Below are 236,251 nucleotides of genomic sequence, written 5' to 3'. Positions count from 1 at the left end.
TGGGAATTGGGGCTGTAGCTCAGGCATCCTTGAGAACTGGGACAAATCATGTCCTACTGAAACAAAGCCTTAAAGGCTATTTGATTTCAGGGGTGAAACGTTTTTAAAGGATTTATATGTATGAAATAAATAATATTTATAATGTATTTTTATGTTTCAAACATTTCAACTTGTTCTGTGCCAGGAAACAGCCCCATCCCAGACAAAAATTCACCACTTCAGACCATTAAAAATGTGTTAAAAGCTGTCAAAACCTAACCATACATACTGATAACGGTGGTGTGAAATGTACTGCTAGAATCATCTTTGTTTTAAAATATATTTTTGTGAATATATTCTGTCCCAGATTTTTGTCAGCTCCGTCAGATTTCTCCAAAATGTTATTTAATCAGCCATAAAGGGGTCAGCTATATCCTAAGGACTCCTGTCTCACTGGTTTCTATAAAAGCAGGAATGATGCTCAAGTGCTGGTAATTTTTCTATTTTATGAAAAATTCATTACATAATAATGGTATCGGAAAACTAAATAAGAATTATGGTTAAAAGATGAGTATTATGATTAGCAGTATCTTAGCTCTTTGCAACTTTGAGAAATAAAATGGCTTCTCACTACGGCTGTGAATTTAATAAATATATAACTTTTTATTTTTAAAAAAACTCTACTGTCAGCTCCATCAGATCTTACCTTTGACATGTATGAAAAAAATGTAATCACTGGGAGGTTCAAAGTCAAGACCTTTTAAATATTTTGTCCCAGCCTAATTAAAGAGTAAAGATAGAAAACACAAAACATCTCAAGAACAAGTGATCTGAAACCACAGGAGACTTGTATCTACCCAGAGCACTTCTTCCAAAACTTAATGAACCTTTAGCCAGGAAGTAAATGAACTGCACTTGTATAGCGCCCTTCTAGTCCTCTGACCACTCAATGTGCTTTTTACACTATGAGTCACATTCACCCATTCATATTCACGTTCATACACTGGTAGCCGAGGCTACTATACAAGGTACAACCATATGCCATTGGGGGTAATTTGGGGTTTGGTGTCTTGCTTGAGGATGCTTTGGCATGTAGGCCGGAGGAGCCGGGGATCAAGCTGTTGATCTTCCTTTTGGTGGACAACCTGCACTACCTCCTGAGCCACAGCCACCCCATGGCGTCACAGTGGGTAAAACCAAAATATACAATGAGGATTTTTCTTTTTGTGTCCAGCAGCTGCAGGATTTCACGTCATGAGTCTTTTGAAAACCCAGAGGAGTTTTTTTTCCAGACAAAACTTCTCTCCATAAAGCTGAATTTCAAGGTCAGCTTCATGTTTTCTGTTGTGAGTCACATGAATTCAGTCTCAGTCTACCCCAGGGTATCCTCTCCCTGACTCTTTCACATTTCAGTTTTAAACACACTGAGTTACTTCCTTGTTGTTGCAGACCCCTATAAAGTTTTTAGATGGCTTTGTAGTTTGAATTGAACATACGCCGCTATTAGAATACTCGTGCACTTTTATAAACATACCTATCTGATGATGTCTGTCTCTGCAGCTTTTTAACACCAGCCTGACTTCCAGGATAAACAGTTTTAAGTCCTCTCTGTCTGTGTGTTGTTACTTTGCCAAATCATCAAGTTTTGAGCTGTAATCCATCGGACAGCCTTTAATTACATCTGATGTGAAAAGTCCTGGTCAATACTTTCCGACAGGCCGTGCTAAATAAAGAAATCAATAAGCTGCTGAATGTTGGAGAGAATGGAACGAGAGGAGGAGGAGTCAGTTCGCTCTGGACAGATGTATGTTTATGAAATCTATGGGACAGGCTGATGCTTAGATTTTTTTTTATTTTAAGTCAAAATATTTGATCTTTAGGTCAGTGGTTTAATTGTGAGCTATACAAGCCGTGACCTCTGCAGCTGCATGATGAGCAATGTGGAGATACCAGCTGGTTTGAAAGAGCTGCTGCAGGGATACACAGTGGAGGTGCTTCGCCGCAGGCCGCCTGACCTGGTGGAATTTGCAGTGCAGCATTTTACACAAATTCTGGACCGCCAAAGAAATGACCAACGGGCCAAGAAACGCAGCCCCAAACCTGCACGGAAAGGAGTGACCTTTGAGACAAAGTCAAATAAGACCATCAAGGACAAAGAAGAGGAGGAGGAGGAGGAAGACACTGTTAGTGAGTATTATTACATAATTTTGTGTTTGTTTTCTGCTCCACATCGGCCATCCGCAGATGTTTCAAAAACTAGAAATCTCATAATGTCAAAATCACACAAAGGAAGTGGAAACTGAAATTTGGAAGCTCACAAAAAATGTACAGATGCAAAGTTTTGACCTACAAGGTCACAGTCAGGCAAACACCCATGTGAACAAAACTATGACAATAAAGTATGACGAGCTCTCTTGTGTTATCTACTCTAATACATTCACCTCTGTCTCTGTGTCTCTGCAGAGTGCACCACGGGTAAATACAGTCGCAGAGTTTCAGGTCAGTAACTGGGACAATATGTGTGATGAATATTAATTCATGTTGACCACGGTACAGTGTTTTCATCTGTTTGTCCTGCTGCAGTTTGTGCAGAGGCGTACAACCCTGATGACGATGAGGACGATGACACAGAGCTTCGGGTTGTGCATCCCAAAACGGACGAGCAGCGTCGCAGACTTCAGGATGCGTGCAGAGATATTTTACTGTTTAAAACACTGGAGCAGGTACAACACTGGATGTCATTTTGATGATGATTGTTTCACTAACATAAAGTCATGTTTTAGTCACTTCTCATGACATTACACTGGTTTACATGTATTTCCTGTAAAATTGGAAGAAAAAAGAGTAATTTTTGGCATGAATATTTGTTTTAATATGTCTGGAGCTGCAGTACATATTTGTGCTTAACAAAAAAGGTAACTCAGCATATTAGATCTAAATTAGCCAATCAATGTTATTAATAGATCTAAATTAGCCAATCAATGTTATTAATAGATCTAAATGAAAATTCATTTTTAGCATAGGGTGGCTCCTCTGTAGTGGGCTGTTTATGATTATTTTGTACTTAAACTGAGCTGCGTTGGTGGTGAAAGCAAAAAAAAATCAGTCCAATCGCTGTTACGTTCCCTGTTTTCCTCTAAGACTTTTTATTTTTTGGATTTGGAATAAACCTAGCCTAGCGAGGAACTCCACCACTAACTAGCCACCGCTATTTAGGTTCACCAGAATTTAAGAGATGGGACCAGGTCATAGATGTGTGACGCACTTTAGTTGACGGAATGTTCAAATGTTTTTTTGAGTGTATAGGTTACACATTTTTACAACTGGAAAACGTAAGAATCACTTCGGCCTACAGCTGTGAAAATTTCCATTTCTATATCATTTTTTGTAAAAGCCACATAGAGCCACTGGAAAGGGGCTAAAGAGCAGCAGGTTACCAACCCTGTCCTAACTGCAACCAATAGTTGCCTAACCATAACCGTGACCTAAAATCTAACCTTATCCCAACTTTAGCCAAAGTCTCCAACTTAAAACGGAATGATTTACATTATGGAGACCCAAAAGAAAGGCAAGTCCCCACAATGAGACTGTGTAAACAGCTTTATGTCCCAACAGCATGGGTAATACATGTGCACACACAAAGAGGACCTGATGTGAGTGCAATGTATAAAAAGGTCAGACAGCTGTAGCTTATTCCAACTGCTGCTGCCAGAGTCCTCACTAAAACCACAACACTGGCTTTCTGTGTGTCAAAAAATGGTTTATAAAACACTGAATGGTTTCTGCTGCTTGGCTTAGTTTCCCCCCCAAAAGAACATGGAGAAACAGCATCCAACAAAACAAACTTCGCTCTACCTCTCAGCTCTTTCAATTTGAGGCTGAAGACCTCTCAGGTTGTCGCTGCCTTTTATTAAATAAGATTTGTCAATACTCATCTCTATCTTCGATGTTGGATAAAGTCTTTAGATCTTTTACCTTCCACCGTGCCACCATTGCAATGAGTGCAAAAAATATTTACAATACAATACAATATTTACCTCTGAGATTTAATGGAGTAGAAGTATTAAGTAGCAGAAAATAAAAATACTCAAGTGCAAGTACCTCAAATTATACTAAGTACAGTACTTGAGTAAATGTACTAAGTTACTTTGCACTACTTTTAAACCCCAGTCCTGTGTATATGTCTCTATTATGTCTTGTCTTAATGCACTGCTGTAAAAATAACCTGTCCTCACCTCATGTCCTCCAGGAGCAGTTCTCTGAGGTTTTGGATGGCATGTTCGAGGTGCTAGTCAAACCTCAGGAACACATCATAGACCAAGGAGATGACGGAGACAATTTCTATGTCATAGAAAAGTGAGTGACACATTTCAAATTGTTTTGTAACGTTATGTCTGGATGACATTGTGTCAGTCTGATGATGACTTCTACTCCCCGTCTGTGTGTCATATCCTCTCCAGGGGTGTGTATGATATTTTGGTGCAGAAGGATGAAGTGAGTGTGTGTGTTGGAAAGTATGACAATAAGGGCAGTTTTGGTGAGTTGGCTCTCATGTACAACACGCCACGAGCCGCCACAATCGTTGCAACACAGGAAGGCGCCCTGTGGGGCCTGGTGAGTCCCACAAACTAAGGATTAGATCATGAATAAAAAGAAGCTAAAGGAATTGAAGCTAAAGTAATAAAAAAATTCACTAAATGTGGTGTTTGGTGCTGTTTCAGGATCGAGCCACATTCCACAGACTGATTGTTAGAAATAATGCAAAGAAGAGGAGGATGTATGAGGCCTTCATCGAGTGTGTTCCTCTTCTGAAGTCTCTTGAGGTCTGTATTAGAAACACAAACAAGATAATCGTAGAATAAGTGCATATTTAATCGCCTTCAGGTCTGTCAGGTGCGTCTTTTCTGTTTCTTTTCACAAGGTGTCTGAGAGGATGAAGATTGTAGATGTTTTGGGAGCACGAACGTTCAAAGATGGAGAGCGCATAATAACGCAGGTAGTGTTGGGATATTTGTATCTTTGGCTGCCTTGTGTTAATCAATAACAGGTCAGATTTAATAAATGTGTTTCTGCTGCTTTCTGCCTCTGCAGGGGGAGGACGCCGACTGTTTCTACATTGTGGAATCAGGAGAGGTGAAGATCATGATAAAAAGCACAGTGAGTGTGACTGAATCTATTTCAGCTGCCTTTTTAAAATGAAAATGTAGCCTGGACTCACAGGTGTCTTTGTGTCCGTTACAGACAAAGGTTGGCCAGCAGGATAACGCAGAGGTGGAGGTGGCTCGCTGCTCCAGAGGGCAGTATTTTGGGGAGCTGGCATTGGTCACCAACAAACCCCGTGCAGCATCAGTTTACGCTGTGGGAGAAACCAAATGTTTAGGTACGACCCTAGTGTCTGTAGTTCTGTGTGTCAGGAGTAAAAGCACATTCATTTTAGATTTCAGCACCTCATTTTGAAAGAATGGTTGGATACTGGACTTTGGTTGGGCTGCTGTGTGTATGTAGGGGCAGCAGCAGAGTCAAGAACAAACACAGTAACTCATGATCAATTTTATCAGGTGCTCCCGGCGGGGTCAGGCAGCCCCAGGAGGCACAGTACCTGACCCAATATGTGACCATAGGGTGAATACTTCACCCACAAAATAATCAATTGTATTAATTTCTCACCCTGTTTCCTTGAATTCATGTAGGAAACTTTTTCTTGCATGCCTCCACAATAAAAGAAGAATCCAAAAATGGAGAACATTGTTGATGAACTGAAGTAAAAAGGGGTCCAACTATAACAACATCAAAACTACAGTACATCAAAACATTAGTTTACGAACTCTCACACAACTCGCTCAGTATAATCCAGGTCTCATGTACCCAGTTGTACGCTCAGTACTTCCTCAATATGTGCATTGTAGCTAAAAGCTCACAGTTGTAACACTTCTGTGTACAAGTAGTGTGCATGGGCAAGCTCATTTTTGAACCCTGCATGTGTATTCCACTGAGTTGCCCAGGCCAGGTGTGCTACTCGTCCAAGCATGAGAATGTTTATGCAGAGGTGTTTTAAATCCTAAGGTTTTAGTGAAAATACAGTTGTTTGGGAAGTGCTGAGCATATGACTTGATGAATGAGACTTGGATTACACTGCACGCGTTGTGTGAGTTCATCAACGGAGGTCATAGTATAGTATGGTTTGTCATTCAGCATTGAGGTGTCCAAGAAAAACAGTTTTCTTAACAACTTCAATGGTAGCACAGGGTGAGTAATTGCATATACAGATGATCATTTTTTGGGTGAAGCATTCCTTTAAATTGGGCAGGGGCCCGTCAGAGCTGAGTCTGCACCCTGTCAGCGCTCAGCTCTGTCTCCTTCACTGTCACAGCTTTGCCAACTCTCACACTTCAGTCTTGAATCCCAATGAAGTGGCAGCTAAAGGTAAAAGCTGTGCAGTTTGCAGTGGATTACAGAGGTGAAGTTTCGACAGAGACAGATCGGACTCATCGACGAAATTCCCCCAAATATACTGTTTGTTTTCGTTTTATCCTCCTGTTTAACACATTGATCTTCGACAACAAAAGTTTACATATTGAAGCACGCCCCATTTACTGAGCTTGTAGCGGACCCTATAATAACCACAAGAGCTGTAATGGCACTGTCTTAAATCCCAGCATTTCTCTCAATGTAAAATGATTTGTGCACTAATTTCTGCTGTTTTTAGGCTGTTTCGCTCCTTTTATGGAAACTACATCCTCCATCTGTTAGACAGGAACCAGGAGCCTGCAGTAGGATGATGTAATCTTAATTTTCTTTCTATCTCTTTCAGTAATTGACGTCCAGGCTTTCGAGCGTTTGCTGGGACCCTGTATGGACATCATGAAGAGGAACATTTCCCAGTATGAAGAGCAGCGGATGGCACTTTTTGGCTCCTGTGAAGATCTGAAGCACTAGTATTTAAGCACATAGTGACCTCCCCAGTGAGGTAAATGTAACATACAGCATTCTCTTTTATATTCAGTAACATGTATAGTACTCCTGTATCACTGTTGGAATGATGGTCCGTCTTTTAAAAAAGTATCAAAATGAATGCAGCAGAACCAGAGATATTCTGTGCATTACAATCCCCATACTACCACACTTTATAGTATACCAGAGAAGGAGTTAGTATGCCTCAGTACATAGTATGTCAAATGCAGTATGCCAAAAATACCAGGATGTTCTACTATATCCAGTCCATCTTTGCAGTATGCAAGCCAGCATGCTTTTCTGGCTATTTCTAGCTACAATCTCTGCAGTTTTAACTTTAAACTTTTAAACTGCACACATTGCAAAGTAACAACAGCAGAGCTCTACAGGTCGATCTCCATCTCTGGAGAACTCAGTGAGTGGCGTTTGTTTTATCTCCAAGGTAACGGATATAAAAGCAAGAGGGTCAAAGTTCAGGGTGTGATGATATGAGACAGTCATATGTCTCGATTGTGGCACACTGCATACAACATACTTTTTAAGGGCAACTGCAGTACCAACTAAAAGTTAAAAGAAAAAGTATGTGATTCAGAGCGCACCCATTGCCTTTTTTTAAACTATGCTTTCTTCTTCCATGTTAAACGCCTGCATTACCCATTATGCAACATGATCACCAAAACATTTGAAATTGAGGTGTGTTTTGCAAGTAGCTGCAGAGGCATAATGACAAAAATATGAGAAAAATAATTTTGTTTTTCCTGAATTAACACGAATATTATCCTGGATTCTACAAAAAGATTTCATAGAAGAAAAAAAACAGCTTGTTTTTCTGAATTAATGAGAATAATGTTAATTCTGAAAAATTTGAATTTCTGAAATTGTCTCGTTTATTGAGAAAAATTAAGAAAAACGAGCAAAACTTTTTTCATAAAAACTTTTTTTTTTCAAAATTCTGAGATAATCTTGTTAACACAGAAATACAAAATATAATGAGATTATCCTGGTACTTGAGAAAAAACACATTTTTTCATGACAGCTTCTCAGATTCCTGAGGATCTTGTTAATACAAAAGAAAAAAAAAATCAAGATTATCTCATTAATTCATATTCATTTTTTTATGAAAACTTTGCTCAGAATTCTGATAATCTCATTAACAAAAAAGGGTTGTTTTTTTTTCTAAAGTAAATGCATTACACCTTACAAAAGTAGCAGCTAATTTATCCTAAAGCAGAGATAAGGAATGGGCTACAGAAGTCTGATAAGTTATTTTCTTTCTAACTCCACACCTCCAAATTTGTTTTCATTTTTAAACTTGTCTTCAGCCCCAACTGACACTGACTCTCTTGAGGTACTTTATCGAATTTCACGCAGCTCCCTCTGGAGCCACACAAGTCTTTATACAATTTTTTTTTCCCATATGTAGTGAGACTCCTTGTTCCCTCTAATCAGACTCCTATGTGTGAAATTAGTGGAGTTCCCCATTCATTTTTACCTAAAGCAGTTGTCTTAAAAGTTTGCTGATGTGTTAAAATCACCTAATATGATCAAGGTTTCATAAGATGAGCTTGTGACCCATCAAATACACTGGGACCAAACAAAATGAATGCATTGGTTTTCATATGTGAGTGACTGATATGCAACTAAAGTACAATTCCATTGTCACTTTAGTTTCCAAATTATATGTAAAATGTTTTATCACTGAACTCAGGTTTAACCCCTTTTGATGTTCACTTAAACTTTAATTGTATGATCTGAAATGTAAGTAACCATGTTTTTAATATCTCATGTATTCAGTATCAAAGTGAGTGAAATCACACATCAAAGATTTGCTGATTAAAAATGAACATTCTTGTCAAATAAAACACAACATAAATAAAATGATTATATCTTAAATATTCAAGTTTTCTGGAGTTTGTTTTATTTGAGTTACAAAATATGAAGTGCCATCGGCAGACTCCTCAGGAGAGTTTGCCAACCTTCTTGTGTTACAAGTATTTACACCCAAAAATCAAGGATATCCATCTAAATTTCCACACTGTGTCCTGGTATGTCCCAGAGTTCAAGTCTCCGTCAAGTTGTCCAAGTTCCATTGTCAGAGTTTAAATATTTAAAATATTTACAAAGTCCTGTATTCAAAAACTCCCAAATCATACTGTAGCTTGTTCAATGCAAAGGCAGGAGCCAGAAGTGTAACTGCTTCAGTAGTGTGAGAAAACAAGCAGAGCTGGTGGAATTAAAGGAGCTGTTAAACGAACATGGTCCTCTACAGGGTCTCCATAGTTTTACAAGTTATTTCTTCCTCTAACGAAAGCCTGGGCGAGGAAGTCTGTACATAATTAATTAAAATTACATGTTGAAATGTCTTTTAGCCATTGTGGCGCAACAGCTTGTACGATCCACTCTTGTGAAGAAATGAATTTGACAATCAATTAATAAAAGACAGATGAAAGAAAAAAAGGCCACCCAGATAGTCACTCATTGTTGTTCAAACATCCTGATTTTTTTTTTTCTTCAGAGCATCTCCGAACATTAAAATAAAACTCCAATAAATAGAAATACAGCAGAGAAATGGTCAAATAAGACTGATTCTGGTTTGGTCCATCCCTGAGTTCTTTTGAGAAGGACAAAAATACCAGACAGGAGTGACATAAGAAAAAAAAGCGTCAATAGGGTATATCCTACACATTCCCATTGTGTCCAGGAGAAAAACAAAATTCTTATATTCCTCTGGTTTCCTGAGGCTCATCAGCGAGAACATCCATTGATGTTACGGTTCGCCACGTTGAAGGTTACACAGAGGTGATGACAATCATGAGGTGTGGTGAGATGCTGGAGATCCTGTTGAGGAGGTCGGGAGCGAGCTGAGATAAGTGGCTCTCTGAAAATTCGCATGGTGGGAAAATCTGTAGCACATAGGCAGGCTGGAACAAGAAAGAAAACATCAATTACATATATGAAGTTACAAAGAACCAACAGATGTAATATCGGACAGGTGTTTGATAAAGCAAGATTACGCTTCTGGTCATGTGCATCATTTGTGCAATGAGGCAGCAATAATAAATTATAGTCAACACAGAAAACAGGTTACTTTTTTAAATGAGACTGTAGAGGTCACACATGAACACAGATTACAGACACGTAAACAAATGCCTCACCTGATTGGAGCCTGGGTTGGGGATATTGATAATACCAGCAGCCAACTTTGTCTGCAGGTAGTTAATGAAAGCAGCCTTAAGAGCTTGAGTTTGGTTTAGGACATCGTCTTGATCTCGTCCACATGGCAGGGCAAGAAGAAGACAGAAGTCACTGTCCCCCTGTGGAGAAAAAAAGTGTACATGCTGTTAGAAGACTATTTAATGAAACAGAAAAAAAATGACTCAATGGGAGTAGGCCAAAAAACATACTGTCATTCTCCGGGCTACACTCTCCAGTTGCGAAGCCTCTAGTCTCATTCTCTGGACAATCCTAAGCAATGCGCCTCCTTCTTGAAGGGGCAGTGATCGATGAGCCAAAGCTTTGTTTCCACAGACAAAATGCAACTGGACTGCAGCTGTGTCATTCTTCAGTGCCAGCAGGCCTTGCCACACAATAGGGTATTTCTGTTTAAATGTAAGACAAAACAAAGACAAGTTATGTCAGACAAAGCCAGCTGTTGTTCAGACCAACAATTTAACTGTTGTGATGAGTTTCGTCTTACCGTGAGCAACTGCACCATATTAACAGGCTGCGTCATCTTGCCATCTGGTTTCGTCTGGAGGTCTGCACCCTGAGGATTTAAGACAATAGTGTAATGTGTCATGAACAGTCTCTGTAACATATAGACAATAACCCAGGTTCACATAAACACTCAGTTGGCCTGCTTTTTATCAAGTGCCCAGCTTATCACTACACCACAGCTTTCAAAATAACCAGAGTTAAATCAGCAACTCTCTAGAACATTGCAACTATTTTGATGGTAGCGTTTATTGCACGACTGTTGTATTATTTTTTTTTTTTACTTTTAGCTAGGTGATGGTCTATTAAACTAAAGTGTTAAGTACAATGAACTCACCATAGTTGGTGTGACGTTCAGCGGTGGCTGGTTAAGTCCAAGAGGAGATGTCTCTGGTATTTGAGAATGGATGCCTCTTGGGTTTGAGTAGATCCCAGAGTACTCTGGGAATGAACCACTAGGTCCTGGTGGCATTAGCTGAACTCTCTGGGGAGATGCTATTGCTTGCCCAGATTGTCTGATCCCCATCATTCCATCTTTAGGAAGAGGAGAGTGTGGCCTTTTTGCCTCTAATGGCTTTGTTACATCCTTCTCGGACACACCTTTAGGCAAAACGTGTGCTCTAGGAGACAAGGATAAGGGTAGGCTGGAGGGTGCTGAAGATGGGGGAAGAGTCTCTTGAATGTGTCCAGAATGTGGGTCTGTGGTCAAACGCTCTCCCTGTTGGTGCAAGAGTACACGCATATCTCTTTGTGCCATGTATGTTTCTAGTGGGACATTACTCCGCAAAGGCCCGCGAGGATCTGACTGCATAGTCTCTGGCTTTAACTGTGCAGACTGTCTTCCTGGAGCCTGGTGGAAGCGTCTGGCTTCTTCCTGTTCCCCTTCATGACCCCTCAAAGAACCAGGGTTCACCTTGAGAACCTTGTCTCTGCCAACAGCCTGGGGTGAGGTGGGCCGTGGCTGCATAGAACCAGACCAGGGAGAGGCAAGAGGCTCACTATGCATCCCATAGCTCATCACAGAAAGGGGTGGAGTATTGACCCGTACATCTCCTTGGACAAGATGCCCCACTGGAATTGACTGGGTAACACGGTGAGGAGACATCCGTCCCAAGCCTCCAGGTACACTATGAGGTGGCATGATAACCGACTGCTCTGGATGATGTACACCAGTAATAAACTGCTGCATGGCAGGTAGGCCAGTGGATAACATCACTGGTATTCCCTTGGGTGACGAAGAGCCTATGGGTGAGGACACTTTAGTAAACGGAGAGTGTGGATGACCTGATTTGCGAGGGGACCGTGGTTCCTGTTTGACTCCACTGATGTGGGAGGGACCTCTGTCACCAGCCGCTGTAACAAAGCCTACATGGTTGCCAGGTGGAGAGGGCAAATGGGGGCTTATGGCAGGACTTACAGCAGAGGTCCAAGGTGGTTTAGCTCCATCTGTACTGTGAGGATCAGCGCTGTCCATTTTCTTCTGATGTTTTATTGGCATGTACTCCTGATGGTAACTCATTGCTTGCTGGTTACCCTGTGTGAGACGCTTCACTACTCCTTGTGTTCCAGATTGGTAAGTAGATTCCATCTTTTCCAAACCAGCGCTTTCTTGTTTAATAGAAGACAAAGTTGACTGCGTCTTACCAGGATGCCCATGATCTGTCTGCAATGAAGGGCCTTTCTGAAGTCCTAAATGAGAATGACCATACATTTCCTGTTTTATCTGGGGCATGGATACCAACTGCTGAGATTCCATGTCACCTGCAGTTGCTTGTGGGATTTGACTTATTTTTGCACTAATCCTCTGTGGTCCCTCTGTTTTCTGCCCTGAGTGGCTCAACACCACCACTCCTTCAGAAGTATTAACTCTCAGACCTGGGCAAGATCCTGTACCAAGAGTGGGGCTCTCAACAATGAAGCGTGCAGCACTTCCTCCCTCATCAGCAACAGACGGCCCATGGTATGGTCCAGTATCGTCTTTGCTGGGCCTGTAAGATGGTTTGGGTAGAGTCATGTCCAAACACGGATTTCCAATGTTTATGTTTATTTTGTCCTCAGGCTCAGGAGGGTTGCAAACACGACTGATAACAGAGGTTGCAGTGGATGCAATAACAGAGATCACAGACTTTGTCTCAGGAGATGGCAGTGAGGCTGGAGGTCGAACTATAGGTGGAGCTGGATGAGCTGCCATTCCACTACCGGGCAGTGGTGATTTATTTGGCACAACAGCTGATAAAGTATTACTTTCAGAGGGGTTCTGATCTCGCAAGGTGGGCAGATTACTAGGAATAGAACTTGTGCCTGACAATGAAATATTTTTGTGTTTCATAAGAATCTGTCTCAAGTCACTTGTACCATGGTCAGTATCTATGTTGTCAGGGTCTGAGGGTAAAGGCTGGTTTTCCTTGGATGCCAATGGCATGACAGGTGAAGGGGAGACCCCTGTGTCTTTGGACTGGTGGCGCCAATCTGGTGGAGAAACAGGAATTCTACTTGTTGGAATGGGTCTGATATTTGGCCTGCTACCTAATGGAGACAGGGAAGGAGAGGTGCACTCAGGTGGAACCTGTTGGGGCTTTGGGCATATTGGACTCTTAGACCGGGGATTAACAGATTTAAGATGTTGAATCTGTTCTTCAGAAGATGACTCTGACTCTGCATTTACATCTGTAGCTTTGACAGCTAATGGCCCAGGTTCTGGCTTCCAAGTTGTAGGAGTAATAACGGCAGCAGTTGCTGCTGATGGCGTTGTTGCAGGAACAGTATTTATATCTGAAGGTGGGCTATCTGATAAAGGAGTTGTCAATTCCTCACTTATTAAGGGTCCTTCCTTTGAATCTTTCCTTGCTTGCTTTTGGACTTTAGGACGTTTAGGTGTTTTAGGTCTTTTGGTGCCCTTTTTGGGTGTGGTAGGGAAGACAGGTTCCTCCTGTATAGCAGCCGTACTGGTTTCAGATTCTTCTTCCTTGGCAGGTGGAATCAAGTCCTGTATCTCAGGTTCTGAAACTACATCTGCACTTGGTGGAGGTGCTTGGGTTATGGGTACAGCTCCGTCCTCAGGAGTTATTGAGTAAATAGCAGCCATGAGTTCTGTCTCACTAGCAGGATTAGAGGGTTTTTCTTCCTCTGGGTCACTTTTTACTTCTGTATGTGGTACAGGTGGTGTTGCTGGTTCTGATGGAAAAGCTGGATCTGTAAGTTTAGCAATGTTCTCCACTGCCTGCTCCAATTCCAGCTCCTGTGAAATTAAGCTTTTTGGTGTTTCCAAGAGCTCATTTTTGTCCAAAGTGGCATTTTCCTTTTCTTCATTGTTGGAGCCTTCTTTGTTAGCATTAGTACACTCTGAAACATGATCACTGTGGTCACCAGATCTTATCTTTTTTGAAGAATCCTCTTGATTCCCAAGTTCATCATCCCCTAACTGAAGAAGATCTTTTACCTCTGTCACATTTAGTCTGATTTTGAGGTTCTTGAGAACAGGAGACTTAGGAGTCCTTGTCAACTTGGTTTTTCCTCTTACAATCCTGTCTTTTTCTGAGGTGGGTTTATCTTCTAAAGGTGGGGAATCTTGCTCTTTCCCATTTGATTTACCCTCACAGGCCTTCTCACGGAAAACATCTTTATTTTTGACAGCATCTCTTCCTTGTTTGTCTTTCTCTTCTTTCTTTTGCTCAACTTTTATTGATGGATCCTCTTTACATGAACTTGATGAAACTTGCAAAGCCAAAGAATCTTCATCTGTGAAATCCATTTCCTGATCATCATCCTCAGCCACTTCAGTTTTTTCCCCCTTCCTTGTTGATCCAGATCCTGAGACTGTGGGCATTGGATTCAGTGAACCTTTTGTGCCATGAGGGGGTGTTTTCCCTTTTGACCCTCTTGGAATTCGTTCCCCACCTTCTGATTCATTTGAATCTGTGTCTTTATTGTCCATTTTTGATTTTTCTACTTTAACTGCTGAACTCTCGTCACCCTGTCGTCTATTCTTGGGAGGACGCCCTCGTTTAGTTGCTGGGGTTGGAGCAGGTGGATCTTGTTCGATATTTTGTTGTTGGGTTGCATCTTTATCTGTACCTCGCTTTCTTACAGAGCGCGGTGACTCAGTGATTTCCTTTCCAGAACGAATGGGCACATCATCTCCAACTGGGGTGGCATACACAGATCTAACATTTCGTCGCCTTGCTCTGCCTGCTGATATGCCTGGCTCTGATGTTTCAGGTTCTGATCCATGAATAGGTGATTTGCCTGTGGACTTTGATTCAGCTCTTGGGGATGATCCATGTTTAAGCTTCTCTTTGTCAATGCGTTCACTCTTGCGTGTTGCTTGTTTCTCAGAACCAGAGGTAGACATGACAGGAACTGGAGCAACTTGAGCAGGGGATTGTTTGCACTTTTTATTTTTTATTTCTTTTGTTTTATGCTCTTTTTGAGGTGAGACTAACTCATCATTTGTGTCATTATCAGTGGGCATCTGCACTTTACCAAGTTTCTTCTCTTCCTCTGGCTCTGCTACAGCCTTACAAGCAAAATGGGTCTCTTTCTCTTTTTCTTCCTCTACAAGACTGGGTGGTATGGGACTCGTGGCTTCAGGCACTTCTGGATGTGTAGTCTCAGGATCTGGCTCTGCTTCTGAAATGCTAACAAACTCATCATGAGAGTCACGGCGGCAAGGTTTTTCTGTACAGAGTGGTTTTACATCCTCAGTAACAATATCCAATTTCCCATCAGATGGAGAAAGTTTACATCCATCGACTGAATAACTGGGTTCGGGTGCTGCTACTGGTGCAGGTTCAGAATCAGAAGGTGCCTCATTTAATGGGTGGTGCATGGGTACGAGAGGTTCATTTTCTTTTACCTCTTCTTTTACCTCTTCCTTTATGACAGACACATGAGTATATGGATCAGGGACTGGATTTGATGCAACACATTTCTCTTCTGGTAGAGCAAAGTCCTTAACCACAGACTGGGTGACAGAAGTAACTGTGAGTCGGGGTTCAGTAATCGGCTCTTCAGCAGGACTGATGGGTTTGATTTCTGGATCCATGACAGATTCTGTTTGCGGTGACTGCAAAGCCTGTTGCTCTTGAACAGATGCTTTTTCCACTTTATTCTCATCCATGGCCATTGTGTCTACTTTTGCCTCTTGGTGGGTTTTATTCTTCTGTTGTTGCAGTCGCGTGAGTTCCAAAAAACGACTGTGGAAAAGGACAACTGGCCCTGAGTCAAGTTCACCATCTACTGTGCCTTGCTGACCAGGTTGTTGGTTTTGTGTAGGCTCAGGTTCTTCATGTTTGCGCTCCAAGTGTTGCAGTCGCCTAGAGTCCAGCTCAAAGACGGGACTGTGTAGGAAGCGGGAAGCAAATAATTCCCTGCGTTCCTGTTCCTCTGGCTTAGGCTCCTCCTTCCTGTCATCAAGTTTGTCTTCAGATCCACTTCGAATCTTTTTCTTTTTCATATACCAGGAGGGTGTAGGCCTTGGTGCTGATTCGACCTTCTCAGTATCCTTCCTGTTGCGGAAACTTGCAAAGTGAGAATCATAATCCAAAAATGACCAATTATCTTCTCTGGAAGAGGAAAGAGATTTTGCACGTTCAAGCAGAGCCTTTGTATCAGGTGTGATGGTTTGATCAAGTGCAAAGGAATAGAATTTGTTCCTTTCGAGATGGGCTAGTTTGGGGTCTGAAAACCTGTCTACCCTTTGCCTCTCGGAAAAAGGCATAGATGTGGAGGGCACAGGAGAGTGGGGTTTGTTCTCTCTGTCCTCCTCAGAGTCAGATCGTACTTCCCCAGGCTCCAAGTCATGCCAAATACCATATTCTAAACGCTTGCGATTGTGAATGTTTTTACTTAGACTTCTGGAAAAGTTAAGGTCAGGCAATAAGTCTTGTTTGACTCTGCTCTCCCATCTCTTTTGTTGCTCTTCTTCCACACTAAGTAAAGAAGTGTTTGGCTTGTTCACCTGTGTGTTATGTGTCCTTTTAACTAATAGCTCTAGATCTGGGTGAATTTTTTCCTCATTTCTACACAACTCTTTCTGGGAAGGGTCCACAAAGTCCTCATCTGCATGGTGAGAGAAGTGCTGATGTCCTGGAGAGGAGATATTGTTCCAGTCAGGATCTTCACTTTTTTGCCTAAAGCTCCGGTAGACACGCTCCCTCTTAATCCCTGAGTCAGTTTCAAATTGGTCTAGTTTCTTTAGTTTATGAGATGGGAAATTATCGGTGACATCCTCAGGTGGTTTACCAACTTCATGCACAAGACTGCGATGTTCCAAGTCCTCCGTTTCACTGCCTTGAGGACTTCCTGGTTTTTCAGGTTTGTCAGACTCACGCTGTTGTTGCTGCTGGTGTAACCGTCTATTTTGCTCCATTTGCTTGCGGTAACTCTGAGAGAGATCAATGTCAACATGGTCTTCCTTGTTCTTAACATTTTTGTCAGTGTCAGCATTCTGAGTACCAAATTTGAAAGCAGCATGGTGTTCTTGTTCTCTTGTACTGCTTTGGTCTGCAATCCCCTCATGTGAAAACCTTCTGGATGAAGTGTGCCCTGGATGTCGTTTTGGCTCCAGTGGGTCCAAAGATCCCTCTGACTTCTCTCTTTGTCCTCTAAGGTCCTCTTGACCATCCTTCTGAGTGCTGCTTTTGTCCGTTTTGAGCCTTGAATCTCTCCGTTGTAAATCTTTGTGTTTGTCAGCGTCTGACTCTTTCAAATATGTGGCACCGGCACCAAAGTCAGCAGATGGAATAGCATCCTCCTCTTCATGCCTGCTTCTTTTCTGACGAATAGTCCTTCCACCGGAATCAGCAAAGCGCCTTTTTCTTGCAGCAAGGCGATCTGAATCCACAGACAAATCTTTCCCGTCATTTCCAATATCAGGCTTTAGATGTTTCTTGAGTCGATTTTTTCCATCCAATTCCGAATTCTCACTTTTACTCATTTCTGATCTTTCACTTTTTATAGAGTCATGATGAGCAGTTGACAACTGATTTCCAGTAAGAGATTCACCATCCCCCTTACATTTCTGCCTCTCATTAGCATCCTGGTCTGATCCCCTTCCTCTTCCAGACCCACCATCAAATCCAGTCTCAATCTCTGCGTCAGGCAGTGGGTTGGATGGGGACTGCCCCTTTGCTTTCCTTGATTTAATCTTCTCAGCTTTGTCTTTATCACCTTTTTCTTTTCGCTTCGCACGTTTGATTTTCTCAGCACCTGCCACACGATCTGGTTGGCTGCTCTTGTCACTCTTGTCACTCTTTGAGGCATGTTCCAGCAGGGTCTTTTCAGATTTGTCAAAGTGTGGTGGTGACATTGAGCTTACACTCCCACTGCGCTCAGAGGATTGGCTGTAAACTCGCCGTTCTGGATCTCTGGGAGCACGCTCTGATGGTGAGGGCGATACTGTAGGAGTGACAGGTCGCCTTGGATGGGAGGGGCTCCACCTGCTGCGGTCAGCCTCAAAACGCTCTCGTTCTCTTTCTCGCTCTCTTTGAATATACGTGTATTTTCGAATGTCTTGCTCAAAGGGGTCTCTGTAGTCCCTGTAGTCTCTTGGATCCTCATGATAACGTGGGTCAAAGTGATCTGCCTGATAGTGCTCCAGCTCAGGAAAACGGTCTCTGCTGCGAGCAGCGTAGTCTCTTCGAGCTTCCTCTGGATAGAGGCCAGGGGTTCTTATATTCTCATAGTAAGCCCTTTCTGCTGTAAATTCATGGTATGGAGGTCTGCGTTCCTCTCTGTAGAGTGAACGGAGAAAACAGGAAGAGAAAAATAAATGAATTCTGTTAAATAATTCACCTATATAATTGATCATTTTATAAAACTGCACTGTCACTTTAAGATAAAAAGTTCTTAAATATTTTGCTACTTTGCTTTGATATTCTAAAGATTATCACCTTACAGACATATTCTATCAGGGTCATTTCATTTGAAATAATAATCTTATAAATTCCATGAACTAATAATTTTGTGACATTTAAAATAAAATAAAATAACATAAATAAATAAATAAATATATAGTTTTGAACATCATTTCTTGCATGCAATTAACAATATGGGCAATGTACCGTCGTTCAGGAGGAATTTCATAGAAGTCTCTAATGTCTTGACCAGATGCCTGCATGGATCGGTAGAATGCCATCTGACTCTCTTGACTGGCAAAATCCACCTTTCATGAAAAAGTAAATAGGTTAATACACTTAAATACATAAACATACACACATGAAAAATACATTTCACGAATAAACCCAAGAGTTGTTATTGTTTACCTTTATTTTATTGCCACCAATCTTCCAACCTTTGGTCTCCCTTACAGCTGCCTGAGCAAAATCTGTGTTGTTGTACAAGATGAGGGCCATCCCTTTCAATCTGTCAAATACCACCTAAAAAGGACAATAATATGCAGTCAGTGTTTCTAAAACTACACAGCATGAAAATCAAAAGCACCAAATCTTTAGCAAGAGAAAATATAACATCTTACCTTAACTACATGTCCATAGCGGCAGAAATGCCGTGTGAGGTATTGCTCTGTAATACTGGTTGCCAAACCATCTAGCCAAACACATGTTGTGGGCATACTCTTCCCAAACCCAAGCTGCAAGGAGAAAGAGAGCAACGTGCATATTATATACACAAGATGCAATACACTGAAAACCTACTAAGACCTGAGGCCTGTACTATGAAGCAAGGTTTGCTGTTGGTGAGGAGACTTCAGGGTTAACCCTAGGTTTTCAGTACTACGAAGATGGTTCACTTTTTACTGGAAAAAGTACTGGGTAACTTATCCTGAACAGCTAACCTGCTCCAGAGGAGGTTAACTTAAGAGTATTGGATCACAACCTGTCAACATGCCAACCACTAACCAGTGAGATCACTGGAAAATAAATTATTTCGACATCGACAAAAGCCCTGAGTGAGAGGAAAAAAAGAATATAGGCTATATTTTTATAGGTCACTCGAATCATTTTATTGGTCCAGGGTTTTCATTTCCACTGTGGTTTTAAAACAGCTTCTAACAAACGAACAGAGCGTGTAGGGCTACACACTAAACACATAATGATGAGTTTAGCTGTATTTCAATTGTGTTTATTTTGTCCCAGGAGTGACAGCTAACACTGTGGATAATTTACACTGCAGCTCAAAATAACATGAGACACCTGTGTGATGAGAACTGGAAAGAAAAACGAATAAAAATAATCCACACTGTTATTTGGCTCACCTTATTATAAATGCAACATTTTCAGTTAGATAGACCTCATCAGTAACTAACTACTTTTCCAATCTTCACTTCGGCAAAGGAAACAACCTGGCATGAAGTGTTGTCACAAATTCAAAGTAGTTTTTTGATGATTCAAATACAAAGCTAAAAAAAATACAATACACTTAAGTCATATGTAATGGCCTAATTCCTAAGCCTCTGCCTACTTTTAATATTTTTAACATTTTCCTAGTGTTTCTACATGTTGTTCTTCTGTTGTAAGGTTACAGGCTGTCCTTTGCATTGCATGCCGATGAATTTAACTTCTGTCCCTAAAGCAAAACATTCCCGCAGTCAATTAGTATTACCGTTATATCATATGAAGTACTTCATTCATGGTTCTGATGATGTTGCAAGCCATTAACAACCTCGCCTCTTTCACATGAACACACTTGTGACTGCATAGGAAAATGCAGAGTTGACTGAGCCAGTTGATAGCCAGCTTCGTAACACTGGTTATCTATATGGCGCATTTTAGGGTTAGTCAAGCCAGGTAACAAAAATATGCCAGTTCAGCTGGGCAAGCTGAACTGGCTTCATAATACAGGCCTCAGAAATGTAAAGAGTGTCTACCGTAAATCTCTACCTTTAGTCTGTTACTGCCCAGATACTCCCCATCCATCTTCTTAATGGCCTTGCAGACACTGGCAATATCAGAGTACTGCACAAAGGCATACTGGGGAACTCCATTTACTTTCTTGATGTCAATGTCCTTGAGGAGACAAGACAGAACAATTACAGACCCCAATCAAGTGAAAAATGTACTAATTTACCATACACATTCAAATGGTAGCATACCACAATTTCTCCAAAGCGTTGAAAGATGTCAAGAAGTTGTTGATAACTGGTGGTCTTCTCAAGGTTGCCTATAAACAGTGTCCTTGTGGCCTTTGGGTGGAACTCATCTATCCGCCCATCCAAGGGCCTGAACTCATTTTCACTCTCTGTTTCTGAGGGAAGGAGGAGGTTTATTGATATTACGGACATGCTGCTAAATGTCAAGTTCATATTCTCCACAACAGCATGAAACCAACGTTCTAAGAAATGTTTGTTGAATTCATTAGCTGGCAGCAAGTATTCATTACATTACGGTTATGTATATTTGTCATCACTTACCAGGACCATTCCAGGCAGTGACTTCAATCAGCATGCCAAAGAACAGCTTTCCTTTGGAGACAGTGAGGGCTTTCTCTTGATCCTCCTGCTGTCTGAAGAACACCAAACCATAGCGGTCTTCTGATGCTCCATGGATCTGCACTGAGGTCACTTTCCCATGTTTCTTGAACTCATGGAAAAGTCCATCTTTTAAACTCGTGTCTGTGGAGGGAAAAAAAGATGATCATCCAATTCAAATTTTTATAAACAGATTTTCCAAAGAATTTAAAATAACAAAAAACAACCAAGTTTACAGGATCTTTTAATAAGAATTAATTTGCACATAAACCTTGGAATGTTTTACTTATTGCTGACTCTCATCATTTTCTCCCCTCAGCTTCTTTTCACAGTCACTAAATCTCTAGGTTTCCAATTTCCTACTGAAACTGGAGCATACTTGTTACAGTAATATGAATGTGGCTGGCAAGCAGATATGACTGGCTGACAAAAGTCCAAAGTTCTTGTTGTGGGGGATATAGTGTCACAGTCTTAATCAACAATACATTAATTTTTATTTGTTTTTAAAGCAGTGAATTAATCTCGATCAGGATGTTTTAAGTTTTATGTTTCCTACTCCACCCTGGCTATTCTACTGACACTGGCTACTAGCCAACTGGTGTTGCTGAACCTTGTGCACACCACATCTTTTCAAAGTCATACTCACTGCCTTGAGCTTCACAGGTATATATAAAATGACAAAGGTTTATACTCAGAGATTTTAAAATGTGAAGTTACAAAATATAAGATTGCAGTCTGGGAACTGTTGCTATAATTACAGTGGTAAATTGGCATGGGTGCATCTGCGGAAATATTAGAAGCAGAGCGACCTGTATACCAGTGGGATCACATCCAAACTGAAGGTTACCAAGCACCATATGACAGTACATATTTGTGTGAACAGACCCAAGAATATAATTTGCATTATAAATTACAACAACAGCATAAATGTCCATCCTCAGTTTCTGATAATGCACTCTGGCAACCATTAAAGTCAATAAAACATAAATAATAAACAAAATTACATTTCATTACAGTCCAATGAGCTTTGTGTACTCCAACATAAGCGTACATTTACAGGTCACATGATGTACTTGTGCTACTTTATCTTAATTTGGCTCATGTTTCCTCTACAGCCTGCTGTGTACAGTAACGTCGACTTTGTATTTCAGTTATAGCAAAAGCAATTTACAAATGTTATAAATAAAATGGTGTTATGAAGTCCTTTTAGAACATCACAATTTATTGATACTTCTGAGTAGGTCTGAAAAGTTAAAATGGTTACTGGTATGACTCTTTGAGAGGCTGACATGTAGAAACTCACCTGTGGAGCGCACTGGTAGGTTCTGCACTTTAATTCCAAAGCTTCTTCGAGGCTCATCTGAGTCAAGTCCCATCGAAGATGTAGGGGCATGTGCAGCTGACGACTGAACAGAGCGTGCCCGAGATCCATCACTTGAACTGCTGTTTGAATCGCTGTTGTCAAACACAAAAAATAAATTAAAAAAATTCAGAAAACCAGAGAATAATGTTTAGACATGTCTGTTGTAGTAAAAAAAAAAAAAAAAAAAAAAAAAAAAAAGAAGAAAAAAGGATTTGCCGATACTCGTTGATGGTTTGTGACAAAATCCAGTCAACAACTAATGAAACATGAAAAATATAACAAAACAAATATCACACCTGCCGCTGCCGGTGCTGCTGGTGCTGCTGACAGAATCAGAGCTTGAAGATCTGCTGCGGGATCGAGATCGTGGACCTCTCCCAGGGGACAAAGGAGCTCTTTTAGGGGAATGAGGAGTTTTGGGGGTTTGTCCTGTGGTCCGTTGTGGGGAAGGGTGCCTTGACTGTGAGGAATGAGACGATCGGCTCCGACGGTGATGGTAGGTTCTATCAACCCGCCGTCCTCTGTCATCTCTGTATAAGTCACGTCGTGTAGAATTAGTTAGAGTGAAAGGGTCTCGAATCCTAGAGTCAAAATGTGGGTCTGATGCCTCAAAGCTTCCTCCGATAGCACTGCTCCCTGGGCCAGCGGCAGCAAACATGGAACGATCTCTGTAATAATCAGCATTGTAGTGACGCTGTCTGTCAAAGGTGCCACTCCGCTCATGGTGTCCATACGGGCTGTGATCATATGCACGTTCACGGCTCTCTGAGCTACTGTAAAATAGTAACACAATAGAGAGGGGAAAAGAATTACTATGATTTGAAACAAAAACGCAAAAAACAATTTCCTACATTTAAACTATGTGGCATTTAAGTGCACAACTGTGAAAAGTGAAAGGGTCGGTACAGCAAAGACATAGCTGAGAGCAGGCCAGATAAGTTGTGTAGGTTAATACTCTTATTAAGAGCAGTGCGAGTATTTTAATGTAGAGATCCTGTGATTCATGCCTTGGCAAAATTCATTAGTTTGGACTCCTCTATGGGGTTCTAGTTTATCAACCAAGAAGGAAGAACTGCTCACGCTAACCTAAGTTAATGAACTGTTTTTTTTATTTCAAGCAACAAGTTTCACAACAGCAGTTGTGTGATATTTTCATTCAAATGTGACAATATGAAGTTTACATGGATTTCAGCACTAGGAGAGTGTTACTGATGAGGAAAAACACCACCAAATTCCTCTTAACTAGACTAATAGGCCGAAAGAATTGACCCTTCAAGACATGACATAATGTGGTCAACCTATCAAATGCTGGCACTGTCTGTAAACACTAATATGGAAGAGGGTCCACAGATAGAGGGTGTCATATGCTGTATAGACTAAAGCCCCTGGAGGCATATTTGTGATTTATGACATTGGGCTATAAAAATAAAATTGAGCTGACTTGTGTGGCGCTGCTCCGACTGCTAAATTGTCAGCATCCTAAAATTACATTTTGTTTTCTAACAGCAACTAGACTACCAACAAGCACAATTTCCTTTACTGTAATTTCATAAACAGTCACATGAAACAAAGCCGCCCCAGACTTTGTCACGAAAACCTTCTTTGAGTCTTTTTGAAGATCTACTCATACAAACACATAATTCAGCAATGTTGAAATGCTGTTCTTTCTTAGTCTCTTTTAATTACTGACATTGGCAAAAACAAAAACATTGAGCGCTTTTGGCTCCTCCGAGTGTCCAGGGGAGCTGATTTCAGAGGCTGACTGTTCATGAAGTATTGCTGGTAAGAAAAAGAAAATATCAAAATCAAACATTTCTCTTAAATATTGTACCGATCAATTCTCCTATCGAGGAGCTCTGTAGTGAAATTTAAAATGCCATGCAGTTCAGATCAATGTATTCAATGTGAAAACAATAATTTGTAGTATTTATGTGATGTTGCAAAAAGAGGCATGTGCATAAAGAAATGACAAATAATACATATATATTTTGTATATATGCATTTAATAAAACATATATATGTTTTCCTCTCTTGCATTAAATCAATCTTTTCCCTAAAAGCAGTGCAAAACCTGCTATTAGACAAAGCACTAAGGAATGTTAGAGAAAGAAAATATGCAGAGGGCAGAGCAATACCAACCTTTTGGAAAAAGAAGTTACCGAAACTAATCCAAATAAAATCTAGGTGGATCAGAATGTGAGAGCCCGCATGAAAAACCAAGGAGAAAAATCAATTGATCTAATTAGGCAAAAACGGTTCTCTTGGATCGCACTGCACGTTATCTTCAAATACTGTGGAGCACCAGGCCGGTAGATTGTTGATGTATAATCCACAGTTAGGCTACTTAATTCTCCTCACTGGATGGAAAAAGGAAAAAACAAAACAATCAGAGAAATGGACCTCTTTATGGATTTCTGGACATGTGGTTGGAAAAAAAACTATAGGAACATAAGACGTTAATAAATAAATATGGATTTCTTAAAAAAAAAAAAAAAAAAAAGAAAAAAAAAAGATGATGAAGCACTTCAGGGTAATTCAGGGAACTCCAGGTTGACTATACAGTAAGTTGGTGCCCGAATGGAAAATACATCCAACTGGATCAATCTTGTCTTGTAGCACGAGGAAGTAGAATGTTCCAAAAATTACGGTATGGGGAAAAAATGGGTGAAAAATGTATTCCACTGATAATATCAAGTAGTTTACAAGCATGTAGACTCAAAGACACTATGATCGCAGAAAGCAAACTCCTCATGGGCTAGTAGGTATGTCTTAATTCCACAATCCAAGGATCTTATCGTGTGTACGCACTGGAAGGCTTCATCTTTTTGTGGTAACAGTTAAAGTTATTTTGAAAAAGTTGTCTTCAGTTCTCTGTGACGAACTTGGAGTGCTCTTCTCCTCACTGAGCTGAGGCCTTACACAGCTACATCCACACTCAAGTAATCCGAATGAATGGCAGCTACACCTATCCACACTAGGGTCCACATCAGTACATCCAGCGCGGGTGCGTACATCCAGGAGGGTACATCCCAATTATGTGGTCTTCATGTGTCTTCATGGCCATCAATCCAAAACTAGAATAGCTCCATAAACTTGTTTGGATCCTTGGTGTTCTTGCAGAGTCTTCTTGGTATAGCTTCCATATTTGGGACAAAAGTGTTTGTTATACATAGTTAAATATGACTGAGATAGCCTAGTATATATGCACTACATTGGGTCTTGTGATGTGTAACAAATGTACAATTCTTCCATCCACTTGTTCAAAACTTAAATCCAGAATAGGCCGTATCCACAGAGGCAAAAAATATCAAAAGTAGTCCATCCATCAGCTGTGGTCAAGAGGGAAAAAAACTGATGACCCCATCCTTGATGTGTTACCTAATTGGATTCTTCAAAGAAAAGTACATCCTTCACGATAGGGATTTACTTCCAGTTTCAGGCAATTCCAAGTTAAAAAAAAAAAAAAAAAAAAAATCGAGGTTAGATCCCATATTTAGGAGGAAAATGTTGGAAAGTATCCAAAAGCTCCCCAGGGTAGTTTCCCACAAAATGCAATAAATCCAAAACTCACCAGGATATTCCTCACAGATGTAATATCCAAACCAGTTGTCAAACCTTGAATTATAGATACCTTACCAAATGATAATGTGTAGTTAATTTACTTAGATCCCATGGGAAAGGCGAGTCAATTATGATGAAAAGTGGAACAATCCCTAATTACCTTTGTGCAACCCCCTTGAGGCATCTACTCCTCACGAATAACCCCACTATGTGTTTAGGTTTTACACCTATCCAATACCTAGATTCCCCTGGATTTTAAGGGGAGGCCGTGTCCACTTACCCATCTATTCTCCGTTCATAACGTCCCTCTCTGGTGTGAAGGGACACAGGTGGGCCAAACACTGGACCAACTGTTCCCCTAGAGAATCCTGTAACGTCTCGACTGCTCGAGGGTGAGCTGTCTTCAAGGCTCCGAACAGCACTAGGGACTGACCCAGGTTCATTGTAGTCAGTCCGAAGGTCCCTGTCCCCCATCTTGTTGACAGCATTGTGAGCCTTCTGTGCACTTTTGATATCCACAAAATCCACAAAGGCTGCAACACCACCCTCTGACCCTCGCTTCCGCAGAACTTTAACACTTTCCACGCGCCCATACCTGAGAGGAAATTACAACGAAAACAAAGAGGAAATTACACATACACCAGCTAAGATTAGGGTAAGTGCAACTGTTTCTCTGCATGCCAGAACCTAGTTCATAGTGAGAAGAAAAGACAGTGATACTAAAAGCAAGCAATAATCATACACCTCCTGTATGAACCAAAACATGTTAGCACTTACATTTCATTTAAGACCATTAAAACAGGAATTAACTGTTTGAACTTAAGGTGTTTTAAACAGTGTCTAGAATTGTTAAGATGGATTACTACATTCAGTGTTTTACAAGTATTGTGGGGAGTGTTGAGAGGTTTAGTCACAGTACTAACGTTAATCAAACGTCCCTCTGAGACCTAAAACATGTCAAATGTCAGTGTTTAACAACTATAAAAAGCATATCATCAAACACAGCTGTCACCAGACCATTAGTAATGCTGCAATAGCTCCCATTAACTATGACTGGATGTACTGTTTGATGTTTTGCAGGGGAGTTTGTTGATGAGTTGCTCCAGTTTCCTTTACACACGTAGGAAATATATAGACAAATAAGATTATATTGTTTTCATGTCTTCTACGAACATGGGAAAGCATACAAGTTTATGCTGCCATCTCGTTGTACATACTTGTTTATCTTAATAGCAAAAGCTGGTTAGCAATTTACTTGTAACTTGGCAAAATTACAAGACACTGAGTATTGTTTAAGTGCAGCGATGGCTACCGACGTCAAGCACCTCAACAACTTGCTAACATTTGATAATCAGTCCGGAGAGCTCGCTGATCGTTCGCAAATCTTGACTTCTCTACATTTCGATACTTCTCTAACAACACCGTTGACCAGAGAGAAATAACATTATGAGTCACCCGTTTTCAGTGGCTTAAATAACAAAAGTCATCTCGTGTTATTTGACCTGCTGACGCTAGCTGCCTTTTGGCTTGTACTGATCGTGAAAACGTCTTGACTTCCCACAAAATGGTTGGTTGGGTGTTAGCTCGGTGGCTAGCAAACCTAGCTACTTGCCCCCTGGCTTTAGCAAAAGTTAGCCAAATATTATAAATCGTAAACATTTACACTTAAGTGGTTTCATTCCTGACATTTCGCTTCAACAAATATCACTGTGCTGCAACATAGCAGAGGCAGCACGTAAGAGACCGCCAGACTTGTAAAAGTTAAAAATGCTAACATTAGCCGTGTTAGCATTGGTCACAGGCTGCCCGTCGCTACTAGCTAACGTATACTGCACCTAGCGCGCGCTGCTTCGCCAACAGAGGATCCCTCTTGCGTAACCTACCGTTTAAAATGCTCCACGATTTTCTCCTCTCGAACATGTTCGGGTAAATTTCCCACCCAGAGGTGTCTGGTTTCCCGAACCATCTTGAGCTATCTTCCCCCCTTCACACTCATATGATCTCGCACGTTTCTAATCCCTGCCGGTCGGAGGTCCGCCTGAACAAAATGAACGACGGTAGACTCCGTGAATAATCTGGGCCTGATAGCCTGCTGCCCGTTTAGCTTTAGCTGCTGCGTCCTCGAGCCATGCACGTGAACGCGCGCGAGACTCGCTCCTGCTGGTTTTGGGTGCGAGCCGCGCGGCCCCGGGCTCGGTGTGCCGTGCGTGCTCGTGAGTGTACAACAGTGAGCACGCGATTTCTTGAAGAGCAGCAAGCTGCAGCCCGCGAGGGAGATTAATCTGCGAAGTCACGCGATGTTGACTGCAAGGTAATCAGTGGTGTTGTCCGGGGGGGGGGGGGGGGGGTTACAGCAGGTATACAGCAGTTATACAGGGTAACATGGGGGAGGGTGATTCCTTAAGTCAATTTACTGTAAAGTTTAAAAATATTTATATTAATGATTTATTTTAGCATGTGCAGGGTGATGACGCATGAACCAACACACAGAAATACATTGGTACAACAGCCAATTTTTATTGTAACAGCACAAAAATGGAAATGTTGTAAAGGGGCAAGAAGCCCCTGACGAGCTATCTAACTTTATAAAACAAACTAAAACCCAAACCCTGAATCATTAATGAATTATCTATAAACCTATAGCCTTTCCCCCAGGATCATTGTTTTTATTTTAGGGTATCTTCCTTCAGTAACCAAGCTAGAAATGTTGGCTAATTCTAGATAGCTAACAATGCTAGCTAATAACATTAGCAAGCTGCTAAAACTACAGTACTATACCACTGCTATTAGGCTATGTAGATATGAACAATATAAAGTCACATATGACTATATAATAGATCATAGAACTAAATGATAATTTGAGGCAGGATGCCCCTAGGGTTTTCCACCCACTTTCTAAGGGGTGCTTCTTGCCCCAAGGGTCTAACTTAACATGTATTTTTCTTTTAAATTAAATTGAATTTATGTAGGAATCACTCTTATCACGACATAAATGTTTGTTTTTACTTATTAATGTCAAATAATTGACAATCTACTATCACTCATGAAATATTTATTGAAAAATGATTCAAGACTTAATTTTAAACTTTTTGAAATTACATCAAAGCACCAATAACACATCAATTTAAACAGGAAATAATGTAAGATAGTATAATGTGTCACACACTTATAATTCCCACAAGTGAACAACGACAGATAGGTTCCCCGTGAGGTTTTTATTTTAAATTAAATTGAATTAAATAAAACCCTAACCCTAACCCTTTATTAGGAAATGGCTGTGCACAACACATTGATACAGTCAATTAAAAATTCATTTATAACTTGTATAGACACAGTTGAATATTGCAATAATAATGTGTGGTTATCACAAAGTCCCATGGTACACCTGGATTTGCATCACAGCACACCCTTTGAGAACCACTGTACTAAATAATAGTACAGTTAATAAAACTTACATTTCTAAATGATTAGTTTACCCTAAAATGGTTCTGGTGGAGTAAATCTCAAAAATGCAGCAATTCAGATGAAATGTCACCATTCACTATAACATGTGTTGAGAGTAGATTTAGTGCCATATATTGGTTAGGAAAGGAATTAAGGCTCAAGGGGCATCTTTCCTTGTCTTACCGCACCCTCCTTTTTTCTGGCTGCTTACAGTATACATACCTATCAGCCAACAAGCCATTGGAATATAAAGGAGAGTATGCCCACATCCTAATGGGTATCTGCCTAGCAGTACACCCACCTTATCAACTACCACTACACTGAAGGTAATCTTATTGGATATTCCAGTGGCAAACAAGGAGATCCCATCATAACAAGCCAGTGTCAGGTAACTGCTTATTTGATAAAAGTTTAATTATTCCATTGCAGTTATAATTTCATAATTTCCATAATTTATTTGTTATATATATTAACTGTGCAATAGGGACTTAAAGGTACAATAATAATTTTTATATTTCTAACTTTACATTCTAGTTTTATACATTGCATTGTAGCATAAGACACATATTTTATATTGTTACATATATATAATAAATATTTTATTTTAAAATATTTTACATACTAGTGTTAACATTGTAGCGTATTGCACATATTTTTTTTATATTTTAACATACTTTGTACTTATACTTCTTATTTCTTTTTATTTATACATATATAATTCTCTACGCTTTACATCAGAGCAACTGTAACAAACCACAATTTCCCCCTGGGGATGAATTTTGAATATGAAAACTGAATTTATGTAAAGTAGCCTAGTTTAAACCTTGAGGCAAGGGCTGTGCTCACAGTTACTCATTGTTATGTGATGATAGCAATTCCAGCCAATGTTTTATAATATACAACCCGGTTTGTGCAGTTTGTGTTTGAGCTGTGACTAAATATCAATCTTTTTACCATTGTTAAAACCAGAGACATTCAGTAATAGGCTTAGAAGAAAGAAGCAAGTCACACTCAAGAAGCTGTTATCTAGCAAATGTTTGTCATTTTAACTTGATAAATGATGATTTGAAAATCAAAACTGATTAATCAACCCACTGTGTCTTTAATTAACCCACATAGTTTTTGATATTAAGGGTGGAAGTAACAAGTATTAACTGATAAAAATGTAAGTGAAGAAAATGTATGTGAATTGAAAGACAGAGTGGTAAACATGGATGTGAAATGAAAAAGAGAGTGGTGAATTATTAAGGGATTTGACTAAATTAAAATTGATTTGATTAAAACAGTTGTGATAGGGTTAAAACAGAGCCATGTTTCATCAGTTTTCTCCCATCTTACATTCATCACTCACAACACAAAATTGCCATTTATCGTCTAAGGAAAGTGACATCAAGGGTGCAAGTAACAAAAAATAACTGAAAAAACTGAAGTGGTAAAAAATGATTATTGAAAAATATAGAGGTAAAAATGGAAATAAGTGCATGTTTTTTGCACACATGCACTGATTGCAGTACTGAATGATTCATATCTTTAATCAATTGATTTTTTAAATGCCTGAATCAGACTGTTGAGCTTTTCTTTTTTTCTTTAATAAAGCATGTCCCTCTTGGACCACTTGAAGTGAGACTAAGATTTGCTGATCAACAGCCGCTGTGGCCTCAAGTGACAAGTCTGTGTTAATGGTAAATATTAATATAATCACAAGGTGAGAAGACAAATAAAATATAAGCAAACAGACTCAGTAATGTTTCACAGCCATATACCTAGACTTTGACAACATCATCTCCATAAGCTACAGCTTATACCAGCCCACGTGAGGCTATACCAGAAAAAGACACCAAGTGTATGAAAAGAGCAGAGATGTATTTTATTCTGTATGAATTCAACTTTTCATCACGTACAAAAGTTAAATCTCACTTAAAAGACAACATTTACCAAGTACAATAAAAGTGTGGTGAATAAAACAGAAATGCCAAAAACATGTTTTCCAGAAAATATTGTAAAAAATGTTTTCAATACAAAGAAATATAATTACAAAGACATGTCATTTGAGATACACAATATAAATAATGCAATAACTTGACTGGGATCTGAATGAGATTTTAAGATTGTAATGTCAAATCAATGTGAATAGATCTAGTGTTGAGGCAAAAAAAAAAGACAAATATAAGGCCCTGTAGTCCAGTGAAGATCTTTATGAGTTAAAGGTTCAGTGTGAAGGATTTAGGGGTATCTTTTAGCACAAATGATTTATCATATTTCTAACTATGTTTTCATTAGTTTATAATCACCTGAAAATACAAAACGTTGTGTTTTTGTTTCCTTAGAATGAGCCGTTTATATCTACATGTGGAGTGAGTCCTCTTCCACAAATTCCACCATGTTGTTTCTACAGTAGCCCAGAATGGACAAATCAAACACTGGCTCTAGATAAGGCCATTCCAGTTTTTGCGTTGGCCACAGTAGTTCCCTTACACGCCTGGCACACCAGAAAAGTTTCAGTTCTGCAACCTCACCACTAGATGCCGCTAAATCCTACACAGTGGACCTTTAAAAACAGTGGATGTAATCAAAATTTTGGTGCTTTAGGATGCTCCATTATGCTCTGTTACACTTTATTTCATATAAGCTCTAACGTCTGTGTTCTGTTTTTTAAATCAATTACACTACTGTGAGTGAAACTGTCATCTTTTTTTCCACTTGTCAATACTTGTTGATCGTGTGTGTGTAATTTAACAAATGTTATGTTGGAGCCTGCCTCAAGATAAAATATATTAGGTTACTTTTATATAAAGTTTGTTTTTTCTAGATAGTTTTTTTTATATAAAGTGGTAATGCAGTTGAGAAACAGTACACTGACTGAGATTTACAAAGTTCTTAATAATGCTTGCCGTACGTTTTCGCAAAGGCTGTTGCATAAATATATTTGGTGCATTTTGTAGTTTATGGAGTGCAAAATGATCAAGTATAAAAGAAGAAAAGGAGGATCCTCAGAGAGCATGATATATTGTAAAAAATCTTTTTTAAAAAAAGCCATATTTCATTATTTTTCTGCTGGAAAAAAGGTGTGTGACGTTTGAGTCTTCCACGACTTTGAACCTGGACTCGTGGCACTTTTCCATCAGCTGCAGTGTATCCCGGGCTGTGAGGCCGGTGTTAGTGCTGGGCAGAGACCAGGTTCAGATGGCAGGATTTGCAAAGCAACCTACCATCCAAAGGATAGCAGCCGTGGTCATTTGGTTCAGGAGAGAGCTGGATGACGCAGACCTGCAGATAATGAGAAAGACTTATCAGTAATGTGTGTTTGCGTACTTGTCAGTGTGTTTTTACAGTACTCACTGTTTGCTTGCAGATAGCTCACCTCACATCTGTAGCAGTTCTCATGGTAGGAGCGTCCCAGGCATTTAACATTATAGCTGTCAGTACCATCCTCTTTTGGGATAATTAGCTGGTTGCAGGCGTGACAATTCGGAGCATACTTCCTTTATGGACGACATTTAAAAAGGAAGAAAATGTTAGACAAGACAAGGCAACTTTTAAACAGAGTCAAGTTATGTAATGTATCAGAGCAACTTTAAAAGCATTTTGTGGACGTATTATCTCGAGCCTTTCACACAAAACCTCTTTGGTGTTTTTCTTGCGATGCTTGCCATCATTTGTAAATCTCCTACCTGTAATAGTCCTGGAGGCAGTACACCTCTCCAACTTCTCCCTGAGCAAAAGGCAGCTCTCCAATTTGCTGTTTACATGTTGCACAGGTGAAACAAGTAAGGTGGTACGCTCGCTCCAGTGCTCGGATCACATGATCTGTGATGGCCTCCCCACATGCCCAGCAAAGCTCCAGACTGGCCTAAGACACAGAATTAATGGTGACGATACAAACATTTTCCACTGTTTAACTCATTTAGTGCTACAAACCACATATAGGCTACCTTATGTGTGTCATTGCTGGACATTTTCCACAACATGTGTTTATATTTTTGAATCGTGGTTTTCCCACTTTCCAAGCACCCATTGGCTTCAAAGTAGTAATTAGGAGTATTATGGTGTACTGCAGTTCTTCATGTGGTTTGTCCAAGTGGTGTTGCCGTACCCCAGTAAAACATGGCTTACAGGCGTATTCAATCAATGTTTGTCAGATAGCCCATGTGAAGTTTAAGTAAAGGGGCATCCTCTTACTTAACTCATTTAGTGTAACACAACGCAGGTGTGTAAGTGACAGCAGACAATTGGTCTTTTTAATCTATATTGCCACGTAAAATAAAGGCGTTTTAATTTTTGCATAAACCCCATAGTGTGCCTTGGGTCATTTTTGAAGAAGACTTGCATTTTATATTTTTTTTGACTGAGTATACTTTACGATGCAGTGAGCCCTTCACAAGATGGAATGAACACAGTATAACGCCTGGAGTATCCAAAGAGCACCTGTATGTGACTACTACTAAGATCCAGCAGTGCTTCTACTCCTTTGTATTCATGGACAATTATTTATGTTGCACTGCATGTGTAACTTATGTAGACAGTGGTCATATGGCATACTGTATAGCTGCATTTGCTTATGATTAATAATGTAGCAGTAAATGAGTTGCAGTCCCTCCCAGTGTTGACTTCATGGCTGCAGCCTTGATTGTCCTCTATTAGTTTCTGCAAAGAATGAAAATCAACTTGCAGAGACCTGAAAGTTGGTTCAGTGATGACATTTGCTATACACCTTTTATTCCAAGTCTGTGCAGGGTGATTGTTTTTACGCTGTAAGGGAAGCCAGTGGCTACCTTGAAGGTATAAGAAAACCACATTTAAAAAATTTAACACAATTATGTCTTTGGAAAACAGCATTAATGTAGCATAAGTGATTTCAAGTAAATGAGCATACAAAAACATTGTTATGGCAACCCAGTCGCTAGATTAAATGTTGGCATTACATGTTTCTGCAAACCACTATATGTTTCATTTGTAAGTTTGAGATCAATACAAAAAAAGAGTCACTTTATTTCGGACATCCGTGCACAAGTAATAAAGACATAGACAGATTCCCACCAGGTCTGTGTCTATATCTGTTCTGTGAAGCACTCATGTCAGTAGCACTGATGATAGTCAAGGACTGAAACATTTGCTGCTGTTTTTATTCCCTTTTTAGTATTTTTTTGCACTTCGCGCACCCTTCTTTTTGTGCACGTGGTCCTAAATAAACTGACTATTTCTTGCATTGATCTCAGCCTGTGGACCGTTTTGTGGCTGTCCAGCCCAGTTGCACTGGTGTGCAAGTATCTCCTCTGCTGTCCTTTTTTATTTGTCTATCATACTGACGCACCCAAGACAAACTTTTTTTTGTTGCCGTAAGTAGGTGCGGTTTCAAAGCAGCCCTAAGACTTTTCATTTGTAGTGGATATGTTGAAACTTCATGTTTCTTTACTTTTCAATTTTTAATTTTGTGTTGTGACAGCGCTGTAGTTAATGTGTGTTTAGGCACAAAAAAACACTTGGTTAGGAGATCACCATGTTTTGGCGTAAAATACCCAGTTAGGTTGCTACAAACATGGCTGGACATGTACCAAACTCTTGTCTTTCTACTTGTTACATCATATTTCAGACAGTTTCTTTGGTAAGGATGTCAAATTTTTGTTAACAAATCTTTTATACTTGGCTAAAAAGTGCCTCTTGCTGGGATGGTCTGCTTCACAGGTCCCCACAGTTGTGGTTATCATAGATATCAGCTGTGCTTCCTCTGCGAAATTGACTTATGATCTCAAGTTCTGGCAACTTTGGGAACCATTACACTTTTTCCTCCAGAAACTCTGACTTGCTTATCCCCGGAGGGCAGTAACTGATTGCTCCATCTGTTGATGTCAATACCACTTTGCTGTACAATCTCTTTTTTTAAAACTTAATAGCCTATTCATTCTTAGTTGCAATATACTACAGCATTTGTTCTTTTGAGGTGTTTTTTTTTTTGCAAAGATATTCTCTTCTATACTCTTCTGTCTTATCAGTCTTTATGTTTAGGTGTTGTTTATGTTGGTTGGTTTTATGTATGTGCTTTATTTGAAAAATCTTGTAAAAAGAAGAGGGGGAAAAAACATCCATTTTTGTTAGTCTCAAACAGTGGTCTGCTGCTGACATGCCAGTTGTCATACCATTCACCATCCTGTTTTCCCCCTGATGAGAAGCTCATGTAATCTGAACTGTCATTCATATGAAACGTACAAATGTAACATGTCAGTAGTTTGCATAAATGTATAATACTATCATTTTGCTCTGGCAGCTGGGCTTGGTATGGTCCTGTAGAAAGATTTGCATGTATTTGCAGCTTAATAACATCCTACAATGGAGGCTGTGTTGACTTTGACCTACCTGGTAGCAGTCCTCACAGAGGGGGATTCCTGCCTTGTTGTAGTACTGTTTACCAGCCAGGGGAATGTGACAAGACCTACACTGGAAACAACCATCATGGTACGTCCTGTTTAAAGCCTCTATTGCAGGTTCAGAGAGAGCCACGGGTTTCCGACAGAAGCCACACACCTCTGCATTGTACACAAACATCAAATGTCAGAGAGGGTTATAATAATACGTGTACTGTCAGGGCGGAACAGTGTAAAACCTGAGCAGTGAATGTGTAAATAGAGATCATGTTACCTCGACTCTCCCCGCTCGTGTCTTGGCCGTTATTATGGATCCCATGGGATTGTTCATCCTGTTTCAACCCACTAGATGGTGTGCTTGTTTCCACCTTAAACATAAAGCACGTTGTTAATGTAAAACTAAACGCTGAACTGAGACAGCTGATGAGTTTTGCCTCATGAGGTGAATCACACACTTTAGCAAATGCTTGATTTTGATTTAAAACATGATATGTATTTCAATTGCTATATGCACATACTGTAGACACACATAGGTAGTTGTGAAGAGAGGAAAGACCTCCTGCTGTAACTCAGCTTTCCTTCATTGTTTCTACACAGAGATGAAGCTCTGATGACGGGAACTAAACATTTCTTATAAAGATATCTACAGTTTGGAAAGTGCCGTGTTTGTGAGGGAAAAATGTTCACAGTTCATAAAGTGTTTTTGATCATTCAGCCATATCTACAAGACAGATGTTTTGTCCTTCATAATGTGTTTTGCAGATAATTCTTTACGACAGCTGCACAACATAATACTGCATCTGTAAAAGTTGTGGAAAGCTGTAATCCTCCACTGTGGGAAAAATGACTTGTCTGCTTCGAGCGAAATGTACTGAGGGAAACTGGGATCGAGTGTTTAAAACAGTAAATGACTGCCATAGACATAAGGAATTGGGCAATGCAAATGTGACATGTGTTTACATACCTCTGTGTTGTAAACTGGCTGCTGGCCTGGGGTCAGAGGGTGTGAGAGAGGCGTCTGGGCAGGAGGAGGTGGTGGAAGAGCTGATTCTTCAGAGAGCGATGTTCCAGGAGATGAAAGCAATGCAACAGCAGGAGGAGGAGGAGGAGGAAGAGGGAAGAGCTCTGTTGGGCAAGAAAAACACTTTGAGTTTCCAGTGAGCACTGAAATTCAGGATGAGATTAATATGAAACCCAACAAAATATACAAAAATATATTCCGTATATATACATGCACATACAAACACTGACACCTCTAATAATGAAAAAACTATAAAGTAGAAAAACAACTGAAAAAAGAGAAAAAAGAATAAAATGAAAATAGTAAAATAATGAAAAATAAAATAGGTGGAGGAATAGAAGCTTGTGAGGTTATGTGTTTAATGCATGTGTTTTATTATCTTCCTCATCTTGATGTCAGCTGCTGACTCACCTTACTCACTACATAATATCATCAACATGGAAGATTTTAGAAACAGACTATTTGACCACCGATTGCAAAATTCAACTCTCTGCTGTAACTTGTCTGTTTGTTCTGTTGCTTGTTTCTTGTGTGTAAAATTTTTATGCTCTTTGTTTTAACATTTTGCTGTTATGTTTTTAGTCTGTTTGGTCTTTTATGTAAAATTCTTTATGCTACAGTCTTGGTCAGGACTCCCTTTTAAAAGAGATTTTGAATCTTAATGAGAATGTCCACTGTAAAATAAAGTGACAAGTTTTCAGCATGTTCCCAAAAGAGGAAGCCTTATATGGTCAAATTTAGCAGCTGTTCCTCAGAGATAATACTTAATTGTTTCCAGTGCTGCCATGTACATCCTGAACCCAGTGAGTGTGAGAGGAGGGTTAGGAGCTTTTTGCAGTTAAAAGAGTCATACACCAGTTTGGCATTTCACTCACATAACACTGTCGAACATACAATTGACAGTTTAAAAAATATATACAAAATATATACAAGTTAAGGCAGCAGAACCGTACATATCAACTTTTTTCTCACACTTTCTTCTTCCTTGTCAAAACCTGGTGCCTACATTACCCACAATTCAATGTGGCCACTCAGGTGTGTTATCCTGGTATAGGCTAATGTTGCCTTGAGTTGCTAGCCTCAAGCAGCGAAGAGGAGCAGGCTGCAGAGCTCTGGTAAGCTCATTTATTTCTAAAGGCCAATTTATAGGTTCCCATTTATAGTTTACTTTGGTCAGTGTGATGTAAATCTTCTCAACCACCCGGGTCCATGAGACAGACCTTTATGTAGATGTCCGCGTGCAACCTGTTTTTTGTGACCGTGCAGACTGTAGGCATAGCAAGCACACTGTGACTGCACATGCTCCAATTTCTTGTTCTAAACTCCAGTCCAATCCAAAACACTGCAGTCAAGCAGTATGGATATTTGATGGACATTCACTCCAGACCCAACAGCATTGTTTGGTTTAACTTTCACCCAATGTTGACTGTAGACTGTAAGCTCACCTCCCAGCTCTCCCGTTCACTGCTGGGGGCCAACATGGACCATCAGATGTACTAAAAATGAAATCAAGTTTGTCAAGTTTGTCTGAGCTTTTAGTGGATTTTTGTCTTCATCCCCGATGTTGCCTCAGGTGACATCAACTAAGGCAATTTAGCAGCAGTAAGCAGTAGTTCTCCCACAGACCTATAAACACACTTTGATGTGTAAAATTGGTGGAGTTCCCCCTTAGACAGTATCAAACGTGTTGCAGTAAAGGTCAGGAGAGCAATAAAATCTAATTTGTATCTTGGGAGGAGCCCAAAACGAGCAGAAACATACCATATCGTTGCTGTAATTAGTATTACCAGCTATGGAAGAACACGACCAAAACCTATAATACAGGTCAGCCAGACCCTTACTGCATTAGTTACATGTGGGTGAATATGTCTCAGGTAATCTAAGTTTTGTCTAGTTTGCACTTAATTCAAGATGAAAAGTAAATCTTGACATGAATACCTTCAGCATGCATGCCCTCTTCTTGCAGCTTTCCTCTGCTGGCTCCAGGTGGGGCAGGTTTTGGACTCTGAGGGTCTGAAGCTCGGGCGGAGACACCTGTACGAGTCCGGCCTGTGCTGTCCGCACTGCCAGAGGGCTTAGACTGTGAGTGGTCCTCTTTCTTATGTCTGACGGTGGGGATGTTGTCACTGGGGCTGACTCGTACAGCAGTGTGCTGCTTGTCTTTAGCCGGGGCGCTGTGAGCCTGGAGGACGGGCTGCTGCGGTGTCACAGTGGCTCGGTGAGGAGATGCCAGAGTGATGAAGACAGAGGACACCATCCTTTTTGGTGGAGCTGCTGATGCCATGACTGTACAAAACCCACATACAGCCTAACAGGAGGACAGAAGAATTACTATCTACATCTAACATCTAGCTTACAATAGTTAATGTTTTATGGTCCTACAGAAAGACTCAACACATCTTTTTAATCAACCCTTTAGCAGTGAACATGACATGTTATCTCTAGCATCTCAACACTATTGAATCTACATGTACACACCCTCTCAGTCAACTTTGTGGGAGTGCTCACTCTCACTTCACAGAGGTAAACTCACACACACTCTCAGTCTCATAACCCATAATGAATGGTTTCAGAGGCAGAAAGCTCAAATCTAAATCATCTGTTTCCTTTAAACCCACTCACTCTGGCTGTGAGCTGCCATTACATACCTGGGAGAGAATGCGGTTTTGAGGACAGCTGTGTCTTTTCTTCTTTCTGCTTCCCTGCTCTGTATCTCAAAACTTCTGGTTTGTTTTCCCTCCTGTAAGCTGCCACTGAGAGAAGACTTTACTCCGGCAGAGAGGGCGACTATCAGCAGAAGGCCACTCCTTTTCCTTCTGAACCTCCCTCCTCGACTCTCTCGTCCGCCGACCCCTCCTCCTTCTCTGGCTGAATGACAATACCACCTCCCTCCCAACCGTAAAAGGTGAACAGTTAATCTCGGGCAAAGTGCAGTAAAAAACATGACACATTCATCTACTATGAGAGTTTGGCCAGCATAAACACACTGGCATGCTTGCACGTAGACACACAATGAAAAGTCATGCAAGAGTTGGGCAATCTAACCAAAAGCACACAGTCAGGCTTTTTACAAATGCAATATACAGTATCATAAAGTATTTCACAAGGATTTTGCCCTTAAATAGACACACACAGCCACCTCCCACTCCTTTATCTTTCTGCCTGCCAGCAGGATGTGACTCTACCTGCCTTTTCCAGCAACTCTCTATCTCAGACTGTCCTCTTTCTCTCTCTCCTGTGCAGCTCTGCCTTATTGTTCTGTCAGCTTTATTTTCCCTACCTCCCTCGTTGAGTCTGCCTCCTTTTTTCTTCTCCCTCTTTCCTTCTTCCCTTCCCCCCACTACATTATATCACTTTAGCCTTGACTCACTATCAGTGTCACATGGCATTGCCTCCATTTGTGCCTCATCGACGTCCGATAATGTGTGGTGGTCTTCATCAGGCTCTCCTGCCTGATGGAGCCTTTGTGGTTGAAAGCAGCCGTAAAGGAGCCGCAGCATTACAGTGCAATGAATCAGGGCATTGTGCAAGAGGAGATATTGGTGTATTAGGGAGAAGGGGGAGAACAGTGAGTAATGTCTGTGTGAGCTATGAAAAAGCTGCTTTGTTGTGTTTGCTGCTCTCCAACAGGGTGAATCGAAGCAATATCAGGTCTGCTGATCAGCAAATATTGTGGTTAGTTTCCGGAGCCAAACCTTGTGAGGTCTACTCCCCTCTACAGAGTCAAAAGAAAGGATGGAGTAAGAAACTTAAGTGTTGAACAAAACTGATCCATGTGGGTCAGTGTGGGAGAAGAGTGAGAGGCATGAATGTGTGTGAGAGGGTTAACAGGAGACGGAGATGAGGAGAGTGATGGGGGTCTCTGTTGTTCCAGCTCTGTGGAAAGGAATGCTGCAGTGATGTCACGGTTGCAGGAGGGAGCATGCCTACTGATGACACAATCCACAGACCTTCACGCTCCGCCTCCCCAACAGCCAAAATCCTCATTAAACCCTCTGAACCTCCTCACTGCTTCTATAGCATGACTTTTTAATTTACTCACCAACATCACAATATAATACCTAACTTTAATCCTCAGTTTTTAGTGACTCGGGTGAGCGGGACAACAATGGGGAAGAGAATGAAGGGAAATGAAGGGAAAGGAACAGGAAGAAACACACAAGATAGGGAAAACAGTGACAATTGCATGTTTACAAATACAGTTGATGTTGATTTCCTGACTGCAAACATCTGCAGCAGCAGACAAACAACTTTTCAGGGAGAAATCCGGTCAACTCACCCAAATACTCAAGTAGCAACTCAATCACCACAATAAATATTGGCTTTTTTTCAAACCGTATGCTACATTTGTACATTTCATATATAGCGGATATGTTGCCTCTTTAATTTTGTTTTGACTTGTAACAAAGGTGGCATGGTGCTGCAGCAGTTAGCACTGTCGCCTCACAGCAAGAGGATTCTGGGTTTGAATCCACCGGCCAGTTTGGGCCCTTATGTGCAAAGTTTGCATGTTCTCCTAGTATCAGTGTGGGTTTTCTCTGGGTTCTTCAGCTTCCTACCACAGTCCAAAGACATGCAGGTTAGGTAAACTGGTAGGTGAGTATTTGTGTGACCTGTCCCAGGTATAGCCACCTCCTGCCTAATGTCATCTGGGACCCTGAACAGGCTCTGCGATTATGGCAAATGAATTAGTGAAGGTTTGGGCCTGGGGTTAGGGTTGGAAACACACATGTTTGGGCTGAAAACATTCACTTTTGTCACAACAAACATGGCTTAACATGTCTTGAACTGTCTTTAGAAAACACCCACTGATGTCATTAGCTTACAAACACCACTGAACGTGTCCTGAGCTGCTGTTAAAAAACACTCCCGTTTGTTTGTCTTGAACATCGGTTGCCATCCACCATCTGCTCCTCCTCCTGATGAGAAATTCAGTTTATGTAATCTGATCTATATCATACGTATAAAAAGTACAAATGCAAATGTCTTGCAGAAATGAACAGTGACAACATTTTATTCTGGGGACTGGGCTGCAAGTAGGAGGAACATCAGACCAGTGTTTCCCAACTGGTGGGTCGTGGTCCAAAAGTGGGTGATGGGTCAATTTTGAATGGACCACAAGTGACTCAGGGAAGTGTGAAGTTTATAAAAAAAAAACAATCTGTATTTTGAAATCCAGTGAATTTCTAACACAGAGCTTTTAGTTCTGTTTTCCTCTGTAGTGTGAGTGACTAATGGACAGCTACTTGACAGAGACAGCAAACTGGTGGCTAGACCAGTTGGGAGCCACTGCATTAGACTGTTAATCAGTTTGCTTAATTGTAAGCAAATAAAGTTGAGGGAGTGTGAGAGACAGCAGCTGAGATATTCTGGCTTTAAGCCCCTCGTAAGGGTCTAGCGCCAAAAAAGTGAGATCCTACATTTCCCACAGTGCAACTGAATAGTGTCTTTCATCGGACCCCGCAGTCTCCTACATGTTCTTACATTTTTTTAAACTCCACACCTCCAGTTTGTAGTGCAGACTGACTGTTAGAAGAAAATTGCGTCTCAATCTCAAGCTTAGATAACCTTAGTGACATCATCAATTACAACTTCACAAAGCTTCCTCCAAAGTCAAAGGATTGTATAATTTATAAGTGTACATCGTTCATAAGTACTGTCACAGGCTGACTACTCCTCATGACGAGTGAACTGATCTGCGTGTATAATATTGGTGGAGTGCCCCTTTAATTAGTCTTTTATTGTCACTGTCATCAGTACTTTTCAAGTATTATTCATGAATGAAGTGCTTCTCAAAAGTATTCCTCTCCAAAGATGTGTGGTTGTTGTGTAGATCTGATCTGCTTCAGCTACTGTAGAATTAATGCGCAAAGAGTGCATTAAAAAGCTTCTTAATCACAGAAACAAGTACTTGTAATTAAATACTTTTCATCCCTGACCATAATTAAGACATTTTCTGACATGTCTTCGTCCTCTGCTGGTGGAAGTCTGACCTGTTTACACTGTGTACCTTTCATCAGCTTATTGCTTATCTCTATTCCACTCTATGACTCTATTATATAACTTGGGCTTGGTGGTGTTATTGCCAGCAACAATAACATTTACTGAACCTCCAATCTTTCAGTCAGCTGGGAGAGAAACCAGCAGCTCCTCATTCTTTTCTTCTGTTTAAGACTCAGAAACAGTAAATACACAATATGTACCATCAAATGTAGCCATAATAGTCCTTTCATTGTTTTATTATTAACAAGTAGTAGCACATGTTGACATTCAAGGTAGTCTTTGGTATTTGAGGTAGATTTCGGGTTCACTGTCAGCTCTCATCTGATGATATGTTCATTGTGAGTTTCCTCGTTTTGGGACCGGAGCTCTGTTCATATTTTCTCAGGCTTGTCTCTTCTTCTTCCTAAAAAATAAACGAAGCATGGCAATGAAATGTCACCTGTCATTTTCACCTGCCTCAGTATAACCAACAAGTAACAGGTAAATAGTAAAGCAAACAGAAATGGTCATGTTGTATAAATCACAGCTTAAATGCAAAAAAGGGAACCGTAAAATAACAAAATCAGTGTAAGTGGAAGAGGTGATCCACACAGACCTTTAATGCAGCTTTCAGCAGGTCCTGAGAGGGCAGCAGGCAGACTGCTTCACCCAGGAAGGTGATGAGGACATGGAGGACATCAGACCAGTCACCCACAGTCAGCATGAGCACCAGTAAGGCTCCCAGTCGCAGCACAACAGTGTGCAGCAAGGCCTCTGTGCCAGTCTGCCGCTGCTGATCCTCTGTGCAAAATGAATAAAACAAAGTTAAACAGTGATGCTAAACGGTCTTTTCTGCCCACAGCAGTATAATCACACAATACTAACTTTTTTAAAGAAAGGATGGTGTTTTTGACATCATTTGTAATGTTTTGTCTCATATATATTGTTTTTTATGTCTCATTTCATATTTATTGCCGGATTTAGTGGTCCTATTTTCGGCTACATCACTTAAGGCGTACTTTTTATTACTAGATTGTGTGTTAGTATTACCACTATTTTGGCTTTCATCTGTTGTCTGCTTGTGTCTCTTTTTATTTGTCACTGTGCGCGACCCAACTAATTTCCTCTCTGGGGGTTTAAGAAATACTTCACCCCCCTAAATGATCATTTGTATATCAATTACTCATTCTGTGTTATCGAATTCTTTAAGAAAACATTTTTCTTCCATGCCTCCAGTGAATGAAGAATCCAAAAACCAAGAAAAGTCTTGATGAATTGAAGTTAAATGGGTCCACGTTCAACAACAGCAAAGCTTTATTAAAACATCTGCATACAGACTCTCACATAACTTGTGCAGTATAATTTGAGTCTAATTTATCCAGTCGTATGCTCAGTACTTACCAAACAGAAAGCTCTTTCCAACGTGGAACTGAACTTATCTGTGCTCTCGTAAAAGCCAGACTTCATTGACAAAAACAGATATTTTACCTCGCTGATAACAGGAGCTGCTGATCTAACACTGCCTTGATCATTACTTTGTTTGTTTATTGTGTGACTTTGCCGAATCTGAACTAACCCTTTAAAACACCAAAGTCACTCAATAACACAAACAACAAGCAGCTCCTGTGTTCATTGAGGTAAAATCATGTTTTTAACAATGGAGTTTGAGACCATAGACAAAGTTCACTTTCAGTTCAGTTTTAACTATGAAGGTTTCAGTGAAAAAGCATTTGTTTGGGAAGTACTGAGCATAGGACTGGATAAATAAATTTGGATTACACTGCACAAGTTTTGCGAGAGTTTGTGAACGGATGTGTTGATTTAGTTTTGCTGTTGTTAAAGGCAGAACCCTATGACTTCAATTCATCACACTTGTCTACATTTTTGCATTCTTCGTTCCTCGTTGGCATGCGAGAAACACAAAGATTTCCTCACAAATTCACCATAACCCAGGGTGAGTAATAGCTATACAAATGGTCATATGGGGGGTGAAGTATTCCTTTAATGAGGTGATCTAATCTAATTAAAATGTTTTCCATTCTTCAGAAGTCTCAATCACCTTGGTTGTAGAACACCAACATGGTGTAGCAAAGTGTCAATGGAGTCCATAACTTAAGAGCATCCTTCTGGGACAGGAAGTGGTCATAAACCGTCGCGGTGGAAGCCACAGTTGCAAGAGCAAAGGCCAAGATAACCGCTCTTTGCAGCGAAGCCAGTATGGTGTGTCCAGACGCCAGGAGGCTGATACACTTCCCACAGTAACGCTCTCTACTATGTAGTGGGTAGAGTCTGACCACATGGCTCAGCAGACTGTGGCTGACACTTGCTAGTGCCCAGCTGAGAGCAGCTGCCAGAAACAAGCTGATGGAGCTGTGTGGAGCCCCCTGATGGAGGAAGTCAAGAGTACAGGTGAGGCAGCACCCCAGGGCAAACTGGCACTGAATCAGGAGCAGGTCTAGGCCTCTGCCACTGGCATCCTGAGTTCAGACAGGTACAGGAGTGTGGATGAGAACACGTCACATCAGTGTTAGAAAGATCAATATATTGAACACAGAGCAAACACTTAAAGTACACCCACACACAGACATTAAACAAGCCTAAATCAACAGGTTATCAGCTGCTCTGTTGATTTGTTTAACACCACTCACCAGTCCTGCTGAAGTCCAGGCAGAAACAGCTCTCAGAGAAAACTCCAGCACTATCAGAGAGGAAACCCTTGAGCCCACCAGAGACAGGAGGACTGTCAGGGACCAGAACTGGAGAACTGATCTCCACTTTCCTCTCAGAGCATTGCCAAGTGAGGATGACCCCTGTTTGCTTTCAATTTCAGTTTCAGTCTCAGTCTCAGAATCACTGTGTGGAGCAGAAAATTAGACCATAAATACCCTGCACATAAACATATACAATCTCCTCTTTCCTTTAAATAGAATAAACTCACCTGCATGTTTGAAGAAAGTTGTAAACCCTCGTCAAATTGCACAGCACTGATACTCCACATGCACCCACGAGACCTTTGAAGCACAAATAACGCCACAGCCAAAAAGTAAGTATGGAAAGAAACAACTACGCACAGAAATTCTGCCACGTAAAATAAAAATATTCGATCAACTCACCTTGTAAAAAACAGTCTATTGGGTTTGAATGAAAAGACGTTCCCAGGATCCAGGAGAAGGGAAAAAACATGTTTCTGTTTTCCTTATAACTCAACACGGACACACACACACACAAAAAAGTGCTACGATCTCTCACTCATGCTGCTTCAATCTAGGAACCTGTCAGTTAATGCTAAATTTCTGTGAGCCAACCCGTCACGTTGCCTTCATTTCCTCCTGCTGATCAGGACTGAGTGCGCTCCATGTTTAAGGTTCAAAGGTCAAATGTGATTGGAGTGTGGCTGTCGATCTAATCATTTTCTGATGATGAAAGAGGCTGAAAATCCTCTCAAAAATAAGATTAGACCTACAGAGCAATCAGACACCTTTTAAGAAGCTCTACATAAAACCACATCCTGTTTACAATGCACCGTGGGTGTTGTGTATTTCAAATATGCAGCACTTGAGAGGAAGAGGGATAAAAACAAACTCTCACAAACCTTTATCATACAAAAAATTACTTTATTATTTTTATCGACTTCTGTTCAAAAGGCTCAAAGTACCCGTAAGTTAAACTTGTGTACATAAAATCCTCAGATCAAATGGCATCCTTATCTTTAAGTTCCAGTGGTTCATACGTCACTGAATAAAATCATTCCCATCAGATGGTTTTCTTTACACACAACAGACAAGGCAACTAGAATTACATGTTCAACTGTAACAAATCACTGCAGCCACACTGGGCTATAAATATGGAATACAGACTTTATGTTTTAGTTATCCAGATTTGTCCTTCGTCTCATCGGCACTACAATAAAATATGCCTGCAAACCCCATGCATCAAACTCCTCTTATTTTAGCTTTAATGCGAGGCGACATGAAAGACTGAGACAGTGGCTGTGATTTCATCGTTTGAGGTATTAAAGGTAAAACCTGACATTTCAACAGTGATTTAATGTAACTGAGAAATTAGATGGGAAAGTCTAAAAATCATTTTTTAGATGTTCATCTTTATCAAGTACTTGAACGCTCATCCATCTTCTTTACTCCAGAGTGAGTCTCTCTTAAAGGACTAGTTTGACATTTTGGGAAATATGCTGATTCACTGATGGAGAGTTTGATAAGAAGATAATACAACTCTCATGTCTGTGCAGTAAATATGAGGCGAAAGCCAGCAGCGGGTTAGCTTAGCTTAGCATAAAGAAAACTGGAGGAGACAGGAAACAGAGGGAAACAGTTAGCCCACCTCTGTTGAATGGTAACAAAATCCACCTTAGCCGCACCTCTAAAGCTCACTAATGAACATGTTATCTTTTTCAATCTGAACAAACAGTCTAAAAATGACAGTTTGTTGTTTAATGGTTATGTATGGACTGTTCCCTGGCTCTGAGCAGTTGCCTGGCAACCAGCAGAGACTCCAGGAAGTCAATAGTCCAGCACGTTAATTCCTGTAAAATGGAAAATGTACTTTTTTACACTTTGGTTTTGGTACAGATTGAATCAGTCACTGACACTGAATTGTCAAACATTTAGTTTTATAGGTGCTGGTAGGTTAGTTTGGACGGAGGCAGGCTAACAATTTCCCCCTGTTTCCAGTCTTTATGCTAAGCTAAGCTAACCCGCTACTGTACAGGCATGAGAGTGGTATCAATCCTCTCGTCTCACTCTCTGCAAGAAAGCGAATAAGTGCATTTACCAAAATGTCAAACATTTGCTTTAAAGTTAGGGTTTCATTAACTGGTGGACCACTTCTATGGCTGTAACTGAGTCCAGTCAATCGGGCGTTCAAGATGTTTTAGCTCCTTCCCTTGCTTGTTTCCTTTGCTGCCTGCTGCCTCAACAGATCCCAGAACAGCATGCTGAGCACTGTGTGTGGGGCCAAGCGCAGGAAGACAGGGCCCATGCCTTTATACAACCCCAGCAGGCCCTCAGCTTGGCACACCTTCAGCATACAATCTGAAAATCCATGGTACAGACGGCCCTGTAAGACAGATAAGGACAACAGTGAGTCTCCAGAGCGTCTATCTTAGTCTGCATTTATCTGGAATACATCTTACAACAGTCTTTTGTCTTTGAGGCGTGGACTTGTGTAAGACTTGAGTCACAAATATGATGACTTCAGACTCAACCTGACTTGGACTTCAACACCAATGACTTGTGACTTCAGCTAGACTTGAGCCTTTTGATTTGAAAATACGTGATACCATACCTAAGTCCAAAAATGTAAAAGTATGTTATTTAAAAAGTGTGCCACGAATCTATTCATTTCCTGAATAAAAGTCAGTGCAATTGATTCCCAGCAAGTTGACACATTATTCTCCACATCCACTTTCTTTGAATCAATCCGACAGCATTATCTGTTCAGAAGGGAACCATGAAGAACTAACTTTATGTTACTGAGCACCACTTAGAAAAAAAATCGCAGAGACACAGCAACTTCCATTTTTGTTCAACATTTGAAGTTGCACAAAAAACAGTAAGTCAGGGCTAATATTAACATGGTTAGGGAGCTTATGCTTAGCCAACGTTAGCTTAGGAGCAAGTAAGTTTTTAACAAACTTACTTTGACCAATGAAAACAATTTTTAAATGTATTCAGGATCTTTATAAATTTAATTTATGATTACTCTGTTGTTAAAGTAGTATTACATTTGATAAAGAGCGTATTTCGACTTGTTTAGGATTCGAAACTCAAAGTTTATGACTTGGGACTTGATTTGGAACTTGTGTGCAAAGACTTGAGACTCACTTGTGACTTACAAAACAATGACTTGGTTCCACCTCTGCTTTTGTGTGATTCTTGAGAGCAAGAACAAATTTTATCACATCAGTTCACTCACCCTTCGTAACTCATCCACCGGCTGGTTGTAGAGCCGTGTGCTAATGACATCAAACGGCGTCATGGTGATCGCCACAGCCACTCCACTGATCATGGCGGCCAACAGAGCCGTGAGCCAGCTGTTTGGACTAAACCACTGCAAGCACAGAAAGAAACTGATTACGGACTGAGGTTTTTTTGGCTGATGGCATGACGGCAACTGTTCAGTGACATGTCGTGTAAATATGTCAGCTGTTTATCACGTCTACCTGGGTATGTGACACCCAGTCCTTGGCGGAGGTGAAGGTTGCCAGCTGAGCAGCTGATCCCACCATGACTCGAGGCACGGCCCCGTTCACGCCCCTCCAGAGACCAATTAAACCGTCTCTTCTATAGATGGTAACAAAGGCATCAGACGCTCCCTGAAATGGCAAGAAACAAAGACAATGGTGTTTTGGGAGAAGCAGATAATAGCACAAATGACACTGTGTATGTTCTTCTATCATGCAATGATAGAAGTGTGTTTCTGATATAACTTTGAGCCATACCAGCTCAAAGTAGCTTGCTTGTAACAGAAGTTTAATGTCCTGTCTTTAAATGTATATTCGTGGCATTATTCACGAATTATATTACAGAATTTATACATTAACATTACATGGCATAAGTACAAAGTTTACTCCAAAATATAGTATCTTTTAGTGTTGCAATGTTAACAAAGTACAGTAACTCAATACCTCAACACTGTACATAAGTAACTCCATGTTATGAATCTTTATACTTGTACTTCACAACATTTCAGAGGGAAATATTATTCGTTTTATTCAAATCTGTTTACTTGACAGATGAGAATGATATCAGGGTTAGATGTCCTGCACTGACAGGTTTATCAAAACCAACAGAAGGGTGAGGTAGTGCTCAAACCAGCACAGTTCATACACAACCATTCAGTCCTGAGAGGTCTAATTAGGGAGCATAACTAAAAAACACCTGCGTATGTTCACTCTGTGGTATTGCTATTTTTACCTGTAGTGCTATTTATCAGTTTAGATTATTTTGGTGTGAGTTGCTGAGTGTTGGAGATATTGGCTGAAGTAGAAGTCTGTCTTCTCTCCACTATAATGGAACTAGATGGCACCCAGCTTGTGGTGCTCAAAACTAAAAAAAAATACATTTAATGAAGTCAACAACAATGTCTCTTTACAGAAATTATGACCCCGCTACTCAAGATAATCCACAGACCTTGTTGTGAGCAGTTATGTCGGAACAATTTCTTTCTACACGTGCCAACCATATCCTCATGCAGAAGGAAGTGTGCATCTACACATGACAAGAGGCTCATGCTTGTGACAGTGCAGGATGTAAAACATTGATGGTGTCCTCCTCGGCTGAGCTGTAACATTAGCTAGCTCAGCGGTGCTAAGTGAGCTAGCAGTAGATGCACGCTTTTGATATGGTTGGTGGGTGTAGTTTGGTAGAAAGAAAATAGTTCCCATATGAAACTGCTCACAACAAAGTCTGTGGATTATCTTGAGTAACCTGGTCATGATTTCTGGAAAGAGACACTGCTGTTGAGTTTTTCAAATGTATGTTTCTGGCACTTTGTGCACCACAAGCTGAGTGTCATCTAGTTCCATTATACTGGAGGGAAGGAAGACATCATCAATACCAAATCAATCTAGACTGATAAACAGCACTACAGGTAAAAAGAAAATATGAATTTTTGATGTGGGGGTGAACTGTCTCTTTACGTAAAGCATCTGAATGCATATTACTATGACATAATTCTAGATAAAACAACTTCTAATGGATTCATGTGTGTTGCTTTCAACATCTCTGTCTTACCAGATGGTTGTGCTGGTGGCCCACTGCAATGGTCTCCACAGTCTGAGCCTGCAGGTGGGTTTTCACCTATGAAGAAAACGCAGCACACATAGTTTAATGCACATTCAGACTGCAGCGGACACTGTGCCAAAACTGAGTCTAAGTACAGACAAAACCAGACTTGTCACTAAGTCGGATAATGTCTGCGCCTGATGCCAGGGTGAGTTACATAACAGTGACAGGTACAGTAACTCTGCTGATGTTGTCCTGGCATGAGTCACATCACAAACTTGTTTTAGCAAATTCTTCAATGATTCCTTTGCACCATGAAGAGGCCTCTCAACTCGATCTCATACAGAGTGTCAATACAACAACCTTGAGTCCTCCTTCCCTCATTCACTGCCAGCACCAAGGAGCCACAAGATACTGGGTATTTTTAGCAGCAGTGGGAAGGTTGAAGCAAAGTGCAGGGTATATTTAGTGACCTAGATATAAACAAATGTGTCCTGAAACAATATTGTCTTTCCATGGCGGTGATCAAGGTCAGATGCTTTTAAATGTATTGACTGGCAGCCGAAGCAGACAAACAACAACACGACTGCTGTGGCATTAAAGGGAACATGCAGAGGAGATTAGTAAGTTGTGCTATTATAGCACAACTTACTAATCTCTAAGCTAATTTTATAGCACTGCTATAAATCAAGAGACAGTGACATTTGAAAAGGGCATGGATGTCATGATGAGTCTCATCTGGTTTTATAGACGTGCATTGAATCTGGATGTACTCTGACAAATGAAAAGCTGAGTGGGACCTGGATGTGGACAGGCTGGGTGGCGGCTGCTCCTCCAGGTGGATAATAAAACAAGATATATCAAGACTGACTTTGGTTGAGTCAGTGTAAGATCATACTGTTTTATCATGTATTCTAAATGTCTTTAAATTAGGCACATTACACATCCTTGTAATGTCACTTTGCCTCACGAGACCTCGTGTTGGATGAAAATAGATGTAGGACATTTGAGACGCCTTTGAAACTGAGCCGATTCACTCTTCTGTCTCCGTTTGTGATGAATTACTATGCTGCTTTTCAGACGCCGGAGGGTTTGCAGTGTCATGTTTGTAATGTCACATCTGAATTTAAGTTTTCCAATTCTGTTTATTCTTTCCATGTTATTAAAAGTGTGACACCCAGTCCTAGGCTCTTGTTAGGTATGTTTCCAAACAGTTTTATTCTGCCTAGGAAAGAGAAAATGATGGCTGAAGTATGTTTGCTACAGGCAAGGCGTTCAATTGCACTCTCCTGGAAAAATGTGTGTTGCCCCTCTCTTGGCTGTTGGTTGACGGATTTAACAGTGATTTTAGGTCTTGAAAAACTCACCTATATAGTGAGAAATAGGGCTTCTGGGTTTATTGATATTTGGGAAATGTTTTTGGAATTTGTAAAAGATAGTGACATTGAAGATGCCTTGAAAATGTAACGCTTAGAACATGCTGTACCCAGTTCTAAATGTGTGCTTAAATTAAATTATATTATTTATATTATCATCTGTTCCCATTTAAACTCCCTTTAGTAATTCATTTTTATTCTCCTTTAGAGGATCATAAAAGTCATTATTAAAGGACAGGTTGACATTTTTCTATCTCCAAACAATACTCACATGTCCATCTGTTCATTGAAACAGTTTTTGGTTGCTGTAATGTTCCCTCCTGCTCATACTGGTCTGCAAACGATCCCCTTCTAAGGTGATTTTAATACACAAATAAAGTGTGTATTTGCCATATTTACAGCAACCAAAACTGGTTTCAGTGTACATATGGGTGAGGTACATTAAGCTCATCCAATGCTGACTGATATGAATAAACAAAATGAAGACCTCTGGCTCTATGATGTTGCACAAGCTTTGTACTTGTTAATTAATAATGTAATCTAACGAGCCTGTCGCTTATCTGTTATCAAAGCTGACATGTGTATGACGTTGCTGTGGATACCAGCCAGAAGCAAACATGGTGTGATGTCTCATCATAGATGATGAAAACCAGTGTGTTGGCATTATTCAAACAGTGAGGTGTGTTTGCATAAAAAGAAAGTTACGCTGAAACCTTTTTGCATAATATATCCGATGGTTGCAACAGAGGACGATTACTCATTTCGTCTTTCCACACAAGCTCTCGTCTTCTTTTAGCTCATGTCAGTTGTTGGGCTGTTAATTAACTTGTTAGGTTTTCTTTAACATGCTGTCTTGAGTGTAACCTAATCAGGTGAGCCTCTCTCAACAGTACACAGGGTTTCAATTTCCTGTTAGGTCTTGTTTTTCACCAGTTGGGCTCACACTTACACAGATACCATAAAATGACATCATGGTGGACACATAGACGTGACTGTATTACTCTGGACATACGTCTTTGTTTTATATAGTGACTGCCACAGTATAAATGAACCTAAATAAACTTATAGTGCTGACCTGTAGTGACCTAAAGAGGCCAGGACCCAATCAAAGGAGCTGCAAGACGATAACCAATGTAGGAAATTGACAAAAACCCTAATGTTTCTCCAATAATTGAAAGGTTCTTGCCAAATACTGTGTAGTTGTACCTCTTCTCCCTCTGCAAACTCTTCAGATTGAAGTCTGAGAGGACAAAAATGAGTCTTCAAATGAACTGCTCACAACTCAAGAGGGGTCACAAGCTAAAAGCACAGGGAACTGCTGTGTTTCAGGGTGAAATAAAAAGAGAAACTTTAGTAAACGTACCAGGTAGGCAGGAGAGGCAATGAAGGCACCCAGCGCCCCAGCCCCTGCCCCTGACAGGAGACTCCCCCCGTGGAAGGAGGTGATGCCCAGAGCTTCACAGTAGGAGTAGGACCCCAGCCTCACACCGTTCATCACCGCCTGGTACATCAGCCCGACTGAGAGCCCCTTCTGCAGGCCCCGGAGCCCATCTGTGCGCCCCACCACCCAGAGTGCCTGCAGGACTCCTCTGTAGTGTCTCTGGTAGGACCCCCGCGCACGCAGCTCTCCCTGAAGTTGCAGGCGGGTCTTTACAACCTCCAGGGGGTTGGTGAACACACAGGCCGCGCAGCAGGCGAGAGCGCCCATGGCGAAGTCCAGAGGAGGCCAGACAGCTGGAGGGGGAGGCGAGGGGCCGAGGATGCTGCGGGGAACAGCCGGTGCCATCCTGTGGGGAGGCTGGGCACCAAATACAGACTCTTGTGGTGGTGGCTTAAGTAGCTGAGCACTAGTCATCCCTGGGAAGTGTTTGTCCTGTTAGTGCTTGTGATGACTTATTACCCTTTGACTCAGTTTGTAAGGGAACAGGGAGGGCGTGTTGTACAGAACAGGAAAGTTGCACAAAATCAGCTTTTGTGATGAGTCATTTAATATATGTGCGTGTTTCTCCAGTGACACAGCAGGCCAGTGTGTCCTTCAGTCGTTAGCTTCCTTGACTGTCGGTCGGTCCAAAAGAGGCACCACCTGCAAGAGAATGTATTCATGTTGAAGTACACGCTTTAAAAATAGTGAGGCTCAGGTGTGTTTACAAAGGCTCAGACCTACATATGAGGACGGAGAGCGGACAAGAGGAATCCTGCTGGAATGAAAACATTCAGGTTTCAGCTCAGGCGACAGACACACGACAGAAAACACTCCCTAAGCTTGCAACACTGCTGCACCTGCAAAAACAGGTAGACATCTTTGAGAGCAGACATGATCACCTGACGCAAAGCCACACACCACTCCAGTCCAACTCATTCAAACCATCAAACAACTACACAAACAAGCTCAGCACAAGCAGCAGAGGCAAACACACTCAAATGAAAAACTCCTCTCACATCCCTTTTTAAAAAGTTATATAGTATGTCTTGAGTCTGGATACTTCATTCAGAAACTCACAGTGTTCAGTGGTCCAGTACAGCTCCATTCTTCCTCCCTCTCTCCCCCATCATTGTAAACATGTGTTCTCAGCACATTCATTGTCAGAGTCTCCTCCCTCTGACTCTCACCACAGCCAATACAGCTCCAGTCCTGTGTGCCACATCACCAGGTCCCTGAGTCTGCACCAATCACACAGCTCTGCTCTGCCCCTGCTCTGGTCCTATAGGAGCTCTCTGGGTAAAAGGTTATTGTTGGTCACAGAGGGTGGGGGTGGGGGGGGGGGTGGAGTGTCTGAAGAAAAGGAGAGCAGGGATCCAAAGGCCGACTGAGTTAAGTGCCTAAACAAGGTTAATCTGCTGAAGATAGTGGGGATAATCTCAGGAGCAAAACAAACAAACCTGTGCTCTGTTTTTACCTTGCACCACGTGATTTAATGTTGTTTTCCCCTTATAGGCATCATTGTTTTGTAGACATTTGGAGCATAAATATACATTAACAGAAATGGAAAATAATGTGGTGGATGTTAAATATTCGCAAATGTTCAGAAGCAATTCTTGTAAAGTTGTGTTGACTATAAATTACACTCAGTGCAAATTATACTGCTCATTTCCCTTTTTATGTGCTGTATATAAAACAGCCACTAGAGGGTACTCTTTAATGCTCTATACAGCACAAATACTCAGCTATGACTTAATTAATAATTAAAATGAGATTTTATGCTTGAGAGTTTATGCTTATCTTGGAAACAGCAGAGGACCAAAACAGTCTGATCACAAGGGTCAATGTGTAGCTGTTCAGGAGCTTTCAGCTGTTTCACATGATCTTCCTCAGCAGATGGAGTTGTTGAGCACTTAAAAGACTTCTTATGGAAGCAAAGAAGGGCTGTAATAATTTAAATCGTTTAACACAAACTGAACATGTAACTGTGAAATGTAATCGCTGCTTAATACTTAACGTTAAAATGTAAATACCAATGGATTTATAGCACTGAAATATTTAACTCTGAAGACCATTTGTTTAAATTGACAGTTTAAATTTTCCATGTTTGCAGAAATTGCAAAATATTTTTTTTTGTTTATCAAAAAATTCAGGTGTCCAAATCTTCAAGTAAATAAATAAATGAATAAAAAAATTGGATCAAAAAAATCAAAGTAAACTTTAAAATCAAGTTGTTGAAGTTGGATGCCTAAATTTAAAACCATTCAAACACACACTTTGATCATTTCCGATCCATTTGTGAATTTATAAATATGTTTGTATGTCAAAATGTCCTAAGATTTAGTTTAAGTACATCCTCTCTGTATATATTTAAGGAATAGTATCCTTAAATGTAATTTAAATATTTTTTTCTTTGTATGCATGTAATTTTTTTTTTTTTTTTTTAGGTTTTTGTTTTTTGCCTCTTATATTTCTGGATACTAATCTTTGTCCTTTCACTTTTACTTTTTCGTTCAAAAATAATATTTTCAAATGCATGATTGGAAACCTGACACATTTTTGGAGTTGCTCCTGCACTGTAATTTGAGCACCTGTTAATAAAAACAAATTTTTGCAAACTTGAACATCCAGACCACTGATAATTAGATTGAATAAAATAACTATAATAAACTTAAAGGACTAGTGTGTTTGATTTAGTGGCATCTAGCCGTGAGGGTGCAGATTGCAACCCACTGAAGCTTTTCCCACATGCCAAGTGTGTAGGAGAACTACAGTGGCTGATGCAAAAACGCCAATGGCTCCCACTGTTTCGTTTGTCTGTTTTGGGCTACCGTAAAAACAACATGGCAGACTCTTTGCAAGAGGACCTGTTCCGTATGTAGATATAAACTGCTCATTCTAAGGTAACAAAAACACAACTCTTATTTTCAGGTGATTATACTGTAAATAAATGAAAACATAGTTTTTAATATTAAATGCCATTTCTGCCAATAGATACCCCTAAATCCTACACACTGGACCTTTAGACAAAAATATAGCTGATCGAACTTCTGCTTGAGAATCTTGATTTCTCTCAACTCAAATTTTTAGATCCAAAATGACTGACTGAATTCCAATTACTTTAATATAGTTCTTTGAATACTGGACACCTACACTCATTAAGCAAATTCAAATCATGTTTAAGTTGCACTATTTGAAATGACATTGAAAATGTTTAGGAGAAATCCCAACCGAACACATTCAAAGATAGTTTCAAAGTAAAATAGCCGACTACTGTAAATTTAGCATCCATCTATTTTCAACCACTTATCCGAAGCTGGGTCGCAAGGGCAGCAGGCTGACCAAAGTGCTCCAAACACCCTTCTGCTGCCCAGCAATGCTTTCCAGCTGCTTATAAATCCCATTATGGCCCTTTTTTGATTCCAACAGTTGAGACTGAAAGCTTATGCTCAGAAAAAAATGAATGAGAAATTGATTTGAACATCTACATATCAATGACAACTCAGCAAACTCCATCTACTGAGGAAGATCACATGATTGAAAGCTCCAGAGCAGCTACTAAAGGACCTTATGATGAAATCTTTTTGTCCACGCAGTAATGTTTGGTAGACTGACACCACACACACACACACACACACACACACACACACACACACACACACACAGAGCAGGAATTTTAAGACTGTGACAGAGCAGACATGGAGGCTTTTATTGTTTAACTATGTTTATAGTACAGTGCCACATCTCTCTCCCACATGGCCTCCGACACACATTAGTCAACAACTTTTAACCACCACCGTGCACACGTAACACACACACACACACACACACACACACACACCGTTTTCAATGTAAACATTGCAGGCTTAAAGAGTGATACAAAAATCAAGGTAGTCTTCAACCGCTCTCTGCGTCCGTTCTTCTGGAGTTCCTCTCTTCCAAGAGTTCAGAGGAGGGCGACACAGGAAAACAGAAATGTCTTTGTTTGGTTGATCACCTTTTGGGGAACAACAAAAAAAAAGTCCAGTTCTCTCTAATCACTGCAGTCACAAACACACACACACACACACACAGTCAGGATTCTCGTTCAACCAAATGTTTTTATCAAAGTGTAGTTAAAGTGTTGTATCTTGAATGCTTGCAGTAGGCAGAAGGGAGAATAGTGACTTTATGAAGTGGAACATCTAACAATGATTATGTTCTTTTCCTATAATCCTTTCTATAGGAAAAAGGCCATGTGTGTGTCAATTCCCTTGTGTGATCACAGGGTGGAGCGTCCGTCTTCCCAGTCCTGCCCTGGAGCTGCATTACCTTTTAGCTCGTACAAAGTACAAGGCGTTGGTTTTAGGGTAGTACTTCACATTCTGTTTCTTGTCCATGAGGCCCCCAAAAATGATGAGCTCTCCCCTGCCCTGTACCACTGTGTGAAGGCTGGTCTCAGGTGGCCCTGTGACCGCGGCGGGAGTCCCGTTCCCGTAAACTCTCCAGGACACCACCCCGGCCGACTTGGCCCTGGACACATCCAACACGTACATCTGCATGGGCTTGCAGTTGAGAGACTGGTACAGAGGTTTCCCTACGTTCAGGCTTTGGGGTGGGTGATGGCCAAGACGCCGTGCAATAGGTGGGATAGCATGTCCATCAGCACCAGCAGCCTGTGGAGGGCTGGAGGATGATGACGGAGGGGTTCCAGGAGGACCTGCTCCTCCTCCACCACTTCCTCCTCCAGGAGAAGCCCCCTGTGTCTGAAGGGAAGACGATGACGATGAAGACGGTAAAGATGAGGAAGATTTGTTTTTCACTGCCTCCAGACCTCGTCGTAAGGCGGCGGGGGACACTGCTCCTGGGGGTGTGTGTGGGGAGCCTGCAGGAGGTGTATGCAGGCCGTTGGTGCTGGGCACCTCAGGGTGGTGAGCGGCAGAAGGGGGAGAATCCCAGCCATAGTCTGTGGAGGCAGGCTGAAGAGGGCGAGAGGGAGGAGATGCAGCCTGCGCTGGGCTGGTCCTTGGTGAAGGGGAGGATCCATTTAGTAACGGGGGGAGCGGAGGAAGAGGAGGGCTGTCTGGGCCTTGCGAAGGAGACTGCTGTTGGGATGAGGATGGGCTTCCTTCTCTGGCACTTCCTCTCGCTGAAGGCCGAGGTCTTAGCGTGCCCCATCGGCCATTTACACATGGAGCCTCTTCAACAGCTCCCAGGACGACTCCAGCGGCCCCGCTCCGAACAGGAGACTGGGAACGCAGGGAAGGCGGTTCGGGGCCCAGAGGGGCAGGTGTGGCACTTATGGGGGAGGGCCGAGAGTTAAGACTTGGGCTGAGTGGTGCACGGCCAGATGGGGCCTGTGAGAAAACTACCACACACTGGCCCACCTTAGGGTGCACAAACAAGATGAGAAAAACAACACATTAGTGATCAATCTAATTATTACACACACAGATTTGAAGAATAGGACTGACAGCTCGGACAGACACTTACTCTACAAGCTGGGTGACACCACAGCTCTGGAGCCCCATGATCCTCGTTTTCCACCTGCAGCTGCTGCCACCTCCATGGTGGAGTGTCCATGTGGAGGAGCCAGGCATCTTTAAGGAGCTTTAACACACAAGACAACAGGACAAGTCAAAACTGTAGGCACTTATAGCCACGTGGAACATTTGAAGATATGGATGTGTCGTTCTGATACTAGAAGGAAGTGCCGAAAAAATACTTACTGCATTAGGGCCACCGCACCCTCCCAAGATGAGCAACGTCTGATCATCAATCACAATCTAGCAGAAAAACATTTAATTAATGTAACACTTAATTTAACCTGAAAACTTAAGTGGACACTTTCTTGCCCAATGTCACCCACTTGCAAGTGCTCAGAGAGGGCAAAGCTGTTTTTCTGGGTCTGAACTTCAGCAGCACTTTAAATAACGACTTTATTTTCAGACATTGGTAGGACCTTGTTTAAAAACGCATTTAAATGAGCAATATAACTATCCTGATAGTAAAGCCTTACTTGTGATTGGCCTCCTCGTGGGTGGGGTGATGGGCCAGATATGGGTGGTTTGGACCAGGACCACTGCTCCAGATCCAGAACCCAGACTTCATTACTCCTGATCAGAACAACCAGAGGGGACAACAACATGGTGAGAGGTGACAGCTGCAGATTTAATTCAGCAATATATTCAAACTAACAGAGTTTAAAACTTGAAGCTTAATATATAAGGTTTTACATGATCATTGCATCCATGTATGTGGTGCAGTGGGGTTGGTTACTTGCTTTTGAGAAACATTGATCAGATTTGTCAAATAAGACCCGTCTAGGTCTTCTAACAGCTCATCTACACAGGCTGTGTACCAGCTCCCCTGCCACTTGTTTTTTAGGTTTTAAGCCTCTAGCCATGTATCCACCAAACAGACGTAACCTGTATGGACATGTGACCAAATTCTAGCTCTGTTCAGCATTTCCACTGCAGACAGTACTCTTAAATGTAGGCAGGGTTGCTGCTGGATAGCTGCATCACTGCTCCATCCAGCTCTCACTGTATTTCTTCTTCACCTACAATGCAAAGGAACGTCTGCATCTCACCGATTGTCAACGGGGTTGCATGCCAACATTTTCAGTACAGGTTCCTCAACAAAGAGGTAACAAAAAAACGCTACGGTTCAATTGATACTATCAACAACTTATGACAGCGGAGATGCAGAAATAACCGTCCTAATGTGTAATGAACTGAAACATACTGCTTGGTGGAAAAAAGGCTAATTTTCGTCTGTTTTACCTGTTTAGCAACAGTAGGTTTGCAACAGTATGAGATTTTTTTGGTACGACAAAGGTCTCAGAAAATACCGCAGTTTTATGGCATCACGGTATTACAGAATTATAATGCGTTGCAATGACTCTTAAGGTATAAAATGGAAGGGTTACTTTTGGTTGAACAAGTTTTATTACTAGAATTGAAACTTGAAACCATTTTAATGGAACTATTTGTAAAAAGTCTCCCTGTTGTAAATAACTTAAATAAAGGTGAGACTCTCTCCGTCCAGTTGCATTTTTTTCAGTATCGTAGATAAGCAAATGTACATGATAACCGGTAACTAATAATGGTATGATAACCATCAATTTTCATATCATGGTATACCTTGAAAATGGTATACCGCTGCAACCCTCAACTACAGTGATTGTACTGTATGCTTTACTGAGGTGACGTAACTATATTACCTCTGTAAATTATACACTCACAGTCACCTGACTCTCGAGGAGTCAATGACACTTTTATTGCCCTGTCATCTTTACTGTAGGTTTGATGAGCAAAAAGTTACAGATTTCACCTTTAATCTGTGCAGCTCAGATTTCAATAATGTATAATAAAGTAAGTGATACATGCATACATTTGCCGTGCTCCTAGTGATCCTCCAAACACCACCATGGTGTTTCCAATTACAGAGGAAGAGTGGCCAGCCATAGGTGGAGGTCCATGTGTTGTTACTATACAGTTCCACCTGAGAGACAGGAAAAAAACAGAATCACAAAAAGGAAGAAAAAGATAATGATGATGATGAAAAGTCAAACTGTATAAAGTTTGCCCATCACTTGTAATAACTAAATCCTTTAAGTGCCAGTACTGAAGTGTCTCTCACCAGTTCTTTGAAGGAGAGTAGGTGTGGATTTCATCAAAAAACCTTTCTGGTTGGTGCAGTGGATAAGGGCTGGGGCGAGTCCATCCCCCAAACAGCACTAACAGATCTTTGTGCATTACTAGAGTCGCTCCAGCTTTAGGAGATGGATAAGAGCCTGGAAAAGGAGACAGCAAAATATGATTCAGACTGTAGCTAAACATGCATGATGTTATGTGTATGTGTAAATAAATAATCCAATAAATATTTATCCAAAAATATGTTAGTGAAGGAAAAATGTATTACTTAACTACTTAAAATCTTAAGTGAAAATGGCTGAACAGAAATGGAAAACATGGCACACAGTAAGTCTGCGTATGCGTTTTGCCACCTCACGTACAAGTGACAAAAATGTTTAGAAACACAAAGATTAATCTTCTGATGCAATAGACCGAATCTCTTGTGGTAAATGCTCTTCACACACATATCCAACTCTAAATCCTTCGCATGCAATTTCATAAAAAGGCACAGTAAGCTCTAAAGTTTACAGCAATAAAATGCAAGTGCACTAGTAAAATAATGTCACTACCATCCATTTCATCAGTGCTTCTTTATTTTTTTTATTACCACCTCCTCAAATACTGTGTGCTCAGCTGCTGCTGCTGCTGCTGCTGCTGAGCATCTGACTACTACATTCACTTAATGTGGTTCACCCTCCCACAGTTTCCCTTACATAAGCCCCACGAGCAGTTACTTTTTTACCAGAGCTATATGTTGTAAAAAGAGCTCAAATTTCTGTTCCCTGTTAGCCTTCACTGCTCGCAACCTCCTCGTACCTGAGGCTAAAGGGCGGATCCACTCCTTGCTGTTGAGGTCAAGTCTCCAAAGATCATTGAAGGCAGCATTGCAGCTACTCTGAGTGCAACCCCCAAACACATACATGGACTGGTTTGAGTCATAATAACATGCACCTGCAACCCAAAAAAAAGAACAATTAACCACAGCCTCATAGCAAACAATGAGCTTCAAGTGTTTTTAGATTTGATCTTAAGAATCCGAGGCTACAGTCAGCAAAATTCAGATTTATTCTACGTTAACAAAGATAAACGTTGAGAAAAGTGGCCTTTTATGTCCATAAATTAAGCTACAGCATTTGACACTGGACATGTGCCCAATTCAATATTTATAGCAAATTAGTGTTAAGTTAAAAATACAAATTTTCAAAGAACATATCTATTTAAAAAGTCAAAGCTGCTGATAAAAATGTTTGCATCAGTCTGATACTGAAAGCATGAACGTGGGCTGCCTTCCGAACACTAAATCTATTTTAAGTGTTGTTGAGATCCATCAGACAACAAAATTGATTACGTGTCTGATGTTGCTCTTTTCATGAATCACTAATCTTGCGCAGGGCAGAACCCATTTTAACTGCTGCATACTTGACTCATAGTCTGATCCACAGCTACAACCGCACAGAATCATTTTCAGATGATGCATAATGTGAAGTTCTATATTTTATATTTCATTTTAAAGCAACATGTACTGACTGTGTGAGAAGCGCTGGGTGATCGGGGTTCCTGGATATGGATATGTGCGACTTTCCCACTGGATATTTCCCTCCTGGACAGCTCTCAAGAAACCGTGGTAGCACTGATAAGCGACACCTAGTTCAGATAAAACAGTAATGAGCAAAAGAAACACAAAAAATTGGACAATGAGCACATTTAAATAAGTATTACTTTCTAAACGTTCAACTCAGGAGGTTAAGTAAAGTTTATTTGTATAGCACAAATACAAAATCACAAAGAAGTTAATACTGAAAACAAATTAGTAAAATCAAATTAAAAAGACAGATAGCAATGATTCCCAGTACATGGCAGACAAAATAAAGCACAGCAGCAGCAAATTAATAAGGACAGATACAAATAAACCAGTTAAATGCTTTTGGGACAGGTTAACCAAAAAGCCTGTCTGAGTAAAAACATCTAAAGCTGTTTCATAAAAATATGAAATGAGTTCAGGGATCGCAGTGATAAGGGGAGGGAATTCCAAAGATTGCTTGAAATGCATAGTCATCTTAGGTTTTATAGTGGGCTCGAGTGACGCCCAGTAACTTTAGCTCAGATGATCTAAGAGCCAGATTTGGCATATATATGAGCGGAGGAGGTCAGTGATATACTGGGGAGTGCATCGCTCTAAAAGTTAGCACCAGTAGTTTAAAATGAATATGAAGTTTAATAGGACACTGGTGATGTGAAGATAAAATCTGTGTTATATAAGAGCTGAACAGCTGCATTGTGAAGAGTTTGAAGGTACAGTGAAGTGGGATATAGACAGGTTAAAAAGAGCATTACAGTCACCTAAATGAGATGAAATAAGGGCATGAAGAATCATCTCCATCTAACCACAGATCGTAATTTAGCTGTGTTCCTCAATTAGAAAGTACACGATCGCACAAGATGACTGATGTGACTTTCAAGAGACTAAATTTCCCAGCTTTGCTACTCTTGTAATGCCCCCGCTGTAAGATTAATCACTCCATCAAATGATTCAGTTTTACCCAAGAATATGTAAATATGAGAGGCATACCTTTAATGAGGCGATACCACTGCTTACATACAAGCGCAGCAGTCTTGTGCTCCTGGTAAGGTGAGAGGAAGGACAGGATATATTCGAGAACTTCCTCTGGCAACTCCACCATTGTTCTCCCCCCTCCTTTGGCACCACTGTCCATGTTCCCTTCTTGTCTGAAGGACCCCATGTTTGCCTCCTCTTCCTCTGTTATCCCGGCAGGCTCTGCACCATCGTCCTCTGTATCCATGGCAACAAAGCATCCATCCTCATTGTCAGGGGAGCGGGACATTATTGTCTGTTGAGACATGGGGAGACATGCTTGTGATGTAATGTTCAGGAGCATCAGCTGCCATCAGCTACACTATGACAGTGATTAAAGTGATTGGCCTTTTATTTTAGCAAAGTCACCCATTTCACACCTGACCTATATATATTGGATTTCTGCAACTCATATTTAATGAGGATGAAGTCTTAAACAAAACTGGTTTGGTCTGATGTAACCCAAGAAACCCAATGACACTGCAAAGCTATAACCACCATGTTTGTGGTATTTAGAGCTCATCAGTCTTAATTGTCACATCCATTGTGTGAAACGGGTGGTGCCCTTTCTTTACACTTAGCAGCTGCCCCCTCCATGTAGCACGTCCCTCTTATATCGTTAGCTACCTCTAACTAGCTGTCGTTAGCCATAACATAGCCAATTAAATGTTGGAATGCTAATGCTAAGTACCACCTAAAGCTAACCACATAGGAAAAAACATTAAACTTGTGATATGTCAGACGACTAAACGAGTAACAGCTTAGGAAACAAAACACGGACTAACCGGCGTGTACATTTAATTAGATTTAACGTTTGATCCTTAGACAATATATGCTAGCACTAGCTAACGCTAGCTAACTGGTCATGAGCATCCAACGTTAGCTTACATTAATGAATCTTTAGCTAACGGTATGTAGCAACAGCTAACATGTTTTTTCATAAATACACCTGCTTGACAAAATGAGTCTTCTTGAGTATCTTAATGACACGACAGCCTTTCATAGCAGCAGCCTCGGCTAACGTTACACCCAGTAACTCACAGGCTACCTGGCTGTTATCTTCAGTCTGCTGCTGATAATCTTTGCTAACGTTAGCTCGAGCACAGCCTGTGTGCACTTCATTAACTAGCTCCTCTAACGCCGGATAAATACTGACAATTTCACTCTGTAAACTGTTGCTGCGTTATCATTTACCGTTGATGTAGACGTGGTCTTTTGTGGGCTTTGAGTGTGTATCTCTGCTCTCCTTCCCCCCGGTATCAGCTCCGGAGGTTCCTCTGCAGCCTCCAAACAGTCGCCATCTTCCGCTCTGTGAACAGCGTCCTCCGCAGCACAGCGACGCTGTAGCAGCCGCTGACTGTGTGTGGTACCAGGGTGGGTCCTCTGTGGCCGACACTGCGCCCCCAGCTGCTGTGGGCAAATGTGATGCCCAGGGGACAGTAGGAATTATCCCATAATTACCCAAATTTTACGTGTAGCAAAGAAACATTATAGGCTACTGTAATATAATCAATTATTGCCTAATCTTTGGGAAATCAATCAGTAGATCAATCTGAGAGTGGGTGATATCACAGCAACTGGAAACATCAACATGACTTAGTAAAATGTCAAAACACCATTTATGCATGAGCATATGGTTGCCATTGGTCTTAAAGAAATATGGGCAATTAACCTCATTTGGTTATAGTAATGAATGACAGAAACTAAAATGCAGACTTTTATTAACCTTTTATTAGTATCTCAAAGAAAGAAAGGAAGAAATCTCCAAGTCTTTGGACATAAAGTGATGTATTTTTCCACCTGTGACCTCATCACACCTACAAAAAAAGTCACCATTTGTGATACTTGATTTTTTAATTTCATTTTTGCGCAATTTAAAATACACACAATGACAGAAATAACAAATAATATACACTACAGGAAGAGGCAGAAAACCAAGTGGACTTATATGAGGCCTCCACCTAAAAAAAGTAAAATTAAAAGTAAATTTAAAAGCAGGAAAAAGTGTGCCTTGCATGAAAGTGTGTGTATGCATATGTATCTGTGTATGTATGTGTGTGAGTGGGTGCAGGTCTACATGAGGAGGATACTGGTTTATAGACTGACTTAGAGAACTGTCAAAACACCATGTATGCATAAGCATATGGTTACCACTGGTCCTAAAGAAATATGGGGCATTAACCTCATTTGGTTGTAGGAAAGTATGACTGTTGAGAATGTAAATGCATGCTTTTATTGTGCTTTCATTAGCATCTCAAATAGAGAGGAAAAGAAAGAAAAGATGATCAGTTTTTTTTGTCATAAAGTGATGTCTTTTCCACCTGTTACTTCATCACATCCACAAAAAGCCACCAGTTTTGATACTTGATTTTTAATTTTATTTGTGCACAACTTAGAATACACACAGTGACAGAAAGAACAAATAATATATAGTACAGAAAGAGGCAGAAAGCCAAGTGGGCTAACTTGAAGCCTCCACCTAAAAAAAGTTAAATTTCACGATGTTATAAAGAACACAAAAATTAACATAGAGACCATAACCTACTTACAAAAACATATATAACAATAATAGGAAGTCAATAAAAGCAGAAAAACATGTGTGCCTATATCTCATAGATCTCTGGTCAATGCAATGAAATGACTGTATTAAGTCTACCTGTTTCTGATGTGTTATAAGTCTGAGCTTAATATTGCTGTGATTTCATACCCCAGTGTTAACCATATAACATCCATAATTCATCCCATATTTTTTATTAATGCAATGTACTAGGATGTTCGAATCAAATCTACATTAATGCATTTAAGGAGCCCTGCATGAATAACCACTGTCTTTGCTGTTGCAGACCAAAATCTTCTTAATGTTTCCACATTGATGTTAGAATCCTATCACACTAGACAAACAAACATTGTATAAACAATGAAATAACAACCTATAAAATGAATAACTTACATGCATTCTTGTGTAAGAAATCCTGTTTTATTATAAGGCAGACATTAAAACTATAGGCTGCTATGTTATTAATATAAAGCACCTAAACCAGGCTTGGATAATTTTATCTTCACTTTCATTTTCAGTCCACGCTGCACCTCCTTTGGATAGACAAGGTAAAAGGGGTGGTAGTTCAGACTTGCAGATGCAGAGATGCAGACACTGTTCTCTTTATGCATTCATGGTGTGTGCACAAAGAAAGAACAAACATTACTGCAGCAGTGTTGACACTTGTGAGGCAGGCAGAGTGATACATCTGCAGTGTTTTGTGGCTACTATCTGTGTGTTTGAGATGGTACATTTTAGCATACAAAATGTTTTTCAAGTTTACTTGTAATAGAAAGAGGAGTGTGCAGCCACTGACTGTGTTAGCATAACATTAACAATGGGTCTGTTCGATTCATGTGGTCCAGTAAACCATGACAGCGTGACAGCCAATCAGCATGGGATTGTCAGGATTCTGACACTGAAGTAGCTAAATAAAATTCAGTCATCATTTATTTCATTATTTATACGTATGCTTTTCTTACTGTTTTGTGTCCAACATCACTTTTGTTAACTTACAATTCTGGTGCTCAATACTGTATATTCTCTGTCTTCTAGGACTTTTCTCCTTGTTACTTTTGTAAGGGAAGGAGAAAAAAATGAATAGTAAAAACTAGGGGGCTGTGATGCAACAAAAGAAAAATAGCAATGTAAGCCGCATGTCTTCGGTGCTGAATATGTGAACTACAAATGCAGATAACTACTTTAATCAGTTATTAATTTAACAGATGAAGATTTCTTCAGATAATTAACAAGTCTGCTCATATTTATGATGGTGGAATGTTTGATTTTCCTTAGCATGCACAGCTCAGTTTTTTAGACCAGAATAGAAACCACAAACTGAATCAATCACTAATCTTAAATAGGACAAAGGCCATTTTATCTGCTATACATTTGACTCATATTCTGGTCGAAGTGTAATCAAAATCCATTAAAATTTCATTAAGTGATACATTTTATTTGTTTATTTATGCAAGAAGCAGCCTATAGGCCTACCTCATAGATCTCTGCACCATGCAATGAAGTGTCTACATTAAATCTATCTCTTTTTGATGTGTAGTAAGGCCAAGCTTAATACTGCTGTGATTTCAAACCCCAGTGTTGACCAGATAACATCCATAATTTATCCCATACTTTTTATTTGTGTATTGTATTAGGGTGTTCAAATCAAAAGCTACATATGTTTGATGCATTTAAGGAGCCCTGCATGTATAAATTGCATGTACAGTCCAGATGTTTAGAATAGAAACCACAAACTGAATCAATCACTAATCTAAAATCCATGTTATCTGCTTTACATTTGATTCATATCCTGGTCCAAATATAATCAAAATCCATTAATATTTAATAAAAGTATTTCTTCGGTTATTTTGAAAGCGTTGCGTTCACGTAACTATCGTCAATTTCCACATTCGACTGCTGGTCTACAAAACTATAAAGACTGGTATATTGCTAATCTCTCAAAATTTACAGATGATACTCCAAATAAATTATGATCATAGTCCTATTCTGAAAATGATTTCACTTTGGGTGTTCATGTATCGTAATGTATTGCAATTTTTGACTAGTGACCTACGTGAAAACAGTACTGTATCTGTCAGTGCCTCTCACAAGACCTGAACGCAGCACTTCCCTTCACTATAGTCAACACAGATATCTTCGTCCAACTCTCAGTGCTTTATTCACCTAAAAACAACGACTCTGTGGTGACGTGAGTTTATTTCTCACTATGTAGTGACGGACATAAAGCGTTAGGCAGTTAAATTTGCGTTGTCACGTTTTAACCTACATTTAAATCACTTTGTGTTGCCGGTTAGCTGTGTTATTGGAAGCTAGCAAGTTGACGCTAGCTAACGCTATTAACGTCATTTCCTTCGTGTTTTAACGGTTAAACTTGAGAGGCACTGCTCAAGGGTTAAACTCTAGCTAATACAACTGTCAACAACCTGAAACTATCGTGTCCACGCAGTGTTTTTTCCGTCTGAGCGGCGTGTGGACGACACCAGCGGCCGGTTGATTTACCGAGGTGGACGTTACGCCAAATTTAAAGTAGCAGGTAGCAGCAGCCAGGGGGGATTGCCCTCAGTAGAGCACTAAGCTAGCAGGCTAACACGCGGCCAAGCGACGGGTTGTGAATCCGTTTATTCAGCCTTCATCTGATCGCAAAAACTCGTGGGATTGAGCTCCCCGCGGGGCTGCGTGAGCTCTGCCAACAGTCCCATGCTATCTGCGCGGATGGGAGATAGTTAGCCGGTGGAGCCGAAGAGGTAACCAGCCAGCAGTTGTGTTAAACATGGAGGATGAAGAGGTTGCAGAGAGCTGGGAAGAGGCAGCGGACAGCGGGGTGAGATACACCAGCGTTGTTTAAACATCATTTCAAACAAGATTAAAACTTGATTTTAGTTTGCCAGTCACTTAGCAAGAAACCGAGATACCCTGGATGTGTCTGGGGCTTGAATACCTCATAAAAACATGTTTTTTATTCAGGCTTGTTCCCTCATCAAAGAAATCATCTCGTCTTCCTGATTGGGTCTTACAGGCCTCACTGTCCCATAATGAAACGGGACTGAGTCCGGCTTCGTGTCATTTTATTTCCCCAACAAAATAACTGTATGATGTGTGGAAATCCCAAATAATAATCCACAAAGAAAACTTAATTTTTAAAAAGTACACTTTTTCCTATATTTCCCCCATTTTCTTAGACCCGCCCATTGCGGAAATGACAAGCTGCACTGAATCATCACAGCACCATAACAGTGTATGTGAACAGTCTTTGAAACAATATATTTAGAGAATAAGCAAATGCATCCAACAGATTTTTTTCTACCATGTGTTGATAGATTGAACCAGTTTGATTTGATTGTGGCAAACGACTAAAAATGATCTGTGAAGACAGTCCTATTGCTGTAATGTTTTTAATCTATCCCTTGTAATCAGATTTCATGCTCTCATTACATTTAAGTGGCTGAAAAAATACTTTCATAACTGTAGATTATTATGGATATCAATCTGATGTAATAGTTGAGCTGCCAAATCTTTTTATCCACTCATCCTTACTATGAGCAAATTGCAGTCCAACAGCTGGCAAGGTGTTGATATGATCTGATACTGAGATATGCATACAGTTTGTATTTCTTTTTACACTAATTTGAATTTTAACTTCTGTGTGACAATGTATATAATGCACATTTTGTAATAAATCACATTTCAATCACACACCTTCCATCCTGTTAACAGAGGGAATACAAAAGCTTAGATAATACTGCTCATAAATACTGATTTAATCCCAGACTCCAGTTTCTTATCAGAATAAATACCATACTGTCAAAGGCAAAGTAGATGCACAGTTGCAATAAAAACAACTCAATTTCTTAACAAATGTAGTTGGATTTTGGGGGACCCTCCATGTGAGAGGGCAGAGTATCTACATCGTAGGGATTAGGATTTGTAATGATTGACCTACATCATAATATCTTTCAAAAGCATGTATTTTTGATTCCAGCAACCAGTCCGCAACTTAGAAATTGAGATCTCTTGAACATATTTACTATACAGGTCAATGAGACAGGTAATTAACTTGCTGGACAGTAATACAAATATAATAAATATGTTTTTCTCCTCAGGAAATAGAGAGACGACTTGAAGCTAAACTGAAAATAAATCAGGAGGCAAAGTAAGTAGAGAGAAAATGAATCAAATTAGTCTATACATACTAAGTTTTTCCCTGTAATTTTATTCCTCTCACTGTGTTTTTTCCTATATAGGAAGTCCAGCTTGGGTTTGGGTGGCTCACCTGTCCGAACTGCTATTGTGATCCAGGATGACTCTCTGCCTGCAGCACCACCACCACAAATTCGTATTCTGAAACGTCCTACAAATAATGGTACTGCAGGAAACCTCGCATCCTCAACTCGTCCTTCTCAGCAGATGAAGTCTTTGGCCCAGCGGGAGGCAGAGTACGCAGAAGCCCGTAAAAGGATTTTGGGTAGTGCGTCCTCAGATGATACGCCTCAGGACAATCCATGCCAGGACAGGTGAGACATTACAACAAAGCAGAACGATGAATGTGCACAGTAGTGAAAACACCTAGAAATGAAAAACTTTGTTATTAAATTGTATTCATTTCTCTTCATGTCATTAGGCCAGCTCGTATGAGCGGGCAGCAACCATCAGACCCAGTTCGTCCAAACAATCACGTGATCCGCCAGCCCACTGGCCCAGATGGCACCCCAGGCTTCCGACTCTGCAGATAAACAGGAGATACTTGTTGCAAGGAATCATCTGTCTCCCTGAGAGGGCATAAAGGGTGGCAGTTAAAGGGGTTGTGTGTGGTATGAAGAGCAGAGTGGTGGGGTGACACAAAATTTGACCGACATTAGAAATATGAAGACGTAGCATGGATAGGAATGAACTTCTCCACCCTCTCTCTACTCTGCTTACTGGCATGGTCTTTGCCTTTCACCTTGTCTTTTCCTTCTGTGGAATGCAGCAAGGGGCTGGCAGAGATCAGCCAAAGATCTGAAACCCCTTCTGTTCCACACTGTGAACAGGCGTTTGCCTCACATCCCTACACACTGTGATACTTTGAAGTACCATGAGGTGCCCTATGATTTTAAGTATGATTGGCCGGCCGAGTGCCAGGGCATCAGGTGTCTGTCTCTTCAGGGAGAAAAAGGAGAGCTCGTGGGTCTGTGGGGATTCCCCGGAGAGGCACAAGTGAACGAGCTGGCCTTTCCACTGATGGAGCGTGGATCATGGCTGGGTGTCCACCGGGAAGCTGCCTCAGTTTGTCGGGTTCAGTGGAAATTAAGTGCTTTACAGTGCTGAGAGTTTACTGTGTGTTCAGCAGCTTGAGTGCGAGGTGAGAGAAAGTCAAACCGATCTAACACTTTGAGTTAAAGTGCACTGTGCTCAGAAGTGTGTCATTATACTGTAGTTGCATAGCAATGGCAGAGGCCCAGACCAGCACTTTCCACAGTCCACAGGCCTCTGTTTGGCACTGGTGGCTATGAAAGAAATGCCCGGTGGGCACACAGCCTGTGGCCAAAGATTATAGATCGGAAGGACAGAATGTCACTAAATCTAAGCTTATTCAAGCAATAAAGATGAATTTACTCCCTGGATTATTTTTTACATATTGCCTAATTACATGTGCTGTGTGTTGTTTCATCTTTGGTTTTAAAGAGTTGACATTGTTTCTTGACATAGTATGTTTAAGTCAGGAGATCAGTAGTGTATCAGAGATTAGATGATGTAGCCTGCATAGGAAACCTTTTAGGTAGTGTCATGTTAAATTTTATCAAAGTCAGACCTATTCATGAATTGAAAATCTAAGTTATTGTGCATAAATGTCCCAGTGTGTGTTGCCTTGCTGTTTCTAATCAGAATGGCTACGTTGGAACTTCACTTACAGCCAACTGTACTGCATCTGTCTAGAAAAGAGGATTTGTTTTTGCACCAGTTGAAGCATATTGACTGATTGCATTATTATGATTATGGTTTGCAAATTTTTGTTTGCAGCCAATTGAAAGTTTGCAAACCATGGTATTGATAATCTCATCCAATGAGTTACTGGTACTGATAGTTACTGCAACAGCTTTCTTACCCGTTGACACTTGTATGCCTTAAAGACAAACGGTCCCTGCTTACATACGTACACTTTCCAGTGGGTAGTGCTTGGTTATCTTGAGCTTCTTGTGCACTTGTGATAGGTTAATTATTTTACCGAATAAACCCTATGTCATTGAGGCACAGTTTATAGCTACAAGAGTGTTAGGCAAATGCAAAATCACACTCAGTGAGGGTGCCATAATACTTTTCTTACAGGGGCGTTCCATGGCTGTGCTTTGACAATTTCCAGTGTCAGTAAAACCATTGACTGGAAATATTCACAAGAAATACTGAATTTAAAAACTATGATTAACGGTGAATTAAACAACTTGCTTCTACCCAGCAGTAAACTTATCAATATGACTAAAAACAGCTGTATTTGAACCAATTATTCCAATCTCATGTATCATTCAAAGATAATAAAACTTTTCAGGGTGAGAGGAGGACATCTTTCACTAATGTCAGGGAATTGAAGTTTCCTTTTGTTGTTCGATGACAGCAGTATAAGTTGTTCATCGCAGCTCTAACATCTGAATAGAGATAGTATTCACTCTACTCTCAATACACTGTTCTAAGGGATCAGGTCCAATTATTGAATTTAAATAGATTTGTCATCATTTTAAATTTATAATTAAAAGCAAAAGCCCATCCTGTATCTATGTGATCTACACATGAAGCTTTGTTTGAGTCACTCACAGCCACCTGTGTACTCTGAGGCTGATTTGATGTCATTGTTGTTTTGAAACTTGAAAAACACAAATAAAATTTGAATACCCTTTAATAAACACACCTCAAACTTGGTGTATGTTTGTGTCATTTATTATGAAACATGATTCTTGAGCAGGAAGTTGGATGAAATCATTTGCAATGAAACAGGTGGCAATAAACTGAATATGGTTAATATAAAGACACTTATGAAAGAATCATTGCACATTGATTGATTACATTTTTTACAGGTGAATTATTATACTTTAGTTTTCCTGATTATGCTTACATGCAAGGTGTCTGCAGGTGCTTAAAAAGTCTAATATGTAGTTTTATATATAATATTTGGCCTTAAAGGTCAAAAACTGTCTTAAATTTGAATCTGTGAGATCTTATTTGCCACAAACATTTTATTTTTTCATTCTCTTTTTCATTTCTTGTATTTGTTACATGAATAGCTGTCAGTTACTTCAATGTAGTGGTAACAATTAAATATCAATGTCAAGGTTGGTTTGGTTTTGTCCAAATGAGTCAAGCTCTTCTGTGTGAAAGTCCACATATCTGATGCTACAGATCTTTAAATCTACCACTGACCCTGAATAAATGAATGACTTTATTTCAAACCAAAATAAAAAACAAGACAAAGACAACAGTGTCCGAAAAGGAGTAGGTAGAACTTCTATGCCCCCTCTCCTCTCTTACATTTCTTCTTCTAACACATATATTATTTCAACAAATTCACAATTTTATTTACAACCCAGTTAATTTACAGTCCAAGTACCACCCAGTGTTACAAAACAAATATGCACTCCCCTAACACAACCTTCCCATATCTATATATCTGCCAAACATTTGATAGTCTACATATACCTGTGATAAAACTTACTCTAATCACATTCCTATATCAAACCTACCTCTGCATGGGCCACATGTTTACTATATGCCTTTATATTTTTCCGAAAAAGTCCAAATTTGGTTAAAAATGATCTTGAAAAGCTCTTAAAAAGCATTTTATTTGGCCTCAGTCACTGCTACCTGTTAACACCCTGACATACTTTTTACTACAGATCTGAGCACTTCCTCCTCCGACCACAGGGGGCGCTGTTTGATTCGAGCACCGCGGCTCGCTCTGGGATCTTGTCGTCTGGTTGAGCTCCAGCAGTGGTGTCCACTGAAAGTCGGAAGTTGGCTCTGATAGTTAGTGAAATTTGACAAAATGGCAGAAGACAACACTTATGAGTCTATGCTCTGTGTAAAGCCCGAGGTCCATGTGTACCGGATCCCGCCGCGAGCTTCTAACCGTGGATATCGGTAAGTTGAGCCCAGAGAGCAGTAACGGCTGTGACTGACGAGGCTAATGACTGCGAGACAAGTGTCCGTCAACAAGCTATTGCAACGGAAATGCATCCATTATCGGACAGATAGTTGTTAAAATGTTACTTTTCTTTATTTCGTCGACAGTAACTCATAAAGATTTAGATAAACAGACATAGTTAGCTGGTTAGTAGCTATATGCGCTAATAATGTTAGCATAATTTCCAAACACGAACTCGCCGCTGCAACTTTACCGTGCAGCTCACTGTAATGGGACACCGTGATCCAGACTCTGTCAACAAACAGTTTACCAACTGCGACTTAAGCTTACACCTGCTGTCATTTGAAAAGTTAACTTTAATTGTGAAAGACATACGAATATATAACAGTGCTGCTGTTACGCCTGAAAAGTTTAAAATGTCAGGGCTAATGTCCGATAATGGATGCAGGGGTTTAGAGTATGCTAGCTGTTAACTAGCTAAGTGTCCACTGAGAGTCAGTGGATTGGAGTTTGCGTGACGATTAATTCAACGACAAATGCATAAACTGTTGTTAAACTGTAGGTAGTTCAATGCACCGTGTGCCGACATATTTGTCGGAATAAATTTATGATAATATGATTTTACGTTAGCCAGACTTCCTTGACTGTACAGGGGGCACTTAACTATCCATGAGGTGGAGTCACTTTATAGTGTGACAGGCCGAGGAGGAGTTTTCATCCATCACGGTATCAACAGTTTATCACTGATCAATCATAACAAAGTTGACAAAAACTAAATAAAAATCCAAGTTTTGAAATTCTCTGCACTCACAAGTAGAAGTACGACATAGCCTTGGCTCACTGCAGATGTTCCTACTGGGCATCACAGCTGTAAGTGCTGGCTTCATGAATATAGTTAGACATGTATGTAAAGTGTGTGCACATAGAACAAGGCTCTGTAACTAGTGTATCAGTATATGTCCTCCCCTTCCTAAAGGCAAGATACGGTAGGTATATGTTCAACATTTGGAAGAAGATAAAAAAAAAATCTGTTTACCTGTGTCTCAATCAAGGATAACTATTAGTGACTTTTTACCTACTAAACTGGACAGTGGTGGTTTTGTTAAATGGGCTGGGAGAGGTGATCAGATGACAGTAAATAATTTATTTGAGGGGATGACTCTTAAAGCATTCTCTCAACTTCAGGCCCAGTATAGTATTCAATCTAATGATGGCAATAAAAATAATAATAGCTTTATTTATATAGCACATTTCACGCAGAGATGCAGCCCAAAGTGCTCAACAAGACAAAATCAGATGCAAATAAACAGTAACAATAAAAAAAAAATATATAATATATATAGTTAGAGCAATAAGTGAGAGGAAACCAAACAAAGCAAACAAACAAAAACAATTTGGTTACAAACAACAAAATTTTAACAATGATACGAGCCCAAATTGAAAGCCAAGTTAAAAAGATAAGTCTTTAATTTCTTTTTAAAATTTTATGGGAGTTTGCCCTAACATCTAAGGGGAGAGAGTTTCACAGTTTAGAGCCATAAAAACAGAAAGTGGCCTCACCTGATTTCTTGTGGGAGACTTTAGGAATTTCTAAAAGAACGGCAGTCAAAGATCTGAGGGTTCTTGCTGGGACGTAAAATGAAAGACAGTCACTAAATATATGAAGGTGCTAGATTATACAAGGCAAAGGACTTTAAAATCAGTTGTAAAATATACAAGTAGCCAGTGCAGTGACATGAGCGGAGAGGTGATGTAATTTTTTCTTTCTTTGTGTGTGTGTGTGTGTGTGTGTGTGTTGGTCAAAATTCTGGCTGCAGCATTCTGAGTTAATGCAAATTTTTTCAACAACGGCTTGTGATAAAAGCATGTATCAGCATTTCAGCATCGCTCTGTGTTAAACATGGTTGAATTTTGGCAGTGTTCCTCAGATGACAACCCTATTAAACTAACTAATAAAATTACAATCAGAGTCTAAAGTCACTTTCAGATTTGTAACTTGTGTTTTAATCTGTTTGTACAGGCTGGCAAACACTGACTGTAGCCTCTGTGTTTCTGCCTTTGGACCTACATGTGGAATATCTGTTTCCTGCTAATTTGGTTATAGAAAAATATGTTTACATATTTTTAAATATGGCATTATTTGGTGACAGACAAGGAGTGGAACAAGATTAAAGTAGCGCCTACTCATTCTGAACAGTACTGGATTGAGACTGTCAAGAATCAAATACAACCCAGGAATATAATATCTGTCGTATTGTAATCATGTTTTTACTTGTCAGTTTTACTTTAAATCCCAATGAGATGTATGAAAAGGAGCCCATACATCTTTTTAAGCAATGCACATTCACTTTTCTTTTTCCAATAAGCACCATTCTGTCCTTTTTATGCTATTGATTTCCTTCAGTAGGCAGTAGAACAAAAGAGATGACTTTTGACATGAATGTCTCATTTTAGTCTTCCTGAAAACATTTGATTTCACTTCCTCTTGCTGTGGAAAGCTGCAGCTGCCTGTGTAAAAGCAGTGATCGAGTCAGTCACTTTCATACTCAGATGTGCGTTTCCTGTTTTTTTATTTTTAGTGCTGCTGACTGGAAGCTGGATGAGCCTGCATGGAGCGGCAGGTTGAAAATCACTGCGAAAGGCAAGATGGCCTACATCAAGTTAGAGGACAGAAACACAGGTGAACAAACTGGCATCTCTTTGCAGATAAATGTGACGTGTGCATAATTCACCACATGAAGTCCTTTTACTAATGTCACCAAAATACACAGTTTACAGACATCTCTTTTACGAAACCTTTTATGTCTGCAAGTACTTGTGCAAGACAAGAAGAACTGACTCACTTGGGTGAGTCTTTGAACTTTCCATGAGTACCACAGTAGGAAGTACTAGTAAAATGCTGACTGTTTAAAGTGAGCCATCAGTTTCTCAATTTGAACTTTAGAGCAGAACTGATTAGCAAGAAATCCTAACCAGTTTAGACATGGAACAGAGTCAGACTGTCTCATTGACCTGTCTGCTCTGTTCACAAGCACTGAATACAGATCCTGTTGTAGTTAGTTGTCATAGTTAGCTTTGTTAGTGTTACATGGATCACATGTAGGTGGCACAAGATGGTGGTTCAAAAACATATGGTCCACCGCGTGAGGGAAATTGGCTGCTGTGGTAGATTTACAACAACACAATGCTCACTTACAACACAGGAAATAACCCCAAGGCACCACTGATGTAAATTTGTTCTTTACAGGAGAGTTGTTTGCTCAAGCTCCAGTCGAACAGTACCCCGGGTGTGTAGTTGAGGCAGTCACAGACTCCAGCAGATATTTTGTGATCCGGATAGAAGATGGCAATGGTAAGACATTTTCACCAGGGACTCCTATGTCTGCTTAAAAACATTTTGAAAAGAAGACATAAGCAGTTATACTGTGCTAAAGATATATTCAATATAATATCACATTTATAGAACAATACATTGTATCAGTAGAAATATAAACTCTTAATTTAGGTATTTATTTTAAATAATTACCAAAAAAAAAGACGGATTGTATTCAACTAGCGTGTCTGATTAAAGGTCCAGTGTGTAGGATTTAGGGGAACATATTGGCAGAAGTTGAATATATTATTCATAACTATGTTTTAATTAGTGTAAGAATTGTTGTTGTGTTTTTTTTTTTTTTTACCTACATACGGAGTGGGTTCCTTTACATGATGTCGTTCTACAGTAGCCTAGAGTGAACAAACCAAACACTTGCTCTTCACAGGGCCTTTCATGTGTTTGTGTCCGCCATTGTAGTTCTCCTACACCCTTGGCGCAGAGGAGAAGTTGCAGTTGGTTACAGTCTGCAACCTCACTGCTAGATGTTACTAAATCCTGCACACTAGACCTTTAATAGAGTTTTCCTTTTCAAGAGAATCAGCATCCTGATTGAATTGCTGTTTTTACATTAGAAAACTGTATTTATACATACAGGTTTTTTGATGACTCACTATCATTGATCACCGTGATCGTTAAAGTGACGTCATAGTGGCACAAGACTTGGTAACTTGGCTGGTTTTTAGCTCTTTCACAGCACCTCTTGGTCTGTCTCACACTGCAGTTGGCAAGTGAAAGAAGATAAAGTTAAAAGAGTTTTTTTTACACGAAGGTGCCATCTGTTGCTATTTATAGCATTTATATTGTCTTTAAATGTAAGACAACCCCAAAAAAGTCTAAATGTTTTAAGATCAATTTGTTGCTAAGTCACAGACCTATACTCTCCCCTTCTGTATGTATCCTACTGCAGGAATAAGTATGTTTGATGTGTTATTATATGATGCATAAGGTATCCTAATGTGCTTTTGTCTTTACAATTGCTTCATAAAGGGCGTCATGCTTTCATCGGTCTGGGTTTTGCTGATCGTGGAGACTCATTTGACTTCAATGTAGCTTTACAAGACCATTTCAAGTAAGTTAGCTTCTCTTATGTAGCCGTTTATGCTTAAATGTGATGTAGTGAACAACACTCATACTTGCACATTTGCTTTGTGGATAGATAGTAGTGCACATTGGTCCATCATTCATATCATTATTTTGTCTTCATTCTAAGTTAGTGTAAAAGAGGTACACACACACACACACACACACACTCACACACTCAGACTCTCACACAAAACTTTTTTAGATGGAGTTAGTCACACCTACAGTATACTTACAATACAGGAGTGGTGCTTGCTTATTTGTATCTTGCTACTGCAGTGACCCAGTTTGACTCTATCCACCATGATTGTCGTGATAATTATCATGCTTCAAACTCTGTTTCTAAAGGTGGGTGAAACAAGAAGGTGAAATCGCAAAACAGGAAGCTTCTCAGAGCGCAGCACCCAAACTGGACCTGAGCTTCAAAGAGGGACAGACTATCAAGATCAGCATTGGGGTGAGTCATTCAGCTCCAACACGACAGATGTAAAGGAGTTACTAAAATGATGAATAAATAATTGGACGATGATGGCAGATTCTATGCAGAAAATAGCCACTAGTTAAACAATCAAGACGTTCAGAAACATCATAACTCTGTTTATTACAGAACATCAAGAAGAAGGATGCAGGTGCTGCCAAACCGCGGCCCATGGGTGGCGGTCTACTCCCTCCTCCACCAGGTGTCAAGGTTGGAGGTGTCATACCACCTCCTGTGGCACAGCAGACAGTACCAGCTGCAGAAACTAACACTGGTGATCACCGTGCTTTTGATTGATCAAAAGTTTTTAGATAGTGATGCACCAATACCAAAGCCAGTATTGGATATTGGTCCGATACTGTGCTCATGTAGTTTTAATCGTACTTGTAAAACCACTCTGACACAGTGGCATCCGAAAAGCTTGATTTGTGCAGTATGAAATTACTCAGATCTGCCGCATTGTTGTGCCCAAAGAGCAAGCGCGATAGAGGCAGGTTTAGCCCTCCTCCACCCTTAATGGGGATAAAATGATTTAGTTGTGCGGCTCTTTGAGAAGTTCGAAATGCTATCAAACAAATGGATCAAATCTCAATAGTAAAATGAGTCATTTTGCAGGGGTTGTGACGCTACAAAAAATGTATCCATTGATTAACAGACGTCTCTTTCACAATACAAGTCTATGGGGAAAAAAATGTTTTTGGGCCCCATGCCAATAAGTGATGGACCCAGAGGTTGTTATTTCATATTTGGCCACGATGTAAAATTGGCTTCAAAGCCCAGCACGACCCACTAAGTCCAGTCCAGCCCATTGGATGACTTTGCTCACCTAATATTAATGCACTATAGTGAAGTCTAAAGCTCCATTTCCACCGAGCAGTACAGTACGGTACGGTACAGTTCAGTGCGGTGCGCTTTTTTTTCTGTTTCCACTGTGAAAAGTTGTGAATGGTACCAATTGAATGTTGTTATTTAAAGGTTATTATGAAATGTTTTTACTTGTCCGGCTCAGTTAGATGAAATTTGGCTGTATGTGGCCCATGAACTAAAATGAGTTTGACACCCCTGCTCTAAACTAATGGTTTACTCCTCTGAGAGGTAAGAAAATAAAGAGTTTTTAAAGTCATTGTTAGAACTGTAATGGCAGTATTTAGTAAGTATCCAAATGTAAGTACTTGGTCTGAAAATAGTGGTATCGGTGCAACCCTATTTTTAAACATCTTCACATGATGTAAATATTATTTCTGCTCTCCATAATTATTTTTCTCCGTATCCAGCCACTCTTTTAGATTTTGGCTCCCCCGCCCCTGCAGCCCAACCCAGCGCCGACGTGTGGGGAGATTTCACATCTGCAGGCTCCAAGTAAGTCTTACACAAAGCGTCACCTGTATTTTTGTCTGTGTAGTGATCCATCCTGTCCATCTGTCACAGCTGTGCTCATGCAACATGATTGTTTTTGAATTCATCATCATCACACGTTCATCTCCCACCCTTTCACCCCCCACTCTCCTCCACAGCTCCAGTAAAGATGCTGTCAAATCATCAGGATGGGTGCAGTTTAGTTGAGTGGTGAGAAAACATGCACACACTCAGGTTCCACACATTCCACGGACAGGACGATTGTGGCGAAAAGAAACTAAAAGAGAGGAACTGTTAGCGAACTTTTTGTTCTGGCTGCACTTGTTCTGTAAAGGATATGTTCATGTAAACTATAGCCCACTGACCAACACACTCTGGAGGAACAAACAGTAAACATGTACATATTTTCTACAATCAGATCCTTTTCTCACACTCCGCCATGAAGTGGGATCTTTCTTTGATTCTTAAACGTCAGGTGACCCTTAAACTGTCACTGTTGGAGTTTCCTGAAGACAAGTGAGCATGTTGATGGTTGAAGGCAGAGATGGTGTAGTTACACTAACCACATGAGAACGTTTCTCCACTGCCTTAAATCAAATGTTCTAGTTTCATTTCCTTGTCACTGTAAATCTCTCCAGAATCAGATTCGATAGTGTTCCTCATCTTTACATCGCGCTCCTGTAGTACAGTTATCTCAGTACACCAGCACCACTCATCTCAAGGTTGTTTTTACCATTTTGGGAAAGTTAGTTTACCTATTGAAGTATCCACATTTTGTTTAACGTTGTACCAGTATGTGTGTGGGTTTAGTTTTGTTTCCTAGTTTTTGTTTTAGGAGATTTTGCAAAGCTTATATTGATATTTTCTGATTTAGTTTTACATTAAACCTCTTAAATATTCACGAGAAATACCCAGATTTTTTTTTTAATCATGGTGTTTGGGAAAGAATAAGTCATGATGGCCATTTCGTCTGTCATTCAGAGTTTGAACATGTTTCGCTCATTTGTGTGTTTGTGTACGCCCCTCATATGTCTTTACCTCGTGTGTCGTTGCTTTTAAATATGTGCCTTTTACCAAATAGATACTTCCTCAATCTTGTCGCTAATTTGCATCGAGTATTTGATTAAGTGCCTTTCTGAAAAAGATCTAAAATGTATAAAATGTAAACCTATGTCTTCTTGTAAATAAACAGTATATTTCAGTGAGTCTTGTTTTGACTTTTATTAGTGAACCAGTCTGCTTGTGAGATTGTACCGAGGTGTTGTCCTCAGCTCATGTTACACATTTCTCTTCACAGCTGCAGTGTACCTCCTCCTCAGTGTTCTCAGCAACATAATCTAACAGGATTGTTTTTAATATTCAGTCACAATCAGTGTTTTTCCCAGTTAGGCAAATTGAAGTTCATTTAAGAAACGTAACCATGTTGTTTTCAAGTTCTTTCATCAGAATCAGCATTAGAAATACTTTATTGAGCCCCAAGGGGAAATTATGATTCATTACAGTCGCTCCAATGTAAAGAATGGAGAATTATAAGTAAGAATAAGAGTATGAAATAAAAGTGTGTAAATATAAAGCAATAAAAAAAGTAAAAATGAAATGTGCATTAAAATAAAAATAAATCTGCATTATTCTATGTTTAACACTAGTACTTAAGATATAAAAATTAAAATGTATATCTTCACAATAAAATATGTATCGTAACTATATACCATCAACCTATATATCTATATTGTTCTGAAGTTGATCATGTGTCAATGTATTGAACAGGAAGAGCTTGACAACTGCCTGCTTTCCATCTTTTCCATACTTTAAAATACCAAAAATATTTTTGGTAAATAATATTAAATAAGCCTAACCAAATGCAATATATTATTTAAGACTATGTTTTCATTAGTGTATAATTACCTGAAACCAACAACTGTTTTCGTTACCTTAGAATAAACTGTTTTTATTTACATGTAGAGCGGGTCCTCTTCCATGAAGCCCGCCATGTTGTTTTTATGGTAGCTCAGAATGGACAAACCAGACACTGGCTCTAGGTGGGGCCATTTGCATCATCACATTGGTCAACATATTTCTCCTACACACTTGGCACATAGAAGAAGTTTGAGTTCTGCAACCTCACGGCTAGAAGCCACTTAACCTACGCACTTGACCTTTAACTTAAGAATATCCCATTTAAATGTCATATAAATGTAGTTAAATGTAGGTTTTATTGAATTTATTGTACAGTATTTTAAATTCATCAATAGTGATACACACTAAATGATTTTGTCATATTAATTCAAAGTTTTAGATTTGATCACTGTTTTACATTTAAGACTTTAACTTGACTTATTTTATCGAGGAAAAGACGTAACTGTTTTCTGTAAAAAAAAAAATAAATTAATTAATAATAATTAGAGGTACAACTGAAATTTTATTTATCTGTTTTTGAGGACTTATAGTAATCACCAAATCTTAGCCAAATTAACGAGGCACATTTGAGTTATAATGTAAGAGCAGTTATGGCCATAAATTCTAGGATCCATCAAGCTGTTTGGAGCTTCATTTAGAAAATTTCTAATTCACCACAGAATTCATCATAAAGGTATTATTATTTGGTATCGTGTGATTTTTGGACTATTTTTGGATTTATTCTGAACCATCTGTCTGAAACAAACAAACAATAAAACAGTGTTTACTGATAGATTTCACTGGAAACATTTAGACAGATGAGACGATGACCACATGATGACAGCAGACCATCATGTATACACACAGAGCTGTAAACAGACCTCAGGCTGCTGCTGCTGAACTGGAAGTCCCTCCCCGGAAAAAGCATGGAGGAGATTTCAGAGGAAGGCGACTCAGCCTGCCTGCAGCTGATGGTACATTTATAACTGCTGTGGATGGGGTCTGTTTCTGCCTCTGAAACACTACAGCCGGCTCAGGAGAATGCAGGGACAGCAGGATAAGACTCATCACACCGATCTGTCGAGGTGAGAATATGAAGCAAACAGGGAAGTGGATGTTTCCACCGCGAACACAGCACTCACGATACAAAATGCGTTTCACATGCAGGAGCTTGTTTCCATAGCAGCGTGTTTGTGTCCAGATCTCAGTCTGTGCTGCTGGAAAACTATTCACGATCAGTTTGATTTGATCAGATGCTGCTCCTGCTCAGTTTAATGTATAACCCCCCCTCCTCCTCCTCCTCCTCCTCCTCCTCTTCTTCCTCCTCCCGCCTCCAACTCCTCACTGAGACTTTTGAAAACTTGGGCGTGTCTTTTTGGATGCATTTTGGATGTGTGCTAAAATAAAGAGGATGTTCTATTCATGTGTTCACCAAATGAGGTGTTGAAGCATGAAAAGGAGAGGAAGAGGAAGCAGTTGAGGACCTGACTGTTTATTCAGTAGTTAATTTATGGTCAGATCAACTGGTTGAGGCTGTTCAAATGAAGATGAAGAGTGAGGAGTCATCAGTTTGGGTCGCACTCAGGTGTGGTTTGGCCCGTGGAAGATGAAAGATCAACAGGTGTGTGTTTCTCAGATGTACTCACTGTGAAATCAGTGCCAGTCATCTCCTAACAGGCCAGCTGGGGTCGCTACAGATGTTAATGCAGTTTTACCTGAGTAAACTAAAAGCTTATGTCTTCATGGTTCATGGTTCATTCAGTTAGACAGATAACATGCAGTCTAAGTTTAGCAGTTTTTCTGTAATCATCATGAGACAGTGACTTCTGTGGACAATTTATAAAATGTTTAATGCTAAAACTCTTAAAGAGAAACACCCCAGTATCAACAGCATGTCTGTAATTCATTATTATCAGTATAGATGCACCAAGTAACTGTAAACCTGCTGTGAGTCGTGACAACGTTAACATTTATTCTTATTTCCTGACATGTTTAAACTCTCTTGAAACCATACTGAGGTTCGTCACAAGTGTAGAAGTACAGTGTGTGTGTGTGTGTGTGTGTGTGTGTGTGTGTGTGTGTGTGTGTGTGTCAAGGCTAGGCTGGGGGTCTGGTAGTGACACAATGACCCTTTTGTCTGTAACTATGACAATCCAAACACTCAGTGCAGACCCCCTCATGTTTAATGCTTGGGCCATAATTTTACACTCACATGACCACAGACTTCTCATGAAGAGTAATCTGTGAATTACTCAGTGTTTAGTGTGAGATTATTGTATTTAAAAGTGTTTTAAAGCATTTTATGGTTTTAGGCAGTTGTGGTTAATGGTGCAGTGGTGTTTCAGTAGTAGGGGAGAATGGGGTCAGGTGTAACGTCACATTTTTAGGGCTGAAACTAACAGTTATTTTCATTATTGATTAATCTGCAGTATGTTTCCTCAATTACTTGCTTGGTCTGTAAAATGTCAAAGGAAATAAAAAAATGCCTGCCACATTTGTTGGGGGTATTGTTTGGTATCATTATTGGCAGAAAATATCTTCACTAGTCTTGCTATTCTGACAAACGGTAGCTCACACACATTCACTGATACCAGAGATACTGGATGAAGCGAGATACCCAACTCAGCTCACTTCCTGATTCAGTGACATCAGCGCCACGCCCCCGTAGGAGACTTGCGGCAGCTCTGAATGTATTGTCGTCAATGAGGAAAATGAACGTGATCACAATTTATGTTCAATTCTTTCGCTCTGTAGACACTAAAGTAAATATTGGGTTCATTTTCCACAAGCCACACATCTTCCCAATATTCTGACACTAAAGCTGCATTTTTCATCCGCACAGATCAAGAGAAAGTTAACTTTGTTTGAGCCCTGTCCGTCTCAGAAAACAAGTTCTCGCAAGATCTCGTGATCTTGATAAACAGGCGGTAAAATCACAGTTAGCTTACAAACAGTTATTTACCGCTAGTAATAAATAAAAAATGCCCAAACTTTGTGCAACAATAGGCTGCAATAATAGGAAGAATGTATTTTCGTTCCACCTGCTTCTCGACCCGCATACACAGACATCCACAGAGCCTCTGTTCAACACGGTGGTGGGGAGGGGGGGGTGAGGGAGAACAGGCTCTGATTGGAGGGAGCGCTAATCACGCCCACTTAGGAGACAGGAAGAGTAACCGTTTTCTTAACATTGGATAAGCCTACAGTTGGGTATCTCCCTTCATCCAATATCTCTGCTGATACATTCATGGTTCAATACAAACACAAATTGGCTGAAATGTTGAACTTTTTAGCAAGCAGTTGCTTATTCACAGATCAGTTACAGCTGAAGTCATGTTTCTGTTTCAGCTGGTGAATGTAAGTCCATTATTAGTGCTCTCTTTTAGCTCTGTGTTTGGTCTCTACCAACTCCTGAGGGAAAGATCTGACTCTTTAGCCACTAAATCCTCCACTGTGTTCACCAGCTGGTCTCTAACTGTGTCAGTGAGCTGTTTGGTGCTGAGCAGGGAGTCTACAGTGGACTTTACAGCTTTTTACACTGAAAACCGCCGCCTGCTGCTAAAGACGACACTATGAAAGCTGTGAAAGTGGACCGAAACAGTGGAGTTGCGGGCTGGACGGTTAAGCAATGAGCTAAACTCACCGTAAATCTCTGTCAAGCCAAGGGAAGCTGCTGGTGTACAGTAATTCTCTGTAGATTCATCACAGGGAACAACCCCTTTCTTTTGTTCGCTGTGATTATTTTGAAGCTTGTGCATGTTACAATAAGTTGATTCTTTTTCACTAGTACATTAATTTAACGTATTTTGGATCTCAGTGAATATTTTTTGTTGGTGTGCCAGACAAGTAAACCAGGCCCGGCTTCAGCCTCTCAGCGACTTTTAGTTTGTTTCCTGCAGTTGCTACAATAGTCGTCATCATCATCCACCTGAATATTACTATCTGACCTGTTGGACGTGAGTTATCTGAGGTCTGAAATGATACTGTGCACCCCTTCCTCTTGACACGGCCACATCTTCTCCACTGATTCTTGGTCAAATGTCTCTAAAAGCTTCTGGCGGATGCAACAAATGCAGAAAATCAAACCTGTTTCAAAAACTTAAATGGCGGACTAAAGTTTCGGACTCAGTGGTAGCATTTATTTTTAGAGGTGCAACAATTTTGGACGAAAAAAAAAATTTCAGTGTGCAAAGGCCTTAAGCTGGGGGGCATGTGAGGCCAACTTTCGGGTAAATGGGACCCTGCAGGTAAAGCTTGTGGGCTGTTGATTCTCAGTGGGATTGGAAGCATAGCAACCGTCTCACATAACTGGATGCAAGATTAAACACTTTGAACTATTGCACATTGAGAACACCTGCCATCATAAATAATGAAGAATATGATCTTTGTACAGAATTATTTGTAAAAATGTTGACCCCAACCAACCTCATCTATTGTAGCCTACATTTTACTTTAAAAATCAATGAATTAAATAATATTCTTGCAACATTAAAAAACTGATGGTCAAAATATGTTTGGGTTTTATCCCTTGTATGGTGTCTTATAGGGCTATTAAAGTTTTACTCGGGCTCCTCTTTGTAGTGCAGTTGAATAGCGGTGGTGTGGAGGGCTGTGAATGCGCGCAGTGAGAGTGGAGTAGAGGTGGAGGAGGTGGAGGAGGTGCAGGGGTGTGAATCTTAAACCCTGTTAATCCTGCTGTCCTCAATCTCTGCCTGCCTGTACCGGAGGAGGAGGCGACAGGACGGGTCACACACTCTGCTCCTCTGCAGCCAAACTTTGTCAGCTCCGACACATTCAGACACATAACCGGCTCCTGGCTGTCAACTTGTCCTCTTGATCGCACCTGCTGAAAGGCAAAGAGACGACAGGTCAGTCTGTGGAGACGTCGCGTTCATCCTGCTTTCCGGAGGATCTTAGATCTCTGCTGCGATGAGCGCGGCGGAGAGCCCCGACACCGACTCCAACAAACTGGAGTCAGTGATACAGGTGAGGCGCACCGGGCTGTCCTCCATCCTCCATCGCTTATTCAACATATACTGTGTTTATTGTGGCACTGCTGTGTGACGCATAAAGCTGCTGGTTAATGTGAGTGTGTGTGTTGTGTTTTCATTACGCAGCAGTTTGACGTGACCACTGTGGCACCACCTGGTCTTGTTTCACTTTCCAAACACATCACCATTATCATCTCTCACATGCCTGTCTATGGAGCTTTTTTGTATGATTTGCTGGGTTGTTTTTGTCTCTCATGGCTCATTTCCTCTCTAAATGTCTCAAAGTAAAGCATCAAATGTGTGTGTTTTGTGCACCAGAGGCTGGAGGAGAGTGTTTTGTCTGAGGAGAAGAGGTTGACCGTCCGGGGCCCTTCACCAGACGCCCCCCCTACATGTCTACCAGCACGAGTTAGAGAGATTGTCACAAAGAACCTCAGTGATAGCTGTGAGTGACCCCAGTCTGCCCCCCCATCATGTCAAATGTATGTTTGAACGCTTCTTTCCTGTAATCGTTGTCTCTGTGTGCCCTTTGCCTCAGCAGCCGGGGCCATGTCTTCAGTCATGTCCCTCCAGGAGGAGAACCGGGTGCTGCAGGGTGAGCTGGGGAGGCTGGAGGACCTGCTGGCACACAGCAGAGCTGACCGAGACGAGCTCGCCATCAAGTACGGTGCCATTAGTGAGAGGGTAAGACACCAGGACAACAATAACTTGTATTAAAAGGCAAAGTGAGTTGAGAAGTGGATGAGAGATATGACTGTGAGTAAGTTAAGTATCATGGTTTCTACACATGACTGTACCTCATCTCCACTCTTTGTGTAAAAAGTAAAATCTCAAGACTTTCCATATCCTCAAGGTTACAAATGCGCCCAAAGAGAATGCTGTGGCACTTTCCTGTTTTCCCATTTCATTTCTTTGTCTGAGATTTGCTGGTCTCCCAGGTGATGGGGGCTGGAATGAACTGAAGTGGAATGTTGCCATGGTGTCTGTCACCCTGGGCGACTGTAAACAGGGGCTCGAGAGGAGGTGTAGTGGTGGGTGGGCGCCACACATCTCATTTGGGGTTGAATGTATCTGCATCCAGACACAAAAGATAACTCAGATGTTTTCCTTCAAAGCAAGAAGGTCATTTATGAAACTGTGTTCATAACTGTACACCGGTGACTGCTCTTCATCCTGCAGTATTTGGGATGTCCCACATTCTGCAATAGCCTGCAGAAAGTTTGCTGCAACAGGTTGTTATTAAAAAGCTTTTAGGAGGAGAGTGGACTTTAATCTCCTTTCTTATCAACGAATTTCATTTAATGAAATTAAGGTAAATAGGTGGTCACACTGGGATGCTGCAGCTCTTTCTGCTGCTGTAGGTATCAGAAACACTTGCCACTTATTATACCTGCATTCATAATTATTAGCTCAGTTTGGATAAAAATACAAAAAAATGTGAGAGAGCAACAGTTAACAATACTGGGGCTACAAAATATGCAGAAAAAACAATGATCCTGAAAACAATACAGTGTGAAGTATAAATTTGTGCTTGCTGTCTGCTACATAATTCATTATTAATACACAAAGGAAATATAAACACCATTAAAATAGACATTGAGGAGCAAGAGAAGACAAAATAAATACAAACTAAAATAGAATAAGACAGGTATAAAATACAAGAAAAAAAAATACAGTGCAGTGTAAGAAATTAATAATAACTTGATGAAATTAACGGGAGTGGCTAACAGGAAGGTTGTTGGACAGAAAAACTAAATGCTGCTTCTCGAGTGATAAATATTTACAGCATCTCATGGAGCTGAAATGAAAATCAAAAGTTTGTATACTTTTTGTAATAGTCATATAATAATCTGTGCATAATCACAAAAAACACTTTTATTGCTATAAATGCCATAAAGTATATTATTTTAAGTAAGACTTCCTTATAGGTCCGTATAAAGAATACTGAAGTCAGAGAGCAGTCCTTGGCAATGGCATTGGGACATACTGTATGGGGCAAAAGACATCATGAGAAAACTACAAACATGTAGTTTTTAAATGACTACAAAAACTACATGACCCAAACTAGTTAACTAGGCCACTGAAAAAGCTAGTGAGATTTAAATGTAGTTAAACTAGGATGGCAAAACCAAGGACAACAGGCAGGGACATCATAGGAGAAGGTGAAATGCATAACATATTGTAAAACAGAAAATGAAAAGAAGCAAGGTTACATTGTTGTATCACAGATAGTGGGTCCTTTATGTCCATGATCGTCCTTTAAGATCACCAAGGTCCTCATGATCCTTGATTTTGATTCCTGGAAAGCCAGGGTATTTTTAAGGAGGGAGAATTCTCCCACTCATTTATGAGCTATAGTCCATTCTGTATGTTTTAATACCAGGGGCATAAAACAAAGTAAACAGTCAAATGATATTTCCATTTTTTCCAATATTTTTCACATAATTTTGTGGCATGTCTCAGAGAAAAAGTCAGCTGTTCCATAACATAAATTTCCTTAACTATTTCTATCCAGTCAGAGGTTATTAGAGACTCTTCACTCAGCCATTTCCTGGTTGTTGCTTTTTTACAGCCTACTAATAGTATTTGTAATAAATATCTGACCTGCTTTGACAGCCCAGTTGGCACATTTCCCATATAAATTACACTGAAGTTAAAATCCAGCTCTAAACTCATTTTTGATCTGATCAAAGAAAGAGAAGATATTTTAGGACACTCCCAAAAGATATGAAAATGACCAGCAGACATGTTATCACACATTATCTAGCAATTGCCATGTTTGAAGTATATTTTTAAATACTATGAGGTAATTTCTCTTGAAAATGATGTACTTCTATTTATAAATACACATAATTGTTGCATAAAATAGTGTACTGATTTAGAGTACCAGTTATTTGTAGAATAACCATGTTTTGCCTGCAGTATATCAGCGCTACTAAGTTTGATCAAAATTTGACCCTAAAGCTCCAACACAACACAGCACAACTAAATGAACCTTTTGTTGATATTGTTTTGCCAGCAGCTGTTTCCAAGGTCAGGAACGAACTTTCAGTCTCAAAGCATGATGGGATTTATAGTACGTGTAAATCTGTGAGATAAACATCACCCCCTGCCTCTTACTTTTAATTAAACCCACAGCTGGAGCAGGCGCTACGTTTTGAGACGGGAGATGGTGATCATGATTCACCAGAGTCACGCAGCCTGGCACAGCAGAACGTGGACCTGCGCAGGCGGCTGGATGAGGAGCAGGCGGCCTATAAGCGTAAACTCACTGCGTATCAGGAGGGTCAGCAGAGGCAGGCGCAGCTCGTGCAGAAGCTGCAGGCCAAGGTCTGATTGTTTTACTCCATCTTTAGTTGAGATGTAGTCGGCGGGGATGTTACAAGTCAGTAATCGTTTTCTTGCTTCTTCAGGTGCTTCAGTACAAAAAGAGGTGTGGGGATCTGGAGCAGGTGGTGCAAGAGCGCTCCTCAGAGTTGGAAAAACACAGGCTGAGTGTGAGTGGCGTTTATTGATTTTGACTTTTTGAAAGACGACATTGACTTTCCACAAATAACACTTAAACATATCAACTATCTCCTCGTTCAGAGCCAGAGAGAGTCATCAAATGGTCGCCATCAAGACGAAGCCAGCAGCAACCTGGAGGACGCTTTAATCCGTCTGGAGGAAGAACAGCAGAGGTGACTGATTACATGAGACGTGTCACATGTCTCCTGGGCCCGTGTGCATCAGACACCTCAGAATATCACATTGTTCTCACCTGACTTGCTCCATCAACAAAATGTGTTTCCCCCCGTGTGTTTTCAGGAGCAGCAGTTTGTCTGCGGTGAACGCCATGCTGAGAGAGCAGCTGGAGCAGGCCAGTTTGGCCAATGAGGCCCTGAGCCAGGACATCCGCAGGCTCTCTGCTGATTGGACGAAAGCCAGGGAGGAACTAGAACAAAAGGAGTCTGACTGGAGGAGAGAGGAGGAGGTCAGAGAGGGATGCTTACAAAACATTAAACATTTTAAATGGAGAAAAATGTGAAGATAATTTACATGTTATTTTCCTGCTCCCCTTTCAGTCTTTCCACAGTTACTTCAGCACTGAGCACAGCCGACTGCTGACGCTGTGGCGGCAAGTGGTCGGATTTCGGAGGCATGTCTGTGAACTGAAGAGCGCAACTGAAAGGTATTAACTGTTTGCCACATCATGTTCATCCTGTGTTCTGATATAATGGTACTAACGTTGTCCCTCTGTGTCAATCTCTCTCCAATCTCAGGGACTTGTCAGATATGCGTAACGAGCTGGCTCGGGCGTCCCACTCTGCTCAGGTGTCCTGTGCAGGTCTGTCTGCCACCCTGCACACCCGCGAGGGAGGAACAGCTCTGGCCCTGGAGCGAGAGAAGGCTCTGCGGGTTCAGCTGGAGCAGCAGCTGAGAGAACGAGTGTCAGAGATGATGAATCTTCAGACAAGAACAGATGCAGAGAGAAGTGAGCTCAACCTCAGGTCAGTGACTGTGTTTAGATCTCTGACAGGCCTCAGAAAAATTCATCTCTACAGATATTCTTTTTTTTCTTTAAAGATCTCAAAATAATTTCAATGCAAATAAAATGCATTTTTGCAAAGAGCTTTGGCTACAAAAAAAATTCATGAATTTTAAATTGACTAATTTCTAATCACACATTTTTTCAAATGCATTCTGGACTGATTATAGTTACTTGTGTTTTTTAATGTGATTACATAATCCTAACTACATGTAATCTATTACTATCCAACCCTGCGTACAGGTTTGTGCTTAATTAAACAACATTTGTATGAAGGCCTTCTTTGTGTGTTGCTTTTCAGGTTGTCAGATTCGGTACGAGAGGCAGAGAGACTAAAGGGCCAAATAGAAGAGAAAGACAGAGAGGTTGTCGTGCTGACGAGGAGACTTGAGGTGAGACAGCGGCCATTTTTCCTTATGGTCAAAATTTTAAAAGCGCATCAGTGAGACACACTGTTGCACGGGCTAACATGCTCCTCCATTACCGTGAACACACACACACACACACACACACACACACAGTAGTTTATTTTGAGATTGTCCTGCCCACACTCTCCTGCTGTTGTAAACAATCACTATTCTTCCAAATGTCAATCCACAGCTGAAAGTAGTCCCTAACAACCACAGTGTTTACTCCTGTTTGACTAATATTTGCCAAAAGTTACAGTGCCCTGCTGTTTGAGCCTCATTCAAACATAAAACTATTTATATTGACCTGTTTTTAAAGTCCCCCTCCACACACTTTTAAAGTATGTAAAAATACTCTTCTATAATAAGGCTCATATTTTGTTTAACATGGTTTCCCACATAAAAAGCTGAGGAGTTGAAAGCAGATCCACTTTTTGTCCATCATTGAGAAATTCTTGATCTGGCCCCTGCCCTACCATCCATTGCTGCTTGTGCTAGGTTTTGCTTTCCACTTTCTCCAGCACTGAGCACTACTAGCGTTAGCTTTACCAGTGAACGAGCAGTCTGCATTAAGATGGCTAGCATTAGCTTTAAAGGAAACATTTGAGAGATTCAGTCATACGTGTTTGAGCCTCAGTCAGACTCAGACTCAGATGATTAGTCTGTTGTGCACCGAAAGCAGTGATTAGCAGCTTGTAAGAGTACTTGGTCTTCTATTTGTTTGTTAGCTTGTAACAGGCAGCGACTGACACAGCATTATTGGTTGTGAAACATACAATAATATCTGCTACAGTGTGTGTTCATGTTGGTACAGTTTACATCCAAAAACCGCACACTCTACCATGTTTGCTGTCAAAACATTTAATATACTAATTCAAACTCTGCTCTCTGTACTGACAAGTCCACTCTGCTGAGGGTTCAGGTTTCTTTGCCGATGTTGAGTCAAAGTTTGTTTCCCATCGATATGTGTTTCCCGTATTAGGCAGTGATTAGCTTTGGTAGTAGGGATTTACCTAATCTAGTTTGCCCGGTGTTTGTTTGCATGTCAGACAGATGCAGATTTTAGGGAAGTGCACAGACATCTTCCCCTTCAGTAGAGAAATATAAAAACAACTCTCTAGTGACAAACTATACACAGATACAAGTCAGTATAGTCAAGGTCAGACATTTTAGGGCACATTAATAGAAGAAAAACACATTTTTGAGCACAGGGGATCTTTAAGGAGTCACGCATGTCTTCAATAGGAACGAATCGACTTCTGGTGTGAAGCCACAGACTGAAAAGTCAGAAATATTTTAAAGAAGACTAATTGTATTTGCATTGTAGATTTTGGTCTTTTCTCAGGATTTGATGACGAGAAGGAAAATATATCCTTTAAGGCTATAAAACTTTTTCAATCTTGTGTTTCTCCTCTGGGTGACTGAGGTGTCTGTGCTTCATTCTGTTTTCCCTCAGGAGCAGAGCGGTAACGATGAGACTGACATGCAGGTGATGAGAGCTCACACTGAGACGCTGGTCGACACCCTGCGGGACATCGCTCAGGTACACAACTGCACATATGCACATGATTTTATATCACAAAGATGGCAGTGCTTTATTTTAATTTTTAAAACATTTTTTGTAGACGGTTTTGTCTGACGGAGAGTCGTCGTCAGAGGCAGACCAGGACAACTCCGGGGCTCCGCTGCTGGCATTGATCCGAGGCTCCTCCCCTCATCGCTCCTCCTCTCCTTGCAGGTCGTCCTCCCCCTCTCGGGCCTCATCCTCGCTGTCTCCTCTTTCTGAGACGGCGCTGTCAGCTCTGCGCTCTGCAGTCACAAACAAGACACTCCAGCTGCAGGTGACATGTCAATTCATTCATTTCATTTCATCAAGTGCTTCTGGAACATTCAATTATTTTTGTTTATGGACCTTTTATGTGCTGAGAACACAGGGACAACTAAAAATAATGCTGGTTTTGTAACAGCTGTGAGTTTTCATAGTAATCTTTTAATTGGTTATTATAATTCGCATGTATCAAGACGATTTAAATTTAAATACTCACATACTTCAGACCATACTTAAAGGGAGAGAGAGGGGACTATGCCATATTTTTTACTTACAGATACAATTTAAACCAGAGTCCCTGTAGTCACAACATTACAGCAGGCCTTTAGGCTTTCACAGACACAATGAGAGCAGATGTCTACTCACTAGCAGAGCTCAAAGGGACAATTCACTCAAATAACAGCTGTTAATTGTGGTTTTGTTTGCCTAAATATTTGTCTCTAAGATGCCTCTATCCAAATACAGAGGGGTTTAATAGAATTTCATAGTTGGTGCTCAGCAAAATGATATAAAACAATTGTCCCTGTTACCCTGAGTTTGCATCTGAACTACTTTTTTATGCTTGCAGGATGTTCGAGGCCGTCTGCTCTCTGCCCAGTCCTCGCTTCAACAGTTGCGCAAACAGCTCTCAGAGACTGATTTGGCCAAAAAAGATGCAGAGCAGCGAAACCAAGCTCTGCAGAGAGAGCGGGACGCTGCTCAGAGAGAGAGGGAGACCACACAAAGAGAAAAGGACCGTCTGAAGCAGGAGAGAGACACGCTGGCCAGGTTTACAGACACTTATATCACCTTTTTACAATCATCTAATCCTAATCCTTGAAACTACTACTCCTATAACTTCAACACACTGTTCTCCTTCACACATCACGAACACTGCAGTGAGAAGGCGAGCCTGGAGAAGACAGCGCAGGCAGCACAGAGCACCAACCACATCCTGCAGATGGACTGCGAGAAGCTACAGCTGACTGTGGCGTCCATGCAGCGAGAGCGGGATCACGAGAGGGAGGAAAAGGAGGCCGCTGTTCAGGAGAGAGAGCGGGCAAAGGCAGAGACTCAGAGGATGTAAGTAGGTTAATTGATGGTGACTAAGTGAATGCGATGAGGACGCTAATCCACAAAGTGTGGTGCAGGCAACACACAATGCATATGCCCACAGGAAGCCATTCAGAAGATCCGTGTTAGCTTCATATACAGAGATCGTCTTCATTTAAAAAACTTACCATAACCAAAACAACACCTAACACCTGTGAACAGATATGATGCAAACTCTCAAAACTTTGTATGATGCAAAAGAAACACATTATAAAACGACAGTTAAAACAATTAAAAAGTCCTATGAGACTATAAATAAAAACAAGCTAAAATACAATGACAAGAGTAAAAGTTACAGTGCAGTGTAAGAAATGAATAATTGTTTAATTTAATTTATGGCAGCAGCACACAGGAAAGTCTTCAGGCCTGATTTAAAAGAACTAAGTTGCAGCAGACCTGCAGTTTTCTGGGAGTTTGTTCCAGATATGTGATGCAGAAAACTAAACACTGCTTCTCAATGTTTAGTCTTGACTCAGGGGACACAAAGCAGTCCTGTCCCAGAAGACCTGTGAGGTCCGGATGGTTCATAATGTGGCAGAAGATCAGTAATGTATTTGGTCCCTGAACCATTCAGTGCTTTACAAACCAACTAACCAACAGTTGACATCAATTTTTCAACAGATGGAAAGCCAGTGTGAAGACATCAGATGCAAAGCACCATAGCAGAGCTGCCCTGACACCTTTACACCATAAAATTAATTTTTCACACATCAGACAAGCCAGCTGACTCAGCTCACTGAGCCACAGTGCCTCTATTTGTCTTCTTCTGTATGCATTTTTCCAACAGATTTAGTAGTTTTAAAATGACTTCTGCTGTAATTATGACTTGTGTTGTGTGTCTTATCTGGAGCACACACTGTATGTCACCTTCTACTGGGCCCTTAGCACTGTGCTGCTCTTTATGTTTTGCTGCAGACAAAAGCAGTTGGAGCAGAGTGAGAGTCGAGGCTCCGCTCAGCGTGGAGAGCTGTCCGCAGTGAGGGAGACTCAACAGCAGGGGGAGGTTGAGCGGCAGCTGCTGGAGAGAGAAAAAGCCCAACTCTCTGAGGCACTGGCTCGGGTAAAAAAAAATAAAAAAGTGTGCTCATATTAGTTTTTGCAGATTTAATACTGTTGTGAGTGACCTTTGTGTGGCCCTCATTCCCCCCTCCAGGCTGAGGGCAGTAACGCAGAGCTCTCTCTGCTGCTCAACAAGCTGCAGTCTGAGGATGCAGCTCTCAGGGACTCTCTGGCCAAGATGGGAAGCATGAATGAGGGACTGGCCCAGGACAAAACTAACCTTAACAGCTACATTCTCCAGGTGAAGTCATCTCAGCAGAAGGTTCTCTTGAAGGTTCAGTATGCTTGAAATAAACTAGTTCACGATGTGTCCAACCACATTCTCTTAGCATTTTTAGCTGTGTCAAATGTCTGCAGTCATGGCTCATTTGCCTGTATAACACTACATGCCTTATCTGTCTCCATCTATCCCTCCTTTGCGTGTCATGTAGTCTCAATGCACAGATTTAGTCACAAAAGCAGTTTTGTCAAGAGTGAAAACAAAAAGCTAAAGAGAAGTGAATCAATGTGAGCGTCTCAGCCTCCTCTCTGAGTCTCATCCTTCGCTCTGTCTCTTAGCTGGAGGAGGAAAAGGCCCTGCTGCAGGTTCAGAAACGGGAGGTGGAGCAGGAGAAGCTGACCATCAGAGATGAGCTTGTGCGGTTGGAGCAGGACCGGCTGGAGCTGGACTCAACCCGCATCACGCTGCACCAGTCGCTGCAGGATGCTGAGCTAAGCCGTGTTGGGATGGAGGCAGAGCTGCAGAGTCTCAGGGCTGAGAGATTTAAGCTGCAGGAGAAAGTCAGCCAGGTACATACCAGATTATATGACATCATCATTTAAAGGCTAAGTCCAGCCTAAAAACACTTAAGCAAAAGCTATGGGTGATGCACTGATTAGGAAGGTGATGTGACCTCATTTAGAGACACTTCTTATGCAGCTATGTGCTTTACAGATGGTTATTTTGCTAAAACATCAAAGGAATCTGTCAGTAAAATTTTTATTCCTTTGTTTGATTGTTTCTTGTCACTCATGTTGCTTTATGTTTTGGTGTTTGTTGACAGCTCTGTGGCGAGGTGACCTCTCTGGGCTCAGAGCTGAGTCTTGCCAGAGGAGAGGGCCAGAGGAACGAGGTGGCCTTAGAGGAGGCCGGCCGCAGTCGGACAGAACTGGCCCGAGACAAAGCAGCTCTGGTGGTCCAGCTCACAGCATCTGAGAGAGAAAACACTGTGCTGTCAGAGGAACTGGCTGCTTTCAGGTGTGTGTTGTTGTTTGTTAACGACACAGGCATTTTGACATGAGAGAGTGTGTGTTTAACTCGTCTGTAACCACGCAGGTCGGAGCGTGAGTCCCTGGAAACCAGTCTGTTTGAAGTGCAGCAGCAGCTCGTTCAGGTGGAGTCTCGTAGAGAGCAGCTGGAGACGGAGAACCAAAGCCTTCGAGTCCGCTGTGAGACTGCAGCAGGTGGGTGACAAAGTTGGTAGAAGAGAGAGGAGGATTTTTTCGAGTCAAAAATAAGACACAAATATGTCCGTTTAAAGGGACCGTTCACACCAAAATCAAAAACACATATTTTTCCTCTTACCTGTAGTGCTACTTATCAGACTAGATTGTTTTGCTGTGAGTTGCAGAGTGTAGGAGATATCAGCTGTAGAGATGTCTGCCTTCTCTCTGATATAATTGAACTAGGTGGCACTCGGGTTGTCGTGCTGAAAGGGCCCAAAAATACATTTGAAAAACTTTGCAGCAATGTCTCTTTCCAGAAATCATGACCCAGTTACTCAAGATAATCCACAGACCTTTTTGAGAGCAGTTGCGTCATCTACTAGCTCACCTAGCACCACTGAGCTAGCTAACGTTACAGCTCAGTTGAGGAGAACGCCATTAATGTTTAGATCTTGTGCTGTCACAAGCACGATCCTCTTGTCCATGAGTAGATACACAGTTCCTTCTGCGTAATGATGGGTGGGTGTAGTTTAATAGAAAGAAAATAGTTCCTACATGAAACTGCTCACAACGAGGTCTGGATTTCTGGAAAGAGACATTGTTGTGAATATCTTTTTTGGTGCTTTGAGCACCACAAGCTGAGTGCCATCTAGTTCCATTATATTTGAGAGAAGGCAGACATCTCTACAGCTGATATCTCCAACACTTGGCAACTCACACCAAAACAATCTAGACTGATAAACAGCACTACAGGTAAGAGGAAAAGTATCTATTTTTCATTTTGGGGTGATCTGTCTGTTTAGGAGCTGTGTAGTGTAGATGTTTGCTATAATGTGAAAGACAGTTGTTCAGTATTATGACAGAATGAGTCCTGTGTTTCCCTCTCCTGGATGTTTTCCTGGATGGGATTTCCAGCTGAACTGAGGCGTGTACGCTCAGATGGGGAGAATGTGTTGGCCCAGGCTGAGAGGGAGAAACAAGCTCTGACTCAGACTCTAAATGCTGCACAGCTGGAGGCCCAACAGGCTTTACGCAAGGCCATCTCAGAGCATCAGGAGGAGGTGGAGAGGCTAGTCTCAGAAAAGGTCAGACGGTTCAGTGTTTCAGTGTTACTCAGAGCTCTGCCCGTAAACCTATTTTTACTTTTCGGATAAGGCTGATGAGGCTTTAGTCCATGTTTGTGCTCTTGGCTGTTGTGCTTTACAGGAAGTGGTGCGGCACAGCCTGATGATGGAGCATGAGGGCACTCTGAGGAGGCTCCGGCAGGAGGCAGAGGATCAGCTCCACAAATCAGACAGAGAAAGAGAGGAGCTGCAGGATGAGCTGAGGAGTCTGCAGCATGACAGAGATCAGAGTCTGCTGCAGGCAGAGACTGAGAAACAACAGGTCGATCTGGGTTCAAAGCTCTGAGACACTGTGATAAACACTCCTATTTATTATAATAATGGTTTCAACCACACTGTTCTAACTGTCATGGGAGTTCATTAGATATAGAGACAGTGTGGCTCAGTGTTGTTAGTTCCTCCTCTTTGTTAAGCAGACCTTGTCTCTGTTCCCAGGCCCTTTCTCTGAAGGAGGCAGAGAAAGCAGTTTTGTCAGACAGGGTGTCCACCCTGCAGGCCGAGCTGTCCACTGCAGCCCTGGAGGCTGAGCGGATGTCGAGAGAAGCAGCTCATTACAAAGAGCAGGAGCAGGTGATGTGACTTCCTGTCTGAATTTCTGTTGTTGCTTAATTATCTTCTGTCTTATCTAACACAAGGAATATTTACTAAATTGACTCTGTTTTGTTTCACACAGATCAGAGTTGGAGCTCTGACCAGCGAGCTGCTAGAGCTTCGCTCTCAGCTGGAAGATGCAGCTTCTGTCCATGACAGGGAACTCCAGAGTCTACGAGAGACTTGTACTGATCTTCAGTCACGTGCTGACGCCGCTCTCAAAGAGGTAGATGATGCTTTGCATACGAGTGGGAATATGAGAGTGATGCAGTAAAAATCAGAGAGCATATCATGTCAGCTGAAGTGAAAGGAGTTGATGATTTAATCAGGATTCAGACTAAAAGCAGCCCTGTGTTAAAACAACGGAGTGGGCTGCACTGGTGGGGGCGTATTGTTTTAGATGCTGGTGAGACCAGAAATACAACACAGGAAGTCCAGTTTGAGTAACAAATTAAAGGTGGAGTCAGTGATTCTGGAGGAAGATTGTTGATATTGAAACTCAACTCCCAAACAAACCCGTCCTGTCAGTGCTGCTTCAGAAGCTCGATGATATATCCAGTGTAATTAACGTTTCATTACTATCATGGTGAAGCTTCTTTTCTCATGAGCAGGGATGCTGAAGAGGGAGAGTAGCCGGTATAGTGTTGTTTAGCTCGGTCTGAACCACTTTGTTTTTTTATTTACAGAACCAGGGTTGTGTATGAACACTAAATATTTTTTCAGAGCACATGCAGAATGAACAGCCAGCAGATCGTGAGGAGATATTTGCTAAATTTGACATAAAGGCTATTGGATTAAATTGCAGACTGCACCTTTAATGTGTATAAAGGCTTACCAGAAGCCAAAATACTGCACAACACAACAGGACTTTACATCTCTGTAAAGTTTAACAGCTCAGCAGTAGAAATATGATGTTCACATTACAAAGAAATGTACCAGGAATGTGTTTCAGCATGTATTTGATTGGCCAACGCAGCACTTTGTTAGATGACGCTGCTTTGCATTGCCGCAAAAGTTGAGCCTGGTTCAGCCTTCTGCGCCAATTGACTGGCTCCATTCAAATCAATGAGAGGGCTGCATTTTTCACGCAGGCCTTAAATCAGTCTGAACACATCCATCATTGAAGTTCAGGCACTGAAAGTACTTGAAGTGTCGGGTGGATTTTATGTAATAGATTGAGGTGGAAGTGTACAAACTAAAAGACAATGTCAGCTGAAGTGTAGGCACTGAAATCAGTTAAAATAAATTTGGTATGACCAATAGAGGTTGTTTTAGTTATTCAAAGGACCTGAAAAGGTTTGAAAAGTGTAGGCATTGAAAGGAGTTGAAATGTCATTTGATATGTAACTACTAGAATTAGTCTGCATGTCTATCCTGGATTTGTATCAACATACATGTAGTGATAGACCATTAGAATAAAGTTTGGATGATATCACTCGCTCCAGTGGTAACAAGAAGAAGAAACCCTCCACTAAATATTAGTGTTCTGTTTGGTTAAATGACTTTGTACGATACGTCTTTCGCCCTCCAGCTGGACCAGTGCAGAGCTTCTCTTTCAGCTAACGAGGAGAGTCGAGACCAGCTGAGGCGCAACCTGTTGGACAGTGAGCGACGTCTCAACCAAGCTCAAGACGCAGCAGAAAACAACAGAAGAGAGGGGACGGAGCTGCGACGCAGCCTCGGTGACGTCACCAAGGAGAGAGACACCCTGAGCCAGTCGAATACTCAGCTGAGAGAAGCTCTACGGAACGCAGAGACAGAGAGAATCAGGTAAACACAAATGTATACATCGACAGACATTAAATGTTCAAAGTAAAATGTATTCACTGTCCCTGAGTGTGTGTGTGTTTGGTTTTTCAGTGTGAAACGGCAGTGTGAGGAGAAGGAGCAGAGGCTGGCTGTGCTGGAGGAGAATCTCTCATCTAATCAGAAGGAGGTGACGGAGCTGCGGAGCTGCCTGAGAGAAGTTGAAAGATCAAGACTCGAGGCTCGACGAGAACTGCAGGAGCTCCGCAGACAGGTCAGACGTGCTCCTTCACACCTCTGCAACATTATGGAAGAAACTTTTCAGTCTAGACTTCCTGATTGTGACAGTTGTGTGATGTTGCTTTTCTTGGCTCCAGCTGAAGGTCCTGGATGGAGAGAAGGAGCAGAGAGGGAGGGAGGTGGCAGAACTGCAGACTCGCCTGTCGCTGGAGGAGCAAAGAGAGGAGGAGAGAGGCAAAGAGGCTTTCACCCTCAAGCAGAAGTTAATTGAGGCTGAAACAGCTCGAGACTCCCTGAAGAAAGAGGTGAGGATGGAGGAGAGTGAAAGACCTTATTTGCTGACTCCCTGTCGTCACTGTGTCACAATTTCTCCTTCTTTTGTTTTTGAATGCAGCTTTCTTCAACTCAGAAGCGTCTGCTGGAGTCTGAGTCGGGCTGGCGAGGCTGCGAGAGAGAACTAACTGCTCAGCTGCAGGAGGCGCGCGGCTGCGAGAAGAAGCTGCAGGATGAAGCCAAAAACTTGGCCCTGCGCGCTCAGGCGGCTCAGGACTCTGCCGCTCAGTCCAGCCTGCAGCTGAGCGAGGCCCAGGGCCGACTGGCCGCCACAGAGGCAGAGCTGACCCGGGCCGAGGCCGGGAGGAGGGACCTGGAGTTTCGTCTGAGCAGCCTTCAGTCAGCGCTGACGCGGACGCTGGGCATCGGAGCAGCAGGCAGGGGAGGCAGGGGGAGGAGCCCAGGGGGGAGCTCCACATCACCAGGCTCTATGTCACGCCACCACAGCATCTCACCCCTGCGCTCCTCGCTGTCACCTCCTAAAGGTAAAAATGAAACATGCAGCTTTAAATGGAAAATTTAGTATTTTACAACCTGGACCCTATTTGGGTAGTCTTTGTTTCTGAGAGTCTTTCAGCGCTGTGTGAAACAACAACCAACTCCAAGCTTGCAACCTGCACGCTAAATTGTTGCTGTTGTAATGTTTTATGTGGCGTTTCCTTTTACAGCGGCCAGCACCGCCCAAGACAATTGTTCTCCCCCCTTTAGATGCCCTATTATATTAAAAAATACCTATATGTTTAAGGTGCATGCAACTCCTTATATTTCATTTTTACAGAGTTTCGGGTAAGCACCCCTGACAACACTTTAGGCTCAGTGTCTCCAGAGAGAGGGGATACACCACTGCCTCTCCCTCAGCCAGAGCTGGACCCTGACACACTGCGCAGTGATCTGAGAGACTTCCTCCAGGAGCTGCGTGAGGCGCAGAGAGAGAGGGTAACAGAAAAATTAAAGTAAATATTAATAATAATCTAAGGATATTTTGTGTTTGTATGGTTCAAGTCTTTGTTTATTGCTGATTTTGAAGGATGATTCTCGATGCCAGCTGGGGGCCCTGCAGCGGGAGCTGGAGGAGCTGACGGGGGAGCGAGACTCTGCTCTGAGTCGTCTCACTCAGCTACAAAACACCATACAGGAATACCAAGAAGGTTGTTTGTTCATGTAGTTATAGAAGACAGTCCCTCAACCAAAAGACAAAATGATCGTCTTTAATGTGTGTGAATGTGTGTGATTGCAGGGAAGCGTGGACTGGACGAGCGTCTGACCACCACTCAGATTTTGCTCCAGCAGCAGGAGGAGGTGGTGAGGAGAGGAGACAGAGAGAGGAGAGCGCTCACAGACAGGGTGAAGGATTTAGAGCGAGCGCTGCAGGCCTCTGAGATGGATAAAAAACACACACAGGTACACACACGTTTGTGTACTCATGTGCATGTGTATACACACCATGTATCTGCACTGTCGCTCACACAGCAGTGACCACTGATCTGACGTGATCGCCATATGGCTGCACTCAACAGTAGGGTGATATGTAATAACAACAGATGCCTCACACATAGCGCCACACCTCTCGTTGTGTCCTGTGTCAGCTCTCCATATGTCTGCTTCCGATGCCAGCACCTTTTCAAAATAATTCACCGTCTGGACAACAGGAGGAGCAGGGACACAGAGAGAAAGGGAGGGAGAAGCAGCACAAAGCACAGACAGATAAAACTTTGTGTGTGTGTGGCTGCTATCGAAAGAAATTTATATTTGTTGCATTTTTGAAAAGTCTCAGGAGGATTTATGAATAAACGAGTGCAGCTGAAACTTAGATGCAGCTGTGACTCATCTGCTTTGTGTGTGTTTGGCCTAATGGTGTTTTGGACCGTCTGTGCATGTCTCTGTAATCTGAGTCTAAAACTCAGGTCTCCATTATACAACAAAAAATCCTCTCCTTCCTCCCTCCATCTCTGCAGGATCAGTTGAATAAGCAGCGTGCTGCTGAGATGCGTCTGGAGGCGGAGAGGAGGCGACTGCGGGAGGCGCTGGAGGCAGCTGAAGCCCGGGCCACCAGGGTGGAGCTGGGGAGGCGCAGTCTGGAGGGAGAGCTGCAGAGACTCAAGCTGAGTCTGGGAGACCGTGAGGCTGACAGCCAGGCCTCCCAGGAGCGCCATGACTCTCTGCTCAAACAGGTACAGCAGCCTGAGGCAGAGTCCTTTAATACTCATATCCCCATGTGGTGAATCTGATTATTCTGTGTTGAAATACACTTTATGATATGCTTTATATACCTCAGAATTGACCAGGTGATTGGTTGCACTGGTTAATGTGGAAATACTTAATTTTATGAGTCTGTAATCCTTATAATGAACGTTTTTTAGAAATCACCAACATAGGTAACTGGACTTGCTTGCATTTCCTGAAGACATTTCGCTTCTCATCCAAGAAGCTTCTTCAGCTCTAATGTAGCAATGTAGTGCTCTTTGTAGTGTTTTACTGGTTTAAATCATCAGGTTTGTTTTGGAGAAAAAAGAGGCCCCTGTGGATAATTTGTCTCCCGGTAAAAACTTCCTGAATGTCTGGGTCCAGTTGCACAAAGCACCTTAAGTTAAGATGTTCCTTTAAGTCCAAATTAAGGTTTTAAATTGGTTGCTTAAAACATCTTCTCCTAACGATTTTCTTAAAATGTTTACTGAACAATTCAGATTTTTCTCATTATCTTGGTCTTGTACTTGAGGAATTGCTTAAAGTTTGCTAAACTGTTTGAACTTAGTAACCAAAGCAAGGACAAACTTAACTTTGCCTCCATCTTAACTGCAACATGACTGAGTTTATGGAGATAAATGAGAAAAAATAAGGCTTCCTGAGAAGAGTATTCTGCGACCAGGGGAACCCGATGGACACGCTTAATGATCTCAGCAAATGATTTTGTGCTATAAGCTTGACCAGATGTCACTTTATGACGTGACTGTTGTTTTAAGATCACTCAGCTTTCCAAAGCTGCAATCCTCCAGTCTTTTTACAATTACCGATTGCGCTTCAGATTTATGCAATGAAGCTCTTTCCAGTCAGCTATTTGCAAAGTGTTTCATTTAAGCCTTAAGTATCATAATTAAGGAGCAAACGTAAGGTGTTTTGCGCAACCCTGGATTTTAAGTTATCAGAGAAAAAAGGTGAGCACACATTAGTAGGTGCAGGGCTAGTGGCCAATCTATGATGAACACTGATTTGTAATGTGAAACTGCTTTATTCAGTGTTTATACCTGTTTATATCCCTGGGTCTGTTTGTTTTGGAGAGGAGGAGACCTCTGTGGGTAATTTTGCTCCTGGTAAAAACCTCTTGAACAATGAACACAGGTGAGTTCATGCTTGTCACATGGTAGAAGTCTCAGATGGTTGTAATCTAAATCCTCACCACTAGATGGCACTAAATGCTACACACTGCTCCTTTAACTCTTGTGCAATTGCATCATTAGGTTTTCAGATGTGCCCGGTTTGACAATGAGGCAAAAAATATGTGCATACATTTGACAGAAAATAGAAAGAAAACAGCCCCACACAAAACAGACTCTTCCCACCCTGCACAGTTAAGACAAAATACTCTTCTCTTTGTTGGTCTGCTGACTGGATGACACATCAGTGTGATTTCTGCACACTGCAGGTGGCAGATGGAGAAGCCCGAGTGTCTCTGCTCCAGAGAGAGGTGGAGAGGCTGAACCAGGCTCTGCTCAAAGCTCAGGAAGGTGAGTCTTTACTCAGAGAGAAGACCTCTGCCCTCACCAAGAGCCTCCAGGAGGCAGCGGCCTCTCACAGCAGTACACAGAGTCGCCTGACCGCTCTGCAGAAGACGCTGAGCGTGGCTGAACAGGACAAACGGCTTCTACAGGTGAGTGAGACAGAAGGGGGACAAAAGGCCTCAGACACTGTGGATGAAACCTGGGCAGTGATGTGATGATTATTTTGTACCAATCAGGAACGAATGGATGAATCTCGGGCGTCATTAATGGAGGGGAAAAGGAATATAGTCACCTTCACTGAGCGTGTGCAGAGCTTGCAGAGTGAGCTGGACCAGAGCGAGCTGAGACGAGAGGAACTGGAGGCTGAACTCAGCAACACTCAGGAGGTATGTGTCGACAAACAGACATTAACACTCTCAACGTGGCTGCTTTTCTTTCCTCCTTGGAGTCATGCCTCTGTATGTGATCTCTGTTTTCTCTCCGCCAGGCTCTGCGTCAGCGCTCGCTCAGCGTTGCAGAGGCTCAGCGCAGCGCCCAAACAGCCCAGACAGAGCGGGCTGCTGTGGAGGAGCGGCTGCGTGGGCTGCAGCGAGCAGTCGCCATGCTTGAGACTGAGAAAAAAGATGCTGAGAGACAAGCTGTGAGGCTGGAGAAAGACAAAGATGCACTGAGGAATACACTGGATAAGGTCAGCGCTGTGTACGACAAATGTGAAACTTGTTGCACTCCATCGTTTCTTCACAAAGAGACGTTTGTCAATTCAAAGGTCATGTGATCTATGGACACATGTTGGGCAGGCGCGAAAACTCAGTGACCTCATGAGGTCACAGTGAGCGATGGAAGACATCTGGTCAGAGGGGGGTCGGAACATGACACATGAATTTTATCTACAAAGTGTTTTTGTCTGAACTGGTGTCACTGAGAGCACTATCAAGTCAAAAGACAAAAGGCCAGCTTTCTTGGTCCTCATCTGATCCCGACACTAATTTTCCTACTGTGCGTAAAGGTCAAATTTCTCCATGAAAATAATTTTGTACCTGCGTCTTTGAATACAAGACTAATGCCTCATTTCCACTGCATGGCTCAACTCGACTCCACTGTTCATGTTTGGCAGCAGGTCCTTCTCCTAAACTTGTGCATGCCACATCCTGTCCACTCTGCTCTGTGTGCGTGGCTCAACCTTGCCCTCGATCATTCAGACACACAGACCTGCAGCTCACATCCACAGAGTCAAGGAGAGAGACGGCTGGTTGCTACGTTTTTATAAAGTCCCGACCATGCTGCTGATGGCTGCAGAACACTGCCCAAAGATTGAAACAGAGAAATGTTCTGAACAAACCAATATAAGAAGAAGAAAATAAGAAAATACAGGCAGAAGAGAGAATGTCTGTAGATACAGACACTAACGCACTGCTAGTGGGTCACAATTGATGATTGAGAGTGATTACTTTTGTGTGAGTATATATTGTTTTTTTCAAGGAAAATCCTGCATAGTCCGCCTTTAAAAATCGTGGGTTTGTGCAGGATGTCCTGTGTCGTGCTTGTCAGTTCACTTGAAAGAGGACTCAGTTCTTTCTGGTCCACTGCAGCTCTGATGGGGCCTCAGTTCGCTTGGTACGTCAACTGAGGTGGTACCAAGTAGCTAGTAGCAGGTACTATCCACAACTTTTGCTGATCACAACCGAATAAGAGAGTGGAGTTGAGTAGAGCTGTTCCGTACCATGCTGTGGAAATGTGATATAAGAGTCGGCAGCCATTGTGAGAATGTGCCTTTTTGTAAGGGATCTCATGCTGTCTTATTGGTAACATTTCTGTTTCAACAGGTTGAACGGCAGAAGCTGAAGACTGAGGAAGGCAGCATGCGGCTGTCTGCAGAGAAAAGCCGCTTGGATCGTTCCCTGAACACCACTGAACAGGAGCTGCAGGAAGCACAGCAGCAGATACTGATGCTGCAGGTGGGGAGCAGCCGCTGATCAAACACTTACAGACTCATCACATACCTGCCTCCATTATAAAGTCTCAAACCTCTGAGAAGCTTTACCAAACTGCTGTTAGCGGAGTGAAAGCTGGTGACACGCCTCACCACAGTTTGTTTTCTTAGCTGCTTCACACCTCTGAGTGTGATGGAGTCCATCATGCTTAACTCAAGGACGGAGCCAAACACATGCTACAACAGGCTGCTCACACCTTTCACAATGAGACAAATCTGTCAAATTAATTCCACAGTTTGGGCTTTATATGTTCTCAGGCAGTATAAATTATTTTCCTGTCACTAATTATTCAAACACACAATCTCAAGTTAAAAGACTCTTTACACTTGGAGAAACTGAGTCTTCACTGACTTGATCAACGAGGGATTTTGTTTGAAACAGTTTCAAGAGCAAAACTTCACATTTTCTTCATTGAGTGTTGCAGGAGGAGGCAAGCTCGTGTCTCACTGTTGCATTGGAAAGATTAAGTTGATTAATAACTCACAGGACAGTCAGGCTGCACTTTGTTACTACGCGAAATAGAATCAAAATAAAATAATTTATTCAGCACTCCCTAAATAATCATTCGATTATACCTGAAACTTGAGGTGGTCTCGTAAATGTCAAGTGAGGTCAGTGTGACTTAAAAATAACCTGGTGTCTTCAGCTCTACATCTGCTTCCTGTTACACATCAAAAATCTGAGCTGTTTTTCTGTTACTCTTCATCTCAGCACCACCAGCGTGCTTGTTAGTGCTCCACTCCAAAAACAAAAGGTTACACCAACCCCCTTAGATATTTCTAGGGAGGCTACGTTTCACTGAAATGTTCAATTTTTTTATTAAACCCAGACATGCTATAAACAAGCAAATAAATAAAGCAACAGTGGGTTTCCTAGGAATTCTGAAGGAGTCGTTAAAGTTGTTTATTTCAGGCTGTTTTTTAAATGTCAGACCACTGTTCGTTCTCCCAATTTAGTCTATCTTTTCCCGAGATGCACAAATGTTCATCAGCTTAAGCAGTAATTCACAAACGAGGTCCTGAGGAACCACAATGACTTGGCAGAAAAGCTGCACAATATAACTTCATGGGCTGTTTTTGTAATTACTATGCTGCATCTTTCGTCATCACTCCCTGTCACATTAAAGGACACTGATTTTAAACTAAAGTATGTCATCAGCATGCGAGGTAAACGGTCTGTTGTGTAAAAAAAAGGCTGAAACCCTTGAATTAGACTTAAAAGTAACTAAAAACTAGTGCAGCATGTGTGCGTTGCATCATTTAATCCAGAAAGAAGAACCTATGGGCATGTTTTGAGGTTTCTCTGCTGGGGGTCGTCAGCCATTTGTCAGCGGATCGTCTCCAAACCAATAAAAATCACAGGTGTTAGTCGTCTCAGAAACATAAACAACAACAGATGTGTGATGTTTACTCATCTTTAAACGCTGTGACCAATTACCTGACCATTAAATGTTCCAGTTAGTCCATATTTAACCGGTTATTTGTTCAGCATCACATTACAAGTTAAATATCCATGTTTCCCAATTTCTGCCAGAATATTTCCCCAAAGGGTAACGTCAGTATTTTTCAACCTCTATCCCGTTCCCATGTTTTTGTGTCTAAGTGACTGATGAAAATAACAGTGTTTTTAGATTGTGCCAGTATTGAGTGAGAGGGCTGCAGGCTGCAAACAGGCTGCCACGTCCACTCAAAGATCTTGTTTTGCCTCTGACATGCTCAGATTGTTACTATAAGTGTCTGACAACATTATGGAGGGATTCCTACAGAGATAGACCTTTCCATGAAAGAGTAAGATCCTTTTTGTTTAACTGAAAACAGCCCCGAAAACGCTATCACCAAACCCACCGGACTTGTTTTAAATATACAGTATTTTTGGCGTGTATAGAGCAGCATGTTTTCGCAGTTGTTGTCACAGAGTTGGTGATTGTTGGAACAGTGAAAAGACAAGCCAAGATGGTTTTTGGAAGTTGTATTGTATTTCTGTTGATTTAAATGAGGTGTGTTTTACAGTGATAAAAATGACTGTTTATTTAAATGGAGTCTGGTGAGTGTGGCGATGGCAATTTCGAGGCTGTTTCTGGTTTAAAAAAAGGATGATCCTTTGGCCTTTGCACACTGAGTCCTTTTCTTTAATCCGTCATCTGAGAAAAACAGTTACACACAGAGACCTTGCACACTGAATCCAATGTTTTTTTATTTGTTCCCTTGCTTCTCGCTGCTGGAGTTACCTCCCTGTCTGTCACCATGCTCTTACAGCGTCTTGCATTTGGCCCCATGGCTGAGCTGTCCCCTCTGTCTCCACACTGTCAGTCTCTCTCTGTTTATGTGCGGTCAACATCCTCTTCCTCGTCATCATCATCATCATCCACCTGAATATAACTATCTGACCTGTTGGTATGGTGCGACCCATCCATCCTTCTTGTTGCGGATGTGTCCCGCTGCCAAATTTTCTTCACCGTTTTCGTGATCAAACAACTCTTTAAATGCGAAAAGCAGAAAATCACACCTGTTCCAAAAATGTATATGACGGACAAAAGTTTGTCAGTGTGTAATGTGAGTGACACAACGTGTGGTCGTGTTTATTTTTATACGTGTGACAATTTCAAATTAAAAAAACAGACTCAGTATACAAAGCTCTTTGCTCTTCTAAAAGGTCTATCTCTGTAGAGATCCTTTCCATAATGTTTTCAGATACTGTACATATAATAACAATCCGAGCCTACCAGAGGCAAAAACAATTTCTTGTAGTGGACGCAAACCTCTTACTCAGTACTGGAAAGATTTAAAGAGTTGTTGCCTCACATATACAGAAAAACATGGAAAAATAGGGTCCAGGTTGAAAAATATCGAAGTTACCCTTTAAGCTCTCAATAGGTACATTTTCCATTGAATAAGTGTCCTGAACAATATCAAACCATCATGTTTCTCCTGGAGGATCAACTTGTTAGAGCTATTTTTGCAGGCTACAGGTAAAATATTCTTCATATGACCTCCTTAATATTCCCTATAGGTACATCACAGCAGTTTGGAAAGGCAGAGCACATACTGTCTTTTAGGGCTGCATGTACATTGAAAGGCTTTCGTTAAGTGCATCTCCAGAAAAGATGGTTTTCCTCCAGCTCACAACAACCGACATCGTGGCTGTTGGGTGTTAACTCTGCTTTTGAACTGAGCTGACCTAAAATCTCTCCATCGTTTTTCTATATGAGCCATTGTGGGATTCTGTATCCTGCCAGAGTTTGTGTCCTTTTTTCTTTTAACGTCTCTCCCACTTGTGTGTGTGCTTGTGTGTGTTCTGAGTAGACTCAGCTGGGTGAGATGGAGCAGTCACACAGTCAGTGTGAGAGTTTGATGAGGCAGCGTGACGACGCCCAGCGGGAGTCAGAGAGACTCAGGACCAGCTTCAGGGACGTAGAGCGAACACTGGGAACCAGAGAGCGAGCTCATCGTCACAGAGTCAAAGGCTTGGAGGAGCAGGTACACACACGTCATGTTGTAGTAAAGGTTTACCAAAAGGTTAAACGTGTGACACTTGCTGAAATGATTGAGCTGGTTTTGGGTGTAGTAGATGTAGTTTTGTCACTGACTGTATCTCTTCAGGTGTCCACCCTGAAGGAGCAGCTGCAGCAAGAGATGAAACGGCGGCAACCTTCTCTTCCGTCCTCCTTACTGTCAACAGGAAAGTGAGATGCAGCTTCAAACCTAAAAGCACCAGCACACTACGTCTAATCCAGGGAACATCCACTCATCATGAATGTCTGAAAGCAAGATTTACTCACAGAAACACTCCTTAAAGTATTCATACTCTAACTCTACCTTTATAGTACCATTTGTTTAACTTTGTGACACTGAAACGAGCACCACTGTCACTTTGATGGTGTTTAATTGATAACTTTATACAGTGAAGAACACTCAAGCCAATGACAGTCGAGGGAACGGAGCGATGTGATGCAGCAGCTGCACTGAAAACGCCAGCAGCCTGCTGATTACTGGCAACCATCTGTACTTGATCCTTGCTCAACATCTTCCCAAACTTCCTGCGCTTATTCAAGAAGAAAACCCAAATCACCGCAAGGATTCTCCTCCAGACAGAATCTGGACATAGCGCAGGAATGAAAATCTGCCAGTTGTGCAGTTTGGCCTCGATTCCTCCTCAGTTATATTAACAGTCGAGGACACTAAGAGGAGGAAGGGAAGGTCTTCACTGTGGGCCAGTGCCAGGAAACAAACGAATTGAGCATAATGAAGGAGCTGCGCTGTATTTTCTCTCAGAGACAGACACAGATTTTACTGATTATGTTACAGAGATGGTTTTATAACTGAATAAGGGACCGCGAGGCTCTGCAGTATGATGGTGTACTTACAGTATGTGTTTTTTATTAGTTAATATTAGTTTTACTAGGTGTATATACTGTGTACTTACTGTATAAAGGCTGACAGACTGATGATTAATTAAACAGCAATACGACTTGTATGGACAATACACATGGAAGCCACATGTCTGCAGGAGAATAAACTCACTGTGTGCACCATAATTCATGTCTTTCATAAATACCTTTCAGCGCACTGAGCCGCAGCCTCAGATTACATTACAGCGATGACTCACAATCACACACTGAACAGCTGTAGTAAAAAAAAAAGTTTATTTTTTTTTTCTCAGTCTTTATAGTGACAGTTTTACAAAGCAGTAGTACAGAGGCCCGTTTGTGAGATGCCTTTTTAAAGCACTTGTTGCCACTACAATATATTTATATAAGCTTGCTGCTTGGTTGCTAAGCGCAGATCCAGGTGGCAGTAGTACAAAAACTGAGGTCACTCACCACCTGTTTCTTCACACATCTCATGAGCTATCATGGCTGGATATTTTTGTCTGATGTCAGTGCACGGTGGCCACCATCCATAAGGTGATCATCATGAGAATGACTGCTTTCCAACTCAAGTACAGTAACATATCAGATTAATACGGTACAATATGCCATAAACAACAAAATAAAAAACAGAAAAAAGATGTTTCGCAGTTTTATGTGCATCTCTAATAGTTTTTATAGCACCAGTGTGATGATTTTATAGCACCAGTGATTTATACAATCATCAATGTTCGTTGGAGTATATTCATCCATACACACAGGATCTACTGGGCAGACATACATGTGGAAAGACAAAGATAAACACGACCAAAAAAAAAGTGCTTTTCGCACACGAGTAATAAGTTGTACAGGAAGAGTCAAAAGGCGGAGCGTGGAGAAGGTGTGAGGAGGAAGGAGGAGGACAGAGTCAGAGATGAGTGGTAGAGAAAAGCGGCAGTATTTGGGCAGGTAGTGTCCCTGATCTCTGTACTCAATCAGCAGCCACCACAGCTCTTCCCGCAGCTTCCTCCTAGTGATGCACACTGGCCGCTCAGCGCTGCCACGCCGCAGCGAGAGAACTGATCACGACACAGGTCCGCTAAACACCCAAACATACACATACAGAGTTAAAATGAGTCTCAATGTACAGAAACACAAAAAAATGCAGAGTACATTGAACGCACCTCTGAGCAGCTCTTCATGTGCGCACACAGTCCTCACGCAAACCTCCTTGTTGATGACATACACCCGTCGCAAACTTAATGGAAACACACGTAGAGGTCACAAGAGAGTCATCTTCAGTCAAACTAAACATATTTATATATTCTGTATTTTACCTGCTGTCAACAACTCCATGAAAACATTAAAACCAACTATCAATTACTCCAAAAAAAATTTTCTGTGTATGTCCAAAGCCTGATTTATCTTCTTCCTCTATTGTTGTCCGAATTCTATTAAAAACTCATCCATGAGTCACACTGCTGCACTGAGTGTCACGTTTCATCATTACGATAAACAAGGACACTGTAGTTTATTTGTTCTTTTCTCACATACACGGTTCTGCTGCTGTAAACACTCATCAGTGCAGCAAATGTGGATTCATCCGCAGCTGAAAATAGTCCCAAACACATGCACTGTTTACTCCTGTCTGAGTAACGTTTGTTAAAAAACTACAGTGCCCTGCTGTTTTACGATATAACTGAGCCTTTTTTAAGAATAAAACTATATAATGGTGAGCTGTGTTTAAAGATTTACATCCCCGATAGAAGGACTAACACATTGTTCAGGCTGGTGTCATGCACTGTTAGTATGTTTTCCTATGAAAAGTAATGCACCAAAATTCATACATATTCCACGTAATGATGAGCCAGTAATTTGTTCATAACCAACATATTTTGGAGGGTTGTAATTACGTGACAAATGCGCTGATGGTAGTAAAGAAGGAAGTGGTCCAGTTGGGAGGGAGGTTGGGGGGTTGACTTTCTGCAGGAGACTGGTTTTCGGAATTGTGTAAACTTTGAGTGAACATTAAGTCATTTTAGGTCACTGGTTCCCTACTGGTGCAGCCGCAGTGTCCAGATTTCTCCTTAGTAATTAGTTCAAGGTCCACACAGTTTAATACATCAAGCATCATACTTGGGTTTGGCCATACCGTCACGCTAGCTTGCTGTCTCTGTCACGTAGCTGTCCATTAGTTACTCACTCTACAGCAGGAAATGGCACTAAAAAATAAAAGCTCTGTGCCGGAAATTCACTGTACTTAAAAATCAAGTGTGTTTTTTCCAACCTGACACGTTTGTGAGTCACTTGCGGTCCATTTAGAATAGACACACGACTCACTTTTGGACCATCAGAATCACTGTTTTAAGGCATGCCCTCGCCGTGTTAACCTAACCACAGTAACTTTACATTCATTACGCTACCTTACATTAAGGACGTAACATCATTCATGGCCCACTAATCCCCAGGATATCATATGAACTGTTGTATGAAGATACATTGCATTGTTGGTTTTAGTCTTTCATGGCGTGTTTTTACACAGTAAGAAATGTCCTTGTTCTTACTTCTACTTTAAATATGCAGGAAAACTGAAGCAGTTCTTTACATCTACACTGTAGAAACACAAAATCCTGCTGAAGTGTTTAAAAGTCATATAGTAAGTAAATCTTTATTTGTATAGCACTTTTCAAAGTTACAAAGTGTTTCACACACACATGAAACGTAAATGAATAAATTAAGTCATAAAATACTGAAAATACATTACAATATAATAAATAAATGCATTGTAGTTCCACAAGTCTTATATTTACTACCATATTTACGGCAGTGAAATTAGCTCTAGAAAACATCAGCGCTCATGCATTGTCCATGAGGAATGTAAACCAAGGATGTAGGTTTAATTTCAACGTTGGGAGGGACATAGATGTAACGGGGGGTTTGTAAGATTACTGCTAAAACATTTTGAGCATCAAAAACTTATTTTTTTTGCATTCTGGTGAATTTTTATGCAACAATTTTTTGCCTTTTCTGCCTCATTTTATGGAGAAAATTTATTTAATTTTGTCTGCTACTTTTTAAAGTTTTTTTTAGTTTTTTTTATTTGGAGAGATATATACGCACGTTCTAAATACTAAGAGGGACATGTCCCCTGCGTGCCCCCCAGAATCATGAGCTGTTTGGAGAAGTTTTGGACAATTTGTGCTTTTTGGAGATGCAGCAGAAGTAGTTTCAATAGTTGAGGGAAAAGGCTGAGAAGGAGTTACAGCAGGTAACTCACAGTTACCTGTTTATTCTACAAAAAGATAATGACTGTTTTCACTGTGGGGTAAACTGCGTGTTTATAAGTCATTTCAGTGCGTACCTGTAGAAACAGAGGCTGTTCAGGCACTGCTTGCATGGCTTGTGAACAGAGTAGAGTCTGGTGCAGGGATACTGCTCCTCTCTGCAATCTGCAAATCAAACACACAGGAGGATGATTTCTCTACTCAAACTAAACAACCGATGATCTGTCCTCCTTTTGTTAAAGTTTTCTTACCAAGAGGGCCGGGCTCTGTGGGCTCCGTCTCCAGATCGGACCCTGACGTTCACATGGAAAACGGATTAACAAACGAGCTCTAGACACAATACAATCTTAAATATCATGACTCAGACCGGAGGAGAGTCCAGCAGATATGTACCTGATTTTTCTGGACGGACCACTGGCTGGAGTCGAACCTGCTGCTGGTAGGTTCCAGGAAGAGAGTCTGGATTGTCGGAGTCTGGACTCTCTAAAGAGGACAGGGATGAATCTTATAAGACACACTGATGTTTAACAAAGACGGTAATGTCAAGGAACGTTTCTGTTTACCTGGGAATATTTTACCTGGAAAATAATCCGGCCCATAGTCCTCTGTGAAGCCATAAAATAAGCAGGAGAGAAAAATGCTTCATGAGATCAACATTGTGAAACCAATTACAGTCAGAGCTCCGCAAACAAAAAGCACAGCACCATATAAAATAAACCACCTGCACGCCAAAACTGAACAAAACGAGCAGTTTGTGAGGGTGTAATGCATGACTTCATATGCAAGATGTTTAAAAATAATAACATGCAGAGTGGTCAAAGTGCTAGTTACACTGTGACAACAGTTGCTATGCGGGTGGTAAATAACAAAGCAGAGAGGAGAGAACTCCTCCAGGCTAGGTGACACATCAGAGGACAACAAGAAATCGGGACCAGATGTGCAGAGCGCTGATATAAACCGATGCTGAGCTGGAACAATCAAGGCCAATATTCTCTTAATGAACTCACCCAAAAAAGGAAACTGTTCCTGGTACTGAGCCTGGGCGAGCAGCAGAACTGTTGACGTTTCACAACAATAAAGTAATCACGATGATGGGGTGATGAGTGAAACACAAAGGAAGGAAAGTCAGTCATCACAAGTACTCTGAATACTGTAACGGAGTATCTCTATCATGCACCAGGTGTTTTTTAAAATCTGCAAATCTACTTTTTTACCTTTTGATTTTTAATGTATTATTATTTAAAGTTTTGAACACTGTAGGGTATGTTTTTCCAATCTTTTTCATAAGAAATGAAACCCAAACCCATCCCGACTCATTCTGATACACTCAGGTTTTGCTGCTACAGCTTTACTTGGTCTTGTATGACCTGTAATGGTGGCTATTGGTAGCTAATGTTAGCATACATAAGCTTGATACTATGTCACTGCCATTATAGATTCAGTTCACTGACATTATGTGCTATTGTTACACTACTTTTTGGCATTAACCTCTGTCGTGTAACTGCCACCTGTAGGCACAGTCGGCCAAAGTGACATGAAGTCACCAGTAGCATTGTGTTAAACTGAGCTACAGTGTGTTTTTATTGCTTTTTATTAAAGCTTTTAATTTGTAACATTGAAAAAAATCATCTTTGATAAGTTACATACTGTAGTCTCACTTTAAAGTGACTATAATGTCACAATTCTTGGCACTAGGATAATGGAAATATGCAAAACACGGTGTAAGAGTAGCACATGTGTAGAAGAGGCCATTTTGTCAGTTACGCAAGATTATCTAGCGTAAGAGAATACTTCTTCCCCCCCAATGACCCTTTATCAATTACTCCTGCAGTGTAATGTTGAATTTGTCAAGAAAACTTAGTCTTTTTCTCACATGCCTACGGTGAACGAAGATTCCAAAAACTGAGAAAGTTCTTGATGAGTTGAAGTGGATCGTATTTAACAACAGCAAGGCTTATACACATTTACAAACTCTCACACAACTCCTGCAGTAATCCAAGTCTCATTTATCCATTCTCATTTGTCATATGCTCAGCACTTCCCAAACAGACCGCCTTTTCCAATGGGGAACTGAACTGAACGTGAAATTGATCTATGCTGTCTTGAAAGCCAGACTCCATTGACAAAAACTGTAATTTTACCTCACTGAACACAGGAGCTGCTGGTCTACTGCAGCCACGATCAGTTTGTTAGTTTGTGTTATTGTGTGACTTTGGTGAATCTGAACTAACCCTTAAAAACACCAAAGTCACACAATAACACAAACTAACAAACTGATGGAGGCAGCGGTAGACCAGCAGCTCCTGTGTTCAGTGAGGTAAAATTACAGTTTTTGTCAATGGAGTCCGGCTTTCAAGAGAGCATAGATCAATTTCACATTCACTTCAGTTTCCCATCAGAGAGGGCTCTGTTTATAAAGTACTGAGCATATGACTGGATTGATATAGTTTTGCTGTTGTTTGTATGACCTCAGTTCATCAAGAACAGAGGCAGCAGAGGCAGGGAACAAAGTTTTCTTCACAGATTCAGCGTTACAGAGGGTGAGTTACTGATAAAAGGTGATTTGAGAGGAGGAGTATTCCTTTAATGCAAATATTACCAACCGTAAGGTCATACCCGGCCAAGTGAGGCTGTGGCAGCAAAAATGCACGACTGTACTGAACTGCATTAGGGTGTGTTTGTATTTCTTATGAACTCAACTTTTCATTTCTAAGGGGATGTGTTTTTTCTTGTGCTTTAAGGCAAAACAAATCAGGTATTCTACTTTAGTTTGCTTTGAACCTATCTGACCTCAGGAGGACGTCTGAAAGAGAACTGTCTCGTTCAAAAAATCTGTCACAACTTGTAGTGCTGAACTGGAGAGGGATTGGTTAGTCGGTGTATTTATACTTATATCTGGAGAGAGCCAGACTAACTGTTTCCTGTCTTTATGCTAAACTAAGCTTGGCTGCATATTTACTGTACAAACATGAGCATGGTATCAATCTTCTCATCTAACTCTTGGCAAGAAAGTGAATAAAAGTATTTCCCAGAAGTGACACACTGATAGTTACATATTGGTAATACATATTTAAAATTAAGATTTTAGGTTTCTGGGGGCTTCAGAGGACTGTTGGTGCAATTACCTGGCATGCAGATGAGCAGGAGGACTCTCATGGTCACTCTGGGAGGTAGACTGACTTTAACACTGGAGGGGAGACGAGGAGCGCATTAACAATCACAACAGAGCTACATGAGGGGAATAAAGAGCTCAGTGCTGGATATTCCTCTGCTCTCCTGAACTCTCTTCTCCTCTCTTTCCCCCTGCCCTCCGCCACCTTTCCAACCCCCCACCGCTCTCCCCTCTCTCCTCCCCCTCTCCACTGGCCCCAAACAGCCATGGCAAGAAAAAAAAAAAGAGGGGGAGAAAACTCTGACAGCAAGAATGTGGCACGTCTGTCTTCCTAAGAACAATCTCTCTGTTTTCCTACTTTTCCTCGCTGCAGCAGCAGACAGTCTCGGGGCTGCATTCCAGGAAAAGAAACAGAGGACCCCTCAACCCCACCCCTCTCCCTGAGTTTTCTTCATCCCTCCCTCCCTCCCTCCCTCTCTCCGTCTGTCTCCACATCCTTCATTTCCCTTCTGTCGCCCTCGCTGGTCATTTCCTCGAACCCTCCCCTCCTCCTCCTCCTCCTCCTCCTCCTCCTCGTCCTCTTTCCCCCCCACTTTTTCTTTCTTCTTCACTCCACCGAGCAAAGGAGCCTCTCAGGTTGAGTGAAAATGACATGTGGACAGAAAAACATGAACACTGACAGCATCGGGACATCATTACTTTTTTTTTTAAAGCTGTCAATGAAACTCAGAGAGTGTCACAGTGAAAGTGTTGCATACAGTAAAACCCATTACCTTAGCTTCCTGTAACACTCACTAAACTGCTTTTCCACTTTGTGGAAAGTATGAACGCTCCTCCTCCACTGCTGCAGCACTGTAGGCTGTTTCATATACACAACATGAAGCAGTTAATTTGGGCTTTTTTACATCCTACACTGTGGACTCATGAGTGCTCTGTAACTGTGAGTGCAAGTAGGGTTTTTTTTTCTGTGAGGCCACACTGGAGACAAAACGTGTGACTGGAACACAGTTTGCACAAGTTCTGCATGTGTATCAATAAATCAGTAAGTGTGTCTCTGTGTGTTTGTGTACGAGCATCACACACACACACACACACACACACACACACACTCACACGCACACACGCATTCTTCTTGTGCATCACAGTGGCTATCGGAAACCATATGTTTTCACAGCACACATCTGGGAGCGATTAACCCCCCCCCCCCTCCCCATTGAGTCCTTCCCTTCCCAGCTAGAGACCCCATCTCCCCCCCACCTACAAACACGCACACACACACACACACACACTCATTAGTAAGAGTTTCTGAGGACAGCAACAGGAGATCCACTGCTGTCATCTATTTTACGCCTTTTGTTTTTATGCAGCTATGACAAATAAATAAACAAAAAAAATCAAAATCATCTTCCCATGTGCCCTCATCGACCCCCAGCCTCTGGAAGCAACTGATTGTGTGCGTGTGTGTGTGTGTGTGTGTGTGTGTGTGTGTGTTTTCCCTCTTGGCACCCTCTCTCCATTGTAGTGCCATTGCTGCAGGCTGAGCTGTGAAGTCCCTCCTCCTTCTTCTCTCCAGTGAAAACACAGGACCACATGTCAGCTCTCAACAGCCATTAACATACACGCAAATGATCCCACAATTACTCGGTGTACATTGAGCAGACTGAAGAACGCTTTGGATGCGTTCACGTCCTCGATAGGTGAACTGGGCTGCATGCAATCTGTGCACAATCACCTCACATCTCCTGAGTTTTTTTTCCTCCATAATTCACAAATGCAACTCTTGACTTTGAACTTTCTGAGCCCACATATGTGTAAAATAAAACCAGAAAAGTAGGTTAAACTAAACTATGCAAAGACAAAACTTTCTTTCAAAGAGTTTCTTACCCTTCTTTGCTTCAGTTTGCTCCGACTGTCCTCAGCTCTCATGCGTCCTCTGACTGCAGGAGGACCTCGCAGCGCCACATTGTACCACCCCGCATCTGTAGTCTCCTCCCCGTCCAGTCTCAGCCTCCAGCCCCCGGTCCCAGCACCGACCCGCATCAAGATCAGGCTGATCCCGACACTGGTTACCCGCCAGATCCGGTGACGCCACAGGCTCAAAAGTATCGATGAGCTGACCAAATATTGATAGGATCTGATTAATGAATGCCCGTTGCTAGGTGACCAGGTGATCTGTATGCATACCAACGTGTCAGCAACTGTACTGAGAGATGACATGTTTAAACTGAATATAGCAGCAAAGTATGTTTGTGTGTAGGGTGTCTTATTTTATTGTCACTAGGGGAGACCGGGCATGGTTGTAACAGCACCACTTTCACTAAGAGGGAAAGACATATGATGGATTTATTGAGTGACTCCTTCCTTCCTGATCTTGCATTGTTTCAAGATTGTTTTAACGTTGACACAAATCTCTCTGAAATTACAGTGCTGAATTATAAGAATTTTGTCAACCTTTTTACAACCATCAGAATTTAACGTTGTTTCAATGCCAACCACATTTCAATGTCGATGGTCAGTCATGTGCCAGCTGGGTTGGACCGAGTCTATATTTTGATTAGTAGGCCTACCGTTACTGTTCCAAGTTAGAATGATGCAACCTTAGAGTAGTCTCTAAAGGTGAGGTGTTTTGTCTTTGCTCATTTCAAACCGCCATGCTGCTACAGCTCTCCGAACACTGGCTGACAGGAGCGGAGATGGTTGTAACACCTTCTTAAAAAGAGTTACAACTAGCCCCAATGACAAGTGAACACATTTTCCCTTTCTATCTTACTCATTTTCTTAGCATGCCAGGAGAGTTGGTGAAAACATACTGATAGGGGTATGCTGAAGCAGGGACAGATGGTGAGATCTGACCCCAAAAAATCCTCTATGTGCTATGTGACATTTAGAAGATACTGCAAAAAAAATGAGATGATGCTTGGATTTTAGCCTATTGTGCTCTTAAGGGGTTTCCCTGAGAAAGTGTTCTGAAAGCCAAAGACTTGCAAATATGGCAACGTACTTTGGACAAAAAAGTGGTATCATATGAAAGCAAAAAAATCTTCAGTATCCAGGAAAAGGACGTCCTGACTGGTTACTGGACTGAGGCAGCAGACTTTTATTTTCAACTCACTCCACATGAGGCACCAAACATCTGACAGGTACAGGTAAATGAGTTAGACCTTGGTATGAACTGGTTATTAGTGTATGTGTCAGTTTTTATCGATATGTTTAGTAGTAGTGTAATTTAAAATTCTTCACTCTTATTGTTGCAACTTGCCCTGGTATTGGCGCAGATCGTAACAACAAAACACCTTGTATTTGACATAAGTTAATGAGTTCTGTGTTATATAGCTGGAGAGTTGTAGTCAAGAAATAAGGGTAATCTGTGTCAGAATTTGAGAGCTCTAACACTAAAATTCAGCAACTTATTAGGTGCTGAGACATATTTATATATATGTATATACCATCAACCTGCCAGGGACTGCAGATGAAAATTAGCCTGTATGGCTAAATCTGGCACATTTACGTGACTTAAGTGATCATGTTAATTAATGTGCACTGTCCCTTATTAAATAAAATAAACATAAACATAAACATTGCCGTGAGTATTGCAACCATCCCCGGTCTCCCATAAGTATAATTATTGATTATTTTTCTCCATCACGTTTCATTTAATTCCATTGTTTTTGTCGTCACTGATGAAATATAACTTAGTAAATCCATTTACATTTTTTTCAATCTCACCAGCAACATATTTTAAAAAGCCATCACTATGGTATGTTGTAATGTGTTATTTGTTTCTGTAAATAAAACACTAAGTAACTTAATAATTAATTTAACTCAGTCATATCGCCCTTAAAGGTCTACTGTGAGGGATTTAGTGGCATCTAGTGGTGAAGTTGAAGAACTAAACCTTCTCTTGTGTACCAAGTGTGCAGGAGAGCCATAATGGCCGACACAACACAAATGGCCATATCTGAGCCAGTGTTTTGTTTGTCCATTCTGGGCTACTGTAGAAACAACATGCTGGACTCCGTGGAGAAGGACCCACCCTGTACGACTCATTCTAAGATAACAAAACACAATGATTCTTTATTTTCAGGTGATTATACATTAATTAAAACATAGTTATAGATATTATAATTTCTGCCAATGCATGCCTTTAAATCTGACACACTGGACCTTTAACATGCGTTTTATGTCATACAACTGATGGTTCTGACAATAACCTTAATAGCCATTGTTATTTTTTTATGTCATCGGTTTGATTTTGATTTTTACAAAACAATGAAATTCAGTTTATATATCTATACTGGATAAATGAGACCAGATTAAATGTCACTGATAATCTTCCACAGATTAAATATGTCCCATAACTGCAGATTGTTGTTTTGGAGTCATAAACTAGGAAATATGACCAAATTACTCCAGTTCTAAAGTCCTTACACTGGCTACCCGTTTTCAAAATCTTACTGCTTGTGTATAAATCACTCTGTGGCTCAGTGCCCAAATATATCTCTGACATACTCGTGATTAGAACATCTGGGTCCGGCCTACTGACCGTCCCAAGGGTCAGAACAAAACATGGTGAAGCAGCATTTTGTTATCATGCAGCACAAACCTGGAATAACCTCCCAGATGATGTTAGACAAGCCCCGACTCTGACCACTTTGAAGTCAAAGCTGAAATGATTCCCTCTTTACACTGCCTACTCCACCCTGTAATGACTGCAAACTCATTTTTAACTCATCTTTGCACCTCTTGCCTGCACTTTTACTATTTTTAATAATTTTTTAAAATTGTAAATTAGTAAATAGTAATTTATTTTAACATTTATATCTTTTCTCTTTACTTTTTCATTATAAATCTGTGTCTATTACTATGACTCATATTTTCTTGCTCTGTAAAGCACTTTGAATTGCCCTGGCATATGAACTGTGCTATATAAATAAAGCTAAAATGTTACACCCCACCCCTCTTATATATTATATAATACATGATTCAATAAGTAATGGACTTAGTGTAATACCACATCATACAAATTCTGTTGCGAGTAAAAGTCCTGAATTAAAAATTTTACTTTACTACTACTACTTTTTTAAAATAAAAAAGTATTAGCATGAAAATATACACGAGTGTCAAAAGTAAAATACCTCATTATACAAAATGCCCCATATCAGAATAATGTTTATATTATTGGATGATAATTACTGATGCTTTAATGTGCACTTAAATGTTGCAGCTGGTACAAGTGAAGCTCTTTTTGATTACTCTCTGTACTGCTGGGTAATTTAATCTGTTGTAATACTCATATATAATCATATTTTATTAGCTGAATCAGAATATTAAAAGTAGCAGGTAACTAAAGCTTTAAAATAAATAAAGTGAAATTAAAAGTGTATTTCCCTTCAAGACGTAATGGAATTTAAGTCTAACAGCAGAAAATGGAGGTACTCTAGTAAAGAGAAGGGGTGGGATTTAATAAGTTTATACTTTCTCCCACTTCTTTTCAGATGTGTAAATCAAAGTAGCTATACATTGACTATTGCTTTACATTATGCTTTTCATTGTTTGTAAATATTACTTTGTCGGCCTGTTTGTATGATCGTGTCTTTTTTTTTTTACGTTTGATGTCAAATATCAAAGTACAATTACCTCAAAACTATACTTAAATACAGAAGTTTAGTAAATGTACTTAGTTACATTGCACCACTGAGTTCAACACAAATACTCAACATGAGCTTCATTATTTGATGAAGAGCTTTTATATTAGATGGTTTAGGTGTTGCTTCTAATGCGTCCACTCCTGTATTTTGCTGACACACAGTTCAGGTGTCTTTTACTTCATTTCAAAGCTGATGTACTCCATGAGAGAGACAGTGTGTCAAACACTTTTTACATGAACTCTTAAACTACACTCAGTATGAGAGATAACACTGCAGATGGTTTGACTCATTCACACCTGCGGCTCTGCGCAATAGTGACACCTAGAGGACGCCACAGTCTACATGTGTGACACCACTAAGTGACATCAGTAATAACCAATACAAACAGCTGCAGGCATTTCAACTATTTATTTTCCATCAAAACAAAGACTGCTGTTGGTATGTTGAATGATCTGAGGGAACATAGATACTGTATGTAAGCAACTGCTGACCTGAAACGCAACGAGCTAAAAAATGTTTACGCACCTTTTGACTTTAAAATGCAGCATCTTGTCTCCCAAGTGCACAAACATTCACACAGTAGCGCTGAAGATAAATACGTCTGTTATGGTACATGTAAGACTTAGACACACACACACACTCGAGCATTCATACTGTACATGTGCGTTTATGTAACACCAAGTCCTCCAGCCACACACACATACACACACTTCCATTACAGTTGAGGGCAGTCTGCAGGGAGTGGTGGTGGTGCTGGTAGTGGTGGAGCTAACAGGTGTTCTGGCCCTTCAGACCTCAAAAAGCATTTTTCTTGTAATCAATATATAATTTTATCATGGAGGGAAACATTGATCAAGAGGACCACTCAGGTCTCAGACAGCAGCTGCCTTCTTCTCCTTGTATGTGGCCATCATCTTCTTGATCTCAGCTATCGCCTTCCCTGGGTTCAGGCCCTGAGAGGAAGACCAGACACATGAGGAGAGAGCAGTAAGAATATAAGATATACAAAGCGTGAGCTGTGGTGTGTATGTGGCTGCAGACATGTGCAGACAGGTCACCTTGGGGCAGGTCTTGGTGCAGTTCATGATAGTGTGGCAGCGGTAGAGGGAGAAAGGATCCTGCAGCTTGGACAGACGCTCCTCTGTGAACTCGTCTCGAGAGTCGATCATCCAACGGTACGCCTGAGAGACAACAGGATGTTACTCATAAACTCGTCATCTGTGTGGTTATTTTATGCCGATTCAGAATTTAAAGTCAGTGATTCCTAAATGTTTACATGTTCAGACACACACCTGCATGAGCACAGCAGGCCCGAGGTATTTGTCTCCATTCCACCAGTAGCTGGGGCAGCTCGTACTGCAGCAGGCGCACAGGATACATTCATACAGCCCGTCCTACATGAGGAGAAAAGCAATGAATGATGTCTCTTATTTACATGTGAACACTGAAAAGCTTTGATGTTTTCCCCAAACTAAAAACAGTGGCGTACCAGTTTCTGTCTGTCCTCCACAGTCTGCAGGTACTGCTCCTTTCCTTCATTTGTCTCATCCTTCTTCTTCAGGTAGGGTTCAATAGACTTGTACTGGGCGTAGAAGTTACTCATGTCCTGCAAAAAACACAAGTCTACAATCAAGGATCATGTCGGCATACAAATGACAGAATTAAATAAATAATTAAATCTAAGGAGCTGATCTGATTCGACTGCCAATCTCACTGTCGCAGTTGAAGGAAAATGTAGTTATGAAACAAAGGATCATTCCATTTTGGCTATATGGGACTACTGAATGTCTGATCTGACATAGAATTGCTTGGTTTCTCCCAGTAAATCACAGCCTGTCCTGGTATAAATGTATTGATCAGAGTACTCACATAAAAGAGCTCACAGAGTACTAAATATTTTTTGAACTTATGAACAACACTCTGTCAAAATCAGCGAGGGGAGACGTATAAAAACAGCTGTTTGCAGCTTGCGACTCGCATCTCTCTCTTTCTAGAAAGTTGAAAGGTCTGTTTACAACCACAGAAAGCAAGCAGAACCAAACTAAGTGACATGTTCTGCTGTCTGTCTTGTCTGTCTCCTCTGCTCTCTCTCAGTACTGCGGACAGCGCCGCTGCTGCACCTACTCACACACACACCTACAAATGCACCTCCAACACAACAAACAGTGCTGGATGGAACACCTCCTATTATAAAATCCATTCTTATGCCAAGTCAAGAAGACAAAGTGTTTTATTATGAGTTTCAGCTTTTTTACCTGGTGCAGAAAAAATGGGAACTAATGTTGAGAAAATAGATTAAGAAAAAAAAGCAAGACTTTATGACTCAGATTTGACTATGTACATTTTTAGTCGGGGACACCCCTAATATTCAGTAACACATTTAGCAAGTTGTGTTGAGTCACATGAACACCTGTTGAATTTATTTATGTACATATTTTCAAGAGGCAACTAATAAATAAAATAAGTCTTTATTATCCATAACCACGTTTTGGCTTCAGTGATTAATTTCAAATCATGACTAAACAACATAACTTAGGGGGGTTACTCACAGGTACCAGGTCCTTGACCACATACATATGTGGCAGAGGGTAAATCTTGGTTGGCTTGCTGAGGTTGGTGTCAATCTTGTTGAGACAGGCAAGAGTGTTTCCTCCATTAATGTTCATTGCACAGGATCCACAAATACCTGAGTTTAAACAAAATAATAAAAGCTTTTAATATAATTGCAAAAACAAGGCGATCTCATGACAAAATGCTTCTCCTATCTTTTTTATAAACATTTATTTAACAAAAAAAAAACAAACAAAAAATTGAGATAATATATCTTTTTCAGAAGTGCCAGGCCAAGATAGCAGTGAATTTTTGTGGTTAATTCTATTCTATTAATTGACTACCACAACCATCATTAGTAATAACACAGAATTATTATTTGTTGCCACATTTATTGATCTTTTTATTATCTACACGCTGATGCTTTTGTAGAGCCTCCATGTTACCAACCTTCCCTGCAGGAGCGGCGGAAGGTCAGGGTGGAGTCCATCTCATTTTTGATCTTGATCAGAGCATCAAGAACCATTGGGCCACAACTACAAGAAGACAAACAAGACGAGTTAGTGACTGGAGAAGGTCAAGACATTAACTTATAAAAGGGAACATCTAGGGGATATGTAGGGGACGTCTCTGACTTGTCGAACAAGAAAATCCTGACCGGATTCAGGGGCAAACAGCATTTTTGAGTTTTGGACTCTTTTGTCTGCAGCATCATGTTGACAGAAGTGAGTTAAGAGTTTCCCAAAGCTGATTAGAGAACAGATGAAGAAAGAGGATTGGAAATATGCCAGGCTGCCAGAGCCACCTGAGTTTAATCTACCTGACAGCTGTTCACAGTTCGTTAATAATGCCCTCTGTTTATATGTGCTTGGGTATTGCTTTGAGCTTCACTAAGCGATAAGTCTCCGCCAGTGCAAGTGAACATGATCAGCTAATAGATGTGTTATTAAACATGGCCATATTTTCCTGTATGCATTATAAAAGATAAGCAAAGATTTGAAGTCCGCCTCACCTGCACCTCTTACTAATATAAGTTATAAATCCATAAACAATGGGCACAGATAATCACTGCTTCTGAAGGGATGCCAGGTGTCAATAAATTTTAAATTCAACCATCCTTATTGTTTAATGAATAGCCATGGAGCAAAAGCGGCAATACACTCCAAGGTGTCTTGATATAAAAAGCGATAGATTCAGCTTCCTGTCACCCATCATTTTTAGATATCAGGGCACCTTGTCTAAGTAGTTAATGCTTGAGAACACAGATTAACACATGCTGCACATGCAGTACAGGGCATCCTCATGGCAGAGGGAAGAGCCATAACACCTACGTGTTGAGGTCGATTTCGTAGGTCTGCATGCGGGGTTTGTCTCCTGGAGTGTCTGGGTCCCATCTGTACACCTGGAACTTCTTTACTCTGGGCTGAGCTGCTGGAGCCGCTGCTGTCTGGGCATACCGCACCGCCTAACAGCAGGGACAAGGGCAGGAAATACATGATCATTTTGGCAGTCTACTGTTTTCATTAGACACTCCCTTAATAAACACACACAGACAATTAGAGTTAGATGATGAACTGGCATTAAGTTCATATCTAATTTAATCTTTCATTGTATCTTTCACTTTGTACTAATTGTATTGCCATTTCAACATTCACTCTGGTGCTCACTGTCTTAAAGGTTCCTTGTACAGAATATAATAGAGATCTTCTAATAGACAAGCATTCAATTTTACTTATAAGTGATCAGAAGTAGCAGGTGCCTGCTCCTTTAAATAATTCTATTAATCTAAATCAATGGTTTTCAACCTTTTTCATGTCTACACTGATGCACCTTAGGTCACAGACCCCCATTCGATAAAATTTCACTTCAGGGCCTCCATCTCAAAGATTTGGGTTGTTAGATAAGATTAAGACCAAACAGTTGTCAAGTACACTTGAGTAGATAACGGAGGAGGAAGTGAAACCTTTGGTCTGAATACTCACTCTTGGGACTTTTGCTCACAGTGTGCTTACTTCTATGGTGAAGTAAAAATAAAAGTAAAACATAATATATTTCCCATTTTCCTGGGAACCTTCTGGAGCTCCCTGAAGGACCCCAGGTTGAGAGTGGATCTTTAGTTTTATAAGAGGTAAACATTACATAACATTAACCCCAAACCACTGCCATATCAGACACATTGCAGTGACGTGATTTAGTAAACATGACTACTACACAAGGTTATTACAAGTTTATCACTTTTGTCTGGCTGTTTGATCTCATTGAATTTCATCCATAAAATGTGTCAGACTCTTTCATTAAAAGTAGCTGTATTAGCTTGTATAATCAGTTAACATTGTTATAGTTAGGTGAACAATGTTTACACATCTCTTTCTATCACGTTTGGTGCTCACGTGGATTTTAACTGCCTAAATTTTAAGCTTAACACACACCAGCACATAAAGAAGAAATTCACACGTTTAAAAAGTTAATGTTGTGTCAGTTCAACCACAGTTAGCACTGAAAGCTAGCTAGTTGGTAGCTAACTGCTGAACCACGTAACATTGACTTCAGAGTACAGACGGAGCCCTCCGCTGTCAACAGGGACTGTAGCTCCGTTGCAATGCCACTTTAGGCAAAGCCATGACAGAAACTGTAATTGACATTAACGGCTAATGAAACCGGTTTGTTTGTTGTAATGATTTTCAACGTACCACCAGTCCTGCGGGGGAGCGGAACGCCAAAACACCACAGCGGCTCAAGGACGTGAAACTGGCAACCGACATTTTGGAGTTTCTCTGACCTCCACCGCCTGCGATCCCAGCAGCCACCGTGGCTGCGTCACAGCTCGGGTGGGAGCGCGTGTTTTGTGAAGCGGTGTCTCCCGGCTTTCAAAGCACACCAGAGGTTACCAAACACAAGGACAGCGTGAAATTTCATGATTTGTTTGATTTTCTTGTGACGATTTTGCCTCGTCTTTAGTTGTTGCTTTACAATAATCTTCTGTAGTTATAATGGATTTGTTTTAATTGAGACTCCGGGTATTCGTAGGACAGCAAACGCGGGCGGACACACGTACACCAGATGTCTCGGTTCTTAAATCCAACGAACCCAAAGCGCCTCTGTCAGTCGTAACACAGCGTGTGAGTTTGAACTCACGTAACAGTCTCTTCACTGGTGGAGTGGGCTAAGGTCATTTAAATAGTGTTTTAATTCAGGACGGTGGTGAAGTGGTCCACTTCAAGAGCAGACATGGTGTTCCTGACGTTATCTTGTTGGATAAGAAGCCGAGGACCCGACAGATACTGGAAAGTTCAAGAAGTCCTCAAACATGCACGGGTAAGGCCACGACTACTTCCTGGAGGAGAAGGGGGGGGGGCTAGCTTCTCTTCACTGTTAAAATGTTGTGGTATTTGTGTTGTATACATTTATGTGTGACTCTGAATCTGAAATGTTGTTTAAATCAGACAATCAGTGAGTCATTTGCTGCATGTTTCTGCTGTGTAGAGATGACCCATGCTGCATGGTTGGGTTGGAAACATGCCTCATTGTAATCTAATATTAACAGGATACTGAGAGTCATTTTGTGTAAGTCATCCTCCCTGTCGGTTCATTCTACAGCACTTCAGAGGCAGGAAGAACCGCTGCTTCAGGCTGGCTGTGAAGGCAGTCAGGAGAGCTTTTGTCTACGCCACTAAAGGTCGGAAGCTAAAGAAGCGCAACATGAGGACGGTGAGATACCTGATACTCAAATACAACAACAGCAAACACATGGGTAACACACAGGGTACAGTCTGAGGTTTGTCAATGATATTTAGTGTGTAGTATTCAAAAGAGCTTCTAGCTGCTGTGTAATCCCGGCTATCACTCTCAGTGCATGAACAGGTGTACCTCACCTGAACATTGAGAGTCTGGGAATGATCAAGAGGAGGATCATGTGAAGCAGTGCATGGTGCAGACAGTCACTGTGCAGCTGTTTACCATCCCTGTGCTACTCTCTAATTCAATTTACTTAATTTCACCAGGATAATACTGCATACACATATACAGTCACTGGCCACTTTATTAGGTACACCTTGCTAGTATCATGTTGGACCCCCTTTTGCCTTCAGAACTGCCTTAATTCTTCTTGGCATAGATTCAACAAGGTGCTGGAAACATTCCTCAGAGATTTTGGTCCATATTGGCATCGCACATCCATGATGCAACTCTCCTGTTCCACCACATCCCAAAGGTGCTCTATTGGATTGAGATCTGGTGACTGTGGAGGCCATTGGAGCACAGTGAACTCATTGTCATGTTCAAGAAACCAGTTTGAGACGATTTGAGCTTTGTGACATGGTGCGTTATCCTGCTGGAAGTAGCCATCAGAAGATGGGTACACTGTGGTCATAAAGGGATGGACACGGTCAGCAACAATACTCAGGTGGGCTGTGGTGTTTAAACCATGCTCAGTTGGTACTAAGGGGCCCAAAGTGTGCCAAGAAAATATCCCCCACACCATTACACCACCACCACCAGCCTGAACCGTTGATACAAGGCCGGATCGATCCATGCTTGCATGTTGTTTACACCAAATTCTGACCCTACCATCTGAATGTCGCAGCAGAAATCCAGACTCATCAGACCAGGCCACGTTTTTCTGCTGCTGTAGCCCATCTGCTTCAAGGTTGGACGTGTTGTTGGTTCAGAGACGGTCTTCTGCAGACCTTGGTTGTAACAAATGGTTATTTGAGTTACTGTTGCCTTTCTATCATCTTGAACCATTCTGGCCATTCTCCTCTGACCTCTGGCATCAACAAGGCATTTTCACCCAGAGAACTGCCGCTGTCTTTGTCGGACCATCCTCTGTAAACCCTAGAGATGGTTGTGTGTGAAAATCCCAGTTAAGACCATAACGTGTGATCAGTGATGATAGGTAAACATTGGTTCACTGAGGGAGTCACGTGTCAAAAAGGTTGGGAGCCACTGCCTCCACTGTGTACATCCATCATATTCATTGTTTTCAGTTCGGGCATGCCGATGTCTTGCAAAGAATAATTATGTTATTAATTGAGCAAAGTAATCAGTATTATTTATTGTGCTCTTATTTCTTCAGCTCTGGATCTCACGCATCGCAGCAGCATCACGAGAGCATGGCATGAAGTATCCCGCCTTAATGCACAACCTCACCAAGGTTAGTTGTGCTGAATGTTACAGAACTGCACCAGTCCTCTATGTTCTCTGTGCTGTTTGTTCACTCTATCTGTGACACATTTCCTCTGTTCGTCCACACAGACCAGCGTTCAGCTCAACCGACGTGTGATCAGCGATCTCGCCATCACAGAGCCTCGGTCATTCCTCTCACTTGCAAAGCTGGCGAGGGCTCGGCAACAGGAAGGCTTCCGTGCAGCGCTGGGTGATGGCAAAGAGCCCGCTGGTGTCTTCTCCCGTGTTGTTGTGCTACAGTGAAGGACTCGCTGCAGTTACAGATTTCCAATTGTTATGTGGTTTAAAGATCGGGGGTCTTGGATTATGGGGATGCCATGAAAAAGTCAGGCACACAGTCGCCTCCTGTCTTTAAAGTTTTTGCTTCATCTAAAAAATTTTTGTATAATAATATAAGATTCATCAGTTGAATTATTTTGTGTGTCAAACTTCTTTGATCACTAAACCAGGAATGCTCTGTGACTAATAATGACCCACATAAATGACCCATCTTGACACCAGGGTCTGGTTGCTATATGTGATGGGGGATACTTAGTCAAAAAAGGTCAACTGATGTGTGATCAGAGAGTAGACCATGACATGATGTACTGCCAGACCTGTGTCTCTGCCTCTGCCATGTATAAACAAGTCGACATGGAGACTCACATGTGTTAGCTGCACACTGATGTAAAATCCTTTGAACTGTTACCAACAGAGCGACGTCCCTGAAGCAGAAAGAAATGCAATATCTTGATCAAGGACACTCCAGCAGGATGGATGATTACTGTTGCAGTGCCTTGATAGCTGACCTTGAAGGACAGTTTAGAAAAGATTGAATATTTGAAATTATGCACGTATATCACAACAAGGACACAATCATAATCCAAGATGGCCCCTGGCATTTAACAGCATAGCATTGTTTGTCCACAGACAGCTCTGCTTCTGCTCCGTTCACTGATTTATCCCCAACATCTCTATCATGTGTGCCAGACTTTTCCGGCTACAGTTTTCCCTACAAAATACTCCACTGCAGCACCCCGATTACCTCCTGTATCATGATAGAGGATGTGATTATCCATTTCCACAAACCTCCCTTTGTTTGCATATGAAACCTTTTGTTAAGTTATGAATGGATGCTGATTATGAGGGTTTTTTTTGTGGAGGCTGGGAAGAGGAGTGACCTCAAGCTTTTTCATGTGTTGACTTCTCACTCTGTGTAAATATATATTTTACCATTTGTTGTGAGGTTGAATGTCAAGATAATTAAAGTTTTTGATATGAATGTTGTTGTCCTGTCTTGTTTCTATTCAAACATGTTAGGGGTGTGATTTTGAGAGATATTTTATTCCTAACTAATCACGTCGGCTTCTGCAAATGTCCCTCTGTTGTAGCCATAATTGCATAATGCACAGTATTATAATACTAGAGAAAGGGCACAATTATCTTCCTCCAATGGACCAGCAGTATTTGAGAAGCATTGCTCCAGCCTTACATGAATATCTCATGAATGCTCCATGTTACACACTGAGATAAAAAACAGACACCACTGATGTCAATGACCTGTGACTTACAAAACCATTGAACAGCCTGATGCAACTACAAGAAAACCAGTGAATTCAATGTTTTTTTGACCCTCTGCGGCTACCGTACCAATTTTGGGTGGGACTACACGAATGACCTCTACTGAAGTCAGTTAAGGGGACAGCCAATGACAAGAAGAAGTACTTATTAGCAGCCAATCATCGCTGCAGTTATTCAGAGAAACCTGTACACTCTGCTGCACGTGCGCAGAAGACTGCGGCATGACACGCGTGTAGAGGAAGTGTACTGACAGTAGTCTGTAGCAGCTGTAGCCTCTCGCTCCTCACACAACCGGCTAAACTGTGTTTTATCTGTTCTGGTTAAAATGTCGTGGCTGTTCGGCCTGAACAAGGGGCAGCCTGAGGCGCCACCCGGTCTCCCGGTTCAGCCGCCACCACCGCCACCTCCGCCAGCCGGAGGCTCCAGCGGCGGCGGTGGAGATAAACCCAAGGACAAATGGAGCAACTTCGATCCCACCGGGCTGGAGCGAGCTGCTCAGGCGGCCAAGGAGCTCGACAAGTCCCGTAAGTGTTCTGGAGGGGCCCGTTAGTGGAGGTCACCCCAGTAGAGATTTCTCCTCATTATAGCAGCATTACAGCACACAGATGGACATGGTGTGTCAGGATTCAGCTCCTCTCTGGTCATGGTGGTGTCACCTCAGTGATGCTACAGCTCAGATCATGTGGCCCACAGTCACAGCCAGCATCTGCACATGTTCATTTAATCTAATCTGTGTAAAATTGTTGGTTGTACATGAGAGCAATGCTGTAATGCTCTCACCTTCATTCAAACTACTGACTGGGTTCAAAGGTCATCACCTTGCAATGTGGCTTGCAACATCCAAATTCAACTTGTTCCACTTACATGCCATGGTTCACTGAGTGTGCCTATCTTGTTTTGTGTTCTAAGATAAGGTAGAAATAGGGACTAGTGACACAACTGACAGGGTTCAGGGGCAGACCAGCATTTTACATTGATCACTGTAATTTCAATGTGTTGAAGCCATCACACCTCTCACCTCTCTGATGTTGCCCCCATCCAGGACATGCCAAAGAAGCTCTGGACCTGGCTCGAATGCAGGAGCAGACCACTCAGATGGAGCATCAGAGCAAAATGAAGGTACGGCAGAAACATGCGTACAGAACTCCAGCGTCTTTCTTCATCTGCTTCAGGACACGCCAGGTCTTTTCCAGACCATGTAGTTGATATTGTCAGTGCTAATTTACATCAACTAAAGAAATAGTGAATAATAGTGTGAGTTACTGGATGGATTAGGGTGCTGAGGGATGTCGTCGTCAGGTCAACCTTATTTATATAGCACATTTAATATGACAAGTGTAAACCCGGTGTGCTTGAGATACATCATACATGACAAACATAAAATATCATATGGGATAATAAAGTATTACAAATTCAGGACATGATAAAATCACCAGTTTTTAGAGTTTCTTTAGTCGCTGCAGTGTAAAATGTGAAAGTTAAACATTTGAGAAAATAGAGAATAGAAGAAGCACACACAATAAATATTGCACATTATTCACTGTGTCTTTGTATGTGCTCAGATAAAACTGAACAGGTTTTGATTGCATAAGTTTAAGATTACTGTCATGGCATTGTTGATGATATATTTGACATGTGGACCCAGTCGATTGTGCGGTAGCAATGTATTAAAATGTTCACCAGTGTGTTACTTCTGTTTAATAGATTTTTGCCACCTTTTTCTAACAGGAGTATGAAGCAGCAGTCGAGCAGCTCAAAGGTGACCAGATCCGAATCCAGGGAGAGGAGAGAAGGAAAACTGTTAATGAGGAGACCAAGCAGCATCAAGCGGTGAGAGCAGACATGCATTTTATTTTAGTATTTTCATAACAAGTAGGAGTTTGCTGCAGCGGTGAGCTAAACACATTTGGCTGTTTTGTGTTACAGAGAGCTCAGTATCAAGATAAGCTGGCCAGGCAGCGATATGAGGACCAACTAAGACAACAGGTGAGTTCATCTTCTACATATTCAGGATAAAATGCGTCAGAAAGACACGCAGCACCGACATTTATTTTGTGTTTTCAACAGCAAGCCCTGAATGAGGAGAACCTTCGCAAACAGGAGGAGTCTGTCCAGAAACAGGAGGCCATGAGGAAAGGTTTGTAACACTAACGACAGGATCTTGTAGAAGCTTTTTACGATGTTGAGGGGTGGTGTATTTACTCGTTGGGTGTTGTGGTTTCTTACAGCGACGATAGAGCACGAGATGGAGCTAAGGCACAAGAACGAGCTCCTGCGTATAGAGGCAGAGACTAAAGCACGAGCCCGTGTGGAGCGAGAGAACGCCGATATCATCCGCGAGCAAATCCGCCTGAAGGCTGCAGAACACAGACAGACTGTCTTGGAGTCTATAAAGTAAGACACACTCACTCATTTAGGATTTTAGACCACAGTATTTGTGATGAGGAGGTGTATCGTCCTGCATCACGCTGAAACTGAAGGTGTTGAGTGTTTTTAAATAAACCAGTATCTCACAGCAGTTTAGCCTCAGGATAAATAAAAGCGTATCTTATCCTTTCTTAGAAGTGGTCAGTTTGTGTGTTAAGTTACTGGTTCATTGACTGTTGGATGTTGTTAATGCCCAAAAGGCATGCTAATGACAGCTGACCTGTATTTGCCCTCAGGACTGCAGGTGCTGTGTTTGGAGAAGGATTCAGGGCCTTTGTGTCAGACTGGGACAAAGTCACAGCCACGGTGAGACTGCTGTTTCCACCCACCATCAGCTTAGTGAATGATTATATTATAAATACATAATAAAGACTGAATTTTCCACTGAATTTCACTGATGGAAGGACAAACTGGGCAACTAAATGAGTTTTTTGAAATATCCCTACACACTAAAGGTCAGTTAGGTGTAAAAGCATTTAAAAATGACAGTATTTATAGATAAACAGATGCCTCCAGTTCACACTAACTGAAGCCTGTCTGTTCATAAAGGTTGTTTCATTTTATAATGACTGGTACCGTCTGTCTCTACTGATTCAGCAAAGGCATCTTTTGAGTGCTCATGAATTTAGACCTTAGAAGCAGAAATGGTCAAAGCAAGTAGTGTTTTTTCACACTGAACATATAAGCATAACGATCCTTCTGTTATGTGTTTGCATTTGCTAGTGTTACACCACTGATGTTGCCTGATATCAGACAGAATTGTCAACTCCTTACACTCCGTTTCCATCTTCAGTCTGACATTGCATCCACTTCAGCCGATTTCAGTGGGGGTAGGGGTGGTTGGTCTCGATTTCTTAACCAGTTAAGACCAACGTATCTGCCTGAGTCTAACATCATTTTAAGTCCACACTGATGTGAAGCCATTCTTTAGGAGTGGAGCGGAGTGAAGAACAACAAACTACAATGTCGGGTGATACTGAGGAGACATATAGATTTAGAACAGCCTTGATAGCAGCGTCTAACTTGTAAACAGTGCTTGCCATAGTTGTAATTACTTCTCTTTGGTTCTGGTGAACTGTTTGACAACAGCTTGACAATGATGTTTGTCCTGCCCATGCTGCTTATCGGCTAATTTAGTTTCCCCACGGCGCTCAATTGCTCACCGAGGAATTGATGTTTTATGTCAGCGATGCCAGACAAATCAGTCAACCCGAACTCTGTGAAGTGGGAGGATTTAAAGGTCTGGATCCAGGCAACCATTCATGACATCCAATAGACAAAGGGTAACCATACATTTCCATGCGAATGTTCGAACTGTCGACGTGGGCAAATATATAAAAACAGGTTTGGAGTGCTGCTCTGGGTTAAGGCACTGTGTAGTTAATTGTGAAATCAGGTGCTCTTCAAAGATAGGGCAAATAGTCACATTAAATTAAAAAATGACTGGCCACATCACTTAGTGTAAAAGTCTGTGGTGCAGGCAGGTAGTCCAAAAATGCATCCGAGGCACTCTTGACTGTAGTTGAAAATCCTTTATTGATTCATGGATAAACCAACGCATTTCGACTGTACCTGTTTTTTATCCTTAGGTTTAACTTGAGTTTGACCTGAGTATTTAAGTGCTGTCTAACTGTTGCATCACATCACCAGGTGGCAGGACTGACCCTTTTAGCCGTGGGAGTTTACTCTGCCCGAAACGCAACAGCGGTGGCAGGACGTTACATCGAGGCCAGGCTCGGTAAGCCGTCACTGGTGAGGGAAACGTCCCGATTCACCGTGGCAGAGGCAATCAAGCATCCAGTCAAGGTAGCTAATGACCAGTTAATGCTTTGCTTGTTTTGTCGACTGCGGATTATAATATGCTAATTGTACTTTTAATGTTAACTATTTAGACGACCAAGCGGCTGAGGAGCAAACCTCAGGACGCCCTCGAGGGAGTCGTGCTCAGTGTAAGTGGAAGAAGGATGTAACCAACATGCATTTTTTAAAGGTTTGTAACCTCTTCATATAAATGCATTTTTTAATCTCTTAGCCTTCCCTGGAAGAGCGTGTTCGTGACATCGCCATAGCAACAAGAAACACGAGACAGAACAACGGCCTGTACAGGAACATCCTCATGTATGGCCCTCCAGGCACGGGCAAAACTCTCTTTGCTAAGGTAAACCTGAGGACTAACCACTGACAGATGAAAACATTCATACACAAGTGATGCCTTGTCTAACTGTGAGGCATTTCTCTTTCTGTCGAGTAGAAGCTTGCAATGCATTCTGGGATGGACTACGCAATTATGACTGGTGGTGATGTGGCACCCATGGGCCGTGACGGTGTGACAGCCATGCACAAAGTGTTTGACTGGGCTGGTACAAGTCGGCGCGGGTAGGCTTGATTATATGAAATGGACAAATATACAAACAGCAGTAGTGTACACTCCAGATATGAAACAACAGATAAAAGTTATCGTGTGTTTTCCTGTTACAGGCTTCTGCTTTTCGTTGATGAAGCTGATGCATTCCTTCGCAAGAGAGCCACTGTAAGTCTGCATGTATTTAATTTTCCAGAAACCCTTGAGGTTTGTGTTACAAATGTCCCTTAGTTTATGTGACACATAACGTGCAATCTTTGCTGTTGTTTTTTGCAGGAGAAGATCAGTGAGGACCTCAGAGCCACTTTGAATGCATTTTTGTATCGCACTGGAGAGCAGAGCAACAAGTAAAACATTATTTATATTCTCTACAAATTAAAACTTGAATGTTACCTCGCCTATACCACTGTGGCTACCTCCCAGTGCATCTCTAAGCTGCTTGATTTCTGTGTTTCTCCTTCAGGTTCATGCTGGTGTTGGCCAGTAACCAGCCAGAGCAGTTCGACTGGGCCATCAACGACCGTATAGATGAAATAGTGAATTTTGCTCTGCCGGGTCCTGAGGAGAGGGAGAGGCTGGTGCGGTTGTACTTTGACAAATATGTGCTGGAGCCCGCCACAGGAGGGAGGCAGTGAGTACAATCCCCACACAGCAACACAGCTGTTGAAATAGGGCACCGAGTCACTGCACACTCAGGATGCATACTAAACAAGTAATTAGGCCTAGTCCACCATGTCCAACACTCACATGTCAGTGAGCTCATTCTGAGTTAGTTTGAGGAGTCATATAATCTTTGATAGAGTGATCCATGGCTGTGCTAGAATAAGGATTAGATTTAGACTCTGAAAAACAGCCTGTTGGCCATCTGGAGCAGGGCCAGCCATGCTGAGGCATTAATTACACAGAGGTCAGATGTGTGATGAGGGCTGAGAGGTGGGGAGCAATCCACAAAGGCCAGGAGGCAATGAACTGAGCACCAAAAACACAACAAAGCCAGAAAGAAACTGATTTCAGGTTAGCTAAGCTGTGGGAAAATCATTTACTCTGATGCCCTCTCATCTATCTGTGTGTGTGTGTGTGTGTGTGTGTGTGTGTGTGTGTGTGTGTGTCTTTGTGCAGGAGGATGAAGCTGGCACAGTTTGACTACGGTAAAAAGTGCTCAGAGATAGCGAAGCGGACAGAGGGCATGTCAGGAAGAGAGATCTCTAAGCTGGGTGTGGCCTGGCAGGTACGTTCATAGCTGTAATCTTTTTTTTTTTTTTTTTTTTTAAAAAAGCAATATAAATCTTAATTTCACAAAACTCCCATCAATTTTTGTAAATGAATGTATAGAACACAGGTGTTGACACGTTCTCTTGCAGGCGGCAGCATATTCCTCTGAAGATGGCGTCCTGACAGAGGCCATGATTGACGCCCGAGTTGATGACGCTGTCAGGCAGCACCTTCAGAAGATGGACTGGCTGCATGGAGACGAGGAGTCTCAGGCCAAGACCCTTACACCTCCCACAGCTGGAGCGATAGCCAGTGGAGGCAAAATGGGCTTCACTCTGCCGCACAGTGAGGCACCCGAGGCTCAGGAGGTGATCGCCCCAGTTCTCGAGATGAATACGAAACAAGAAGGTGAAAGTATACCACCTCCTTCATATATCGACCAATCTGCAGAAGGCAAAAGTGCCACCCCAGCTGCACAGGACTGTGAAGATGCCGTCAAAGCAGAAGCTGCGACGACAGTGGAGAGTTTAGACCAGCCTGCTGCCTCCACTGATGGTGAGGGCAAGACAGAGAAGGAAGATAAAACTGGATCATCTCCTCCAAAAGACGGAACTCCAGTTTGAGTTGTAGATTTGGTCAGTGGGGCGGCTGGGATTAGAAAGATTAGTGTCCTGCCCCTGTAACTAGTCTGTCAGTTTGTCTTAAAGTCTGTTGGACTGTCTGTGACAGAAGATGTGTCCAGCAGGGGGAGATAATTAACTTTACGAAACACAAATAATGCCTGAGACTGTTTGATTCTAATATATAATGTATACATTGTAAAAGTGTACTTTACATGAAACCAGACTGTGTGTCTGTAATAACAGTGTATAAGTGTTGTGCACAGTGGAGTGTCTCTGTGGAAATGATTAAATGGATTTGTGTTTTTATAAACAGGAGAAGTTCGAATGTTTTTGTGGTACAGTTGCTTATGATAATACACTGGAATAATCAAGAGATAGTTGAGTTAAAATTTTTTTGAGGAAGCTACGTTTTGAATAGTTAGTGACATGATATGGCATGGCGTTGCAACATGGCAGTCTCCGTGGACGAGGACCCGCTCCCTGTGTGTATATATAAACGTCTCATTCTAAGTTAATGAAAACACAAGGATTCTCATTTTCAGGTGATTATACACAAAAGAAAACATACTTATTTTATTATATTATATTCAATTTCTGCCTATATGTCCCCAAAATCCTACGCACTGGACCTTTAAGTATGCAATAAAAGCACAAAATGGCCAAAAACTATGAAAAAAACACAAAGTTGTATTTGACTCAGTCAGACCTGTAAGTTTGTTGAAAAGAAAACAGCACACACAAACTACTGAATTTAATCCACATTTTTATATTTACGTGTCATTAACATCATGGTGCACATCTTGCTCGATGTTTCCCCCGGAGTCCTCCGTGTGTTTTGAATGTGACCGCCTGAACAGCTCCCTTGTGTTACTGAATTTGGGCATCCATGACCAGGAAACTGGAAATAAAGACAGGATAACTGGGCTGATGAAAGGCTCTTCTATGTATTTATGTGCAAGGTGAAGTGAAATGGGAAGTAGTGAAAATCCAAATCATAATGAGTGGGGATTTAATTGTTTAAGAAAAAAAACATACTTTAGGAACCCCTAAGCTTTTCCTCACATGCCAGTCCAGTCTAGGCTGACTTCTTACTCACCGTTCATTTGGTTTTCCCTCCAGTATTTGAGCTTTGAGCGCCAAACCCTGTCCAACCACTGCAAGGTCAAGCTGATGCAGAAACCCAAGAGCAGTCCAACTATCACGTTCATCTCCTGGCGACTCATGATGTCACTCCCGGTGTAGTTTTCCCTGGAATCCACAATGGACTGGGCCCCATTATATGAAATGACACGATAGACTTGATGCCTGCAGCAGAGAGCAAAAGCCAGTGGTGGGGGATGTGCACACAGAAAAATAAAGATAAAAATGAACACATGATGCTGAAAGATGATGATTATGGAGTTTTGTTTTTAGGGTGATATCAAAATCTACTCATTCCTGATCAATTTTCTGTGTGGAAAAAAATGTAGACCTTCACATGTTTTCAGCATCAATGCAACTGTTTCATTATCTGAACAGTGAGTCTGAACATAGTGTAGAAACAGAGCAGAAAAAAAGAACTGATATGACTCAGGTGTGAAAACGCTCCACTGTTTAACAGTTTTCTTAGTCAAGGAAAAAATGTGTGAAGCCTGCCTGCTTGGCACTGATGTTATTACAACAGAGGATATTACTCTTGATAATGGATGTGCTGCTCGGCTGGGAAGTAGTGTCAAATACATGGCATTCCTGGAATTTAAGCCCACACTGTGTAGAAAGATAGTTCAGCATATTGCTGGTGTTTACACCCTTACTTGCAATGATCATTTTACAGACATTACAAGCAGCACTGTTGTCATCTTTATTTGTCAAATGAAACCATGCGAAATTGTTTTAAGATGTGCAACTATTAGGAAAACATGCTGGCATCAAAAAAGGGAATTGATAAGTATGGAGGCATTCAATTCTGATACCAATTTGGAACTGGTTCTCCACTGGCACCGGTTCTTGATTCCCATCCCTGGTCTCGTAAACAATTATATTAGAAAATGACAGCCTGAACAAACGTCACAAAAATTGAAAATTTGACATTTGCCTTTTCTGAAAATCAAGCCTTTAATTTGAATTCAACTGTCAGTAATTTAACAGTTGAATCAGCCAATCTCCTAAAAAGCTCACAAAAATTCCAGTCTTACAAATGTTAACAATACAGCAATACAATACAGCTCATAGGTTAAACACACAAAAACACACACCACCTGAAGTCACAGGAACCAGAGGGAACAGGTGTGGTGACATGGACTCCAATACTGTGCATCAGCAGCTCACAGTTCGAGCATCTCTGACACACAGGGAACGAGTATCTCACTGAAAACAGATACTGAGCTGAAAGCCATGAGATAAATACCCAGGGTTCATGGTGAGAAGTCATCATAAAAAAATGCTGTTTTAATCCAGGTTTATTGGGTTACAGTACCCCTTTTTCTGAGCTCACTGTCAGCAACTCGCAGCAGCCTTTTAAAGCACGTTTAGTAACATATGCGTCGAGTTTGTCTCTCTCACCACAATATACAATCATGAAGTGTCATCTAGTGCAGCTGGACTGTGTCTTACCGTCCACACATACAGGCGCATACGCGGTCCTCCCCTCTCACTAACGGCAGGATGAAGTTGAGCAAACGGTCAAAAAGCGCGTTCATGTCCGTCAGAAAAGTCAACACCTGGAACCAAACAGTAACTAAAGTAAGCCTAAAATAACGCTATACAACACAACACTATAATATTCCCATTACAACGGGGAAATGACACGTTTAAATGTTGATTAACTAGCTTAACTACTATCAATTTATTCGTAAACTGTCGACGGAGAAGCGTTAATACACTTTAATATCTGGCGAAATATGGAACGTTATGGTGCCTTCACGTCCCGACTCTTCAGTTAGCTTACATCTCCAACACGATACAACAGAACAGGGCACTTGACTGCCCGGTGGCTGTCAGTCCGTCGGTCCGTTGGTCCTGCCTTCTCGGTCCGCTGGCTCAGCTTCACATCACCACCGGGGAGCAGTCGGTGACGGATTTTCAGTCACAGGTAGTTTAATAACTCATTGTTTTTAGCTTACAGTAAACAAAATAAGTTATCATGGTAACTTTTGTTAGCTAACAGTTACCGCTGTCACACTGTTCATTAGAACAGTCATTCTTCTAACTAACGGTCGGTTAGCTTAGTTAAACGTTAACGTTCAGGATAGTTTGTCAGGGTAATCTGACTACATTTTTTAACTAAATATCTTATTTTAAATTGCCATTATTGTTATGTGAGAAAGCTAGTTAACTCTAACATTATTTTATTAATAAAAATGAATGAAGATTAAAACCGAGGTCACCTGGTAACAGACAGTTAACGTTACATCCGGACACTAACGGTTTTAACTTATGGTTGAGTATTAACCAGAGGAGAGTAACTGACCCACTCTTCAAACAAAGCCAACTGTAGACTTGCTTTAAATAATTTTGCCTTACTCTGATTTTTTTTTAGGTTTAATCAAAAAAATAAAATAAGTTGGCCTCTCATGTCCACTTAAAGGTCTATAATACCTAAATTAAAGGAACACTTTGCCCACAAAATTACCATTTGTACATCAATTTGTCAAGCCGAGTTATCTTTAACTTGTGAAGAAAATTTTGTTTTTCTTGCATGCCTCCACAGAAAACAATGAACATATTGATTAATTGGGGACCACGCAAAACAGCGGATGATATCAAAACATGTGTTTCTCACACAACTCTTGCAGTATAAAGGGCCATTCACATGCCGCGTTTTTTGCACACTCAAATTCATCGTTTTAAATGAGGACCGTGGCAGGTGTGCTCAAATGCCAGAGCGATACCGGAGCGGTGCACATGGCTTACCGACAACTATTTTTCAGGGTGTGAAAGGCTGTGCCCTGAGATATACAGAGCACCGCATGTCATGTGATGAGGACCAACCAATCACAGCCAACAGATATTTCTCCCTCCTGTAAATATCAGTCTGTGATAAATATGGAAAAGTTGATCATTTTGGTGCAGAACTGCCAGAGCTTTTCATCTGTCCCACAGACGATATTCCCACACACAATAGGCCTACACACAAACAGCGCCTGGAAGATCAGCTCTGCACTCAGGATTTCAGATAAATAGACTATACTTGTTAAGGTTGCTTAGCAACGTCAGACGCAACCTGCCGCTGCGTTCTTAAAAGATGGCTCAAAAAAGGCACAAAAGTAGCACCAAGTGCCTAACCTTGTGGTTTCCAGGTGGTTAAAGATGGGGCATGTGTACAGCCCCTTATCTGACACTCATATATTCAGGTGTATGCTCAGTACTTCCCAAACACATGCATTTTCATTAAGACTTTACTATTCAGAACTGAACTGAAAGTGAAACATATCTCTGCTCCATTCAACGACACTATTCAAAGATGCTTAGGATTTTAAGCTAAAATGCTTGTGTTTAGGAGATACTGAATATATAACTGGAAAGGCGAGACTTGAATTATACTGCATAAGTTTTGTGAGAGTTTGTAAATGGGTGTCTTAATATAGTGCTGCTGTTGTTAGATGCAGGTCCCTGATCAATAAATCACTATTTTTGCCATTTCCCTTGGAGACATGCAATAAAATGTAGTTTTCTTCATGAAATCAATGTAACAGCTACTTCTCACAACTCTATTTGTAGCTTGATGGTGTTGTAACTGAATGATTGTTTTGTGTAACAATACCTATTTTCAATTTTATGTAATGCTCTTACATGAAACCACCATAAAGTAAACATCTCAAAGCACACGTCGTGACATGTTTCGTAGAGATCTTTCATTAGAGGATTCATATGTACATACAGAAAAATCAGGCACTCTGAGCTGAGCTCGCATTTTGCAAATAATTACAATGCTTCAATTCTTTAACATTTACAAAAGAAAAAAAAACATACTATGCCCTGAAAATAGCATATCCAAGTTTAAATATGAATCAACACATTATATTGGAAACACACTGGAGGAGGGCCTCAGAGAGGTCTAGGTTTGGTTATTCATTATTAGCCCACCCACTTTAACTTAATCCTAACTAACCTACAACACATGGTCGCACAAAAACACGCATTCAGTTCAAATAATTCTATCTGACCCCAAAAACACATGTACACTGTCCCAAACTATGAATAAAAATCTGACATATACGCTTCAATAAATTGCAATTATATATCATCTGGAGAAAATAAAAATCAGCATTATTGTTGCTGTACTGAACAAAAATCAAAGGGACTGGTAAAGAAGTTGTTGCAGGGGTGTGGGTGTTACGGCTCTCCCTGAGGAGACATGGTTGAGTGATTTCACTGGACTGGGATGGAGGGAGGACCTTGGCCTGACCTTGATCCGGAGAAATGAAGGCAGAGCGAGAGCAGCGAGTCCGTCCTCTGCATAGAGGATAAACCCATCATCTCCAATGTGTCCAACAGCAGCCATTTGTTAGGTCCTGACCCAAAGCTGTGTCTGTGGCTGTGTAGGCACACAATGTGTATGTATGGTGTTGTGGATGTCTGAGGAGTAAGAATTGTGTGTGTGTGTGTCTATAATACTATTGTTTGATTGCTTGGGACCTAGGTCTGTGTTTATTGCAGATTTCTATTGTGTTATCAGTAGAAACAGACAGTGTGAAGAAAAGGCCTGTTGCTCTTCTCCTCAAACTCTTGTATGAGCTCATCTATTTCATCCTCCATGTCCTCAGTTTCCTGGATCTGCAGGGGTGGAGGAGGAAGGACATTAAACACAGCCTGAAAGCACACAGCTCATTTGCACCAATGAACTCAAATCAATCTGCACACCATTTATGAATCCATAGCACCCTTTTATAGCATTACTAGCATTTTCATTAGGTGGCCACTTAATCCCTAACTTTGGAAATACACTGCATGGCATATTATGTCCACTTAACGACCATTTCATTCATATTCCTTAAGTAAACAGATATACGGCAGAATTTTTCATCATTAAACCACAGTAGAATGAATGATTTATGAGGGTTTGTTGTATCAGTGTGGCTATGTAACAGTGTTTGATAATCCCAGCAGGAAACACTCACACATTGACACAGCTCACAGATGAGGAAGGCGCCCAGCGTGGCTTCCTCATGGTTATCCTGAATGTCTACATTGATGACGTGCACAGGCTGTAGGGTCTCCTGCTCTCTTGAGTTCAGATCTGGGGAGCAGCAACAGATGAAAGAGAAAGTGTGCGCCACACAGTCAGAAGTGTTAAGGGTGAAAACTTGGTCTGCATACAAATCATGGTGGGATGAAAATTGCATTATGCAAGCAGTATCAAGGCAGTGTTTTTGCAAGCAGCTTTGAATTTGCAACTGTATCCCTTCAGTGATCAAACATGTCTTGTGAGAAGCCTCACCCTCCAGCACTTGGTCATAAACTCTCTCTTCACAGGTGATGACCAGGTCAAACTTATCCTTGCAGCTTTGAAAGCGCTCCGGCTTTGCTTTGATGCGCTTGTTGCGGTCCAGCATGTGCAGGATGCCATTCTGTGTGTATCTGAAGAGTTGGGGAGGTCAAGGAACACAACAGGAGCAAAAGAAACACTTCAAGGTAACACAGCACCTTCACTGAACTGTCAGAGACAGAATCTCAACCAACCAAATAAGGAAAAATACCCGCCAATGCCCAGTAAGACAAATATTGGTTTGAATGAGACTGCATAATTTGTTTGCACTGTGGGGTACACACTTGAATGGTGTCAGTGTTTGTTTGTATTGGCACACTACAGCACCCTCTGGTGGTGTCTGAAAAAACTTCCATTCCTTAGTGATCTGTTGGGGGGAAAAAAAGGAGGAAGCCAATTCGGGGCCGTACCAGTAAAATGTTAAACTTATATTATCATATAATATTGTTATCAATGAGTCATTCTGATACTGGCCAGCCAACATTTATTGTCCTTACCACAGATGTTATAATGTAATCACACACCTTCATCTTTCTAAGATGTGACCAAAGCCTATGTTGCTCTATCAATACATGGCCATCATACAAGACACCGCCAAATATATAAATAAATAAAGAACCAACCAACATGGTGAATTGTCTATAATAGTGGACTATATTTTCTTAAAAAAAAAAAAAAAAAAAAAAAAAAAATCATGAAAACCTGCAAGAATACAACAAAGTCTTCTAAGAGGTAATATGAACATTTTCTATTCATAACACATTGGGATATACAGGGCAGCTATTTTACAATTTGCAACACATGCAGGAATAAAGACAACCTACCGTGGGATGGCAAAATGTTCACCTGCAATACAGTAATATCATTAGCAAGAATTTGGTGAAGCACAAATCTTACTTTTAAGCCCAGATGTTCACAAGAAGCCTATTTGACCATAATAACTCAATATGACCTTCCTGGACATGCCTAAGTCTGTAAACAAAGCAATTATCTGAAGAACAAGGGGAGAAATTCCAGGAAAATCAAAACAGACGCCTTAAAATATACAATCAAGGGGGCTGGTTTAACATTGGACTACGAACTAGTATTTGAGCGATATCAATGAAGACCAAAAAGTACCACTATTCAGTATTTATAAGGACAAGCAACTGCAATAACTAAATTAAAACAAAATTTCTGAGACAGTGTTTACATGTGCAAAGAAAATGCAGTGCAAATTCTTCACTTTTAGATATGTCTCCAGCTACAACAAATTACAGGCTATTTTTGTAATGTGGTCTAAGGTTGTTAGTAGTATATGCATGAATTCCCACTAACACAGGTCTAATTTACTCTTCAACTTACACTGGGGCACCAGTCAATATTATCTTAATCAAAATTTATGATGTGACCCAGAAAGCCAATACTTAAGCAGTGAAACCTTCCTTGATGTTTGTGTTGATTTAGTATGGTTAAATGTCCTGTAAGGCATTTCATTTTCCAGCCAGTGTTGTCTATGTGTCACCACTGTTTTTCTTTGCTGATGTAGTTCTCCTGTGGTTTAGTCTCCGCGTACTCTCACCCGTCAGTTTACGTGTTTATCATGATGCACCAGCGATTGTTAGCAATTACAGCAATTTAAAAAAAAACTATCAAAGAAAGGCAAACCAGGTTGTGTTGACTCTCTGAACGAGAAAATATTTTTGTCTGATTTGCTAGTGTTACTCAAACTGCAAACTTATCAATTATGACAGCAGGTATGGTCCATATATTGGAAACAGAAGGAAAGCAAGGAACAACAGTGGTAACATGACAACTCTTGAGAAAACAGACACTGAACAATGTAAACTAGGATTTGAGAAGTGAGCATAAATTTAAATCTGATGTGCCTCAGCAAAAGCATTTGATCTTCACCAAACTGTACTTACTGTTGTATTGCAATGTGTTTTGTCCACCCCCTGTATGTTACAGGTTTAATAACAAAGCATAACTTTGTGACACATTTTAAAATCCCTGCATGTGATTTACCCATTGGTGCAGTTCCATCTGCCGTGCCGCTCAAACGCACTCACTCTTGATGCACGAACTCCCACAAAAAAGCAATATCTAAACACAATACATGTACATGTGCCATGTCTACTTATCTGGCTTCCAGTCAACAGTGTAAACGTGTGTGTGCGGAAAAGTGAGTGAGAAGGGGATACAGTTCCTTGTCCTTGCGGACCAAGTCGTTGTACATCTGTACATATGTCGTTTTGAAGTCATACACATTTGGCTTATCCGGGGCAGGACCGGGTAGCTTCACATGAGACCCTGTCCCAAAAGAACGCACCTCGAATCCACGTTTGCTGCAAAGACCAAGAGGATAAGACAGTAAATTACATACCAGTTCTGACATCAACACTGGACACAAGAAAACATTACATACAAAGTAGATGCAGTCATCAGCGTCTTTCCATGCCTAAAGTGTAAAGTACCCAATGTATGATGTAGACCTGTTTTGTGTCAAAGACTGAACTAAGACATAAATCCACACTAAATGTGCGTAGGCCTATTTCAGCTTGTCTCTCTCATGTTGTGTCAGAATTTGTCTGACTTTCTTAGAACAGAAAAAAAATTTAATCAAGCTAACCACACAGATGTCAGGTCGTCACAAAATTGACTCCTCTGTCTGTAACTCATTTTGTACTAGACCGAGGTACTCTGCTTTAAAATGAGAAAAGAGCAGCCATTAGGGAATGAGCCCAAGGGTGAAATGTCTGACAGTCCCAAACCAGCACACACCTTTGGCTTACAAACTAGTAAATCTAGACCTAACCTCTCTAAGTAGTGTGTGCATGAGGGGGCTGATCAGAGCAGGTACGCCATCTGATGTTGCTCAAGCTGCAGTCCCTCCCTTCCGGAATATTCTCTACAGGGGGGCGCTCTAGTCGACATGTTGGGTGGAAAAAAAACAATTTGGGCCGTTTTTGAAAGCCCATAACCTGTTTGAAAACAAAAAAAATGCGGATATTTATTGTAGGCAACCGCGAACTTGAAACCTAGTCAGAAACCTGCGTTAAAAGTGGGCCGTAGCCCCGTTGTGACACTCAAAAGGAACGAGTCCATTGTTAACTGCGTTGAGGCCCAACAGACTGACTGTCACCGTGTCGGCTTGACTCGTGACGGGCTCGGAAAACGGCTCGATACCGCACAGAGTTGGTTCACTTCACGGTGGGTTTTCCGTTTGTTCTCCTCCCGGTGGCTCATCTTTACCTGAGGATATTGTGCGCTTCCATACTGCGGTTCTGGTTGCTCGAGCACACAACCGCTACACGCAGCGTGTGGCTCGGCATTGCGACTCTCCGGCTGAAACTAACCGTTAGCAGCTGTCAGAAACTATACAGAGGCAGTTAGTTTGATCCCTGAAAGAAAAACAAACAAAACAAACCCCTTTGTTACGGTTATTAAGATTACGGTTCGAATACAAATACTGTGCGACTAGCTCGTCTTCTTTCTGATGCAGGAAGTTAAAATGGCGTCGCCCCGTCAGTGGACTACGGCTTTATGAAGTGATGTCAGTTGAGGGCGGGGTTTTCTACTTGTCACGCGACGTATCGTGACGTCGGTCGGTACACAAACACGAGTGAAAAATATGATTTTCCTTGAAAGACATATTTTTACTACATTCAAAGTGTTCATGAAAACACCCACATCATTTTTTTTAAAAAATAGGCGCACACTTGTGACTCAAATAACTTCTGACGCTTCTGCTGAAACTAAACAAAACTAGATACAAAAATATCCTGGACAAACTGACAACGTGTTTACAGTAAATGCGTAAATGTATGCTATTTTGAATGATATATTTTCCATTTAATATGTGTTCTATCTATAGAGATACGTATTTTTTCTCCACAATCAATACTTTTTTGTGATTAAATGTTTATTGTGTTTTTAAGAACAACTTATTTTCAACATATACTGACAAATGCAACGACCAAACAAGCCAAAACATGAGGAACAACACCAATAACAGAAGGAGAGATGGTCAGCTGAGGTTAAAGCATTAAAATCCATACATTATTTTTAGGGTGCACGCTGTTCATCTTAGCTGTTCCAAGATCACTATTTTCTTAAAAGCCAGAATCCAATGTGATCACAAAGAGAGACTCAGAGTATACCACATTTATACAATTCTAAAGCCTGCCAACAACAGCCTATGTTGATTAAGAATAAAAGATAAAATTTGGATCTTAGCTCAACCCAGTCAAATCTGATAAAGAATCATTGACAAATTTCCAAAAAGCAGCAATGATGGGCAGCCCCAAACATATGTTAAATGTCTCTGGAGCATTCGCAGAACAAAATGTACAGTTATAAGAAGCATTTTATAACATCTGTTAAACTACTTATCCTCATCCTTAAATCAGTTCTGAACAGGCAACTGCATATTTCAGTCGTCCTATTAATAAATTCTACCTCCATGATACTTACCATGCATACAATCCCCAACACTCAAGTGGATGTTACTACATCTGTACACTGTAGGCCTATGTAATAATATAACATTTGTTTGTTTGTTTCAGTATATCATATTGTGCTTTGCTGTGTATATTCTCTGTCCTGGACTGTGATTTTATCTGATCTAGAGTTGAACAATATGATGATGAATACCCTGAGATGACAACAAAATTAGTAATCAGAGATTTTGCCTGACAGTTTATACCATGGTAGCTCCCCCACATAGTTGTGGCGATGATACATATCATTTTGGTCATTATCATCAAATCATTATTTATTTTTTATATTTTTTGCATCAATGTGACAAACTTTTTCAGATTTGTTATCTCATTTGTCAAAAATTGATGTTTCTGTCTTGGTATTTTACACTATACACACAATTACACACATATAAACATACATTGCGTGTACAAGAGGATCCTCCTGATCTGATCATAGTTTGGGATACAGTTGTATCCAGTTTAACTATCCAGAAAGACTTAAACAGAAAAGATGAATAGGACCGATGAGATCAGCCCCTGTGACTGACCTGCATCAAACACCTAGGGAAGGTTTGTGTTTATACAGATATTCGAATTCCTGTCTGTTGCTGATTCTTGTAGAATGTCCAGAGATGTGAGGACAACCACATGCACACACACTCTCTCACACGCAAGGAGAAAACAAGGACAGCTGCAAAGTATTACAAATGACCTCATGGTACTTTATTCACTGACAGCGGGACATAAAGGCATTATAACTCAAGATGTTTGGCACAGTATTTGGACATTGTACACCAGATTGTATTTCCCTTCACAAAATGGTACAAATACATACTGTATGCAGACCTAAAAGCAAAACTGGACGGTGGGATGGTTTAGTCAAGTGGAAAAAATGAAATTCATTAAAGTTTTATTTTCCTGTGTCGCAGCAAGGAAGGACACCGTCGGGACACTTTCACAGGCTGCACATTTAGCCAAAAAACAGCTGCTTCTGATGCACTCAAAGCCAGTGTATTGCTGTATAAATGCTGCCAGCATACAGATTGACAGACCCAATCACAGACAACCTTGAACAAAAACAGAACACAGTAAACTACTGTATAATCGTAAATGTAAGTAATCAGTACTTTTGGTTCAGTGCATCCTCGCAGAGGTTGACAAGGCATGTTATTTGCAGAGCAACAGTAGTTTGTGCTTCTATTCAGTCATAACAGGATGTGTATATTATTATGTGGCGGACTGAAAAGTAAGTATTATTGACAGTGAGTGGCTGTGATCTAGGATTAGATGTGATCATCATGGATGTTAAATGTAGGTCTTTTTATGTATTAACAGTGCATCTTGGATTCAGAGTCACATCAGTGACGAGAGTGAGTGCGGTAGGAGTATGAGTGCTGTGTCGTGGGGCTCATGATGTTTTCTGTGATGTATGCCACCAGCAAGCAGATGATGACCAGCATCACGCAAATAGCTCCCCCAACCGTTGTCATGGCAATCACAATGTCCTGCATCCCAGACGGCGGGAGGGTAAACTCCACACAGTCCCGCTGGTCTGCTTTCTGAGCTGGATCGGAGCGGGCCAGGGAGCGCAGGCAGATGCGGTACGGGATGTTCTCGTGCAGCTCAGTCAGGAGAAAGTCCCTGCAGCCAGATCCAAGATGGACGCCAGCACACTCAAACTGAGTATAGCTTCCATTCCACCAGCAGCTCAACTCGTAGCCACCCCGCCTGTGGCGTCGGCCACTGAAAACAGTGTTTGATCTTAGAGTTTCCTCTTTTGTTAAATTTGCCCCTGGATCCCCACCACTCTTCTGAACAGCTGCAGCGTCTTTCGTCTTTGCGTCTCGGCCAGTCATTTCTCCCTTATGGGTCCACTGTAACAGTACACTGCCATTGATGAGAATATTTGCCACCAGATTCCCCAAAGTCACCACTGTCCTGCAGTCTCCCTGATGACACTTGTACCCGAACAGTGTTTGTCGAAAACACAGCTGCCCACCGATGCCGCCCTCAATCACTCTGTAGGCACACAGTGGTGACACCCCTTCATCCAGGCTCCAGTTTGGTGCCCTGCCAGACCTTTCAGATATCACAGTAGTAATATTGCCTCTGCTGGTGTTATGAGAGAAGCTATTCACTTGGCCTGTTACCTCTTTTAGCTTTGGTGGTGGCCTACTTTCGTGTTTGTGATTGCCATAGTTAGAGCTGTTAGTCTGTTTTTGCCAGTGCTGGATCCCTAAATGGTTCCTGCCTCCAGCCTCTGATGGGGATGTTGTTGTTGATGATGCTGAGCTGCTGCGATGAGATCTGCTGGAGCCAGCTGTCTGGTGTAATGTGCAGAGCACGAGTGCCGATAAGGCGAGCAGTGATGGTCGTTGTTGGCTTTTCATCTCACCTCCTCTCGTCGAATTATTTTCTCTCACAGTGGATCAGATGGGCGATGGTAAAGAGCGGGCTGATGTCTGCCATAAGATCAGCTCCGCTTCAGTGCACACGACAAAATCCGTGTGAAACAGGACAGCTCGTCCATGGGCGAGAGGAGCGGGTATGCATCTGCGACAGAAATAACATTTAGTCATGCGGCCATCCTGTCAGTGAGAGATCCGAGTATGACCTTGCATAGGATAAGCTCGGATGAAGTTAATAAAGCCCCCTCCGCGCAGCCTCCGACTCTCAGGCATGTATAAAAGCACTTACTGGTTTCGGTGGGATGATGAGGACCCGGCTATCGTGCCATCAGATTCGCTTTCTTCTTCCTGTCTGGCTTGACGTAAAGGCTTTGATGCCCGCTGTGCGAGAGTGCACGTGGAGGAGCGCGCGCCGCGGTGTGCTTGGGAGCGTGGGTGCGTGCACAAAATATTTGTAGTCATCAACAGTCGATTTGTGAGTCATCGTCCCACACATTGCTCCAGGTGTCTATCAATAACGGTGAAAACAAACGCAGCCCTGACGACACTGATGGTTGGAGGCAATATACATCCCACGTGTGCTGCTCACCTGCAGGACCCTCACACCCAGGCAGAGCAGGCTACACATCACATCAGAGCTGTTGTCAGCCCTACCTGTACCAACAACACCTACAGAAACACCCGAAACTCCTTTCTCCTAATCTTTGAGTTTAATATAATATTTAATAGAGAACTGTTTGAAATAATGTTGCTCAGACAAAGGACATTATTTAGCTTTTGAAAAATGGGAAGCAACATTAATCTTCTATAATTATCATCAATTAATAATGATCAATTTCAGGCTACTCATTGTTTTACTAACATGGAAAAATAAGCATTGTCATTGCTGATTCAGATCAAAATTATACTTAAAATATACTTCAGTGTTTAATCTAGCATGGACAACTTCAAATTTTATTCATACACATGCCTGCCGCCCGGCACACAATGCACTGGACCCTGAATCCTGTCCCTGAGGGTGGTGGGCCCACAGGGCGACGGCTCCATGTTATCTATTCAGGCTGAGTCCAGTTGGGCCCCGTGGTCCAAGGCCCGGCCACCAGACACTCAATGGTGAGCTCCCCCCCAGGTCTGGCTCCGGGGGGGGGGGGGGGGGGTCCTCAAGGTCCGAATACGCCATTTCATCAAGGTCTTCTTGAATCGCTCCTAGTCTAGCCCCCCCCCCCCCCTCCCCTCCTGTGACAACACAGCTCCCAGGTTCACAGTGACATGCAAACCTGTCCACCACGTTAAGGTGGCGATTCTCGGAGAATGCCTCCTGGGTGCCTCTTGTTAGAGGTGTTCTGGACACACCCAACTGGTAGGAGGCCCCGGGGCAGACCCAGAACATGCTGGAGGGTCTACATATCCCATCCGGCCTGGGAACACCTTGGGTTCCCCCAGGAGGAGCTGGAAAACATTGTTAGGGAGAGGGACGTCTGGGGTGCTTGCTTGGCCTGCTGACCCCACGACCCAGCCCCGGATAAGTGGATGAAAATGGATGCATGCATCTGATGCTGCCCTGCACTCACTTTTGGATGCATGGCATTCAACAGTGCCAGTCCCTATTTACAAAGTATCACTTTACATTATTTAATAAATGAACTCTACATTTTGTGTGTTTTTTGCAAGAAATAGACCCTTTGTTCCCTAATTTCAACAACAGGGGTGTTGACTGCAAGACAGAGAGTTGCTGCTGCTGCTGCTGCTGCTGTTTTCTGGGTTAGATTCATCAGAGTAAACATGTTATTTTGTATAGAACAGGGTGGGAATGGTTGTTAGTGTTGTTGTGCTTTATAGAATTGTAACGGAAGATCATCACGTAATTTTTTCACCCCTCTGATGGTGATAACAGAAACACTACAGCTGTAAAAATTAGCACTAAATTATATCAAGACCTCTCTGACACAGTCTGAACAAAATCATAAACCTTACAAAGGCAGAAGTTGCTGCAGGGATAATGTATCAGATTGCAGTGCATTATACAGCTGTTTTCACTTTGTCCATTCCCTGTACAAAAAGCAGCCTGACATGTAGTGCAGTAAAGAGGTCATGATGTTCTCTGTATAAAATCATCACGAACAAAGAGCACCTATACGGATCAGCAGGAATAAAAAACAAGTTTTTTCTCAAGGCACAGTGGAAAAAATTTGTGATCAAGATGCATCATTGTTCTCCACAATACATTTAATTAAGCAGTGCTTATGTGAGATTATTCGAAGCAGCACAATCCGCGTCCCCAAGAGAGACACTTGGCAACTGAGTAAACAATTAATATCAAGGGAGACAATGAATAGCTGACTGATAGGAGAAAAAAAGCTGTGTCAGTGGGAATGACTTCTCTCCACCTGTCCCCTAAAGGTTGTGCAAGGTAATTGGTTAAATCTGTGTAAGCTGTAGTTAATATTAGAACTGATGGTCTGATAGCTAGTGTTATTTAGTCAGGATGGAACATTAAGAATTATTACGAAATGAGCAGATTGCTGGTGATGATGTTTTAGAATGAATAAGTGAATGGGAACAGACTGTGATTAACACAACAAATAAACAGCGTCCCACACCTTTGCTGTGATCGTTCAGGCCAAGAGACATCGATGATGCTGCTTGGAAAATGCCAACCTCTGCATGTACACTCAAAGCATCAACATGTTGGATTAAATTGACCTTGAGCCTGATCAGCAAAGATGAAACCATCTTTGACGTCTCTGTTTGACAAATCTGTTTGTGCATATATAAAACGCCATCGGGAGCTTTAGCATCAGTAGTGCACATGAAGCCTTGATGTTTCACTGTGACTCTCGCATGCATGCCTGTCACAAAGAAAAAGCAAACTATGTCGCCATGCAGAGGATGATGCCATGTCAGAGGTCCTCACTGTAGACGCTATTTTGTTTGGGCTCTTGGTCTTCTCTGGTATCCTTGGAAACATCTTGGTCATCCATGTGGTGAGATTATACAGAGAATTTTATTTGCTGATTGAGCTCAGTGTTTCAGGTGTTGTTCTCAGTGTTTCATGCTTATACTCTCAGGTGTTGCAGTCGGCCCTTAAGAGTCCGTCTCGGAGGCTCCCTCCCTCGGACACTATTTTGGTGCACCTGTCTCTGGCCAACCTGCTGACCTCGCTTTTCCGCACAGTGCCCATCTTTGTGTCCGACCTGGGCTTGGATGTGTCTCTGTCTCCGGGCTGGTGCCGAATCTTCATGTTGCTGTGGGTGTGGTGGCGAGCTGTGGGCAGTTGGGTGACTCTGGCACTAAGCGTCTTCCACTGCACCACCCTGAGGCGGCAGCAGGTGAACTTTGGCCCTCTCGCACAGCAGAGGGAGAGGCGGCGGGTTTGGATCGTTCTGGGGCTAGTGTGGGGGCTTAACCTGGCCTTCTCAATTCCAGCCTTGGTATACAGCACTCACGTTCACGGCAACGCCACTGTGGAGCTGATGGTGATCAGCTGCACCACTAGGCCTCTCCTGGGCTGTGTCTGGGAGTTCCCCTCCAACCAACAAGGCTCAGCCTTCGCCTCTTCCTCCCTTGCACTTAATGAGGTGTTGCCGCTGGTGCTGATGGTTTGCACCAACCTGGCCACACTTCATGCGCTGGCAAAACACATACGAGCTGTTACTGCAGGGACAGAGTCAGGAGGAGCCTGTGGGGAGATGGACAAACACTTGTCCACTGAACGCAAAGCGGCTCATGTGATCATGTCGCTGGTGTCACTCTTCGTGGTCTGCTGGGCACTGCAGGTTGCTGCGGTGACGTACTACAACCACGATGGGGGACACCACGCTGAAGGGCTGCTGACTGTGGCTCATTTCTCAGCCTCACTGTTTGTAGGATTCAGTCCCATGGTGGTGGCCCTGGGACATGGCAAGCTGAGGAGGAGAATCGTTAGTATGATCCTGATGTGGTCGAAAGTGCTTAAATGTCACAGGAAGAACACTGAGGAGGGGGGTGAATCCCCAAAGACTAAAGGAAAGAAGGGAAAACAAAGTGTTTTTATTGTCCAAAAAGAAAGGAAGGTCATAAAAGTGAAGGAGAAAGTTAGGGCAAATAAATGATGAAAGTAAAATGTGATTGAATTGATACAAAAACACTAAAAAATATACCAGGTTTCACACCCAAATAAGCATGCATGAAGATGCATTATCCATTTTAATCCACAGGCACATTTTCTCTGGACAGAACTGTTATCAAGTATTATTTTAACTTATTTGGAGATATTTCAAGCCATTTATTTCAAGTCAAACCAATTTATAAAGCCCAATATCACAAATCACAATTTGCCTAAGAGGGCTTTACACCATACGGCATCCCTCTGTCCTCAGGAGTTGGGAAATCATTACAAAGCAATCAAGCAGGTAATTTGGTTTCTTTGATTGTAGAAACTATTTTATCCATTCCGATGTTTTTCACCCTGTTTTTCCTCATTCATGGTGAGAGTCCAAGGACAGAGTGTGTCGTATGTTGTAAGGCCCTTTGATGCAAATTTGATTTGTGATGTTGGGCTACATAAATAAAACAGAAAAAAAATGAACGTATCATTGCTTCTGTGTTGTTATTGTTGTTCTTTAAGCTGAGATATAGTCTAATAATCCTTTGGGTTTAAGCAAATATATATTTAGCTTTTCCCTTTTTCCATATGTTCATATTACACCTAATATGTATTATATCGAGTTTATTGTTTCTTATATTGTATCTTACACCTAATGTGGCTTTTTATATTTGCTATTGTTTTTCTTAAATGGAGCCTCCCTGCAAAGCGAAGCGTTTCACAAGATTGTGCTTGTGTAACCGGAGTGACAATAAATATTTTGAATCTTGAATCAATATCACACACAGTGTCTTAATAGCAGCAATAACAATGTTCCAATGGGTCAAACCCAGTCGAATCTATGCCAAAGAAAAACTCCTCCGAAAAAAAAAGTTACACAGGAAAAAACTCTGGAGAAGTAACATAGCAAGTGCTCCTCAAAAGTTTGCAAATAGCTCTAATAGTGTACATTTATCTTAAGTTGTTTTTTGTGTCATTACATTAACCAGTTGTTTGATGTGGGATGACTAAATATGAAATGCTTAGTCAGAAGCTATCATGGTGACTCATAACTTTAATGAAACTATAGATCTTGTTGATGACCTTTTACAAGCTTCGATAATTCCATTAACACCACTTTTTCAGAGGATGTACAAACGCAACCTCTGATGTTGCTGTTTAATCACATCCATTCAACACTGAACCTCTGTAGCAGAATGGTAGATCCAGACATTGGGTGGGAAACTAATGTAATCTTGTGGCAATGTAATCTAAAGGAAGTGGATTTGATAGTTTGACAGTTTGTCAAGACTGTAAATTTAAGACATCATCTATCGGAATTAATTGGGACATGTAGCACAAATCCTTGTAATGTTAAAGGTAAACTATGCAGGACTTTTCTAAACAAAAAAATGTATAGACTTCATCACTTATGACTCACTAGAAGTATGTGGTGGTGTATTCATCTGCAGAGCCTCTGCCGTCTGCCAGTGTTTTTTTTTTTTTTTCATTTTCTTATTATTTTGCTGTGTTCAGGACATTCCCGGGCACAGCACACAAGTGAGGTTGGACTTTATAAACAGCAAACAGAATGCATCCAAGAGGAAATTGCCGACACAGTGCTAAAAATAAAGCAAATACAGCAAAGTGAAACGCCAAATGGACAAAGCTGGAGTTGTCTTTCACTTTTGCTGGTGATGCTGTTCACAAACAGTAACTATAGTATATCTTTACTTACTTTCTACCACTTTCCCCTTCCACTGAGTCCATCAGTTCAACTCCAGTCACACACACACATGTTTATGAGGGGGAACATCACATATTCATACCTACTGCCATGAACCTCCCTTACATGTTTTTTTAAGGGAAGTTGATGCAAACAATAGTTCATCATCAGCAGTATAGTGTGAGCTGCACAGGGGCTCTTTCAGTTAGAGAGTGCTGACTTGATGAAAGAACGCAGCCGCCGGTGGCCGATTGCCAGAACAGCAGGTGACATGGCGATGAAGATGATGTTGGCAAAACGAGCAATGACCAGTAGAAACTCCGCTGAGGAGCCACGGTTGTAGTTGAAATAGTTGACAGAGATAATGCTGGTTCCCCAGGATGCAATGAAAAGCATTATGAGCGCGAGAATCACCTGGAGAAACACACAACACAAAGATTCAGGGAATCGGTACTGATGAATTACGTTCACTTTGCCTCGAATAAAAAAGTAAAATAAGTGATGTACATGCTCGTCTGTCCCATAAATGAGTTATCAGTGCTGCTGTAGATGAAACATTACTCTCCATCTACATGATAAACATGGCTTCACGGCCTCTTCCTCACCTTGGCTGCTCGTCTCTCAGCAGGCACCCGTTTAATGACAGGTGCATCTTGCACCGAACTCCGCATCCTGCTATGGGTGTAGAGTGTGTAAAGGGAGCCCAGGTTGGTAAAGGCCATTAGTATTATGGGAATTGTTTCATGGATCACCATAGATGTGGTAGCATAGGCCAGGCCACTGTAGCTGGAAGGAAAGTTCCACACGCAGCCCAGCAGGGGGCGCGTTGTGCTGCTCACCAGCATCAGGGTCTAAGAGAGGAGGAGGGAGATGGAGGAGTGGAGGAAAGAGGGTGGAACATTATAGTCAGCGATTTAGGGAATTCTCACCATAGAAAAACATCTGCTATTTCATATATTTTAAAAAATTTCAAATATTTTATGGCTGATGTGTTTGAAATTTAATGCAGATCTCTCACTTCAGATGAAGTGTATTACACTGCTGCTCTAAATGATTTCAGTATTTTCTGGACCACATGTCAGGGGAGAGATTAATGCAGCAAAAAGCTTGAATTCCCTTGATATTATCAGGAACCTATCCACATGTTAAACATTTTTTTAAATTCTTAATTTATTTAAATTCAGTACTTTTTGCAGGATTAACGGACCATCGCATGTGTGTGTATATACAATCAAACCGTGTTTGTTCCACATTAAATCTTTTTTGTGTACCATACACTGTTTCATACCAGTGTTTTTGCAAGTCTTAACTCCTATAATACAACAGAACATTATTACCAAGTGCCAACCTCCGGGCCTGAAAGATGAAGCCTACACTTAAGTGCCACAAACTGCAGTTCCTTGAAGGGCCACTTGAGGCTGACTCCAAAACAGTCTCAATCCCCATATATTCCCATGTTAAAATGCTCAACTTCACAGTAGAAATAAACATGTTTATAGCCTGGAACAAAAACAGTTTTGATTGGTTTGGTTTTGATTTGGTCTCTAAGGCTAATTTCCCCCTTCATGATAACTGTGTGGGGGTAATTTTTTTTCACAACCATTTCAATTTTTATTAAGGCTTAAAGTTATGCATGGCCACTTTGAGTGACAGGAGGATTCGGTCCATTACCATGGCGGCACTGTTGATTAGGTAACATAAACATGCCATAACCCCAGATTCACAAAGTGTAGGCATAGTTGTAGCCGTTGCTTTTTCAGCTCATGAAGGTAACTAACATCTTGGTCGCCTAAAAAAGTCTTGTTTAGTGTTTGGTTGTACTGAAAGACCCTCTAAGGTCTTGGATATTCATGTTTAGTACATTTTGTTTAATGGTTTTAGGATAGCAAAAATTAGTATTAGCATTATCACAGTTAACCATAGCTGTAAATGCACCGTGCTAACCAAGCTAGCTGCTAGCCTTAGGGTTAGCTCCACACTGTTGCCCAAATCATAGATTTTAATATTAACAAGGACCCCAAGATGGCACCTCTTCATTCCAATGTAGTTGCTCACCTGGCGCATATGCCAAAAAAGTTTTCAAGCTTTCAGGTTTACTTCCACAGTATCCTCCTAAATATGCACAGTAGTGTTTCTCCAGCGGGCCCCGCCCACGAGTTCCTGCTCAGTTCATAGTCTTTACATTGTGATGATGTCACAGATTTTTAAATTGCTTTTTTCAGCTCCAGTAAATTTTAACAAATATAAAACTACCATGGCTCAATATATTGGAATGATAAGATTCACAACTGAACTTGTTTGCAGTTCGAACTGTCCTGTCATCAGTTTTACAGATCTCTTTTATAATGTTGGCCTATGAGGAAAACGCTTCTTTTTTGCTGTAAGGCCAAATGCTTTTCGGGGGGCCTGGTCCAAATTTGATCACTTCTAAAAATTTAAAATAGGGATAGTCAGAATTCCAAACTTAAGGCTTTAAAAGGGGAGTTCACAAACCAATAGGTGACGTCATATTGGCTTTGTCCATTAAAAAAAAAATACAATCTATGTAATTACTTTAACAACAATAAATACGATTGATGTTTACTGTGATGGGTCACACAATGGAAGCAGGTTTCTCTGTGTTGACAGACATCCTGTACATAAATAAATGGAAACCAGCCTCTAATAGAATAAAAAGTAAATTAACATTTCTAAAACAAAGCAGCATGGTGTACAAAATGACCAGCTGTCATGTGAAGTGTACATGATGATGTACAAAACAGGTGTGGTCCTATAACTGAATTCAATGCATCTCACCTCTGTGCTGTTAATGTCCCCATTAGTGGAAAAGATATGAGCAGGAATGGAGTAAATAAAGTTGACAAGCCAGATAAGGGCCAGACTCAGCATGAGGGTCTTAGGAAGGCCCCGGGGCCCGTGAAGGCTCCCAATGGTAGGAGCCACACGCCTCAATGTCTGGAGGTGGAACGCACTGAGAAAGAGCGTTGACCACACATTGACTGATCGCAGCCACACCCAGACACCCATAAGGAACTGACACCACTCTTTGGAGGAATACAGCTGTAAAAGAAAGAGACAGGTGTATAGTCACAAACTTTTGCTGACTAATATGATATACTCTCAATTTTCTCCAGGAGATACGAAGAGGTCTTTTTCTCAAACCTTACTGACTTTCTCCTTCACCTCATGTCTGCTTAACGTCTCAGCTATTTTAGGTTTGTGGAAGGAAAAAAACACAAACTTTCCAGACAAATCCTCCTCTTCAAAATCAACACACCCTTTGATCTAACTAGACAGTGACTCACTGGCAATCTTTAAAACAACTGATCCAAAAGACCACATACCTCGAGTCCCATGTCTGAGATGACAAGCAGCGTGTTCCTCATTACAGACACCAGCAGGTTGGACAGTGCCATGTTAATGATAATGATGTCTGAGTTCCGTCCCCCACCACGGTCCATTATTACACTCTTACCAATCACCGCAACAACGGTGGCATTACCCAGGATGCCCAGCATCACCAGGAGGATGTAAAAGGCAGTTTGTGCAGGGGACACAGAGACACGAAGTCCCATCCCCACCAGCTCTGTGTCTTCACCCTCCATGGGGCCGTTCATTTCAGCCATCGTCTCGACAACTTTGACTATGAAATTTTAACAGCTGATGAAAAGTCGTAAAGCATGTTCCATCTTCAGCTTACATCCTCCAGCATGCTGCCTACATGTTACACACCAGTACATTCACTCCACCTGTGCTTCTTGATCTTTGCAGGTGCAGTCAGCTAACTAAAGACACTCCCTCATGGGGCCAATGAAAGACAACGATCCCGTGTGTGTCATCACGACCAAAATCTGACAGCAGAGGTGTCTTTGTGGTACGGCCTGGTAAGACAATCCCTGTTAGGCTGCCAGAAAGCCAAAAAGCAACACAATGTTTTATGCCTTGGGGAGCTGGAGGAGCATGTTAATGAAACACAGGAGATTAATCAGTTTCCCTGAATGAAATGTGCTTTCCTCTGCAACTTGGTTGGTTTCACGGTCATCCTCTGGGAAGTGTGAGCCTTTTTGTATGTGTGCATGTATGTTCTTGCTTGTGGGTAGGTTTTCAGCAAAAGAACAAAACATAAAGGGTTAAAACTAAAATAAAGAATCAGGTGTGGAGATCAGTGACATCAGTGATTAAAACAATGCATGGATGTGTGGTGTGTGTGCTGTTAAGGTTTTGCAAGGTGCAACAATGCAGACAAATTTATTTCCCAACAAGTAACATGTCTTTTGCAGAAACGTACAACACCAACATTTTCCTCTGGCAACTGAATTGCTTTGTGAACAATTTAGGTTAGGTGTGTTTTGCCTGAACTTTTATTATTACCGCTGCAAAAATAGTAAACACACCAATGTCTTTACTATAATATTTGTACCAATAACACAAATTACATCAGTGAGTACTTTAATTGTCATTGAAAGGCCCTCTAAAACAGTGTTTCAGTCTTATCCATTACATCCTATCTGGGCAGATTGAATATGTTGCATGAACAGGGTTGTGTTTGTTCAAGTGAAGTGATAAAACAAATGTTAGTAACCTTTATTCATGCTAAAAGAGAATGTCACATGAGAAGACGTAATGAAATTCATTTACTCAGTTGGCACTTTCTGATTGCAGCCAACAGTCACTAGATGGCCCCATAAACAACCAGTTAGAGAGGACAAAACATTTGTAACACAGATTTTTTTTATTCCCTCCCAATTTAGAAAAAAAAAATCCAATGCTTGTGGACACTGTGCAAATACTTTAAATAGGAATCATCCTTCTCTTGTCTTTTAATTTGCCTAGAGAAACATTTTACCAGACAAACCCGGCCACAAATTCAACAGCATATTTAGTTAAACACAAAACAAATAGTAACAATATATATAAATATATTTATTCACAGTACATATTCTCTATCAGCACTTAATACTTATGGGCACTGTACAGAAAGTACAGAAACAGGATGCAGATACAATTTGGAATTCAGTCTTATCTACAAAGCCGGTAACATATAATACAACAGTTATCTTCAGGCACCACACCACTCTGTGTTGTCTCACTGCCAGTAACGCAGAAACACACCTGACTGATTTTATACCGCCTGTGTGGCACACGACACAGCTGCTAAATGTACATCAGTGAAACCAAGAGACAGTCATAAAGGTGTCTGTTCAGACATAAAAAAAGCTTTTTCTGAGTTATTCATGCTTGAGTTTTTCCATATAATGAACAAAATGACAGAAAACAAGCAGACATTTGGTCATATACTAAAAAAAATTCCAAAATATTTGCCAGCATGTATCACTACAATGATTTGTTGCCTGCATCCCCTACATGGATTTGATAACTCTGTGTGTAGCAACAACTTTTATATCAAATCATTTAGACAAAAATGAACACTGCTTTTATAAGTTTCAAAGGATGAATTAGCATCAATTTGAGAAAAAGACTAACACGCAAGGTCGCAGTCCTCTAACATGGCATTCAAAGCTTCTTCAGCTTCAGGCTAAACAAGACATCATTAAATTGAAAACATTATGTCGTATTAAGGTTTAAAGGGGTTAAGGAGACCTGTAGCTCTGTAGTTCCAGACCTCCGAATTGATGCTCACATCACATTGTCTCTTTTTCACCAATTTAAACGAAGTGAAAACTAAATGCAATTATGTGGTTCAGCATCTCAGGTCACAGTTTATCAGGGCACTTGTGTTTTTAATTGCACAGCTTTTGCTCTACAACACACAGTGTTTTGTGGTTTATGGTACCTCAAATATTTGTACTGATAACATGTAATTTCCTCAAGCTTATCTTGTGTCAGGCATTGTAACCAAATCTCCATTCAGACTATAGTCATTTCTCAGATGAGCCAAGCCTTGACCCAGAAACATATCATTTACTGCTATAGAAGGTCCAGTGTGTAGGATGTAGGAGGGTATTATGGCAGAAATGGTATATAAGATTCATAATAATGTTTTCATTTGTGTATAATTCCCTGAAACTAAGAATCACTGTGTTTAAGTTACCTTAGAATGAGCTGTTTGTGTCTACATATGGAGCGGCCCCTCTCTCCTTGAGTCCGCCATGTTATTTCTACAGTAGCCCAGAATGGACAAACCAAACACTGGGGCTGTTATTTAGTACGATAAAATAGTATGTGAGATTTTTTAAGTATGCCCAAAACCTTAGCATAAATATCCCAAAATGCAATGTGTGGAGGACAACGTTTAAAACGGACAGCAATTGAGACAGCTTTGTAACTAAATGACTCAGTGTAACTATGCAGGAAGTCTAAGATTTGACTTTGCTAGGCGTAATATAGTTTTAAAATTGTTTTTATATTACCGATAGAGCTGAGGTTGGCACAGGTTACCATGGTCATGTGTCTCCAACCTAGAAGAAGGCTTTCAGGAAATCACGTGGTAAATACAGCTCAGTGTGTCTGAAAAGACGCATACTACTGGGTGTTTCTGCAAAAGTATGTTGAACACAGTAGCGTACGATAGATAAGATGGGCCCAAGTGCGCCGTATTTTGACGAGACCGAGTGCCATATTTTGCGCCGAAACAACTACCGTATGTTTTATAGTATCGTCACATGATCAAATACAGATTTGACGTTGGACAACATCAACACATTTTACCAATCAACACTGCAAATCTGTGTATGACAAAAAAAACAAATAAGATAAGAATTTATTCATTAAATGGATTTTTCGAATAATTTATTTTTGGTTTATATACATTCATTCATTAATTTCCCGTAACTGCTTATCCTTTTGGGGTTGCGTGGGGGCCGGGGCCTATCCCAGCTGACATAGGGCAAGAGGCGGAATACATCCTGGACGGTCACCAGAGTAACGCAGGGCAGTAGATGACAGCATTTGTATTTTAATGTGTATTTGTCTTTGAACACAGGCATATCTCTGAGGTGGCAAGTTGAATCACTTCCAAGGGCCCGCTCTCTGCTCTTGACAGACACTCTCGCTACGGGCCCCCCCCCACCCCATGAGTCCTAGTGCAACCACACTGCCTGTAGTGTCTATACACGCCCCTGGTTGAACAATAGTACACATCAGATTGGATGTGTAGTGCATATTATGTAATTTCTGAAGGGGTGTGGCTCTAGATGCATCCATTCACGTTTTTGCATCAGCCACCATAGTTCTCCTACACACTTGACACACAGGAGAAGATTCAGTTGGTTGCAATCTGCAACCTCATCACTAGATGCCACTAAATCCTACACACTAGATCTTTAAAACTTGTGACGGGTGATGTCAGCAATTCTGATGAGCAGGACCGCTGGAAAGGAAAATACAGAGCAGGGCAACACTTTACATTTACCACGTTAAGAACTTTCAACGAGGAAAGAGCATTTTCATGTAGTTTCAAGTAAATACAGCTGTAAATATGTAACAGTCCAGTTTAAGAGAAGGCTGACATTACAGACTGTTAATCATAATAATAAATAATAATTGGCAATATCAGAAATTCCTCACACAAACTGTGAACGCTGCCTACCAGCATTCTCTGTAACTGTTTATGTTCCTGACTGATATGTGAGAACAAATGTGTGGTGCTGCGGTGCGCAGCCTTCCTGCAAAGTTGATGATAAAAATTAATAATTATGCCAGATTTTTCTCAGCCATTGTGTGGACAGAGGGCTGGAGTTATGCGATAAAGCCTTTTCAGTCACTGTAATTCATTTCAAGATGAACATTTTAACATAGAATAATAATATTCATAATAATATTCAGTCCTGCACAAGTTATCAAGTGCATCCAGTACTCAAAATGCTCCATTTCACCCACTGCTTTTGCTCCAGCTGCCTGATTGCTGCAGACTCTGGTTGTTAACCCCGCTGCCTGGTATCTATCAGAGAGACGAGACAAATGGGAAATTACACTTCCTTTAATGAACCAAACCCACAATGTATAAACATAATTGCAGGAATTAAGAAAAAAGCAGATAATAATAGTCAGCTCAGCCAACCTGTGTGTCTCTCTGCAGTGCAGCAGAGCCCGTCTCCTCGGCCTGAGCTGTAGACCGGGGACACACACACTCGACTGCTTGGTGCGAGGTGTGTGAGACGTGTTGAAAGAGAACTAGGAGGCAGGTAGACGGAGGAGATGGAGGGCTTCGAGGAGGATCTGTGAGAGTTTTCTTTCTCCCAGCTCAGCCAGTAGCCTTTCAAACCTTCCTGATGGGCCTTCCACGTTACCTGCACCTCCTGACGCTCCACTGGGGTCAGCTTAAGGTCAGTTAAGGCTGGCAGAGCTGCTGCAGGAGAAAAAAACATAGTGGAAAGCAAGGGAAAGGTTTAAATGGCCTGATCAAATGAAGCTGATGCAGCATCTAAAAGTAGCCATGATGCATGAATGGACTCTAAAGGTCAGCCTTCAATAAAGAGAAACAAACAGAACAAATGCTTTTAACTGAAAAAAACAAACAAATTACCTGGAGGGGAGAACGACTGAAAGACACAAAAACATACAAACCTCAAACTGAAAACGTACCCTCTTGAGTGCATGCCCTCACAGACATGGCTCTTTCTTTTCCGTCCACATACAGAGCGCTGACTGTGACCAGGTACTGAGTGCCCGGCTCCAGGCCTGTCAGTAAGGTAGAGTTCTGCTGGCTGGGTAAGGTCACGGTGCGGACGTGTCCACTTGGAAAAGCTCCATACTCCACCGTGTATCTCTGGACTCGAGCCGGTTGCAGGGGACCCCAGCCCACACGGATCTGACGAGGGCCAGAGTCTGACACAGAGACCACTGCAGGGCTTAAAACATCTGAGACGAACAGAGGCGGAGGGGGGACAAGAGACACAGGTGAGATGGTGACTGGCTGCAGCAAATTAAGGTCTGTTATAATGGATTTAGCTCCAAACCTAGTGTGCACCTGTTGAGTTGAATGAAATAATATCATACTTAATGGGAAACTTTGGTATTTTCTAACCTGAACTCTGTTTTCCCACTTTGATGTGTCTAAGTGACTAATGGAGACAACAATTTTTAAAATTAGTCCAGTTCTGAGAGAGACCACTCCAGCTGCAGCGGTGAAAAAGCTACTAGTAATCCCTAGTGGCAGCAGAGAGCCATCAATTTCCGTCGTTTTTCCACTGACAGTCTCAGATCGTTGTTGCAATTGTCTGACAACATTATGGAAATCTGAGAAATGTTCAGCCATGGCATTGAAAACAATAATCTACACTTTCTATACACCAACACAACAAACTCTTCCTGGCACTCCTCACTCCAACTCTCACCAACAATTCCACCGTTGTTTTTCCTGCAGCAAGTCTCTTCTCACAAGATTTCAGAACGAGACTTCTCCTTGGGTGAGATTTGGTCACAGTAACAAAAAGACCAGTAAAAGGTATGAAAAAATGTTTTATCTCTCTGTAGGATCTTTTCAGTCATGTTGTCAGAGACTCCTAATCACAGTAGCATTGTTTCCACTTTCAGTATGGTACCTTTGGAACCAAGAGTGACCCTTCATGGTATCTAGACCCTAGCGTTTCCACCGCAAACAGTACTCTTATATGTGGGCGGGGTTGTTGTCACTGACTGCTCCGTCCAGCACTCACTGTATTTCCTCCTTCATCAGTCTGCACCTAGTTTATTGTCCACAGAACGAGGCTCCACGCTGACATTTTCAGAACAAAATAAAACAGGCTGCAGTGAGAGTCTCTCTCCATGGGATATGTAAAAATAGCGGGTTTATACATTTAATCCTTCTAAGACAAACTCAGGGGTTTAGTGTTGCCAGCGCCCACAGGATGCTCAGAGTGAGAAGGTGCAGTTCTCATAACCCAGTTATTTTTTACTTCCGACAACAGCTGCTGCGAGTGGCAGCAAAACATCCTTTTATAGTCATCATTTTATAGTTACAGTTTACTAATAAAACTCTCCACAGTATGAACAGTGGGTACATGAGCCTCAAAACCAGCCACAGCTCAGCCCTGAGCAGAGTGACCGTCCACTGTTGACCAATCAACAGACTGCAGTGTTCACAGCCCCACCTTTTAGTACCAGATCTGTGCGCTAGGTACCCCAACAGAGGGGTGACCAAAAATGAGGACGGTAGGGAACAGTTGTGGTACCATTCACAACTTTTCACAGTGGAAACAGAAAAAAAAGCGTACCGAACTGAACCGTACCGTACTGCTCGATGGAAACAGGGCCAATCTGAACCTGTCAGAAAAACAAATACTTTTAGTGGATGTAAATGGATGGTGCACAATTGCCCGTAGTGATTACATTAACACCAGTATTAGCTTTTTTGATGGCGCTCAATTGCCTATAGGGATTACATTTTAGCTTTTTTCACCGCTGCAGCTTAAGTGGTCTCTCTCAATACTGGACCAGCTTCAAAAGCTGTTTTTTTACCATTAGTCACTTAGACACAAAAACATGGGAAAAAAAGGGTCCCTTTGATACAAACTCTAAATGTCAGACAGGAAACAGAAAAAAATGCTGTAAAAGGCTCTCTAATGGCATGTTTGTTGTCTAGAAACAAACCATCAACCTTCTTTGGCATGTAGTCAGCCTGCTGTATGACTGGATCTCCAGTTTTGTTACATATTTCTATCGTAAGAATGGAAATTCAAACATCTACAATTCACTGACAATTGAGAAAACTAAGATTGAATACTAACAGTAAAACTAACAGAATGGATTTTTATCTCACTTATTTCTGTCTAGTTTTTCCAGTCTTCTATTTTTTGCCATGAGTGAAGTATGTGTTTTTTTTAGTGCTTTACAGGATTATCAAGACACATGTTTATAAAAGGGAAATCTCTCTAAATCCTCTCACCAGGAAGTGTGGTGAAGTTAACAGAGAGTGTGTTGAACAGCCTCTGGTTGGACTCTGGGTGCAGGGTTGCTGTGTAGGTGGTATCAGGCTGCAGGTTGGTCAGCTCCACCCAGCTGGAGTCGCCTGGGAGAACCCGTCTAGTTTTAGTGTCTGTTTCCTGCATAGAGTTGTAAGAGAGCTCATAGTAACCGCTGTCTTTGGTCAGAACGGGACGCCACTGCAGCACGGCACTGTGGGAAGTCAAGTGAACAACGCGCAGCCGTTCTGCACGAATTATTTCTGTAGATAACATGACAGGAAAGAGAGGGGGGGGGGCATGGTGAGATAAAATGTAGAAACTGAATCATTTTACAGTTAAATATCACTTTTCTGTCTGTCTAATATCTGCCATGGATCCACTGCTTCTACTGTGCTGAACCTCACATGTCAAACACAGACATACTGATAATGGCCTCCCTCAGGTCCTCTGTGATGATGTCAATGCTCTCTATGTCCACAAAGTAGAGGTGAGACTCCACTGGAGGTGTCACTGAACGCAGTAACAGCTGGTAGTTGGCATGTATTGTAGAAACAGCTAACACATAGACTCCCCGCGCCTTCAGCTCAGACATCAGCTCTTCCACGTCTCCAGGCTGCACACCATCAGTCAGCCACAGCAGTATCTTTGGCACATCCTCGTCTGTCTCTGTCAAAAGCCGCAGGGCCACTCTTAGCGCCTCCTCAGTGTTGGTGTCTCCCTGCAGCTGCCTTACACTCTGCAGAGCTTTCTGCAGACTGTCTTGATTGTTGTGGACGTCGAGGTCGAATTCCAGGTTCGGCTTTGTGCCCACCTGCAGCAGCCCGATTCTTACGTGCCCACGGCCCAGTGAGAAGGGGCGAAACAGCTCGGTGGTGAAGTGCAGCAGGCGCACGAACTCGTAGTTTGCTACACTTCCTGAAGAATCCAGCAGAATGAGTATATCCCCTTCACAGCAGTTCAACACTGTGCACAACAAGAAGAAAAACAGAATGGTCATTTCAATATGTGGGTCATTGTTGTTTTGAATGACAGCTTTACTAGTTTTTAACATTTATGCCACCATACAGCATTCAAACCTGCACTGACTAATTTATTTATTTATTCATGGCCTTTTGGGAGCTGTCAACATGAAATATAATTATGTTAACATGCCGATCTTGTTAGCAAACAGTTGCATTACACACCCAGGAGATACAGAGCAATGTAAGCATTCATTTGGAGCAAGTGGCAATGTCCGGGGCTGAAAAAAGAAGCCATCACAGAAGTGCAAAACACGCAGTTTCCTGAGTGGCCACTTGAGTCTGGCTCCAGAAGCGAGCCAACCCCCATAAATACTCACGTTAAAATGCCCAAAATTACAGCAGAAATAAACACGTTTACAGCCTGGTGCTAATGGTCACTTTTGGCTCCATAAATCCAAGATGGTGACAAGACTCAAGGCTTCAAAACAGGAGTTCAGAAACCAGTATGTGATGTCATGGTGGCTAAATCCATTATTTTTATACAGTCTATGATTTGCAGTCACATTTCTGGCCAACAGGCAAATACAAGTCCAATATTTACTCTCATTTTAGCTCTTTGGCTGTTAAATGCTTCTTTGTGTTCCCCAGTCACTAATTTTCTCTGCTGTTTGTTGCTGGGTAGTATACTGTGTGTTTTTAGGGCTTTTGGCACAGCTGCCTACTGGGCCTGAAAATGGAGCTGATGAGAGCTGTGAGAGTGAATCAGAACAGTAAAGTAGCGGGCCGGGAAACCAAAACAAAGAGCTGAAAGACACTAACACTGCAGAGTCAAGTGATAATTCTCTGTGAGTTTGTCAACATGAAACCAATTTTTTTCATACACTTTTGTGTACGTGAAAAGTTAATTTGATCCATAAAAATATTAATAATAGCAGCTTTAAAGGTTCAGTGTGTAGGGTTTAGGGAGATACATTGGCAGGGATCGTCTCGTCTCGTCTCATCGTCCTCCGTTTATCTGGGTCCGGGTCGCGGGGGCAGCAGCTTCAGCAAAGAAGCCCAGACAGTCCTCTCCCCAGCCACCTCCGTCAGCTCTTCCGAGGGAACCCCGAGGCGTTCCCAGGCCAGCCGAGCAATGTAATCCCTCCAGCGTGTCCTGGGGCAGCCCCGAGGTCTCCTCCCAGTTGGACATGCCCAAAACACCTCCCAAGGGAGGCGTCCAGGAGGCATCCTTACCAGATGCCCGAACCACCTCAACTGGCTCCTCTCGATGTGGAGGAGCAGCGGCTCTACTCTGAGTCTCTCCCGGATGTCCGAGCTCCTCATCCTATCTCTAAGGCTGAGCCCAGCCACCCTGCGGAGGAAACTCATTTCGGCCGCTTGTACTCGCGATCTCGTTCTTTCGGTCACTACCCAGAGCTCGTGACCATAGGTGAGGGTTGGAACGTAGATCGACCAGTAAATCAAGAGCTTCGCTTTCTGGCTAAGCTCCCTCTTCACCACAATGGACCGGTTAAGCGTCCGCATCACTGCTGACGCCGCCCCAATCCGCCTGTCAATCTCCCACTCCATCCTACCCCCACTCATGAACAAGATCCCGAGATACTTAAACTCCTCCACCTGAGGCAGGACCCCCCCTCTCCGACCTGGAGTGGGCAATCCTTTTCCGGCTGAGGACCATGGCCTCAGACTTGGAGGTGCTGATTCTCATCCCAGCCGCTTCACACTCAGCTGCGAACCATCCCAGCGAGAGCTGGAGGTCACTGTTCAATGGAGCTAGGAGGACCACGTCATCCGCAAATAGCAGGGACGAGATCCTCCCGTCACCTAACCTGCCACCCTCCACCGCTCGGCTGTGCCTAGAAATTCTGTCCATGAAAGTTATGAACAGAACCGGTGACAAAGGGCAGCCCTGGCGGAGTCCAACCCTCACCAGGAACAGGTCCAACTTACTGCCAGCCACGCGAACCAGACTCGTGCTCCTTCGGTACAGGGACTGGATGGCCCCTAGCAGAGGGCCACCAACCCCATACTCCCGGAGCACCCCCCACAGGATGCCCCTGGGGACACGGTCGTAAGCCTTCTCCAAATCCACAAAACACATGTGGACTGGTTGGGCGAACTCCCATGCCCCCTCCAGCACCCTGGTGAGGGTAAAGAGCTGGTCCACGGTTCCGTGTCCAGGACGAAAACCACATTGCTCCTCCTCAATCTGAGGTTCAACTATCGACCGGACCCTCTTCTCCAGCACCCTGGCGTAGACCTTACCGGGTAGGCTGAGGAGCGTGATCCCCCTGTAGTTGGAACACACCCTCTGGTCCCCTTTCTTGAAGATGGGGACCACCACCCCGGTCTGCCATTCCAGAGGCACTGCCCCCGATGTCCACGCAATGTTGCAGAGGCGTGTCAGCCAGGACAGCCCTACAACATCCAGAGCCTTGAGATATCCAGGGTGAATCTCGTCCACCGCGTAGTTCCTTCACTACCTCGGCGACTTCTGCCCCCGAAATTGGATGACCCTCCCCCGAGACCCCCGGCTCTGTTTCCTCACTGGAATACGTGTTGGTGGGATTGAGGAGCTCCTCAAAGTATTCCTTCCACCGCCCGACAATGTCCCCAGTTGACGTCAGCAGCCCTCAGGACGCGGTCGAAGCTCTCCCGGAGGTGGGAGGTGAAGATCATCTTGACAGGTTCTTCCGCCAGGCATTCCCAGCAGACCCTCACTGCTCGTTTGGGCCTGCCAGGTCTGCGCGGCGTCCTCCCCTGCCACCTGATCCAACTCACCACCAGGTGGTGATCAGTTGACAGCTCTGCTCCTCTCTTCACCCGAGTGTCCAGAACATATGGTCGCAGGTCAAATGATACGACTACAAAGTCAATCATTGACCTGCGACCTAGGCTGTCCTGGTGCCACATGCACCAATGGACATCCTTCATCCAGCATTGGCAGGGATATTGAATATAATGATAGATACCTTTTCATTCATTTATAGTCACCTTAAAATAAGAATCATTGTGTTACCTACCTCGTTACCTTAGAATGAGCCCTTTATATCCACACAGGGAGCAGGTCCTCATTCAAGGAGTCTGCTATGTTTTAACACTATATTTCTACAGTAGCCAAGAATGGACAAATCAAACACTGGCTCTAGACAGGGCCATTCACATTTCCTCTGCAAGGCTCTGAAGAGCATCGAACAAACACTGTGCTGCAACATAAAACTGCTTTATTCAGTGTTTTTACTGGTTTTAATCATCTGGTACATGCTTGGCACATAGGAGAAGTTTCAGGTGGTTGCAATCTGCAGTCCTCACCACTAGGTGCCACTAAATCCTACACAATTCACCTTTAAAGTAAAGCATCACCCCCTTTTTAGACACAGGATCAAAGTCAATGAGCAAGATTTTAATTAATGGTTAACATAGAATTTTCATAAAACATTGGGATTTATGAGGTGCCTACCCTAAAGGACATCAGAAACTTTTGGCAGTGATGAATCATCCCTTCATGACGATATTAATATCTCAGCCATGAAAGAGAAGGGACACTGATTTAAGGCACCGTGGGTGAGATTATAAAGAATGAAAGGCAATAACAGGTAAATGAGGCGTCTTGTTTCATGCACAGTGCTGAAATCCTGGGAACAATCTGCTCAGTGTTATCAAAACATGTCAAAAAAATATTGCACTGAGAATATTTAGATGGAGCTATGCAGCAGAGGATTTATGATAGCAAAGACTAAAGAGAATGGGTGAGTTGATTTGTCTTATGAAACCAGAGTGAGATTTACATTGCCAGTAAATAAGTGACAGAAAAAAAGCAGCACAGAGAGAAAATGAGAAAGAGCATCCCACATATTGGGGGCTCTCCACTTGAATGAACATACACTGGTTTTCCCATCTTCACCTTTCATCATTTCTCAGAAGCAATTGTGCTTCATTTTGACGTCAAGAAGTCGTCTTAGTGGAATAATTTTCCACTAAGAACCATTTCTACCCTCAAGCATCATCCTGAACAATCACGTATGTGTCCAGTATGTTGGTGACTCACTCTGGAAACCACTGAGTGTGATAATCTCCCTCGCTGCAGGTGACTTTTGGTACATTTGCTACCAACAGGTCATAAAATTAGAGATGCACTGATTGTGAAATTCTGGAACAATAACGATATTTATAATAACAATTTGTCCGAGAACCAATACCAATGTTTTTTTGTTATTGCTGTTCATTTTGGTTTTGTTGTTTCCCCAGTTTTGTGCCATGGAAAAAAAAAAAACTAACTGTTTTAAAGTCATTCAGTCCCTTATTACAAAACCTTTGTATAAGCACAAATTAAATCATGGAAATTTATGCAACAACCTTTAATATAACCTTCTTTCACAAGAAAATTTTTTTTTTTTTTTTTTAAAAAGTACCTGCTTCAAAAGCCTTTTACGAAATATTCCCTCTCTTAGAACTATTTTATGTTGTTCAAACGAACTCAGTTTGAACGCATCATGATAAACTTACAATTTACCTTCACCAAATACTAATTTTAACTGAACAGAACTTGGACATACCACAAGGTATCTTAATCATAGGTTTATAACAATAACTAGATACCGGATCCCAAGATGGCGCCTATTCATACTCACCTGACACATACAACAAAAAAATTCTAGCTTCCAGGTTTACTTCCGTGGTATGCGACCCACTGAATATGAGTAGTAGTGCTTCTCCCACTGGCCTCACCTGCAAGTTCCCACTAGGCTCATAGACTTCACATTGTGATGACTTCTCAGGTTTTCAAATGGCTTTTCTCGAAAAGTAAGGTTTTACAAATATAAAACCACCATGGCTCAAAAATTCATGATAGTAAGAGTCATACTTAAACCTTGGCTGCAGTTCGAGGGTCTGTCAACAGTTTTACAGGTGTGTCTTTTATAATGGTGGTCTATGAGGAAAATGGGGATTTTTTTCACTGCAATACCACGAGTGGCCACTGGGAAAAATTGGCTGCAAGGCTGAGCAGCATTCCTGGGGGCCTGAACTCAATGCAACCTCGGTTAGCTATTGTTCCGGCTACCAATATTCGCAACTAACAGCTAATGTTAACTAGCTCTCCTCCTGCCAATTTCAACCCAGATTTGTTGTTCACAATGCAGCATTACCAGGGAAACAATGGAGTGCATCCTCTGACACATCAATAGTAAGTTTACTGTGTCCTTTTGTCCTGATGGCATTTCAGGAAATAGCTTTATTTATCCCAAATAAGTTGTCTATTGTGCCCGGGACGACAGGACGCCGAGCCCTATTTCGACCACAGATATTGGTGAATGTCTTCCTATTTGCTGATAGGCAGCTGGCAGTCAATAAGGTGAACATTGGCGGATACTGATGTTAGACCGATAAATAGGAGCATCCCTCCATAAAATAGGCTGTTAGTCTTACACCATCACCGATTATAAACAACAAATACGTCAGGATCAGATTAAGTGTGTGTGCTTTATGAGAATTAATCCAATGCAAATAGAGCCATTCTTAATTGTCCCTAACATAATGTACACATCTGCTTTATTGCCTCACTTCTTCCATATCGTTCACACTTCTCTGTCTTTTCCATTTGCAGCTCCTCCGCAGAACACACCCATTATTTTATTGCAGCAGTGGTCCATAATCATTAAACTTTTATAGGGAGGCAGAAAATAAAGCAGCGGGAAAATAAGCAGGCAGGAGGAAATGAAGGAGAACAGCACAATCAAGGGAAGAGGTGTCAGCCAGCGTCTTAATGAAACACAGATAACTTACAAAGAGTACAAGGGGAGAGATGCTGCAGGGAAAAGAGGTGAAACCTCTGTGGACAGTTATATATACACACAGTGGCAAAGAGGAGACGTTGAGAGGAGAAGATCAGACAGAGAAGACAGAAATGAGACAGAAAGATTGGTGAGGGGAGATGGTTGGATTAGAGTTGTTGATGGAGATGCAGAGGAATTCCTCTGTCTTTGCATTCCTCAGAGAAGAAACACATGTGAATATGTATTTGTGTCTGAAAGAGAGACTTGAGCATGTCATCTGTCATTTAATTGGTTTCAAGCTTTGCCAGGCCATATGCCACACTGCAGCGCTGCGCAGATGAACGAAAAATATGTTAATGCTTCCTGTGAAGAGTACTGAGTGCAATATCAACATGCGCCAACATCAAATAGACAGATGGTACACTATCCAGTCTGTGGTGGATCAAAATCAACGCAGGCTACTTCTAAACTCTTGATGATCTAAAACAGTTTAAACATAAACTGTGTGTCGCTCTGCTGCCCTTTAAACTTTTACAGATTTAATCCAGAAAAGTGAAACCGCAAATTAATTAAAAATTCCTCTCATTCCATGTGTGCTTTTTCTGGGGGGGGGATATCTCTGACTTAAGCTAATACAGTAAGTCAAAATATTTACTTTTAATTAGCTGTGGCCACCTGTAAGTACCTCAGCTTCCTCTATGTCAGAGTCAACATTAGGAACAAAGATCCTGCTGTCCTTAGAAAACACAGTAATGTTCTGTCTGCTCCTCGAGAAGAATAAAACATAAGCAATAAACAGTTTACCTGTATTACTGACATAATTTGGAACATTAAGGTCAGCACAAATCGGCACCGCTTTTTATCTCTGATCTCTTCCTATTCTACCTTTAGAGCTCTCACAACTGCTGATACGATTATTTGCTTTTTTTCCTGAGAGTTAGATGAGTTGATTGATACGACTCTGTCTGCGTCTAAAATCAGGTACCATCGTTAGTACACACACATGACAGGGTCGTGTTCTCTTAAATCAAACACAGCACTCCTCTTCTGCTGTCGATTTGCAACCAGTCGGAGCATTATCGCACATTTGACTAATGATGTCACTCGCCAAAATATAAGCTACCTATATCTGCTTGTTTGCTCACGTCTTCTTCTGCATTTATTTATTTATTTCAAAATTACCATGTACATGTACCATTACAATGTATGTAATTACCCATGTACCCCTTTTCCAGCGGGAACTGCCCATTGGTTCGACAGCCCATTGATTCGACATCCCATTGTTCCGACCATATTAAACTCATTGTTCCGAAGTCCGTTCTGAAATCATCATGATGCCCTGTGGTTAAGGTCTGGTTAGGTTTAGGCACAAAAAACACTTGGTTAGGGTCAGGAAAAGATCATGGTGTGGGTTAAAATGAAAAAGAAAGTGACAAACTCATAAGCCGTGAGCCTGCTCCGCCTCAAGCTGGTCGCGGCGCACCATACACCCGCCGCGAGCCGTTCAGTACCGCGGACAGTCGGACTAATGGGATGTCGAACCAATGGGCTGTTGAACCAATGACATGGACCCTTTCCAGCAGGAAAGATGTCCACTCTTGCTAGCAAAATGAATGTAAATACACCTATTTGACAATTATTTGGTTTTAAACCAAACAAAAAACAGGAGAGCCACAGAATATGAACAAAGTCATCTGTAAGCTATGTTCAAACAAGTCAGGACTAAAGATAGAAACATTACACATCTCCACACCCACCTTAAAACTCACTATCTAACAAAACACACGTCTGCCACCAACTCCGCCCACAAAGGGCAACTGGACCACAACTCTCAGCAGATGAGCAGTCAGCCCTCAATCAGTAGGGCAACAAAATATAGCAGTCAAAGATTGTGAGACTGTATGACGGCAGTAAAACGTGTAAGAAAAATAACCACAAAAGCCGATTGATCAGATTTTCCGATCTCAGCTTTCCCTCATGTAAAATAGCACTTACTGCCTCTCTTCGTCTCTCTGTGGCCCCTTACAGGTGTTGCAACATTAATATATTTATACCTGTGTGCATCTCTCTTTTCAGTCTTGTTTTGGATGATAATTTTGTATATTGTTTTTCTTAAAGCAATATTGTCTGGAGGGGAATTTCAATATCGCCCAACCCTAGTCCAACAATAACAAAACCTACAAACACCTCAAAAGTTCACTAATCAACACATTATATCTTGTTTGTTTAATCCAAACAAAGTTTAACCCCTCCCAAAAGGATATGTCAACCTCTGCAGATTTTGACCCTTCTCTTTGAAAATTAATTCAGTCACATGCAGCTGTGGATGTTAAAGGGCGGACCAGTGCTGGTGGACGCACTGTTCACTTGCATATGTTTCTATAATCTGGTTTAGGTCCAATTTGGCTGCAGTATGTAGTAATGGTGTCATAATTTGGACATTGTGACATTTTCCATAGCTTGTGTCAGTAAACACACCCTGATAATTTGTTCCATAGGAAGTCACAAAAACAACCTCAGTCCAGTTCAGCCAGCTGGCCTCTCTTCCAGTTTAAATCTATGAAAAAACACATCTGACGTCACCTGCAGTGGAGGAAAAAGTAAAGGATCTTCTTCCCAGCACAGAGCTGTTATCAGCAATTGTACTTAAAGTTAGCAGTAAAAATACTTATTATGCAGACAAATGCTTGATGTGAGTGTTATACATATTATTAGATTAATATTATTGATGCATTAATGTGCAAGTAGCATTTTAAAGGATAACTGCAGCTGCATTATGAGCCACAGTGGAAGCACATGGGGCAACTAAACATCATCACTGTATGTCCATTAAAAGTGGTTATTTTTGCTACAGAGCAGCTCAGATTGTTATTTTAAATGTCTGAATTGTCTCTTTACCTTTCACTTGATCAGGTCTGTTTGTTATTGCCTCATTAAGCAGAAGTATTTTTTGGAGATCACAAGTTGTTACGAGATGTCACTTGTGCAGGTAAACAACAGTTGAAACCGTGTGTGAGTTCTGGTGAGAGTATAGTAATCAGAGTAGTTCACAGTAAATGTAGTTTAGTGTTATTTTCCTAAAGAAAACTGCTATTTAAAGGGTGATGATACCTGCTGCAGACCAGTGGAGGTAGGCTAATGCTATTAGCTAGAGTCATCATGTTGATATTGCATAACCTTGCAATTGAAAACATGCAGAATAACAGCAAAAACAATCAATTAATAAATGATTAGCAGGTGCAAAATATCAACTAATTCAGTACTCATGACAAATCTGTATAGACTGATTACCTATTTTCTTCAGCTTACATTCACAAAAATAAAAAAGTGATATCAACATGCTAATGCTACCTCTGCCACAGTGTGTGCGTAGTGAAAAAATATATTTATGTTTCGCTATTTTACAACCTACATATAAAATATTTTTATTACATTTTATTCCTACATTTGCCCTTCCTATACATCAAGGAGATGGGCTCCCTACTGGCTATAAATGACAATGGTATTGTTAGTTATGTCTCTCCCTCTCTTTATGTATCATTTTGTCATGGGGAATACTGTAAATTTATTATGTTGATCTGTTCTGTACAACATCTATTGCACGTCTGTCCGTCCTGGAGGAGGGATCCCTCCTCAGTTGCTCTTCCTGAGGTTTCTGACATTTTGGGTTTTTCCTTATCCGCTGTGAGGGTCCAAGGACAGAGGGGTGTCATATGCTGTAAAGTCCTCTGAGGCAAATTGTTATTTGTGATATTGGGCTTTATAAATAAAATTGTATTGAACTGAGTTAAGGGCAGCATGGTGGTGCAGCGGCTAGCACTGTCTCCTCACAGCAAGAGGGTTCCTGGTTCAAGTCCAGGAGGGAGCTCTTCTGTGCGGAGTTTGTATGTCCTCCCCGTGTCAGCGTGGGTTTTCTCCGGGTACTCCAACTTCCTCCCACAGTCCGAAGACATGCAGGTTGGGGATAGGTTATTGGCCGTAGGTGTGAATGTGACTGTGAATGGTTGTCTGTCTCTATGTGTCAGTCCTGTGATAGTCTGGTGACCTGTCCAGGGTGTAGCTGGGATAGGCTCCAGCCCCCCTGTGACCCTCACGAGGATAAGCGGTTACGAAAATGGATGGATGGATGAATTGACTTATTGTACGAGCCTCTACACATTGTCTTTTCTAATAAGATAATCATTTGCTACGAAATTTGCAGTGTTACAGCACCAAAGAAGACAGTGTAATATCAAGAAGCATCAGCAAGATGTAATGTAAAATAAAAAGTAAAATAAAAACCTCTGCTGCCTTTTTTCTCTCTCTCTCTCCTCATCCACTTTCTCCGTCACAAATGACGGCGGCGATAGAATTCAAAGGCCCGAGAGGCATTTAAAATCAGGTAGATAATCATCTATGATATTGAAAATCTTTTAACAACACTAAAATACATTTTCTATACGCTAATTCAGTTAATATTCTCTCTCCAAATCTCCCACACACATTTGGTGATAGCTTGTGATATTTACAAAGGACACCTCTGCTTAACAGGGCAATAACAAACAGACTGAATCAAGTGAAAGGTAAAGAGACACTTCAGACACTTATAATAACAATCTGAGCCACTCTGTGGCAAAAATAACCCCTTTTAATGGACATACAGCGATGATGTTTAGTTGCCCCGTGTGCTTCCACTGCAGTTCGTTCAGCGGCTGCCAGCTCCCTCAATTTTGGACCAATATCAAAAGTTGTTCACATCAGTCTCTTTGATCAATTTGCACAGGGAAATAGAGCCCAGGTTGAAAAATGCTCAAGTTATTCTTTAATGTTGGGTAGTATAATAACACTGCATCATGTTTTACATAGCGATCATGCATTTTGTTTTTACAGCTGTCAGATAGCAAAAGGCACAATATTATAAAATGTAGTGGAGAGGAAGGATGTAGTATTAAACTAAGATGCTTGAGTGAGGTACATCTAAAGCTGAAGTGGTACTTGAGTTAAAGTGCTGTGAATGTGTGATCCAGTAAAGAGAACTAAAAGTATGTGAGATTTTATATTGAAGCCAGTAACAGTGATTATTTAGACCACTGTATTGATTAGATCATACACTGTGAACACATACAAAGACACACCCATCACCTGTCCTGAATAATGAAACACTATTATGCAATGTCTGTACCACCCAACTAAAGCTCTGTGGGACAACACTGTCCATGTGTCAACTTGTTTCAACCAGACTGCCTGAAATGATCCTGGCCTGTTGATACATATTAAATGTCAATGAATGTTAACCAGCATTTATTTATGCCACCCCGTGTGCTCTGACTCACTAAACATCACACAAAAATGTTTATGTATTTTACTCAAACGTTGTCATAAGTTTTAGAGTGTTTTTGCACAACTTGCGAGTTTCAACATAAGGTAAAAACTTTCAGCCCAGACTCCATTTAAAAAACATCTAATTTTCCATTATCTTACCCCGGAGAAGAAGCAGATCGCAACTTATTATTTTCATTTGCATATTTTGGTCTGTTTACTGTCCATGTTTCATTCGGCCATGTGCCTGCTCTATTTCATGTCTGTATTGTAGCTTATTTTATCAACTCACCTGTGGCAGGTAGAGCAATCTGCGTGTTGCTCCGCTGCAACATCGCCCAGAGGAGAACACAGCGCAGTAAAAAGCCCTTCATCATTTCTGAGCGATATGAATGTGATCAGAAACAACACAGGCAGGTGAAATCACCAACACCGGGTCTTCTTTCATCGGTGCCCATTGCGCAGATGTCACAGTTGGTCCAGTCTGTGTTATTGTGCACTCACGTCGCCTCTTCCGCAGAGTTTCGCTTCTCCTCCAAACTTTTTTTCGGCGAACACCTGCGTCATGCGCACTGCAGTATTCACGCGGTGCAGTGATTCCCTTTAATGTCTCCAAGTCACTCTCTCGTCCAGATTACTCCTCCTCCTCTTGCTGCTGAGCCAGGACATAAAATTATTGTCACTTTTTGCTGGAGTTTGGTCTTTGATGGGGCATTAAAGCACAGATGCTTCTTGATGGTCGTTGTTTTCATCCTGCATTGTAATTTCCTCAGTCAGTCCAGGGGCCATCACACTTAATCACACAAACACACAGGCACCTGGCCAAATACACACCCATGCAATACATTGCCTGTCCCAGAGGACCCAAGAAAATCTCATCATGAGCACGCCAGAATTTAATGCTGTAGCTGCAAGGGAAAAGAATGATCTCATCTGTTTCCCCTGTACATCTTGTACTGGAGGAATAACAGTGAAACTGATCTGGTCTTCATTTTCTCTGGGGACGCCCAGGAAGCCCCTCAAGCTGAACGCAAAACTGAACCCCGCTTTCAGAAACAGTAACGGGGCACCCATTTGGATCAAGCAGCAGCAAGGAAGCCAATTCAGCCGGTCCATTAGACAGGATTACAGCAAATACCACAGCTGCCACTTATCAGAAAGATAACTTGGATGGAGTGCAGGCTACTGGCATGGCGTGTCCCTGCACGTGTGTGTTTGTGTGTGGGTGTGTGCCAGCAGATAAAGATAAAAGGCTAAATAAATGAAGGGCACTGACTGAATGTGCCCTCTTGAGATGAGAGTGCCCTGTGTGTGCCAAGACACAGCGTCTGTTTCTTCACTGTAAATACTGCGCATAATCAGAATTTGCTTGAACATGACAGCGTTTTTATTTTTTATTCCACTTGTCTCAGTGTGCGGGGTGCAGGATGAGATGGGCGTGGGATGGTGAGGTGGAGACAGATAGTAGAGAGATAACATTTTGTAGAGGGCATACTTTGATTCTGCCTTTTGATACATGATTAAAAAATCCTTACTTACATACCAGGCTGGTATCTCTAGACAGCAGAAGTTCAGTTTGTTCACGTAGACAGTCTGCAGGTTCATCAGTCCTGGTGTCTTTTTATTTTGGTTGAAGACAACATATCTGCTCATCTCCAGATGATGATGAGGCGGGCATTTTAAGATATACTTTAATTTTCTTGAAGCAGCATACTCAAAGGAATGGTTCAACATTTTGAGGCGATGCACTTATTTGTCTTCTTGGGGAGTTAAATGAGAAGGATGATAGCACTTTAATTTCCATCCATCCATCCGTCCATCTTCAACCGCTTATCTGAAGCCGGGTTTTGGGGGCAGCAGGCTGCGCAATGTATTCCAGACATCCCTCTCCCCAGCAACGCTTTCTAGCTCCTCCTGAAGGATCCTGAGGCTTTCCCAGGCCAGACGAGATATGTAACCCCTCCAGCATGTTCAGGGTCTGCCTCGAGGCCTCCTACCAGTTGGACGTGCCCAGAACACCTCTAACAGGAGATGCTTAGCAGTCTCTCCAGGAGGAGGCATCCTGATCAGATGCCTGAACCACCTCAACTGACCCTGTTTGACACGAAGGAGCAGCGGCTCTACACCGAGCTCCCTCCGGAGCACTCGCAGCACTCTCATGTCTGTATGCTAAAAATGAAGCTACTGTCAGCAGGTAGTTAGCTTAGCTTAGCACAAAGACTGGAAATACAAGGAAGCAGCTGGCTTGGCACATACCTCCACTGTAAAAACGCTTTTTTTGTACGAATTACACCAGCTAGTGAGCTTTAGAGAAACTGGAAGGTGGATTTTGTTACCTCTGTAAAGAACCAGGCCCTCTTTTTTCCCCCGTTTCCAGTCTTAGCACTGAGTTAAACTAACCAGCAGCTGGCTCCAACTTCACATTTACTGGAGAGCAACCCAATCGGCCAACACGTCTCACTCCAACCCCGTCACATATTGATGTTTGGTCATGGACTTTCCACATCCAGATACGACGTAAAAGGTACCCTGGGTGCGTTGGTTGTTGACGTTTTGGGACGCCTCGTCAAGTTCTGCCTGTTACATCCATTGTAAATTACACGTCTGTTTTCACAGGAAATTTAACGTTTACATACAGTCTCTTTCAAAATAAATGCACTATGTCAGTACAACACCGTGAATGGACTTTTTTTTTCCTTCAACAACTAACACACATAATTGGGTTTAGGCAACAAAAAGACGTGGTTACATATAGGGAAAAAAACAGGGTTTGGCTTTAGAATCTTATGGGACGCAAATGCCGCTCTCTCAGGTGAAAGTCTGTGTTTGTTGGACCCAACCACCACCACTCCTGCCCACCCCAATTGGACTTATGCTGCCTTAACTTTTGTCTTTGTCTGGCTGTGTTCTCCCCTGATGCCACTGGGCGCCATTAAGCTATAACGGCAACCGGCCGCATATCATGCTGATGTTAAAGGAGGCCTTTTTTGTTGGTTTCTGATGCCGCAAGTCCTTGCCTTAGCGCCAGATTTTGATGACTACGGAGTGAGACTGGGCTCAGTTGCCAGAATAAATGTTAGCACTGAATGTTTTTGCAAACCACAGATGTATTACATTTGTATGTTATTATATAACAGATACAATTTTATATTTCTTTATGTTTCAACAATGCTGAGGTTACCAACAACACACTACAACCTTATAACTTAAGCAATTAGATATTGAAAATCACAAATTAAACAAATAATAATAAAAAAATAACCTGAAACTTTATAAATGTAGATCCTTTACAAATACTTCCATAACACTCCCAACAACAAAATGGGAAAATGACCTGGCTCTCTCTCCCAACACTGATTTCTGGATGCAAATTAATTAAAATATTTTCTTTATGACCACTAGCACAAATTTGCAGCCTATACAATATAAAACTATCCACAGAACCCATACACTCAAGATAAAATCTTTAAAATGGGTTTGGCTGATACAGACATCTGTTCACAATGCACTCTGGGTAACACGATTATTTCATGCCACTTGGGTCTGCCCACCAGTTCGCTCCCTCCGGACAGTAATAACTGACAAACTCTCCACTATCTCGGGCTGCAGAGTCCCATCGTCCCCATTGCTCTGCCTGCTGGGAGACATTACACAAGTCACACTCACAACAACACACAGAAACCCATTACTCATGTCTCTATACCACCATGGAAATATACTTTCAAAACTGGAAATCTAAAAGAATCTTGTAACAACACTCAGTGGAACAACCTGCTTATGGAATGCATTTCAATAGAGAGAATAACAAAGGAACAGCAGCATATCTGACTTTAATGATGCCTAGGAAACCTTCTTAAATCATCTAAACTTAAACCATCTTTTAAACGTCACAATCACACTACACCAAACCATAGAGTCATGCATATTTAGTAGTAGGTGTAGTTAAGTTTTTTATGGTCATAATCATTTGTAATTTGACTTCAGAGTGTGCACACAGAGATCTTTGACTTTTGGTTCAATTCTTCTTCACCATAATTTTATTGTATATAAAATCATAATGTTCAATATCTGAGCTCACAGTGTATGACACTGCAAATCCAACATGACTCAACACTCTTGAATGCACCAGGCACTCCATCATTGAACTGAGAAATTGCACAAGCACTCACACACAAGATCACAGAGGAACACAATGGCTTTTATTTACAATAGAATCTAATATAGTATTGGGCACAAGGGTGACAATTCGGTGACCTCAAACATTTCCTCATATTAAAAATCATATTTAGAGGGTTTTTTTTTTTTCAATTTTCAATGTGTTGTCATGGATATTTTATATTTAAACCTGTGCTTTTCTTTGGTGTGTGAGTCAAAGTCATATGTAGTTGCCCCTGCTCTGTGCTGTCTGTCTGAAACTTATGTTGCTGCCTGTCTTGGCCAGGACACTCTTGGAAAAAAGAATTTTAATCTCAAGAGGTTTCTCTAGTTAAAAAAAAGGTTAAATAAAATGAAATAAATACATGAAACAATAACGTGGTCCTACCTGGAGTATATAGTATGTTCACATTGGGAAAGTGTCAAGATGAAGTACACTCAAACCAGAAAGTATGCTCAGTAATCACATTTGATTTTTGAGTGTGCTGTTTTTGAATGCCATCCTCCCAAAATGCACAAAGGAAATGGAGGAGCTGCTCCCTGCTGGAATAAATAAATAAAATGTGGGTGGGGGTGAAACGCTCCAAACAAATCTCAGCAAACAAAATAATGAATGAATGTTGGTAAAAGTATTTTTGATGATAAGGTTTAACTGGCAGTGGCATTTTGACAGTTGACGCTGAATTAGTATGGATTTGGGACACAGCTTGTTATTATAAAGTTTTTTCCCCAGCTATCTGTACTCAGATATATTAGAAGGTCTAACACTTCAAGTAGAGCAGATTCAGTCAAGAGGCACATTCAGAGTGCTGTGTGTCCTCTCCTCTATCAGCAGCAGCTCGCTATAGTAACTCTCACTGTGCTACTCTGAAAGCATAAAGTTTTTCTTCCACTTGAAATAGATTGAATTAGATTTTCATATTTATGTGTATGATAAGCGAGACATTAACTCCCACTGTGGCGTCCCAGCTTGGGTGTGTGTGTTCAACTCAATTAATGTATAAGACGCAGTATTATAAATTCCTTCTGTGCATGCAGCGTGAAGACACACATGATGACTACCAGCACTTCATTCTTCACAGTGTAAAAAACATCACAGCCAGGCTGAGCACAAAGAGGGAGATGTGCTATTAAAAAGCCATTTTATTAACATCATGCTGATGAGCTCTGCCTCTGCTGAAGAGTCCACCTGATTAACTCCCAGATTAATGTGCTGTCAGCTCTCTGCCTCTGCTGCACAAATTAACAGGGTTTGTTGTCACAACAGTGCAGTGATACACTAATATTGACCACACAGGACAGGAATTAAGTGGTCACCTATTTCCCTTTCAAACTGAATGATTTTATTATGAACATGCTCTTTAAAAAGTTGAATGAGCACTTGAGCTCAGTGTTTTTTTTTTAGTTTGAGCGTTGGTGGCAGAGAAAACGCTTGAGGACGGCTTTAAACCGGAAGGTCTCCCTTGTAAAAGCAGCGTGAACACAACATACAGAGCACTTATAGCTATTGATTAGAGGCATTGACTCAAACGACAGATTAATGAAGATGGAGCCTTCCTTCCTTCCGTCTCCGTACTCATCCGCTGTGGTACATGCCCAGGCCTGCGGTATCCCCAGCTCTCCCTGTAAGATAGAAAACTGGAATTTCCCATGAAGAGTTTGGCAAAGGCAGCTTTCTCTTCATATGTTTCATAGACAAACATGTATATGAGCGTAACGTGTGTGTTTGTGAGTCTGTGAGTGTTGTGAAAGAGCCAAAGGGTGCGACGTATGTGCTATACGCCTGTAATTTCGTGAGACATTTATGGATATTCCAGAACAGGAGTGTTTAACAAGCATTTATTTTTCATCACATTGCTAATGATTGTTGACAGATTTGAAATACGCCTTTTATTTGAGAAAATATGACAACACACCCTGGGAAATTCTGCTGAAAGCTCTGATATATCCAACTTGGCATTTACTAATACGGCAAACACACCTCACATCAGCTGCACACAGTTGCTCAATATGATTAAACTCAGATTTAATAGTGTGATGTCTCCAGTGTGCAGTATTTTAATACTAAATCTTTAAGTTGAAAACCTCTTCTAACATCCATCCCATATGTTGTGAACATGACTTACAATGCTAGCAGCTCTGTGAGACTGTACTTTAAGGATTCCCTGTGGATTTCTCTGGAGTGAACAGACAAAAGTTATATTTACATTACTCACAAAGCACATTGTGTGTTTCCCTGAGGTCTAACAAAAGTGCTGAATGCATTTCTTTCCTCATAAAACATTTGTCAAGCTGATTTCTATAAGGTAATTTAAATAGATTCAATTCAGTCAAATATTGCTTCCATCCATGTTGCAGTGTATCTTGCAGTCTTCTTCTCACATTACAGCCACCTGTTGATCAGTGGAACAGAGTGAAATCATTGGTAGGACTGAATATTATGTTCCCCATGTGTATTTGCAGTGTGTCATTGTGCAAGTGCATGACACGAACTAAACAGGACCCACTCATGATAAAAGCGGCTTCAAAATGTTACCATAGGTTGTGTTAGGTTGACAAAATAACATCACGGTTTAGCTTAAAATAAGTACTTTTGTTTCTAGCGTGATGTAATGTCACATGACACTAGCATAGTGTTAAACACATATTCGCATTATCAAAATAACTTGACTGAAGTTACATAGGTCTCCCGGGTGAAAGTTTGAAGTTTATTTGGTCCCATCTACTTCCCCACCCGACCACCCAGTGTGGACTTTCTCATGCTTTGTACTACGGCAGTTGCTCAGAGCTGTGACACCCCTCCCACTGTCTTGGAGGATGTTCAGGCCAACCTCTTCAGGTGACTGTCTGACATTGGAGGGTTGTTACCTTGATTAAGCTCACCTGGGCCTTCCCGGCTATAAAAGCTACCTCATGTTTTCACCTGCTCTGTCCCATCTTACAGCAGACATCCTATACACCCTGCATCATTGTTTTTTGGTTTTGCACCTTCAACACCTCCGCAGCACACCTGGCACACATCCATGCTTGGTTTTCTTTACTGTCTTTGCTGACCTAAACACTCCATTGTTTATTTAAGTCAGTCTCAGTTCAATAAACTGTGATTGCTTTAACTAAATCTTTTGTATGGACTGTCTACTTGTCACATTCACTGAGCCAGTTTGTGACAGAGCTAAAAAAAAAGCTGGTCTCCCGTGTGTCTCATATGGCCGCTAAAAGGTGCCTCTGTATCTGACGCTGAGGGCCTCTGACAAAGCTTTGGTATCTGACGAGTTGGAAGTAAGACTGGGTTAGATGTCAGAGACTCCACTGGGAACCCTGCTTTGACCTGAATGCTAATGTCATCATGCTAACATACTCACACTGACTACATGCTGATGTTTATAAATGAGTACCATCATCATTTAGCATGTTAGCATGATAACAATTACTACATAGCAATAAATACAAAGTAGAGCTGAGGCAAATGATCATTTTGACCTGATGATGGCAAAGATGAAGGGTTAAGGTTAAGGGTTGGTCCTGAAAGGGAGTTAGCATTTTATCACTCATGGTTCCCTCACCTTGAAGTCAAAGGGATTTTTGAATGGGTTTTTGGTTCGATGCCTGAAATAAGGTCTGTGGAGAATCTTTCACATTTTGTTCTATGACATAAAATACGTCAGTAAATACCCCACTCGTGAACTTTGAAGCTTCTATGTGTCTTAAAGCAAGTGACTAAAGGACACTACAAAACGTCATCACGCCGAACATGGCTTTATAGCCCCGTTGTGGTAGGGGTGTTAGGCCATGCAACTGTAATGTAGTTCATTTAAAGCCAAGCGTTAGCTTTTCACTTCTGGCGCTTGCATTTAGGCTTCAAAAAACAAAACATTTAAGTATCATGAACACTTCGCCACAGGGCTTATTTTCTGCAATAATCCAAAATCCAATGGCAAAATTCCATAGGTGTTTTGACAAGGGAACCATGGTGTCTGCGTCAAACTATAGAAAAATGTCATCCTTGGAGCACGCTATATGTCCCAATGTTGTTCTGTAATCTCTTTTTTGTTTTAGCTGTCAAACCATGCTGATGATTTGCCTGCTAAAATCTTGCACAGCTGTCAGGTGCATCGTAGCAATGTTTGAGTAGAGATGGATGACAGATCTGGAGTGTTTCTTTCTATCTCATACACCTGATTAACAAAAATACAGAAAAGTCTGTCCTTTTAGTTTCCGATTATGGGATGATTTATTATTTTATGGGACAGTTGGCAACCCTATCCTCTGGGAACCATGAATGCTTGTATCAAATGTATTACAATCTATCAAATAGTTGTTGAGGTATTTCAGTCCTGACCAACGTGTTGGAGTGTATGACTGACTGACATTGCCATTATACCTGAATTGCCTAAAAATGTGACAAGACAAGAATCAGTCTTGGTAGGTGAGGAGCTGAGGAGGAACAGTAGAAGAAAAACAGAAAGGATGCCGGAAAGACAGATGTAATATCAGAACTATGAAATTATAATTGATGTACACATACAATGATGTAGATTGGGAGGGAAAACAGAAAGCCCCACAGCGCACAGACAAAACACAATTTATCTCCAATTTAAATGTGCAAAGTGTGAAATAACTTCACTCCTCTATGTGTGTGTGTGTGTGTGTGTGTGTGTGAGTGTTAAAAAGCTGGCACGGAGTAAAATCTAATCACCAGTTTCAGCGCTCTGTCGGGAGATGAATCCGCAGGAATAAATAAAACTCTTCTGTGTCAGTCTGGAGAGCGCTAACCTTCAGCTGCCTCATAAAACACGGAGAAGCGCTTCATGAATGCAGCTTTGGCTCCTCATGAAGGCTGCGGGCATTTCGCCAGCTAGTTACTCTGACGGTGGACTTTGAAACCACACTGAATACTCTAACTACAGTCGTCCATTCATGTGGAGACTGATATGTTTGACTGATGAAAGGTTTCTCTAACACCATTTAGCTAATGGGGCAGCTGAAGTCGTGTAATTAACTTCAGTGTCTGCCAGTGACATTTCTAATCTGATAAAAGTATAACAACGGTCATTTATGAGGGAAGATGCAGGACTTTTGGGGAAGGAGACAGGAAATAGAGCGAGGGAGGCTGTGACAGAGTCAACTGGGAGAGAAAACAGAGACACGGAGGTCAAAACTGTAGCAAGGCCAGCACTAAGTAGCTCTCCTCTGACGCAAGACCTGGAAAATGTGCCTGGAAAAATGCACCCGAGCGAGCACTGCAGAGCGAAATGTATCTGAGTACTGTAAAATGTTGTGGGTACCTCGAGGTGCTTCATGACCTTTGCCTTCGTGAAAACTCCAGCGGGAATATGGTGGTAATGCAATACTGCTAAATGTCATTTATAGATTCATTTATTTTCTGGTTTAATCTTTAGGTTTGAAAATCAGTTTAGGACCACATTACTGAACAGTCAATGACACTTAATGAACATTGACTTTTTGTCACCTGCACTGTTTTTCCTCTGTGTGTTGGAGCTGCAGAAAGTGTGCTCTGTGTTTGGAGTCATGTAGGGCTGTTATGAAATACTGGAACACACATTCTTCAGTAATGGGGCAAGTGCAGCAACTTGAGCCCAGTTTCCAGAAAGTAATGTCCAAATTTAAATGACACAGGCTCTCTGTTTTTCAACACTGAAATTATAGTTTATGAAGACAAAGTGTGCTGTTTATACCCCTTTTTTCTCCACGTTTCAAGCACAGATGAGAGAAGTTACAAGTTTATGGGCCCCAAATCTATTTATTAAAAAGAACTCTAAAACTACCACACCAATTTTTTCACATACTTTTATGACTATTAACATTTGAGTTATAATACAGTTTACAGTTGTCAAAGGCATACCATCATGTTTTAGATAAGTGGACCCTGACCTGGGGACAGGACCTCCCCTGAGGGGCCTCAAGATGATTTAAGCTGTAATTCTCAAAACAGGATCATTTACGCTCATTTTCAGGTTGTATTCAAGGTTCTACTAGAACATGTTTTCATGTTTTAATGGTCCAAGAAACACTTAGTTTCCTCATCTGTGCTGGAGCACCTGTACTCACTCCCAAGTCTTCAAAATCCAACGCTGGGCAGTCACTTGCGGCATCAGACGAAAAAAGCTGTCCTTTAATGTCGGCATGGTATGCGGATGGTTGCCTGTATAGTTTAACTGTGGCCAGCAGTGTCAGGGGTATACGAACTTGACATGGCGTTCCAGAAAGTCAACAACCAACGCACCCAGGGTACCTTGCACATTGTATCTGGACGTGGAAAGTCCATGACAATACGTCGATATGTGACAAGGTCGGACTGAGAATGTGTTGATACTCACCCTTTGTCTGAGACGCTCTGTTTTTAGCACCTTTCTCTTTAAGTCCCTCTCCTGCTATAGCCCAGTCTGCTCTGCTTGGTCAGCATTTCTGGGTCTTCCATATTTTGTCTCTGCACTGTCAGTACAGCAACAACTGTAACAGAGTTTAGTGACACGTTCTACCATGAAAAATCACCAGTGAAAGCTTATAAACACAACTGTGAATGTTTTAGCAGGGATATGATCTGAAATTGGGGAGAAATTAACAACATCAGCAACCAAGATTACATGTTTACCTGAAGTTAGCACGTAGCTACGTGTAAATTAGCAGTGTACTTTCAAACACAGAATAGAGTGTGCCAGTAAACCCGGAACTCCGTTAGCGCTTTTAGCACTTCCGGTTCTCTCGTCTAAAAGTCAATACATTTTTTGAATGGGATTTTGGTAAAATGCCTCAAATAAGGTCTGTGGTTAACAAAAGCTTAAGCAAGTTTCAGGTTTTGTTCTATGACATAAAACACGTCAGTAAATACCCTACTTGTGAATTTTGAAGCTTATACGTGTCGGAAAAAAGGCGGTTGCTAACAAGTTGCTCAATACGACTACAAACCCTGTCGGGGACAGTAAACGTCATCACCCCCGAACAGGCGAGAGTGCTGGCAGTCCGCCATTACAGCTTCTTTAGTTTAAACAGTCTGATTTCCCCATTATACAATGTTTTTAAAATAAAGCGGCCGAAATCAGTTGAAAGCTTAGTGGTGGTGACGTCAAGAGTCATGCGACCGTGGAGTAGTCATGTAGTCCGTTAAAGCCTAACGTTAGCTTTTTACTTCTGGCAATTGCATTTAAGCTTCAAATGCGGTATGAAAGGTGTTCATATGTGAAGATTATCTCGCTGAACAAAACCTGTAAGTATCATAAACTTGTGTTAACCACAGAGCTTATTTTCTGACATAATCCAAAACGCAATGCAAAAATCACATTCACTTTCTCTTCCGGGAACCAGTGCGATGCTAAACTTCCGGGTTTTGACGTAAGCCCTGGCACACTCTATAGCGGCACATTTTTACAATAAAGAAAAACCCAAAACAATAAAAGCTTCTAAATAGACATATTTCAGCAGTAACATGATCTGAAAACAGAAATAATAAACAAAATGTACGTGTTCCCCTGACATTAGCATGTAGCATCATAAAGCAGTGTAGGCTAAATAATGTAAACACTTGCAGTAGTGTACCCGCAGCAGATATGGTATGATTATGATTTCAGTTGTGGTTGATTTAGCTACTTTGTCAAAAATACAACGGACAAAAACTGTGTGTTTGTTTACAGTGAAGCCAAACAAACTAACATTGTTTTAATGAAGAAGTCGATCAATAATCTACCTTTTCCTGTTGTGAGCAACTTCAGTCTGATGTTGTTTTTTCTTCTTTGGGACTATTCAAATGAAACAGTGAGGGCAAACCACTCTGTGGTTGAACTCAACATACAGATACAATTTGTGTAAATGGGTAGACAAGTAGGCATTGACCCCCTCCAGAGGTCACAAGCTAAAAAGGTTTTAGGTAATTTAATGCATTGTTCAGCCCACTGGTTTCAAATGATTTCTTTACAGGATGAAAATCTATTAACAGGGACTGAAAACCTTCACAAGATGGTTCCATATGCTCGGCTTTTATTCTTGGTCACAGTTTTAACATTCGTCTGCTCACTCAGTTTTATTATCACATTATCATGCATTGAAAAAATAACTACAGAAAAGCTTGATGTTGATATTCACTGTGATGGATGAATCGCATAGACCAAGTTTTCGTGTCTTTTCAAATTGGTTTTGTAATGATGTCAGTATAAACTATGTTCTTACTAGAAGATGGAAAATGTTTTAAGCATTTTATTTTAACATTAAAAAACAGTACAGAATGTTTTTTTTATAGTGATGAGCTGTAACACGGTTGAGCATTCATTGAAAAACACAAACTACACACTGTTTTGTTGCCAAAACACTAAATGTTGCAGCATTTCTTCTTCCTGGCATCATAAGGCTTTTAGTCGCTCAAACCCAAAATGTCTCATCAGCTGTTCTGCTGATTGAAGCCGAAGACTTCAAAAACAAGAAAGATTGATGTGCCTTCAGTTTCACAAAGTGTTTGAAATGATGGACGGACTCTTTGTGGGATTTTAGTCTCACTGCTGCTTCATTATAATCTACAGCAGACTGACCACAGAGAGGAAACAATCAGCTATCTGCAGGTGTAGCAGAACATCACAGGTTTTTGATTGCATTGTAGAAAGCAGCAGCTCACACTGTTCCAGTGGTTACCATGGTTGTGCCCTGCACCCATACTACCACATTTCCCCATCGATTTCTGAAAGACTGCAAAAGAATAACAGCAGTGAGGTCAATATTATGGTCACACAGCTTATTTCACTCAATCAATCACTCAATCAGAGTGTTTCAGACAAGTAAAGGATCAGTTGACCTCAGTGTCTGTATATTGGACATGCTAATCCCTGCTTATTGCTCTCAGGGGCTTAGGTGTAGATTTTAGGGGGGATGGAGGGGACATGTTCCCTCTCAATATTTAGAACATTACTGACAAAATTAAAGACATTCAAACCATAAATTGTTGCAGAAAAGCACACATCAGTGCATAAAAAAATCACCAGAATGCAGGAAATGATCTGTTTGATGCTCACAATTTCCTCCCACTAACCCCCCATATAATTTGTGTACCTCCTAATGTTACAAACCAAACCTTTACCCTTGCTCAGGGATCTGACTGGTCTCTGAGTCCTCAGGTTTGTTTTACCTCTGCTGCAGGTTTGTTATTTCTGCCCTTTTATTTTATCTGTCATTTAGCAGAATATTCTGTGACATTTGGTAGACAGGTGGTCAATGAACCAAACAAGTAAAAATGTTTTAAAGGAAGCAAGTTTACTTGCTTTGGTCTGAATCAGGGACTATTTTTGTTACAAAGTCGCATAATTGCCTAGAGTTGGTTTGTGTTCTCACGGCAGCATTTACAAGCGGACCAGATAAAATGCCTTGCGTGAGAAAGCTGCACTTGATTGGTCAGAATTTCCATCCAGGAAAAATCCAGGAAGTTAACAAAACGTTGAAGAAGAGTACAGTTACAAGATAAATGTGACATGTTCTAATGTCACAATGGAGGGACAACTACGCAGGTCTCACCACAAACAAACTGCACCAGAGTTCATTTGTAACCGGACCAAGACCACCTCTTCAAGAAGGTCTCACTGTTCTTTATAAAAGATACAATTGCAAATTGAGGGGACAGAGTTGTCTCATCTTTAAGCAGGCAGCAGAGGTAGTAACTGCACTGGATCAATGCCCGTGTAAAAGGGACAGCCAGCAGGAAGGGATGGGTGTGACCTTTGGATGTGTGAACCACTAAAGGCAGATTTACATCCATATAATAAGGACAGTAAAGATTGTCATAGCCACATTAATGCCATTGTTATTGTTTAGAAAGTGCTGCTAGAAGCATATGTTATATGTCACACTAGAGGCCAGCGCTATTGTGTTGCACATCACACCTCTTTTGATTCTGGAATACCAGCATACTGTCTAAAATCACACACTGAAACAGCATGCTAAGGCATAATGCAGGATCTTTATTGTGGTCATACTGTGGGATCTCTGTGTAAACAGGACTCTAATAACCTCAGTGTTCCCTTTAGTGCCACCAGGTCAACGTTTTCACTTAGTCTGTGAAATATTTCAGTATCTGATAGATGGATTAATTATGTTCAGGCATTCATTGTCCTCAGAGGATGAAGTCTATTGACTTTTAGTGATGTTTTGACTTTCCTCCAGCGACACCATAAGGGTGACATTTTTAGTTTTGAGTGCAATTTCCTAACAATTATTGAATTTATTGGCAAGAAACTTGCAGATATTCATGTTCCTTTCAGTAAAAACTGTAATGACTTTGGTGATCCTGTCTTTTATCAAGGTCGGCATTTTAATTTGTCCAATACTTTCCTTTACGACCAAATGTTAATAAAAGTGTCATTCCCATCAGCCTCAGCTGCGCTTTGTCTTTAGTGCAAATTAACCAATGCTCTTCAGAGAACTGATGATGACAGTGTGAAGTCGGTCCATTGCCACTGAATTAGTCACTGACTCTGAGGACTCACTGACATTTTGTAAAGAATATTGCACCCGTAGGAGTTGTGTGAATGTGGGGCTTTCAGCTGTGAAATTATAAAATGCCCCCACATCCTGCAAAGCTGCTGTGGCAGCTGTCAGAGCAGAAATTAAGCATCTTTTGGTTTGTCACTAGTTGACATCAGTTTGCCTGTCCAACGTTCAGCTGATTTAAGTTCACAAACTGAAGCTGAACTGAGAGGTCTGAGAGGAGACTCAAGTTTTAGTGAGACACTTCTCATGTTGCTATCTAGTGCTGAAAGATTCCTGTGTGGTGTTTGATTTTAAAATGTTTTTTGCAAACAGCCTCGTTTGTTTGTTTCCATCTGTCAAGCTGCAGACTGAAGGTGAAATGTGCATCTAGCAGACAACAGATTGAGCTCGTGTCTACACATCAGTGTCAATAAAATACTCAGAGTGCCTCATATCAAACAAGCTAAACTACCCCCCTTTTTGTGTGCCCTGCCCTGGTTTGGAGCAGTGATTAAACTATTGATTGAATGTCTCTGATGTCCTGATATGCCACAGACACCTGCCGTAGCTGTAGTATAATAAACTGTTGACGAGGAATCTCTTTAAAGTTACAATCTCAAAGACTTCATTTCGTTCTCTTTGGCTATTACGATAAGCGGTAATTGCAGGTCTGTTTTTGATACTCACTTCCCAGATATCCAGACAGTGTTGCCTGTGTGACTTCAGTCAGTTGGCACTTGTTTTTTAAGCTTCATTGTCTGTAGTCATCATTCTTTTCTTTATTTGTTGGGCCGTAACCATTTATTTGCAATGCTAGCACAGACCAGAAAATAGTATGTTGCTTCACTAACCCTCTCTGGCGGACCAACCTCTGTTGAGTGATTGATGATGTGTCACTAACTTCTGATTTTTCCTGCAATGTTGCCACAGACACCCAGATCATGATACTGCAAAATGCAAAGGCTTTCACCAGTGGGCCATGGGCTCAATCACTGTCAAGTTAGGTGAAAGATAGTGATTTAACAGACATTTAGTCAAAGGAAAATACTCAGGATTATTGCATTAAGGTTGTAGTTTTCTCCCATTCATCTTATCTTTTTGGAATATTTTTTTTTGGGATGAAAGAGACTTGAATAAACAGAGCAATCCTCTCTCCCACACTTCCCTCCTCTTATCTCCTTTCCACCCAGATAATTTTCAGACAAAACATATAAGTGATTATTATCTCACCTTCCCTTTAAACATCCCTGCCTGGGTCTTAACATAAAGAAACAGGACAAACATGAAAAAAGAAAAGGATAGAAGACTGAAGAAAAAACAGATTGATAACATCAGTGATATCTCAGGCTGCACCCAGATCATCTACAAAGATAAAACATAAAACCAAAACAGCCAAATTAACCACATCAGCAAGGTTTCACTGGGGTCACTGTGACCTCACTTAACATGTTTTTGGCCATAACTCAAGAATTTATACAAAATTAATTATGATTATTATTAGAACCCCCTTTTTAGTCTGGCCTCAGGCCTAAGTATAACACTATTTCTGTGACTTCTTAAGTCATTAACATAGTACCATAAAGAAGTTTCAGCTTTAGATGATGACAAACAGTTGACCACTCTCAGTTTTTACAGTGTCTTTCTTCTTTAGGGTTTGTGCATGATAGCTGCCTGTGGTTTCAGAAGTATCTCTCTGAGGTCGCAGTGTGTCAACATAGGTAATTATCAGTCCTCTTTTCCCCCATTACAAAGGAAGTCCCTCAGGGTTCTGTCTGTCTTCTCTTATTCACTATTTATATAATCAATATTAACTCTTCATTGTAAAATTGTAACTTCCGTCTTTACACAGACGACACTGTACTTTATTCCTGTGTGGACTCTATTTATGACGCCACCCTAAATCTACAGCTGTCACTGAATCTCCTTCAAAAACACTTCCATAATCTGAAATTGGTCCTATGTGCAAAGACAAAATGGAGGTTGTTTTCAAATGAAAGAAATATTGATCATGGTAGTTTTGAAATTTGCTCTTTCAATAATACCACTACTATACTATACACCATAATACTGGCAGTTTAGTTTAGTTAGTTACTTTTAAAGTCGATATTGACCTACTGTTGTCTACTGTTTTTTTAATAATAAATCTTGCTTCCAATTATTCACTAGAAAAAGATATGTTGAAGCTGTTTTCCTCTCTATTTTGGACTACAGGGGTGTTATTTTTTTTTATTAATATTAGTATTAGTATCATATTTTTGTTGAACCTTATTTATGAGCAGGCTTCCAGCTCCATTCTCAACCTTTAGATGCAGCATATCACTCAGCCTTAAGATCCATCACCGGAGAAAGTTATGGGACACACCATTACTTGACTTACCAAAAAACTGGCTTTCCTGTTCTTTCAGTGAGGACGTATCAGCATTTGTTCGAATTTGTTCATCTCTCAGCCCTGCTCTCTTGGAATCTTTGTAGCAACTGTACCTGCTTGCTCACAGACATGGCTATGTTAGGAAGATCAGCCCGTTTTCACGGTGCCCCATATACTTGGAATACAATGCAACAAAACTTTAAGCTGACCTTAGTAATACCATTAAGAGAAGTTTAAACGGTAATCATATAGCTCAAACTGATCACAAACTTGTTTGTTTGTTTCTAAACTGACAAAGCCTTGTATTCTTCTTGTATTGTTTTTTTAAGGTATGTTTGTTGTATGTACCTCTGCACCATTGAAAATGAGGGTTTTCTTTCAATGTGTTGTCCGAGGATTTGATTACAATAAATCATGATGATAAAATTTCTAATAGGATATAATGATGAAGTAATGACATTTCATACCCAAAAGGTCAAAGGTCAACTTCACTGTGACATCAGTGTTCTTCAAAAACACTTTTCCGTCCATTATTCAACGCCATAACTCAGGAGCAGAAGGAGAGACATTTGGTCAGATACTGAATTGTGGACACAAATTCTGCTGAGTCATATTTGTATAAAAACCTGTAATATTACTGAACCCTGCCGGCTGTCATGACTCTTTGGCTCCTGACATGTTTCCAAATCCTTCACCTTGTCAACAAGTGCACATGTACAGCTGCCCATGAGACTCCATGATACAGAGATGACAGAGATAAGGCAACAGCTTAAAACTTTAAAATCTTTTGCAAATATTGGCAGGGATGTTCATTTTGCTGTAGGATTGTTGTTATTTTCCTGTCAGCCACGACACTAGGTCACTATGAGGAAAGCATTAACAGTTTGCAGCCATGCAGGTGCAATTTGTATTTATGACAGCCATAAGGGCACCAAATATAAAAAAAATATCAAGGCTACATTCAAATGTCCACCCTCTGGACTTGCAAACTGAGTCCTCGTGGACTTCAGTCGTACATACTGTGACGAGTTCACCATCCATCACGTAAAATATGCAAGGGCAGAGAGCACAAGCCGCTGATAGACAGCTCTTGAGACTGTTGTACTCATTGCCATGGAAACATTTGAGCGATGATTACAATCATTGAAACTGCTGTCATATTCTGTCTGCTCATCTGTCTCTGCAGATAACAAGATATACATCTCATGTATAGGGTTGTTTTATGAATGAACATAATACATTTCTGTAGAACATATAGAATGCAGACATTCACATACAGAGATGTTGTAAATAAGGACTACATATTTCTGTATCATGATGTTGAATATTATTTCTGGCCACACATTATTACAAGTATTGTTTTAATAGGCAGTAGCTGTTTCACATATACATAAATTCTGTTTTTTCATTCAGATATTGGGTAAAAAACCTACAACGTCTCGTCCGTATTGAAATTAATTGTGGTCAATTAATTCAGTAGTCAGCTAAAGTCTGCACCTTGAGCAGACTCTGTGCTCTCTGCTTTAGGTCCTTTGTAGACTGGTTGTACTAGAAGTACTCTCAGACTTCCCAGGAACATGCCTGCAAAGTCTGCAAGTCTGCAAGTGCAGTGAAGTCCGGACATTTGGATTCAGTCCAACTCTTGCATAGTGCTGCCTCAAGATGGTGGCAGTGGCAGGTTGTCATCGCTATTAACAGCAGCTCTGTAACTGTGTCCACAGGTCAGTGTGGAAGAGTCGTAGAGGTCATTCTCTCAGTGCTCATACAGGCTTTCTGTATCACACTGCTCTCTGAATCACTTGTGTATTTTAGTCTTAAACATCTGCTCAGTTTGGAGTTTATCGCCAGCCTGCTGGGCTCTTCATGTTTTCTTCTCATTTGTTGTCTTCATTCCAGTAGTTTTGGGGAGGTTATTGAAGTGCTCAGCAGTGGGTGGGACTATTTTCATGGTGTTCACACAGTTTCTTTTGTAATTTCATCTTTGTGCCTGTAAAGTAGTATTATCCCCAGTATTTGTGTCAGTAATGACCTTCACAGCGGAAAAAGGGTGGGAGCAGACTAAAATGCTCCCACTGGTGTCATTACACTGATTTGTTTGTTTGGATAGATTTTTATTTTGCTCAAGGAACCACACAAAATAAATGTCTCTGTTCCTCATCAGCAAACATAGAAAAACAGAATAACAATAACTTTGATCAAAGATGAAATGTGAAATGTTTGCAGTTACATGTAGTCTGCCACCTGCACTCAAAGTTTTTCATTTAAAGAAATTTTTTGGGGGAAATATGCTTAATCTAATAATAATAATTAATTGTAGTAGTATTTAACAAAGTAGTGACATATGTCAATATTATACTACAGTTTTTGTATTTTCATGTACCACAGAAAATTACGTCACGTCTTAGGTTGCTGACCCCTGTGCAAACCATACCAGTGGCTCCCAATTGCTCCAGCCATGGGATCCAGATTTCTCGTTAGTCATTAGTTCAAGGTCCACACAGTTTAATATATTCAGCGACATACTTGAGTTTTGCCATGTCATCGAGCTAGTTTGATGTCTCTGTCAAGTGGCTGTACGTTAGTCACTCACTCTACAGCAGGAAACAACACTTCAAAATAAAAGCCCTGTACTGGAAATGCAGTGTACCTCAAAATAAAGTGTGTTAGACATTTGTGAGTCACTTGCAGTCCTGGGCCTGTGACCCACTTTTGGACTGCGACCAACTGGAGAGAACTGTTGCCATAGACTGTAAACAATAATGGACGTAGCTACTGGTTAGGTTTAGGAAAAATGATCAAGGCTTGGCTTAAAATAAGTACGGTTGCTTCTAAGTCATGTCACGTGACTATAGCATGCTATACATATGAGCGCACAATAGTTGACTTTCAATTTCACACAAGAAACAAACAGCAGCTGTCCAGGTAGAAGTCCAGAGTTTGTTTGACCCATCCACCGCCACATGCTTTTTCATACTTTACACTACAGCAGTTGCCAGCAGCCACTGCAAAGGTTGCCACCGTGCACTGGTGTCTGACAATGACGTCCACTGACAAAACCAGTTGGGTTGTTGCCCACCGCATCAACAACTGTCACTGCCCAGTGCTTATCATAGTGCTGGGAAAGGTGCCCCTGTGCATTGGTTTCTGACACAGAGGTCACTGAAAAAGAGGTAGTATTTGACAAGTCAGGAGTGTGTACAGGCCGGAGGACACTATCAGCAGACAGCCTTTCACTCAAAAAAGCCCCACCCTTAATTTTGCATCTTAATAAAATGAAACGGGTGAGTTATATAAAAATGTATCCCCCTAATAGTTGTCATGAAGGGGGATATCAGCTGTGGAGACCAAAACCATTTTTGAACCAGGCTGTAAACATGTTTATTTCTGCTGTGAAGTTGGACATTTTAACATGGGGGTCTACAGAGATTGACTCACTCTTGAAGCCAAGCTCAAGTGGCCATTCAAAGAACTGCAGGTTTAGGCACTTGTTGGCTTCATTTTTCAATCTCGGAGGTTGCTGCTTGGTGTATGCAGTGTCCTCTGGGCTCTAGTTCAGTCTGTTATGCACAGACATAAGAGTGGTATCAGGTTTCTCATATAAATAATATAATAATATATAGAAGAGAATAAGTATAAGGATATAGCTATAAAGATTCTCAGTGAGCCAGTGTCAGTGAAAGCAGGATTGTCTGTTTCCTTCCTCTTCTCCAATTTTCCATAAAGCATCAGCACTGACTTTACTGGAAACTTAGAGGTATCATTCACACCAACAACTCACAGCACAGTCTCATGTGAATTGTTGGCGTCATATATAACGGACATGTGAGAGTCGGCAGAATTGAAGGTGAGACTTAGTGTGAGACCACTGGGACGGATGTGAGGAGAGTTGATTGCTAGGAGCTGCTGTCTTGACTTTTCCTCCTCCTATTTCTGATCCATCATGGATGCCTCCTTTTCTCCACTGAGTTGTCTGTCTTCTGTGACTAAAATGTGTTCATTTTGTCTCGACACAGGGGCCACTGCTAAGAGTTAAACTGAGGAGTTGGCCCTCCTTAGTTGGGTCATGTTGGGTGTATTCCATTGAGTCTTGTTGGTGGTCTTTATTTGTTGTTTGGTAATACAGCCACTTATTTATCAGTCAACTCTGTTGCATCTCAGCATCTGTGGCTTTTTAATAAATTAGTTGTACCTGCCCAGAGGCAGCTACCATTTTAATCACATAATCCTCTGAAACATTAACCTCATGGGGACTCTATTATATTGAGTTCATGTTCATCTAGAATACAAAGCTTATTAATTAAACCCGATTTCACCATCAACATCATCTCTGTTACACCAGTTTCATTATGTCTACCATATGCTTCACTTTCACAGCCTCTTTTAAATTATGACATTATAATGACATGTTTGAAACAATTTTGATTTCATACCTTATCATTTTAGAGCTTCAAACCCGAAGGCCTACAGCTGCTGTCTTTGCTGGTATATTTTTCTAAAAAATGTTTTTGCAAATTCCTGTGATATGATACATTGTAAACACGTGAAATTTTCCCCAATGATTCAAGATTTCGGCTCAACAGTTATGACCTCAATTGGCCTGATGAGGGCGCAATAATTAATGATCAACTTTGAAAAGTCACTCCTATGCTACAAGTCAGATTTACATTAAATTTGGTACAGATGTGCATCTATAATCACTCTACAAATTTGCCCCAACAGTCATTTTAAGTCACAAAGCTCAGCACTAGGTTTATATTAATAATACCAAAAAAAAATACAAGGAAAATATTTCGTTTAATATTAGGCATGTTTGGGATTTTGATAAAAAACTATATTAAACAGTAACCAAAACATATTCAGAAGTTTTCAGAACAATTTTCATGTCTAGGAAACAGTTTTTCTAATGTCACATATCTTCCAGGACTGTCATGATTTGGGGAACCCTGTGCACTGCAGTAAATGGAGTGTACCATTCATATACAAATGCATGTGTAAATTAGCCAACCTGTGTCGATATTTTGCCTAACCCTCTGTTAGTCAAACTGTTAAGTGTCTCTGAACTCTGCCCTGTATAGTCAATTAGCATACTAAAGCAAGCATGGAGGATATTTATTTCCACTTATTTATGTGTCATTTTAAACGTATGCATTCCCAGTTTTTTGTTGCTCCTGTCCCAACTTTTTTTAAATGTGTTGCAGGCATCAAATTCAGAATGAGTGTATACCTACAAAAAACACTGTCATTGTCTCTCTTGGCTTTTTTTGTTGTTGATTGGTGAAGGGAGAGAAGGAGGTGGTCTCAGTTATCTCTTGTGTGGAGAGATTTTCCTGGGTTAACGGCAGTCCCTGGAAGACACCAAATGTACCCCAACCAGCTCCTGTTAATTTGTATAGTGGCTGGTGAGTCATTCCCATACCTGCTGAAACCCTGGAAAATAACTGATCGTTCAACAGCAACTCTTTATCTTTAGGTTTCTTGACTACAGTTAATGGTTGAAAACACATTTGTGATCTTGGGTAACTATTAATCTCTGTACACATGAGGTGGAGAAAGATGTATGCACTTGTTTTGTTTTGCGCAACTACTTGAGAGATGCATGTGGAGAGCTTTATTCTGTTAAATCACTGACTTTGACTGGCTATGATACAATCAAACAACACATATTTATTGCAACCATATGCTACACAAAAAATATGCAGATATGTATTACTTTTGTGTCATATCTTAAGGCCTGGGTCTTCACCAGTGGGTCAACAACTCTTAGGGGGTCCTCAGTTACTTCAGCTGGACCACCAAATTATCGTTTGATAATTTAGTTGACCCTTCACGAAGCTGTCAAGCTAGCATGACGCCCACACTGTAACTAACTGCAACTGTAACTTCCCCTCAGGGATCAATAAAGTATTTCTGATTCTGATTCTGATTCCCTGAAGAACATTTTTATCAATTATCACATTTTTAGAAACACGAAAAGGCAATATCAGAGAGAAGCAGACAGAGGGGTCTACAATATGCATTTGAAAGATATATCCAGGATGTCAAACTCACTCAGCAGCAAAAACAGGTCACAACGGTAAAGACACTCAGAAGCTAAAGCCAAACTATAGGCTACAGATCACAATGTAAAAGTGAACCACCACATCACTGGTAATCGAGACAGAAGACAATAAAATGAAACTTGGCTGATATTCAACCAGCTGTGTGTCATCGCAGTGTGTGCAGATTAATGTTGTTTGGCTTTTCCATGTGCAACCAGCCGCCAGCAGACAGTCAGGGATCTCCAAGGGAAGACAAAAACACTGATCTGCACACACTGCGATGACACACAGCTGGTTGAAAATCAACAAAGTCTCCCTGTTTCCCTTCACTGGTTCCTGCAGTGCAGTGAAACTCAACTTAGGCCTGTGGGCCAAATCTGGCCCTGGATAGCGTGTTAGGTGGCCCTGTGATGATTTTCTAGTTAACAATGAAAATAAACAGATTCAAACTGGGATTTTTATTTGTACGTGAATGTGAACAAGGTGCCAAAGTGCATAAAAAGCATCAAAAAAAAGGGCACCTGTGCAGTGTTGCTGCAACCAGATGTTCCTGATGGCAAAGATGAGTAAGGACAGCAAAAGTCAAAAAGTTGAAAGGCAAGTGATTGATTATATGTACTGATAAATACTATTAATGCTTGTTTATTAACTGGCCCTTGGCCCCCTTTATTCGGTGCTACAACAGCAGCATGTGTATACATTCAGTAGGCCATACCTTTGGTAGCTAGCTGGCTAACCCTACACTTTTAATTTTTTTATTTTTTTTTTTGGAACTGGATAGACACTTATTTCTCCTGTCAACCTCTCCAGATAACAAGTATCATAAATACTTGTGCCCAGCCACAATGTTTGGCTCCAAATCCACAAAACCAGCCTGATAAATGAAGGAAATCTGAAATGATTGTATGAAGGTCTTTGGAGCACAGCTGTGTTGTTGTCGGACCCTTGTCAGAGCTGGCCTATGCTACGCTATGACTGGCCAGTCTGCGTTCGAAGGGAGGGGATTATTGAAGGGCAAACTGAAGTTTTAATTCAAGTTGTTTGTTAAATTTTAAATTAAAATATATCTGAAAATAAATCGACCTATTAAAATAATAATAATAGTAATCATACTACTACTAATAATTAACAGTACACCCCATTAATGATAAGCTAACTGTTACCCATGAATCCTTGTACAATCATGTGAGCAAGCTAACGTTAAATCACTGTGCATCACAGGTCCATAACGGCCAGGTGAACAAGTTAGCTAACAGTTAAGTACAACTGAAACATATTGGCCAATTAGCTGTATTATTATTCCAAGTGTATGGACATTCTGAATTGTTTTGTAACTTTTTGAGCAAGAGACTGACACACCGTCCACCTCAGACACCACCCACAAAAGAGCAGAGGGTGAGGCTAATGCACCTGGCTATGCTACAACTGCTGCTGACAGTGGCTGCAGGCAAGCACAAATGAGAAGACCAAAAGATATTCAGAGAATTCTCTCACATGCAACTCAGTTTCATTCAATATATGTAGTAGGGGGTCATTGCTTCATCTCTCTTTGAGCTTGGAGTCCTTGGTGTGAAAAACATTGAAGACCCCTGTCTTAAGGTAAATATCATTCTAGAAATTGTTATTGTGACTTCTTTTTATAATCTTACAGAAAAATTAAAACAGCACAAATATTATATTCTTTCTGAAGATGTCCTAAAATAAATACAGCGATGTCCTCAAAGTAACAACATAGCACTGCATACATACACTTGGGTGCCAGTTGGGTGTTGAAGAAGGATTGTTTTCAGATGTTGAGGGGATTTATTCTGAAAACTAGTAGAAATTAAGATGAGACAGAACACTAGGTTCCTGGCCAGCAAATAAAGAAACAAGGATGAGATAGTTCAAGATTAACAGGGATGTTTATGTAGTGACCGAGCAAGCAGACAACTGCAATTTGTGAAGCACAAAGGCAAATCAAATGTGAATGTGTGACAAAGGACCAAGAAACAGTTGAGAGAGGAGCTGCTGAGAATGGGACCTCAGGAGGAACCACCGCACCAGCTTTGCCTGAGCTATTTTACAGTCAAATTTTACCTTCTGGTTTTTGGTTTTCTCAACGAAGCCTCTGACAACATCAGTCAGAGAAGGAAAAAGACCTGTCCTACAGCGAAGCCATGCAGAAGATGAGTGACTCCAACAATCGCTTCCCTCTCATCCCAGTCAGAGGAGTTCCTCTCAGGAACTTGATTGCCAACAACTGGGACTCCATCTGGGCTTTCCGTCCTGACCCTTCAGACCTCCTCATCGCCTCCTACCCCAAAGCAGGTACTTCACCTCGGGTCTAAGTACCAAATCAATTTCCAATAGGACATGTTTTTATAGACGTTCTTGTGTTAATGTGTTTGAGTTAATGTGATGGTTATCTTGCTGTAGGTGTACGATGAGATTTCATATGATTCGATGAGATGAGATTTCAAATGATTCAATACATGGAAAGCATCTATTCATTCAACTCAGTGTTAATTTGTGGTTTTGGGGCAAAAGGGACCACATGGATCCAGGAGATAGTGGACCTGCTTCTTCACAATGGAGACACTGAAGCCTGCAAATGAGCTCCCACACCCGACCGCAGTCCTTTCCTAGAGCTCTTCTCCCTCCCAAGCTTACCCTCAGGTGTGTATAAACGTATGTGGTTATGTTTGAATGTCTATTTACAGTTTTAACTAAGTCTTCATGTGTACTTTGTGTCAAGAAACTTTTGCTAAAACTTTGCTAAAAATAAAAGCTATTATTTCCTAATAGGGCTACATCCTCCAACTAGGTCTAACTCTGCCATGTCACAATTCACAAATGCAACTTCAGAGAAATGTTTTCATAAGGGCTTGTTTATCCTGCCTTAATCTGGGTCAATAAGTTATGAACCCATAAACATTTCCCTCATGCCAAAAATACCCAAAGAGCCTGAGTGACAGGCTCAAACATGTAAAGAATGCAGTATCTGCTGGTGGCAAAAAAACACAACAAGTCAATGTACATGATCTCACTGCACATGCTTCCACTTGGTGACATTATTAGAGAACACAATGTTTGTTTCCATAGTTATGCGGATGACACGCAACTGTACATCTGCTGAACCAAATGATGCTGCAGCCATAAACTCCATTACTACCCGTCTTTTGGCAATAAAGAAATGGATGAGCAATAATTTCTTAAAGTTAAATGAAGACAAAACTGAAATCCTACTAGAGAAGTGCTGCTTTATAATCTGGGGAATTTAACTCTCTGGATTAAATCTGAGGTGACGAGCCTTGGCGTGATTGGCGTATTTTTGCCAATTAGATTTCAAAGCTGTGTCAGTTGATTTTTGGCCACTAGGGAGCACATAATATATAGTAATGGCTATTTAGCAGGCTTCAGACACAGAGCAACTTTAGCATTCTCACTACCTCATTTACAAAAACTTTGGTTTGAATGGTTGTCTGTTTGTGCGTGTCAGCCCTGTGATAGTCTGGCGTCCTGTTCTGGGTGTACCACACCTCTTGTCCAGTGTCAGCTGGGATAGGCTCCAGCCCCCCGCAACCCCTAACAGGATTAGCAGTTACAGAAAATGAATTAGTGGGACTTTTGTAACTTAAGTAAAATATGGATTCTGAGATAGTGTGGAACAAAAGTTTTGTGTCACAGTTTTCATATGCAAGGATCCTTTTCCCTGAATTTTGTTTCAGGTCTTGATCATCTGAAGAACATGGATCCTCCAAGAATTATCAAGACACATCTTCCTTTTCAGTTGGTGCCTCCTGGTTTTTGGGTAAACAAGTGCAAGGTAAGACCCAAACTATCAGATTCAAGTGAGAGCACAACCCTGCAGTGAACTTCATTGCTTCAAACTGAACAATAAATGCATGGTAACAGGGTAAAAGGTTAATGATGCAATGCACATAATGCCTACAACTGCTTCATTAGGTTACCCATTGTTGGTGTCGTTGTTGTCATTTTCTTTTTATATGTCCCTGATTATGTGTGAAGGCTATCTACATGGCACGCAATGCCAAAGACAACATGGTGAGCTACTACTACTTTGACCGTATGTGTCTGACCCAGCCTGAGCCAGGGCCCTGGGAGAGCTTCATGTCCAAGTTCATGCAAGGAGAGTGTAAGTAGATTAAATCACATTCCTGGGGGTCATTTCACCTTTATTCAAACTAGTTATTTCTTTTTGTAAAAAGCTTCCAACTAATTACTACGGCACCGGAACGTTTACCCACACCACCAGCCAGAGGTTCATATGTATTTTAACAAATCTAAACATGTTTGAGGACCTCAGAAATGCATCTCTGCTTTTTGCAGATGATGTGGTTTTGTTGGCTTCATCATGCCATAACCTCTAGCATGCACTGGGACAGTTTGCAGCTGAGTGTGAAGCAGTCAGGATGGGAGTCAGCACCTCCAAATCGTGGCTCGTTCACAATGAGGGTAGAATGAAGTGTTCGATGGATCTGCAGTTTGGTGTGGCTTCTGCAGTGATGCAGGCAGTGTGCCGGACCATCGTGGTGAAGAGGGAGCTGAGCTGGAAGGGGAAGCTTTCGATTTACTGGTCCATCTACGTCTTAACCCTCACCTATGGTTATGAGCTCTGAGTAGTCACTGAAAGAATGAGATCACAGATGCAAGTGGCCGAAACGAATTTCCTCAGTAGGGGGTGGGGCTCAGCCTTAGGGTGAGGAGCTCTGACAGCTGTAGGGAGCTCAGAGCAGAGCCACTGCTCTTTCACGTTGAAAAGGGTCAGTTGAGGTGGTTCGGGCATCTAATCAGGATGCCTCCTGGGCGCCTCCCACTGGTAGGAGGCCCTGGCGTAGACCCAGAACATGCTGGAGGGATTACGTATCTCATCTGGCCTGGGAACGCCTTGGGGTCCCCCAGGGGGAGAGGGGCTGGAAGGCGTTGCTGGGGGGAGGGATGTCTGGGGTGCTTTGCTTGGCCTGCCCCCCGGCCCGGCCCTGGATAAGTGGATGAAAATGGATGGAACATTATTAAAACATATGATAGGACTCTTTAAACACACACATGAACCTTGTACTGAACTGGCAGTAATGTTACTATGAAAGATACTCAGTGAATTCTGTCACTACAGTGTCGTGGGGCTCCTGGTATGACCACGTGAAAGGTTACTGGCTGGAGAGAGAGAAGAGGAATATCCTTTACCTCTTCTATGAGGACATGAAAGAGGTACAAAAAACATTTGGACTCAGTATTACCAAAGAATGTTGTACATATTCTTACCATAATATGTCACCCCCCAGAATCCTCGGCGTGAAGTGGAGCGCGTCATGAGGTACCTGGATTTGTCAATCTCTGATGAGATCATCAGCCGGATTGTGGAGCTCACATCCTTTAAGAACATGAAGGAGAACCCAATGGCCAACTACTCCTTCATACCAGCAACTGTTTTTGATCAGTCCATCTCCCCCTTCATGAGAAAAGGTGCATCAGTCTGCTCCTTTTCCTGTCCAGAAGCAAGATACTGATTAAAAAAATCAATATTAGGATAGGATTCAAAATTAAGGTGAAAATAGTGCAAATATCCTTTAACGTAATGTAATATAATGTAATTAATAAATCAAGAAAATAACTGGCAGATTAATGAGTAAGGGAAGTAATCGTTAGTTGCACCCCTTCCTATGTTGTCACGACACCAAAATCTTGTATCAGGTTTAATATCATGATACTCAATACCGAAACCTGTAGCCTATAGTGATTGATTATATATCTAACACTGTTGTTTTCTGTTCTGCATTTTACAGGTGAGGTAGGTGATTGGAGAAACCATTTAACACCTGAGCAATCAAAGATGTTTGATGAAGACTATAAAAAGCAAATGAAGGAAGTCAACATACCATTCAGGACCTTCATCTGACAGATTTTGGGTTTTCCAAACTGATGTAGCTCTGTAAACCAAAGACCGATGAACTGCCACTGTGAAGAACTCAGGATGAAGAAATGCTGCCCAAAAATTTGAGGCTGGTTAAATACCAAACGAAAACATGAACCTAGATGATAAACACTGTGATCACTGCACCTGATACAGAGGGAATTCATACAAATTTATGTTTAACCTAAGGAAAAGTAGCAGTACAACACTCTATTGTCATATTGGTTAAACGTTTATTTGCTTGTGTGTGCAGGTGTGTGTATTGTGTAAATTGTGCACACACTTTAAGCTCCATCTCTGTCAGGCTCTGTACTGCAGTGTGAGAGCGATCCTCATACGTCTACCTGTCTTATCCCTGTGTAAACACACACACACACACACACGTACAGATGATGCTGTGGTGCTGACTGAAGCAATAAACAGACAGGTGGAGGACTGAGGGAGGATGAGTGGTCCTCAGACGGATTTCTGCCTGAGGCACAAACACAAAGAAGACCGAGGAACTTTACTGCTGGTTCAAAAGGATTAGAAATATTCTATGCTGTAATCTTTGCCTCCAGTCCTAAAATCTGTTAGTGTAATAGAGTATCACTTGCTGGTTCATTTTCACAGATGTTTGAAGGGTGAATATTATTCTGATAGAAAAAAAAGTGGATAATGTAGCTACTGTGTTTCCAAGAAGAAAATTAAATAGAAAAGCATCTTCAGTGTTGGTAATTAATCTCAGTTTGTGCCTGATAATGCAGCACAATGTTGTGTCAGTGCATATTTCTATTATCATGAGCACCCCTCTTTCATTCCTTTATATGTTTTGTGTTTTTCTGTTTTAATCAGTGCCTGACAAGCCATTTTGTTCATATGTGTCATATTCTTTTTTTAGGGTTACTTTATGACATCTGTCAAGAGACTACAGATAAAAAAAAGGCAATTTGAAAAAAGAAGAGGTTAATAAGTTTATCAAACTATTTCCAAGGTCATAAATTATTATTTTTTCTTTAAGGCAACAGGGACAATAAGTCCTAAAAGTGTGATGGATAAAATCATTATTTAAGTCACATGTCAACAGTCTCCATGACAAGTCAGTGAACTCCATCCATGATGAAGACCATAGCTGCATAGTGTTCCACAGTGTACATAAAAAGTACCCTTACTTCCTTTTAAGGCAAAGTCAGTTAAGGGAACTTCCCTAAACAAAGTTCCTCCACTCTTAACACCCTGCAACATTACCATCGCAGACATTACTTCCTTCGCAATTTACCCTGGTAACACAAACACCTTGGATACCTGTTGACGCTACTACGCTAGACACTACATTTTCATTAAAAATACAAATATTTGTTGTTTGTTATTGAAGTTACACAGAGCCCTAACTTCAATATTGGTTTGGTTAGCATAAAGTTTAGCTTGCTAGTAGATGAGGTGCAGTGACTGATGGGTAAACTTGTTTGTCAGTTTGTTTGAGCAGACAAAGCATTATTCAGTTTTTTTTTTGAATATATTTTATTTTGATTTTTTTATTATGAGGAAGAGGTCCAGAGTTACAGTTTATGTCTCCCACGCTGAACTTACTGCTGTCTTTCTCTCATCTTGAACCAGTCTGGCCATTTTCCTCTGACCTTTGGCATCAATAAGGCATTTTCACCCAGAGAACTGCTGCTCACCGGATATTTTCTCTTTGTCTGACCATCCTCTGTAAACCCTAGAGATGGTTGTGCCCATCTGGCACCAACAACCATGCCATGTTCAAGTCAATTAAATCCCTTTTCTTCCCCATTCTGATGCTCAGTTTGAACTTCAGCAGGTCATCTTGACCATGTTTACGTGCCTAAATCCACTGAGTTGCTGCCACGTGATTGGCTGATTCGCTATTTGTGTTAACGAGCAGCTGAACAAGTGTACTTAATAAAGTGGCTGGTGAGTGTACATGTACATTGAAATATCAAAGTTTAAGTCCTCGGTTTTCACAGTCTAGCAAAGGCTAGTATTTTAATCCAACATCAATATACAGAGAAAGGCAAAAGTGCAGAAAGTGTTATCATCTCAATGCTATAATTATAGTAGTTAAAGGGGCACCAGTACATTATAATATTAAGGTGTAACTCAAGCAAGAACAGGGCTCCTACGAATCTTGTAAAAGGGGACCATGTTGATCCTCCTAGTGAATATCTTACTTTGTCTAATCAAAGAGTGCTCATCATCTCTCTGATCCATTGTATAAATAAGGGAGACTTTGTTGATGATACAGCAGGCCAGGAGAGATGCTGCTATAGTGTTATTCTGATGGGCAGATAAGTTCACCTCTGATTTTGTCACATCAAAGATGGCAGTGACAGGGTTGGGGTCATGTTTTTTTTTGCCACACGCATGTGAGAGGGTTTCAAAAATACAGTTCCACAAGCTTTTCAGTACTTGATGTGCCTAAAACATGTGGCCCAGAGTGGCAGGGCTTTGATGACATCTGGAGCATTCAGGATTTACAGGTGGGAATATTTTAGCTAATCTTTAATCAGTGAGAGACTTTGACCTGTATCAATCCATATCTTATACAGAGGGATGAGGTATGAATGTGGGCTATACTTTCTGTCTAGATCTGCACTGATAGTTCTTCCCCTATGTCTTCTTCACAGGCTTTTTTGTTGTCAGCCCAAGTACGTTGGTGAATGTTTTGAATCCCAGTTGAACCGTTGTTCAGTTTTCCGACACAGTTCAAGGTTCCCTTTGAAGTGAGCATTGTTTGCTTCCGAGGGTTTGGTATCTACGTGGTTGAGGACCCTGTGCAGTCAACTGGCCCACCAGACGATTAAAACACACCTCTTGTGATGTGGTTAAAAGAAGAGCTGAAACTGTTAGTCACTTGAATCAATTAGTCAGTCAACAGAAAATCAATCGATAACAATTTCGTGAATTGATTAAATGTTTAAGTACATTTTCTTGATGTTTTATAAGACTGCAATGGACATTTCTCACCATCTTCTGACCTTTAGGAGACAGAAAACAATCAGCAGATCAATCACTGAAAATAATCTGTTATTGTAGAGAGTAATTGGCCCTTAAGTGGGATCCAGACCTGAGTTCGGACTGTTTTGTTGTTTGTCTTTCATAAGTGTGAATAAGATGTGAGTGGGCATACAGGAAGTTCAATAAAAACCCTCCTCACACTCTGTTTTGTGGCGTTTTTAACTTCAAAAGGTCAAATTTAATTCAGCTTGTGTACTTCTGGTAGAAAGTCTGGGCTGTATTTACTCCTGGCAAACCACAACAATCCTAAACTGTGTTGTTTCTCTAAACACTTTAATTCCAGCACACCAGAACGACTTCCAGGGACCGTTTGAAGTCATACTCGAGACTGTTGAGCCTCAAAACGCACCAAAAATAATAATTAACTTTTTGGGTCATTTTCTTTCATCTCATTCTGAAGACTTTTGTGTCATTCAGGTAATCATGCAGCAGATGTGTGTGTGTTTTCTCCACATGTTTCCAGGCTCAGAGGAGTGTGTGCTGAGCAGATTACAGGATGATAACAGCCTCCTGCTGTGTTCGGTTAAAACTGTACTGGGTTTCAGATCTTCCACCTCGTCTGACCTTTCCTCTCGTCTGACCTTTCACTCCTTTCGACTTCATTCCCAATTTCCAGCTTCGTCTCAGTGTCTCTGGCGTCCGTCAGCTGCTTCCTCTTCATCTGTATTTCTCTTTCATGTGTCCCTGGAGGCAAACTGAGGAGTCTGGCTCTGCTCTCACATGGAGAGGGGAATGGCAGCGAGGGAGCCAGTTTATTTGTGGATATTATTTATTTATTTATTTATGGAGATACAGGAGATGTCTCGAAGGCTTATATGTATCTGTGTGTGGCGAGGATGGCAGGTACGCTGCTGGAAGAAAATATGTCAAAACACTATTACTGCTAAGAACATGTGGCAGGAGGACCCTCTGCACTCGAGTCGAGTGGAAACGAGATGAACAAGAATAGATTCACAGAGTCTCCAGTTTGAAAAGCTGACAGTTTTTTTTTTTGGCATCAAACAGGTCTGAAGTATTTTCCTCAGAACGATTAAAAACATCTCTGTGCTGAGGGTACCGACTGTTTGAATTGGTGTGGATGTTAAACACAGACACCTCACACACCAAATATCATCACAGTCACTTCATATACAGCACTTCATTTACGAACTTAAGTTGATTGTAGCAAACTAGCAAGCAGTACACTGTGACCTAATTCACGCATGAATATCTGTTATGTTGTAGATGCCTTTATAAAATCTTGCAAGAAACATCAGGTAAAAAAGTTAGCTGTCTGGGTTAAAGGGACAGTTCAACCCAAATCAAGAATACCAACTCATTCTCAGTCCAACCTCGTCACATATTGATGCTGGGTCATGGACTTTCCACGTCCAGATACGATGTAAAAGGTGTCCTGGGTGCGTTGGTTGTTGACGTTCTGGGACGCAACTTCAAATTCTGCCTGTTACATGCATTGTCTTCCTTCAGAATACACTTATGTTCTCACATATTTACTGTTTACGTTGGTGAAACTCAGCAAATTGATGTTTCTTTTGCCTTCAACAACTAACGCACATGGTTGGGTTTAGGAAAAAAGAACAGGGTTTGGCTTTATAATCTCACAGGACACAAACACTGCTCTCCTGGGTGAAAGGCAGTGTTTGTTGGACCTGCAGCGTTTCCATCTGACGCTGCTAAGCGCCATTAAACTGTAACAGCCGCATTTTCAGTGTCTGACACTGCAAGTCATATGCCAAGTTCTGGATTTCAGCAACTTCGGAGTGTGACCAGGTTGAGAATACATATTTTTCCTCTTACCCGTGATGCTGTTTATCAGTCTAGATTGTTTTGGTGTGAGTTGCAGAGTGTGGAGATATCAGCCGTAGAGATGTCTGCCTTCTCCCCAATAAAATGGAACTAGATGGCACTCAGCTTGTGGTGCTCAAAGTGCCAAAAAAAACTTGAAAAAAATTCAACTTAAATGTCTCGTTCCAGAAATCATGACCCAGTCACTCATGATAATTCACAGACCTTGTTGTGAGCAGTTTCATGGAGGAACTATTTTCTTTCTACCTAAGTACACCCTAAGACTGCCCCCCGAAAGTCAGAGTCGAAATATCAGTCGCGCCTCAGTCGACTGATATTGCTTCAAGTCGAGCTGTCTTTTGTTTTTTTGCCAGTCAGTATACAGTGTACTTCTGGGGGTGAGCGCTCCTCTTTGGTACAGGCAGCTGCAGACACAGAGTAACAAGCTTTGCCCCATAAAGCTTTGAAATAGTGTTATTTTTCTGCCTTCTGCTTAGAAGTGGTGAATTTACAACTCACAGCAAGTTAACATGACACAGTCTCTGGCTTTTGTTTTTTATCTTATGTCAGGCGATAAATGTTGTTGCACATTACCACTCCGTCTTTAGTTTGTTTACTATATTACATAAATGTCACTGTCACTGAACGTCTTGCTGAATCCCATTCAAACTGTCAAACTCTAAATGGAAAATATAGGTATTTAACGTTAACAGCCAAATCTGATTCAACTTACATAATTCTGAATCTGGTACAGCCCTACAGCACGTGCCAAACTTGTCCCCCCGCACAGCATCTCCTGCTTGCTCACCACTGAGCTAGCTAACGTTACAGCTCAGCTGAGGTGGACACCATTAATGTTTACACCTCACGCTGTCATGAGCACGAGCCTCTGAGCCATGAGAAGATGCACGTTTCCCACCTGAGTGATGATGATACTTAATTCCAGATGTGACAAAGACATTCTGTCTTTCCTTTTAAAATTCCCCCTAAAATTAGTTCCTTTCTCAGGTGCAAGCAAACCATAGTGACCATCTACCATCTGGCATTTCCAAAACGTATGGCTTTAATATTATGCCTTCTCCTAAAATTGCTAATTTTGGTATGTTCTCAGTTCCAGATGATTCCAGTCTTTCTTTCTTTCTTTCTTTCTTCTATGGTTGTGTATATGGTCTTCTATAAGTTGCATTACATACTAACAACACCAACAGCTGGAGCTTATACAGGCTGTATTGAACAATGCCAGGTTGTTCTGTATGGCTCAGGGATGTTAACTCCACAGCTCTCAATCTTCAACACACTGTTCCTCTGTCAGATTCATTGTTATTCTGCTCCACCGTCACCATATCCACGAGGACTACTTGACGACATACAGCACTCATGATTCTACGGCTGCCTTCATATTTAACCCCCAGCATGCCGGCTGTCAGTCTTCAGCAGGATTTACAGCTTTCTGCTTTTCAGAGTCCTGTCAGGACTGATGTTACACCTGAGACACAGATCAGCTGAGATTAACCAGGTGACAGCACAGAGGAGAACTGCTGACCAAATAACGCACTCTGAAGTTGTAACATATAGCTTTGTTAATGGTGTACAAACTTTGTGAAACATCTGGATCTGACACTTGCTCATTAATGTTAAGAAGTAATTAATAAAGTGTGGAAATGACCCAAGCTTGCATTGTAAAATTGATTAAGTAATTAATAAATGGATTGTGGTCCAGTTTTTCCTGCAGCTGTTTCACAGAAGGTGTTGAAAGTGGATGAATGATCCATTGAAAGGCACCTTGTAGCCCGATAATCAGACTGACCTGGCGTTTATGTTTTCTTCATATTTAAGTTAAATGTAACATTGGAGATGTAAGCAATAATTTTGAAGTCAGGGGACCAGACTGGAGCCTTATTTTTTAAGTTACAGATTCAGATTTGTGCAGTGTTACCTTTCCTCTTATCTTCTTTAGAAACAAAACAAAACAAATCTCACTCTTAGGTCCTGTTTATATAACAATGATTTCAACCGAAAACGGTAAACTTAAGTTGCGTTTTGCCTGAAAACATTTTGAAAACGGGTTCCAGAGTGCATTTTTTTGGAAACAGAACCGTCTCCCTTGTCATGTAAACTTGCAATATGCAGTTCCTCTGAAAACGGAGACTTTTTGCTCATGCATGCGCGAGAAAGTCGACCATCACAGCAACAATGGTGGACTCCCGAGCTCTGCTTGTGCTGCTCACCCTGTTGAATTTATCGATGCTTCTCCAGCAAAGTGTAGATTTACCGTAGCAACTCCACCTCGTCGTCTGTCCAGACAAACGTTCCTGCGGTTGCCATTTTGTTCGTTTATACATCACCGCTTTGCAGAAGAAAGCACATGAGCGCGGATACGTGTTGTTTCATTACAAAGTCACACCGCCAACTACTGGCCTGGCATGTGTACTACAGCATTTTTGGTCATTTTTGTGGATCTGTTGTTATCAAAAAACTGTCATCTGCGAAAAAGAGAAATGATTCCATTTTCAGCGGATCGTTTTTGTGTAAACATGGCCTTACACAAATGTTTCGCTTTGTATTGAAAAGTATTGGGGACATAAGGGCTCAGATGAAAAAACATTTTTAAAAAATTCCTCAACACATGCGATTTATGGCAATATAACAGGGGGATCAGTACGAGGTCAGAGCAGATCATTATGGTGGTACAGGAAAAAGGAAAAAACAATGCATCGAGGGGCATAACCATGGCTTCAAATGGGGGGCCTGGGGGTGATCCAGGAAATGTTGAGTGTCAAACACTTCATTTCCTGCGTTCTGGTGGATTCTTATGCACCAATTTATGGAGGAAATGTCTTTATTTGTGTAAAGGAAAACAAAGCTCAGGCTGCAGGTGACAGATAAAATTATAAGAAATATAATGATGTCATGCAGTAAGGCTCTCAGACATTGAGTATTGCTGTCAAATACAAATTGTCCTTTATCAGCTCTTCTTTTTTACTGTTATCTCTGCTAATTCAGCCCACTCAGAGGCATGATTTACTCTTAAGTCTTCTTCTGACTGGGGAAGTAACCTCTTTAAATGTGCACGTGGCATCTATTCACGTCACTGACACTATTTCATTTTAATACATTAATTAACAAATCTTTCTCAAAGTGATCTCATTTGTTAGTTAATATTTCTCTATGAAAGCTATTTATCATAACATTTTTAATAAACTATACTTTCATGAAGTGGTAGGAACATTTTTGTGTCCCCAGTGTAAATGACTTCTGTGCTTTCACATTGTTTATGTGTATTTTTATGCTGGTTTATGGCTGAGCGTGTGTATGTGCCGACTGATAGCACAAGGGCCATATTTTTCCTTTATGGACACACACACACACACACACACACACACAGACAGAGGTCCCATGCACTGGGCTGCTGACAGTGGCACTACCGAGGCAGGCAGACTGACGAGGATGATAAAAGATGTGCAGTCACTGGGAGTAAACATGGTTATCGTGCTTTGGTTTTACCAGAGCCAGTTCCTGTGTGCGTGTCTGTGGGATTCAACATCAAATATGTTTTTGCATCAGGGCGTGTTCCTGCACGTTAAAATGTTTGTGGTTTCAAATGGATCGCACAGAGTCAGCAACCTGATGACTTCAATCACTGGCGCCATCAAAGACATAATTACCCCGTGACATCTCCACATACTTTTACTGTTTGACTGCTTCAGTTTGATGCACTTACTGTGTTTCTAAAGTGTGCTCTGAGGGGGGCGTGGCCTATGCAAATGTCTATGCACCAGTTGTGATGCTGAAGTGTGGATGAGGGGCCTGCATTCCTTCCATCCAGCTGTAATAATCCAAATGGAAGAAGGTCAGAGATGATAAAAAATCACCATGTGTTCATAGCAAGAAACATTTAAATTCAATTATTTGTCTGTCTGCAGGTCTGCACTTCTAGTCGCCACAGTCCTCATGCTCTGTGAGTGGCTGCTGTTGGAGTGATCAGAAAAATGTCAGGAAATGTTCACTGCACACTTATAGCAATTTTTTCTATCTTTGGTTTTGCAGAGGATATTAGTAATATCAGTCATTGGTGTCAAAGTCAAAGTTGAGTTCAACGTGATCTCATTCCTACTCGTCATATTTTGACGCTTGGGGTCAGCAGTTAGGTGAAGGCAACAAAAGAAGATTGTGGTTGATGTTGGTCATGTAAGTTGACTCATGTAATGTGTAACGTGACTAACAACTGACATGATAAAATGATTCAGCATTGACTAGTGTCACACAGTAGAGGGCTGCATTGGGACTGGGTCCTGCGGGAGCCAACGCAAATATTGTGGGAGTGGGCGGTTTGGACTTTGCTGCGGGCAGGAACGGGCGACTAAAAAAAACACTGCGGGATCTTGGTGCACATGCATGAGCGTTTCCACTCTATATTTATTCATAAATGGACAAATATGCCCTGAACCAGCTTTCATACCAATTTGCCGCTTGCTCCACCTATCTGTCTGTCTGTCAGCTCCATCTGTCATGAGACAAACATGAAAGAAGACATGCAGTTTATTGTGTTTCACCGGCGATGAGCTGTCATGACGCGTGACAATCACGCACGGCTGTGCGCTCTTTATAACTCACTGTGAACCTATGTTGCATAATACAGATTTGCCCCCCTTGTAATTTTTAACCACCCCCTCAGTAACTTCATCCTGGCGCCAGGCCTGCCTTAACCTCAGTCACTGCGTGATTATATAAAGGTAGAAAAATAAATAAAATACAGAGGAGGAGAACAGAACATGAAACAGCCTTTATTTCATTAAAAACTAAATGAAAACAACGAAATAGGAGCACTATTCCTGACCAGTGCATCAAAAGACATGCAGACCAGGGAAACGAAACAAACAACCCCATGAATCCCTTTATTAATTGCCTATAAAATGACGTGTTTTCTCCTGCAGGACGGGAGAAGACACAAAATCAATGCATCTCTATTATTGTGCAGGCATAAATTCTCAGAGTTTTGCGGGTGCGGGTTGGAGTGGACATACACATTGCGGGAGCGGGCAGGAGTGTAACACACACGTTGCGGTTGCGGGCAGTAATGGTCAGAAATTCAGCGGGAGCGGGCAGGAGTGGGTTGAAGAAAACAGTCCCGCACAGGGCTCTATCACACAGAACATGAACACCAGTCCCTTGGGTAACAGTCCTGTGCTTGTTGGATTCATCCCTTCCACCTCTGCTCCCCTCCCTACCCACCTGCCCTAAGCAGACTTTGGCGCCCTATACACAACGCCTGTAGCTTTAAACAAATAATAACATGAATGGGTTTACACTGCAGTTGGCTGAAAGCCTAGTGTGTCTCATACGGATGCTAGAAGGTGTTCCCAGCATCATTATAGTGACACCAAGGACACTGCCCAAGCAGCATATTTTAAAGCACTGGGAGTGAGACCAGGCTGTCGAGTTCCTAAATGAAATTGTTGGATGGATTAAATTTTTGCAGTTGGTGCTAGATGAAAAGATAAGTGATGTGTTTTATGTTTTTATTTTTATTTTTTTGGCTTATGTTACGATGTTAAGATTTCAGTGTGTTAAATATACACACAAAATATAGTGTGTTATTACAAGTTATCCTGAGAGGAACATCAATGTTTGAACCAAAGTTCATGGCAGTCCATCCAATAGCTGTCAAAATATGTAACACAGAACCTCCTGTTGGTGCTAAATCAGAAATGTCCAAAATCCAGCCTGGGGTCCCATTGTGGCTCTTGGACCAATTTTAAATGGCCCATGACATCACAGTGGGCACTTTTTACTTGCCATACATGCCACTCTCAGTTAACGCAGTAAATTTTAACTAACCCCGCCTCTCCACCACACCTAACTGCCAGCCTATCACCTCTCCACACATCGCCCACTATTGCCAGTCCACCACACCCACCCCATCAAGTTAATGCCCCTCATCTGTGGATCATTACCTCCTGCCAGTATAAAGACTCCTGCTTCACAAACTCTCCTTGCCAGGTTGTTCTATACTATACTATGCACAACTGTCCAGCGCTTATTCCTAGACTGCTACCTCGTTACCGACCTCACCTGCCTCTGACTCTCCTGCTTCGCCTGCTCCCTGGTAAGCCACTCAGCCTCCTGTCCCCGACCAAGAGCTCTGCTCTCACGTTCCTGGTTTCTGTTCACCTGTTCCCTGTGGCTGAGTGGAGGGACTGCCAGTCAGATATACATTGTGAGTTTACCTGTTCTGCTACCTGTGAATTCTACATTCTGACTTTGTGTGTGTGTGCGCCATGGTATCTGCTCATCATTGCCCCTGGTTCCTTGACTCCTAGCTGGAGGTCACCAACTTACAGTCAGTCCCTCATGGTACCACTACACATTACTGAACTGTCTGCTGTTTGTGTGCATCCAGCGGACACCAGAGACTCTCCTGCTTTTTGCTTCAGCTCCTGAACTAAACCTGTGCCCTGGGAAGCCTCAGGCTTAGGAGTTAATCTTGCTTGCTGTTTCACTTCCCTGTTTGTTCTGTGTGTTGCAAGTGATTTCATTAAAGACTATTACAAGCTGTCGTCCTGTTTGTGGTGAAAATATACTATATCTGGCCCGCCACCCAATATTGATTACACAAGGAAGTTCATTTTGCATTCATACGTTCCACTCATGATGACAGGAATATCATACAGTTTGTAGGCATGCACTAAGTAGGAGCTGTGCAGGCGGAACTGATGTGTTTCAATAAACAGATGATAAACAAGCTAATGAACAGTTACCTAGCAGCAGACATTTCTGCTAGGTTGCAGACATGGCCATAGCCAAAAACATATTAAGTCGACAGCACGAGCCACTGCTAAGCGGTGATAAGTTGACTATTTTTCCAGTGAAAGATGAAACAGTTTGTATGTCTCATTTGTATGTGAATTTTTTTAAAGTATGCATATGATGTCAGGCATTTTCACATTATCTAATGTGTCCCACATTTAAAAAAAAAAGTTTGGACACCCCTTTGCTAAATGAAAGGTCAGTGGGTCATAGAGGTCAGTAGGATTCATTCTATGGAGACAATGAATGTCTGCACCAATTATCATACTTTTCGGTCCGTCCATTGTTGAGATATTTGAGTCTGAACCAGAGTGGTGGACCAGCCACTATCTCTACAACCACATCTACTCTGCAGCTAAAAGTCGATACTGCAATTAAGGTGTGATTACAAAAAAGCTACTGGAATTACGGGGCGTCGGTAGCGTAGTGGATAGTGCCGGCGCCCAAAGAACAGAGGCACCGCCTCGCTGCAGCGGCCGTGGACTCGAATCCGACTTGCAGCCCTTTGCTGCATGTCAGTCCCCACTATCTCTCTGTCTCCCCATTTCACTCTCTGTCCTGTCATTAAAGGCAAAAGCCCACAAAAAAAATCTTAAAAAAAATAAAAAAAAGCTACTGGAATTAAACATCATGTGCATCCATAAAAAGACAGTGATCTTTCTGTGAAATATGCAAATACATGATTAGCTGTCATTTAAGTGTTTATCAATGAAAACAAATGTCAGTTTAATTTGGGTGCATTAATATTTATCCACTTCTCCCTTGTCAGACTTTATTTATCATGTAAAGCAGGATGATGGTTACATGTTATTCATTATGTTGTACTACATGCACTTAAATGGAGGACATATATTTTCACATTAGTCTCTCTGTGTTTGTTTTTTGTTGGAAAATGCATGACATCATTCGTGACTTCATTCTGTTGCTGGAAGTAGTGGCAAGTGTTGTGTAGCTGTGAGCTACAAAATTAATATTTAAACAGCTGTATGTGGTGATTTTATCATCCTGAGGGAAGGTAAACACTTTTATTTTCACAGTGTGTTTGTCCCAGACAACACCAGCTGAAAGATGTTTCGTCCAAAGCCTCCATCAATCTGGAGTTCTCCACCATAAAACATCTCCTGTTGCGGACGGCTGAGTGGACGAGAGGAATTTTCATTGTCTTTCATTCTAAGTTAAATCCAACGAACCCCCACTGAAGGATTTGTGAAGAGTTTAAAGTGTTTCTTTTTAATCATGCTTGTATTTATCATAACACAAGTGACACATTACAACTTTTCTAGTGTCTATAATGTGATTGTCTTTTTAATTTTCATTAATATTTTAACATTCCTGTTGCTGTAATCTATTATCCATCATTAACCCTGCTCTGCGGCGGCTTCAGAGGCTCTGACCTCGAACGGACAGGAAAATGACAAGATCCCTCAGGTACCTAATCTCACAGCAGCAGCTTTGTTCCTCTATCAGCGCAGGAATGTGCGCAGGCATGTCTCAATGTGAAGCTACACAAAGAAACCAGGGCCTCTGGGCAGCCAGATTATAATATCAAATCTGAATTGGAAGGCTTCACTTACCTGACAAGGACGTAGCTGTTAAAACAGAAATCAAACACTGATGCAGCTTGTCTTTCATCATCTCTGAATCAATCAGTGAAACATTATATGAACTTTAGCTGCATTAGCCTACTGAGGAGCAAAGCTTTGGGTTTTTGTTGTATTTTACTGATACAAGGTTGGACTCTCTGTGGTACTCACACTCAGATGTTTATACTTGTAATAATGTAGATATACAATCCTACAGTGCAATAATCTGACGGTGAGTGTTCACAGCGGTGTCTTAAGTTTTTTTCTTATCTGAATCTGAATGGAGGGTCCTTGACATCATTAATAGGATCACCATGCAGGGATCGCCCATCTCATCACAGAGGCTCCGCTGAATTACACCCAAGTGGCTCCAGAAGCTCAATAACCAAGTCAAGATTCTTTTATTGGCCCAAAATCACAAAGCAGGAATTTGCCCCAGAGAACTTCACAGCCTGTACAGTACACAGAATAACTCTCTGGAAACTGGAAAGAGGACAGACTGAGAGCATTTTCATATCAGGTGCAATTTATTCATCCTGTGCCAAGTATGACTGCCCCCTGTCCACATGTCTCCCTTTGTTTCCATCTACCTCTTTTATGCATATTTTCAATATGTGCATAAAAAGTGGTTGATGTATTGGCAAAAGTTAAATGTGACTAAATTTGGGTTTCCATCCAAATTTAGAGCAAATTTTAACAAAATTTTCAAAACAATTGCCAAAGAAAATGCAAATGTGTGTGCTTTTCTATCAGCTACTGCCATGTGGATACTGGAGGTCACTAGCTAGCACTAGCTACATGACTTACCCACCATTACCTACACGTCAGTCCACGATCAGCCCCCTTGGCTCATTGGGTCAGAAATGGAAGTCCTGACGAAATTGCTAGCGATTAGCTTGCAATGAAGTATTACATTAAGGGAGAGATGGGTAAGGTTAGGGTAAGGGTAATGATAAGGGTTACATCTCATTAATTATAAAGTGAACATGTCTTCATGTATTATGAATTATAAAGTGGCTTCATATGTATTCACCAACCTGATCTCACAGAAATACGTGAAATGACCATGACCTCTTAACACCGCATTCCGTGGTGGCAGCACGTAATGGGTTGAAATTACGTGCTGCCACCACGAAAACAATGCCAATGTAAAGTCAATTAGGGTCCTCTCCCGTGGTGGACACACGGATTCCCTGATTCAATCACGTCATGTCAACCTCGTTTTCCTCAATGATATCTTTAACATTCCTGTATACACACAAAAACGCGGAAGTGTTCTTGATATGAAAACGGCAAATATATTCCTCTGTTATAATTTCCCACCAATAATAATAATAATAATGATAATAACGTGATAGTTCGGCTGTTCTAGATATTTGTTATAGCCTATTCAAATATTCAATCCCAAAAATGCCGTTTCTAGAGAACTTGCTAAAATATCTGAAATGAACCATCATACCTACTTTTTCTTAACATATTTCATCTAGGTGCAGTGTCATTACTAGTTCAGCTTTACTAGACATTTGATATACTCGGTAGATGTATCTTTTTACGACCCTGTTTTACAAGCCGCAAAAAACCTACCGTCCCAAAAACGCCGTTTTTAGAGTACTATCTAAAATAACTACGATTAGCCAACATCCTTGCTTTTTTTCTTAACATAGTCCATCTAGGTGCAGTGTAATAACTACTTCGGCTTTACTAGATATTAGATTTATTCAGTAGATCTAGCTTTTTACAACCCTATTTTACATGCCGCAAACGAACCTACTGTCCCAAAAACACAGTTTCTAGTGTATTAGCTAAAATATCGAAAATTAGCGGACATCTTTACTTTTTCTTACCATAGTTCATCTAGGTGCAGTGTAATAACTAGTTCGGCTTTACTTGATATTAGATATATTCAGTAGATATATCTTTTTACAACCCTATTTAGAGCCCTACTTTGCAAATCAGAAGAACTACAACTATGTTGCTGATATGTATCAAACTACATGGCGCGGTCCCAGGGAATTGTAGTTTTTTAAAAATCTAAGTGTTTTTCCCAGATTTGGAAGTTGTAAATATTGAATTGAGAGTACACTGTGGACTTTAAGGGGATGGTAAACACATTTGTGAAATCAGATTTTAAATATCTAATTTCTAAATGGGTGAAAATTAATTTTATCCATATTTTATCCACATCTGACAGCACCCACAGTTGTTGACTACACTCACATGATAGCTGAGGTCAAGAGCTCTCTATAACAGTTGGTCCCATGTCTGTACCCCCTTTCGTTGCTGAGTTATAAGCCCTCAAACATGCACTGAGGTCAAGGTTCAAAGGTCAATGGCTGAAAGCAGGAGCCATGTAGAATCTTCATACTGACATATGTCACTCTCCAGGTTGAGACCTTTCCAATGATGTATTTGGTTTAGCTCTACGACAAAGTTTAGATTTTTTCATTTTTTGGACACAAGCCATGCCAGGTGTAGTTTCAGAGAGCACTTTGAAGGCCCAGTGTATAAAATGAGTTTTGTTTGTTTCTTTGCTTGTTTTTATCTTTTTTACTGTAGATAGTTACTAAAATGAGTCATCCTCAGACAATATACAATACTACTAAAAAGTAAAACCAATAATAACAATAATGAAATAAGCAAAAATAATATTAAAATCATATTGAAATGTTAAAATCTATTTACAGAGTGGAATGGTAGCCTAATAGATAACTTAGATAATATTTATTATTGTTTAGACACTTTATTATTGCTTAGATACTATTTAGCCTATTATTGTATTTACTTTTAGCATGTTCTACTTTTGAGTAATTTCCGAGAAGTTATGATAAAAAAAATAAAAAATTACAGACTATAGGAGACAACCTCTTCAGTGTCTCACGTCAATTAATTAACACTCTCACTCTTGGCTTGATTCCCTGGTACCAACCCTGCCTGTCCCTGACTTGCCTTTGTCGTCTCTGCCCTTGTAATCACCTTAGCCTTAGCCGCTCTTGTCTCACTCACTCACCGCAGAGACTACAAGCAAGCTAAACCCAAAGGCCCCAGAACTGTTATGTATTGCTGTGAGCATTAAAGCTAATCACCAACCCTCTGCCTGCCTCAGTGTGCTGCATTAGGGTCTGCACTCGACCCATGACTGTGCAGTTAGAGGATGATAGCGGCGTGGGCTGCACGCAAATGCAGATTTCAGAGGAGACGGCCGATCTTGAGAAATGTCTCTACTACTCCACTCACCTACTGCTACTTGCATTAAATAGCAGTCCACATCCTTGTTCTGGTACATTTTAATTTTCAAACCGTATGTGCATAAACTGCACTCTAGACCACCTTTTGAAGTGAACCTTGACAATCCATGCCTAGGTTACAGTGCACAGAGTTTAAACCAATCAAATAAACTGGACTTTGGGGTTAAGTGTACTTGGATGCAGGCCTGTGTCCTTGATGGAAAGCCTCCTGATTTAAAGCACAAGGTCACCATTCATTGTGGTGGGCTTCCTGTTTACTGGCTGGTAGAAAACTCACTGCCATAATGTCATGTTTTGACCTTTTGTATTGTAAAAGAAATGCTGTTTAGAGGTTAACATGCATGTGACATTAAACATATTGATAGTTATCTGACGGCTCTGGCTAGCTACACATGAACAATAAGTGACGTTAGCATGAAATTCCTGCTGTTCACCTTCTGCAGAGGTTAAGAGCCCAGAACACTCATTCTGCTATAGTAGTAACATAGTTTGTTGTTTAGACATCAGACACCAGGCATGTGCCAGATGTGCTCACTGGTGTTAAACCTCATATTAGATGACTGCAGGAAACAGGTAGTGTTAACAAGTATAAATTATCAGCCACACAGAATCATGAGAACAGACTCTGAACACCTGTTTGTGATTTTTTTGTAATTTGCATTTTTCACCCAAAGTCGTCTGTGTACAGCTGTATCACAAACATGGATCAAAAAAGTCTGGCAAATAAACAATGTGAGCTGTTAGTTTCAGCGCAAAACCCTGCACCACCTTAATAATATCACCACTATTAGGAAAAGCCACACTCTTAGCTAACTGGGAGTTTTTCCTCTTGGAATATTGAACATTTTCCACCCGTTGATTTTGTGATTTATGCTGTTTATGGCACAGAAACAACTTCATATGTTGACCTTTTCATGAGTTCATTCATTCCCATTTGTTTTCTACCCTCCACAAGCACACCCATCCCATGAGGACAGAGCTCATAAATTCATCTATGGAGGAAGAGAAACAAGGACACTACACACACCACTTTAACACATTACCGCCACACGAATCAGACAAACTCATGATGACATTTAAATTCATAAAAAGGGCAGGTTTGCCATTTTGTATCTGAAAAATATAGTCGTAGCGTCTGTCTGAAATTGTCCACTTATTCACTATGAAATGGCAAAATCAGTGAGCAATTTTGAACTCTACTTAGGTCATGACTGATCCTGCAATTGTGCATGAGGACTTGATTAGTGATCCTCGATTGCCCACTACTTTTTATGTTGCACTGTGGGATCATTTGAGTCTACAGAGAGTATAGTAACTCCCACTAGACATTCAGACAACACAACAAATGGACATGCTGTGTAGTGGCCTATTTTAATGATTTCACACACAAAATCATCATCACCTGCACGTTCAAGATTTAACATTTAATCCTTATTAGATGGAGCAACCATTAAATTAACCTTAAAGGGACAGTTCACTTCAAATCAAAAACACTTAGTTTTCCTCCTAGTGCTATTTATCAGTTTTTCAGATATATTTTTTGGCACTTTGAGCACCACAAGCCGAGTGCCAACTTGTTTAACTGTATCTGAGAGAAGGCAGACATCTCTACGGCTGATATTTCTAACACTCGGCAAGTCACACCAAAACAATCTAGAGCTGTTTTCTCAGAACCCCAGACCATGTCCGGAGAATCAGGTTTGAACATTGTGGGGAGATTTCTTTCACACATTAAGCACATAACGGGAGATTGTCTGTGTCAGAAGCGTTCTAACCTGCTGGAAATACTGCATTTGGATTAGGCGAAGGGTGGCACCGAGGTAGAGCTTCCAGAATGCAGGACATGATCTGAATTACACAGCCATTATGTACAGTAGCTGGTTCGTAATTTGGTCATAAACAACCGAGTCCCTTTCTGTACCTTGAATTTGTCTGAAGATTTCAGCTTTGGCCCTTACAGACAGAAGTTCTCAGATCTCATTGTCTCTTCAGTTCAGCATTTTTGTTGCCATCTTTGTTTAGATTTCCCTTCTTTTCCATCAACAGTCCCACTTACTCGTTCGCTGTGAATTCTCCAGACCATTACCTCCTCCGTTCGCACATGGGCTCAATTGGACATTACATAGACTTTGTACTAGAGGGTTAGCAAGATAAAGTCTGTTTCACTAACAAAGACCACACCAGTAAGATAAAGATTTAGAAAGGTTTATTGCGTGTGATGGATTATGGGTTCGGAAGAAAGCATGAAGGGGTGAGGATCGAGGGATGAAGGGATGAGGGTTGAAGGATTAAGGCTGGGTTTCTGGTAGCGGGCGAGTGTGATGATGGGTTGTGTTGGGTGGATGTTATACGAGCCGTGGTCTTTGTTCCTGAACCTAGTTACAAAACCACATTTAATGTCTGATTCAGACATTTACATTCCAACATTCAGCTCCCTCAGATAATGTCTAGATAATTTCAGGTTTGCAGTGCCTGTGTGAAAGTGGCTCATGTTGAAAATGTAGCACTACAGCTAAGAGAGAAAATATGTGTTTTTGATTTGGGGGTGAAATGTCCCTTTAATCTAATCTCCTGCGGCAAATTGATACTCTGTACAGCTACACTTAGGTTGTGTGATATTATTATGGTTACCTGATCCCACCAATAACAGTATCTCCTCATCACTGCTTTCATCGATATTGAAATTCATTAAGCTGGTCTAAGTAGATCAGTTATCTAAATGAACATCAGCATCTTTACCTCGAGAGAGAAACAGTCCAGGGGAGCCTCTTCTTATCACTTCTTTTAGTGCTCGAAACACAACCTGCAGCATCTACAACTACATCTCAAATCAATACACAACTGCTAACTAATTGTTAAAAGATATTAATTAATCATGATTGATTGTTTATCGGAGTAAAAACATACTTTATTTTTATCCACAGAACAGTGCTGTCGCGCCACAATACTGTCCTTTCTTTATTAGACACAGAGATAATCTGTGTGTTATGGCCTGAGTGACCCCATGAGGTGCAGTGAAATCCCCCCTGGGTGCTGCAGGTCTCTTGTAAAGGACGGAATTAGTGTTCATGAAAAGCCTGCGTTGGTTCCTCTTTTCATCCTGCAGCCACAGGAGATGGGGAATAAGCTGTAATGAGACAAGAGCGGAACGATGGAAAATGGATTTTAATTTTCTGAAAATAGGAGGAGGACGAGGGAGGACAGCAGCGCTCGTATTAAGCAGTGAACTGAAAGGAGAGTAATGAGACAGAAGCTGGGGGAGAGGCGAAAGATAATGTGCAATCGTGGGAGTTCTTCTTCGTCCAGGTGGGGGGTACTGAGAGATGGAGCGTGGCTGACAAAGGGGCAGGGACTATTGTGTTCACGGGTTAATGTGGGGGAAAGAATCAGAGAGAGAAGTACAAAAGCTGGAACAGTGATAAAGCATGTTAGGCTATGTTAGAAAAAAATTGTTCTTAAGAAGTGCTTTTAAAAGACAGAACTGTTTATAGCTGTTTTGAATGGCTACACTGAAAGGTGGAGTGAAAAGCCTGCCATCATAGAGGATGGCAGGTGAATGTGGCTAATGCTGCACATTGTCAGACAGTCTCTCCTGGAGGGCAATCCCAACATCAGAAATGTTGTTCTACCATACAACAAGCACTTTGGTTGGAGCATACCGAAGCCTTGAGATACTGCAGCAATTGACTGCTGCATTTTAGTACTCATCAATTACTCCCAAAAAGTAGTCAAGTAGTCAATTAATCATGGGAGACAACATTTTTCCCACTCAAAAAACAATAATCAATTCTTGTCAAAAACATTTCAAACACCACCAGTGGAGTGTGAACTAATGTAAGCGGGTCCCACCTGCTGGTTGATGAAAGAGAAGTAGAGTCTTCGACTGGCCCTGAGATGTTATTCACAAATGAGCCATGATCTGATTGGACCCCCCACTGAACCCCACGCCAGCCTTTCTGAGCTGGACATACTGTTGGACTGCCGTAACAACGAAACTGCTTTCTGGCAGGACTAGCGGGACTAAATACCTTAATATTCATTTCATGTAACACAGCATAACTTAGAAAATTATCGTTCAAATAAATCTATGTTAACCAAAAGTTACGTCCACCTTCACTCATTTGAGGGCCATCTCAGAGCTCTGAATATTCTATTATGATGCACCATATACTGTATAATAAACATGGACAACATGACAGCTCCCCAAAAGTGAAGCCAATGTCTTGATCACCTTCTGGTGGCTGGCTGCAGTACAGGTTATAAAGCCCGCCCCCTGCATGTTAGCAGATGAGACATGGGCCAAACTAGAAAGTATTCGTCAAATGAATTTTTTCCGAAGATGGTTTCTGCCATTTTAGGTAGTTCTCATCACACCAATGTTTGTTCAAGTGTTAATTTTTCTGATAAGTTTGTCTTAATTAGTGATTCGATGCTATAAAAAGGGAATTCAACGACATGTTTGACGTGTACTTGGGCAGTGTACTTGCAATCAGTGGTGCTTTTGCAATGGTCTGACTGGTGTATGGATGAGAACCATGGATGTTTTAAGAGACCTGAACACAGCATTGATGGTGGGACCTCAATCATTTCTATGAAAGTTGCTCAGTGGCACATAAAGCCAAAAAAGCTCTCTTTCTGCAATACAAAATTACCCAAATGATTGGTGCTGCCTCCACATCATTGGGCCCATAGAGCAAGCACTAGAGACTTACAGCTGAGCACAGCAGAGTAGCCAACCTTCACTGGCGGAAAGGTCAACTTCCTCCTTAAAGCTCTGCTAACTTGAATTGGGATAAAATAATTTCATCTTGCAGCTCTTTTAGACGTTCAAAATGTTACTGGACCGAATGGATCGAATCCTGATAGTGGAATGAGTCATTTCGTGGGGGTTGTGACACACAAAAAAATGTATCCAGTGACTTATTGACATCTCTTTCACAATTTAAGTCTATGAAAAAAAGACCCCCGGCATTCACTGGTCCGTCCATCGTTTGGACGAGATAAATCGCAAATTCATTGAAGTATGCCAGACCAGAGATGCAAGCCTACTCAGTTGAGTGGGCGGGGTCTATGGTCTGGAACCAGGCTACAAGGACTCGACACCAGTGGAGATTGCTACTGTGCAGACTCTGGCTCCAGATGACATCAACATTGCAAGATGGCAGCGGCCATATCCACGATATTTACGTTTCTTTTTTGTACAGTGGCAGTGAGGGGTAATGTAATTCTTTAGTCTATTTGATGCTCCATGATTACTGATTACCACGATGCTGCTGTTAGCACCAGTCATAAGTGGGTGTAACTTTAAATGGTTACGTATAGCTCTGGTACTGTTTTGGTACATTAGGGTAGCCTTACAGTTGACAGTTTTATTTCCTCTGGTAAATTATTTTCACACTTTTTATACCGCTGTAGTTGCCGGCAGTGTTACAGGCTGCTGCTGGCCGGTGTGTTTCATTACATTGTAAAAGGTGCCTTTGTGCTGAATGTCCACTGACAAAGTGTGGTATTTGACAAGTTTGATTGTTGCCCACTCCGACAACAACTGCAACAGCCTGGTGTGTATCATATTGTTGTGAAAGGTGCCTCTGTGTGTCAGTACCTGACGCCCAGATTGCTGACAAAGCGGCGGTATTTGACAAGATGGGAGTAAGAACGGGCTGTAAAACCTCATGGTGGTGCTACAGGAAAAGTCAGGGATCAGTAAGGAAAGTAAGGAAGGGAAAACATGTAATGGTAATCCATCCCATAAATGTTATAATATTTCAGTCTGACAAACATCACACTGCTAGAACTATGAAGATATTTAACAAAGGTGGAAACCAGAAGAATTTGAGGTTACTGAGTGAATGAAACAAATCTTTGCAACAATCAAGAAACAAGAAACAGTCAAAGTAGAAAAGTTATTTTCCTCTGAGGTACAAATATGAGAAGGACAGTACGTGGACGGAGATGGAGAGATTATAGAAATGGTGGATGGGATGGTAAATTTCAAGAGAGCTGTAATTTTCTGTTGCAGGGAAGAGAGTAAAGAGGCTGAGTGTATGTGAGGCAGAGACACAGAGAGATGGGGAGGAGTACAAGAGTGGAAAATGGACTGACAGAGCCTGATGTAAATGGCTCATACTGATTCATTTTCACAAGAGTGCCTCGGAAAGTAGCAGAGAAAGAGACAAAGAGCAAGCCGGCGAGGGCAGATGAGGCAGAAATCATTATGATGACAGGAAATCACATTTGTGTTATTTTATTACCTCTGATTGTGTTATCCTGTGATACGCGTGATTTAAAAACATTAAAGCGTCTTCCCTTTAAAAACCATGTACGTGTGGTTGCAGCCAGTTTCAGCTTCACACAGCAGACACACGAGGAGTATTACACCGAGCAACGCTGTGAGTGCTCTCTCATGATTGCGTGTGATTGTGATACAGAATACACTGATGCTAAGCTCTGAGCGTGATTAGCCGTGATTACCTCTGTAACCTAAAAATGGATAATACGGCTCTGTCATTATTACCAGCAGGAAGAAAATGCCTTGTGCTCTACAAACTGGCCGCTATAAATCACACAGGTTCAGTATCAGACAACCAGCTGGAGTCTGGAGAAGGTGTAACTGTCTCTGACACTGTGCCCTCAGGTGTTAAAATACTGTTGTCATCTGTAAAGATATGAACCTACACCACCTATGTAAAAGTTGTACATTGAGATCCCTCTCTGAGTACAAAAACTAACATTATAGGGGCAAATTCCAGAGGGGACAAATTATTTAATGACGTGAAACACCGAAAACAAAAATGCCAAACTCAAAGTGAGCTGTGGGCCTCTGCTGAGTTCCTTGTGTTCTTTGTTTTCCAACTTAACTTAGTTATGATGTCATTAAAGCTGTGGTAGCCAGTTTAATTTTGGCGTCTGACGACTCAAAGGTCAATCAAAGGTCATTTCAGAGAGACATCGTGCACATTGGCTGTTCGAAAGATTCAGATGCTCATGCACATCACTGACATCCTGATTCAATGGCAAAGAATCCTGCAGAGAAAGTTGCTGTTCCAGCACTGGCTACAACTACCGATACTGCAAAGCAACCCAGAAAAGAAAACATTAGCTAGAGCCTTGATTCACAGTGTGTCCTCCGCTTCACTCCCCACTGCTACAGACCACCCTGCTGGAGGGAGAGCGGGCAGCAGTTTTGGAGACAGACCCCCAGCAACAGCCCCACCTCCCCACCATTTGGGCTGACTTTCTGTTGCTGCTGCTACACAGGTTAGACCTGGTGCCCCCACTCACCACCAGCCCACTGTGACACCCGGTGCTGGGTGGTTTGCTCTGGCTGAATTAGAGTCACTAAAGCCGATGACAGAATTTGTAATGTGCCAGGAAACTGCTCTCTAATCAGAATTTCCACGTGGGAAAACTCCCAGAAGTAAACAGAAAGCAAAAGAAGTGCAGACGCCTGTTCTGTTCCAGAAATACATGAACATGTCACTTTCCAATTTCAATACGTGGGTTCATCTTGGGTGTGGTCATGTTTTTTAAATTGTATGCATTTATTACTGTAGGCAAATAATACAGTTAGAAAATGAGGTTGAAAATAATGAGTTGATGGTGCATATCAAGACAGTTCAGGAGGAACTCAGTTCTTGAACTATAACATGCTCAGCAGCTGAGAATATTTCTGAAGATCCTTCAGGTGTGCTCCACACGAATACAGAAGGTAAGCGAAAGCTCTTGTAGCAGAAGTAGACACATAAGCATGCTGCAGCTGGCTACGAGAGATGGTTTAATCAAAAGAAGCACAATGCTTCCTCTAATTGGGTTGGATCTGGGTCAGATCATGTCCTCATCTCTTCACCTCTTCCACTTTTTCAGCAAGGTCTCAGTCCAGTTGTTTTGGTCTGTACCTGAGTGCAACTGTTTTCATACCTGACCAAACAAACCACACTAAAACACCCTTAAAGCCCCTTTCTGTATATGAGAATAGTATCCATATTTCAAAGTGTTCTCATGCACTGTTCGTACGTATACCTACAAAAAGTAATGCTCCACAATTCCTATAACCCACGTAATTATGAGCCAGTATTCTGTGCGTGACCCACATAATCAGGAAGGCCACGATGGCCACATGACCACTGTGCTGACGGGAGTATAAAGAGTGAAAGTCCACGTAAGGAGGCAGGACACAGAACTTTCCCCCAGGGGCCAGTTGCACCAACTGGTCTTTACTACGCCTGGTCGTAACTCCTAGACGGTCTTTGTTAAGACCAGTCTTAAGGAGTGGACTTACGCCGGTTGCACCAACAGGGCTTACGCCTGGTCTTAGCTACGCAGGTTTTAGCTGTGCGCGTCCATGTGAATGCCCCCGGAATGCCCCACGCGACCTGCCTAGAGGAGCGCGGTGACGTTAAATGATGCGCTGCTGAATCACCCCGTGTGCTTGACAGATGACAATTGACAGTTGACAGCCCCTCTCATCTGTGTTGACAGTTTATTTACAGTTTAAGATTTGAAGAAAACATGAAGGATCAACGAAAAACTTTACCGACACTGAAATTAGAAAATTAATCAAGCTGTACAGCGAGCACAGAGAAGTATCTCAAATAAGAACAAACAATCAGTATGGGCAGAGATAACGAGGCACATCAATACGTGTTCAGATTCTGGCTGCCTTCATACAGAGGCTGACATGAGGAAGAAGTGGAAAGATCTTCTCAGCAAGGCAAAAAAATACATCTCCTCCAAAAAAAATCATCCAACTGGCGGGGGTCCTCCCCGAAAACCTCAATTTACAGTGACATCATTGTTGACGTATTTGGGGAGGATCCCCCTGCCTGGTGGGAAGGCTGGTGGTAGTGCTGCATTGCAGCCCAACACAAACTGTAAATCTGGTGACAGCTCTTCAGTAAGTTCAAACAGATCTCTCCTACCGAATTGAAACCTCTCAATCAGCTCCTCATCATTATATAGGCTATGTCAAATTGCTTCTGTCCCTAATTACTCTCTCCCATCTAAATGCCCGCTCGTATACAGACGGTGGATGATAAATAAATAAAGTTGCGTTCTCTGCGCTCTAGAGCGCATGA

General features: G+C 41.4%; 19 protein-coding genes and 1 long non-coding RNA gene across 29 annotated transcripts; 8 read left to right on the top strand and 12 right to left on the bottom strand.

The window, feature by feature from the left end:
* The first annotated feature begins 1,722 nt into the window (after window positions 1-1,722).
* prkar2ab (protein kinase, cAMP-dependent, regulatory, type II, alpha, B) lies at window positions 1,723-7,733 on the top strand. Its single transcript, XM_033627755.2, has 10 exons — window positions 1,723-2,166; window positions 2,443-2,478; window positions 2,563-2,702; window positions 4,229-4,335; window positions 4,440-4,593; window positions 4,701-4,802; window positions 4,901-4,975; window positions 5,071-5,136; window positions 5,221-5,359; window positions 6,791-7,733. Exons 1-10 carry the CDS (start codon window positions 1,908-1,910, stop codon window positions 6,913-6,915), a joined length of 1,203 nt encoding a protein of 400 aa, XP_033483646.1. The 5' UTR covers window positions 1,723-1,907; the 3' UTR covers window positions 6,916-7,733.
* Window positions 7,734-9,445: 1,712 nt separating this feature from the next.
* Window positions 9,446-28,134, bottom strand: LOC117256187 (msx2-interacting protein). 4 transcript variants are annotated; one of them, XM_033625442.2, is made up of 15 exons: window positions 27,878-28,134; window positions 26,275-26,589; window positions 22,730-23,206; window positions 22,374-22,525; window positions 21,014-21,214; window positions 20,696-20,847; window positions 20,484-20,609; window positions 19,121-19,234; window positions 18,909-19,022; window positions 18,708-18,808; window positions 10,982-18,377; window positions 10,628-10,696; window positions 10,335-10,529; window positions 10,086-10,244; window positions 9,446-9,851 (listed from the first exon to the last, which is right to left on the bottom strand). In XM_033625442.2, exons 1-15 carry the CDS (start codon window positions 27,958-27,960, stop codon window positions 9,720-9,722), a joined length of 9,786 nt encoding a protein of 3,261 aa, XP_033481333.1. In that variant the 5' UTR covers window positions 27,961-28,134; the 3' UTR covers window positions 9,446-9,719. The 4 variants fall into 4 exon arrangements, with proteins under 4 accessions (XP_033481333.1, XP_033481334.1, XP_033481336.1 ...); XM_033625443.2 differs by having other exon boundaries at window positions 22,730-23,203; window positions 27,878-28,107; XM_033625445.2 differs by lacking the exons at window positions 26,275-26,589; window positions 27,878-28,134 and adding an exon at window positions 24,573-25,908.
* Window positions 28,135-31,282: 3,148 nt separating this feature from the next.
* Window positions 31,283-39,681, bottom strand: fblim1 (filamin binding LIM protein 1). Its single transcript, XM_033625489.2, has 8 exons — window positions 39,467-39,681; window positions 38,757-39,126; window positions 36,762-36,922; window positions 36,072-36,165; window positions 35,790-35,959; window positions 33,110-33,288; window positions 32,800-32,920; window positions 31,283-32,705 (listed from the first exon to the last, which is right to left on the bottom strand). Exons 2-8 carry the CDS (start codon window positions 39,100-39,102, stop codon window positions 32,595-32,597), a joined length of 1,182 nt encoding a protein of 393 aa, XP_033481380.1. The 5' UTR covers window positions 39,103-39,126; window positions 39,467-39,681; the 3' UTR covers window positions 31,283-32,594.
* A 3,347-nt stretch (window positions 39,682-43,028) lies between these two features.
* On the bottom strand, window positions 43,029-46,142 carry LOC117257431 (transmembrane protein 82-like). The gene is made up of 6 exons (XM_033627617.2): window positions 45,914-46,142; window positions 45,739-45,811; window positions 45,449-45,653; window positions 44,860-45,277; window positions 43,417-43,601; window positions 43,029-43,224 (listed from the first exon to the last, which is right to left on the bottom strand). The coding sequence occupies exons 1-6, from the start codon at window positions 45,981-45,983 to the stop codon at window positions 43,132-43,134; spliced, it is 1,044 nt and encodes a 347-aa protein (XP_033483508.1). The 5' UTR covers window positions 45,984-46,142; the 3' UTR covers window positions 43,029-43,131.
* Window positions 46,143-46,393: 251 nt separating this feature from the next.
* Window positions 46,394-54,566, bottom strand: slc25a34 (solute carrier family 25 member 34). Of its 2 annotated transcripts, XM_033625537.2 has the most exons (7): window positions 54,419-54,512; window positions 54,083-54,198; window positions 53,282-54,001; window positions 50,552-50,617; window positions 48,979-49,131; window positions 48,732-48,866; window positions 46,394-47,873 (listed from the first exon to the last, which is right to left on the bottom strand). In XM_033625537.2, exons 3-7 carry the CDS (start codon window positions 53,771-53,773, stop codon window positions 47,688-47,690), a joined length of 1,032 nt encoding a protein of 343 aa, XP_033481428.1. In that variant the 5' UTR covers window positions 53,774-54,001; window positions 54,083-54,198; window positions 54,419-54,512; the 3' UTR covers window positions 46,394-47,687. The 2 variants fall into 2 exon arrangements, with proteins under 2 accessions (XP_033481428.1, XP_033481427.1); XM_033625536.2 differs by lacking the exon at window positions 54,083-54,198 and having other exon boundaries at window positions 54,419-54,566.
* Window positions 54,567-57,026: 2,460 nt separating this feature from the next.
* fbxo42 (F-box protein 42) lies at window positions 57,027-64,900 on the bottom strand. The gene is made up of 10 exons (XM_033625513.2): window positions 64,745-64,900; window positions 63,527-63,806; window positions 62,485-62,601; window positions 61,774-61,908; window positions 60,962-61,115; window positions 60,713-60,823; window positions 59,337-59,433; window positions 59,047-59,103; window positions 58,811-58,927; window positions 57,027-58,704 (listed from the first exon to the last, which is right to left on the bottom strand). Exons 2-10 carry the CDS (start codon window positions 63,798-63,800, stop codon window positions 57,646-57,648), a joined length of 2,121 nt encoding a protein of 706 aa, XP_033481404.1. The 5' UTR covers window positions 63,801-63,806; window positions 64,745-64,900; the 3' UTR covers window positions 57,027-57,645.
* A 3,752-nt stretch (window positions 64,901-68,652) lies between these two features.
* On the top strand, window positions 68,653-72,014 carry LOC117257469 (SUZ RNA-binding domain-containing-like). Its single transcript, XM_033627691.2, has 4 exons — window positions 68,653-68,928; window positions 70,208-70,257; window positions 70,349-70,618; window positions 70,726-72,014. The coding sequence occupies exons 1-4, from the start codon at window positions 68,878-68,880 to the stop codon at window positions 70,835-70,837; spliced, it is 483 nt and encodes a 160-aa protein (XP_033483582.1). The 5' UTR covers window positions 68,653-68,877; the 3' UTR covers window positions 70,838-72,014.
* Window positions 72,015-74,029: 2,015 nt separating this feature from the next.
* Window positions 74,030-81,709, top strand: necap2 (NECAP endocytosis associated 2). The gene is made up of 8 exons (XM_033625708.2): window positions 74,030-74,210; window positions 76,794-76,894; window positions 77,462-77,566; window positions 78,578-78,659; window positions 79,019-79,127; window positions 79,278-79,422; window positions 80,423-80,507; window positions 80,663-81,709. Exons 1-8 carry the CDS (start codon window positions 74,116-74,118, stop codon window positions 80,709-80,711), a joined length of 771 nt encoding a protein of 256 aa, XP_033481599.1. The 5' UTR covers window positions 74,030-74,115; the 3' UTR covers window positions 80,712-81,709.
* A 1,768-nt stretch (window positions 81,710-83,477) lies between these two features.
* Window positions 83,478-112,005, top strand: crocc (ciliary rootlet coiled-coil, rootletin). 4 transcript variants are annotated; one of them, XM_033626380.2, is made up of 37 exons: window positions 83,478-83,485; window positions 87,710-87,836; window positions 87,930-88,075; window positions 90,530-90,721; window positions 90,805-90,888; window positions 90,980-91,071; window positions 91,199-91,364; window positions 91,456-91,562; window positions 91,654-91,881; window positions 92,221-92,311; window positions 93,783-93,869; window positions 93,952-94,167; window positions 94,723-94,922; window positions 95,034-95,216; window positions 96,162-96,306; window positions 96,400-96,546; window positions 96,864-97,094; window positions 97,349-97,542; window positions 97,621-97,748; window positions 98,646-98,815; window positions 98,937-99,116; window positions 99,290-99,424; window positions 99,528-99,671; window positions 100,977-101,215; window positions 101,306-101,465; window positions 101,569-101,736; window positions 101,826-102,249; window positions 102,543-102,700; window positions 102,792-102,912; window positions 103,002-103,165; window positions 103,720-103,935; window positions 105,405-105,629; window positions 105,717-105,866; window positions 105,968-106,168; window positions 107,304-107,435; window positions 110,774-110,947; window positions 111,071-112,005. In XM_033626380.2, exons 3-37 carry the CDS (start codon window positions 87,941-87,943, stop codon window positions 111,155-111,157), a joined length of 5,874 nt encoding a protein of 1,957 aa, XP_033482271.1. In that variant the 5' UTR covers window positions 83,478-83,485; window positions 87,710-87,836; window positions 87,930-87,940; the 3' UTR covers window positions 111,158-112,005. The 4 variants fall into 4 exon arrangements, with proteins under 4 accessions (XP_033482271.1, XP_078024478.1, XP_033482269.1 ...); XM_078168352.1 differs by lacking the exon at window positions 83,478-83,485 and adding an exon at window positions 83,880-84,021; XM_033626378.2 differs by lacking the exon at window positions 83,478-83,485 and adding an exon at window positions 87,115-87,386 and having other exon boundaries at window positions 87,933-88,075.
* Window positions 112,006-112,094: 89 nt separating this feature from the next.
* On the bottom strand, window positions 112,095-120,231 carry mfap2 (microfibril associated protein 2). Of its 2 annotated transcripts, none has more exons than XM_033626381.2 (9): window positions 120,097-120,231; window positions 118,226-118,287; window positions 116,108-116,155; window positions 115,664-115,705; window positions 115,494-115,583; window positions 115,352-115,393; window positions 115,178-115,265; window positions 113,001-113,074; window positions 112,095-112,915 (listed from the first exon to the last, which is right to left on the bottom strand). In XM_033626381.2, the coding sequence occupies exons 2-9, from the start codon at window positions 118,254-118,256 to the stop codon at window positions 112,812-112,814; spliced, it is 519 nt and encodes a 172-aa protein (XP_033482272.1). In that variant the 5' UTR covers window positions 118,257-118,287; window positions 120,097-120,231; the 3' UTR covers window positions 112,095-112,811. The 2 variants fall into 2 exon arrangements, with proteins under 2 accessions (XP_033482272.1, XP_033482273.1); XM_033626382.2 differs by having other exon boundaries at window positions 115,679-115,705.
* A 4,018-nt stretch (window positions 120,232-124,249) lies between these two features.
* On the bottom strand, window positions 124,250-129,231 carry sdhb (succinate dehydrogenase complex, subunit B, iron sulfur (Ip)). The gene is made up of 8 exons (XM_033627427.2): window positions 129,101-129,231; window positions 127,742-127,875; window positions 126,861-126,946; window positions 126,410-126,546; window positions 125,350-125,466; window positions 125,153-125,254; window positions 124,919-125,041; window positions 124,250-124,813 (listed from the first exon to the last, which is right to left on the bottom strand). The coding sequence occupies exons 1-8, from the start codon at window positions 129,170-129,172 to the stop codon at window positions 124,733-124,735; spliced, it is 852 nt and encodes a 283-aa protein (XP_033483318.1). The 5' UTR covers window positions 129,173-129,231; the 3' UTR covers window positions 124,250-124,732.
* A 280-nt stretch (window positions 129,232-129,511) lies between these two features.
* Window positions 129,512-132,855, top strand: mrpl20 (mitochondrial ribosomal protein L20). The gene is made up of 4 exons (XM_033627428.2): window positions 129,512-129,725; window positions 130,008-130,118; window positions 131,485-131,562; window positions 131,664-132,855. Exons 1-4 carry the CDS (start codon window positions 129,639-129,641, stop codon window positions 131,835-131,837), a joined length of 450 nt encoding a protein of 149 aa, XP_033483319.1. The 5' UTR covers window positions 129,512-129,638; the 3' UTR covers window positions 131,838-132,855.
* A 493-nt stretch (window positions 132,856-133,348) lies between these two features.
* Window positions 133,349-140,088, top strand: atad3 (ATPase family AAA domain containing 3). The gene is made up of 16 exons (XM_033625540.2): window positions 133,349-133,678; window positions 134,197-134,273; window positions 134,883-134,984; window positions 135,081-135,140; window positions 135,222-135,291; window positions 135,383-135,548; window positions 135,818-135,887; window positions 137,232-137,387; window positions 137,474-137,530; window positions 137,614-137,739; window positions 137,833-137,957; window positions 138,060-138,111; window positions 138,220-138,290; window positions 138,407-138,574; window positions 139,063-139,171; window positions 139,305-140,088. The coding sequence occupies exons 1-16, from the start codon at window positions 133,480-133,482 to the stop codon at window positions 139,776-139,778; spliced, it is 2,082 nt and encodes a 693-aa protein (XP_033481431.1). The 5' UTR covers window positions 133,349-133,479; the 3' UTR covers window positions 139,779-140,088.
* Window positions 140,089-140,340: 252 nt separating this feature from the next.
* On the bottom strand, window positions 140,341-142,698 carry LOC117256244 (uncharacterized). The gene is made up of 3 exons (XR_013491662.1): window positions 142,371-142,698; window positions 140,875-141,083; window positions 140,341-140,676 (listed from the first exon to the last, which is right to left on the bottom strand). It is a non-coding gene; the product is annotated as an uncharacterized LOC117256244 (long non-coding RNA).
* A 1,890-nt stretch (window positions 142,699-144,588) lies between these two features.
* On the bottom strand, window positions 144,589-149,757 carry ssu72 (SSU72 homolog, RNA polymerase II CTD phosphatase). The gene is made up of 5 exons (XM_033627630.2): window positions 149,479-149,757; window positions 148,428-148,571; window positions 146,197-146,336; window positions 145,877-145,995; window positions 144,589-145,532 (listed from the first exon to the last, which is right to left on the bottom strand). The coding sequence occupies exons 1-5, from the start codon at window positions 149,556-149,558 to the stop codon at window positions 145,431-145,433; spliced, it is 585 nt and encodes a 194-aa protein (XP_033483521.1). The 5' UTR covers window positions 149,559-149,757; the 3' UTR covers window positions 144,589-145,430.
* A 1,645-nt stretch (window positions 149,758-151,402) lies between these two features.
* fndc10 (fibronectin type III domain containing 10) lies at window positions 151,403-153,557 on the bottom strand. Its single transcript, XM_033626187.2, has 2 exons — window positions 153,405-153,557; window positions 151,403-153,260 (listed from the first exon to the last, which is right to left on the bottom strand). Exon 2 carries the CDS (start codon window positions 153,095-153,097, stop codon window positions 152,066-152,068), a length of 1,032 nt encoding a protein of 343 aa, XP_033482078.2. The 5' UTR covers window positions 153,098-153,260; window positions 153,405-153,557; the 3' UTR covers window positions 151,403-152,065.
* A 2,428-nt stretch (window positions 153,558-155,985) lies between these two features.
* ora4 (olfactory receptor class A related 4) lies at window positions 155,986-157,492 on the top strand. The gene is made up of 2 exons (XM_033627806.2): window positions 155,986-156,099; window positions 156,184-157,492. The coding sequence occupies exons 1-2, from the start codon at window positions 156,013-156,015 to the stop codon at window positions 157,204-157,206; spliced, it is 1,110 nt and encodes a 369-aa protein (XP_033483697.2). The 5' UTR covers window positions 155,986-156,012; the 3' UTR covers window positions 157,207-157,492.
* A 1,608-nt stretch (window positions 157,493-159,100) lies between these two features.
* Window positions 159,101-162,530, bottom strand: ora3.1 (olfactory receptor class A related 3, tandem duplicate 1). Its single transcript, XM_033627725.2, has 4 exons — window positions 162,249-162,530; window positions 161,701-161,964; window positions 159,510-159,755; window positions 159,101-159,318 (listed from the first exon to the last, which is right to left on the bottom strand). Exons 1-4 carry the CDS (start codon window positions 162,528-162,530, stop codon window positions 159,106-159,108), a joined length of 1,005 nt encoding a protein of 334 aa, XP_033483616.1. The 3' UTR covers window positions 159,101-159,105.
* Window positions 162,531-163,806: 1,276 nt separating this feature from the next.
* LOC117256636 (von Willebrand factor A domain-containing protein 1-like) lies at window positions 163,807-182,810 on the bottom strand. Of its 2 annotated transcripts, none has more exons than XM_078168311.1 (6): window positions 182,096-182,810; window positions 170,193-170,732; window positions 169,751-170,029; window positions 167,449-167,724; window positions 166,925-167,209; window positions 163,807-166,804 (listed from the first exon to the last, which is right to left on the bottom strand). In XM_078168311.1, exons 1-6 carry the CDS (start codon window positions 182,178-182,180, stop codon window positions 166,785-166,787), a joined length of 1,485 nt encoding a protein of 494 aa, XP_078024437.1. In that variant the 5' UTR covers window positions 182,181-182,810; the 3' UTR covers window positions 163,807-166,784. The 2 variants fall into 2 exon arrangements, with proteins under 2 accessions (XP_078024437.1, XP_033482059.1); XM_033626168.2 differs by having other exon boundaries at window positions 166,925-167,212; window positions 182,096-182,803.
* Window positions 167,648-213,894, top strand: LOC117257404 (sulfotransferase 1C2A-like). The gene is made up of 8 exons (XM_078168319.1): window positions 167,648-167,763; window positions 206,933-207,135; window positions 207,355-207,483; window positions 208,536-208,633; window positions 208,837-208,963; window positions 209,942-210,036; window positions 210,111-210,291; window positions 210,612-213,894. The coding sequence occupies exons 4-8, from the start codon at window positions 208,556-208,558 to the stop codon at window positions 210,722-210,724; spliced, it is 594 nt and encodes a 197-aa protein (XP_078024445.1). The 5' UTR covers window positions 167,648-167,763; window positions 206,933-207,135; window positions 207,355-207,483; window positions 208,536-208,555; the 3' UTR covers window positions 210,725-213,894.
* The last annotated feature ends 22,357 nt before the right edge of the window (window positions 213,895-236,251 follow it).

This window comes from Epinephelus lanceolatus, chromosome 1 (genome assembly GCF_041903045.1).
Source record: "Epinephelus lanceolatus isolate andai-2023 chromosome 1, ASM4190304v1, whole genome shotgun sequence".
Taxonomy (NCBI): domain Eukaryota; kingdom Metazoa; phylum Chordata; class Actinopteri; order Perciformes; family Serranidae; genus Epinephelus; species Epinephelus lanceolatus.
Note: the sequence above shows the minus strand (reverse complement) of the source record. Positions and strands in the feature narration are given on the sequence as shown.

Coding starts and splice junctions, on each gene's coding strand:
- LOC117257431 (XM_033627617.2), bottom strand. CDS start 45,983: ATGTTTTTTCCCTTCTCCTGGATCCTGGGAACGTCTTTTCATTCAAAC. Junction 45,812..45,913: donor AATAGACTGTTTTTTACAAG/GTGAGTTGATCG, acceptor TGTGCTTCAAAG/GTCTCGTGGGTGCATGTGGA. Junction 45,654..45,738: donor AACTTTCTTCAAACATGCAG/GTGAGTTTATTC, acceptor TGCTCCACACAG/TGATTCTGAGACTGAGACTG.
- fndc10 (XM_033626187.2), bottom strand. CDS start 153,097: ATGAAAAGCCAACAACGACCATCACTGCTCGCCTTATCGGCACTCGTG.
- crocc (XM_033626375.2), top strand. CDS start 87,330: ATGAGCGCGGCGGAGAGCCCCGACACCGACTCCAACAAACTGGAGTCA. Junction 98,816..98,936: donor AGAGGCTAGTCTCAGAAAAG/GTCAGACGGTTC, acceptor TGTGCTTTACAG/GAAGTGGTGCGGCACAGCCT. Junction 101,466..101,568: donor TGCAGGAGCTCCGCAGACAG/GTCAGACGTGCT, acceptor TCTTGGCTCCAG/CTGAAGGTCCTGGATGGAGA.
- LOC117257469 (XM_033627691.2), top strand. CDS start 68,878: ATGGAGGATGAAGAGGTTGCAGAGAGCTGGGAAGAGGCAGCGGACAGC. Junction 70,258..70,348: donor AAAATAAATCAGGAGGCAAA/GTAAGTAGAGAG, acceptor TTTCCTATATAG/GAAGTCCAGCTTGGGTTTGG. Junction 70,619..70,725: donor GACAATCCATGCCAGGACAG/GTGAGACATTAC, acceptor TCATGTCATTAG/GCCAGCTCGTATGAGCGGGC.
- necap2 (XM_033625708.2), top strand. CDS start 74,116: ATGGCAGAAGACAACACTTATGAGTCTATGCTCTGTGTAAAGCCCGAG. Junction 76,895..77,461: donor GTTAGAGGACAGAAACACAG/GTGAACAAACTG, acceptor TGTTCTTTACAG/GAGAGTTGTTTGCTCAAGCT. Junction 79,423..80,422: donor AGCTGCAGAAACTAACACTG/GTGATCACCGTG, acceptor CTCCGTATCCAG/CCACTCTTTTAGATTTTGGC.
- mrpl20 (XM_033627428.2), top strand. CDS start 129,639: ATGGTGTTCCTGACGTTATCTTGTTGGATAAGAAGCCGAGGACCCGAC. Junction 130,119..131,484: donor AGAAGCGCAACATGAGGACG/GTGAGATACCTG, acceptor TTATTTCTTCAG/CTCTGGATCTCACGCATCGC. Junction 131,563..131,663: donor TAATGCACAACCTCACCAAG/GTTAGTTGTGCT, acceptor TCGTCCACACAG/ACCAGCGTTCAGCTCAACCG.
- fblim1 (XM_033625489.2), bottom strand. CDS start 39,102: ATGGCATCAGCAGCTCCACCAAAAAGGATGGTGTCCTCTGTCTTCATC. Junction 36,923..38,756: donor AGAGGGCATGCATGCTGAAG/GTATTCATGTCA, acceptor CTTGCCCAACAG/AGCTCTTCCCTCTTCCTCCT. Junction 36,166..36,761: donor AGCCAGTTTACAACACAGAG/GTATGTAAACAC, acceptor TTTATGTTTAAG/GTGGAAACAAGCACACCATC.
- atad3 (XM_033625540.2), top strand. CDS start 133,480: ATGTCGTGGCTGTTCGGCCTGAACAAGGGGCAGCCTGAGGCGCCACCC. Junction 133,679..134,196: donor CAAGGAGCTCGACAAGTCCC/GTAAGTGTTCTG, acceptor GCCCCCATCCAG/GACATGCCAAAGAAGCTCTG. Junction 135,292..135,382: donor ACAGGAGGCCATGAGGAAAG/GTTTGTAACACT, acceptor GGTTTCTTACAG/CGACGATAGAGCACGAGATG.
- sdhb (XM_033627427.2), bottom strand. CDS start 129,172: ATGTCGGTTGCCAGTTTCACGTCCTTGAGCCGCTGTGGTGTTTTGGCG. Junction 127,876..129,100: donor GCTCCCCCGCAGGACTGGTG/GTACGTTGAAAA, acceptor CCCTGCTGTTAG/GCGGTGCGGTATGCCCAGAC. Junction 126,547..126,860: donor CCGCCGCTCCTGCAGGGAAG/GTTGGTAACATG, acceptor GTTTAAACTCAG/GTATTTGTGGATCCTGTGCA.
- slc25a34 (XM_033625536.2), bottom strand. CDS start 53,773: ATGACTAGTGCTCAGCTACTTAAGCCACCACCACAAGAGTCTGTATTT. Junction 50,618..53,281: donor TTGCCTCTCCTGCCTACCTG/GTACGTTTACTA, acceptor TTTTCTTCATAG/GTGAAAACCCACCTGCAGGC. Junction 48,867..48,978: donor ACTGGGTGTCACATACCCAG/GTAGACGTGATA, acceptor CTGTGCTTGCAG/TGGTTTAGTCCAAACAGCTG.
- ssu72 (XM_033627630.2), bottom strand. CDS start 149,558: ATGCCGAGCCACACGCTGCGTGTAGCGGTTGTGTGCTCGAGCAACCAG. Junction 148,572..149,478: donor GAAGCGCACAATATCCTCAG/GTAAAGATGAGC, acceptor TGGTCTTTGCAG/CAAACGTGGATTCGAGGTGC. Junction 145,533..145,876: donor TCTGTGAGCTGTGTCAATGT/GTGAGTGTTTCC, acceptor CCACCCCTGCAG/ATCCAGGAAACTGAGGACAT.
- ora4 (XM_033627806.2), top strand. CDS start 156,013: ATGTCAGAGGTCCTCACTGTAGACGCTATTTTGTTTGGGCTCTTGGTC. Junction 156,100..156,183: donor ACATCTTGGTCATCCATGTG/GTGAGATTATAC, acceptor TTATACTCTCAG/GTGTTGCAGTCGGCCCTTAA.
- LOC117256187 (XM_033625442.2), bottom strand. CDS start 27,960: ATGGTTCGGGAAACCAGACACCTCTGGGTGGGAAATTTACCCGAACAT. Junction 22,526..22,729: donor AGCAGCACCGGCAGCGGCAG/GTGTGATATTTG, acceptor GTTTGACAACAG/CGATTCAAACAGCAGTTCAA. Junction 21,215..22,373: donor CCTACCAGTGCGCTCCACAG/GTGAGTTTCTAC, acceptor TTCCCTCCACAG/ACACGAGTTTAAAAGATGGA.
- LOC117256636 (XM_033626168.2), bottom strand. CDS start 182,180: ATGATGAAGGGCTTTTTACTGCGCTGTGTTCTCCTCTGGGCGATGTTG. Junction 170,733..182,095: donor GATTGCTCTACCTGCCACAG/GTGAGTTGATAA, acceptor TGTTGTGCACAG/TGTTGAACTGCTGTGAAGGG. Junction 167,725..169,750: donor TAACTTCACCACACTTCCTG/GTGAGAGGATTT, acceptor TGTTCGTCTCAG/ATGTTTTAAGCCCTGCAGTG.
- fbxo42 (XM_033625513.2), bottom strand. CDS start 63,800: ATGTCCCGCTCCCCTGACAATGAGGATGGATGCTTTGTTGCCATGGAT. Junction 59,104..59,336: donor CACGAGGAGGCCAATCACAA/GTAAGGCTTTAC, acceptor TTTTTCTGCTAG/ATTGTGATTGATGATCAGAC. Junction 58,705..58,810: donor GGTGTCACCCAGCTTGTAGA/GTAAGTGTCTGT, acceptor GTGCACCCTAAG/GTGGGCCAGTGTGTGGTAGT.
- mfap2 (XM_033626381.2), bottom strand. CDS start 118,256: ATGAGAGTCCTCCTGCTCATCTGCATGCCAG. Junction 115,394..115,493: donor GGTCCGTCCAGAAAAATCAG/GTACATATCTGC, acceptor TGTGAACGTCAG/GGTCCGATCTGGAGACGGAG. Junction 113,075..115,177: donor AACAGCCTCTGTTTCTACAG/GTACGCACTGAA, acceptor GTTTCCATTAAG/TTTGCGACGGGTGTATGTCA.
- ora3.1 (XM_033627725.2), bottom strand. CDS start 162,530: ATGGCTGAAATGAACGGCCCCATGGAGGGTGAAGACACAGAGCTGGTG. Junction 161,965..162,248: donor TCTCAGACATGGGACTCGAG/GTATGTGGTCTT, acceptor TTTCTTTTACAG/CTGTATTCCTCCAAAGAGTG. Junction 159,756..161,700: donor GGGACATTAACAGCACAGAG/GTGAGATGCATT, acceptor CTCCTCTCTTAG/ACCCTGATGCTGGTGAGCAG.
- LOC117257404 (XM_078168319.1), top strand. CDS start 208,556: ATGGATCCTCCAAGAATTATCAAGACACATCTTCCTTTTCAGTTGGTG. Junction 208,634..208,836: donor TTTGGGTAAACAAGTGCAAG/GTAAGACCCAAA, acceptor TTATGTGTGAAG/GCTATCTACATGGCACGCAA. Junction 210,292..210,611: donor CTCCCCCTTCATGAGAAAAG/GTGCATCAGTCT, acceptor TGCATTTTACAG/GTGAGGTAGGTGATTGGAGA.
- prkar2ab (XM_033627755.2), top strand. CDS start 1,908: ATGATGAGCAATGTGGAGATACCAGCTGGTTTGAAAGAGCTGCTGCAG. Junction 4,594..4,700: donor AAGGCGCCCTGTGGGGCCTG/GTGAGTCCCACA, acceptor GTGCTGTTTCAG/GATCGAGCCACATTCCACAG. Junction 4,976..5,070: donor GAGAGCGCATAATAACGCAG/GTAGTGTTGGGA, acceptor CTGCCTCTGCAG/GGGGAGGACGCCGACTGTTT.